Source organism: Molossus molossus, unplaced genomic scaffold (assembly GCF_014108415.1).
Source record: "Molossus molossus isolate mMolMol1 unplaced genomic scaffold, mMolMol1.p scaffold_m16_p_4, whole genome shotgun sequence".
NCBI lineage: Eukaryota > Metazoa > Chordata > Mammalia > Chiroptera > Molossidae > Molossus > Molossus molossus.
Genome location: NW_023425377.1, coordinates 46,139,473 through 46,366,289, shown reverse-complemented (window position 1 = coordinate 46,366,289; position 226,817 = coordinate 46,139,473). Strand labels below are relative to the sequence as shown.

Genomic DNA, 226,817 nt, shown 5'->3' with positions numbered 1-226,817 from the left:
GTCCCACACCCATGTGTGGCGGATAAAAATCAGGAGGACACCTCGGCTGGGAAGGTCCTCCCTGAGGACTGAGGGGTCCCTGTCCCACACCAGGTGCCCAGCTCAGGGTTCCAGTGCCAGGAAGAGAATCCCCATAACTTCTGGCTGCAAAAACCAGCCGAACTGAGGCTGAGGCTGCTGGAGCTCCAGGCAGCTCCTCTTAAAGGGCCCGCACACGGAGTTACTCATACTCGCTCCCTTCAGGCTCCAGCATGGGGGAGGCAGCTTGAAAGGCACCAGAGACATATAGGGTTCGAACTGAGTTGTTTGGCATTGGAGTGAGAGCTGGAGAGGCAGCTTTCTCCCAGACAGAAGTGATGGAAGAGGCCATTGTTACTTGGATAAGCCCTTTCCCCACAGGGCTGGAGACAGCACCATAACTAGACTTCATCAACCTGGTCATCCTGTTTGCCCCACCCTGGTGATTCCCTGAGGCCCTGCTGCACTCAACTTTCACTTGAGGATATGTTTATTGATTTTATTTAGTTTTTAATCCTCACCCAAGGATACTTTTCTGTTTATCTTCAGATAGAGTGAAAGAGAGGGAGAGAAAGGGAGAGAGAAACATGGATGTGAGAGGGACACACTGACGGGTCGCTTCCCACAAGATCCTGACCAGGCTGGATATGAATCGCAACTGCTACCGCAACCAAGATATGTGCCCTTGACCAGAATCGAACCCAAGACCCATAGGTCCTTGGGCCAACACTCTAGTCACTGAGCCAAGCTGGCCAGGGCTCTTTATTGGTTAAAAAAAAATTTTTTTTTCTTGATTGATTTTAGAGAGAGAGGAAGGGAGAGGGAGAGAGAGACAGAAACATTGATGAGAGAGAACATCAACTGGCAGCTTCCTGTATGTCCCCCACTGGGGATCAGACCCACAACCTGGGCATGTGCCCTGACCAGGAATCAAACCCGACTGCTTGGTGCGGGATCGACGCTCAACCCCTGAGCCACAATGGCTGGGCTGTTTATTGACTTTTTTAAGAGAGAAAGAGAGAAAAACATTGATCGGTTGCCTCCCATACATGTCCTGTCTGGATCAAACCCACAACTTTTTTGGTGTACAGGACCACACTCCAGCCAACTGAGCCACCTGGTCTGACCAGACCATTCAGCATTCATTCTTTTTTTTTCTTTTAAATCCTCACCCACATTTATGTTCAGATAGAGTATGGGGGTGGAGGGAGAGAGAAAACATTGACATGAGAGAGACACATCGATTGGTTGCCTTTCACACGACCCCAACCAGAGCTAGGGATCAAACCGCAACCGAGGTACGTGCTCTGGACCGGAATCAAACCCGCTACTCTTTGGTCCGTGGGCCGATGATGCTCTAACCGCTGAGCCAAACTGGCCAGGGCCAACCAGACCTTTTTTTTTTTTTTTTATCCTCACCCGAGGACATTTTTCCGTTTTTTGTTTGTTTAGATGGAGTGGGAGGGAGAGAGAGGGAGAGAGAGAGAGAGAAACATCAACATGATATGGACACATCGAGTGGCTGCCACCCGCATGACCCAGCCAGGGCCGGGGACAAACTGCAACCGAGATACTTGCCCTTAGTGGGAACCGAACCCGGGTCTCTCTGGACCGCAGGCCGACGCTCCAACCACTGAGCCAAACCGGCCAGGGCCAGACCATTCATTCTTAACAGGAGTTATTGTTCTGTTATCATTCGGAGGGTGATTAGATAAAAATGCTTAAAAAAATCTCCCTAGGAAGGTGGTATATATTCACTTTTTAGTTCTAACAGGTTTTTGATATGTGTTTTTTAGGTTTTTCTGTATATAAACTCATGTTCGGTCTGCTTTGCTCTCTCTGGTTTGTGAAAGGGGAAGGGACCAAGCTGCCAACCCCCCAAACCATGCTTCTGTGTAGTCAAGTGAAATTAAATGAGAAAATTCAACATTATTTTAGAGGAGAGACAAGAAATTGCTCTTTTTCTGGGTTAATAGAATATACTTGTTAAGTAGGAAAACAAAAGTACTGTGTTTATACTAGCCAGGAGCCAAATAAGATGGAAATAAGTGTAATAAGATCACATTTTATTTTTTTTTTTATTATTTTTTTCTTTCTTTTTTTTTTTTACCCTCACCCGAGGACATTTTTCCATTTTTTGTTCAGGTAGAGTGGGAGGGAGAGAGAGGAACAGAGAGAGAGAAACATCGATGTGAAAGGAACACATCGAGTGGCTGCCACCCGCACGACCAACCAGGGCCGGGGACAAACTGCAACCGAGGTACGTGCCCTTAGCGGGAACCGAACCCGGGTCTCTCCAGACCGCAGGCTGACGCTCTAACCGCTGAGCCAAACCGGCCAGGGCTAAGATCACATTTTATATTGTACATTTATAAATCATATCCTAAAGCATTATGAAGCTTTTATTTAAACTGTTGTGTAATCAGTTAAATAACAGCAATAAAACGAAAAGACAAAATAGTCAAAATTATTTTAGAAGAAATTATTGCTGTATTTCTGGATTACTTTAGTGGGCTTATTAATAACAATTCTGTATTCACACTACCTACAAATGGAATAAAGTGGAAGCAATTACCTTATAAGAGTCACATTTAAATATTCTTTAGTTATTAATCATTATTCTATTTTTGTATTTTATTTTATTTTTTGTTAATCCTCACCCAAGGATATTTTTCCATTGATTTTTTTTTTTTTTTTTGGTATGTGCCCCTAGCAGGAACCAAACCTGGGACTCTCTGGTCCACAGGCTGATGCTCCAACCGCTGAGCCAAACTGGTCAGGGCTTTCCACTGATTTCTTTTTAGATAGAATGAAAGGGAGGAAGGGAGGGAGAGAGAGAAACATTGATGTGAGAGAGACACATCGATTGGTTGCCTCCTGAACAGCCCTGGCCAGGGCTGGGGATCAAACCTGCAACCGAGGAATCAGTCAAACATGTGACCCTGCAGGCCAACACTAACCGCTGAGTCAAATCAGCCAGGGCTAAGCATTGTTCTAGAATAATCCTATCAAGATTCTAATTTGAACCACTTTATCATCTCTAAAAGCAATGAATCTAAAAGAGAAAACAAACCCAAGGTTACTTTAATGTAGAGATTATTGAAGACAGAGTCTAGCTGAGGTTCTGGATCTTTCAATTGGTGCCTTGGAAGGCAAATGACTGTACCTTGGGCTGTGTAGACAGAAGGTGGACTCCAGAGCCTGTTGTAGACATTTCTGGGGTTGTGGAGTATGTGTTGGGCCAAGGAAGACTGTTGGAGAGAATTCCTGGGCACTTTGTTCTTCTGAAGACAGGGATGGACGTGTCTGAGGGAGCAGTCCCAGGCAGGCAGCCTTCTGGATAACCTTCGCCTGAAGTGTGCATTTTCTCTTCCTAAATTACTGCGCTTCCCTTGTGGGAAATGAGTTGGCCTTGACAATGGCCATTGAGGATTTCCGTTTCCACAAGAATTGTGGTCTCTAAGAGAGTTCCAGCTCTTCCTCTGCATAGCTGATCTTTTAAATTGCTTCAGAAAAGTTGTCTTTTTTTCTCTAAGTTATTTTTTAAAATTTATTTTTTTATCCTCACCTGAGGACATTTTTTTTTGCATTTATTTTCAGATAGGGAGGAAGAGAGAGAGAGAGAGAAACATTGATGTGAAAGAGACACATCGAGTCGCTGCCACCCACACAACCCCAACCGGGGCTGGGGACAAACTGCAACTGAGGTACATGCCCTTAGCAGGAACCGAACCCCGGTCTCTCTGATTATGCAGGCTGATGCTCTTAATCGCTGAGCCAAACTGGCCAAGGCAAATAAGTTCTCTCTTTTCACAGGGAATTTGTTCTTAATTGAATATTCAATGGAAATTCACTTCTTTATCTCAATGTAGTTCCTGCCCAGACTTCTAAAAAATTTTTTTAAAAACACTTAAAAAAAATATTGTAGAGAGTTATAAAGGAAATGGGAGATTTAGAACATGTAGGTTCTATTCCCAGTGCAAGTCTTTCTTCCTTATGTGAACATGGCCACTTCTGAGTCAAGAGTGGATTCTCTTGTGCTGTGGGGATGACCCAGACTGCACCAGGGCCTTCAGGTGAATGTCAGGTCTGTTTAGCATACATTTACCTCATTCTGCTTCAGGAGTTTTCAAAGAAGCATCTCACTCAGCCCCATCAGTCGTTTTTTTTGAAAGTCCCTCTAGTTGCCTCCTGAGGGATTCCACTTCCTAGCAGAGCTGTCTCTGCCAGGTCGAGGTTCCCACCGTCCATGTCTTCTCCAGGGTCGCCCTCCTTCCTGTGGGGCTGGGCAGATGCCCTGCAGGGATTTGCATCTGCACCAACTCCCTGTGATGGCTGCGTGGTGAGTGGACTAGAGGTGGCAAAAGGGGAGCAGTGAGCCCAATTAGGAGAGACGTATGGGTGCTTAGATGAGCCTATGTCTCGCCCATCCTCCATCCAGAGAGCCCCTTGCTTAAAGGACACGTGGTGCCAGAGGGTACAGCCCCAGGAATGCCAGTGGCGGTGGGTGCTCAGCTGGGGAAGGGCTCCGGGTGTAGCTCACAGGGGGAGGGGCAACTGGGGAGCTTATGCAGACCCCTATGAGAAACTGAGAATCTTTTCATATGAGTGAACTGGAGGAGGGGGGAGACTAATAGACAGTATGGGGCATGCAAAGCTGCCCCTCTGCCCAGGGCATGAGACAGAGGCCCTGGACCAGTGGTTTGGAGCAGGGTTCCCAGCCCTTTTGTGGAAGCCAGGAGGGAGAGGGCGGATGTCCCTTGGGTGGTCTCTCCTCTCAGGCTGTGGCTGCAGCTTTGAGGGTGGGCCTTTCCTCTATTTCACTCAGTGAACAACTTGCTGACGTTACTCACTCATTTACTACCACCCAGACCAAGGGGCTACACGTTTCCAGGGACCCAGATGGCTCCGTCAGGCCCTGCCCAGACAGCACCCTCCCCGGAAAGGGGGCCTATTCTGGCGTGATGTCATTTCGTCTGATTCTTTCCCAATGAACCCAGAGAGTCCCGGGTTCAGTTCCCGCTAAGGACACGTACCTTGGTTGCAGTTTGTCCCCAGCCCTGGTTGGGGTCGTGTGGGTGGCAACCAGTCAATGTGTGTCTCTTACATCGATATTTGTCTCTTTCTCTTCCCCCCTCTTTCCCTTCCATTTTGTCTGAAGATAAATGCAAATATGTCCTCAGGTGAGGATAAAAAAATAAATAAAATAGCATTGAGCCCGGCTGGTGTGGCTCAGTGGTTGAGCATCGACCCATGCACCAAGAGGTCGCTGGTTCGATTTCTGGTCAGGGCACATGCCCAGGTTGTGGGCCAAATCCCCAGTGAGGGGCATGCAGGAGGTGGCCAATTGATATTTCTTTCTCTCTAAAATCAATAAAGAAAAACATTTTAAAAAAGAAAATAGTATGAACAACTACATGTCAACAAGCTGGACAACCTAGGCAAAATGGACAAATTCCTAGAATCACACAGTCTCCAAAACTGAACTGGGAAGAGTTGGAAAACTTGAATAGACCAATAACAACTAAAGAAATTGAAGCTTTAATCAACAAACTCCCAGGAAAAAAAAACACCTGGGGTCAGACAGCTTCACAGGGGAGTCTCACTGAACATTCAAAGAAGAACTAACACCTGTTTTCCTCAAACTATTCCAAAAAATTCAAGAGGAAGGAAGACTTCCAAGCTCTTTTTATGAGGCCAGCATAATCCTAATTCCAAAATCAGATAAAGACACTACCAAGAAAGAAAACTACAGGCCAATATCCCTGATGAACATAGATGCCAAATGCCTCAACAAAATATTAGCAAATTGGATCCAGCAATAAATAAAAAATTTAGCCCAGCCAGTGTGGCTCAGTGGTTGAGTGTCCACCCATGCACCAAGAGGTTGCTGGTTCAATTTCCAGTCAGGGCACATGCCCAGGTTATGGTCCTCATCCTCTCATCCCCAGTGGGGGGCATACAGGAAGCATCCAATCGATGTTCTCTCATTGATGGTTCTATTTCTCTCTCCCTCTCCCTTTCCCTTCCTCTAATATCAATAAAAAAAAAAAAAAAAAAGCCCTGGCCGCTTTTGCTCAGTGGTTAGAGTGTCGGCCTGTAGACCAGAGAGTCCCAGGTTCAGTTCCTGCTAGGGGCATGTACCTCAATTGTGGTTAGTCCCTGGCCACGGCTGGGGTTGTGTGGGTGGCAGCCAATTGATGTGTCTCTCTCGCATCAATGTTTCTCTCTCTCTCTTCCTCCCTCTCTCCCTCCCACTGTATCTGAAGATAAATGCAAAAATGTCCTCAGGTGAGGATTAAAAAAAAAATTATACACCAAGACAAAGGATGCAAGGCTGGTACAATATTCACAAATCAATAAATATGATACACCACATAAACAAAACGAAAGATAAAAATCATATGATCATATCGATAGATGCAAAAAAAAAACAAAAAACATTTGACAAAATCCAGCACCCATTTTTGATAAAAACTCTCAGCAACATTGGAATAGAGGGATCATTCCTCAACATAATAAAGGCTATATATGAAAAACCTACAGCCAACATCACATTCAATGGGCAAAAACTAAAAGCATTTTCCTTAAGAACAAGAACAAGACAGGGATGTCCACCTTTGCCACTCTTATTCAACATAATACTAGAAGTCTTAACCACAGTTATCAGAAAAGAAGAAAAAATAAAAGGCATCCAAATTGGAAAGGAGGAAGTGAAACTCATTATTTGCAGATGACATGATATTGTACATAGAAAACTCTAAAGACTCCATAGAAAACATACTAGATTTAATAAATAAATTTGCCAAAGTAGCAGGACACAAAATTAACATCCAGAAATCAATGGCATCCTTATACACCAATAAATAATGGACACTCAGAAAGGGAAACAAACAGCCCTGGCCGGTTTGGCTCAGCGGTTAGAGCGTCGACCTGCGGTCCTGAGAGACCCGGGTTCGGTTCCCGCTAAGGGCACGTACCTCCGTTGCAGTTTGTCCCCGGCCCTGGTTGGTCGTGCGGGTGGCAGCCACTCGATGTGTTCCTTTCACGTCGATGTTTCTCTCTCTCTCTCTCTCTGTTCCTCTCTCTCCCTCCCACTCTACCTGAACAAAAAAATGGGAAAATGTCCTCGGGTGAGGATAAAATAAAAAAAAATAAAATAAAAAAAAAGGGAAACAAACAAACAAACAAAAAAAACAATGCCATTTACCATTGCAACAAAAAAAAAAATTAAGATACCTGAAAATAAACTTAACCAAGGAGGTTAAAAGATCTGTTCTTGCCCTGGCCGGTTTGGCTCAGCGGTTGGAGTGTTGGCCTGTGGACCAGAGAGTCCCAGGTTTGGTTTCCACTAGGGGCACGTACCAAAAAAAAAATAATAATAATAAATAAATAAAGATCTGTTCTCAGAAAACTAAAGGACATTGAAAAAAGAAACAAAGAAAAATATTAAAAAGTGGAAACATATACTATGTTCATGGATTGGAAGAATCAACATCATTAAAAGGGCCATACTACCCAAAGCAATCTATAGATTCAATGCAATCTCTATTAAAGTACCAATGGCATATTTCACAGATCTAGAACAAATAGCCACAACAATTTTGAAAAAATAAAATTGGAGTGATCACAATACCAGGTATCAGGTTATACTACAAAGCCACTGTAATAAAAACAGCCTGGTACTGGCACAAGAACAGGCATATAGATCAATGGAACAAAACAGAGAACCCAGAAATTGACCCAAGACATTATACTCAATATTTGACAAAGGTGGCAAGAGCATACAATGGAGTAAAGACAATATTTTTAATAAATAGTGTTGGAAAAATTGGACAGCTACATTAAAAAAAATGAAATTAGACCACCAACTTACACCATACACAAGAATAAACTCAAAATGGATAAAAGACTTAAATGTAACCCGTGAAACCTAATCCTAGAAGGTAGGCAACAAAATCTCAGACAACACACGTAGCAGAATTTTCACCAATACATCACCTAGGGCAACAGAAACAAAGGAATAAAAATTAATACATTTTTATTAATTTTCAAACAAAAACTTCTGCATGGCAAAAGAAACCAGCATCAAAATGAAAATGGAACCCACTCTTTGGGAGAACATATTTGCCAAAGATACATTGGATAGGGGTTAATATCCAAAATATATAGAGTACTCATACAACTCAACAAAAGGATAACCCAATGAAAAAATGGGCAGAGGAGCTGAACAGACACTTCTCCAAACAGGACATACAAATGGCCAAGAGACATGAAAAAATGCTCAAAGTCACTAATCATCAGAGAGATGCAAATTAAAACAACTATGAGGTTATCACCTCACCTGCCAGAATGGCTGCCATCAACAAATCCTCAAACAAGTGCTGGTGAGGGTGTGCAGAATAGGGGACTCTAGTGCACTATTGGTGAGAATGCAGACTGGTGCAGCCACTATGGTGTTACCTCAAAAAATTAAAAATGGAACTGCCATTTGACCCAGTGATCCCACCTCTAGGAATATACCTTAAGAAGCCTGAAACACCAATCAGGAAGAATATATGTACCCCCATGTTCATAGCAGCACTATTTACAATAGCTAAGATCTGGAAACAGCCCAAGTGTCCATCAGTAGATGAATGGATAAAAAAGCTGTGGTACATATACACAATGGAGTACTACGCAGCTGTAAGAGAGAGAGATCTCTTATCCTTTGCGATTACATGAGGGGACCCAGACAGTATTATGCTGAGTGAAATAAGCCAGAGAAAGACGAGTACATGATCTCACCCATTTGTGGAATATAATGAATAAAATAAGCTGATAATCAAAAAATCCAGTGACGAAAGAAAAAAAAAAATCCAGTGACATGGACGTAGGGAACAGACTGACAAACTTCAGAGGGAAGGGGGAGGGGAGTGGGGTGGAAAGAGATAAACTAAAGAATTTATTTGCATATATGCACAACCAATGGACACAGACAATAATATGGAAAAGGCAGGAGGGGGGTGGGAGTGTGGAGGAGGGGGTCAATGGGGGGAAAAAGGGGGGAACATCTGTAATATTCTCAAAAATAACGATAAAAAATGTATTATGCTAAGTGAAATGAGTCAAACATAGAAGGAAAAATATTATGTGATTCCACTTATGTGAACAGGAAAATTCATAGACAGAAAGTAGAATAGAGGTTACCAAGGCCTGGAGGAGAAGAGAGAATGGGAATTATTGGTAATGGACAGTTTCAGTTTGAGAAGATAAAAAGGTTTTAGGGTGGGAGTGGAGGGATTAAACAAAAAACAAACGAAAAAACAACTCATGGACAGGGACAATGGTGTGGTGACTGCTGTGGGAGGGGCTGGGGGAGGAACAGGGGGTAAATGGTGATGGATGGAGACTTGACTTGGGGTGGGGAACACACAATAAAGTGTACAGATGATGTGTTGTAGTTGTGTACCTGAAACCTGTATAGTTTTGTTAACCAGTGTCACCCCAATAAATTCAATAAAAAGGAAGAAAAAGGTTTTGGGAATAGATTGTGGTGATGGTTACAATCCAATGTCACTGGGTTATAGATTCATTAACTTATGGTTAAATTGATAAATATTATGTTGTATATATTTTATTATAATAAAATATATTAAAAATAAAAACCCAAACCCACAAACATGACCGGTGTGTGAAAGAAAGGCCAACAAGCCCTGGCCGGTTTGGCACAGTGGTTAGAGCGTCGCAGGTTCGATTCTGGTCAAGGGCACGTACCTCGGCTGTGATTCATCCCCAGCCCTGGCTGGGGCCGTGCGGGAGGCAACCACTTGTGTCCCTCTCACGTCGATGTTTTTCTCTCTCCACACGTTTGCTTGAGGGCACTTTCCCTCACCGCCTTGCAGCAGTTGGTTTCTTGCGATTCTGTCCGTAGGTTAGTCTTTCCCCTTAGAGGGCCCTGGCCAGTATTCCTGACCACTGACTTCCTTTTTGTGGGACTGTCAATAAATTGGAATCTCATTTTACAGCAAAATAACAGACGCCAAACATGTAAAGTCGTGAGTTTATTGCATATGTAACAAAATGAACCTGACCTCCCGGGTCCAGCCTCTGTACAGTCGCTGTTTGTTTTGTGTTTCCAGCTGGTTCCATAACCACATTAAATAGAACTAGTATTTCTTTAAATACTTTTGATTCTGACATAAAACAACATTAGTGTACAACTTTCACAAAATAAATCAGCAATAAAAACAGTGGGAAGAATAACAAGGATAGCAGCAATACTTAAAAACAAGACATTACAAAATAAATTAAAAAATACATTATAAAGTGGTTGAGAAACAAAAATAAACAAATTTTAAAAATTCATACTATGTTCCGGGAAGGCTGCCGTGCAGCACTCGCCTGACTGCAGATGGGGTGGGGCGGGCGTGTTCTCTGCACGCGGCTCCTCCCACAACTCTGGTTTGAGGACCCCCTGGCTTGAACACAGACCGTTTGGCTGAGCAGGCCCAAGGGCACAACTCCACCAGCCGGGCGGATTCTCCCTTCAGAAGTCAAGAGAGCCCGAGTAACGGTCCCCACATGCAGCCCCTTTGCCTTTCCTCCCTAAAGCGCTGGCAGAGCGGTGGTTTGCTACATCCCTGAGGGTCGGCTGCTGACCGCTGGTGAGGGCAAGCCTGAAGGTCGGGGCCCTGAAGCATCTGGGCAGAGGCTTGAGGACAGGGTTGTCATCTGGGATCACTGAGAAGGGGAACAAAAGAGTGTGCGTGTGTGGCTGGGGTTCTTGCAGACCCAGAGTGTAGTCACTGGGAGCTTTGACCAATTGCTTGCTACATTAATCTTTGGGGTGGTTCACAAGGCCCGAACAACTGTCATGTTTAAGGTTCTAGAAGTGCAACGCCACTGACAGATTGGCCTGCTTGGCAAGAACAAACGCGCTCTGAGTTCTGCTCTTTCAGGCTGCTTGGTGACACTCGCAGCTGATGAGGGTGTCACGACCCAGTGTTAAATGAAAAAGCAGAGACCCAGACCTTATGAAAGGGTAACTCATGTGTCCCAAGCAGCTCCCGGAGGAGCCAGGACATGGCTCTGGATCTCGCTGAGGTGACACCTGACACGAGAGCAGCACAGGGCTGGCAGGTGCAGACTCGAAGGGTCACTCCAGGCTCCTCACAGCAGAAAAGTGGTTTATAAAGGCGTCAAATACAACATCCCTGCTTCCAAGTCTTTTCAACCACTAGGCCCTCCTTTCCTCCCTAAGCAGTGCAGATTTTGGCCACCACATGACAGACTGCGCGTGCGTGTGTCTTGTGTCACCCTACTTCAGTTCTGATGTCCTCTCCTCCTCCTGAGGTGCAGGTGCACGTGGAGAGGAGGTCTACCTGGTGGGAGATCAGTATTTTTCATTTCCTCTTTCTTCCAGAATATTATGAGAGATGACTGGATGGAATCATTGGGGAGCTTCTAGAATGCCCTCAGAAAGCATGATGAGACACAGGATAAACCGCACTGGGACAAAACAGAACTCTTGAACACGAAGCCCACAGTTTGGCCGGGACTTTGTGACTGGACTGTTACCCTTCTGCAGCAAATCACACGTGACATCCCTTCTGTCTGAGCCCCAGTACGTAGCCAAGTGGCGAGGCTCTCTCGAGGTTCCGGGAATCCACAGCTGGTGGTTGTGCCCACAAACTGGACAAACTTCTGTTAAGGGGGAGGGTCCCTCTCCTAAGAGGTCTGAGTGCCCCTGCCTCTGACTGCCTCTGGGCATGGAAAGGAGACGCAGCAGGAAGCAGAAGTGTGCAGGCCTCCACCCTAGTCTACAGGCATCAGTGACAAACAGCAGCAAAACAGCTGGCCACAAGCTCCTTCCAAACCCATCTCAGACCCACAGCTGGATCCCAGTGACTAACTCAGAAGCTTCAACAGCCAATTTTAACAGTGAAATGTCTCGCTAAAGAATGACCCTGCACTTGCCTCTAAACAAAAACAACAAAAAACGAGACTAGAAAATCTGTTGCTGCCGCCATTTTTCACTGAAGTTCAGCTACCTGGAATCAAGCCACTTGTTAAAATACTGTTCAAACTTTTGTGCAAATTGGAAAATGGTGTGAGCATCTGAAAGCCTCGGCTTGCTTTGACCTGCCTCATCCTATGAAGACAGCAGGGCAAGTAAATCAAGCAGCACTTGTCAATGTCACCATCTGACGGGGAAATGGGCCAATGGGTCAGGGTGGAATTGTCCCTCCGCTGTCAGGTTTACAGCCACACCCTGCTTTTGTAAAATAGTAACTTGGGGTGGAGTTCAGTCACTGAGGTTTTCCATTCCCCCCTCTTCCTTTTAAGCTAGTTTGCACTAAACCAGCAGCTATAATAACAGAATTCTGTTTTATTAGTTTAGCTGTTAGCAATTTCCACATAATAGTTTGTTAGTATTTGAGTGACTCAGCTGACACTGTTCTGCAAACAGGTGGTGCAGGAGCCAGAGCTGGGGGCTCCATTAAGGGGTATTTTCACTGGAAAAATATTTCAAACTGGACAGATACTGTGGCAAAAGGAACTCTTCAACGGAAAGACCACATTTCTCTATGCAAAACAAAATTTCAACCAAGACGCCCTGAAAAGAAACGCCCTGGGCCTCCAGCTGCCCTCGTCCCTTCTCCTTTCCAAAGGGCTGCGCGCTTTGTCCCTAAGCTTCCTGCTGTGGCAGAATTCCAGCAAGCACGCATCATACAGTAACTGTTAAGGGAGAAATCAATCGTGACCCAGAGCAGGCTGCGAGGATGTGAAATTTGGAATTTGAGCTGCTGACCTGGAAAAGGCGCCTACAGACTGTTTTCGACAGAATAGGTAGTGTAGCCACCAGTCACAAACCCACAGTGAGCAAGCTCAGCCCATGACTGCAGGGTGATCCACAGGGCAGTGAGCCTGGCACCATGTGTTACAACTGGAGCAGAATATCCTGTGTGACCGAAGCCAATCTAAACCTGGCTGCATTTTATTGGATGGGTGATGGAAGGGGTGGGAGTACTGTCAAAAAGGAGGAAAAGAGCCACCAACCAAAGTCCCCCGCCCTCCTTACTCCCCCAGCACAAAGGAGGGGAGACACCCTTTCCCTCAGGGTATCTAGAATCCCAGGGCCTCAGCCTGCTTCGCAGGACTCGTGCAGAAAGCGATAGGCTTTTGGTTTGGTGGTCGTGAGCTAGAATCTGTTGCCTTTGGTTGCTCTTCACTCCACAGCAAACCCACAGGTCTCCTCCACCGCTATCAGCAGCTTCTCATAGAGCTTTTCATAAGACTCATACGGTGGAATGTCAATCCGGTTAAAGCTGGAATAGAACAAAAGAGAGAGAGTCAGTGCTGGGCCCAGTGTGGTCCTAGGACCTGCCTCCAGGAAGAAGACAGGCAGGAGCAGAGCACTTGGGCCGTGCGGCCGTGCGTGGGCGCGTGTGTGCACCGTAGCAGGTACGGGTGACCAGACGGGGAGAGCCTCTCATCCCTAGTTCTGGGAGTGGGGGGGACAGGTGAGTGGACACTTCCCCTTTGTACTTTTCTGTTTCTAATGTAAAGGTTTTAAAATCAACACACAGCAAAATAAATCTTAGATCTTTAAAACTAAAATAAAACCAATTTACTCTTCATGGGGCTACTAGGACAAAGCTCTCAACTTATTGTTTGCTATTTATCTTTGGGAGAAATGACGCAGTACCAGGAATACTATCTTTGCAGAGCATAATCCAGACAGGCTGCAGTCAAGTAAGTCCCACTAGCAATTTGCTGCATGTCTGTCTGTTCCTCTGTGACTTGATCTGAGACCAAAATGGGGCAGTCCGGAAAATTCCCTGAAAAACTAATAAAATGTCAAATCTCTGATAGATAAAATGGAACTTACATTTCTGACACAATATTTCCATAAGAAAATTCATTTCCAATGTTTGTGCAAAAATAAAAAACAAAAAAGAGGCCTTCTAAGAAACTATAACAAATTAAAAATTACAAAATTGTGAACCAGAGGACACTGAGTGGCCTATTGAATTACTAAGGGATATGCAACTAAGGATGGTTTTTGTTAAGAGTCAGGTGAAGTGGTGCTGTAGCCTTTTCCCGGGAGTTTTAGCACCAGAGATTTTTTACACCATTTTACTCTGAGCACTGAACTGTTGAAACACAGAGCATCCCAGGGAGGGGCGCAGCCTCCTCGCGTGCACATGGCGCCATTGCTGCAACTCCCCGCTGGGGCTCTGCGTCCTGTCCTGGGCACAGCCACAGGCTCACAGCCGTCCGCACATGTGGGAGTCCCCGTCAGCATATCAAGTGACCTGCCCAAAGTCACACAGTAATTGTCAAGCCAGATCTGAACCCACATCCTCCAGTTCCCAGTCAGGAACCTTCCAGTACATAACGATACGTCGACAACACGTGGGACTGGTTCTCCTGACCTAGAGGTGACTGTAGTTTTTATTTTAACGGTAAAGGAAACAGCGCACCACAAATACTATTTAAGCCAAGGACGTATCTTCTAATAGGTGCATCTGTCGCAGGCAGAGCTCTGAGAGGGGGAAACAGGGCCCCAGGAATGTCAGATAAAGGGAAGACCAGTAACTCCAACTTAAAGACTGTAATTCTCTCTACTGACAGGTACACACGTGCACACATACACACACACATGCAGCAAGACCCAGGGAAGTATAGACAGGAGCCTGTCGGAATGGTCGCCAACATCAATCATATCTTATGACAAAATGGGTTCATGGAAGGACTTCTGATGACCCTTGGATGTGACAGGCTGCCAATGCTTGTCCCATCCGACACTGGTGCCACTGCCAGCTGTACCTGGGACTCTGCGTAAGTGAAACGTTGGGTGCTCCACATGAGAAACAGGGTGAAAGTCATGTGGACGAGCGCACACTGAGGACACAGGCTCCCGGGACGGTGACTGCACAGCGCTTGTCCTTACCAGGTGTGGGCCTTCGGAAGGTTGTCTGTGTTTGCGTCGATCAGGTGGATGGTGAACAGCCGGGGCCCTGCGGCGCCTGTGGAACCTTACAGGACAATATTCTAGTTACTGCGCTTCAGGGGCTGAGCCCGGACCCCACTGCCGACGGCCACGTCAGCCCCACGCCCAGACGGTGTCCTGCCCAAAGGTCACGTAGTTCCCGCGGCAACTGCCTGGCCGTCAGGTGACTGACATCAGAGGTTTAGAAAATCATAGGTGTGGAGCAAAGACCGGTGAGAACCCTCCTATGTTCCAGTGGGAAGGGTAAAATCCTAAATCACCAGGGATTTTTTAAAAACAGAAATGTTAGCAAGCAGTCTCTGTGGGCAGAGGACAGCAGCGACGTGAGGAAAGTGGAGTACGCAGTCACGAGCCCTCTCTAGCAGAGGTGTGACGGAAAAGGAAAAGACAACCACCTTAGGATCAAAGCTCAAGGGAATGGAAGTAACTTCTCTCACAGAGAAGCCCTTAAAATAAGGAAAAGTCTACAGAGAATGTTTTATATATGAAATATATCTGCTGTCACTATTAATATGCAAAGTTCAATTTACTAAATTTTAATATATTCTTTACCTTACCTCTTCTGGCTAGCAGGGTTATCAAATGACAAAAATCTAACATTTTACAAATCACAGGGCCAGGGAGAAGCCTGTGAGGACTTTCCCCATTGGTCGTGGCTGACCACGAACCCTTCCAATCTCCTCATAAGGCATGAACTCTTCAGTGTCTACAGCCTTTCAACCCCCTAGCCCATGGCCACCCTAGACCTGGGTGAATCAGACCCAGTGAAAGAGAGCACGGGCACCTCACTGGACACTGGAGCTTGTCCGGCAGCCCACTTGTAAAGATCAGGACACTGAGGACCAGGAAGGACCTTGGAGTTAATGACCCACATGGTAGCAATAGACTCGGTCTGCTGATACTTAGGTCAGGCCTCTCTCTCCTCTTTCTCCAAGTAAGTCCATAGTACACTTTAAAAACACTGATTTTGCCCTGGACAGTGTTTCTCAGTGGTTAGAGTGTTGGCCTGTGCACCAAAGGGTAGTAGGTTCAATTTCCAGTCAGGGCACATACCTGGGTTGCAGGTTAGATCCCCAGCCCTGGTCAGGATGCAACCAACTGATGTGTCTCTCTCACATTGGTGTTTCTCTTTCTCCCTCACCCTCTCCCTTCCTCCCTCCTACCCTCTCTAAAATCAATAGAAAAAATATTCTTAGGTAATGATTAACAAAAAACAAATAAACAAAAAACACCTCTGATTTCTTTCCCCAAAACTATTGTTCTCTGTACCTTCCCTTTGTCAACTGATTCTGTAGGGGCAGGGGCAGCACCAGGCTGCTCTGGGCCCGCCCTTGCTCAGGTCTTTGCCAGCTCAGCCCTGAGCAGGCACTGACCACAAAGACTTGGGCCAACCCGGCGACGCCCACGTGCTGAGTCACTGGCTTGTAGAGACACAGGGAAGTGGGTGAGAGGAAGTTGGGCTTTGTTTACTGATAGCCTCTCCTACATCTGTACAGGTATTTTCTTTCAGCTTAGGAAAGGAGAGCAGAGCCTTGGGGACTGGGAGCTGGCCGAGATAATGGCAACCAAGAGACTATCATCGCTTATGTCTGTATGGCCCAGAAGTGAGTGCCCCTCCGCTAGGTGAACTCCACCATTACTGCTGGCCATTTGTTAGAAAGCACGTAGGTCACATCACTTTCCAGTAGACGTTCCAGGAAGCCAACCCCACCACACTCCAGCTCTTCCTACATGTCCAATGTCAACACATCCAGCCCCGCCTCCATGCCAGTCACCTTGCAAAGCCTTGAAGCCTTGGAGCGGGACGCGAGTGGATCCCGTCACAAACTGCAGGAGCCTGGCTCTCCTCTCCTCGTCGAAGGTCTCCACCGCCTGCCAGAACCACCGGACGACATTGCTGTCAGCCACACAGTGCTTCAGCCGAGTGTTGGACTTCCAGTCGTTCAGGTCGATTTTGTCCAGGCCGCCTATTATTAACTGTGAAGAGGTTAGGGGCCAGTTATTTCTAAAAGGTATAATCAACGTCATGACATGCCCCCCATGTTCCCAGTATAGAAAAGGAGTTAAAAACATGGTTCCCAGAGCAAAGAAGCAGTTATATCCAAATAAACTAGACACATAGTTAGATAAGAATAAAGATAAACCAACAGTACGCCTGGAGCACCGTGCCCGTGCCTTTCCGCACGTCCGGCTACTGCCAGGACGTCTCCTTGCAGCCCAGGTGAGCATGCGGTTTGCACTGACAGGTGAGCAGTGACGTGGGAGAGCCGCCGGCAACGCTGCACAGAGCTGAGTGCAAAATGGGCCCCGTCACAGGCACCCTGCAGGACAATGATATGAGGAGTTTCAAGTCTGAAGAGAAGGGACTAAAGCAAGGGTCATGTGTGGTTTCTGCAGTTTGCTTACAAATCCCTTCCAGAGCTGCCCCGCTGATGGACACGCTCTCGGCTCACGAGCCCTTGCGTCTCACTGATGACAGACACTGAGGATAATTTTAAAGGCTTGAGCTATTTGGCACCAAACAGAGATGGATAAGAGACGAATGCTTTGCTGTATCCAAGTACATAAAGTATGATTAGAGAAGACAGTAAATTATGTTCTGAATCTAATAATAGCAAATAAAAATAGGAAGTTGACATTGTGGGAGAAGTTGGCTATAAATGAGATAATTTCCTCGGTCTGTGGTGTCTGCTCAGGAGGGAGTGAGGGACTCTCCACTGCTACAGATCCTGAAAACATAATAAACCTCAAAACACCTTGACCAAGGTCCCCAGAATGGTCCAGATTCACTGCCACCAAGTTGACACCTGGCCTTGTCATAATGGCTCAGACGTCCTCTACTCCTCTCTCACTCTGGCCCTGTTGCCCTCTGGGAGCCCCGACAGCTCCTGGGCCTGCTGGGAGTTAGTTGCCAGCCCGGCTCGGCAGCCAGGGTGTAAACCACAGACACTGATTGCATTTGAGCCCTTTAACCCTGACTGACTCAGCAAGTGAAGCGCATACCTCTAGTTCCTTCTGGTCAAAAGGCTTCAATAAGTGTTGAGGAATGAGTTCGTTAAACCCTTTCTGAAGAGCTAAGAACTGGGCTTCGATTCCTCTCATAAATCTCCAATTTACATATAACCTGGAAGAAAAATTCACAAGTTAGAAGCAATACCAATGGTTCATGAAAAAACATTTTCCCCAGTTAGTAGGTTCTCACATCTGCTGAATCTAATGCCTTGCTTGCCCAGCCTCCTGAAACCCACCAGACAGTAGCACCTAACCTAAGTTACAGGTTAAAATAAACCACACAGCCCTAATATATTCTGATTCATTGCTAGAAATAGCAGTAGGATTTAATCTGATCTATTCCAGCAACTGCCACAATGTAAAAGTACATTTGAAAATAAAGTACAGGACATGCGAGAACTACACACGAGTTGGACAGACTGAGATGTCACACTGAGATGCCGTGTTTCTACACTGCCACTGTAGGTGACCAGTTATTTATTTGCCTTGATTAAGAGGTAGGAGAACAGACTACACTAGAGGAGACTTCTTGGAGACTGATCTCAGGGACAGCTGGGCTTCCTCCTCTCTCTTGTGCTCTGGTGCCTCCCCACACAGACCTGGGCAGTCGCCTGAAGTCCTTCCCCTACTGGGCTTTGGGGTCATTATTCTCCCTTCACCAGGTCAGCCCTGGTCACATCAGGACTCCCCCACACAGAGCTCCTACTGCTGAACCCAGCGTTTTGGGAAGTCTCTTCTATAACGCGATGCTGATCACAGTGCTAGAAGGGACTGGTAAACCTCACACAGCAAGGAGCCTCCACAAGCCAGACGTGAATCTAGCCAGGCCCACGACAGTCCCTGGCATCGGGGTGTCCCCACCTATGACCACCAAGTTTCCTCAGAACATTACCGAACATATTCTTTCTTGTTATCCTCTGTAACAGGAACATTTCTGCCATTCGGTTTCAGTTCATGCTGAAGAATCCTCCCAAAAGCATTGTGCTCCACACAGAAAGTATGGTCCAGCACAGGGGTGATATCATTCTCTCTGTCAAAGTCAGGACAGAGACGGATGTCAGTTAGAACTTTGCTACCACGCAGCAGTGAATAAACATTAAATGGAACAATCTGGTAGAGAGAGAACACGTTTACTAAGTGCCAGACCCAGAGGGGAGCACCCAGGCGAGGGCTAGAAGGCGTGGGCACTAGAAGGACCCAGGAGACCACAGCTCCAGTTCCAGATATGTCCTTGACTTTCGGTTTTCTCATTTATAGGGGGTGACAGTACTTCTATCAGCCTATGATTTTATGAGATACCTGGTTGCTTTGTAAACTGAGTCTATGAGCAGGAAGAAGGGAGTCATAAAGAGGTAACTGTAACTGAGTCAAAGGGAAATCCACCTGCAGGAAGCCACACCAAGAAAACACCATTCCTCCTTTTTAAGTTCATCAGTTCGAAGCAGCACTAGAAAGTTAAAACGGGCTCCTTAATCTGCCATATTTCTTGAAACGAAGGGAAAGATTTCCTACAGGATGAAGCCCTAATCCCTGCAGACTATTCATTTCAAGTTGGGACGTGTAAATGAGGCCAACTAGACTCAGGGTACAATTGAGAGGCCTGACTCCCATCAAACCATGAGCTTGTCCTCCCCTTGCTGAGCCTGGGCCTGTCTGGTATTCCTGTGAAGCTGGCTTGGAGGACACCTATGGTTCACCATCTAACTGTGCCTGTTGCTTTTAAGAGAGTGTTTAGGGTAATTCTAAAACAAGGCGACTAAATGTTAATTTTGTTTGGATACTTTATCAAAGTATTTGATACAGGACATCTGTAATACTTTCAACAATAAAGATACATTTTTAAAACGTATTTGACACACGATACTTTGATACTAATTTTGTCTTTGATACTTTCCCTCTAGAGATTAACTGGTGACAATTTAGAGTGTCAAAAACCAACCATCCTGGGTAGCTCAGCTGGTTGGAATGTCATCCCAATAGGCCAAGGTTGCAGGTTCAATCCCCAGTCAGGGCACATACAAAAATCAACCAATGAATGCATAAATAAGTGGAACAACAATCAATGTTTCTCTCTCTCCCTCTCTCTCTCTAAAAGCATTCAATAAACAATAAAAACCCCAAACCAACCAACCACCAGGCCTAGGGATTAACATTTGTTATCATATGTTAATAATTCAGGGGAATAACAAAAGAAACTAGTCCACAAAGAGAAACTGGCTAAAGATCATGAGGAAAACAAGCCAATTAAGTGTTTTATGTTAAATCTACTTCTAAATTTCTTTTCTTTCTTTCTTTTTTAAATCCTCGCCGGAGGACATGCTTAGAAAGAAGGGGAGAGAGAGAGAGAGAGAGAAACATCAAATGTCAATGTGAGAGAGAAATCGATTGGCTGCCTTCCATAGGCTCCCTGACCGTGAATCAGACCAACAACCTTTTGTGCACAGGATGAAGCTCAAACAGTTAAGCCACTCCGACAGATAACTTTTATATATCTCATAAAACAATAGTTTCTTTATTTCTCTTCTCCAATTTCACACCCGTCTCCAACACACACTCACACACACACACACACACACACACACACACAAAACAAATGTGTTTGGTGTACATTAAGACAGGTGGGTGTATATGAATATTCAATTAACTAAGCAGTGAGTTAATACTTACAGAATCCACACTAAGCTCTTATGTAGTTCTGGGTCCACCGATTCCAAATCAGAGAGCTGGATGGGTTTCCCCAATAGCTGCTTATAGAAGGGAACTGTGAAACCCCCATTTATGTAGTGTCCATGGAACACAGCCAGACCCATGATCCGACCCACAAAATGGAAATAAGACAAATGGTCCTGTAGGGGGCACCAGAGAACATAAATTGGTTTAAAAAACAGTCAAGGTGATAATCTTTTGATTTCTCCAGCTTCTTAGGAGAACTGTTTCATAGGCAACCAGCACTACGTCAGTTAAAGGTTGTGCTCATGACCAAATAAAAGGCTGCTTAGTAAGTAAAAACCGAGAGCATCTGAACATTTTATTTGCCCTTAGTTCAAACACATTTTCCTCAGAATTGCTACATAATTTGTGGGACCCAGTGCAGGATGAAAATGCAGAACCCCTTATTAAAAAGTATTAAGACCTCCAACATGGCAACAGCACAGATGCAAGCCAAGCATGGGTCCTTCTGTGAGCAGGACCCTGTGCACTGTATAGGTCAGGAGCCACACTTCTCCTTTCCATTGAACTAAAGAAATAAAGAGCAAAGGGCAACTCCTCTTCTTCCTCTGCCACCCCTCCCCCAGTCCCACAAGAAAGAAGAAAAGAAATCCAAGGGGGAAAAACGAAAAGGAACATAGAGCAAAATAAGTATGAACAACCCAAGTAAAAGAACCATTTTCAAACAGAGCTGTCTGGTTTTTAACTAAAAAGGAAACCCCACGTTTCTGCTTTCAGATTGGAATTTCGACAAGATAATTGGGTCAAAACTTAGTTTCCATGTTAGTAAAGGTTCAGTCACATCTGACCACCTGCAGAATGGAGCAGGTCCATGACTTTGCATCAGGGGCCGTGACTGCAGAACACAGCCTCGCAGAGTCCGACCTTGGTTGGTCCCTCACTCTTCTCTAAAATAAGCATACTAGTGGCTAAAAAGGCCAATTATAGAATATTCCAATTTTGGCTGGGAGGAGGACAGACTTCGTAACCACTTCTCAGAATGATACCGTCCATCCGTGTGGTCATCGTACCAGTTTCCTCAAATGGCAATAAAGTCTGAGCATGTGAGCAGCTCGATGTCCCTCTTGCTGCCCCCTCCCCGAAAACAGCATACCCAATGATCCCAGTCACTAGAAATATAGGATTGAAACCATCCATCTTACTCCAACTCTTACTCTTTCAATGCTTTATCAGACCTTGAGTAAGTCTACAGTGAAAACCCAAAATTGAGATGAAAACTGAAAATCCATTAAAAAAAATTCCCCACTTATTTACTCATTAATACTTACAGGGTTGATGGACGAATCTGGGTTGATTTGCAACATGTAAATATTGTCCGTAGAATATTGAAAGAGTCCATAATATGGATTCAGCATTTCATGACACAATAAATAAAGCCACTCCCTGGGAACAACAGCAACAACAGTTAAAACCAGAACATTTTCTATGTGCTAAGATTTCTAGTTTTAGATCATAGCAAAAGGACTGAATCACTAGAGGCCAAAACTGGTACACATATCTGACTGTGAGAAGGTGATTTGTACAGATTGGAAAAATAAGCCCGAAGAAGTAGAAGTTGCTCCGGTAGCATCTAAATTGTGAAGATGAGAGGCTCTCCTCCCTCCTGACTCCGCAAGACAGGGCCAATGTTACATGTCCTCACAGAACATGGGCTCTCCTCTGTAGCGTCTACCTGACTTGAGGTTTTATATTTACTTGTGTACTTTGACTAGTGTGTGTGCCTCATCATACTGAGAACTCCTTTGCACAGGGAGTGCAGGAGGTGAAGGGGGCAGAGAACATGTTACTGTGCTCACAGTTGTATCCTAGTACCTAGAACATGGTAGAGGCTCCATATTTAACAATTAATGAACATATACAATTATTACAGGTTATACAAAGTATAGGGGGATTCTCCTTTAAGAAGATTTAATCACATAATAGATACATTATTTAATTCTATCACTTTATATTTTATCATAATGGAATTCAATGAATAAGTATGCTATGGTGATTTTGAAAACAAGATAAGAAAATGTTGAAGTACTGGAAGAAAAGTTGAGGAACTCTCTCAGAGGTAGGGGAGAAAAGCAAAGATGGAAAATAAAAGACAAAAGATGACAGACATAAAGGATCAATCTAGGGAATCCCAAAATTGGGTCACAGGTGTTTCAGAAAGACCAAAGCAAGGAAATGGTGGTGGTGGGGATTATCAAATAGTAAAATTTATTCATTTGGCAGATATTTATGGAGATGAGCACTTTCCCTGTGTCAGGCACTCTTCTCGGAACTGGGGATTCAGCCCTGAGCAAGGCCACGTTCCCGAGCACAGGCAGTGTGTCTGCTGGAGACGCAGACGGGAGGGAGAACGCTCACACAGCACAACATGCCTGGTGGTTCCGAGGGCCTGGTGGGGAAGGCCTCTGAGGGGTGACCTGAGTGAGCTGATGGAACAAGCTGTGTCATCTTGGGGATGAGTTCCAGGCAGAGGAAACACCGAAGGTGACGGCCCCAGGCCTTGACACACACACCTCTTGTGTACCAGGGACGGCAAGAGTGGGCGCTAAGGGAGAGGAACAGTGAGGCTGCGGGCAAAGCAGTGTGGGCTGGGCTGACAGGGCTCAGGGTGAGAACCTAAGGGTCAGTCAGGTGGGATGGGAAGCCTTTGGGGGGCTCAGAAACAGAGGAGAGTGGTTAGAAAGATCGTACTGACTGCAGCGGTATAAATGGCCAGCTGAGATAAGTGAGACAAGAGTGAAGCCACTAAGCAGCCAAGAGCCAGCCCGGGGGGTGGAGTGGGGGAGGCTGAGACAGGAGGGAGGTGGTGGTGAGGGAGATGCAGGGGGCGAGACTCTCTTCTGAGGGACCAGGACGGATTGGTGCTGGGAGGTGAGTGAAGTCCTTGGAGAGTTAAGGATGACTCCACAATCTGAGCCAGAGGAACTGAGTGGGGAACCAGAGGTGGGAAAGACCAGCGAGGAGCTGTATGAGAGAAAGTCTGAAATTTTGGACTGTTAAGTCTAAGATGCTTTAAAAATATTCAAGGAGAGACAAGAGGTAGTTGGGTAAACAAGTGTGAGGCTGAGGGGAGCAAAGTGAGCAGAAGGGATAGATCTGAGCATCATCACCTTGTAGACAGTAGGGTTCACAGGGGGGCACTCACTGCAGGACTAAGCTGGGAGACACGCCAATGTTCAGAGGTGAGGAAGAGAAGGAAGCGACAGGAAGGGGACTGGAGTGAGCCAGAGGGAAAATCAGGAGGGTGATGTCCAGGAAGTGAGGACTGTGGACAGACTAGGTGAGATAGAGACTGAGGTGGCCATCAGTGGGCTTGGTGGGAGGTAGCTCACAGTCAACTTGACACAAAGGGCTTCAAAGGGTAGAAAGATCCATGTGGAAAAGATTCAAGAGAAAGCAAGGAACGTGGAAGCAGAGATGGGAATACCATACCACTCTTTTAGGGGTTTTGTTATAAAGAGAACAGAACAACAGGGCTGTAATTGGGAGTTAAGCATTCTTGAACACACTTTTGTTTGTCCTGGAATTTCTAATTGCTTTTCTTTTTACTTTGCTTTGTCCTTACTGACTCCTTAAAGCTTAGACAGGAAGGAAGGGAACATAGTGTCCAGGGAAGGTTTTGGGGCATGTTTTTTTCTTTTAAGAAGGGAGTTGTAGCACATATGTATGTGGATGAGATCGAGCCAACAGAAAAGGACATTTTGAAGAAATGAGATGTGTAATAACAGTGGAAGCAAAGGGCCTGGGATCCATTGTGCTGGGGGTTGCTCTCATACAGGAACATGCAGGGGCCTTTCAGGGCCACAGCAGGAAAGGGTGAGCCTTTGGGGGTGGATCTTGGCAGATGGGATGTTTGTGTTGAGGAAAGACTCTTCAGATTGCCTCTGTTTCCTCAGTTAGATAAGAAGCAAAGTCAGCAGCTACGAGGGAGGCTGGGTGGAAGGGAGGAGTGAGGAGAGAACTGAAACCTCCTCGAGAGAAAAGCCAGCAGGGTGGCATTACTCAGAGGTGTACTTTTGCCAGACAAGTACCGCAAACGGAAAGAGGCGTGATTATGATGGTGGATTATAAGTAAGGAAGAATTGAGGACAGGAGAAAGTGAAAAACAGAAAAAAGGTGGTAGAATGTATGGGTGATAAGTGGTCCTGGATGGGGTCAAGCAGCTTCTGGTGGAGAAGTGACTTTGGTGATACTGGATGCTGGAAGGGTAGCACAGCAATACTTTCAAAGTTCTGAATAAAAATTATTTTCTTCCTAGAAGTCTATAAAATGTCAAACCATGAGTCAAACTGTAAATTAAAAGACATTTTTTCAGCCCTGACCGGTTTGGCTCAGCGGTTAGAGCGTTGGCCTGCAGACCAGAGTCCTGGGTTTGGTTCCCACTAAGGGCACGTACCTCGGTTACAGTTTGTCCCTGACCCCAGTTGGGGTTGTGTGAGACGCAACCAGTCGATGTGGCTCTATCGCATTGATGTTTCTCTCTGTCTTTCTCTCTCCCTCCTTCCCACTCTATCTGATAATAAGTAGGAAAAAAAAAAGTAAATTAATGCCTGGCCATAGCTCAGTGGTTAAGCATCTACCCATGCACTAAGAGGTCGCTGATCTGATTCCCAGTCAGGGCACATGCCCACATTGTGGGCCCGATCCCCAATGGAGGGCACGCAGGAGACAGCTGATCAGTGCTCTTATCAGTGTCTCCATCTCTCTCTCCCCCTCCCTTCTTCTCAGTCTAAAATCAATAAAGATAATAATATTTTTTTAAAAAAGTAAATTAATGGCAAAGATAATGTACACATTGGTAAGTTCCAGCAAGATGCTAGTGTTCATATGCTCTTAGGAATTCTTATTCTAAGAAAGCTCACTGAAGGCAACATTTGAAGTACCAACTATTCCAAGACAAGCACCAGAAAGTGGCAAACAACTTCTTTCTGTAAACATTTTATTACAGTGATGCTGAAGCCCATGTAGCGGAAAGGGTGAATAAATTAGCACCTCACCTTGCTACTCCACCATAATCCAAACCTTCTTCTCCACGAAATTTTACCATTAGTCGCTTTTTCAAGTCTTTTGGTCGCATCTTCATTATCTGGCGATAAGACTCCTATATATAAAAATTTCAGTTTTAGAAGAACTTTTCTTAAAGTAATAAAAAGATGAAAGGTTACGGATAATGGAGCCCGATTCAAAATAAACAACCATTCAAATCCGAGGTCTATCTGGTTCCTATTCAGAATTTTTATACAGGGTGGGGCAAAAGTAGGTTTCCAATTGTTCATATGAAAAATAATGCAATAATTAATAAATAATAATATAAGAATAAACTGTGTTTTGTGTACTCATAACTGTAAACCTACTTTTGCCCCACTATGTATTCATCAACTTTTCTCCCACTATGTCTAGCTTAGAAACTACAACAAAACAAACATGTACTATGTAATACTGTATCTAAAGGAAACATTTATTTTCAGCACAATCACTAATGACTTCAGAACAAACGTCCTCATTAGAATTAATTTTCTCTACACAAATTAATTTCAGGGTGTCCTATAAACACTTTATATGTGTCTATGTGTGTGTGTGTGTATATATATATTTTAATCCTCACCAGGAATCAAACTGGCCACCTTTTGGTGCCTGGGACACTCACTCAATCACTGAGCCACTGGCCAGGCTACATATTTTAACTAAAATGAAGACATCACTAGGGAGTCTGAATATTAAAAGAATTCTGAGCCTGTTTTTATATCTGAAACTTATCCAAAACAGAAAACACGTGGTCAGCCCAATATTCCCTCAGATTGTGCATTTTGAGTAGAACTAGCTAATGTTTGTAGATATTTTCAAGTGATAAGGCACTTAAAAATCTTTTCATGCTTTAAATTGAATGTAATTCAAACTCTGCCATCCCAAGAGGGAAAGAGGAGGCTGAGTGGAAATGATCTGGCAGCAAAATGTCAATAATTTGGCTACCATTTGAGACTGCTCGATGGGCAAGACTGAGCATGCTGGCTGACCCACTTGTCCAACACCAGCTGTGCACAAGGACTACTATGGCTCTGGGTACGTCCTCAGTGCCCTTTGCTTGAAGAGGCCCTGGGCTCCCTCAGGGGCTGTAGCCCAGTGAGAATCTGCTCAGTTCTTACCCACGTTCATTTGGTCATGCCTGCCAATGGTTCCACAAAGGAAGGCAGGTTATGAACCAAACACAGCTGAGATTTTACCTTATGATCATGCTCCCTGAGAAAAGGGCCCTGTCTACAAGAGGGTCCTGCCTGTGTGGGGACCCTGACCCCACAGAGGGCTGTACAAGGGGCAGAGTCCTTCCCAGGAACCATGTGATCTTCCTACTTCCAGAAGAGACAACAAGGTGGCCATTTGGCCACTAAGAGTCTCTGAGGAGGCAGTGCCATTAGATCGAATTTCGTGAGGCCACAGCAGAAGGAATAGCTGGTTATGAGCCAAGTGAAGATCACAGGGTTATAAATCTACGTAATGTAGATACAGGGATTTGCAGTATTTAGTTCTACTTTCTATGTACATCTCTAGGTTTTCACCCTAGAAATCATCTGGGTTTTTAAGCTTTTACCACAGGAGTGAATACAGTTCCCTCTGTACACGGCACTGGTCCTGATGCACCCTCCATTTCACATTCACAGAGTAACAAACTCAACATCTGAAGTACCAAACAGAAAGACTTGCTCACTGAAGTGCAGAAATGGCTGATAGAGCAGCTCCCTTAGAGCACCCCCTTAAAACAAAGGTTACTCAGGAGGTGATTCTTCAGGCTGAGTCACCTTACTTGTTCATTAACATGAACTTCAAACCTTCAGGTACCTCAAATATTTCTTCTCTCGAAACTTCAATGCGGCAATGACCAGCTTGGGGTTGCTGAAGTGAGAGCTCATGTCTGAGGACCTTCAGTTTCTGAACTAAATCTCTTTCGTATCTCTGGGCGGGAAGTTCCTCATCTTCCACGGAGCCCTCGCTGGGCAATGGCAGCGGCTGGCTGGGCTCCTTTAGTTGGCACTGGTGACTTGAGAAGAACAGAAGCATCAAATCACTCCAAAAGCAGTGGCCAAGGGAGCTGCTAGCAATGCTCCCCCTGCACCCCCCACCCTACAAGAGACCGGAAGAGAGTTTGTTATACAGAACTTCAACTAGACATTTTTTTCCTCTGGTGACATGGATATGTAAAGACTGCTGGTGGCCATCATTAGCCCAACTCTAGGTCTAGGATTCAATAAAGGAGCTACCCCACTTCCAAGCAACAGCTTAGCTTATACATTATCACTGCTATAAATAAAAACAGTAATTGCTATCATGTATCTAGTATGTATAGAGACTGACCAGCGCACTGTTAGAAATGCCTTGGCCACTAGAACTAAATGGAGTGTATGGGAACAGTTAACAACAGATTACAGTGGAGGGAGCAATATGCACAGGGGCAAACCATGCAAGTGAAATCAAATAGTAACCAATCCTCATTTTCAGAACCAACAGACTGTTAAACCCACTCATTAAAAGCAAACTTCCAGTAAAATACAAGAACTAGGCCTGGCAGAGGGGCAAGGTGGCACTTCTCTCGCTCAAGTTCACTACTAATACCAGTTGTCAGTGAGAAGAGCCACGGGGGCTCTTACGTTCCGAGGACACAACACACCTGGAACACAGTGTGAGAGCCAAGGTGATTCCCAAGTCTAAGTTATCCAGGGTGACAGACACAGGAAGGGGCTCCAGTAAGTGGCATTATTGACTGTGGCAGTCCTTCTAGACTGTGATGAGTGGGCACTAAGGGAAGAGCTAATTTTACTGCTCCTTACTTAAGAGCCATGCATTTCATCACAGTGCTACCTGTGGAAGCCTCATCAATGAACCTGCCTAATACTGCCATCTCGGTAAATTTAATTTTGGCTGTAGGCAAGAAAAGGTGGCAACAGCAACAAAATATGGTTTCAGTGCTGTTCATAGCTAACTTGAGAGTTTAAAACATGCAATTGTCCACCCAATATTTATCATATTTTGCTTACTCATATTCTCCACTAACAAACAATGCAGTATCTAAGTTAAGAAAAATATTAGAAAACATCAAATGATAAATGTAAGAAGTCAACAAAGATTGTGTAAAAGTCTTACTTCATGATGTGGTGTAACCTTGGGTCTGTAAACTGGGTTGTTCGGTTATTATGATCTACAAAGTATATTCTTCCAGAAACTGTGCTTCTGACTTCCCAACCTGGTGGCAGTGGTCCAAGTTCATCACAATTCACACTGTTAAGGTCTCTACCAAAATGGAAGATACAGAGAGGTTTGTCCACCTGAGTACGGAGGCATAAAACCAAAACTACAGCAAAAGGAACCACAGGAGTCCCTTCTCAATGCGGCCACGTACCAGTTCTGCTAAGAGGGACAGTCATGGTGCTACTTACGCCAAACTCTTGCTGAATCCAGGCTCTGTGCTGCGAGTGGCAGCAAAACCCAACTGATAACAATAAAACTTTCAGAGCCTATAACCACATGAAGGAACATGGTCTACGCAGGGAACATCATTTCTTACTCAAAGAGGGTCAAATAGTAGAAAGTATCTGAATGCTTCTGGAAAACTATCTGAACTCACAAGTTAAATGAAATGTTCAAGGTCAGAAAGGTTGCTTCATCAAAAAGCCCCCAGACAATACAAGTTTTTTTGAAGCTGATGGGATATATTACCATGCATTTGAAATCTCACAATTCTAAACAGCTGCACTGGGAAGAGGTGTTCTCATTTTTGGGTTGGTATTGTTAGTAACTGTTTATAATTCAACCTCTTGATGAATTATTTCAATGTAATCCACAGTCATATGGGAGCACAGCATTACTGACCAAGATGCTTTTCTAATTAGCACAAAAGCCTGGCATTTCTTATAGTGGGTACTGAAGAGACACCTCATCCATTTGCAGGTGATATTTCCATTCTGATTATAGATACTGAATCATAAATTTAACACAGACTTGGAAAATCAAAGACAGGAAGCTTATTCTCAGATGAGACAAATTATGAATAAAAAGGAAATGAGCATTACTAAAAAATGTTATTAGGTAGTAATGCTATTCTAAAACAAACAAACAAAATGTTTAAAAAAGCGAAGCAAAGCAAAGCAAAGAAAAAAAGAAATATAACTCTGTTATGGGGTAGGGGTGGGGATCTCTCTGACCTGGGCTCAGATGTATGGCCTTGTAGAAGGAATTCGTATAGTAAAGCTTCATCTCCCCCAGGAATGGTCCCAAAGGGACTGAGGCAATAGGGACAGTAAAGTAGAAGAGAGAAAGGGTAATAGAGTCTTTATAGTTCCTTTTAATGCTTTGTTATGGAAAATTTTAAGCATATAAAAAGTAGAGAAACCATAATGAATAGCCAACTTCAACAATTATCAAGAGATTGTCAACCTATTTCAGATATCCCCTATATTCACTTCCCCACCCTAATTATTTGAAGCAAGTCCCAGACATCATATCATTTTATCCATTAATATTTTTAGTTTACAATGAGAACACATCTTGAAGGGTTTATTGGCTTTCCAAGTCAGAGCACGTTTGATTTAATCTAGAGGTGAGGGCATGTTTTGGTTATGTGACCTGATTTCCAGATCCAGGCTTGTTTTCTACAGGACCCTTGGTTCTAGTAGCTGCTGCTTTACCAGGTGGAGCTGGGACACTCACCTGGAGAGAATGAGTCCAAGACCTCAGGGCAGGTCCCCTCTGAGCTGCCACTCCTCCAAGTTCACATCTTTTAACCTAAAGGGCTCTCTCATCCACCAGCAACTGCCGGAAAACCGACTTTGGTGGGAATTTTGGAAACCTACCTTGGGATTCGGGGGTCGTGCCATGTGCTAACGCCAGTCTGTGTGTGCAAAAAGTAAACTTGCCCCTGCACTGTTGTTCTTTGTTCTGTACAAGAAATCGGGGGATACAATTAGTTAAATTCAATTGCAAGGAGAGTTTTCAACCAGTCCTTTAAGCAGAGACTAAGCTTCTTTTCAACACAGTTTAAAATCACCCAGAAAAGGAATTATAAGAGCGGTGATTTATGTCTGCCAGACTTCCTCACATCAGAAGCCCTATGTAGACATTCGAGCCTATCTTCCTCGCTCCGGTTCACACCCGAAGAGGCTGTGCTCTCTTTACTTAGAGTCCTGGAGGAGTCGCTTTGTGTGTATCCACCACCTCAGGGCTGAGCTGACCTTAGCTCTCTTCCCTCCATTGCTCTTACTTCTGGCCTGAGGTACCAAATCTAAATCACATCCCTCCTTTATTAGGTTCTCCCCTTTCGGTAGTCAAATAATCCCTTCTTTCAATCTTATCCCCTACTGTCCTTTCCACATTCAAATCACAGAGCACTACAAATACCCTCATCTAGCCTGCACACCATCCTGATTTTCTTGGATATTTATTTGCCTTATATTTTCACACAATTGCTAAACTGGGAGATGGTACAATGCGGACAACTTTGTGATGAGCAAGATTTGTCACCATCCTTTTCCATTTACTCGTCTTTATACTGACACAACCACTGTAGAGCACAGCTCTGCAAGCATCAGCAGTTAAGGCATGTACAAGTTACTGAAACGGTTTAACAAATTCAAGTTCTCTGAAACATTGTAGATAATGCTCATGACAGTGGGGTGAATTCCCTCACCGTAGCCTTCGGGCAGTTCTGGTGACTGGTGGCCATGTGGTCGGTTCTGAGGTGTCTGGAGGGACCCTCGGATCTCGGGGTTTCGAAGTCGTTGTGTCTGAAGTCTTTGATCTTGACCTGGGGATTCCCCAAACCTGCAGTTCCCTCCACCAGCAGCCGCACCGGTACTATCTGTGTAAGGGGCAGGTTCCTCCATGAAGCAGCTGAGTGGCCTTCCAGGCCCTGAGTCTTCATATACAGTTCTGAAAGGGGGCAGGGCACAGCACGCATGAGCACACTGGCTGAGGACAAGGACCTGAAAACTCAATGCGTTGCTCTCACATCCATTTATTTTGCTTTTCTTGAACAATATATAATGTCCCAAGTGCTTAGTTTCATAAAATTAATCCTGTCCTATTTAAATAAAGACTTTTGTAGAAACAAGTGGCTAAAGGGAGCCATATGCATAGTGCCACCAAAGCCACCTGCGGGATTTTATCCTCGGGTAAAGCTGAATGTTTGGAAAAACCAACCATGGACTATAAGGAGTTCATGAAATGAGATTTGATTTTTCTTGATTTAAAGTCAAATCCAATTACTCCATTTTCCTCTATAATAAAACTTCTGGTTACATAAAATAATGCAATGACTTTAAGTATTCTTTAACATAAATCTTCATCCCCCCTGAGCAATTCTGAAGATAATTTACCAATAGGCTATTTTCCCTTAGAAGAAAGTACTTTTAAAAAACATTTTACATTGAAAAATTTTAAATATATTCACAAATTGGGAGACTCATCTCCCAGGCTCATCATTCTGCTACAGTAACGGCTGTCTCACAGCTACTCTTCCAAGTCCTCCTCTCCTCTGGATTATTCTGAAACCAATCCCAACAACTTTACATTTCATCCTTAAATATTTCAGCATATACCTCTAGAAAAAAAGACTTTTTCCATTATGTCTAAAAATGTACATTATTTTTAAAATACCATCAAATACCAGCCAGTGTTCAATTTCTCCAGTCAATCGTCTCCATCAGGATGAAAGCGAGGTCCACACGTTGCATTTAGTAGGTATGCCTCTTAGGTCTTTTATTATTAATTTATAGGTTTTCTTCCTTCCTTGTGATCGATTTATTTTTCTAGCATGTATCTGTGAAGACACTGGGCTGTGTCTTTTATAGCCTACCGAGTGTCCCCTTCTTGGTAGTGATGGTTGCATTCCTTTGGGACTGTGCAACACATTCTCCTGTCGCTGGATTTCCAAGAAGTATGTTGATGTCAGATTACCTTTCTTTTGTGATGTTGTTAATAACTATTAATAATAATTATCAACCAGCTTCATTAATTCATTGGGGATCGTAACATTGTGATAATGACCAATGAGAGTTTTCGGGGTATTTTTTGTAAAAAGTGTTTTAGGGTTCTTTTTTTCTCTTTCTGTGCCATTATAAACACATTATGTTCTTTTGTTGTTGTTAATCCTCACCTGAGGATATTTTTTCAATTGATTATTTTTATAGGGAGAGTGGAAGGGAAGGAGGGAGGGAGAGAAAGAAATACTAATGTGGGAGAGACACAGTGACTGCCTCCCACACATGTCCCAACTGGGGCCGGGGATCAAACCTGCAACCCAGGTATGTGCACTTGACTAGGCATTGAACTCGAGACCCTTTGGTCCTTGGCCAATGCTCTAAACACTGAGCCAAACCGGCCAGGACTAATGTTCGTTTTAAATATATTTGATGTGTTTCAATCTATTAGTTATAATTCTTACTGATGCTCAAACTGTTTCATCTTTGGCCAGTGGGAACATCTTTAAATTGGATCCTGAGTCTTCGGGGCACAACCCCACCAGTTTGTACAACTTTCTTTATAAACAAGGAAGCTGGATGCCAGTTTTATCCCAAAGTCCTTTCCTGTATCTCAAGCATTCAGCATAGTGAAAAGATGTGAAGGATACTTTCACATAGAGCGAGAGCCTAAGGCAGCAGAGAACTCAGCAGGTATTGCCAAGGTGATACGTACCCTTCATTTTCTAACAGTCCTCTGCAGTCTACCACAGACCCTCCAGTGCCTATTCTGTCTCGTGTCTGTAAACTGACTAAAACAGAAAAGAACGTCTTGCATTAAAATCCAATGGTATTTTATACAATTGTAATACAGTGAGCCATTGCGAATGCATAATTTATGCACAATATTATTTTTTAAAAGCGAGGCATGTGCATATACATACACACAAATATTCCTATGCTTTCAAGCATGAAGTATTTTACCCCGTAGCTGCATACCATCATATACCGCCTGGAACATTCCTGATAAATGTGGAGCAGAAAGAGGTGCTGTGTTTTTCGTGCTCTCCATAAACATAACAGAACACAATATTCACTTCCTCTAAGTTACCTTATCCTTTAAGGAGATTTTGACATGTTTAACAAGGACACAGAGAGCACTTTCAGTATTTGTAAAGTCTAGATGAATCCACATATTTATTTTCAGTGGCTACTACAAACAAGAAAGACATTTATGAAGTTGCTCCCAGTTATTCATTTTCTCCTGGCATATCCCTCCACAAAGAAAAGAAGAAATAAAAAACAGAAAAGCATTCAGTGAGAACTTTTTCATTATGACAGTTTTAGGATCTATACCCACTGTTCATTTATCTTGGGTCAAGTCTACATAAGGCAATACCTGAAAGATTTGGGGTCACTCTGGTGTGCTGCTGACATACTATGCTTTCTTTGATTCCTTGCAATGCACACAATCAGCATAGAGCATTTTAGAGTAACTCTAAAACTGAGTGGATAATATAATGAGCTACTTAGCAGATAAATCACTTCCAAGAGAATACTGCCAGTCAACATTTTGTAACATTAGCACATTTTATTTGTTCATTCTAAATAATTCAATCCTCTAACTCTATAAAATCATATTACATGGAAGTCTTCAGAAATCATCTTTGCTTTTTACATATATGATGGGTTTTCCAGAAGAAACTATTTCTTAACTATTGCATATGTGGCCACCATTCTTATCAACTACCTCTGGATAAAACAAAGACAAATTAATTATCCATTACGCGATGACTAAAATGACATTTAAAATTATAACCCTGTATCTTTTTGTACCTTAGTCATTTTAACTCAACTCTGAATAACAGGTTGAAGAGAATTAGACAAAATAATAAAAACTAGACAAGATGAAACGTTTTAGTGCTGAAGAGATGGCCCCTGTAAGTGGTTTGTCCTTTGAAGTAGGTCAACACGCCAGTGCCTGTGTGTGTTTTCTCAGTGATGAAGAGTTGAATGTTAAGTTGTGCAAAAGCATCTCTTTATACAGATGAGAAAGTTCTTACCCACTATTTGGCCACGAACTGCATCAGTATCTGAGGGATTTAGTTTGCATAGATCCAAACGCTGGTCTGCAAACAAACAATTCAAAACTTAACCCAGGGAAATGTTAACTAGGGAGGAAGGCAGGAATTCTGTATTCAGTATTAAAAAAAAAAAAAAGATGCCTCACAAGCCTTCTTCAGTTGCACTAAGAGGCAGAAAAGCGTTTGGTTCTTACATCCAGTATCTTTTAATCTGCTGATGGTATTGGAGAGCAGCCGAACACAGCCCAGGAAGCCAGCTCCCTGCTTCTTGTGAATTTTCTTGTGGTTCCACACGCTGATAGTTATAGAATCAGTTTTCCCAACATATCTAAAAACAACATGCAAACTCACTTTTAATTGTATTTCTGAATTATGATGGCCTACTGAGATTTTACCTGACTGACTTGTTAGTACAGAAGAATGCTGTTAAAATAATGCTGGTTCTATATTCCACATGTAGCAGGCACTCAATATATATGTCTACTAATTTCAAAGGGCTGGGAAAAGAACAATAACCAGTTATGTAAGAAGTAACTGTAGATAACCACATAAAGTAATAATCTTATAACAGAGATTTTATATATATATATATATATATATATATATATTTACATATATATATATTTCTCACCTGAGGATATGTTTATTGACTTTAGAGAGAGAGAAAGGTAGAGAGAGAGAAAGAAAGAGAGAGACAGAGAGAGAGAGAGAGAAAGAGACAGAGAGAGAAACATCAACTGGTTGTTTCCTGTACACGCCCTAAATAGGGATCTAACCTGCAACCTAGGTATTTGTCCTGATTGGGAATTGAACCTGCAAACTTTTTGGTGTACAGGACGATGCTCCAACCAACTGAGCCACCTGGTTGGAGTGAGATTTACCATATTTTATTAGGTCCAAAGGACAATGACATGATTCATAAATTCCTACTAATGTTAGGCTTACTATTGAACACTAGTTTGCAACAGAGGACTACCTATAAACCCATAGATCCATCCAAAGAACATTAATGGGTGCTAACTCAGACACTGACCCCCTAGTTACTCTCAGTGCAATTCAACCGAAGAGGGGAGATTTCAGGACAAGAATTGACAACACTTTTCAGGCCACTTATGGTACCTTACAACTGAAAGTGACTCTTAAAATCCAGCTATGAAAAATCCCACCAAAACCCAGTACAATTTGTGTTAACAAAAAAACCCAATAATCATTCAGTATTACTTTAATAAAAATTTCTTAGCAGGAACATGGAAACATAAGTGTATATAAAATAGTGGCTTTCAAAGTGTAATCCATTTTATGAATAAATATAAAGAATTGTTTGATGGTATATAGGTTTATATACATTCAATTATACCAAGCTAAGAGAAAATACATTTGTACTAAAAGGCAGAATTTTAAAAAATCTACAGAAACATATGTAATATGTATTTGCATAATAAATACGTATAATAATAATGTATTTTTAAAGTAAAAACTCTAAAACTAAGTTTAGGATTTCACTAAAAAAAGTTAGCATAAAGAGGACCTAAACTATGGCCTTTTTTTTCCTGTTAGAGTAGCCAGCAGATTGAAAAGTCACAGAAGATCACAGTTACAGAAGCAAACCATAAAAATCCATCAAAATGTCAAATGCAAGAACTTCCAAGTATATGAATTTTAAAATTAGGCAGTATTGATTTGGCCATCTACTTTTGTTATAAAAAATAAGTTGTAAATCCCTTTTTTTTAAAAAAAATGAAATGCTTCTCTTAAAAGCTAGATACCTACTTTCCTGCAGCTCCCACATGGCTTACAGAATATTCAACTCACAGATCATAGTGCTGGTTCCACTTTGGGTCCAATGTGTTTTTCACAGTGTCCGTTGAGTGGCACTGCCCTGATCCATCCACAACAATCTTTGCAAAAGGGTCAGGGAGTCCTGGAGAAGAGGGGACAGTCACACCTGGATGAGACTACACAGCTATCAATGTGACATTAGAACATAGTCTTGCAGGCTAATGGGAGCTTCAAAATCCTCTAATTTGGTAAAGAAGATTACCCTAGTTATTCTCCAATTTAAAGTTAGTTCAATCTACTTAACTTTCTATTAAGGGCAACCCAGTATGACATCACCCTCAGATTTTTAGAGGCTAGGAAAAAAAAAAAAACACTAAAAAAATAGACTTAAATTCAAATCCCCATTTTTTTTTTTATCCTCACCCGAGGACATTTTCCCATTTTTTTGTTCAGGTAGAGTGGGAGGGAGAGAGAGGAACAGAGAGAGAGAGAGAAACATCGATGTGAAAGGAACACATCGAGTGGCTGCCACCCACACGACCGACCAGGGCTGGGGACAAACTGCAACCGAGGTACATGCCCTTAGCGGGAACCGAACCCGGGTCTCTCCGGACCGCAGGCCGATGCTCTAACCGCTGAGCCAAACCGGCCAGGGCCAAATCCCCATTTTTGATGATCAATTAAGGAAAGCTAATTAAATGGAGGAAAGGTATCTATAATTAATTGTATTTAAACTTTCTAAAAAATAATACTTATAAATCTTGTTTACTGACTTGTCAATTTTATCTCTGGAAGCAAGTATTCAGTGAGTCTTAATAAGTTAAGCTCCTAAATGAATCAGACAGGTTTGTAAGATCAGAAAGGTGGCAAGGTACCTGTTTCAGAAACAGACCTGGAAGTGAGCCACCACTCTGGAGATTCCTAGCTACTTGAATAAAGCCTGTGAGCCGAGGTTTGTTCATTTTAAAGTGTGAATAATACCTCTTAAGAACTGAGTAGTGTTCTTGAGAGGATCAGAAAAAGGGTGAAAAATTTCAAGCTGCAGGCACCTACTTTATAGTAGGTGAGTTAAGGGGCCAGTTCTTTCTTTAGAAAAAGATCCTCTACTTTTTACAATTCCTTTAATTACAAGGCTTTTAAAATGTGATTTAATTTGTAAAATTTGACAAAAATTTTACTTAAACTCAGCTATTTTATAGAAAAATGTCTCATCTGTATTTGAGCTGAGAACACTTTATTCAGCAGAAAGTAATACATGAATGGGTGGTAAGAAAGAGAAAACAGGGTGTGGCTGAAATAGGGAATGAGATAACTTTTCTTGTATGAGTTATAAATTCGGTGCCTTACAGCTAAGGAGTCTATCTATGTTGCAGTCAACTGGGAAATGAAGTTTGTCAAACCATGGCTTTCTATTCAGTACAGGGCAGGATTTTTAGGAGACTGCACCGTGTTTTGTTGTTGTTTTCTTTTTTAAAGTTACAAACATTTTTGAAAAATTACTTTTTAAAGATATGTTTTTATTGATTTTTTTTTTTTGAGAGAGATAAAAACACCGATCAGCTGCCTCCTGACGTCCCCTCCCTATTGGGGATTCAGCCTGCAACCCCGGGCATGTGCCCAGATGGGAAACCAAACCGGGACCTCTCAGTCCATGGGACCATGCTCAATACACTTAGCCACAGCAGCTGGGACACAGTGTTTTTAACAAGTTTAAAATTTCGAAAAATATTAATATTGTAAGAGAGCAAAAATGGGTGTTTACTTACTGAAGAAGTCTTTCTTTGCAAGGTTCTTGGCACACAATACTAAAAACAAACAAAAAATGCTAGGGTTAGCATTTATGGACAAGATTTTCACCATAGCTAGTTGCTATGGACTAAACTGTCTCTCATCCCCCAAATTCATATTGAAGCCCTATCCACAATGTGATGGTATTTGTATATGGGGCCTCTGGGAGGCATTTAGGTTTCTATGAGGTCATGAGATTAGGGCTCTAATGATGGGATCAGTATCTTTATAAGAAGAGACCACAGAGCTTGCTCTCACTCTGTTCTCCATGTGAGGGAACAGCAAGAAAGTGATGAAGACAAGCCAGGGAGAGGCCCCTTACTAAGAACCAATTCTGTTGGCACCTCAATCTTAGGCTTTTGCAGTCTCCAGAACTGTGAGAAATAAATGTTTACTGTTTAAGTCATCTAGTCTATGGTATTTTGTTATAGCAGTCCAAACAAACTGAGACAATTGTCTATATTGATAATGAAAAAAAATCTAAAAGTTATCTTTGCCAATGATTGCCTTTCAAATGTAGTACTACATTTTAAACAAAAAAAACTGTCAAATAACTAAAAAGTGTTTTCTCCTCCAATCAGGAATCACTATAACAAGTACAAAATGTTTCAGTTTTAACTTCTTAAAATCTTACTTAAACACATACAGATAGATTTATCAATATGCTCTTATAACTGTTTTAAGAGCACATAAATACCTTTTTAGCTACCATTAACAACAACAAAAGAAATTGTGTATTTTTTTTAACCCTCACCCTAGGATATTTTCCCATTTATCTTCAGATAGAGTGGGAGGTAGGGAGGGAGGGAGGGAGATAGGAAGGGTTGAGTTGGGGGGAGAGAGAGAGAGATATCTACGTGAGAGAGACACATCGATTGATTGCCTCATGCACGACCCCCACCAGAGCTGAGGACCCTACCACAACTGAGCTATGTGCCCTTGACCAGAATTGAACCTGCGACTCTTTGCTCCACGGGTCGACACTAACCACTGAGCCAAACTGGCCAGGGCAGAAATTGTGCATTTTTGATATTCTGATAAATACAATTTTGTAAGTGTAAACTTCAGTATGTTGGGGAATAGGAAGCAAGGGGAGAGTAACAGAAAACATGGGGCCATCATTAGGTGTTGTGAAAAACAAATGACAAAATGTATGTTAATTTAGAAAAATGTTGGCATATAGAAAGAATGCAATAAATGCTATTATCTTATTAATGAGGTGGTATCAATTACTGTTAAGAAATTTTGACACTAGATCGGTTACATGATTAACCGATTAAGGGAGGGAGAGAGAAACATTGATTGGTTGCCTCTTGTGTATGCCCTAGCCAGGGGAATCAAACCTGTGACCTTTTGGTGTATGGGATGATGTACAACTGAACCACACTGGCCACACTGGTAATTTTGTTAATTTTAAAGAATATGTGTTTTGTTATGAACTTATAAATATTTTACAAAAATATATTCATATAATATATATTGTTCTGCAAACTTTTCACTTAGTATACTTTTTATATAACATTTATCAAAATATAATTCATATACTACACAATTCACCCATTTAATGTATATAATTCAATGTTTTTTTGTATACTCAGGGTTATACAACCATCACCACAATGAATCTGGAACATTTTCATCATCCCCTGAAGAAATCCCTTACCAATTAGCAGTCACTCTTTTTTTAAATTATTATTTTTTTATTTTATCCTCATCCCATCCCAGGACATTTTTCCATTTTTTGTTCAGACAGAGTGGGAGGGAGGGAGGGAGAAAGAGAGAGAGAGAGAGAGAGAGAGAGAGAGAGAGAAACATTGACACATTGAGGCCCAGGGACAAACTGCAACCGAGGTACATGCCCTTAGTGGGAACTGAACCCGGGATTCTTTGGACTGCAGACGCTCCAACAGCTGAGCCAAACCAGCCAGGGCAGCAGTCACTCTTTTTTGTTGTTGTTGTTGTTCAGATAGAGTGGGAGGGAGAGAGGGAGAGAGAGAGAGAGAAACATCGACATGAAAGGGACACATCGAGTGACTCCCACCCACATGACCAACCAGGGCCGGGGACAAACTGCAACTGAGGTACATGCCCTTAGCGGGAACCGAACCCTGGTCTCTCTGGACCGCAGGCCGACGTTCCATCCGCTGAGCCAAACCGTCCAGGGCAGCAGTCACTCTTAATTTAACTTCAAATCCTCCAGTCCAAGGCAGTCACTAATCTAATTCAGGTCTCTGTGGACTTGCCTATTCTGGCCATTTCATATAAATAGAATCATATGATATGTGGTATTTTGTGACTGCCTTTTCACTTAGCATGTTTTTAAAGTTCATCCCTGTTGTAGTATGAATCCATTTCTTTTCATAACTGAGTTAAGAGTCCATTGTATTAATATACCACATTTTCTTTATTGATTTATCAATGGATGTACAGTTGCGGGTGTGGGGGGGGGGGGTTCTGTCTTTTGGTTATTGTGAATAATGCTTATACAAAGTTGTGTAGACAAAGAGTGGAGTTGCTGAGTTATATGTTTAACACTTTGAGAAATAATCAGAGTGCTTTCCACAGCACCTGCACCACTTTATATTCCCACCAGCAGTGTATAAGTGTTTTGAGTTCTCCACATCCTCGACTACTATTTGTTACTATCTGCCTCTGTGGTTTTATACCTGTGGTTTTAATGTGCATTTTTCTCTAATGACTTTGAGCATCTTTTCATGTGCTTATTAGCTATTGGTATATGTTTTTGGAGAAATTTCTACTTAGATGTTTTGCCTATTTTTAAATTTATTATTCGCCTTTTTATCTAAAGATAAAATATACTTATCAGATTTGCAAATATTCTCCCATTTTGTGGGTTGTCTTTTCACTTTCTTGATGTTGTTCTTTCAAGCATCTATGTTTTTATTTTTATTAAAAAAAATTTTTTTCTGCCCTGGCCAGTTTGGCTCAGCGGTTAGAGTGTCAGCTCATGGACCAGAGAGACCCAGGTTCGGTTCCTGCTAGGGGCATGTGCCTCTCGGTTGCAGTTTGTCCCCGGCCTCAGTTGGGGTCATGTGGGTAGCAACCAGTCGATGTGCCTCTCACATCGATGTTTCTCTCTCTCTTCCTTCCGCTCTATCTGAAGATGAATAAATGCAAAAGTGTCCTCAGGTGAGGATAAAAAAAAATTTTTTTTCTTTATTGATTTCTAGAAAGAGAGGAAGGAAGAAGGAGATAGAAACATCAATGAGAGAGAACATCAACTGGCCACCTCCTGCATGCCCCACCCTGGGGATCAAGGCCCACAACCCAGGCATGTGCCCTGACCAAGAATCGAACTGGCGACCTCCTGGTGCATGGGTCGATGCTCAACCACTGAGCCTCACCATCCGGGCTTACTGTTACATTACTCTTAAACAGACATATAGGTCTATGATCTATTTTTAGTTCATTTTTGTGTGTGATGTGAAAAGGGGTCCAACTTTATTCCTCTGTAGGTGGATATACAATTGTACCAGCACCATTTGTTGAAAAGAGTATTCTTTTCCCATTGACTTGTCTTGACACCTTTGCTGGAAAACAATTCACTATAAATGAGTTTATTTGTTGATTTTCAATTCTATTCCATTAATCTACATATCTTTCCTCATGCCATGACCACACTGTCTTGAATACTGTCTTAGGTTGTTCAGGCTGCTATAATACTATAGACTGAGTAGCTTATAAATAACAAACATTTATCCCTCAGTTTTGGAGGCTGAAAGTCCAAGATCATGGTGCACGGTTGGGTGAGAGCTCTTTCAGATCGCAGACTTCTCGTACCCTCACATGGCAGAAGGGGCTAGGGATCTCTCTGGAGTCTCTTTTATAAGATATTAGGGTTCTACCTTCATGACTTAAACAACTCCCCAAGTCCCCACCTACTAATACCATCATCTTTGGGGGGTTAGTATTTCAACATACAAATTGGGAGCCTGGGGTAGGGGGGAGGACATGAACATTCAAACTGTCACAATTACCACAGCTTTGTAGTATGTTTTTAAATTAGGACGTATAAGTCCTCCAACTTTGTTTTTATACAATATAATATTGTATAGAAGGAAGGAGTAGGCATTCTTGTCTTATTCCTGATTTTAGGGGCAAAGCATTTGTTCTTTCAACCATTGTGTATGTTAGCTGTGGGGGTTTTTTTTGTTTGTTTTTGTTTTTTATCCTCACTGGAGGACATTTTTGCATTTATCTTTAGAGTGGGAGGGAGTGAGGGAGGAAGAGAGAGAGAGAAATATCAATGTGAGAGAGACACATAGAGAGGTCGCCACCCACATGACCCCAACCTGGGCCAGGGACAAACTGCAACAGAGGTATGTGCACTTAGCAGGAACTGAACCCGGGACTCTCTAGTCCGCGGGCCGACGCTCTAACTGCTGAGCAAAACTGTCCAGGGCTTAGCTGTGGGTTTTTTACAGGTGTCCTTTATTAGATTGGGGAAGAATTTTTTCTGTTCCTAGTTTGTTGAGCATTTATTTTTTTAAATCATAAAGGGGTGTTAGCTATTGTCAAAGGCTTTTTCTGCATCTATTGAGATGATAATTTGGTGTTTGTCCTTTGTTTATTGATAGGATGTGCTATATTAATTGCTTTTCAGATGTTAAACCAATACTGCATTTTGAGATAAATTCCACTTGGTTGTGGTGCATAACCCTTAATGTGCTGCTGTATTCAGTTTGCTAATATTTTGCCAAGTATTTTTTTGTGTGTGTCTATATTCATAAGGGATATTGGTCTGTAGGTTTTTGTTTTATTTTAGGTTTGTTTGTATTGGGGTGACACAGACCTCATAAAATGAGTTAGAAAGTATTCTCTCTTGTTCTTTTTTTTAAAAAAGAATTTGTAAAGAAATGGTATTCATTCTTTTTGATGTTTAGTAGAATTCACCAGTAAGACATCTGGGCTTGATTTTTTTTTTTGGTAGAAAGTGTTTTTCAATCTCTTTACATTTTTATAGGTCTATAAGATTTTCCATTTCTCTTGTGTGCCTTTAACACTTTAAATTAATTAATTAATTAGGTTACAGATGTCCCTTCTTTCTCCCCATTGACCCTCTTCCTCACTCCCATCCCACTTCCACCTTCACAGTCTTCAATTTCTTCTTGAATTAGCTTTGGTAGTTTGTGTCTTTCTAGAAATTAATTTTACCCATATTATCAATTTGTTGGGTGAAATTAGTTATTTACAGTATTCCCTGATAATCCCTTTTATTTCTGTATAGTTGATAGTCATATTTCTTATTCATTTTAATTTCTACACCCTTCCTTTCATACACACACACACACACACACACACACACACAAATACCTATATGTTCACACATACATACACATACACATATACATATTCTTCAGTAATTTTTGTGGATAGATCATTTATTACAGCTTCTGATGGTGTTTTATTTCTTGTTTCTCTAATTAGAAAACACATACTTGTAAAAAATGAAAACCAGAATATATGTAAATAGAAAATACATGCCCCTAAAACTTCATTACTCTTTGTTTAGCACTGTCCTGGCTAGTCTCACATGCTTATTTTTCCCAGTATATTTTAGAACAATTTTGAGCAAGTTAAAAAAAAATTACTTCACAAATAAATTTGAGGGGAATTCACCTCTTTAAATATTGCGTATTCCCATTCTTGAATGTAGTATATTTACCCATTTATTAAAGTTTTCTATAATGCCTTTAAGTGAAGTTTTAAAGTATTTCATGTTTTCCACATTTCTAATGGGTTTACTCTTGAATGTTTTCTTTGTTATTATTATGAATGCATTTTCTAACTGTCACTTGAATACAGGAAAGCTTTTTCTTACATTAATCCTAAAGCAGCCATCTTTCCAACTCTCCTTAAATGGACCTGTGATGTTGTTTCCTTCAGCTTCCCTTTTCTTTCCCACAACTTTGAATGTCTCAAAGGCTCTCATATCAAACTCAAACTATCCAAAACTGAACTGAAACCTCTCCTCTCTGCCTAAACACCTGGTCATTTCCTAGGACTCTTTACTTCAGAAATCAGCAGCAACATCCATCAACTGCACAAACCAGAAATCTGTGTCATACTTTTACTTCTTAGTCTCTCCAGTGATTGACTTTTTGCCATCTCCACCCTTGTTCAAGCTCCCAATATTAGCTATCACAAAGTACTTTTCAAAATTTAAATCTCATGTCTCATTTTTATTTTAAAATTCCACAGTGGTTTCCCATTGCAAAATTCTAGACATATCATGCTCTAACCCTGACATACTTCAACTCTCTAGTCTCAAATATTATCCAGCAGCTCCGGGCCCTGGTTTTTCTGAGGTGATACTGCTGGATTGCTTCTGACTGCAAGAATTCTCAGAATATCTAAAAAAGATTAATTTTTGTTTATATTTACAAGACTAGCAATCTTTTTTCTATTTTTTTAAATCCTCACCTGAAGATATTTTTTTCATTGATTTTCAAACACAGTGGGAGGGAGGAGGGAGGGAGAGAAAGAGAGAAACATCAGTGTGAGAAAGACACATTGATTGGTTGTCTCCTGCACGACCCCAACCAGGGCCAGGGATCAAACTGCAACTGAAGTATGTGCCCTTGACTGGAATCAAACCTAAGACGTTTTGGCCTGGGGGCCAGTGCTCTAACCACTGAGCAAAACTGGTCAGGGCAACAAGACTAGCAATGTTTTCATTTAAGGCTCATTCCAGTGGAATTTGTTTATATCGAGAGGTAGAGAAGGTCTCAACAGTGTCAGCACAAAGATAATTTTGCCTCAATTTTGTGCAAAGATCATTTAGGGCCATACTGATTCTAGTTCAGTTAATGGCATATGGTTTCTCCTACTAGAATAATTTTGTGATGTTGAGATAGAATTCTCTTTGTCCACTCTAAGGGATGCGACAATAAAAGACATTACACAGCATAAAATCCCACACTATCTGAATCTCCCACTCATTTTATTATTATTATTATTATTTTTTAATCCTCACCCAAGGACATTTTTTGTTCAGATAGAGTGGGAGGGAGAGAGAGGAAGAGAGAGAGAGAGAGAGAGGGAGAAACATCGACGTGAAAGGGACACATTGAGTGGCTGCCTCCCGTAGGACCCACCCAGGGCCGGGGACAAACGGCAACTGAGGTATGTGCCTCTAGCGGGAACCGAACCTGGGTCTCTCTAGACCGCAGGCCGATGCTCCTAACTGCTGAGCTAAACTGGCCAGGGCTCTCCCACTCATTTTAAAACAAATATGTTACACACCAATTATGAATTAGGTTCTGGGGATACAACAATGAACAAAAGAGACATTTACAAAAAACGAAGCTTAGTTTTTCAGTGTAGACCACTGCATGGTTGCTTCAATTCTAACTCTGAAGTACCCCACTACTTTGAAATCATGTCTCTTACATCCCATAATTGCCTAATCACATACCAGAGTTTCCTAATGTTGGGGATAAAGTAAGAGCAAATTGCATAATGGTCACTTAGCATCTCAAAATACATGGAAGGGTAGTGTTGTGCTATCTTGTACATTCAATTAGTAAGGCAAGCTTCTTTACTAGGTCCCTGATAAAAGTATAGGATCTCTCAAGGACTATTTGTGGCTGTAATCTTTATTCCTCTCTCCTTTTATATTTATATGTGCCACCAAGTCCTGTCTTTTCTTTCATCTAAAGGTCTCTTAACCTTTTTTCCTTTCCGCTACTTCTGTACCCATTCTCCTGTTCTTGGCTTCACCTATTCACGTTAATATAAGAGCGACAGTACCCTCCCTAAGTCATACTACATTCAGCCACCAGAGCAATCTTTTGACGTGACATTTTTGTGTTCTGAGTCTCAAAAACTTCAATGGCTCTGTATTGTATTTTATTGCAAATCTGTATTTCTCCTGGGTTTTAGAGCATCCCATTCTCTAGTATCACTTTTTATCTTTCACTATTCTTTTTTTTTACCCTCACCCGAGGACATTTTTTTTTTTTTTTTGCATTTATCTTCAGATAGAGCAGGAGGGAGAGAAGGGGAAAGAGAGAGAGAGAAACATCAATGTGAGAGAGACACATTGAGTGGTTGCCACCCACACGACTCCAAATGGGGCAGGGACAAACTGCAACTGAGGTACACGCCCTTAGCAGGAACCAAACCCAGGATTCTCTGGTCCGCAGGCCAATGCTCTAACCGCTTAGCAAAACTGGCCAGGGCTTACTATTCTTTTTAAAAAAATTATTGTTGAAAGTATTACAGATGTCCCCACCTTCTCCCCCCATTGATCCCATCCTCCCCGCTCCCACTATCTCTCACTATTTTTCCAAGTATAGTTCAGTTCATTACACTCCTCCTATGGGCCCCAACCATTACTACCTCTAGGCAATTATTCTTGCTACTCAATCCACTTAACAATCCCTCTCTTTTTGTGTCTATTCAGGCCAGGCTCACTTTCTCAGTGAAGCTTCATTCAGGCCAGTGTTTCCTGAATGTCACTCTGTGATAACATTTTCACTAGTGTAAAAATTTAAAAAATAAGGACAATATAGTGGGGTGAAGTAATTAATTTAAATTTTTCTTTTTTTGGTTCCGGTATTATACCTTTTCTATTTTTTCATGTTAAAATATTTCTTTAATAAAATGAGGTAACAAAATGATAGTTTCAACAATGACTTGGCAAAAATAAAAGTTGGCAAATTTATGTTGACAACCACATTTACATAAATGTTTTGACTGATCTGGGAATCTCTACTCTTAACTACAAGCAATCTATTATATCTTTTTACTCCTCTTTACTTTAAGAGCCATATAGTTGAGTACTCAATACCTTTCATACAGGTGGCTTTGTCCCCCAGCTAAGTTAAATTCCTCTGAAGGAGCAACCCCATCTTCTACCCACTTAGACGTGGGCTTCATGTGGTGCTGGCCACACAATAGGCATGAAACACAGACTATGATAAACAAGAAACAAAAAGTAAGGCAAAGAGAAAAGCAGCGATAAAAAAAATAGACAATTAAGGTATCTCAGTAACTTAAAACATCTAAACAAAATTTTCATTTATTAGAAAATGTAGTGTACCACCTAGGATAGCTGCCAACACATAATATGCACTTAATGTATATTATTAGCTGCCTGCCTCATCAAACTTTTACATCGAAAACTCAAGCTTTTATCTACTTTGGGAAAAATTCTTTAAACTACAAAAGGGGGTAATAACAGAATCCCTGTCAGGTTTCCTGGTCAGTATATTTCAGTAGCATGTCATCTTCTAGGCCCTGTACCAGAGTCACTCATCTGTCAATTCTCATACATACAAGTTTGAGAAATCCTCAAATTTGCCTTAAGAGGGAAAAATAAATCCCATTTCAGTTACATCAACAGACTCAAAATCTTTAAATCCATACAGAACTAAACTCTATTCCATTATTTATTTAATGAAATAAACGACCTTCCCCAATCCTTCTCAGTAAGGTTATACACAATACATGTACACGTTTTGACTATTCAGACACCATTAGATAATAAAATGATTTTTCTTGCAGGGAAAATTATCTAATTTAACAAAACATATTTTAGTAACCAACAGCCATCCCTATTGCCTTTGAGTTGGTGGTGGGGGAACTCTGGTAAACTGACAATCCTTAGACAGGTTTTCTAAACATCTCCTTGCTTAAAATGAGTGGTGTAGCTTCATCTTCTATAAATGTATTAAATTAAAAAATAAATGACAAGACTGTGTGAATTTGTTTGAATTAAGAAATATGACAGAGTTCAACTCCTAGTCCCAGGCCCTGAAGGGTGAGGCAGAGCTTGGCTCTAAGGACTAGAGCAGTGGTTCTCCACCTTCCTAGTGCCGCGACCCTTTAACACAGTTCCTCATGTTGTGGTGACCCCCAATCATAACATTATTTTCGTTGCTACTTCATAAATGTAATTTTGCTACTGTTATGAATCGCCATTGGAAATATGTGTTTTCTGATGGTCTTAGGCAACCCCTGTGAAAGGGTTGTTTGACCCCCAAAGAGGTTGCGACCCCACAGGTTGAGAACTGCTGGACTAGAGGATATTTCTGCTCCTCTGCCTGTCCCCCTGGGTTTCCACCAGCCACAAACACTAACACTATTCTTGTGACTTTGAAGTCTCAGAAAGTTTTTTACATACATTTTCCCCTACCTAGTCTGATAGGATGAGGCAAGTGGACATACAGGGCAGGTGTCACTTTTCCCACTTTATTGGTGAAATTATTACTATCCAGACTCAGTAGCCACCCCTACTTCTACCCATCTCACGTTACACTATCACAGCAGCATCACAGCTGTTACTGGAGTTTGAAATGAAATCCGCTATTTATATGCTACTTCATATTGACCTCTCCCCTACAAAAATGTCCACTGGAACAAGGACTGTATCTTTTGTATTCTCCACTAAATCCAGACCTTGGTATAATGTTCACAGAGGTTATTTTAAAAATGTTTGCTTTATAAATGAATTAGGTAATAACCGTTTTTTTCTTCTTAACTAACTACTCACAAGAACATAAGCACCAAGAAGGCAGAGACTATTCTTATGAACCATTACATTCCTAGCATGGAGCATAGGAATTAAATGCACGATAAACATTTGTTGAAATAGATAAGTGCTAGAATGCATGGATGAATGCGATCATTTTGCTGGAGCCTCCACCATGGTGTGTCTGACTGCTTTCCCACACTCCACCAGGAGTCCAGGGACTGGCTTTGTACACACACTGCTGCTGGACAGAGCTTGTTCTTCAGAAAGGGTTTATGCTACTCCTTATGGTATTATTAGCCATATTTGGTTGGCACTAAGAAAACAAAATGTTCCCCTGAAGTTTCAAACCAGAAGTAATAGTACAACGAGGAAGAAATAAAGTACACATAAAAAAAACAAGTCCAGAGGGCATTTGGAACTTTTTGTATGAATGAAGCTCTCGTTAATAAACAGTCATTTTTACATCTTGAGGGATGATTTTCCAGGATTGATTATGTCATTACATACCAAGAAAATTTATAACTAAGGGGCATATTTAATTTTTATATGTTGATCTTAAAATGTTGCTTTTCTTGACACCCTGAGTTTGCCCTGCAGAACCTACAGGACTGACTTCTCCCTGGGTAAAGAAAGAAGACAGGTCTCACAGAAAGTCATTTCTTGTTGTTTGATTTCTTCCCAAGTATTATAGGCTAGATAGATACCTTTGCCCTGGAAGATAAGAAAAGTATCTCATTTAAAGTCTGTCTTTTAGAATAATTTTTATCTCCAGATTATGTTTCTGTCTCAAATTAACCTAATGGAATGTTTTTCAACCATGTCAGAGTGGAACAAAGGTACCACAAGTCCAGGTGATTCTACAGGTAGAAGCAAATTTCTTTGCCTTAGAACACAGGAAAGAAAATTCAGGTTTTCATTAGAGAAAGTTTTATCTAAATATTTAGTTATAAACAAGCCAGTCAGAGAAAGACAAGTACCATATGATTTCACTCATATGTGGAATCTAATGAACAAAATGAACTAACAAGCAAGATAAAGACAGACTCAGATAGAGAGCAGGCCTATATTGTGTGTGTGTGGGAGGGGGCGGGGAGAGGTTGGGGGGCTGGGTTGGGGCAGTGGAGGGACTGAATGAAAAGGAAAAAAAGTGAAAGACAAAACTCATGGACTTGGACAACAGTGTGGTGATTGCTAGTGAGGGGTAAAGGGAGATGGAGGAGGGTATAGGGTGTATAAATGGTGATGGAAGAAAACGTGACTTGGGGTGGTGAACTCACAATATAGTGTACTGATGATGTGTTATGGAATTGAGCACCTGAAACCTGTATAATTTTGTTAGCCAGTGACACCTCAATAAATTCAATAAAAAGGAAACAAAAAAGTTATAGTCCAAAAATTAATCACTTCTTAGATCAGTTAATTATTGTTTTCTCCCTAAACATGTTTATTTTTCCATTGTTCTATTCAAATGCCATATGCAAAGACAATGGTTATTAACTCCAACACTTCAGCCCCAGATGTCTAGTATCTCTTCTCCTGAAAAGCACACAGTGATTTTATAACCAGGAACCAAGGAGCAGTTTGCAATTTGAGCTTCTAAAAGCACGGTGTGGAAAGCAGACTGTCTCCCAGGCAACCATCTGACCAATGCCTCTGCCAAAACATTTGATGAAACCTATCAATAGAATCACAGTGGACAGTTGGGAAAAAGTAGAAACTTGGTCATTATTTGTGAAACTTGAAAAATACAATCTAATTCCCCTTAGTATAAATGATAACAGCTGCTAAAATTTACTGAATATTTATACAAGGTAATAAATTAGGCACTAAGCTAAGTATCTGACATGCATGATTACATTTATTCAACACCACAATTCCATGAGATGGTCATTGGTATATTGACACAGGCCAGTTAGCCAGGACAAGTGGAATAGGGAAACTGAAACAGATAACTGAACAAACTGGCCCAGCAATTTACAGCTGATACAGGTCACCTCCCTAGAGATAACATCTAGGCCTCAGTTGAATTTCAGCTCCAGACCCAGAAAAGCAGCAAAACCAGATGGGCGGCACCAGGATCAGTGGCAATGACTTATGACCCCCTGCTCTGACACTGACCAATCAGTGAGGATCACACCTAGGAAAATGATGAATATTCTGCTGAAACCTTCCCCACATGTTAGGTAGGAAATTAGATATGCGCAGCTAGGGTGTGCCTGCCCTGGGGTCCTGACAGGGACCAGACTAACATTGCCTTCAGACTGCTTCTCAATGGGTAGCCCTGCAGTCGGCAGTTCCTGGAGCAGACCACCAGCTAGCAGGTTCGGAACAAAATGAACTAATCAGCAAGATAAAGACAGACTCAGATAGAGAGCAGGCCTATATTGTGTGTGTGTGGGAGGGGGTGGGGAGAGGTTGGGGGGCTGGGGGTAGTGGAGGAGCTGGTTCTTGGTACATACACAAAGGAAATCGACATGACCTCAATGTGACCTTACTAGGACTCTGGAGTAAGTATAATAAAATTTATATTGTGGTTTTTGACCCCACCCACGTGGGTTTTTCTGTATGCATTATGGATAAGGACATGCGCAGAAGAAATATAGCTATATAACCCTTTTCTGTCAATCATCCTTGGATGCAAATGAAAGTCTCCACCTAGAAAATCCCAAATATATGGAATTTGGGGCAATTGTTTCTCTTGACTGGCCCACTCCTCACGGGGAGTATATTTTCAATAAATCTCACTTTGCTTTACTTTTGTTTTCATAGGCCTTAAATTATTTTCTGTGCTGACCAGAAGAATTGAGGTCCCAGCCAATAACCCCAGTAGGTAACACTAAGATTTTCACCTGCAAGGAAGAGATAAAAGCCTCAAGACAAAGGACCCAGTGCATGCTTTCCCTCTGGGGAGCAGCCCCTGCTGTTGTTCCCTTTTCCCTCTTCTTCCCCTACAGGCATGCATCTAAGGGACCCCCATGAGGCTTGCAACCAGGGGACCACTGGGCAGTGACAGCTTGTCCCAGGCTAAAACCCTGAACCTGTCTCTAAAGCCCCCTTTTCTCTGACTTTCTAGAGAGCTAGGGTAGCCCAGCCTAAGCTCTCCTGTTGCTTCTTCTATCCTAGCCCTTCCGTGTTGCACTGTCCCCAGCTTTAATGAACATTGCCTCATAGTCACCTGGACTTGTGCTGTAAAATGTTTCCTGCATGAGGTCAAGAACCCATACACTACTGGCTGGTCCTAGGCAGACCTGCCAAGGGTCAGGTCCCCTTTCCGGTAACAATATATTCATTTTCTTGATGAAAAAACCGAGGCTTTAAAAGGTCACATAATGTGACCAATCAAAGTCAGTTAATAAAAGCTGCTGCTTCTAAGCTGTGAATCCTTTTAAACATTTGCTGATCACCCACCACAGGCCAAATCCTGCTCTAAACTCTGAAGATTCCAAAGAACAACAGAGTTGCTTGTCCTGAGGCTATTTCCCACGCTTGAGGGTTTAACTTTTTTTTTTTTCTTTATCAATTTTAGAGGGAGAGAGAGAGAGAAACATCGCTGAGAGATAACATTGCTTGGCTGCCTCCTGTATGACCCCCACGAGGGGTTTGGCCCACAACCTGGGCATGTGCCCTGACTGGGAATTGAACTGGCAACCTCTTGGTGCATGGGTCGACGCTCAACCACTGAGACACACTGGCTGCGCTTGAGGGTTTAACTTTTAAGGAAAATAAACCAAGATCATTTTAATTTTATTTATATATTTTTTAGAATAGTTTATTTTTATTTTTTTATTCTCATCTGAGGACTTTTTTTTGCATTTATCTTCAGATAGAGCAGGAGGGAGAGAGGGAGAAAGAGAGAGAGAGAGAAACATTTATGTGAGAGAGACACATCCAGTGGCTGCTACCCAGACGACCCCCACAGGGCTGGGGACAAACTGCAACCAAGGTATGTGCCTTTAGCGGAAACCGAACCCGGGCCTCTGTGGTCCACGGGCTGACGCTCTAACTGCTGAGCCAGACTGGCCAGGGCAGTTTACTGATCTTGAGAGAGAGAAGAAGGGAGAAGAGACAAACATCTATGTGAGAGCTTAACATTGATCAGCTGCCTCCTGCATGTCCCCCACTAAAGATTGAGCCTGCCACCTGGGCATGTGCCCTGACCAGGAATTGAACGAGCAACTTTTAGGTGCACGGGACGATGCCCAACCAACTAAGCAATGCGGGTCAGGACTAAGACCATTTTTATTTTAATTTTTTAATCCTCACCTGAGGATACTTTTCCATTAATTTTTATTTTTCATTTTAATTTTTTTTAGATAGAGTGGGATGGAGGAAAGGAAAGAGAGAGAGAAAGAGAGAGGGAGAGAGAAAAACAATGATGTGAGAGAGACAGCAATTGTTTGCCTCCCACAGGAAACTGACCGGGCTTGGGGATCTAACCCAAAACCAAGAGATAAGTGCCCTTGACCAGGAATCGAACCCGTGATTCTTTGGTATGTGGGCTGATGCTCTAACCACTGAGCAAAACTGGCCAAATCATTAAAAAAACAACAAAAAACAATGGCTTAAAATTGACTTCTCAAGCTTAGAGTATTTTCCTAAGGCTATACAGTATAAAATAAAATCCAACTTTGTCAGGTAGGAGATGAATTTTAACTAAAAAGCCTATCATTAAGTAAATTATATTTGATTGTCACCCTAGAAGAAAACTGAATGAACTCTATTAACAGGAGATAATTCAGGGTTAATGGGAAGGAGAATCCCACATAAATCCAAACATCTTCACCTACCTGACTCAAGACCTGTCCATATAAAATGAAGCTGAATTCTTTTGATGAAGCCAATTTAACAAGGTGGTAACTGCTGAGAGTAAAGGGGAAATTGGGGGATTTACTGGGAAGAAAGTAAACTAGTCTACAACCTGATAATCAGACCAGACCTAAAAGAAATAGGCAATGGAAAAAGTAATAATAAATAATAGGAGAAAAATCTGTGAGCATTTTCTCTTCTTCAGTTACTGAGCTGACAATGAGGCTTTATTAATTTGATGCATTAAAAAAATCAACAGGCCTGGCCGGTATGGCTCAGTGGATTGAACTTTGTCCCATGGACTGAGATGTCCCAGTTCGATTCCCGGTCAGGGCACATGCCCAGATTGTGGGCTTGATCCCCAGTACAGAGCGTGCAGGAGGCAGCCGATTGATGTTTCTCTTTCACATTGATGTTTCTCTCTCTCTCTCTCCAAAAAATATCAATAAAAACATGCAAAAAAAAAAAAAAATTAACAGAAAACCCAAAGGTAAGGACAAAATTTAGCAAGGTAACACACGACAAATATCCCCATGCATAGTTCTTAAAATCCCATAATATACAATCTTCTAGAACAAAGTCCCTTATAGTTCTTTCCTATTTATCATATTATAGTGCTAGGTTCTATAGTACTGAAATATTTAAAGGTATTATTTTGCATGATTTTATAATAAAATCTTTTATAATTACTTAGCTAATCATTATTCACATCATGGTATAAGTAAGGGTAAAATCATTATGCTCAATTTAGTCAAGAAAAATAGAACCTCAAGAGACTGAACAACTTGCTCAAGGTGACCCAGCAAAATTTGTGATGGAGGCAAGAACTTGATCCATCCATAATGAAAATCACTTCTTTCACTGAATTATGCACCTTCATTAAAATAACAGTCAAGAATGAAACAATCTGTGACAACATTAAAAATTTCAAACCAATGTGGCCAACACTGGATTCATAAGATTGTTTGAATTAAAAAAAAAAAAAAAAATCACCCTGGCCAGTTTTTCTCAGTGGTTAGAGCATGGGCCTGTGGACCAGAGAGTCCTGGGTTTGGTTCCAGCTAAGGGCATGTACCTCAGTTGCAGTTTGTCCCCAGCCCCGGTTGGGGTCATGTGGGTGGCAACCACTCAATGTGTCTCTCACACGTCGATGTCCCCCCCTCCCCCAGCTGTATCTGAAGATAAATGCAAAAATGTCCTCGGTTGAGGATAAAAAAATAAATAAAAATAAAAAATAACCCAACAATTCCACCCTTACATATGTATGTAACCAATAGAAATGCACATATACATATATATGTTCATCATGTAGTGGAATGGTTCTAGCAGCACAGTTAGTAATAGCCAAAGACTGAGAACCACTGAGATGTTCATCAGTAGTACAATAATAAAATAGTGATATTCACAAAATGGAATATTATACAGCAATGAGAAAGACAAACTACATACAAAATTATGAATCTCACAAATGTGGTATTCAATGAAAGACATATATATTGTACTATGTCATTTATATGAAGCACAAAAACAGAACAAATAATACTGTTGAAGTCAGATGTAACTATTCTTTTTTTTTTTATCCTCACCCGAGGACATTTTTTTTTTCCATTTTTTGCACAGATAGAGTGGGAGGGAGAGAGAGGAAGAGAGAGAGAGAGAGAGAGAAACATCGACATGAAAGGAACACATCAAGTGGCTGCCACCCGCACGACCAACCAGGGCCGGGGACAAACTGCAACCGAGGTACATGCCCTTAGCGGGAACTGAACCCGGGTCTCTCCGGACCGCAGGACGATGCTCTAACCGCTGAGCCAAACCGGCCAGGGCCAGATGTAACTATTCTTTAGCAGGACAAGGTAATGACTGGAAGAGATCACAAGGAAGGTGTCTGGAGTACTGGCTAGGCTCTATTTCTTGATCTGGGTGCTGTTACATGAATATTCAGATTTCGAGAATTCAATCTTGTAAAAACCAATGGAACAGAATAGGAAGTACAAATACAGACCCAAAGGTATGAGATCAATTCATTTTCATAAAAGGTGCCAAAATAATTCAATGAGAAAAAGACAGTTTTTTACCCGGACTAAGATATCTAGCTAGAATAAATGAAATATGCTTGGGGGAAAAACTTTAATCCGTACCTCACAACATACACAAAAACTGACTTGGAACAGAGTACAAACAAACATAGACACTAGATACCATTAAGAAATGAAAAGGTGCCCTGGCCGGTTTGGCTCTGGTTAAAGCGTCGGCCTGCGGTCCAGAGAGACCCGGGTTCGGTTCCCACTAAGGGCATGTACCTTGGTTGCAGTTTGTCTCTGGCCCTGGTTGGTTGTGCGGGTGGCAGCCATTCGATGTATCCCTTTCACATCGATGTTTCTCTCTCTCTCTCTCTCTCTCCCTCCCACTCTATCTGAACAAAAAATGAAAAAATGTCCTTGGGTGAGGATAAAAAAAAAAGAAATGAAAAGGCGTGAGAAAATTCCCCCAGTTAGAAGAAAATCTTCATAATATATATGTCTGATAAAGGACTTGTATACAGAATATATAAAGACTTAAATTATATTATAAAATTATATTTTAATTATATAAATTATTTAAAATTTAAAAAAAGGGGAAAAGACAGATATATCACCAAAGAAGACATTAAATGACCATTAAGCAAATGAAAACATGCTCAACATCACTAATCATCAGTGAAATGCAAATGAAAACTACAATAAGGTACCACTACACACCTACTAGAATAGCTAAAATGAAAAAGACTGACAATAATAAGTGTTGGTGAGGATTTGGAGGAACTACAACTCTCATACATCTCTGGTGGAAGTATAAAATGGAATAGCCACTTTGGAGAACTGGTTAAGAGACATCTAGCCTATGACCTAGTAATTCTACTGCTGGATTTTCACCCAAAGAAAACATGTGTCCACAAAAAAATGTGTGCATGAAAATTGACAGATTTCTTCATAATAGCCAAAAATGATAACCCAATATCCATCAACAAGTAAATGACACACACACACAAAAGTGGTGTATTACCACAATGAATACAACACAGTAATAAAAAAAGAATGAACTGATACTTGCAAAAACATAGGTAAATCTCAGAAACATTAAAAAACACCTAAGAGTACATACTATATGACTGGATGTTTAAACTTTAGAATAGGCAAAATTAATCAATATAAAAAGCAAATCACTGCTTGGCTCGGCCCAGGAGTTAGATGGGAAAACTGGCTGCAAAAGGTCATCAGGAACTTTCTGGAATGATGGAAATGTTCTGTATCTTGACGTGGGTGGTGGGAAGATGAATGTCATACATTTTGTTGCAACTCATTGAACTATACACTTAAAACGAGTGCATTTCATTATAGGCAAATAATACTTCAATAAAGTTTATTTTAAAAGTAAAAAAAGCCACAGTGATGTATAAGAATATATAATGACATGGAAAATTAGTATATTTAATTATAAAAGGTTACATTTCTAATATCATCATCCATTAAAAGAAAAAAGGGCTCCATAGAGCAACAAAATAAATAAAGTGTTACTGGATTATAACCCCAAGTATAAAATCAATATTCATAAGTCCGTGCTAATATTAATAAATGATGGGATAAATTAATATTAGGGGAAAAGTGACAAAACTAATGTGCTGACGAACTCCAAAGAAATTATGTAGATACTCTATGTTAAGGAAGTGGGGAGCATAACTGCCAGTCCTTCCGTGTGGGCTGTACATACTGACTTTCTTATAAAGAGTAGGGTATGTAAAGAAGAAAGAGAAATTTTACAGTGGAGAAACCTGACAAACACTACCTCAGCCAGGTAATCAAGGTTAATGCCAACAGTCATAAAAGTTGATAATATGTACTTTAAAAAAATTTATTGATCGATTTTTAGAGAGAGAGAGAGAGAGTGAGTGACATCAGTTTGTCGTTCCACATATTTATGAATTCATTGGTTGATTCTTGTATGTGCCCTGACTGGGGATTGAACCCACAACCTTGGCATATCAGGATGATGCTTTAACCAACTGAGCTACCCAGCCAGGGCTGATAGTATGTACTTTTGATATGATGTGATAGGAATGCCACTTTACCTGTGATCTTCCTCCCCAAAATGCATAATCCCAGTCTAACCATGAGAAAAATATCAGACAATTACAACTGATGGACATTCTACAAAACCCATCCATTACTTCTCAAAACTCCAAGGCATCAACAACAAGGAAAGTCCAATGCACTGTCACAGGTAAGAGCAGCCCAAGGACACATGACAACTAAATGTAATGTCATATCTTGAATGGGATCCTAGAACAGAAAAAGTCATTAGGTAAAAATGAAGGAAATCTTAAGAAAGTATTCAGTTAATAACAGCATATTAATATTGGTTTATTAACTGTAGCAAATGTACCACACTAATATTAGATTTTAATAATTGGGGAAACAGTGAGTAGGTGTTTGTGTATGTAGGGGGGGTTATGTGTGTATAATATGGAACTCTGCACTATCTTTGCAATGAGACTAAAATCTAAAATGTCTAAAAATAAAGTCTTCAAATAAAATTAAACAAAAACAGGTTACAGAACAAGCAGTAAGTACACTATGAATCCTTTTTTTGGTAAAATTGTGTGAGTAAATGATACATATTTAAAAATCTGGAATAATATAAATTAATATGGTACAATTTATTTTCTTCTTTTTATTTGGCTGTACTCTAAACTTTCTGCAAAGAATGACTACATAAAAAACATTTATAAGAAAAAATAAAATATTTTTAAGTTAAAAAATTAGTGACTTAGTGAAAAATATTGTAATGACAGCAAGGATCCTTAATACACTTCTCAGCAGAGGTACTAATATTACTTCCACATACTATTCTTCATTCAGATTATTCTTATTCTACTGGATGTTAATTAATTTTAAAAATTTCAATCAATGTGAGTCTATTATTTATTTTTTATTGTTAAAAGTATTACAGATGTCCCCCTTTTTTCCTCATTGACCCCCCTCCTTTCCACTCCCATCCCCCTCCTGCCTTCCCCAGCCTAGTGTCTTTGGCAACTGGTTGTGCATATATGCATATACGTTCTTCAGTTTATCTCTTCCCACCCCTCCTACCCCCTCATCCCTCTGAGGTTTGCCAGTCTGCTCCCTGCTTCCACGATTCTGGATCTCTTTTGATTGACAGCTTATTTTGTTCATTATGTTCCGCAAATAAGTGAGATCATGTGCTACTTGTCTTTCTCTGACTGGCTTATTTTGCTTAGCATAATACTTTCCAGGTCCCTCCATGTTGACTCAAAGGGTAAGAGATTTCTCTTTCTTACAGCTGCGTAGTACTCCATTGTGTATATATACCACAGCTTTTTTATCCACTCATCTACTGATGGGCACTTGGGCTGTTTCCAGATCCTAGCCATTGTAAATAGGGCTGCTATGAACATAGGGGTGCATATATTTTTCCTAGTTAGTGTTTCAGACTTCTTAGAATATATTCCAAGAAGTGGGATCACCGGGTCAAATGGCAGTTCCATTTTTTATTTTTTGAGGAAACACTATATTGTTTTCCACAGTGGCTGCACCAGTCTACATTCCCACCAGCAGTGTACTAGAGTCCCCTTTTCTCCACACCCTCGCCAGCACTTGTTGTTTGATGATTTGTTGATGGCCACCATTCTGGCAGGGGTGAGGTGATATCTCAGTCATTTTAATTTGCATCTCTCTTATGATTAGAGATGTTGAGCATTTTTTCATATGTCTTCTGGCCATTTGTATGTCCTAATAATATCCAAATATATAATTTTGGACATTAACCCTTATCTGATGTATCATTGGCAAATAATTGATGTATAATTGGCAAATTCTCCCAGAGAGTGGGTTCCCTTTTCATTTTGATGCTGGCTTCTTTTACCATGCAGAAGCTTTTAAGTTTGATGTAGTCCCATTTATTAATTTTTTTCCTTTGTTTCTCTTGTCCTAAGTGATGTATCAGTGAAAATTCTGTTAGGTATGATGTCTGAGATTTTTCTGTCTACATTTTTTTTCTAGGATTTTTATGGTTTCATGGGATACATTTAAGTCTTTCATCCATTTTGAGTTTATTCTTGTGTATGGTGTTAAGTTGGTGGTCTAGCTTCCTATTTTTTGCACAGTGCTGTCCAATTTTCTCAGCACCATTTATTGAAGAGACTGCCTTTTCTCCATTGTATGCTTTTGCCTCCTTTGTCGAATATTAATTGTGCATACTGTCTTGGGTTGATATCTGGGTTCTCTGTTCTGTTCCACTAGTCCATATGTCTGTTCTTGTGCCAGTACCAGGCTGTTCAGATTACGATGGCTTTGCAGTATAACTTGATATGTGGTATTGTGATCCCTCCAACTTTGTTCTTCATTTTCAAAATGACTGTGGCTATTTGGGGTATTTTATGATTCCATGTAAACTTTTGGAGTATTTATTCTAGATCTGTGAAATATGCTGTTGGTACTTTAATAGGGATTGCATTGAATCTGTAGATTGCTTTGGGTAGTACTGGCATTTTAATGATGTTGATTTTTCTGATCCATGAACATGCTATGTTTCCAGTTTTTTATATCTTCCTCTATTTCTTTTTTCAATGTTCTGTAGTTTTCTGAGAACAGGTCTTTTACCTCCTTGGTTAAGTTTATTCCTCCTAGGTATTTTTTGTTATTGTTGTTACAATGATAAATGGGATTTTTTCTCTTTATTGATTTTTCTTTTTTTTTTAGAGAGAGAGGAAGGGAGAGGGAGAGAGAAACATCAGTGAGAGAAAGTATCGATTGGCCACCTCCTACATATCCCCCAACTGGGTACTGGGACCACAACCTGGGCATGTGCCCTGACTAGGAATAGAACCAGCAACCTCTTGGTGCATGGGTTGATGCTCAACGACTAAGCTACACCAGTCAGGCAGGATTGTTTTGTTTTTGTTTTTTGTTTCTCTTTCTGACTGTTCATTATTGGAGTATAAGTCATTCAGATTATTAATCTGCCATGCTTTCTACCATCAGGCAACTAAATGGGCTGCAAATGGCATTTTCCAGGTTGGTACATAAAGATGCTAGGGGAGATAGGGGCAAATAAAAAAGGGACAGCATTAAAGTCAGTAGCATCATAAAAATATAAAGCTTTGAAGACTGTTGTTAAGATAAAATAGTAAAAAATTAATTTGCAAACCAAATAGTTTTAACAGAGCCTTGAAAGCGTTCATTCTATTATTCTACTCCTTGCTTTGCTACCTGAAATCTTGTGGTTTTTCATTTCTTTCTTTTAGGTAAAAATGGCAGCACTACATTGATCACACTTCCAACTTGAGTAAAACTGACAGGTTATTAGGTTTTCAGACTAACAGACTGAACACATGCTGTTGTCTGCCCTTTCCTCACAAAACCAATAGGAACAATAAAATGCACCTTTAAGACATATATTCAGATAGCTCTGCTCACAAATTTTAAAAATCCGTAAAAGATGGAGTGCAAACAAGGAGGAGAGGGAAACCGTAGCTACAGTATAGACAGATGACACAGCCACATGCAGGCAAATGTGCCTGCAGAAGGTGGCACCAATACTCATGGCACTCTAAGTGTGTAGTCAGGAGGATGAGAATCAGGAGAGGCCACCAGAATGGTGAGTTGGGCTATGATGAGCTACTGTAGGAGGTGCAGTTGGACTCCTAGTCAGGCATGCCCACTGTCCAATAGGGGCCAGCAACCCAGGCTCTGTCTCCAGTTGCAAAACTGAGTGTAGAAACTTGACTCTGGAACACAGGATGGTGTTGTGGGCAGGGAACGGGTGACTTGAGGACAGAATAACAGGAAATCCCAGCTGCAAAAATGAATATATAACAAAGAATCACCAGACATTTATAGAAAGTCACAATATGAAAGAGAAAAATAAACTCAATAAATAAAATGGTTTTCCTCCTAAAATTGAGAATACACATTCTTTTCAAACATTCATGGAATTTAGAAAAGTCAAAGTGGAACTACTGGAATTAGCAAATTATAGGAAAAGAAAATTATAAGCTGTGGTAGAAATTCCTAATGCTCACAATATCTAGCTCTCCTCTCCTTCAATGTAAATAGAATCAAATGAAAACAAAAACAAAATACTATGTTAAAATGTGTAGGCTTAATTTCATTAAAATCTCAGAAAGATGTTAAATATATGAACTAAGCCTCTAACTCAAGAAAGATAAATAACTAAAAGAAGTCCAAAGAAAGCAGAAAGAAGGAATTAATATTAATAAAGATAATAGCACACATTAATGAAAAGAAAACAGGTGAGTTGTCACTAAAATCAGAAGTCAGTTCTTTTAAAAAATCATTTTTTTAAAAACAAAAAATCTTGCCCTGGCCAGGTGGGTCAGTTGGTTAAAGTGTCATCCTCTTTACCAAAAGTTTGCAGGTACAATTCCCAGTCAGGGCACAAATCTAGGTTGCAGGTTCGATGCCCTGTCGAGGAGTGTACAAGAGGCAACCGATCACATCAGTATCTCTCTCTTCCTCCTTCCCTCTCTCTTTAGAAATCAGTGAAAGCATACCCTTGGATGAAGATTAAAAAAACAAAAACAAAAAAACCACACACAGAAAGAAATAAATCTCCCCCCACAAATCTTTTGTAAGTAAGCTCAAGAAAAAAAAAGGTGGTACAAATGACCCACCATGAAGGCAAAAGGAGATAAAACCACAAGAATAAATTTTACAAATCTTAAGAGAACCAATGACTAAAATATTTTCTAGGAACATGTAAGTTGCCAGAATTGGCCCCCAAAGTAGTAAAACTGTGACCAATAACCATAGAAGTTGAAATGGTAATTGAAAATCTACCCACAAAAACAAGGCATCAAGCCCAGATAGTTTTATAGGAGAATTATATCACAATGTCAAGATATAGATAATTCTCATCTTATAAAAACTGTTCCCACTTCATAAAAAGGGGGGGGGCACATCAATTGAGTTTATGAAGCTGATACCAAAACCAGAAATTATAGGATAAGAAAATTATAAGCTGTGGTAGAAATTCCTAATGCTCACAATATCTAGCTCTCCTCTCCTTCAGCGCAATGGAATAAAACACTCTCCTGCTCCCTTGAGTTAGCTGGGACCAAGAGACTGTAGTACCCTGTACTTTTAGCAGAAGTGGTGTGTGTCACTTCTGGAACAAAGTACAGACTAGCAGGTAAGAGATCTCCATGCTTCTGTGAAGCCACCACTTGAGATGGCAGAGCAGCAGAATTCCTGTCAGCCTTGATATCTTAATGACTATCTGAAAAACAGCCCCACTGACCCACATGGGCAAAAACTAAATATCAGTTACCTAGGGAGAGGGGGAAAAGGAGGAGTGGTACAGGGAGAACACCAGGCTTGGAATTTGTGGACAAGGGAAACTTCAGCCTAACATTTTTGTTCTTCCATAAGGAAAATGTATTTATTTATATATTCTTCTTTTTTTTTTTTATCCTCACCCGAGAACATTTTTTTTTTTAAATATTTTGTTCAGACAGAGTGGGAGGGGGAGAGAGAGAGAGAGAAACATCGACGTGAAAGGGACACATCGGGTAGTTGCCACCCGCACAACCCAACCAGGGCCGGGGACAAACTGCAACTGAGGTACGTGCCCTTAGCGGGAACCGAACCAGGGTCTTTGGGGACCGCAGGCTGACGCTCTAACCGCTGAGCCAAACCGGCCAGGGCTATATATTCTTAATTAAAATAAATCTAATAGGTCCAGGGAAAAATGGGGGGGGGGGGGAATGGACAGAGGAGAGGGAAGAAGGAAAACTTGAAGGATGGAAGAAAGTTAAGAAGGGAAAAAGGGAAGAAGTCATTTAAAACTTAACATCTGCAGAAGAATCTTACAGTATTTGTAGATTCTTAGATTGGAAGAGCTCTTATGATAATCCTTTTAAGAGATACGAGACTATCTAAACTATTCATAAGTGCATTTTCATTCTATTTACTTTATTTTTAAATCAGGGAAAAAATAAACATGATACAATTTATTTTTCAAACAAATCTCTAGGTCTGATTTTGTAGGAAGCAATGTCCCAACTGGACAGATGTATCTAGAGGTAGATTTAATAATTATCAACTAATTAACAATAAAACTAACAATAATAACTGCTAATATTTATAGACCTTATTCTGTGCCAAACAATACTAATAGCACTTTGCAAATTATATCTTTTTTCAAATAAAATTTATTGGGCAACAGTGGTTAATAGGATCATATCGGTTTCAAGTATAGATTTCTATGATACATGATCTGTATATTGCATTGTGTTCCCACCATCCAAAGTAAAGTCATCTTCCATCACCATATATTTGGTCCCTTTTACCCTTCACTACCTCCCATCCCCTTCCTTGTGGTGACTGCCATACTGTTGTCTGTGTCTATGAGTTTCAGTTTTATATCCCACATATGAGTGAAATCATATGGTTCTGACTTAACTTTTCTTGCTTAGCATAATATTCTCAAGGTCTATCTATCTTATCACAAATGGCAGTATTTCATCTTTTCTTAGGGTTGAGTAGTATGCCATAATATATATGCACCACATCTTCTTTATCCAATTCTCTACTGAAGGACACTTGGGTTGTCTACATGTCTTGGCTACCAAGAATAATGCTCCAACGAACATAAGGATGCATATATCTTTGCGAGTACATGTTTTCGAATTTTTGGGGTAGATACCCATAAGAGGGTTAGTTAGCTAGGTTATAAGGTAATGCTATTCTTATTTTTTTGAGGAACTGCATACTGTTTTCCATAGTGGCTATACCAGTTTACATTCTCACCAGCAGACAAAAAGGTTCCCTTTTCTCTACAACCTGTTATTACCTGTCTTGTTCTTTTTTTGTTGTTAATTCTCACCTGAGGATATTTTTTTCTATTGACCTTTAGAGAGAGTGGAAGGAAGGGGATGGGAGGGTAGTGAAGGGTAAAAGGGGCCAAATATATGGTGATGGAAGATGACTTTACTTTGGATGGTGGGAACACAATGCAATGGTTGAAACCTATATGATCCTATTAACCACTGTTACCCAATGGACTTGGGGGGGGGGCAGAAAGGGAAGACCATGGATGTGAAAGAGACATATCAAATGGTTGCCTCCCACATGGTCCCTGACTAGGGCTAAAACCTGCAACCCAGGTACATGCCCTTGACTGGGAATCAAACCCTTTGGTGTGTAGGCTGATGCTCTAACCACTTGGGCAACAACAGCCAGGTCTTACTTGTCTTGTTGATAATAGCCATTCTAATGGGTGTAAGATGGCATCTCATTGTAGTTTTGATTTGTATTTCCCTAATAGCTGGTAAAGTTGAACATCTTTTCATATACCTGTTGGCCATTTGTATGTCTTCTTGGGATAGGTGTCCAAGTTCTCTGCCCATTTCATAATTGGATTGTTTGGTGTTGAGTTTTGATTTCTTTATATATTTTGGATATTAACCCCTTGTTGAAGCTATTGTTTGCAAATATCATCTCCCATTTGGTTGGTTGCCTTTTGTTTTGTTGTCAGTTTCCTTTACTGTGCAGAAGGTTTTTGGTTTGATATAGTCCCATTCATTTATTTTTGCCTTTACTTCCTTGCCTTTGGGATCAGATTCATAAAATGTTCTCTACAACCAAGGTCCATATGTTTAGCATTTGTATTTTCTTCTATGTAACTTATTGTTTCAGATCTTATATTTAGATATTTGATCCATTTTGAATTAACTTTTGTACATGGGTACAAACTATAATCCATTTTAATTCTTTTGCATGTGGTTTTTCACTTTTCCCAGCACAACATATTGAAGAGGCTTCCTTTTCTCCATTGTGAGTATTTGGCTTCTTCATCAAAATTATTTGCCCATATACATGTGGCTTTATTTCTGGGCTCTCAATTCTGTTCCATTGGTCTATGTGTCTGTTTTCTTCTGCCAATACCATGCTGTTTTGATTATCGTAGCTCAGTAGTATAAACTGAAGTCAGGTGGTGTGATACCTTTGGCTTTGTACTTTTTTCTCAGGATTGCTTTGGCTAGTCAGGGTCCTTTGTGGTTCCAAAAAAATCTGATGATTTTTTGTTTTATTTCATTAGAAAATGACATTGATATTTTGATGGGGATTGCATTAAATCTACATTGCCTTGGGTCATATGGTCATTTTAACTATGTTGATTCTTCCAGTCCATGAACATGGAACATCTTTCAATGTCTTTTCCAATCTCTTTTAATAGTTTTCAGCATATAGGTCCTTCATATCTTTTGTTAAGTTTACTCCTAGGTATTTTATTCTTTTGGTTGTATTTGCAAAAGGAATTGTTTTTTTAATTTCTATTTCTAAACTTTCATTGTTAGTATATAGAAAAAGTGGATTTTTGTACATTAATTTTGTATCCTGCAACTTTACTGTATTCGTTTATTGTTTGTAATAGTTTTTTTTTTGTGTGTGGAATTATTAGGGTTTTCTATATACAGAACCATGTCATTTGCAAAAAGTGACATTTTTACTTCTTCCTTCCCAATTTGGATGCCTTTTATTTCTTTCTCTTGCCTGATTGCTTTGGATGGGACTTACAGAACTATGTTAAATAAGAATAGTGAGAGTGGGCATTCTTGTCTTGTTCCTGATTTTAGAGGAAAAGCTTTCAGTTTTTCACCATTGAGTATGGTATGGGCTGAGGGCTTGTCATATACAGACTTTCTTATGTTGAGGTACTTTATTTCAACCCATTTTATTGAGTGTTATTTATTTATTTGTAAATCCTTACCCGAGGACACTTTTCCATTGATTTTCAGATAGAGTGGGAGGGAGGGAGGGGGGGGGGGAGAGAGATATATAGAGATAGAGAGAGAGAGAGAGAGAGAGAGAGAGATATTGATTGATTGAGAGAGAGAGAGGAAGAAACATCAATGTGAGAGAGACACACTGATTGGTTGTCTCCTGCACGACCCCAACCAGGGCTGGGAATCAAATTGCAACTGAAGTATGTGCCCTTGACTGGAATAGAATTTGTGACTCTTTGGTCCATAGGCTGATCCTCCAATTGCTGAGCCAAACTGACCAGGGCCATTTTATTGAATGTTTCATTCATAAATGAATGTTGTATCTTATCAACTGCTTTTTCTTCATCTATTGATAAGATCATATGATTTTTAGCCCTTGTTTTGTTAATGTGGTGTATGACATTGATCGATTTGCATATGTTGAATCATCCTTGTGCTCATGGAATAAATCCCACTTGATTGTGATGTATTATTTTTTTAAATGTAGTGTTGTATTTGACTTGTTAGTATTTTGTTTAGGATTTTTTGCATCTGTATTCATCAGAGATATTGGTCTGTAGTTTTCTTTCTGTGTGTTGTCCTTGCCAGGTTTTAGTATCAGGGTTATGTTGACCTCATAAAGTGTTTTAGGAAGTATTGCCTCTTCTTCAATTTTCTGTAAGAGTTTGAGAGGGATGAGTATCAATCTTCTTTGAATGTTTGGTAGACTTCATTAGTGAAGTCATCTGTTCCTGGACTTTAATTTCTTGGGAGATTTTTGATGATTGTTAATTTCTTCACTGTTTATCAGTCTATTTAGATTTTCCAATTCTTCATGATTCAGTCTAGGAAGATTATGTATTTCTAGGAACTTATCCATTTCTTTTAGGTTATTGAATTTGATGGCATATAGTGTTTTATAGTATTATAGTATGATCCTTTGTATGTAATGTGATGTCTGTGGTAACTTCTCCTCTTTCATTTCTGATTTTGTTTATATGAGTCTTTTCTCCTTTTTTCCTTAGTGAGTCTATCCAGGGGTTTGTCAATTTTATTAATCTTTTCAAAGAACCAGCACTCTGTTGTATTAATTCTTTGTGTAGGCTTTCTGTTCTCTATTTTATTCAATTCTGCTCTAATTGTTATTATTTCTTTCCTCTACTGACTTTGGTTGCCTTTGTTCTTCTTATTTTAGTTCTTTTTTAAAAGTGTTTTTTATTAATTTTGAGAGAGAGAAAGGGAGAGGGAGAGAGACAGAAACATTGATCGGCTGCCTCCTGCACACTCCCTACTGGGGATCGAGACAGAAACCTGGGTATGCGCCCGGATTGGGAACTGAATAGATGATCTCCTGGTGTATGGGTCGACAATGCTCAATCACTGAGGCACACCAGCTGGGCCTTTTTCTAGTTTTTAAATATGTAATGTTTACTTGGGATTTGTCCTGGTCTTTTTTTTTGTTAATCCTCACCCGAGAATATATATTTTAATTGATTTTTACAGAGAGTGGAAAAGAGGGAGGGAGGGAGGAAGGAAGAGATAAAGGGGGAGAGGGAGAGGGGGAGGGAGGGAGGGAGGGAGAGGGAGAGAGGGAGAGAGAGAGAGAGAGAGAGAGAGAGAGAGAGAGAGAGAGAGAGAAACATCAATATGAGAGAGACACACTAATTGGTTGCCTTCTGCTCATGCCCTGACCAGGGCTGGGGAATCAAACCTGCAACCCAGGTATGTGACCTTGACTGGAAATTAAACCTGTGACCCTTCAGGGCACAGGCTGACACCCTAACCACTGAGCCACACCAGCCAGGGCTCTCTCTATATTTTTATTTCACTTTTTATTTCTTCTTTGACCCAGTCATTTTTCAGTAGTATGTTGTTTAATCTCCACATATCTGTGGGTCTCATTCCTTTTTTGCAGTTGATTTCTAATTTCAAAGCATTGTGTTCAGAGAATATGCTCGGTATAATTTCAATCTTCTTGAATTTGTTGAGGCTAGTTTTGTGACCCATCATTTATCCTTGATAATATTCCATACGCACTGGAGAAGACTGTATAATCTGCTGTTCTGGAATGGAAGACTCTGTAAATGTCAATTATGGCCATTTGGTCTAATATATCATTTAAGGCTGATATTTCTTTATTGACTTTTTTATTTGGATGCTCTATCTAGAGCTGCGAATAAAGTTATTAAGGTCCCCAACTACGATTAGATTTTTGTCTGATTCTCCCTTTAGTTTGGTTAGGAGTTGTTTTATATATATAATCCTCACCCGAGGACATTTTTCCATTTTTTTGTTCAGATAGGGTGTGAGGGAGTGAGGGAGAGGGAGAGGGAGAGGGAGAGAGGGAGAGGGAGAGGGAGAGGGAGAAGGAGAAGGAGAGAGAGAGAGAGAAACATCGATGTGAAAGGGACACATCGAGTAGCTGCCACCTGCACGACCGAACCAGGACTGGGAACAAACTGCAACCGAGGTATATGTCCTCAGCGGGAACTGAATCCGGGTCTCTCGGGACCGCAGGCCGACGCTCTAACTGCTGAACCAAACCGGCCAGGGCTGTTTTATATATTTTGGTGCTTTCGGACTGAGTACATAAATATTAAGAAGTGTTATGTCCTGATGTAGTGTCCTTTTTATCATTTTAAAATGTCCATCTTTGTCTCTTGTTACCTTTGTTATCTTGAAATCTGTTCTGTCAGAGATAAGCATGGCTACATCTGCTTTTCTGTGGGCATTATTTGCTAGGAAAATAATTTTCTGTCCTTTCACTTTGAGTCTAACTTTGTTTATGCAGCTTACATGTGTCTCCTGAAGGCAGCATATGGTTCAGTTTTGTTTTTCGATCCAATTTGCTACTCTGTGCCTCTTTTATTTAAATTTATTTAAAAAAAAAATATGTTCCTAGCCTTGGCTGGTTTTGCTCAGTGGTTAGAACGTCGGCCCGCGGTCCAGGGCGACCTCGGTTCAATTCCGGCCAAAGGCATGTACCTCAGTTGCAGTTTGTCCCCAGCCCCGGTTGGGGTCGTGTGGGTGGCAACCTACTGATGTGTCTCTCTCACATCAATGTTTGTTTCTTTCTCTCTCTGCCTCCCTCTCTCTCTCTCTCTCTCTCTCTCCCTCCCTCCCCTACTCCCTCCCACTCTGGCAGAAGATGAATGAAAAAGTGTCCTTGGGTGAGAATAAAAAAAAAACAACTTTCTATTGATTTTTCTTTTTAGAGAAAAAAGGAAAGAGAGATAGAAATATTGATGTGAGAGAGAAACATCAATCAGCTGCCTCTTGGATGTCCCCTACTGGGGATCAAGCCCAAAACACAGGCATGTGCCCCAACTAGGAATCAAACTGGGACGTCTCAGTCCATGAGATGACGCTCAATCCATTGAGCCACACGGGCCAGGCTACTCTGTGCCTCTTGATTCGTGAATTCAGTCCATTTATATTTAGGGTAGTTATTGATGCATGAAGATTTACTATAGCCATTTAATCTTTTTCTTCTTTTTTTTCCTTTTTAATTTTATTTTTGTTACACACATTTCTCCTTTTTTACCCCATTGACACCCTCCCCCCCATGACCCCCACCCTGTCCACGGCTTTGTTGTCCATGTCCATTGATTATGCACAAATGCATATAAATTCTGTGGTTTATCTCTTCCCTCCCCCCACCACTCCCTCTTCTGAGGGTTGTCAGTCTGTATCTTACTTCCATGTTTCTGGGTCTACCCTATACCTCAGATTGTTATGTTCATTATGTTCCACAAATAAGGAAGATCATGTGGTATTTGTCTTTTTTTTTTTTGCTTGGCTTGTTTCACTTAGGATAATACTTTCCAGGTCCCTCCATGTTGTCTCAAAGGATAACAGATGTTTCTTTCTTACAGTTGCATAGTACTCCATTGTGTATATGGACCACTGCTTTTTCATCCATTCGTCTACTGATGGACACTTGGGCTGATTCCAGATCTTAGCTATTGTAAATAGTGCTGCTATAAACATGGGGGTACATATATTCTTCCTGATTGGTGTTTCAGGCTTCTTAGGGTATATTCCTAGCAGTGGGATCACTGGGTCAAATGGAAGTTCAATATTTAATTTTTTGAGGTAACACCATATTGTTTTCCATAGTGGCTTCACCAGTCTACATTCCCACCAGCAGTGTACTAGAGTGTCCTTATCTCCAAACCCTCGCCAACACTTCTTGTTTGATGATTTGTTGATGGCGGCCATTTTGACAGGTGTGAGGTAGTACCTCATTGTTGTTTTAATTTGCATCTTTCTGATTAGAGATATTGAGCATTTCTTCATATGTCTCTTAGACACTTGTATGTCCTGTTTGGAGAGGTGTCTATTTAGTTCCTCTGCTCATTTTTTTTTTTTTTTAAATCCTCACCTGAGGACATTTTTCCATTTTTTTGTTCAGGTAGAGTGGGAGGGAGAGAGAGGAACAGAGAGAGAGAGAGAGAAACATCGACGTGAAGGGACACATCGAGTGGCTGCCACCCGCACAACCGACCAGGGCCGGGGACAAACTGCAACCGAGGTACGCGCCCTTAGCGGGAACCGAACCCGGGTCTCTCAGGACCGCAGGCCGACGCTCTAACCGCTGAGCCAAACCGGCCAGGGCCTTCTGCCCATTTTTTAAATTGGGTTCTTTGTCTTCCTTTTGTTGAGTTGTATGAGTACTTTATATATTTTGGAAATTAACCCCTTATCTGATGTATCATTAGCAATTATACTCTCCTGTGGAGTGGGTTGCCTTTCCATTTTGATGATTGTATCTTTGCTGTGCAGAAGCTTTTGAGTTCGATGTAGATCCATGTGTTCATTTTCTCCTTTGTTTCTCTTGCTTTAGGTGATGTAGCAGTGAAAACTCTGCTGCATATGATGTCTGAAATTTTGTTGCATAGAGTTTCTTATAGAATTTTAATGAATTCAGGAGTCACATTTATTTATTTATTTATTTATTTTTTTATCCTCACCCAAGGATATTTTTCCATTTTTTGTACAGATAGAGTGGGAGGGAGAGAGAGGAAGGGAGAGAGAGTGAGAAACATCGATGTGAAGGGACACATCGAGTGGCTGCCACCTGCACGACCAACCGGGGACAAACTGCAACCGAAGTACGTGCCCTTAGCGGGAACCGAACCCGGGTCTCTCCGGACCGTAGGCCGACGCTCTAACCGCTGAGCCAAACTGGCCAGGGCCAGGAGTCACATTTAAGTCTTTGATCCATTTTGAGTTTATTCTTGAGCATGGTGTAAGTAGATGGTCTAGTTTCATTTTTTTGCATGTAGCTGGCCAAATTTCCCAACACCATTTATTAAAGAGGCTCTCTTTACTCCACTGTATGCTCTTGCCACCTCTGTGAAATATTAAAGGAGCATATTGCCTTGTGTCCATTTCTGGGTTCTCTGTTCTGTTCCACTGGTCTATATGCCTGTTCTTGTGCCAGTACCAGGCTGTTTTGATTACAGTGGCTTTGTAATATAACCTGAAATCTGGTAATGTGATCCCTTCAACTTTGTTCTTCTTTTTCAAGATTGGTGTGGCTATTTGGGGTCTTTTTTGGTTCCATATAAACTTTTGAAGTATTTGTTCTAGTTCTGTGAAGTATGTCATTGGTATTTTGATGGGGATTGCATTGAATCTATAGATTGCTTTGGGTAGTATGGATATTTTACTAATGTTAATTTTTCCAATTCATGAACAAGGTATGTGCTTCCATTTTTTTATGTCTTCCTCTATTTCTTTTTTTTCAATGACCTGTAGTTTTCGGCAAATAGGTCCTTTATTTCTTTGGTTAAGTTTATTCCTAGGTATCTTAATTTTTTGCCACAATGGTAAATGGGATTGATTTTTTAGTCTCTCTTTCTGTGAATTGATCATTGGTGTATAAGAATGCTGTTGATTTCTTGACGTTAATTTTCTGTCCTGTTACTTTGCCAAATTCATTTATTAAGTCTAGTAGATTTTTGATGGAGTCTTTGGGATTTTCTACGTATAGTATCATGTCATCTGTGAATAATGACAGTTTCACTTCCTCCTTTCCAATTTGGATCCCTTTTATTTTTTCTTCCTGTCTGATTGCTGTGGCTAAGACTTACAGTACTATGTTAAGTAAGAGTGGTGAAAGTGGGTATCCTTGCTTGCTCCGGTTCTTAAGGGAAATGCCTTTAATTTTTGCCAATTAAGTAAGATGGTGGCGGTAGGTCTTTCATATATGGCCTTTATGATGTCGAGATATGATCCTTCTATTCCCAGATTGCTGAGTGTTTTTATCAGAAATGGGTGCTGGATTTTGTCGAATGCTTTTTCAGCGTCCACTGATATGATCATTTGATTTTTATTCTTCATTTTGTTTATGTGGTGTATAGCATTTATTGATTTACGAATATTGTACCAGCCTTGCATCCCTGGGATGAATCCCACTTGGTCATGGTGAATACTTTTTTTGATGTATTGCTGGATCTGACTTGCTAGTATTTTGTTCAGGATTTTGGCATCTATGTTCATCAGGGATGTTGGCCTGTAGTTTTCTTTCTTTGTAGTGTCTTTTTCTGGTTTTGTAATTAGAATTATGCTGGCCTCATAAAATGAGTTTGGAAGTCTTCCTTCTTGAATTTTTTGAAATAGTTTGAGGAGAATGGGTATTAGTTCTTTGAATGTTCGGTAAAAGTCTTCCGTGAAGCCATCTGGGCCTGGGATTTTTCTGTTTGCTGGGAGAGTCTTGATTACATCTTCAATTTCTTTTGTCATTATTGGTTTGTTCAAGTTTTCTATCTCTTCCAGGTTCAGTTTTGAGAGACTATTTGTTTCTAAAAATTTGTCCATTTCACTTAGATACTCAAATTTGTTGCCGTATAATTGTTCATAATATTTGTTAATGATCCTTTGTATTTCTGCGGTGTCAGTTATTATTTCTCCTCTTTCATTTCTGATGTTGTGTATTTGGGTTCTCTCTCTTTGTTTCTTGGTGAGTCTATCTAAGGGTCCATCAATCTTGTTTATTTTTTCAAAGAACCAGCTCTTTGTTTCATTGACCCTTTGAATTGTTTTTTTGGACTCTATGTCATTTATTTCTGCTCTGATCTTTACTAGTTCCTTCCTCCTACTTGCTCTGGGCTTTCTCTCTTTCTTTCTTTTTTTTGCTTTCTAGTTCTTTAAGTTGTGAAGTTAGATAGTCTATTAGAAATTTTTCTTGCTTCTTTTATTTATTTATTTTTTATTCAGATAGAGTGGGAGGGAGAGAGAGAGAGAGAGAGAAACATCAGTGTGAAAGGGACACATCGAGTAGTTACCACCCGCACGACCCATCCAGGCCCGGGGACTAATTGCAACCGAGGTACGAGCCCTAACCACTGAGTTAAACTGGCCAGGGCTTTTCTTGCTTCTTGAGGTAGGCCTGTAGTACTATGAACTTCCCTCTCAGAACTGCATTTGCTGCATCCCATAGATTTTGTTTGTTGTGTTTATTTTAATTGGTTTCCAGGAAGTTTTTAATTTCTTCCTTGATCTCCTTGGTAACCATTCATTGTTCAATAACATGCTATTTAGCCTCCATGTTTTCAAATGTCTTCGCATGTCTTGTTGCAATTGATGTCTAGTTTCATGCCACTGTGATCTGAGAAGGTACTTGATATGATTTCAATTGTCTTGAACTTGTAGAGACTTAGTTTTTGCCCTAACATGTGGTCTATCTTTGAGAATGTCCCATGTGCACTTGAGAAGAATGTGAATTCTGCAGTTTGGGGTGTAATTCTCTGTAGATATGTATTAAATCCATTTGATCTAGCACTTCATTTAGAGTCCGTGTTTCCTTGTTAATTTTTTGTCTAGAAAATCTATCTAGTGATGTCAGTGGGATATTGAAGTCACCTGCCATGATTATATTGCTGTTGATTTCTCCTTTGAAGTCCTCCAAAAGTTTTTTAATATATGTTGTTGCTCCTGTACTGAGTGCATATATTCTTTCAATATTATGTAGTGGCCTTCTTTGTCTCTAGTTATATCCTTCATCTTGAAATCTACTTTATCAGATATGAGTATTGCTACCCCAGCTTTTCTTTCCTTTCCATTTGCTTGAAAGATTTTTTTCCATTCCTTCACTTTCAACCTATGTGAGTCTTTTGTTGTGAGGTGGGTCTCTTGTAAACAACATATATGTGAGTCATGCTTTCTTATCCAGTCAGCTACTCTGTGTCTTTTTATTGGAACATTCAAACCATTCACATTTAAGGTGATAATTGATATATACTTATTTATTGCCATTTTTGCTTAGTGTGGTTCTATTTTTATTTGTATTTCTTCTACTAATTACAGCAGTCCTTCTAGCATATCTTGCAGTACTGGTTTGGTGTTACTATATCCCCTTAGCCTTTTTTTTTTTTTGTCTGAAAAGCTCTTTATTTGACTTTCTATTTTGAATGATAGCCTTGCTGGATAGATTAGTCTTGGATTCAGATCCTTGTTTTTCAAGACCTTGATTATTTCATGCCACTCCCTTCTGGCCTCTAGTGTTTCTGTTGAGAAGTCAGCTGAGAGCCTTATGGGGTTTCCTTTGTAGATAATCTGTTGCTTATCTCTTGCTGCCTTTAGGATTCTTTGTCTTTAATTTTTTGCCATTTTAATACTATGTGTCTTGATGTGGGCCTGTTTGGGTTCTTCTTACTTGGGGCTCTCTGTGCTTCTTGAACTTGAATGCCTTCTTCCTTCACCAATTTAGGAAAGTTTTCTGTCACTATTTCTTCAAATATATTCGCTAACCCTTGCCCATTTTCTTCCTCTTCAGGGACTCCTATGATGCGAATGTTATTACGTTTCCAGTTGTCCCACAGTTCTCTTAAGCTGTCTTCCTGTTTTTTAATTGTTTTTTTCCTTTTGGTTTTCTGATTGGTTGATTTTTTTCTACCCTTTTCCAATTCACTGATCCAGTCCTCAGCTTCCTCTACTCTGCTGCTTAGTCCTTCCAATGTGTTCTTTATTTCTGCTATGTCATTCTTCATTTCCACTTGGTTGGTTTTCCATGTTTCTATATCTTTCCTCATGGTGCTGATGTCCCAACTCATGCTGTTGAGCTTCCTCAAGATCATGGCTCTGAACTCTACCTCTGATAATTTGCTTAGCTGCATTTAATTTATCTCATCTTTGATAGAGTTCTCTTGTTCTTTCACTTGGGATTTGTTTTTTGTTTCACCATTTTTGCTATCTCAGTGGGTTTTGGAGTCTGCCAAATTTTCTCTGTGTGTGTTGGTGTTCTGCTGTTTGTGGCTCCTTCTACTGGGTTTGGATGTGCCTGGGTGTGCCCACGTTAAACACCATTGTCAAGTGTTACTTTCTTGGGTAGATTTGCAAGCCCAGGAAAGGTTCAGTTATCCTCTAGCTTTTTCCTGGTGGCTAGTAGCCTTAGTTACTCAGTGCCTTGGAATGTAGTCCTGGTGTTCTGCATAAGGAGTTCCAGAGGGTGGGATAGATGCTGGTTATTAATGAGTCTCAATTTACATTTCTTTGCTTCACCTGGGAAAGGCTGAAGTTCTGAAGTGGGGGGGGGGGGCCTGCTGCTTTCCCCACAGCTCAGGGAAGGAGCACACTGGCCACTGTCCTTTGTGGCCGCAACTCAGCAAAAACTCTGAGTGCCCTCCAAATCCCGTGTGTCCCCAAGAGCTCCAGCCCAGTCTGTCCTCCCTCTGCTGTAGCCCCCAGGTGAGTGGCTGTGGCTATTTTAGCACTCTGCCCCAGCTCTCTGTGCTGTGGAGCATGCTTGGTCTTTATCCCCCAAGGGCGCTGCTGTCCCTGTGCTCCCAGCCCACCACCATCTCACGCTTCCGCAGATCCTACCAGTGTCCCTGGTATATGGTCCTGTGCTGCTTTTCTGTTGCTTTTCTCCGAGAATCTGTCTTTATTTTAGTTGTAATTTCCATTTGGTCCTCGGAGATCATCTGCGTAGCTTCTATTCACTCCACCTCCATTTTCACATTCCTCTAAGCCTATCTTGTGCACAGCTGGGTTGCACAGGCCTTCCTGGTGCCCCCGCACCCTGCAGGTCCCATGGGTAACTGGAGGGCACAGTCCTTTTGGGGACTCGGCTCTATGCCTATGTATGGGCTGCTGGGTCTCACAGGCCTCTTTGTTGCTTTAGTACCCAGCAGGTTCCGCGGGTAACTGGATGGCACCATCCCTGCTGGGTCACGCAAGTCTCTCTGTTGCTTCAGCACCCCACAGTCTCTGTGGGTAACTAGATCTCGCAGTCCCTACTGCGTCACACAGGCCTCTCTGGTGCTTCAGCACCCCACAGGTCCTGCGGGTAACTGGATGGCAGAGTCCCTGCTGGGTTGCACAGGCCTCTCTGGTGCTTCAGCACCCCACAGACCCTGTGGGTAACTAGATCACGCAGTCCCTGCTGGGTTTCACAGGCCTCTCTGGTGCTTCAGCATCCCACAGGCCCCGTGGGTAACTAGATTGCGCAGTCCCTGCTGGGTCACAGAGGCCTCTCTGGTGCTTCAGTACCCCAGAGGGCCTGTGGGTAACTGGATCACACAGTCTCTGCTGGGTCGCACAGGCCTCTCAGGTGCCCCTGCACCCTGCAGTTCCCGAGGGTGGGCAGGTGGATCGCACCAGTGTCTCTCAGGCTCCGGCTTCTCACTGCTCTTGTGGGCTACTGGACTGCACAGGCCTTTGTGGAGCCCCAGGTCCCACCGCTGGTGGCTGGGGAGTGCTACTGCCCTGTGGGGCTCAACTCCTGCTCAGCTTTTGCTGTAGTTTTTGGGGGTGGGTCTCAGCTGCTGATCTGTGCTTCTGTTGCCTAGGGATGGATGTCTACTCCCCAGACTCTGTTGCTGGGAGTATACTTGGACTCTGATCGGGTTGCTACTGTGGTGCTGGGCTCCAGGTTGTCTGTGGTTTCTGCGACCAGCACCTTCGGGGCTCCACTACTGTGCATCGGTCTGTGTAGACCAGTGTCCACTGGTCCAATGGCGCCAGGTGTGCTGGTGGGCTCAGGTTGCTGGGCCCTAGCTGCTCCCACCGCCTCCTTCCAGGGAAGACCTGGGATCTTCCAAAATGGTGGGACCTCCCCACGGCACAGGGAGAAGTGCCCTGAAGGGCTGCTCACCACGGTGGCTGGCTGCTCCTATCCACAGCACAGGAACTTTCTGCTCTGTGGCTCTGCACTGCTTGGGTTTTGTCATCCACCTTCACGTCCACTCACACTCTCTCACACACTCACCCTCCCTGCGGTCCTGCCCGTTGCCATCTTACTTTTTGTCTTTAATTTTTGGCATTTTAATTATAATGTAATGTGTTATGGGTCTCTTTAAATTCTTCTTGCTAGGAACTCTCTGTTCTTCCCAAACTTGTGTGACACTTCCCTTTACCAAGTTAGGGAAGTTTTCTGCCATTTCTTCAAACAGGTTCTTTAACTATTGTTCACTTACTTCTGGTACTCTTATGATGTGAATGTTATTATGTTTCACATTGTCCCACAGCTCCTTTAAACTGTCCTCCTGTTTTTTAATTGTTTTTTCTTTTTGGTTCTCTGAGTTATTTTTTTCTATTCTGTCTTCTAATTCGATGATCTGATTGTTGGTTTCTCTAATCTGCTGTTTATTCCTTCCAGTGTACTTTTTTTTTTTTTTGTGGTATGTGCCCCTAGCGGGAACCGAACCTGGGACTCTCTGGTCTGCAGGCCAATGCTCAACTGCTGAGCCAAACTGGCCAGGGCTCCAGTGTACTCTTTATTTCTGATATGCTATTCTTCATTTCTGACTGGTGTTTTTCAGTTTCTATAACTTTATTTTGTTAAGTATCCTTATAATAATCACTCTGAACTCTATATCTGATAAATTGCTTATCTCCATTTCACTTAGCTTTTCTTCTGGAGAATTCTCCCATTCTTTAATTTGGGACTTGTTTCTTTGTTTCTCCACTTGGGTGCCTGTTTGGGTTTGTTTCTCTGTATTAAACAGATGTGCTACGACTCCCCATCTTAGTAGGGTGGTCTTATGTAGTAGTTGACTTGTGGGACCCAATGGCACAGACTCCCATGATCACCAGATCTAGGTGCTCTAATAATTAAGTAGATGTGCTATGACTCCCTTGTGTCTATTGTATGGGCACTCCTGTTGCAATTGAGTCTTGATTGATTTTGGCTTATTTGTGTGTGAGCTTGGCCCTCATGCTGGCTGATAGTGAGACTAAATTTTCAATACAGAGTGCAGGCTGCTATGCAGATGCTTATCACATGAAGAAGAGTTTGTCTCAGCAGAGTTTGTAGCCTGCCAAAATCTCCCTGCAAATATATTGCTTGGGAAGCTTATTGGGTCCTGCTCTGTTGTTGACTGAAGCTGGCCCTGGGTTTATTGATTTGAGGCCTCTTCAGAAGGTCTCTGATGCAGACCAATGACATGTGCTGCTTGTGATTGGCCCTGAGTATCCTGTTTGGAGCTATCAGTGATCTGTAGCTTGTAGCACCCTGTGCTGGGGCTGGGTGCATATGGAGAGGACCAAGCTGAATATCAAAGTCTTCTTTTACTAAGCCCGGGCAGAGGAGCAGGTGAGGCAAAGACTCAAAGCACCCACAGATCTGACTCCATCTACATGCTGAATATTAGTCTCAGTCACTTAATGAGCTCCAGATTGTAGTCCTCAGCCAGGTGTAAACTCCACTGGGTGGGATGAGAAAGTTTCCAATGGGTGGGGCAGCTGCTTTTCCCTTGGGCTAAAGCTGCATTGATGGGAAAACTCTGCCGGAGAAAGATGGCTTCTGCAGTGCGGGGAAATAGCTCAGCACAGAGATCCTGGTACCTGCCTTCTTAGCTCTCTCCCCAGAGCCATGAACCCCAGACTCTCCTCACACAGTTCTAGTCCACTCTACTCTCCCTCTGCCAGAGCCCAAGGTGGGTGGCCGCAAATGAAATTTAGTTGCACTGGCTCTTTAAGAGGGTGTCTGTTTGCCCTGGCCGGTTTGGCTCAGTGGTTAGAGCATCAGCCTGCGGTCCAGAGAGACCCGGGTTTGGTTCCCGCTAAGGGCACGTACCTTGGTTGCAGTTTGCCCCTGGCCTGGTTGGTCGTGCGGGTGGCAGCCACTCGATGTGTCCCTTTCACGTCGATGTTTCTGTCTCTCTCTCTCTCTCTCTCTTCCTCTCTCTCCCTCCCTCCCTCCCACTCTACCTGAACAAAAAATGAAAAAATGCCCTTGGGTGAGGATTAAAAAAAGAGGGTGCCTGTTTTTCTAGCCATCTCTCCCTGTAGCATAGAAATTGTGGTGAATTTCACAGCTTGATGCTATGTGGGCTCCTTTCCTGGTTGTTATTCTGTGCTGGGGAGCCCATCTTGGGGTTTAGATTCCAAACTTCTAGGGGAAACCCCCACAGCTGAGATATCCCTCCAGCACTTCAGCTGGTGCCTTTGGGAGTCCAGCAGCCCTCTCATGCCTCCACACTTCCTACCAGTCTTGATATGAGCTCCTCTTTACATCCTTGGTTATAAGGGCTCTCTCCAGCTAGTCTTAATTTGGTTATTCAGGATGATTTTTCTGTATTTTAGTTGTAATTCCAGTTTGGTTCCAGAGAAGGTCAGTGTAGCTTCCACTTAATCTGCCGCCATCTTGGAATCCTGGTGTTTGTTTTTCATAAGACAAACCTTTCAGTCATAGCTGTATCTTATTAGGAAGTTACAGATTATTGTTTAAAATGCCACACTGTGTGGAAAAGATTTGTTAAGCAAATTCTTTAAACAGAAATAAAAAATAATGGGCATCAACTACAAAAGAAGCAGAAAATGTAGTATCTACCCAAAGAGCTTACAGTTTAGTTTGATAAATAAAATGCATTAACAAGGAAACCTAACAATAGTGCCAAGCAGATCATTTTTGCTTACAACATTCGATTACTCATCAAGTCATATCAATTCATCTTTTGTAGCAGCTTAAATCTATTCTTTCCAGGCTCACTGCTCAATTCCAGGCAACTCTTGTGTCATGTCTGAGTTACTACAGTGGGAGCTGGCATGTCATTTCTAATTTATTTTAATTATGAAATAATTATTCGTTGGATCAATGAATAAAACACTCTTCATTTTGTAACTCTTTTACACATCAATCTCTGAGTTCAGCACCACTTACTAAGTGAAATATAAATTCTTCCTTGCTCTGAGATTGTATGTACATAATAACCTCAGTGGACAAACTTCATGGGAATTCATGAAGTAAGAAATATATATTTCCCCAATACTATCCTAGCTTTTGACTACTTACTCATTTATTTATATGGGTGTTAATATAATCACAATTTTGTGAAATCCATGCAATGCATGCTCACCAAACTTGAACCAGATGTAAGAAATACTCATTCTACAATAACATATACCATGAAGCATTCCTCTCAAACTGCTGTTGCAGTCTACTAAAAAATATTTGCAGACTACATCAGAAAAGGTTAGAAAACTTCCATTTGTCTCCCTGAGGGTTTGGGCACTCACAACACTGCTTCTCAGCCTTGACTCAGAAAAATCTCTATGCCATTGTTGGGAGGGGAGAGTGAAAAGTACCTTTAGGAGTACTTTATTACCAAATGCTCTATGAGAACTGGGATGGTTCCCAATTCATTCCACCTACAAACTTTGTGTGAGTATGAAAAGCCCTTCTCCAAAACCACCCAGAAAGGATCTATCTCTGGAATAAGACTTTGAAGCAAATAATACTCATAAGGCAGTCACCTAGAGTACTTAAGAAACAAAGAACTTTCACAAAATGCTAACTTTCCTATAGATGTAAGGACATATGAAGGTCAGGAATACATATAGGAAAGCAATTATAAATGCTTATATAGGAAAGCAACAGAAGTTGGTCTGATATCAGTCTCAAATTCACCCCCCGACACACGACAAATACAAATGTTCCTTGCCAAGGTCCCGTTCCAGCTGAACTCTAACTATGGCCTCTACTCTTTCTAGCCACACTTGACTTCTGTTCCCATCTAAATTATGATATTTCTATGACTTTGCATCCCACGACTAGTCACTTGGATCACTGGGCTCTACCTCTGCTCTGATTTCTCCAAGTCTGGGCTGCAAGTATAACCTCTGTCCTTTACAAGGCATTTCTTTTTGCCTACCTACCTTCTGTCCTCACCTGGATGTGTAGATCTCAACTGGATTACTAGGGACTGGAAGCCATATATAATCTTTCTTCACTATACCAGGCCAAAAGATTTTAAAATAATGAGTCCTGGGCTCAAATTCCAGTTCAGCTATATAGATGGGTAACAGAGCAAACTACTCAATCTCTCTGGGCTTTAATTTTCTCATCTGCATTATAGAGATAATACTTCATACTTTTCATAGTTATTAGAAGCATCAAAATAGGTACTCAATAAAGATAGTCACTATTATTAACATCTTAATAATGACTACTAACACACTACCACTTCTCAAGAATGTCTAACAATGTGACAACAATTTTACTCATTTAAATTCACAATCTTCTGACATATGCAATATTTATCCTCATTTTACAAATATGGAAACAGACATAGAAAAGTTAAGTAATTTTTTTAAGATAGCATGACTATTAAGTGATGCGTTCAGGATTCCAATCCTAGTCTTTCAAGTACAGTTGATCCTCATTATTCGTGGACTCGGTATTTGTGAATTTGCCCTGTTGTTAAAATTTACTTGTAATCCCAAATCAATAATCATGGCACTTTCCTGTCAAAGACGTGCAGAGTGTCAAGAAACTTGAATTACCCACTGTACACATTCCCAGCTGTGTTTGAACATGATGACAATCTGCCTTGTTGTTTCAAATCTTGTATTATAAACAAGTGTCCTTTCTGAGGTCTATTTAGTGCCACTGTCTTCAATTTGGATGCTTTTTGTTGGTGGTGTTGCTATTTTGAAATAGTCCCCGAGTACAGTGTTGAAGCGCAGTCTACTATTCCTAAACTTAAGGAGGTCATGATGTGCCTTACGGAAAAAGATGCGTGTGTTAGATACACTTCATTCAGACATGACTTACAGTGCTGTTGGCTGTGTGTTAAATGTTAAAGAGTTGATAATATATATTAAATAAGATGTCTTTAAACAGAAGCACGCATAAAACAAGCTTATGTATTGATCAGTTGATGAAAATGTGGTCAGAGGCTCACAGGAACCAAACACTGTATTCCTTAGGAGTAATGTTCAGTATTCACCAATTCAGTATTTGTGGTGACATTATAGAACACAGCTACCATGAATAATAAAAATCCACTGCATTGTCCTCTTTTTACTGACTGTCGGGATCTGGTATTATCCACACCTAGGGTACTACACACAGACTCACACAAGAACTCTATACTCCCACAGCTCACAGTACACGGTTCATCAGACACACAGGAGGGAACAAGAGAAGGATGAAGAAAAAATGTAGCAAATGTGGTGACCCATAATCTCATACAGCTCAAGAAAGGAGAGGAGAGAACACAAGCTCTACACTAAACTCTGCTCCTTCCTACTTCCAGAATTATAAGAAACTTTGGTAATCTCTGAATCCCCAGATTCAGAATACATTTCCAAAAATGAATGACAAATTAATGAATCAAATTTAAAGCTGCCTTCACTCTTGCATTCTTGATAACTGTCAAATCCTCTTCTCTCTCATTTCAAAGCCACTCTCCAACTTGGTTTTCAGTTGTAGCTATAGGAATTAGGTGAGAATATGGATAGTCTTAGCACCACAAAGAGTTATGGTGTTATGTCCTGGAAAACAAAAATTCACCTGGAATTTACTGCCAAAAATTCAGTAAAATGCAACAAAACAACCACTCTATAATAACATTAAGTGATTACCAAATTGCCAAAGTCCTACAGGAATGGCACCCAAAGCCAAAGGAATTTCTGCAGTTTCATTCCTAAAATTCTTATGCAAAAATCATTTTATGCCAAGCTAAAAACAGTTCATGATTTCTTCTTTCCTCATATAAAATGTTACTCTTTAAAACATTTTCTTTATTTAGAAAAATTAATCTATTCCAAAGTATATGTCCTACATGTGCACTCTTCTGTATGTATATTTCAATTTTTTATAAAGCCAAGTATAGCCCTGGCCGATTTGGCTCAGCGGTTGGAGCGTCGGCCTGCGGTACAGAGAGACCCGGGTTCGGTTCCCGTTAAGGGCACGTACCTCGGTTGCAGTTTGTCCCCGGCCCTGGTTGGTCGTGCGGGTGGCAGCCACTCGATGTGTCCCTTCACGTCGATGTTTCTCTCTCTCTCTCTTCCTCTCTCTCCCTCCCGCTCTACCTGAACAAAAAAATGGAAAAAAAATGTCCTCGGGTGAGGATTAAAAAAAAAAAAAAAAAAAGCCAAGTATAGCCTGGCTGGTTTAGCTCAGTGGTTAGAGTGTTGGCCCGCAGACCAATGAGTTGTGGTTTTGATTCTGGTCAAGGGTACGTACCTGGCACTGGCTGGGGTCGTGCGGGAGACAACCAGTCGATGCTTCTCTCTTCCTCTCTCTCCCTTCCCTCCCTCCTGCTCTAGCTGAAGAGAAATAGAAAAATATCCTTGGGTAAGGATTAAAAAAAAACAAAAACCAAGTATATATTCCAGGTTGAATTGAGATAAATCAAGTTTTCAATTATGAATTGATTATAATCTGCTAAACTAAAAGCTCTGCAGTCTAAATATTAAAGCTTTGATAAATAAACAGATTTTCTATGTTGTAATTCATTAATTTGAACTTTCAAAAATAACAAATAACAAAAGTTAAATTGTAAGTTTCATTAATAGCTCAGTTCAAATTTATGCACAAGATAAAAAATACCTGAAAGATGTAAGTTATTTAAAACCATATATATCTCAAAATTAAAATCCAATAATTGTTACCTAAAAGTAACCTAAAATATTTTAGGACAGCAAACTAAGAATACCAGCAATACAAACAGGATCAAACTAAAAATCATAAATGATCCCTTTTATAAGAAAGAACATCAAGAAAAACAATGAATAGTTTTTTATATTATAAAGAGATATCTCCTATTAATTGAAAATGCTAAAAGTGAACAAGTTTAGGACAATATTTAGCAACTTCATTTTAAATAACTCCACAAGTAATTTTTAAAATACAGCTCTGACTAAATCAATGTCTTTTAAGTCACATATTTAAAATAAGCAGCTGTGCAGGAGAGTAGAAAAAGAAATTTGATTCAATTCAAATACCATCTATCCTACTGTGAATTTCTCTAACACAGATGAGCTCATGTTAGACTGTTAAGTGGAAATGACACCATTATAGCATGGAAGTCTCACTGATTTATTTGTTAGTTTCCAAAGCAAAGAAGTGGAGGAAATTGAATTATTTGAAATCTTAGGCAAGAAAGGAAAAAGTTCTCACCTAATCTGGCCTTAGACAGAACTATATATATATATTTTTAAATTTTTTCTTTATTGATTTTAGAGAGAGGAAGGGGGGGGGGGGGGAGAGAGAGAGAGAGAGAGAGAAACATCGATGAGAGAGAACATTGACTGGCAGTCTCCTGCATGCCCCCCACTGGGGTTTGGGCCCATAACCTGGGCATGTGCCCTGACCCGGAATCAAACCAGCGACCTCATGGTGTCGACGCTCAACCACTGAGCCACAACAGCTGGGCGCCAGAACTGTATTTTAAGAAAGCTGTAAAAGACAGCCAAGTGCACCCATGGCCAGGCCAAGTGGGAGGTCTCACTCAGCTTGACTGTTGTTCTGGCTCCTGTCAATGGCCACCATAATATCAGAACTTCACTTTTATTTGTATTGTTTTAACACCCACCATCCATGTAACAATTCAAGCATTGTTAGAATTTCCACTTTGCTGGCTGTGTACGTTTTTAGTATTATTTTAGTAACATCCATCCATACTGAGATGTCTACCCAAATGATCCAGGTAACCTGAAATACAATTATTGCTTTTGCTAGTAGCTACCAGGTTGCATAGATTTTTAGAGATCTGTCACAATTTTATTTTTCTCATAAGATGCTATTTTTAGTGCATGATTTACAGGATGCAAGCTTTTTCAGTAACAAATATTTCATCATAGCAGAAAGAGTTATAAATACTTATCAAGTGGGGGGGATCCAAGATGGCTGCAGAATAGAAGGAAGCTACAGACACCTCCTTCCAGCACCAAACCAGATTTACAGCTAAATTATAGAGCAATCAATCTGAATAACCAGCTGAAGGGCGGCTGAAAGGAAGATTATATCCAAGGATTTATAGAAGAAGCTAAACAGAGATTGGTAAGAAGGGCAGAGATGGGAAGAGAGCTGGTCCCTGCACCCAGGTGCCATGGCTGAGAAGTTGGAGGGATATCTCAGCTGCAAATATCCCTCCTCAGGAGCGTGAGGTCTCAACCCCACACTGGGGTTACCAGACCAGAGCACCAAGGCCAGTAGAGGAGCCTGCATAACATCTGGTAGTGAAAATCAATAGGGACTCTGCCTGCTAGGAAGAGAAGAGAGTCTGCTAGAATCCCAGGTATTCTCCTAAAGGGCTAACACACAGGAGCTCACACTTGGGCACTCAACCAGGTCTCTGGTGGAGGGAAGGTGACTCAGGGCATATGTAAGTCATAAAGAGAAGATCTGGGTGGTGTGGCTCTGAAGAGAGATCTGGAGGGTTGGTTAGTGAGGTTCTGGTCAAGAGTCAACATACCATACCACCCCCAGGCACCATCTTCCAGGGTCATGCACTCCTATTCTTACAGCACCAGCCAGGTAAATGCATTAATCTAGTGACACCACCTTGCCAAGCTCAAGTCCAGCAGAAAGGACTGTTGGCTATACCCAACAAGGACCTGAGGTGTGCTCCTTTTCTAGAGAAACTATAGAAAGACTCTCAGATGGCCATTGATCTGTGTGGCTTTGGAGTGGGGCCAATATTGCCTTCCTCCCAAGGGTTAGGCAGGCACCACTCCCAATGGTAGACTCCACTATCAGGGTCTCTAGCAGTGTGGCTGTGGAGCTAAGGGGAGGCATGCAACTTGCTCCCCTCCTGTGGACCTATGCCACCCCAATGGAAGGCTGCCTTGATTTGCACTCCCAAATCCCTCTGGCCCCATCTTGCTGGGCTCAGTTCTGTGAGGGGGGAGGGTGCACAGCTCAGAGCAGGGAACTTCAGCAAGACCCCTTCAGAGTCTCCTGTCAAGGTCTCTGGCAGAGCAGCTGAGGAGCTAGGGGAAGGCATGCAGCTCACTCCCTGCTCAAAGGTAGGTGCCACCCCCTAGTGGAGAGCTGCTTTAATCTGCTCCTCCAAGTCCTGCTGGCCCCATCCTATTGGTCTCAGTTCTATGGTGGTAAGGTGACTCCTCTCAGAGCTGGGACAATGGGAGTGCATTTCTCTCAGAGGCTCTAGTTCAGGGCTTGAGCAGGTATGACTACAGAGCTAAGGGAAAGAGTACAGCTTGCCCTCCTCCCGTGGTCCAGCCAGTGCCACCCCAACAGAAGGCTTTCTTGATCTGTTTGCCCAAGTCCCAATGGCCCTGTTTTGCTGAGCTTGTTCCTGTAGTGGGGACAGCTGGCTGCACCCAACCTGAACCTGTGTTGTGCTCCTTGTGGGTGAGCCAGAGCTAAAGACTCCAGCAAAGACTGAGTGGTATGGCTCTGGAGTAGGAGCCACATTCTTCTTCCTTCTGACCATGCTGCCACCAAATAGGGGACCCACTAGCTCTGTCTTCCTGACCCAGTCGCCACACCCTACCAAGCTTGAGCCCACTCTACAGCCTTTTTTTATAAGAGTCTAGAGGAAGTCCTGACAACCTCAGGGAGGGTGGTAGAGAAGTGAAAGGTGGATGCTGATCTCAGGGAGCCTTAGACTTTTACTGTTCTGCCTCAAGTCAGAGCTTCAGAAAGCTGATCCTGGTACACAGCCTGGCCCCTCTCACACATACCCTGGCCCAGTAGACACATCCACAAAGGGTGAATAATGTGGTAGTTCCAGATGGGTAGCCCAAGGCTGGTTACACACAATGCCTGACATCAACCTGCACCAGAGTCCTCCAAATGGGCCCAAACCAACACAACCAGTTGTGGGCTTCAAACCACACCAGAGCTTGACCTAACTTACGACGCAAATGGCACAGCCAAAGGGAGACTGGCAGACACCATATCCTGCTAGGAACAACTCTGTTTTAGGCGGCAGCCCCTGAATACCAACTCATACATGGTGAACTGAGTCTAAACTTATGTCAGTGAGACAGGGTTACTCCTACCCATGAATGGGCCAACAACATTTAGACTTAACTACAACAGGAGAGGGCACATGACCCACAAAAGAATCATTTCTGGGCACCTACCTCTGGTGATCTAGAAGACTATGCCACTGAGACCCAAAAAGCATCTATATCAGAAAGCCCTCAGAACAAACTTGGGAGTCATAGTAGATCTACCTAATATACAGAGACAAACACAAATAGGCAGACAAAATAAGGAGATAAATATATCCCAAATAAAAGAACAATAGAAATCCCCAGAAAAGAATTAAATAAAATGGAAGCAAATAAAATACCAGATGCAGAGTTTAAAACAATGTTTATAAGGATGTTTAAGAACCTTAGGGGAAGAATGGATGACCTCAGTGAGAACAAAGAGATAATAAGCATTAAAAAGGACATAGAAACCATAAAAAAAGAACCAGACAGAAATGAAGAATACAATATCTGAAATGAAGACTACATTAGAAGAAATCAATAGCAGGTTAGATGAAGCTGAGAATCAAATCAGAAATTTAGAGGACAAGATAACAGTAAGCACCCAAGCATAACACCAAACAGAAAAGATAATTTTAAAAAATAAGGAAAGTCTAAGGACCTCTGGGACAACATCAAGGATAGCAACATCCACATCAGAGGGGCACATCAGAAGGAGAAGAGAGTGAGCAAGGGATAGAGAACCTATATGAAGAAATAATGGCTGAAAAGTTCCCTAACCTGGTGAAGGAAAAAGTCACACAAGTTCAGGAAGCACAGAGAGTCTCAATCAAGATGAACCCAAAGAGGACCACACCAAGACTTATAATAATTGAAATAGCAAAGCTTAAAGACCAAGAGAATCTTAAAAGCAGCAAGGGCGAGATGGTTAGTTACCTGCAAAGGAGCTCTATAAGGCTGTCAGCTGATTTCTCAACAGAAACACTTCCATCTCAAAGGGACTGGCCTGAAATGTTCAAAGCGATGAAAAGCAAGAACATACAACAAAGACTACTCTATCCAGCAACACTATCATTTAAAATTGAAGGCAAAATAAAGAACTACCCAGACGGAAAAAAAAAAAAAAAAAAAAAAAAGCTAAAGGAGTTCATTACCACCAGACCAATTTTGCAAGAAATGTTAAGGGGCCTGCTTTAAGAAGAAGAAGAAAGAGCCCTGGCCAATTTGGTTCAGCGGTTGGAGCATCGGCCTGTGGTCTGGAGAGACCCGGGTTCAGTTCCTGCTAAGGGCATGTACCTCGGTTGCAGTTTGTCCCCAGCCCTGGTTGGTTGTGCGGGTTGCGACCACTCGATGTGTCCCTTTCACATCAATGTTTCTCTCTCTCTCTGTTCCTCTCTCTCTCTCCCACTCTACCTGAACAAAAAATGTCCTCGGGTGACGATGATTAAAAAAAAAAAAAAAAAGAAGAAGAAGAAGAAAGAGAGAGGGGTGGTGAGGGGACACAAAGGTATAAAGAATAAAATGGCAATAAATAACTACCTATCAATAATAACTTAAAGGTAAATAAGCTAGTTAGAGAAAGACAAATACCATATGATCTCACTTATATGTGGACTCTAATGAACAAAATAGAAAACAGAGACCTGAATACATGGAACAGACTGACAGCTATTGGGGGTAGGTGGGAGAAGTTAGGGGTCTGGATGAAGGAAGGTGAAGGGATTAAGCAAAGAAATCCATATATATATATATTGACAACAGTGTGGTAATAGCCAGAGGGAAAGTGGGGTGGGGGATAGGTGGAGGTGGGCAAATGATGGGGGAGTGGGGATGAAGATAAAAAGAGACTTTGCTTGGGGCAATGGGCACACCATGCAGTGTGCAGATAATGTTTTGTTGAGCTGCACACTTGTACCTCAATAAATTCAATAAAAATAAATAAAATGTACATACTACCCAAGCAATCTACAGATTCAGTGCAATTTCTATTAAAATACCATTAGTATATTTTACAGATCTAGAACAAATATTCCACAAATTTATATGAAACCAAATTAAGACTCCAAATAGCCTCAGCAATCTTGAGAAAGAAGAAGAAAGTTGGAAGTATCATACTACTTGATATAAAACTATACTACAAGGCCACTGTAATAAAAACAGTTTGGTATTAGCATATGAACAGGCATATAGAGCATTTAAAGAGTACATAGAGCCTAGAAATAAATCCATGCCTTTAGAATCTATTAATATTTAAGAAAGGAGGCAAGAGCATACAATAAAGTAAAGATAGTCTCTTCAATAAATGATGTTAGAAAAACTGGAAAGGTACATCTAAAATAAAGAAACTAGACCACCAACTTACACTATACACAAAAATAAACTCAAAATGGATTAAAGACTTAAATGTAAGTCACAAAACCATAAAAACACTAGAAGAAAGCATAAGTAGTAAAATCTCAGACATCTCTCGTAGCAATATTTTTGCCAATATTCCTCCTTGGGCAAGGGAATCAAAGGAAAAAATAAACAAATGGGACTACATCAAACTAAAATGCTTTTCAGAGAAAAAGAAAACATCAACCAAATGAAAAGGCAACTCGCCACAGAGAAGAACATATTTGCAAATGATTCACCTGATAAGGGGTTAATTTCCAAAATATACAAAACTTAAACAACTCAACACCAAAACGACAAACAACCCAATTTAAAAATGAGCAAAGGCCCTGGCCAGGTGGTTCAGTTGGTGGGAGTGTCATTCCATACACAAAAAGGTTGCAGATTCTATTCCCAGTCAGGACACATACCTAGGTTTTGTGTTTGATCCCATCGGCACATGCAGAAGGCAACTGATTGATGTTTCTCTGTTTCTCTTTCTCCCCCACTCCTTTCTCTAAACATATCCTCAGGTGAGAATTTAAAAGAAAAAAAATGGGCAAAGGATCTGAATGCACACTTCTCCAAAGAAGACATTCAGATGGCCAATAGACATAAAAAGATGCTCAACATCACTAATCATCAGAGAGATGCAAATGAAAACCACAATGAGATATCACCTCACACCTGCCATAATGACTACCATCAATAAATCAACAAAAGAAGTGCTGGGAAGGATGTGGAGAAAAGGGAACCCTTGTGCACTGTTGGTGGGAATACAGACTGATATAGCCACTTTGCAAAAACAGTATGGAATTTCCTCAAAAAATTTAAAAAGGAAGTACCTTTTGACCTAGAAATCCCACTTCTGGGACTATATCTGAAGAAACTCAAAACATGAATTCAAAAGAATATATGCACCTCTATGTTCACTGAAGTATTATTTACAATAGCCAAAATCTGAAAGCAGCCCAAGTAGATGAGTGGAAAAAAAAACCTGAAAACAGCCCAAGTAGATGAGTGGGGAAAAAAACAGACAATGGAATACTCTGGGGCTTCTTTTTATAAAAGAAGAAAATTTTACCTTTTGTGACAGCATGGATGAACCTGGAAATTATTATGCTAAGTGAAATAAGCCAATCAGAGAAAGAGAAATATCATATGATTTCACTTATATGTGAAATCCAACCAACAAAATAATTTAACAAACAAAATAGAAACATAAGTACAGATAGAACAGACTGACAGGTGTTAGAGGGGAAGGGGATTAGATGGCTGGGTGAAAAAAAGGTGAAGGGATATTCACACACATACATATATGACACATAGACCTGGACAACAGTTTGGGGATAGTCAGAGGGAAAGGGGTTGGGAAATTGCAATTGGGCAAAGGGGAACAGATGGGGACAGAAAGAGACTTGACTTTAAGTGGTGAGTGCATGATGCAGGGTGCAGATGATGTTTTATTGAGTTGTACACTTGAAACCTGTATAGTTTTACTAACTAATGTCACTCCAATAAATTCACTTTAAAAATACTTATCAAATGCCTACCTACAAGGAATGGACTAGTTTACTCGAAGTTATATTCAGGACCTAAAAGAATGTTTTCTTAAAGATCTCAAATTAGGGAAATAAACACCTCTTCAGTAGTTTGCTAGGACTGCCATAATAAAGTGCCATGTGCAGGTTGGTTTAAATGACAGAAAATTTACTGTCTCACAGTTCTGGAAACTAGAAGTCTAAGATCAAGGTGACAAGAAAGTTGGTTCTTCCTCAAAGATGCAAAGAGATGCCTCTCTCCCTGCCTCTGGTAGTTTGCTGGCAATCTCTGGTGTTCCTTAGCTCACTGATCCATCACCTGATCTCTACCTTTACGTTCACATCATACTCCCCACTCATGTGTGTCTGTGTCCAAATTTCCCCATCTGATAAGGATACAGTCATATTGGATTAGAGCCCACCCTACTCCATTATGACTTCATCTTAACTAATTACATCTGCAATGGCCCTATTTCCAAATGGATCACATTCTGAGGTACTGGGGACTGGGACTTCAACAGATGGATTTTGGAGGGACACATGCAATCGATAACAACCTCTAATTCACAAATTAGAAAATATTAAAAATTATCATTATTTCCAGCTCCTGGTAATGGTAATGAGGGCAGTCAGTCAGCTGAAGATAACAAAACCTGAAGGAAATACAAAAATAATCTTCCTAAGACCACCAAATACTTATCAAGGTAGTGAGGATTCAGTGAGCCCAGATCCATGCCAGCACCTGAGCCTAGCAAGAACCCAGAAGTCGAGCAGCTTTTGCCCTGGAGTCATTCACTGAGAGGTGTCCTTTTAGGGTTTGTGGCATGTGGGCCGGAATCTGTTCACTATCAAAGATGGGGTCTGGTGAATTATCTCTTAGTTTGGGCTAGCCCTCTAAAGGCAGCACACCAAGGGTAGGAGTTCAGATAGCCTAGTTTTTCTATCAGCTGGGTGGGCAAGAAAAACTCAAGCCATGGTTCTGGACTACGGATAACTTTCAAATACAGATGTCCAGCACACTTGAACTACAAGTTCAATCATTGACCAAGGTCCAGGGTCACTAGTGGCACACAGGTAGGTCAGATACAAATAACACTGCATAAGTTATGAAACAGAACTGAAATTGAAATCACGACCCACAGAAAGCTGGTTAGAACACATGCCCTAAATCCAACTATCACAGGATTTAAACAAGCCGGAGACTCACGACAATATTCAAAACATTCAGGATATAATCCAAAATTACTCAGCATATAGAGAACCAGAAAAATTGCAACTCACATCGGAAAAATGATATACCATGCAAACAATAATCCTAAGAAAGCTAGAGTGGCTATATTAATATGAGACAAAGTAGACTTCAGAACAAAGAAAATTATAGGGGCTAAAGAGGGGCATTACATAATTGATAAATGTTAATTTGCCAAGAAGACATAATAATCCTAAATGTATATGCATCTAACAAAAGAGCTTCAAAACACATGGGGCAAAAAGGGAAAGAATTGAAGAGATGTAAAAAAATCCAAAATTATAGCGGGAGACTTCAACATTCCTTTCCGTAATCAGAAAGTCAGCAAGGATATAGAAGATCTGAGTGCCATCAACTAATTGTATCAAATTGACATTTGTAGAACACTCCACACAACCACTGTAGCATACAGATTTTTTTTCCAATATCTGTGGAACATTTATTAAACAAATATTAACCAATTTAATTAAATTGTACAATATATATTCTCTGACCATAATGAAATTAAACTAAAAAGCAATACAAAAAGATAACAGGACAATCTCCAAACACATGGACAGCAAATGCTACAGTTCTAAATAATACATGGGTGAAAAGGAAGGTCTTAAGGACAGTTAAAGAATATTTTAAACTGAAAGAATTAAATTGACATATGAAGATTTGTGGAATTCAGCTTAAGCAGTACTCAGAAGAACATTTATAAGATTAAAAAAATTCTCTATTTTTCTAATGTAAAGGGTACAGTAGAGACATATCTGAAAATTAAATTTGAGTCACTTTCTGGCAGTTGATAACCCGATGCTATAAAACTGGGCTCAACCCACCAGTAGGTAACAATATTAAGACTAAATATCAATAACCACTAACTGTAATTTAAGCTAAAAACACTTTTACAATTTCTCAAATCATTAATAAACCAAAGCCACTAAGAAAAACTATAGCAGAATGTTTAAAGTGTGTGTGTGTGTGTGTGTGTGTGTGTGTGTGTGTCCAAAGCCTGTCCTAACCACTAGCTTAAATGTTTCCAGTTAAACTGAACAAAATAGAATAAAAGCGATAGGAAAGATGACAAAGAAATTCCAAAAAAAGTTTCAATTATCTAGCTTATTTTGATAAAATGTACAAATCAACAAATTTACATCTTTTTTTTTAAATTTTAATTATTTTTTTTATCCTCACCCAAGGACGTTTTTGCACTCACCTTCAGATAGAACAGGAGGCAGAGAGGGGGGAAGAAAGAGGGAGAAACATTGATGTGAAAGAGACACATCGACTGGTTGCCACCCACATGACCCCAACCACGGCAGGGGACAAACTGCAATCAAGGTACGTGATCCCAGTGGGAATCGAACCCGGGACTCTCTGGTCCATGGGCTGACGTTCTAACCACTGAGCCAAACCAGCCAGGGCCAAATTCACATCTTTTAAAATATATTAAATAATCAGAAATCAAAATAGTTATCCATAAAATGTCACATAAAAATTTTTTTATTAGAAAAGTTGCAAATGAAAAATCTAACTTTACAACTTAAGAAATTAGAAAGAGAGACCTCTGGTCAAGATGGTGGCTTAGGTAAAGATGGTACTCACCTCCTCCCACAACTAAAAGTACAACTACTACGGAACAACCATCATTCAAAACCCCCTGAAATTGAATCAAATGGAAGTCCTACAACTGCGAAATTAAAGAAGCTACATCAAGACTGGTAGGAGGAAGGTCACTACCTAATATTAAAGGGATTAATCCAACAAGAGGATATAACCCTGGTAAATATATGTGCACCAAATATAGGGGCACCAAAATATATTTAAAAACTTCTGGAGGACTTCAAGGGAGAGATCAATGAAACATACAAATCATGTGATCATATCAATAGATGCTGAAAAAGCATTTGACAAAATCCAGCATCCATTTTTGATAAAAACTCTCAACAAAGTGGGAATAGAAGGATCATATCTCAACATAATAAAGCCATTTATCACAAACCTACAGCCAACATAATACTCAATGGGCAAAAACTAAAAGCATTTCCCTTAAAACAGGAACAAGACAGGGATGCCCACTTGCACCACTCTTATTTAACATAGTACTGGAAGTCTTAGCCACAGCAATCAGACAAAAAGAAAAAATAAAAGGGATCCAAATTGGAAAGGAAGAAGTGAAACTGGCATTATTTGCAGATGACATGATATTATACATACAAAATTCTAAAGACTCCATCAAAAAACTACTAGATTTGCCCTGGCCGGTTTGGCTCAGCAGTTGGAATTCAGCCTGTGGACCAGACTCCTGGGTTGGGTTCCCGCTAGGGGCATATACCAAAACAAACAAACAAACAAAAAAACAAACTACTAGATTTAATAAATGAATTTGGCAAAGTACCAGGATACAAAATCAACATCCAGAAATCACTGGCACTTTTATATACCAATAATGAACACACAGAAAGAGAAACTTTAAAAAATCCCATTTACCATTGCAACAAAAAAATTAAGACACGTAGGAATAAACTTAACCAAAGAAGTAAAGGATCTGTTCACAGAAAAATACAGAACATTGAAAAAAGAAATAGAGGAAGATATAAAAAAGTGGAAGCACATACCTTGTTCATGGATTGGAAGAATTTAACATCATTAAAATGTCCATACTACCCAAAGCAATCTACAGTTTCAATGGAATCCCCATTAAAATACCTATGAAATACTTCTCAGAACTAGAACAAACACTTCAAAAGTTTATATGGAACCAAAAAGGACCCTGAATAGCCACAGCAATCTTGAAAAAGAATATAACAAAGTAGGAGGGATCACAATACTGGCTATCAGGTTATACTACAAAGCCATTGTAATCAAAACAGCCTGGTACTGGCACAAAACAGTCATATAGATCAATGGAACAGAACAGAGAACCCAGAAATTGACCCAAGACAATATGCTCAATTAATATTTGACAAAGATGGCAAGAGCATACAATGGAGTAAAGACAGCCTCATGCAAAAAACAAAAACAAAACACACAACTAGACCATCAACTTATACCATACACAAGAATAAACTCAAAATGGATAAAAGACTTAAATGTGACTTGTGAATCCATAAAAATCCTGGAAGAAAATGTAGGCAACAAAATTTCAGACATCATATGCAGCAGAATTTTCACTGATACAACGTATAAGGCAGAGAAATAAAGGAAAAAATGAATACATGGGACTACATCAAACTAAAAAACTTATGCACAGCAAAAGAAACCATCATCAAAATGGAAAGGGAACCCACTATATGGGAGAGCATAATTGCCAACAATACATCAGATAAGGGGTTAATCTCCAAAATATATAGAGTACTCATACAACTCAACAAAAGGAAGACAAAGAACCCAATTAAAAAGTGGGCAGAGGAGCTGAATAGACACCTCTCCAAACAGGACATACAAATGGCCAAGACACATACGAAAAAATGCTCAATGTCACTAATCATCAGAGAGATGCAAATTAAAACAACTATGAGGTATCACCTCACACCTGCCAGAATGGTTGCCATCAACAAATCATCAAACAGCAAGTGCTGATGAAGGTGTGGAGAAAAGGGGACTCTAATTCACTGCTGGTGGGAATGCAGACTGGTGCAGCCACTATGGAAAATATGGTGTTTCTTAAAAAAATTAAAAATTGAACTGGCATTTGACCCAGTGATCCCACTTCTAGGAATATACCCTAAAGAAGCCTGAAACACCAGTCAGAAAGAATATATGTACCCCTATGTTCATAGCAGCACTATTTATAATAGCTAAGATCTGGAAACAGCCCAAGTGTCCATCAGTAGATGAGTAGATAAAAAAGCTGTGGTACATATACACAAGGGAACACTATGCAGCTGTAAGGAAGAGATCTTTTATCCTTTGAGATGACATGGAGGGACCTGGAGAGTATTATGTTAAGTGAAATAAGCCAATCAGAGAAAGACAAGTATCACACGATCTCACTTATTTGTGGAATATAATGAGCAAAATAGACCAGAGACACAGAAGTAGAATTCAGACTGACAAACTTCACAGGAGGGGGTGGGAAGGATGAAGGGAGTGGGAAGAGATAAACCAAAGAACTTATGCATATAAGCATAACCAGTGGACACAGACAACAATGCTGGGTGTGGGGGTGCTGGCGGCGGGAATAGGAGGAGGGTGTCAATGAGGGAAAAAGGAGAAACTTTTGTAACGAAGATAAATTAACAAACAAAAAAAAGACTGATTGGAGGGGTAGAGGCACATAAGGGCTGGTCCCACACCTACATGTGGTGGATAAAAATCTGGAGGGATATCTCGGCTTCCAAGGTCCTCCCTGAAGAGCAAGAAGTCCCTGTTTTACACCAGGCACCCCAGTTCAGGGTTCCAATGCCAGGAAGAAAAGTCCCCATAACGTCTGGCTGTAAAAACCAGCGGGAATTGAGGCTGAGGAAGGCTGAGGCTTCTGGAGTCCCAGTCATTTCCTTTTGAAGGGTCCATGCATGGACTTACTCAGACTTGCTCCCTCTGGGTTCCAGTGTGGGGGAGGCAGCTTGACAGGCACCAGAGACATATGGGGAAGAACTGAGTTGTTTGGCATCCAGCAGAGAGCTGGAGAGGCAGGTTGTCCTGGACAGATGCACTGGTAGAGGCCATTGTTCCTTTGGTGAGCCTTTCCCCTACAGTGCTGGAAGGCGGGCACCATATCTGGGACTCCAGCAACCTGCCTCACACTGTTTGCCCCACCCTGGTGATTCCCTGAGGCTCTGCCCCATCCAACGTTTGAGCCCACCCAAGCTGTTTCTCGTGGCTTTACCATAGGAATAGTCTGTCTGGGCTCAAGCTTCATATTTTCCTAAAATTTCTCAAACAAGTGGCATCTGGCCTCAGTGAGCCCCATACCTCTCACATAGTAGCCCCAGGGCCAGCACTAGAAGCAGCCAGCTTTGGTTCACAGCTTGACCTTGCCTGAGTACCTCCAAGCCCAGCATAAAAAGCAGCCATCTGCAGATAGTTTTGCAGGTTAAACCTAGAGTCCCTGGGTAGAACACAGGCAGTGGTTGACCTTAGCCTGTGCCTTCCAGGAGGCCCCAGAGTCAACACACCCAGTGGACAGCTTGAGACCATGTCGAAGCACCATGAACCAACCACCTCCACAAGTGACACACTCAAGGGCTGGACTCAGTGGGTACCAGAGCGCTGCTGAAGTAAGTATTGCTCTGTGTGGTGGGCCCCTGCACAGCTGATCCTCCAAGGTGGTAGAGGTTAGTGGTCAGAGGACACAGCCAGTCCTTGCAGCTGAGCAGCCTGAGTAAATCCCTTCCATTTATGTGCCAACAGCAATCAAGACTCAATTACAACAGAGAGGTGTACAGTCCACATGGGTGGGAGGCGGTACACCATTAGTGCCCAGCTGGGGTGATCAGGGAGGCTGTGCCATTGGACCCTACAGGACACCTACTACAAAGGCTGCCCTACCAAGCCTAGGAGACATAGTAACTCTACCTAATACATGGAAACAATTACAGGAAGGCAGGCAAAATAAAGAGACAAAGGAACATGTCTTAAATGAAAGAACAGAATAAAACTCCAGGAAAAGAACTAAACAAAATGCAGATAAGCAATCTAACAGATCAGAGTTCAAAACACTGGTTATAAGGATACTCAAGGAACTTAGTGAGGGCCCCAAGAGCATAATAAACAACCAGTCAGAAAAGAAGGATGCACTAACTGAAATAAAGAGGAATTTACAGGGAATAAATAGTAGAGTAAGTGGAGCCAAGAAACAAACCATCAATCTGGAATATAAGAAAGCAGAAAACACCCAATCAGAACAGCAAAAAGAAAAAAAAAGAACCAAAAAAATGAGGATCGTGTAAGGAGCCTCTGAGATAACTTCAAGCATACCAACATTTGCATCCTGGGGGTGCCAAATGGAGAAGAGAGAGAGCAAGAAATTGAAAACATATCTGAAAAATAATGACAGAAAACTTCCCTAACTTGGTGAAGGAGACAGATATACAAGTCCAGGAAGCAGAGAGAGAGTCCCAAACAAGATGAACCCAAAGAAGCCCATATCAAGACATATCATAATTAAAATGCAAAACATTAAAGACAAAGAGAGAATTGCTTTAAAGAAAAATAGTTACCTATAAGGGAGCTCCCATTATACTGTCAGCTGATTTCTCAAAAGAAACTTTGTAGGGTAGAAGAGAGTGGCAAGAAATATTCAAAGTGATGAAAAGCAAGGAGTTATTGCCCTGGCCAGTTTGGCTCAGCGGTTAAAGCGTCAGCCTGTGGTGCAGAGAGACCCGGGTTTGGTTCCCGCTAAGGGCATGCAGTTTGTCCCTGATCCTGGTTGGGTCGTGTGGGTGGCAACCACTCGATGTGTCCCTTTCACGTCAATGTTTCTCTCTCTCTCTCTCTTCCTCCCACTCTATCTGAACAAAATAAATAAATAAATAAATAAAAAAAAAAAAAGAAAAGCAAGGAGTTACAACCAAGATTACTCTACACTGCAATGCTATCATTGAGAATAAAAGGATATATGAAGAGCTTCCCAGACAAGAAAAGGCTACTGGAGTTCTTCACCACCAAACCAGTTTTATGTAAAATGATAAAAGGTCTTTTTTGAGAAGACAAAGAAGAAGAAAAATATAAGATAAAAAATATAAACAGTGAAATAGCAATAAAAATATATCAACAACTGAATTTAAAAACCAAAATAAACGAACAAACAGAATAGAATCAGACTCATAGATACCGAGAACATTTTGACGGTTGCCAGATGGGAGGGTAATTGGAAGGATGGGTAAAAAAGGTGAAGGGATTAAAAAGTACAAATTGGTTGTTGCAGAAAAGTCATGGGGATGTAATGTACAGCATAGGAAATATAATCAATAATATTCTAATAACTATATATGATGGCAGATGGGCATGAGCTTTATTGGGATGATCATTTAAAAAGTTACATAAATGTTTAATCACTGGGGTGTACACCTAAAATTAATAATGTATGCTAACTGTAATTGAAAAATAAAAATGATTAAAAATAAATGAAAAAAAGAAATTGAAGTGGGAGTAGGGGAAACTATGTGTTAAGCCCAAAATGAACACCTTCTTATGGACATTACAAAGGCAACTGTGTTAGAAGGACCTGCCTATAAGCATGCTAATCAGAGGGAGAGAGAAACACAGAATGCCAGGTGGCTTACAGTGTAGAGGGAATATATATACATCTATGCATATGTATGTGTGTGTGTGTGTGTACATATATATATACACACATATATATGTGTGTGTGTGTGTATAATTAAATCTGACATGACTGATGTTTTCATCACTAATTGACTCATATTTCTGCCCTGTGTCACCACACATTAGGCCCCTATTCACAGGCACGCTGCCTGGAGCTTTACTGAACAAAGGAAAAAACAGAAAATAACAACAGTGCACTGAGAAAGACACAGAACACTAAGATTATGTTTGATAAAAACTGGACAGTTTTATACTTGTAACCATAACTGGCAGAATTTAGTTGAGTAGTACACTGTTTTCCATTCAGCCACATACTAGTGATTTTCAGCCCTTTGAATGTCTTTCCTCCCCACTAGATTATAAGGTCTTTTAAGCAGGTATTCTACCTCATTCATTCAAAATAACATTTAAGAACTAGTTTAGCTAGCCCTGTGCCACTGCAGGAATAGAGACGATTGTGTCTCTGCCTCTCATCTTTAGCAGCAGCAAAGACAAGTAAGGTTCTGTGGGAAGAGGAAAAAAGGTGACTAGCCCATGCCAAGCAGGAAGGGATAGGGGAGGTCATTCTAGAGAAGTAATATGCATAAGGTTATGTACTAGAGGAATGGTATATTCAAGGAAAAGGGTGTACACTTCTATGGGATATCTGGTTCAGCAGTAACATAAAAAGCTAGAGCCAGACTAGATAGGTCTTACCAGCAAGGCTCAGAAATTTAGATTTTATCCTACAGGCAATGAGGAACCAAACAGTACCAGGTTGAGGTTTTCAGGAAGCTATGAACTCTGGCACTGGAGTAGAAAATGAGGAGTGGGGAGAGGCAGGAAGCAGGAAGACCGATCTATTTGGAGTTTGTTTCAATAGTGTAAGAAGGACTTATTCTACTTTTTCTTCCCCCTGCAGCTAGCAAGGTGTCTTACATATAGTAAGAGAATAATGATGTTGAACTAAACTGACTCTAAGAGAAAAATATCTAAATTTCTTACAAACTGACTCTAAGAGAAAAATATCTAAATTTCTTACAAAGTGCTTTCCTACTTTCTAAGGCAATTCCTTTCTTAAGATGGCAGGGGGAGGGGTAAGGAAGCCAATCCAATGCTTTCACACCACCCTAATATACAGCTAAGATCCTGAAAAACCCTGGTTCTCACAATTTTTCCTTGTCCTTATTTTATCACATTTTCACTGATCTCAAAACATTGGTGGAGAAACTTCCGGTCAAGATGGCAGCGTAGGTAAATGCAGTATTGCGTCTTTCCACAACCACATCAAAGTTACAACTAAACTACAGAACAGCCATCATTCAAAGCCACCTGAAATCAAGTTGAATGGAAGTCCTACAACTACAGAATTAAAGCAGCAGCCACACAGAGACTGATAGGATGGGCGGAGGCACGACAGGCTGGTCGCACACCCACGTGTGGTGAATAAAAATCAGGAGGCTACCTCAGCTGAGAAGGTCCTTCCTGAGGACTGAGGGGTCACCGTCCCACACCAGGCACCCCGCTCAGGGTTCCAGTGCCAGAAAGAGAAGTCCCCATAACTTCTGGCTGGAAAAACCAGCGGGAACTGAGGTTCAGGGAGGCTGAGGCAGCTGGAACCCGGGGCAGCTCCTTTTAAAGGGCCCATGCATGGACTTATTTGACTCACTCCCTCTAAGCTGGGAGGGCAGGCAGCTGGAGGGGCGCCAGAGACAGATAGGGAATAACTGAGCCGTTTGACATTGGAGTGAGGGTTGGGGAAGGGGCTTTCTCCGGAACAAATGTGCTGTCAGAGCCTCTGTTCCTTTGGTGAGCCCTTCCCTGGGGTGGCAGAGAGCTGCCATATCTGGGACTCCAGCAACCTGGCTCACACTGGTTGCCCCGCCCTGGTGATTCTCTGAGGCCCCGCCCCACCCAACTTTCAGGCCCATCCAAGCTGTTGCCAGTTGCTTAAACATAGGATTGGCCTGTCTTGGATCCTGCTTCAGGTTTTCTTAAATTTTTTCAAACAAGAAGCATCTGGTCTCAGCTAGCCCCATACCTCTCGTTAAGTAATACATAGAAACAAACACAGAGAGGCAGCCAAAATGAGGAGACAAAGAAACAAGTCCCAAATGAAAGAACAGAAAAAAATCTCCAGGAAAAGAACTAAGTGAAATGGAGATAAGCAACCTAACAGATGCTGAGTTCAAAACACTGCTTATAAGGATGCTCGATGAACTTAGTGAGAACTTCAGAGAACTTAGTGAGGGTCTCAAGAGCATAAAAAAGGATCAGTCAGAAATGCAGGACGCACTAACTGAAATAAAGAATAATTTACACAGATTCAATAGTAGAGTAGGTAAAGCCAAGAAGCAAACCATCGATTTGGAATATAAGGAAGCAAAAAACACCCAAATGAAACAGCAAAAAGAAAAATAATCCAAAAAAATGAAGATAGTGTAAGGAGCCCCTGGGACAACTTCAAGCGTGCCAACATTCGCATCTTGGGGGTGCCAGAAGGAGAAGAGAGAACAAGAAATCGAAAACCTATTTGAAACAATAATGGCAGAAAACTTCCCTAACTTGGTGAAGGGAACAGACATACAAGTCCAGGAAGCACAGACTGTTCCAAACAAGATGAACCCCAAGAGCCCCACACCAAGACACATCATCATCAAAATGCAAAAGGTTCAAGACAAAGAGAGGATGTTAAAAGCAGCAAGAGAAAAGCAGTTAGTTACCTATAAGGGAATTCCCATAAGACTGTCAACTGATTTCTCAAAAGAAACTTTGCAGGCCAGAAGGAAGTGGCAAGAAATATTCAGAGTGATAAAAAGCAAGAACCTACAACCAAAATTACTCTATCCTGCAAAGCTGTCATTTAGAATTGATGGCCATATAAAGAGTTTCCCAGACAAAAAAAAGCTAAAGGAGTTCATCACCACCAAACCATTATTATATGAAGTGTTGAAGGGTCTTCTTGAAGAAAAAGATGAAAAATATGAACAAACAAAATGGCAATGAATACATTTCTATCAACAGTTGAATCTACAAACAAAATAAACATGCAGAACAGAAGCATTCTCATAGATATAGAAAACATTTTGTTGGTTGCCAGATGGGAGGGGGGTTGGGGGAATGGGTGAAAAAGGTAAAGGGATTAAGAAGTACAAATTGGTTGCTAGACTGACAAACCTCAAAGGGAAGAGGGGTGGGGGGGAGAAGAAATAAACCAAAGAACTTATATGCATATCCAATGGACACAGACAACAGTGTGAGAAAAGGCAGGAGGGGGGCGGGAGTGGGGAGGACGGGGTCAACAGGGGAAAAATGAGGAACATCTGTAATACATTCAATAATAAAGATTTAAAAAAACCAAAACACACACACACATGAAAACCAGTGGTGGAAAAATTTTTAAAAACCAACAAAAATCTGCAAAGCAAATACCCTGACCAGAGGATGCCATATATATATATAAATAAATAAAATGAAATCGAGAAAAGGGTTCAGTATACAGACTATCAGTTTAGTGTTTCCTCAAATAATATAGTTTTCGATTTGTATTGATTTTGCCACCAAGATACAAATCTTCTATGCATAATCCCCAAAACTGAGACCTGTTCCAGAGGTTGACTACAATCAATAATAGAGATACGGTAGACTATTTAAAATAAGATGGCATCCACCCAAGGCAATCCCTATGAAAATTCCAGCTGCCCTTTGTTTTTCTTTTTTAATATATATAAATTGACAATTTGATCCTAAAATTTACATGGAAATTCCATGGACCCAGAAGCCAAAATGATCTTTTAAAAAAAAAGAACAAGAGAGAGGAAAAATGGCGGCGGAGTGAACGGAAGCTACACAGACCGTCTCCCAGAACCAAACTGGAATTACAACTATAACACAGACAAATTGACAGGAAAAACCAACAGAAAAGCAGCTTGCGAGGACCGTACAACAAGGGACACTGACTCGATCCTGGTAGGCTTGCGAAGGCGCGAGACGGAGGCCGGGAGCACACGGTCACGGCAGCGGCCTTAGCTGGGAGCAGCGCCCACAGGTTACACTCCCAGGCGGCCCCACAGCGCAGAGCCGGGACAGAGGCTGAAACCACAGCCACTCACCTTGGGCTCCGGCAGAGGGAGGGCAGACTGGACTGGAACTCTGTCGGGACACTCGGGATTTGGAAGGCGCTCAGAGCTTTTCCTGAGTGCAGCCACGCAGGACGGTGGGCATATTGCTCCTTCCCAGGGCTCTGAGGAGAGGCAGCAGCCCCTCCCTCGGAGATCCAACCCCACCCTGTGGGCCATTGAAGTGTTAATTGAAGCTCATTAACAACCAGCCCCACCCTCGGGAAATCCCCTTGTGCTGAGCACCTGAGGAAGCTTTTCAATCAACTGACTACCCAAAACCCATCAAGTAACCTCGACTGCTAGCCTCCAGGCAAAAAGCTAGAGGATAACAGTACCTTTCCTGGGCTGGCAACTTTCACCAGGAAAGTAAGACTTGACAGTGGTGTTTAACGTGAGTCTTCCCTCTCGCATCTAAACCCAGGAGAAGGAGCCACAAACAGCAGAACATCAACACCCACAGGGAAAACTTGACAGGCTCCAAAGCCCACAGTGATACCCAAAATGGTGAAACACAGAAACAGAAGCCAAATGAAAGAGCAAGTGACCTCCACTGAAGATGAGATCGATGTGGAGCAATTAGGCATGTTAACAGAGCTAGAATTCAGAGCCATGATCTTGAGGAAGCTGAACAGCATGAGTAAGGACATAGAGACACTGAAAATAAGCCTACTGGAAATTAAAAACCATCAAGAAGAGATAAAAAATGACATATCAGAAATGAAAAACACATTGGAAGGTTTAAAAAGCAGAGTAGAGGAAGCTGAGGACCAGATCAGTGAATTAGAAGACAGGGTAGAAAAAATCAACCAATCAGAAAAACAAAGGGAAAAAACGATTAAAAAACAGGAAGACAGCTTAAGAGAACTATGGGACAACTGGAAACGTAATAATATTCGCATCATAGGACTCCCCGAAGAAGAAGAAAATGAGCAAGGGATAGAGAATATATTCAAAACAATAGTGACAGAAAACTTCCCTAATTTGGTGAAGGAAGAAGGCATTCAAGTTCTAGAAGCACAGAGAATCCCAAGTAAGAAGAACCCAAACAGGCCCACACCAAGACACATAGTAATTAAAATGCCACAAATTAAAGACAAAGAGAAAATCCTAAAAGCAGCAAGAGATAAGCAACAGGTTACCTGCAAAGGAAACCCCATAAGGCTCTAAGCTGACTTCTCACAAGAAACACTACAGGCCAGAAGAGAATGGCATGAAGTAATCAAAGTCATGAAAAACAAGAATCTGAATCCAAGACTACTCTACCCAGCAAGGCTATCATTCAAAATAGAAGATCAAATAAAGAGCTTCCCAGACAAAAAAAGGCTAAGGGAATACATTAGCACCAAACCAGCACTGCAAGAAATGTTAAAAGTTCTGCTGTAATTAGCAGTAGAAATGGGAAGAAAAATAGAACCACACTAAACAAAAAGGGCAATAAATAAGTACATATCAATAATCACCTTAAACGTAAATGGATTGAATGCTCCCATAAAAAGACACAGAGTAGCTGATTGGATAAGAAAGCATGACTCATCTATATGTTATTTACAAGAGACCCACCTCACAACAAAAGACTCACACAGATTGAAAGTGAAGGGATGGAAAAAAATTTTCCAAGCAAATGGAAAGCAAAAAGAAGCTGGGGTAACAATTCTCATATCTGATAAAATAGATTTCAAAATGAAGACCATAACTAGAGACAAAGACGGCCACTACATAATATGGAAAGGATCTATCCAACAGGAATATATAACCTTGATAAACATATATGCACCCAATATAGGAGCACCAAAATATATTAAAAATCTTCTGGAGGACTTCCAAGGAGAAATTGACAACAATACAATCATAGCAGGGGACTTCAACACCCCGTTGACAGCACTGGATAGATCCTCTAGGCAAAAAATTAGCAAGGAAACAGAGACTCTAAATGAAGCACTAGACCAAATGGATTTAATAGATATCTACAGAGAATTACACCCCAAAACTACAGAATTCACATTCTTCTCAAGTGCACATGGGACATTATCAAAGATAGACCACATGATAGGACACAAACTAAATCTCTACAAGATCAAGAAGATTGAAATAATATCAAGCAACTTCTCAGATCACAATGGCATAAAACTAGAAATCAATTGCAACAAGAACATGCAAAGACATTTCAACACATGGAGGCTAAATAGCATGTTATTAAACAATAAATGGGTTACCGAGGAGATCAAGGAAGAAATTAAAAACTTCCTGAAAATCAATGAAAATGAACACACAACAACACAAAATCTATGGAATGCAGCAAAAGCAGTTTTGAGAGGGAAGTTCATAGCCCTACAGGTCTACCTCAAAAAACAAGAAAAATTTCTAATTGACTGTCTAACCTCACAACTTAAAGAATTGGAAAGCAAACAAAAAGAAAACCCCAGAGCAAGTAGAAGGAAAGAAATAGTAAAAATCAGAGCAGAAATAAATGACATAGAGAGCAAAAAAAACAATTCAAAGGATCAATGAAACAAAGAGCTGGTTCTTTGAAAAGATAAACAAGATTGATGGACCCTTAGCTAGACTCACCAAGAAACAAAGAGAGAGAACCCAAATGCACAAAATCAGAAATGAAAGAGGAGAAGTAACAACCAACACCACAGAAATACAAAAGATCATTAACAACTACTATGAACAACTATATGGCAACAAATTCGACAATCTAAGCAAAATGGACAAATTTCTAGAAACACACAGTCTCCCAAAACTAGACCCGGAAGAGACAGAAAACTTGAACAGACCAATAACAACTAAGGAAATTGAAGAGGTATTCAAGACTCTCCCAGCAAACAAAAGCCCAGGCCCAGATGGCTTCATGGGGGAGTTTTACCGAACATTCAAAAAAGAACTAACACCCATTCTCCTCAAACTATTTCAAAAAATTGAAGAAGAAGGAAGACTTCCAAATACGTTCTATGAGGCCAGCATAATTCTAATTCCAAAACCAGAAAAAGACAATACGAAGAAAGAAAAATTCCGGCCAATATCCCGGATGAACATAGACGCCAAAATCCTGAACAAAATATTAGCAAATCGGATCCAGAAATACATAAAAAAAATTATTCACTATGACCAAGTGGGATTCATTTCAGGGAGGCAAGGCTGGTACAATATTCGCAAATCAATAAGCGTGATACACCACAAAAACAAAATGAAGAATAAAAACCACATGATCATATCAATAGATGCTGAAAAAGCATTTGACAAAATCCAGCATCCATTTCTGATAAAAACGCTCAGCAATGTAGGAATAGAGGGATCATATCTCGACATAATAAAGGCCATATATGAAAGACCTACAGCCAACATCATACTCAATGGACAGAAACTAAAAACATTTCCATTAAGAACAGGAACAAGACAGGGATGTCCACTTTCGCCACTCTTATTTAACATTGTACTGGAAGTCTTAGCCACAGCAATCAGACATGAAGAAAAAATAAAAGGGATCCAAATTGGAAAGGAGGAAGTGAAACTGTCATTATTTGCAGATGACATGATATTATACATAGAAAACCCTAAAGACTCCATCAAAAATCTACTAGACTTAATAAATGAATTTGGCAAAGTAGCAGGATACAAAATTAACGTCAAGAAATCGATGGCATTCTTGTACACCAATGATGAACTCACAGAAAGAGAAACTGAAAAAACAATCCCATTTACCATCGCGCCAAAAAAATTAAGACACCTAGGAGTAAACTTAACCAAAGAAGTAAAGGACCTATTTGCAGAAAACTACAGGTCATTGAAAAAAGAAATAGAGGAAGATATAAAAAAGTGGAAGCACATACCCTGTTCATGGATTGGAAGAATTAACATCATTAAAATGTCCACACTACCCAAAACAATCTATAGATACAATGCAATCCCCATCAAAATACCAACGACATATTTTATAGAACTAGAACAAATACTTCAAAAGTTCATATGGAACCAAAAAAGACCCCGAATAGCCACAGCAATCTTGAAAAAGAAGAACAAAGTAGGTGGGATCACAATACCAGATATCAGGTTATATTACAAAGCGACTGTAACCAAAACAGCCTGGTACTGGCACAAGAACAGGCATATAGACCAGTGGAACAGAACTGAAAACCCAGAAATGGACCCAAGGCAATACGCTCAATTAATATTTGACAAAGGTGGCAAGAGCATACAATGGAGTAAACACAGCCTCTTTAATAAATGGTGTTGGGAAAATTGGACAGCTACATGCAAAAAAATGAAACTAGACCATCAACTTACACCATACACAAAAATAAACTCAAAATGGATAAAAGACTTAAATGTGACCCGTGAATCCATAAAAATTCTAGAGGAAAATGTATGCAACAAAATTTCGGACATCATACAGAGCAGAATTTTCACTGATCCATCACCTAAGGCAACAGAAACAAAGGAAAAAATGAAAACTTGGGACTACATCAAACTAAAAAGCTTCTGCACAGCAAAAGAAACAATCATCAAAACGGAAAGGCAACCCACTGTATGGGAGAACATCATTGCCAATGATGTATCAGATAAGGGGTTAATTTCCAATATATAGAGAGTGCTCATACAACTCAACAAAAGGAAGACAAAGAACCCAATTAAAAAATGGGCAGAGGAGCTGAACAGACACCTCTCCAAACAGGACATACAAATGGCCAAAAGACATATGAAGAAATGCTCAACATCACTAATCATCAGAGAGATGCAAATTAAAACAACAATGAGGTATCACCTCACAGCTGTCAGAATGGCCGCCATCAACAAATCATCAAACAACAAGTGTTGGCGAGGGTGTGGAGAAAAGGGGACTCTAATACACTACTGGTGGGAATGCAGACTGGTGCAGTCGCTGTGGAAAACAATATGGTGTTACCTCAAAAATTAAAAATTTAACTTCCATTTGACCCAGTGATCCCACTGCTAGGAATATACCCTAAGAAGCCTGAAACACCAATCAGGAAGAATATATGTACCCCCATGTTCATAGCAGCACTATTTACAATAGCTAAGATCTGGAAACAGCCCAAGTGTCCATCAGTAGACGAATGGATAAAAAAGCTGTGGTACATATACACAATGGAGTAATATGCAGTGGTAAGAACGAAAGATCTCTTATCCTTTGAGACGACATGGAGGGACCTGGAAAGTATTATCCTAAGTGAAACAAGCCAAGCAGAAAAAGACAAATACCACATGATCTCACTTATATACGGAATATAATGAACATAACAGTCTGAGGAATACAGTAGACCCAGACACATGGAAGTAGGGCACAGACTGACATCCCTCAGAAGAGTGGGTGGTGGGGGGGTGGGAAGAGATAAACCACAGAACTTATATGCATGTATGCATGACCAATGGACATGGACAACTAAGCCGAGGACGGGGCGGGGGTGGGGTGGGCAGGGGGGTGCCAATGGCGTAAAAAAGGTAAAATATCTGTAACAAAAAAATAAATAAAAAATTTATAAAATGAAAAAAAAAGAACAAGCCTGGTTAGTGTGGCTCAGTTGGCTGGGCAGTGTTTTATGCACCAGGAGGTCAATGGGCCCTGGCAAGTTTGGCTCAGTGGTTAGAGCGTCAGCCCACAGATCAGAAAGTCCTGGGTTCGGTTGCCGCTTAGGGCATATACGTTGGTTGCAGTTTGTCCCCGGCCCCGGTTGGGGTTGTGTGTTTGGCAACCAGTTGATGTGTCTCTCTTACATTGATGTTTCTCTCTCTCTCTTTCCCCCTCTCTCCCTACCGCTCTATCTGAAGATTAATGAAAAACAAACAAACAAACAAAAAAAAGAGGTCAATGGTTTGATTTCTGATCAGGGCACATGCCTGGGTTGCAGGCTCAAACCCCAGTAGGAGGCCTGAAGGAGGCAGCTGATGGATGTTTCTCTCTCATTGATGTTTCTATCTCTCTCTCCCTTTCCCTTCCTCTCTAAGAAACAAACAAAACAAACAAAAAGTCAATTAAAAAAAAAAAAGAACTAAGTTGAAGATTCATACCAATTTCAAAACTTATGACTAAGTGATGGTAATCAAGAAAGTGTAGTACTGGTATAAGGCTAGACATATATAGAATAGAATAGAATTGGGAGTCAACAAATAAGCTTTACATTAATGTCAACTGGTTTTGGACAACTGATTTTAGAGTGATGGAAATGTTCTAAAATAAGATAGTGGTGATGGTTGTACAAAGATGTGAATGTACTAAAATTCACTGAAAATGTAAAATTTTTAAAGGTGAATTTTATGGTGTGTGAATTATATCTCAATAAAGCTTATATATATATTTGAAGATGGTACCCACCTATTGTTTATCAATTAGATTGGCATCTGCAATGATGTATTATTTTTCCTTCTATAAACAATCAGCTTAAAAATTATTTGGAAAAATACTGAACCAAAAATCATCACAAAGGTGAAATAAACAGCATAGAGATATGACTCTGTGAAAGATTTTTAACCTTAAAATAATGCCAACATGTAATATTCTTTCTAAATATATAGGATAAGATCCATTTAAAAACTGTCAAGTTCATCTCTTCAGCCTGACTATCAGTTTCTGTTTCTACAAAGTCCAGAGCTACTCAGGCATGTGGGATAAATAATACCAAAGGGAAAAGAGTACATGGTAAATACATGGACTATAACAACTTAATCGATTAGGACAGAATGGAATTACAGACATTTATTTCCTGTGTTCAGAGGGTTTGAAGCAAATTATGCTTGAAACTACAAGGGACTCTGCTTTTTATCTTAAACAATTTGTCTAGGATCATTATTTTATTTTATTTTTTTATCCTCACCTGAGGACATCTTTTCCATTTTTTGTTCAGGTAGAGTGGGAGGGAGAGAGAGGAACAGAGAGAGAGAGAGAAACATCGATATGAAAGGAACACATCGAGTGGCTGCCACCCACACGACCGACCAGGGCCGGGGACAAACTGCAACCGAGGTACATGCCCTTAGCGGGAACCGAACCCGGGTCTCTCCGGACCGCAGGCCGACGCTCTAACCGCTGAGCCAAACCGGCCAGGGCATTTTTTTTTTATCCTCACCCGAGGATATTTTTCCATTTTTTTGTACAGATAGAGTGGGAGGGAGAGAGAGGAAGGGAGAGAGAGAGAGAAACATCGATGTGAAGGGACACATCGAGTGGCTGCCACCCGCATGACCAACCAGGGCCGGGGACAAACTGCAACCGAAGTACGTGCCCTTAGCGGGAACCGAACCCGGGTCTCTCCGGACCGCAGGCCGACGCTCTAACCGCTGAGCCAAACTGGCCAGGGCTAGGATCATTATTAATAAACACTCAAACATTCCTGTACATACTGAGGTTAATAATAGGCCAGAGGGCAGGAAATCTATGAGTTTAGTGTTGGAAAGATGTTGCATGTTATCTAATAGGAAAAAGACAGCAACCAGCACCTCAATTTAAGAATGTAGTTGCAGCCCTGGTTGGTTTGGCTCAGCAGTTAGAGCACTGGCCCGCGGACCAGAGAGGCCTGGGTTCGGTTCCCACCAAGGGCACGTACCTCAGTTGCAGTTTGTTCCCGGACCTGGTTGGGGTCGTGTGCATGCGTGTGTGTGGGTGGCAACCACTTGATGTGTCTCTCTCATATCAATGTTTCTCTCTCTCTTTCTCTCTCTCTCCCTCTCGCTCTATCTGAAGATAAATGCAAAAATGTCCTTGGGTGAGGATAAAAAATACATACATACATACATAAATAAATAAGAATGCAGTTGCAGTTGCAGTCCGGCCATTGTGGCTCAGTGGTTGAGCATTGACCCATGCACCAAGAGGTCGCCGGTTCGATTTCTGGTCAGGACACATACTCGGGTTGTGGGCCAGATCCCCAGTGGGGAGCATACAGGAGGTGGCCAATCGATGTTCTTTCTCATCGATGTTTCTCCCTCTCTCTCTAAAATCAATAAAGGAAAAGAAAAGAAAAACAAAAAAGAATGCAGTTGCACGTTCTGAGCCCAATGTTATAGAAATATATATCCAGCCCTCCCAGGTGACTTTTGTAAAGAATCACATTTATTTGAATAAATTCTATACCTTTGTTTGAAAGATGATCATTAACTCATAGTCACAGTTTGTAAGTTAATGCTAACAACATTCAACCAATGATCAAAATGAGACTGAAATAGGAAGATTTCATGAGGTGAAGATGAAATTTAGTCATACCCTGTGAAACAACAAGATTATTCAGAGTCAAAAAGAGATAAAAGATAATCATCAACTTTTAAATTCAAATCCAAGAAATAATGAGCAGAGATAAACCTGGCAGGAAAAAAAACTCTTTACTAAGTAATTACTCCAGTTTTTTTACTTTAATAATTAATTAGAGGAAGAGACAACCAATTTTTAACCACACAATAAATGTTTCAGCCATTGTTTTCATTTTAGAACTCAGTTCAGTTTTCTGAAAGTTACCAATGACTGTTATTTTTGATAAGGAGCAATGCTATTATGGTGTCCTGAAAAAATCTGGGGGAGGGGAGGGAGTAGAGGTAAAAATGCAACATGCAATTTCCTCTCATTTAAAAACTGAGATACAGTGTTCCTGGCTCATATTTGGCAGGGAGGTTTAGACATGTAAATAATACACTACGGGAGACATGCACAATTAAGTTTCAAACTAAAACACAACACATATACTTAATTTGTGGTAGGATGTGCAATCAATTTTTGTAAATGGAGGTGGGAATTCCACATCTAAAGGTCCAGGCATTTTAATCTTACACTGAAGGGAAATAATGATACATACAAAAATACACAATAATTTAGTTTTTCTTATGTTGCATATCCATGTCCAGACAAGCTCAAAGTCTATATTAATATGATAAAACTAGAGAAAGGGATAAAAGATATATTATGGTGTATATTTGAAATTAAAAAAATAAAGAAGACATGGCATTATAAGTTAGTTATCCTTTTAAAGGCATATACTAGGATTCAGGATACTGAATTTTGATCCCATTTAAATCTATGCTCTGCACAAAATGTAGGCAAAATATGATCTTCTATAAACAGTAACAAACATTTTACATCTTAATCTAAAATTCCTAACATTTTAATGGAGTCATCTCAATATTTTTTTTTTCAGTTCTTTGTACATATTACTAACATCCTATACATCTGTCTCTAAGGAATTCTGAAAGAGTATTTCCTCAACAGTTTTATAATTATTATAATAAAAGCATGCTATGATGGGGGAGGGGTGTGTGTATATTCCTAGATTCACTGGTTAAAGAAACCAAAGACAAGGGAGAAAAAGATCTGGTAGAAATTCAATAATGAGGCAGGAACTATAGTCTAATGTGCAGATGAGATATTTATAAATAAAAGTCAGTGGGGGACAGTCATACAAAGTCAAAACTACAGTTGCCAGCTATCTTCTAACAATCTATGCAAACCTAGAAGTTCTCAAAGCATGGTTATACTGTCTTGAAAAATTAAGTAAACATTAAGAAGTATATTTGTATTATGTATAGTTACCAAATGAACTAAGAACAAAAATTTATGGAAGTGAAGAAAGGGACAGATATTGTCAATTTTCAGCCTAATCTCCTCTTGTATGATTCTACTATTTTATTTATTGCTATATGTGGGTATTAAATTTTCAAAAATAAAATTTTCAATTAAGAATAAAATAAAATGGCCCTGGCTGGTTTGGCTCAGTCAGCGGTTGGAGTGTTGACCTGTGGACCAGAGAGGCCCAGGTTCAGTTCCTGCCAAGGGCCGTACCTCAATTGCAGTTTGTCCCCATCCCCGGTTGGGGTTGTGTGGGTGGCAGCCACTCGATGTGTCCCTCTCACGTCAGTGTTTCTCTTTCTCTTCCTCCCTTTTTCCCTCCTGCTCTGTCTGAAGATAAATGCAAAGATGTCCTCAGGTGAGGATAAAAAAAAGAATAAAATAAAATGAAGTTGCTACATTTCCTGAAATATAGATGTTTCTAATTTAAAAATAAATTAGAGAGAACTGCCTGAAATCAAGCTGAATGGAAGTCCTACAACTATGAAATTAAAGAAGCCACATTGAGACTGGTAGGAGGAGCAGAGGCACGGACGGCCTGGTCTCACACCCATGTGTAGTGGATAAAAATCAGAAGGGACACCTCGGCTGTGAAGGCCCCTGCTGAGGAGCAAGGGTTCCTGTCCTATACCAGGCGCCCAGCTCAGGGTTCTAGTGCCAGGAAGAGAAGACCCCTAACTTCTGGCTGTAAAACCAGCAGGGAACTGAGGCTGAGGAAGGCTGAGTCTGCTGGAGCCCCAGGCCTCTTAAAGGGCCTGGACTTACTTGGACTCTGGACCTTCCAGGATCCAGTGTGGGGAGGCAGCCTGAAAGGCACCAAAGACATACGGGGAAGAACTGAGTTGTTTGGCATCAGAAGGAGGACTGGAGAGGCAGCTTTCTCCTGGACAGACATGCTGGTGGAGGCTTTTGTTCCTTTGGTGAGAGAGGGCCACCATATCTGGGACTCCAGCAACCAGGATCTTAGTGAGGGCCTCAAGAGCATAATAAAGGACCAGTTAGAAATGAAGGATGCACTAACTGAAATAAAGAATTTACAGGGAATCAATAGTAGAGTAGGTAAAGCCAAGGCCCTGCCAGGATCCCCAAGGCCCTGCCCAACCCAACTTTTAAGCCCACCCAAGTTGTTTCCAGTGGCTTTACCATAGGAATGGCCTGTCTGGGTTCATGCTTCAAATTTTCCTAAAATCTCTCAAACAAGCAGCATCTGGCTACAGAGAGCCCCATACCTCTCGCTATGGTTAAGTGGCCCCAGGCCTGGCACTAGAAGCAGCCAGACTTGGTTCAGAGCTTGGCTTCGCCTGGGGACCTCCAAGGCCAGCACAAGAAGCAGCTGCCTGCAGATCACTTTGGAGCTTATGCCAGGTGGCCCCTGGTAGAACACAGGCAGTGGATGACCTTGAACCAGAGCCAGCACACCCAGTGGACAGCTTCACAACTCATCAAAGCACCACCACCCAACCACCTCCACAAGTGACACACTCAAGGAGTGGACTCAGTGGGTACCAGAGCCCTGCTGATGTAAGTCTTGCTCTGTGTGGTGCCCCTGCATAGGTGATCCTCCAAGGTAGTCAGAGGTTGGTGGTTAGTGGGCACAGCCAGTCCTTGCAGCTGATTATCCTGAGTAAAACCCTTTCATTGATGTGCCAACAGCAATCGAGATTCAATTACAACAGAAGGGTGTTAAATCCACACAAGGAGTACATCCCAAGGGCCCAGCTGGGTGATCAGGGAGGCTGTGCCACTGGACCCTACAGGACACCTACTACAACAGGCCACCCTAGGAAGCCTAGGAGACATAGCAACTCTACTTAATACATAGAAACAAACACAGGGAGGCAGGCAAAATGAGGAGACAAAGAAACATGTCCCAAATGAAACAGAACAAAACTCCAAGAAAGAACTAAATAAAATGGAGATAAGCAATCTAACAGATGCAGAGTTCAAAACACTGCTTATAAGGATGCTCAATGAACTTAGTGAGGGCCTCAAGAGCATAATAAAGGACCAGTTAGAAATGAAGGATGCACTAACTGAAATAAAGAATTTACAGGGAATCAATAGTACAGTAGGTGAAGCCAAGAAGCAAACCATTGATTTGGAAAATAAGGCAGCAAAGAACACCCCATCAGAAAAGCAAGAAGAGCCCTGGCCAGTTTGACTCAGCGATTAGAGCATCAGCCTGCGGACCAGAGAGACCCGGGTTCAGTTCCCGCTAAGGGCATGTACCTCGGTTGCAGTTTGTCTCCGGTCCCGGTTGGTCGTGCGGGTGGCAGCCAATCGATGTGTCCCTTTCATGTTGATGTTTCTCTCTCTCTCTCCTCCTCCCACTCTATCTGAGCAAAAAAAATGGAAAAATGTCCTCGAGTGAGGGAAAAAAAAGCAAAAAGAGAAAAAAATTTTTAAAAATGAGGATAGTGTAAGGCGCCTGTGGGACAACTTGAAGTGTACAAATGTTCGCATCATGGGAGTGCCAGATGGAGAAGAGAAAGGGCAAGAAATTGAAAACCTATTTGAAACAATAATGGCAGAAAACTTCCCTAACTTGGTGAAGGAAACAGATATACAAGTCCAAGTAGCAGAGAGTTCCAAATAAGATGAACCCAAAGAGGTCCACACCAAGATACATCACCATCAAAATGCAAAAGGTTAAAAACAAACAGAGAACCTTAAAAGCAGCAAGAGAAAAGCAGTTAGTTACCTACAAAGGAGCTCCCATAAGGCTGTCAGCTGATTTCTCAAAAGAAATTTTGCAGGCCAAGAGGGAGTGGCAAGAAATATTTGAAGTGATGAAAAGCAAGGACCTACAACCAAGATTACTTTATCCTGTAGAGCTATCATTTAGAATTGATGGACACAGAGTTTCCCAGACAAGAAAAAGCTAAAGGAGTTCATCACCACCAAACCAGTGTTATATGAAATGTTGAAATGTCTTCTTGAAGAAAAAGATAAAAAATATGAACAAACAAAATGGCAATAAATACATATCTATCGACAATTGAATCTACAAACAAATTGAACAAGCAAAACAGAAACATTCTAATAGATACAGAGAACATTTTGTTGGTTGCCAGATGGGAGGGGGGTTGGGTAAATGGGTGGAAAAGGTGAAGGGATTATGAAGTACAAATTGGTTGTTAGATTGACAAACCTCAAAGGGAAGAGGGATAGGGAGTGGGTAGGAAGAAATAAATCAAAGAACGTATATGCATTCAGCATAACCAATGGGCACAGATAACAGTGAGGGGAAAGGCAGGAGAGGGGTGGGATTAGGGAGGAGGGCGTCAATAGGGGAAAAAGGAGGAACATCTGTAATACGTTCAAAATAAAGCTAAGTTTTACAAGAAAAAAAAATCCACATCTTCCACAAATCTTCCTCAAGCTCACCCACATGAACTGAATCTGCCTGCTCTCTATATTTTTGTGATCCTATTAAACTCCAGTAGAGCATGTATTGCAAACTACTAATATTTTCCCCTATCACTCCCTTCCCAATGTAAGATTCTAGAAAATAGTGACTACATCTGATAAGTTCTCTTCTTCTATTTAAAATTCTCCACCGTATAGAAAAAAGTAATTGTTCAATTAATGTCTATTGAGGCTAAGGATATCAAGGAGTTGAATACTTTGCTATCAAGATAGACAATCCCAAGGAAGCAAACTGGAAAATATCAAAGATTTTTAAAAAATTAGCCTATCATTAAACTACTCTAAGCCCCTGTAATCTAAAACCCTATCATTAAAAGACACTATCATTTGTGGAATTTTAACATTTATCTCAATAGTTCCTTTTATGGTTTGAATGTGTCTACACTGTGGGAAATGAAGAAGGAAACTTTTTGGAAAACTATTTAAAATATTTGATAAATATTGGAAACAAAAGTCACTTGAACCACAAGGAAAAAGCCTAAACTCTGGCTGCCACTAGAGCCAGCAGTAAGGGTAATAACTGCTGGCAACTCTGACAGGTGGCAAGCTCTCACTTTAAGAATCCTGTTGCCTCCTGTGATCTTTTTTCTTCCCTCAGTTAGTTTTCCTCAAGTGATTTATTAACTAAATCAAAGCTAAGAAGTGCTTTGCATTTTTTTTAGTTACCATCACTATAGTGAAGATGAAACAGTCCCTCAAATTTTCCCCATATTGGATATGTAAATGTGGAAATGGTAGGAAGAAATTAAAAATTAAATTATTAACCAAATGGAAATAATATACTGTAGATTCTGTGACAAGTTTTTTGGTAAAGGTACATTTCTGTGTCACCAAAAGAAACAAGATTTGCCCTGGCCGGGAAGCTCAGATGGTTGGAGTGTCATCCCATATACCAAAAGGTTGTGGGTTTGATCCCTGGTTGGGGCACATATGGGAGACAACTAATTGATGTTTCTCTCTCACATCAATGTTCCTCTCTCTAAACATATCCTGGGGTGAGGACTGAAGAGAGGGGGGAAAACAGGTTTTAACAAAGACAACTCACTGCCCACACCACCTGCAGATCAAACACAGAAGGAGCTCTCCCATGCCATCTGTAGGAAGAGGGGTGGAAATGAAATTCACCCTTCCCATGTGACACATTAACTCCTCTGTCACCATGAGGAACCTTCAAGAACAAGAACATTTCAAAGAATACATCCTTTTCAGAAAACTAAAGTCTCACTTTAAAAATATAACACCTACATGGAGATCCTTCTGACTGGGCTTGGTTGATTCCTTACAATCTTGGCTCATTAGGTGTTCCTAGAAATTCCTTATAATTAACAACAGGAAAACAACTATTCCCAGACTCGGAGAAAGGTGGGAATAACCTCCAACAGTCCCCACTGGAAATGATCTTTAGGTCCTATTTGCAGGGCTGCCCTGTGCCAAATAGCATGCAGTTAGTTATAGGAAGCAAGAAATATTAAGCTGGATCCAACTTTCCCAAAGCCAGTCCCAAAGTGGCATCAAATGGGATTCCTAAAGAGGTTGCTACCTTTAATAAACTCTCACTTGTCCTTTTGAGTAACAACACCAGTGTAGTGAGATATTTTATTGTTCACTTCAACAGCAGGCTTATTTGCATTTATCCACACCTGACCCAAAAAATATGTGACAAACACTCCAAAAGTGTGAAAAGGATAAAAAGTGTGGTTGTTAACTTAATTTGCCTATGTGAGAACTCTTTCAAAAGTGATTATTTTTTTGAAAAAATAAAGCATTCATAACAGACATCTCCAAACTCAAATAAAAGTTTAAGAAAATCCCTTGAAAGTATGTGAAAAGCATTAACAGAGCAGACCCAACGGAATCATAAAGAAGCTTACATCCCGCTCACAACCAAAAGAACACTTGCCATTGTTGCTGTGTGGAGTCTAACTGGTCCATACCAGGCATTCCGTTACGCCCTTGCACTCAAGACTTTTGATTTTAAAAAGATTGATAAGATCTCTCATCTTGAAAAGACTCATTCATATAATAAAGAATAATAACACTGAAGATAGAAACAATTTCTTTAGAGATGTCCATGTGTTTGGATGTATGAGTATACGTATTCTGCGTAAGCACAGATGTACAAGATCCTGTATATGTTATGTCTATGTATCTACATATGCCTTCAGTCGCAGGCCCTTTGCTAACCCCAACTGCAGACTTTAGCCTCTCCCTGTATGACTTCCTCACATGACCTAAAACACTGCTAAATAACTAAGTGATGAAGCTTTAGAATTTCTAAGAACATAACTATACCAGAGAAGATGGCTTGAATAGTCAGATAGTTAAGTTTTATATCAAGTGACTATTTCTGTCACCATCACTCCAGTAGCAGCTGGATTTACAGTTGTAGAAATTTACCCACAGATATGCTTGCAGATGTGTAAAATAACACATATTTAAAGATATTCACTGCAGCATCATGTGTAAGTGCGTATAAAAAGGGCACTTTTTAGAAAAAGAAAGGGTACTATTATTAATTATGCCAGGATGACAGTTGGAAAATATGGCCACTCTAGAATATGCCCACCAGATAAAACATTTTTTCAGTTCCAAGAGATATTTCTACTGTTCTATAGATGTCCAAACATGCAATAAGTCACCTCTTCTTAGGTATGCTATTTGATAATGGCAGAATAATAGGAACTAGGGGGAAAAAGGGGAAGTACGATACAGCTAAGACTTCAAATACTTGAAATACACTATTTATCCAATAAACTAATGCAGGAACTGATGGAATTCTTACTGAACCAAGACTTGAAAGGACACCGAAGCACTGTCTATTAGATGCACAACAGTTTCCATTTTTTCAACTCAGTCACTAAAGACACAACTGCAAGTCTAAAGTAATATGCACACCTGAAATCCAGGGAGAAGGTTAGTAAGACCCTTGCATGGAATTCAGCATCTACAAGATTAACAAATTTATGATGTAACCTGTAATTTAGAAGAGACTGGCCCTTGCCGGTTTGGCTCAGCAGTTAGAGAGCATCGGTCCTTGGATCAAATAGAAGAGATTGATTTCTCCTAATATGATATCAAGAAGTTAATTTAAGTAATTTTTAAGAAACTAAAAATCAGTCTGTACATTTGAAAATAAGAGGTTAAGGGGATATGATGATTTCTTATGTTCATTTATTTACCCATGTTCTCTCTTTCCAAGCCCATGTGCTCTACTCTGTGATAATGAGGCTGGAGCTCCGGGAAACTGAATTTCCCAGAACCCATGCTGGCTGGTTCCCTGTTCACGTCTGCCAATGGGAAGTCCTAGAGAGGCTGAAAGATGAGGAGAAAAAAGGGCTTCCCTTCTGTTTTCCTATTTCTGTCAGCATCACACCAGCAGCAGTTGGGCTTCCAGTTGTAGAAATTTACCCACAGATATGCTTGCAGATGTGTAAAATAACACATATTTAAAGATATTCACTGCAGCATCATGTGTAAAAATGCAAGACTGGCAAAACTCCTACATGTCCATCAAAGAGGGCCAGTTGATTTAATATAAACAAGGCAGTATTAACAAAGAAAGAATATAAGACATATAGAAAACAAATATAAAAATGGTAGAAGTCTTTCTTTATCAGTAAGTACATAAATGTAAATATGTTAAACTCTTTAATTAAAGGCAGAGATGGACAGAATGGCAACAAAACATGATCCAACTATATGCGCCTATAAAACACTTATTTTAGATCCAAACACACAAATAAGTCGAAAGTGAAAGGATAGAAACAGATACTCTAAAATAACAGTAACCAAAGACAGCTGGATTGGCTATATTGGTATCAGACAAAATAGATTTCAAGACAAAAAATCATTACAAGGAACAAAGAAAGGCCTTATAGAATAATAAAAGAGTCAATTCATCAAGAAAATATAACAATTATAAATATACATACACCCAACAATATGAAGGAAAAATGGACAATATTAAAGGGAGAAATAGACAGTTTTACAATAATAGCTAGAGGCATCAATACCCCACTTTCAGTAATGGCTAGAACAACGAGACAGAAGATCAACATGGAAACAGAAAAATTAACACTATACCAACTTAATCTGACAGAAACATACAGAATATTCTATTCAACAATAGCAGAATACACATTTTTCTCAAGTATACATGGACTATCCAAGGACAGACCACACATTAGGCCATAAAACAAGTCTCAATTAAATTGTAAAAGATTAAAATCATTCAAAGTATCTTTTCTAATCACAGTGGAATGAAATCAGAAATCAATAGCAGAAGGAAATCTGGATTTCACAAATATGTTGAAATTAAACAACACACTTAAAGAAACCCTATGTGTCAAGAAAAAACTATAAGGTATATTAGAAAATATTTAGAGACTAATGAAAATAAAAACACAACATATCAAAATGTATTAGATATGCATACAATGCAAAGAGGAAAATTTATAGCTGTAAATGCCTACACTGAAAAAGAAAAAAGATCTCAAATTAATAACCCAAACTTCCATCTAAAGGAACTAGAAAAACAAGAGCAAATTAAATCCAAATCAGGCAGAAAGAAATAATAAAGATTAGAGCAAAGATATATAAATAGAGAATAAGACAACAGAATAAACAAAACCAAAAGTTGGTTCTTTGAAATGATCAATAAAACTGATAAATCTTTAGCTAGATTGACCAAGAAAAAGTGATGACAAAAGCACTAAAATAAGGAATGAAAGTGAAACTGTTCCTACCTATCTTACAGAAATAAAAAGATTTGTAAGACAATACCATGAACAATTGTATGCCAACAAATTAACCTAGGTGAAATGAATAAATTCTTAAAAACACATAAACCACCAAAACTGACTCAAGAAACAGAAAATCTGAATAGACCTATAATAAGTAAAGAGATTGATTCAGTGATTAAAAATTTCCAAAACAGCCCTGGCTGGTTTGGCTCAGCGGTTAGAGTGTCGGCTCGTGGACCAGAGAGATCCAGGTTCAGTTCCTGCTAAGGGCACGTACCTCAGTTGCAGTTTGACCCCAGCCCCGGTTGGGGTCATGTGGGTGGCAACCACTCAATCGTCAATATTTCTCTCTTGCTCTTCCTCTCTCTCTCCCTCCCGCTCTGTCTGAAGATAAATGCAAAAATGTCCTCGGTTGAGGATATAAATAAATAAATAAAAAAGAAAGAAAAGAAAGGAAGGAAAGCAAGCATGCAAGCAAGCAAGCAAAACATTAAAAAAAAAAAATTCCAAAACAAAAACCCAGGACCAGATGACTTCACTGTTGAGTGCTACAATCATTTAAAGAAAAATTAACACCAACCTTCATATATACTTCCAAAAATAGGAGAGGAGGGAACATTTCTTCCTATCTCATTCTGTGAGGCCAGTATCACCCTGATAACAAAGTCAAAGACATCACAGACCAATATCTTTTCTGACTACAGATGCAAACAATCCTCAAATATCACAAATTAAATATAACAGTGTAGTAAAAACATTATACACCATGACCAAATGGGTTTCATCCCAGAAATACAAGTGTGGTTCAACAATCAAATAACAATTAATGTAATATATCATATTAATAGATTAATAGAAAGAAACCTCAATAACATTTGAATTGATGCAGGAAAAAAATGAGACAAATTCCAATACCCTTTCAAGATTAACAAAACAAAACACAGACTCAAATAAAGTAGAAACAGGAGGAAACTCCAAGGGATAATGGGCATCTATGAAAAATCCCCAACTATAACATCATATTTAGTGATGAAAGACTGAATGGTTTTCCCTTAATAACTGAAATAGGACTAGAATGTCTCTGCTCTTGCCAGATAAAAGGCATCCTGACTGGAAATGAAGAAGGAAACTATCTCTGTTCACAAATGGCATAATCTTATATACAGAAAACTCTGAAGAAGCCACATAAAAATATTAGAGCTCAGCCCTGGCCAGTTTGGCTCAGTGGTTAGAGTGCCGGCCTGCGGTCCAGAGAGACCCGGGTTCGGTTTCCGCTAAGGGCACGTACCTTGGTTGCAGTATGTCCCTGGCCCTAGTTGGGGTTGTGTGGGTGGCAACCACTCGATGTGTCCCTTTCATGTTGATGCTTCTCTCTTCCTCTTTCTCCCTCCCACTCTATCTGAACAAAAACTGGAAAAAATGTCCTCGGGTGAGGATAAAAAAAGTATATATATTAGAGCTAATAAATTAGCTCTGCAAAATTACAGAATATAAGATCAACACACTAAAGTCAGTTGTATTTCTATACACTAACAATGAACAATCAAAAAATAAAAGTAAAAAATAACTCCATTTATATTAGCATCAAAAAGAACAAAATACTTGGCAACAAATTTATCCAAAGAAGAACAAGACATATACTGAAAACTACAATACATTATAATAAGAAATTTTAAAAGACCTAAATAAATAGGTATCCTATGTTCATGGATTATAATATTTAATAATGTTAATATGGCAATAATTCTAAGTCAAGCTACAGATTAAAAGCAATTGCTATTAAAATCAAACTGCCTTTTTCTTTCTTTCTTTTTTTTTTTTTTACAGAAATGGACAAGGTCATCCTAAAGTTCATAAGGAATTGCAAGGGACCTAAACAGTCAAAACAATCTTGAAAGAGAACAAAGTCAGTAGACTCATACTTTCTATTACTACAAAACAGTAGCTATCAAAATAGTGTGGTACTGCATAAGGAGAGACATTACAGATTAACAGAATACAACAACACAGTCCGGAAATAAAGCAACACATTTATGGTCAACTGGTTTTCAACAAGGTGCCAAGTCCGTTCAATGGGGGAAAGTCTTTTTCAACAAGTAGTCTTTTCAACAAATAGTGCTCGGAGAACTGGATATCCACTTGCAAAACGATACATTTGGACCTCTACCTCATAACATACAAAAATTAATTTAAAATGGAACGAAGACCTATATGTAAGAGCTAAACCAGTAAAACTCTTAGGAGGGACTTTTGGGGAGGGAGGCAAGATGGCTGAAGCCTAAGGGAGTTCAGTCTGCTTGCTCCAAGCACAGGACTGGACTTGAGGCTAAACTGCAGAACATTCAACTTGAAAAACCACTTGAAAATAGCTGATTGAAAATACTCCAAGCAAGCGGGGAGTTTGGGGAGGGGACAGGAGAAGACAGGAAGTGGGTGAGTGAACTTGCAGCCATGCAGTGCAGCTGGGAAGATGGAGGCAAGGTACAGAAGTGCAACTCCTGCCCCCTGGGAGAGGGGAGACCCAGCCCTACACAGAGATCCCCAAACAAGAGCAACAGAGAAGGGAAGGGGAACCTACCTAGCATCAGACAGTGGGAATCAGAGGTGATTCGGCCTACCAAGGGGACTCAGCACTAGGCAAGGGAAAAAGCCAGTGTGTGGTTACACTAGCCTGGAAAGCTCCTTTGATTGTGGAAGTGGGAGAGGCCATGAAAAACACAGCACACCTGAGGAGGGGTCTAAGCAGATCACACAGCAGTGAATCTGCGGGCTGTATTCACTCAAAGAATTTTGACAGGGGCTAGCCAGAGTTCCCCAAAAAAGAGGCCTGTTCCTCCCCACCTCCAGTAAAGAGGAGGCATCCCTCCTCTGACCTGTGGAACAACTCTGGGCTGGAAATTGGCACACAGTAGAAGGGCCTGGCCATAGCCGGGAATTCGAATGTCTGGCCAGGTGGGAGCCTAGGTAGAAGTCCAGCCCAGAGAAAGCCAGCCATGCTGAAAGATTAAAGAGCCAAGCAGGGTGTTGTTTCTTTTTGATCCTTTTATTTTATTTTTTCCTATTCTCCCCTGCTTGGGTGGTGATCAGGGGGTGCCAGTAACCCAGGCAGAGCTAAGGCACTGGAAAGAGAGAAAGAGACTGCCTGCCCCTCCTATAAGCTACAAGTATCACCCCCAACACAAATTGGTTTAAACCACCCTGACTGGACCGGATATCCCACAGAGTCCAGTGCCATGGGGGAAGGGAAAGCAGCCCAGAACAAATACATACAAGTGGCTAGCCCTGACGGTGACCCAGTCTCTCCACTAGGGAAGCCCTGCCCATAGGACTACCTGGGATCCCGCCCTGCAGGGTTTCAGCCAAGAGGCCCAGGGCCAGGCAGAAATAGCAGTTCACATTGGCCAGCACCATAGAACTGCCCAAGAGGAAAGGGACTGACATCCAAGGGGACAGATCCAACAATATCAGAGCAAAGTCCAGTGGGCTCCATAAATAGCAGACCCAAGGTTTGTTGTTGTTGTTGTGGTTGTTTTGGTGTGTATTTTTAAATTTTTATTTTTAATTCAATTTTTTTCATCTTTTCCTTTCCCATTTTTTACTTTCCTATTCTATAATTTATTCAGTTTAGCATTATTACTTTCTAAAATTATTATTTCAGTCATTATTTTCTATCTTTTTTTTTTTTTTATCCTCACCCGAGGACATTTTCCCATTTTTTTGTACAGATAGAGTGGGAGGGAGAGAGAGGAAGAGAGAGAGAGAGAGAGAGAGAAACATCGATGTGAAAGGGACACATCGAGTGGCTGCCACCCGCATGACCAACCAGGCCGGGGACAAACTGCAACTGAGGTACATGCCCTTAACGGGAACTGAACCCGGGTCTCTCCGGACTGCAGGCCAACAACACTCTAACCGCTGAGCCAAACTGGCCAGGGCTCTATCTTTTTTTTAATCCCCTATTTCTGGTCTCTGCCTTCTTTGCTTTTATATTGTTATTTTTTTTTCCTCCATCTCCTAACTCTTTTGGTTACATGCCTCCTAGTATTCTTGTGTGTGTGTTTTCTGTTTTTGTTTGTCTTTTAATCTTTTTGCTGAGGCTGGTGCTTTTATCATTGTTGATGCTCATATTTTTTTCAAGTGCTTTTTAGTTTGGTCTGGTTTTGCCTTGCCTTCTTTACTTTCATAAATGTATTTCCTCCCTCTTCCAATTCTTTCTGGTCTCATGCCTTCTAGTATTCTTATGGTATGCGCGTTTTCAGTTTGTTTGTCTTTTAATCTTTTTGTTGAGGTTGGTGCTTTTATCATTGTTGATGCTGATATTTTTTTTCAGGTTCTGTTTGGTTTGGTCTGGGTTTGCCTTGACTTCTTTACTTTCATTTTTTTCTCCCTCTTCTAATTCATTTGGCCTCGCACCACCTAGTATTTTTTTTTTGTCCGGGTGTGTTAGTGTGTATTTTGCTTGTTTGTGTGTCTTGATTTTGTTGAGGCAGTTGCTTTTATTACTGTTGATGCTGATTTTTGGGGGCAGAGGATTCTTTTTGGTTTGGTCTGGTTTTGCTTTGTTTTGTTCTGTCGACACCTATAAAACAGCTGAATGACAGGGTCGACACCATAGGGGTTGAGACTCACAGTTAACAACCATGAGGGCTGAGCCCATCCACAAATGGACAACAAAATCAAGACCCAAATTCAACAGGAGAGCCCACATAACCTACACAAGGGTCATTCCTAGAGCACCCAGCTCAGAAGATCAAGACTACTCCACTGGCTCCCACAAGAAGGCCACCATCCCAAGACTGGGAGGGATAGCAGTCTTATCTGAAACACACTGACCTGCCTACACATCCCACTACATCTCACCTGGCCCCTAACTACTAGACTCCTAAAATGGTGAGACAAAGAAACAACCCCTGAAGGAAAGAAAAGTAGGAATCACCAGAAAAGGAACTACATAAAATGGAGGCAAGCAGTTTTTTAGATAAAGAATTCAAAGCAATAGTTTTAAGGGTACTCAAACAAGTCAGTGAGAATTACAAGCAACTTAATGAGAAATACACCAGCATAAAAAAAAAGGTAGAAGCTATGAATAAAAATTAAGTGGAAATGAAGAATGAAATAGCTAATATAAAAAATACCTTGGAAGGATTTAATAGATTAGAAGAAGCTGAAGGTTGAATCAGTGAGTTAGAAGACAAGGTAGAAAAATATACCCAATTACAGCAGCAAATGGAAAATTAATTAAAAAGCAGGAGGAGGTTTGGGGCAACAAAAATGTAATGACATTTGCATCATAGGAAATACCACAAGGAGAAGAATTGAAGAAAGAAATTGAGAACCTGTTTGAAGAAATAATGGCAGAAAACCTCCCTAACTTGGTGAAGGAAAAAGTCACACAAGTCCAGGACACACAGAGAGTCACAAATAAGATAAACCTAAAAAAAACCTACACCTAGACAAATCATAATTAAAATGAAAAACATTAAAGACTAAGGAAGTTTCTTAAAAGCAGCAAAAGACAGAAAGTTACCTAAAAGGGAGCTCCCATTAGACTGTCAACTGATTTCTCAGTAGAAACACCACAGGTCAGAAGGGAGTGGCATGAAATATACATTAACAAAAAGCAATGGTCTGAATCGAAGACTACACTATCCAGCAAGGATATCATTCAAAATTGAAGGTGAAATAAAGAACTTCCCAAAACAAACAAACAAACAAACAAAAAAGGCTAAAGGAATTTACTAACACCAAATCAGCACTGCAATTTATACTAAAGGTACTGTGAAGAAGAAAGAAGGAGAAAGAGAAAGGAACACAGGAATTAAGAATAAAAATGGCGGAGACTTCCGGTCAAGATGGTGGTGTAGATAAACGCGGTATCACGTCCTCCCACAACCACATCAAAGTTACAACTAAACTACAGAACAACCATCATTCAAAACCACCTGAAATCAAGCTGAATGGAAGTCGTACAACTACGGAACAAAGGGAAAAATAAAGCAGCTACATCCAGACCGGTAAGACAGACGGCGGCACGAGGGGGGCAGTGGCGGTGCGCGCGGCGGATAGACGGGCTGGTCCCACACCCAAGCGTGGTGGATAAAAATCAGGAGGCTCCCGCAGCTGGGAAGGTCCTTCCTGAGGACTGAGGGGTCCCCGTCCCACACCAGGTGCCCCGTTCAGGGTTCCAGTGCCAGGAAGAGAAGTCCTCATAACTTCTGGCTAGAAAAACCAGCGGAAACTGAGGCTCAAGGAAGCTGAAGCGGCTGGAGCCGCAGGCAGCTCCCTAAAGGGCCGGTGCAGGGACTTATCGGACTCTCTCCCTCTAAGTTTGGAGGGGAGGCAGCTCGCGGGGCGCCAGAGACAAACAGGGAAGAACTGAGCTGTTTGGCACTGGAGCGAGCACTGGAGAGGGGGCTTCCTCGGGGACAAACATGCTGTCAGAGGCCTTTGTTCCTTTGGTGAGCCCTTCCCGGGGGCGGCAGACAGAAGCCATATCTGGGACCCCAGCAACCTGGCTCACACTGGTAGCCCCGCCCTGCTGACTCCCTGAGGCCCCGCCCCGCCCCACACAACTTTCAAGCCCACCCAAGCTGTTGCCACTTGCTTAACCATAGGATTGGTCGGTCTTGGACCCTGCTTCAGATTTTCCTAAATTCTTTCAAACGAGCAGCACCGGGTCTCAGCGAGCCCCATACCTCTCATTAAGTAATACACAGAAACAAACACAGGGAGGCAGCCAAAATGAGGAGACAAAGAAACAGGTCCCAAATGAAAGAACAGAACAAAACCCCAATAAAAGAACTAAGCGAAAGGGAGATAAGCAACCTAACAGATACTGAGTTCAAAATACTGCTTGTAAGGATGCTCAATGAACTTAGTGAGAACCTCAGTGAACTTAGGGAGGACCTCCAGAGCATAAAAAAGGACCAGTTAGAAATCATGGATACACAGTTAGAATTAAAGGAGGCATTAACTGAAATAAAGAATAATTTACACAGCTTCAATAATAGAGTATGTAAATCCAAGGAGCAAACCATCGATTTGGAATATAAGGAAGCAAAAATTCCCCAATCAGAACAGCAAAAAGAAAAAAGAATCCAAAAAATGAGGATAGTGTAAGGAGCCTCTGGGACAACTTCAAGCGTGCCAACATTCGCATCTTGGGGGTGCCCGAAGGAGAAGAGAGAGAACAAGAAATCGAAAACCTGTTTGAAACAATAATGGCAGAAAACTTTCCTAACTTGGTGAAGGAAATAGACATACAAGTCCAGGAAGCACAGAGAGTCCTAAACAAGATGAACCCCAAGAGGCCCACACCAAGACACATCATCATCAAAATGCAAAAGGTTCAAAACAAAGAGACAATCTTAAAAGCAGCAAGAGAAAGGCAGTTAGTTACCTACAAGGGAGTACCCATTAGGCTGTCAGCTGATTTCTCAAAAGAAACTTTGCAGGCCAGAAGGGAGTGGCAAGAAATATTCAGAGTGATGAAAACCAAGAACCTACAACCAAAATTACTCTATCCTGCAAAGCTGTCATTTAGAATTGATGGACATATAAAAACTTTCCCAGACAAGAAAAAGTTAAAGGAGTTCATCACTACCAAACCGTTATTATATGAAATGATGAAGGGTCTTTTTGAAGAAAAAGATAAAATGTATGAACAAACAAAATGGCAATGAATACATATCTATCAACAATGGAATTTACAAACAAAATGAACAGGAAGAACAGAAACATTCTCATAGATACAGAGAACATTTTGTTGGTTGCCAGTTGGGAAGAAGGTTGGGGGAATGGGTGAAAAAGGTGAAGGGATTAAGAAACACAAATTCATTGCTAGACTGACAAACCTCAAAGGGAAAGGGGTTTGGGGGGTGGGAAGAAATAAACCAAAGAACTTATATGCATAACCAATGGACACAGACAATAGTGTGGGAAAAGGTGGGAGGGGGGCGGGAGTGGGGAGGAGGGGGTTAATGGGGGAAAAATGTGGAACATCTATAATACATTTTATATCCACCAATAAAGATTTGGGAAAAATAAAAAGTAAAAAAATAAATCAATAAAAGAAAAAAAAAAAAGAATAAAAATGGCAACAAATAAGTACCTATCAATAATAACCTTAATATAAATGCCTTAAATGTTCCAATCAAAAGACACAGAGTAGCCCAGCTGATGTGGCTCAGTGGTTGAGCATTGACCCATGCACCAAGAGATCACCAGTTCGATTCCTGGCCAGGGCACACGCTCAGGTCGTGGGCCAAATCCCCAGTGGGGGGTATGCAGGAGGTGGCCAATCAATGTTCTCTCTCATTGGTGTTTCTATCTCTCTCTCCCGCTCCCTTCCTCTCTCTCTCAAATCAATAAAGAAAAAAATTAATAAAAAAAAAAGACACAAGGGAGCTGAAAGGATTGGAAAACATGACCCATATATATGCTGTCTACAAGAGACCCATCTCCAAACAAAAGACTCACACAGGATGAAAGTAAAGGGATAGAAAAACTTTTCCATGCAAATGGAAATGAAAAAACAAAAAGGCAAGTGTAGCAATATTCATATCTGATAAGATCGACTTCAAAATGAAGTCCATAGAAGAGACAAAGAAAGTATTAATAATATTAAATATTAAAGAGATCAATCCAACAAGAGGATAAGTCCCTGGTAAACACATATGCACCCAATATAGGAGCACCAAAATATATTTAAACACTTTTGGAGGACTTCAAGGGAGAGATGGACAGCAATACAACCATAGTAGGGGACATTAACACCCCACTGACATCACTGGATAGATCTTCTATACCAAAAATTAATAAGGAAACAGAAACTCTATATGATGCACTAGATCAAATGGATTTAATTGACCTTAGAGCATTTCACCCCAAAACTGCAGAATATACATTCTCAGTGCACACAGGGCATTCTCAAAGATAGACCACATGTTAGGAAACAAATTAAGTCTCTACAAGTTCAAGAAGACTAAAATCATATGAAGCATCTTCCTGGATCATAATAGCATGAAACTAGAAATCAATTACCAAAAGAACACTAAAAAATATTCAAACTAGCCCTGGCCAGTCTTTTGCTCAGTGGTTAGAGAGTCGGCCTGTGGTCCAAGGAGACCTCGGTTCAGTTCCCACTAAGGGCACGTACCTTGATTGCAGTTTGTCCCTGGCCCTGGTTGGGTTGTGCAGGAGGCAGCCACTTGATGTGTCCCTTTCACATCGATGTTTCTCTCTCTCTCTCCTTCCCACTTTATCTGAACAAAAATGGAAAAATGTCCTTGGATGAGGATGAAAAAAAAAATTCAAACTATATGTTTGGCTATATGGAAGCCAAATAGCATGTCATTAAACAATGAATGTGTTACCAAAAGATCAAGGAAGAAATAAAAACCTCCCTGGAAACTAAAAGTGAACACCTAGACAACAACAATGAACAACAACACAAAATCTATGGAACACAGTGAAAGCAATCCTGAGAGGGAAGTTCATTGCAATACAGGCCTACCTCAAGAAACAAGAAGAATTTCTAATTAACTATCTAACCATACAACTTAAAGAATTAGAAAGAGAACTAAAAGAAAAACCCAGAGTTAGTAGAAGGAAGGAAATAATAAAGATCAGAGTAGAAATAAATGACACAGAGACTAAAAATACAATACAAAAGACCAATGAAACCGAGAGCTGGTTCCTTGAAAAGATAAACAAGACTGATCAATCTTTAGCCAGATTCATGAAGAAAAAAAAGAGGACCCAAATTAATAAAATCAGAAATAGAAAAGGTGAAGTAACAATTGTCACCACAGAACTACAAAGGATTGTAAGAAAGGATTGCTGGATTCAACACACTGGACAACCTAGGCAAAATGGACAAATTCCTAGAATCATACAGTCTTCCAAAGTTCAATTGGGAATAGTCAAGAAACCTGAACAGACCACGAAGAAAATGGAAGCAGTAATCAATAAATGCCCAGCAATAAAGCCCTGGTCCAGACGGCTTTACAGGGGAGTTTTACTAAACATTCAAAGAAAAATGGCCCTGGCCGGTTTGGCTCAGCAGTTAGAGCGTGGGCCCGTGGACCGGAGAGTCCCGGGTTCGGTTCCCACTAAGGATGTGTCTTTTTCACATCGATGTTTCTCTCTCTCTCTCTCAGAAAAAAAAAAAAAAAAATCAACAAAAAAACGAACACCTATTCTCCTCAAATTATTCCAAAAAATTCAAGAAGAAGGAAGACTTCCAAACTCTTTTTATGAGGCCAGCATAATCCTAATTTTAAAACAAAATAAAGACACTAAAAAAAAAGAAAATTACAAGCCAATATCCCTGATGAACATGGATGCCAAAATCCTCAACAAAATATGAGCAAACTGATTCCAGCAATATATTAAAAAAAATTATTTACCATGACCAAGTGGGATTTATCCCAAGGGATGCAAGACTGGTGCAATATGATTTGCAAAACAATAAATGTGATATGACACACAAACAAAATGAAAGATAAAAATCATAAGATCAGCCTGGCCAGTGTGGCTCAGTGGATTGAGCATTGTTCCAGGGATTGAGAGGTCCCAGTTTGATTCCCAGTCAGGGCACACACCTGGGTTGCAGGCTTGATCCCCAGTAAGGGGAGTGCAGGAAGCAGTCGACCAATGTTTTTCTCTCACATTGATGTTTCTATCTCTCTCTCTAAAAAAAGTCAATAAAAATGTATCATTAAAAAAAAAAAAAATCATAAGATCATACCAATAGATGCTGAAAAAGCATTTGACAAAAATCCAGCACCCATTTTTGACAAAAACTCTCAGCAAAGTGGCAATAGAAGGATCATACTTCAACAAAATAAATGCAATATATGACAAACCTACAGCCAACATCATATTCAATGGGCAAAAACTAAAAGCATTTCCCTAAAGAACAGGAACAAGACAGGGATGTCTGCTTTTGCCATTCTTATTCAACATAGTACTGGAAGTCCTGGCCACAGCAATCAGAAAAGAAGAAAAAATAAAAGGCATCCAAATTGGAAAGGAAGAAGTGAAACTGTCATTATTTGCAGATGACAAGATATTGTACATAGAAAACCCTCAAGTCTCCACAAAAAAACTACTAGATTTAATAAATGAATTCAGCAAAGTAGCAAGATACAAAATAACACCGAGAAATTGTTGGCATTTTTATACATCAAATGGAACACTTAGAAGGAGAAACTAAAAAAACAACCCCATTTACCATTGTAACAAAAAAACCCAATTAAGATATCTAGGAATAAACTTAACCAAGGAGGTAAAAGACCTGCTCTGAGAAAACTTAGGACTTTGAAAAAAGAAATAGAAGATATAAAAAAGTGGAAGCATATACCATGTTCATGGAATGGAAGAATCCACATCATTAAAATGTGTATACTACCCAAAGCGATCTATAGATTCAATGCAATCTCTATTAAAATACCAACAGCATGTTTCACAGATCTAGAACAAATACTCCAAAAGCTTTATGGAACCAAAAACACCCTGAATAGCCACAGCAATCTTGAACAAGAACAAAGTTGGAGGGACCACAATTCTGGATATCAGGTTATACTACAAAGCCACTGTAATCAAAATAGCCTGGTACTGACAAAAGAACAGGCAAATAGATTAATGGAATGGAACAGAGAACCCAGAAATCAACCCAGGACATTATGGTCAATTAATATTTGACAAAGGAGGCAAGAGCATACAATGGAAACAGTCTCTTCAACAAATGATGTTGGGAAAATTGGACAGCTCCATGCAAAAAAGTGAAACTAGACCACCAATGCACCATACTACAACATGAATGAATCCTGAAAACATTTATGCCAAGTAAAAGAAGCCAGACACAAAAGGCCACATATTGTATGACTGCATTTTTATTCATAGACACAGAAAGCAGATTAGTAGTTGCCAGGGTTAGGGTTAGGGGAATAGAGAATGACTGCTTGCTGGATATTGTTTCTTTTTGGGGTGATACAAATGTTCTGGAGTTAGATAGTGGGGATGGCTATACATCACTGGAAATGTACTAAAAGCCACTGAATTATACATGGTGAATTTTGTATCAATTTAAAACAAAGAATGAGGCAGTTCCATATATACTGATATGGGAAACTCTCCAAGATATATTATTGGGTGAAAAAAGCAAGGTATAGAACTCTGTATAATATGCTCCCCTTTTAAGAAGGGGGAAATAGAATATATAAACATTTTTTTTTTTAATCCTCACCCGAGGACATTTTTCCATTTTTTGTTCAGGTAGAGTGGGAGGGAGAGAGAGGAACAGAGAGAGAGAGAGAGAGAAACATCGATGTGAAGGGACACATCGAGTGGCTGCCACCCTCACAACCGACCAGGGCCGGGGACAAACTGCAACCGAGGTACGTGCCCTTAGCGGGAACCGAACCCGGGTCTCTCGGGACCGCAGACCAACACTCTAACCGCTGAGCCAAACCGGCCAGGACGAATATATAAACATTTTTATCTAACATATCTTTACACAAATATAAGAAATTGTTACCAGTGCATTGTGTCTGGGAAAGAGAACTTGAGGTGAAGGGGAAGTTGTAAAGAGAATTCTTTTTCAAAATAAGACATCTATCTTATACAGTTTACATGCTGAAACATGTATATATTGCCTTTCCCTTCCCTCTAAAAAAAAACCAAAACAATATTTAAAAAGAGTAAATATTTAAATAAAGTAGTTATATAATGAGAATATGCTCATGGGAAGGTTGTTGATTCATGCTGGTGGGAAAACACTGGGAATGAGATTCTACTACATGTGTTTATCTAACAATGAAAGGTATTTTTAAGAATATAATTATGCATTTCCCAAATATAAGATTATATAAATATGTGATGCCCACATAACAGAAACTGAAAGGCTGAGTATGTGACAACAGGCTGGTCCAACTACAACTAACCAGCAAGCAGTCCTCAAGACCCCTAACTCCCCAGGGGCAGGAAAGCCTGGGCTCTTTTCTCATTGTACTTCACATCTCTCCCATCTGGGCCTTTTGGCACTGACAGGTAAGGTAGTTCTTCATATTGAATGAAGTCTTAAAGTAACATATGTAATGATTCAAGGAGAGAGAGGGAGATTGTATAAAACACCCATGATTATAGTCCAATGACCCATTTTCAACTCTTTCTCTTGACTCTGAAGATCTCCCAACTGTACTGCTATCCTCAAAAATTAAACGTACTGGTTTAACTCATGGCTCACTAGTTTCCCGTTACATTTATAGGTGTCAGACAACAAAGAAGTCCTATCTTTATCCATTACTACCTTTAATTTACAATACAACCCCAAGTACTTATTTTACCTACAGTTTTTCAGATTAGTGACGGTTTGCCATTTCTGTCAGATTACCACCAGATTTTCTCCCACAATCTTTAAATTCATTACAGAAGCTGCCAATGGTTCTGGCTACATGGGCAGAACCTTCTGAAGCATCTGGGAGTGAAAGCCAGTCCATCCTGTCCCATCTTCTTTATTTCTAGAGCATAAAAAAATTTATAAACCTGGAAGCCCCACATAGCTGCAGCATTTGCGTCTGAGACTTAATTTAAGGAAGTATTCTATGAAACCTCGGAAAAGAATCTTAATTTAGAGTGAAGTATTTCACCACCAATGCCAGCCTCTTTTGCTAGGGACCCACATGCAGGGCAGCAGTGTGTGTGTGAGAGAGAGAGTGAGGAGTTGGGGAACAATTTTAAAACACACATAAATGTGTGACCATTGAGGGGCATGAAGCTTGCACTATTCAGGCCAAATAAATGTTCTTCTGGTACCACCACCATCTTAATTCTCAATAAAGGAGTCGTGACTACAAAAACTTTTAGGGAAAGAAACAGTGAAATAAGGGATTCAGGTTTTCTTTATAAGATTTCTACTAAGAGAGCAAGGAACTAGTCTCTATACCAGAATGTCTGTAATGACATAATGTGGCATCAAGGAACTGAAATCAACATATTGTCTTATAAGAGTTCTCTAAACTGAGTCAGACAGGAAGGAAAAAACATATACTCACTATTACTACTTCCTCAACACCTCACTCTTCCCAAATGTGTCAATTTAGACCTTGAATTCTGAGATGGTAAGTCACAGCACAAACACTGGTGTGATGCGAAATTCATGACAATTAACAGGAAGATAATTGCTCTTTTCTCTGCATTTATTGAAGAATAAGACTGACCCATTGAAAAGTTAATCAGAACCAATGTTCCATTCCCAAAATATAATTAAAATATTATATATAATTTGAAAGAATATTTAATAACCTATCCAACTTCATACTCCAAAATGGTTCTATTTTGCAAGCCATATCTTAGACAGATTTTATCAGATAACTGTGTAAAAGATAAAAAGACAGTGAGATTTTCTCTCTTCTTCCAGACTAACTTCCTCCTTTTCTCCCCACCCCCAATCAGCTGGGAAATAGTCCCAGATTCTTCTCAAGCTCAGTTTGGAAGTCAAGCCCAGCCTTGATAAACACTCAACCCAGAAAATGCTTTGGATCGTAGACCACTTAGAATACTTAGTTTGTCCTTTCCCAAGAGGTCTTTTTTTCAAACTCAGTTTGATAGGCGGTTTGGCAGTTTTACATTTTCCCTAAAACCTCCTAGAACATTGCTGAGAGATAAAATCATAGCAGGCTGGGAACTATACAAATGGTGAAGGGAAGCACCACACCCAAGACCAAGCTCCTCAAACTTCAGGGGAAAACTATTGTTCAAGTGAGCTCCTAACAGTACTTGCTCCTGTGGGAATCAAAGTGAGAAGGGGAGCAGTCTCCATTGCCTATGCCATGGTGCATGTTTCCTCACAGTGCTGCCTTGGTAGCTACTTGATGCTGTTAGGACACATGGAAAACAACTACTGAAGAATGGCCTCTTTTTAGTATTTTTGAAATGTTAATGTCCTTGTTCCAGCACTAAGAAGACTGACTCAATCACACTGACATCACCCATACACTCTTTTACATAATTAAATTTCACATCATTTTGTCTGTGTATTTTGAATAACCACTGGTGTTGTATTTGGGTACTGTTTAAAATGTCTCCAAGCCAATAATTATCCATACTAGCAAATTCTCTCCTAAACTTGATTCATGAAAGGCTGATTAAGCAACACCACAAAATGCTCTATCTCTAAGTAATAACCAACTCCATGACACTAAATAGAATATAAAGTTCTTTGACAGAGAAAGGGTGGTGACGAGGCCTGAAGACCAAACCAAATAAAAGAACAATAGCACAGGGGTTAGCCAAAACAGAATTTTCAAACTTTTGGAAGTCACCAATATTTTATTTTACTTTTTTTTTTTTGGGGGGGGACGACCATAATTACTGAATAACATTTCAGTAATATATATGTAATAAATAATAATAAGGCACAGTTTATTCTGATTTTTAAAAAAATAATCAATAGGGGGTATAGGTCAAGTAGGGAGTAGCAATAAAAAATAAATGCTATGTTGGTAAGAAGTGGTGGAAATTTGGGGAGAAAAAATATTTTCCTTCCTTTTTATATTTTTACTCATCCATGTCACATGTGGGTGCCATTCCCCGGCCTCCATGTTATAGTCCTTGAAGTGAGTGACTTCTGGGATGGCTGATTGAACAGGAGAGCTTCTAACTGAATAATGTTTAATGAAGACTAATTTAGAGACAAAAAAGAAAAGAACTAGATTCAGGAACAATGTTTACACCAACTTATAAAATAAGAAGCAAAGTAACTTCACAAAGCAGTTAAACTTTAGTTCACTTACAAGGTACTCAGTGAAGCCTTAGGTAAGCTAGTCCCTACCAGATGCTGGCCAACAGCTGGGTGCCAAGTTACTTCATTTATTCCTTGCAACAACCTTAAGACATAGGTATTTTCCGAGGCTTCATGATGAAATGCGTGATTTGCCCAAGGCTACTGGTATGTGATGGAACTGGGTTGGCTGACTCCACTGTCCCCAAAATGGTGACATAGTCCCTACCTCATAAATTGATTGACAGGAGAAAATATGATAACTCATTGAAAGTACTTAGTATAGTGCCTGCCTTGACAAGTAGTAAATGCTTCAATAATTGACAAATATCCTTACTTTTATTGCCTAAAGTTACCCAGTTCCTGAGCAGCAAAACTGGAATTGAAACCAAGGTCAACTGTACTCTAAAACCCATAATCTAATCATAGTGTTTACCCTACAGTGTAGAGTTTGCATACCTGACCTAATTTCCATTTAAAAAGGCCAAAGGACAGAAGGGCACTCCAAAGAATTATGTCCCAACACTGACGCTTTAAAGCTAACACTTGGCAGATTCTTATTCTAAAATATTTTTGGAAAGACTCCAAACTTTGGGTGTGAAGGTTGCACAGCCTTCATAAATGATCCAGAGCAGAGCTAAGGGAAGAGAAACTGCAGAGGACCTTCCACAGGATCTCCTCCCCACCCACAGCAACTCCTGAATTGCTGTGCACTTTGCATTTGATCTACTTTGCCCACAAAAAGATTTTAAACAGTACCTGTTTGTAAATGGAAGTAGGCCTGGTGTCAAAAAACAAAAATCACTACACGAACAATGACTTACCAACAAGACCAGAGGAGTCGAAGTTGGGCTCCAATTAGAACTTCTAAGAAGGTTTTAAATAAGCATGTTGCAATCAACCAGCATGATACTACAGTGAGAAACTTCCTGTCAAGATGGTGGCGTAGGTAAACATGGTGTCATGTCCTCCCACAACCACATCAAAGTCTACAGAACAACCGTCATTCAAAACCACCTGAAATCAAATTGAATGGAAGTACTACAACTACGGAATTAAAGCAGCAGCCACACAGAGACTGGTAGGAGGGGCGGAGGCACGACAGGCTGGTCCCACACCCACGAGTGGCAGATAAAAATCAGGAGGATACCTTGGCTGGGAAGGTCCGCCCTGAGGACTGAGGGGTCACCGTCCCACACCATGTGCCCCGCTCAGGGTTCCAGGAAGAGAAGTCCCCATAACTTCTGGCTGGAAAAACCAGCGGGAACTGAGGCTCAGGGAGGCTGAGGCGGCTGGAGCCCCAGACAGCTCCTCTTAAAGGGCCCGCGCACAGACTTATCGGACTCTCTCCCTCTAAGCTTGGAGGGGAGGCAGCTTGAGGGGCACCAGAGACATACAGGGAAGAACTGAGCTGTTTGGCATTGGAGTGAAAGCTGGGGAGGGGGCTTTCTCCGGGACAGACTGCTATTAGAGGCCTTTGTTCCTTTGGTGAGCCCTTCCCTGAGGTGGCAGAGAGCCGCCATATCTGGGACTCCAGCTGCCATATATGGCTCACATTGGTTGCCCCACCCCACCCAACTTTCAGGCCCACCCAAGCTGTTGCAAGTTGCTTAACCATAGGATTGGCCTGTCTTGGACCCTGCTTCAGGTTTTCCTAAATTCTTTCAAACAAGAAGCATCTGGTCTCAGCTAGCCCCATACCTCTCGTTAAGTAATACATAGAAACAAACACAGGGAGGCAGCCAAAATGAGGAGACAAAGAAACAGGTCCCAAATGAAAGAACAGAAAAAAATCTCCAGGAAAAGAACTAAGCGAAATGGAGATAAGCATCCTAACAGATGCTGAGTTCAAAACACTGCTTATAAGGATGCTCAATGAACTTAGTGAGAACTTCAGCGAACTTAGGGAGGGCCTCAAGAGCATAAAAAAGGACCAGTCAGAAATGAATGATGCACAGTCAGAAATGCAGGAGGCACTAACTGAAATAAAGAATAATTTACACAGATTCAATAGTAGAATAAGTGAAGCCAAGAAGCAAACCATTGATTTGGAATATAAGGGAGCAAAAACACCCAATCAGAACAGCAAAAAGAAAAAAGAATCCAAAAATAATGAGGATAGTGTAAGGAGCCTCTGGGATAACTTCAGGCGTGCCAACATTTGCATCTTGGGGGTTCCAGAAGGAGAAGAGAGAGAACAAGAAATCAAAAACCTATTTGAAACAATAATGGCAGAAAACTTCCCTAACTTGGTGAAGGAAACAGAGATACAAGTCCAGGAAGCACAGACAGTCCCAACCAAGATAAACCCAAAGAGGCTCACACCAAGACACATCATCATCAAAAGGCCAAAGGTTAAAGGCAAAGAGAGAATCTTAAAAGCAGCAAGAGAAAAGCAGTTAGTTACCTACAAGGGAGCTCCCATAAGACTAGCAGCTGATTTCTCAAAAGACACTTTGCCGGCCAGAAGAGAGTGGCAAGAAATACTCAAAGTGATGAAAAGCAATGCCCTACAACCAAGAGTACTCTATCCTGCAAAGCTATCATTTAGAATTGATGGCCATATAAAGAGTTTTCCAGACAAAAAAAAAGCTAAAGAAGTTCATCACCACCAAACCAGTATTATATGAAATGTTGATAAGTCTTCTTAAAGAAAAAGAAGATAAAAAATATGAACAGTCAAATGGCAATAAATACATATCTATCGACAAATGAATCTACAAACAAAATGAACAGGCAGAACAGAAACATTCTCATAGATACAGAGAACATTTTGTTAGTTGCCAGATGGGAGAGGGGTTGGGGGAATGGGTGAAAAAGGTGAAGGGATTAAGAAGTACAAATTGGTTGCTAGACTGACAAACCTCAAAGGGAAGGGGGTTGGGGGTGGGAAGAAATAAACCAAAGAAGTTATATGCATAACCAATGGACACAGACAACAATGTGGGAAAAGGCAAGAGGGGGGCAGGAGTGGGGAAGAGGAGGTCAATGGGGGAAAAATAAGGAACATCTGTAATACATGCAACAATAAAGATAAAAAAAGAAAAGAAAAAAAAAGATACTACGGTTAGTACAGTGAAGGAAGGGGCTAACTCAGCTTACCCGAATGCCTGCATTTTGTCTGAATGCCCATCACTTAGTACTTACAACACTTAATTTGCTTTACAGACATTCATCTCTTCTGGTTGGAATGGTTTTTCAAGAGTCAAATAGGGAATCTTATTTTAACTTTGTGACAATGCATAGACAGGGTAAACAATAAGTATTTCGTTTCTCTGGTCTCTAACCACTTCATGATGTATGCTACTTGCCAGACAACTTAGTAGTTATTCAATAAATTGTTAGAAAAAACTTTGTAGACCATTAAGTCTAAACTTGGCCCCAATAAAGGACTCCTTGTAAAGCACCCTAGAAAGGCTACCATTCATCATTTGCATAAACACAGTAATACAACACTTATTACTTTGTGAAGGGGCCTAATTTATTCCCTCATTAGAGGGTTTTACTGTAACCAAGTTCCTTTCCAAGTAGTAGCAGCAGTAGACATCACAACTCACTTCTCTAAGCACTGACCCTGCCCACCCTTCCCAGCTTTTTCCATGGTGATAAAGTGGCAAAGCCAGGGTTGTAACTCAGGCCTCTAGCACCCAGGTTCTTAGACACTACGCTGCTCCATTCACTGGCTCCTGTGCTGTTGTCCTCTGAGTACAAAAGAACCCCTTCTACACAGTAGGCCTCAAAAATGAGAATTTATCATCTTACTTCCTGATGGAGTCTCTCTGAAGTCTCACCACTACTATCCAGATAGACCCCTCAGCCTCCCACTGAAGCCTATGTCCTCTATTCCCTCTCCCTGCCTGGCATCTCTTCATTCAGTCTGACCTTCAAAAAGGCCACGCTGTTGTTCCATTCTGTCTTTACATTATTACCACATGATCCCTCTCCCCACTTGGATCTTTCCAGAGCCACTTCAAATTTGGCCTCCCCAGAAGACTTCTCTGGCCCACAAGGAGCTGCCTTTTCAATCTGGCACTTTTCTTAATGAATGTCTCACTTCCCTTGTACTGTTAAGTTCCTAGCAAAGACAAATATATTTTTGCAATACTCCTCTCATCTTTAAGTATCCTGCTCAATACTGGGTGAAGGTATTCACTATATGGCTTTGGCACTTATCCTCCTTTAGAAATTCTAATCTGACTAGAAAATTAATAATCAAATTTGAATGCAAATAGTATAAGCAATAAAGAATCAAGCCCCATTAAAATAATAAAATGCTTACTTTTTCCTTATATTTTTCAATAGTTACATAGTTCTTAAAAAGAAGCCAGAGAGATAGATCTGCTACATTTGTGTAGTAACACAAGTAGGGCAAAATGTATTTCTCTAGTATTTATTTAAAATGATTATTCTCTAATTAGATACCTTATTGTTCTTTAACAAACTATCAGATCATCTGAACTGAGTTCATTTAAAGTGTTATGCATTTCACAACTGTTAAGAAAACAGTCTACATCAATCAGGAGAGGCTGATATGATGTAAAAACAAATGAATCAGAGGTTTATTCCTTGCTATCATGACATATTCAACATAGGTTAGTTTTGGTGGGCAGGCTGAGGCTGAAGGGGACCCTCTGGTCTACTTAACCATTCAAGGACTCTAGCTGTAAAGGCACCACCCTCTGGTACCCAGTTCAGGATACTCCATGGCAGAGCTGCAGGTTCTTACTACTTCAGACCCAGAGTGGGACAAATCACTTCTCACAGTTCACTAGCCAGAACCAATTATGTGGTCCCACCTAATTGCAAGGCAGCTGGGAAATGGGTCAACATAGTCACTGAGCAGTGATGTTTCTGATACAAAAAATGGTCCAATCCCTGATTATGTGAAAAAGCAAACTGTACAACAGTGCACACAGTATGCTATCGCCTGTGTGAAAGAGAGGGAAAAAAGAGAACAGAAATTCTCTAGAAGAATACAGGGGAAACTAATAATATTGTGGCAATAATAGTTACCTCTCTGGAGGCAAGCTGGTTGACATGGGACAGGGAGGAAGGGAGACTTATTTTTAATGGGTAGCCTTTCATATCATATGCCTGCATTATCTATTTTAAAACTCAATTTTTGGGCTGTGATGTACACACTTCAAATTAATGAACTGTTTTTTTTTTTTCTTTTTTTTCTGAATAAAGTCCAACCTATTCTAATATCAGAAGCAACAAATCCTTGACTCATCCTGCCTGAAATTAAGCACCTGGAGTAATAGTACCATACTCATATCCTTTTGTAAAGCCTTGCTGAGAGATCTTGGACTGGCTTCTGTCTGTCACTACTAAGCAGGTAATAAGAAAAGTACTTAAGTTGATAAACTGACTCCTTTTGGAAGTTATTTTCCTATTATTTCAATTTAGCAACCACTTTATAAAGTAAAACTCCTTTTCTAAAAGTATATTTTTTGTATTGTTGAGTTGAACCCTATACAAAATACAGCAAACAAACCCTCCTGGGTTTCCAAAAACAGCAATGCTGTTTCAGAATGCATTAAAATATGAAATGCACTGAGATACAGTCTTTTCCAAAATCATAATCAACACTCTCAAATAATTTAAATACTTCATGTGCCAGATGTGCCAGGGGACAGCCTCTGGAACTCATGACGTGATAACCCAACCACATATGTGCTCCATTCATGTGGCTGTCAAACAAAAGTAGAATTCTGCTGACATTCAGTTTATGAAGTAAGCCATAAATTATGCAATAAGTAACAGGTCAAGTCTCTAAAAAGACTTCCATAATTCATTTCAATTTTAATATAAAAAACAGGACTAAAAAAAAGAAAACTCAGGCCCATACTACCCCATTCCCAATATTCTAAATACCAGACTCAGAGAGAAATAGTACTCTATCAAGGTTATGTGATATCCTTACAGGTTTTATTTCTAAATTTATGCTTAGCATATTACATATCAACATTTTACTACACCAAGTTGGTACATAAATAGCCTGTGACTATGTCTCAAGCACTACAGCATACTGTCCACATTTATATTTTAGCGGAAAATCAACTATATGCATTGCTTTCAAATATAAGTATTATGCTTTCTAAACTGAATGTGTTTGGTGCATGAAAAGCATTTTCCTTATCAGGCTTTCTACTAATAACTTGGGCTTTTCTGAAAGGTTAAAGGTACTATCATTTAACCTGCCTTTAGTTTACAAAAAGGTTTACTCAACCAATATTAATGATTTCCAAAAACGTATCTCAATTTTCTTTCTTCTAAATCACTGAGGTAAAGCAAATAACCAAAGTTGCTAAGCCTCTCACTGGTTCTGCATAATCCATTACTAAACCTATACAATGACTCAGTAATTATAATGTTGCCAATATTGGAACACATGAGACCAAATCCAATGTGAATTTAGGACACAAACAAAAATGAAAAGAAATTTTAGATCACACAGTGTTCTGTGTAAACTAAAGACAGATGGCATTAATTTGTGCGTATACAAACAATTTCCAGGATTTTCAAGTCAGAGACAGCCATAATACCAAATATCATTGATTCTAACACACATTTTAAAATATTTTAACATCTCTGAAATCTTCAAATGAATCATATGTTATACTGTAATTACTGGTGTTTCTTTTTTAGTACATAAAATAATAGTGTGACTTTCAATCAAAGTCAACTTAGATTTACTGAAATGACAATGTTAATATTAGCTAACGTGTATTGAACACTGACTATGTACCAGATATTGCATGTGAATTATTTCATTTAATAACCATAACACTCTGAAGTGGCTCCACTTACTTTCCTCATTTTTATAGCCAAGGAAACTAAGAGATGAGGTCACTTGTCTAAAAGCACAGAATTGGCTCCTTCCCAGCTTTTACTACCCTGCCTCACTGACTTCATGGAAGAAAGAGCTTTGGGGTCTGAGAGAGCCAATAATTTTTTGAAACATGGGTTCGAAGCTCAGCCATACATCCTAAAAGCACATTTAAAACACACACACACACACACACACAGCAGTGAAAATATAGAGTTCTGAATATCAAGATATATTAATTAAAAGCCTTTATTATAGGGAGGAGTTGGTAATCATCTATCTAACAAAAATTATAGTTTTGCATAAAGCCAAATATTTTCTCTTTCTATACAAACTGAATCCAATTTATAAACAATTGACATAAATTTTTCTTTATTAAAATACCCTATTATCTCTAGAGAAATGATATAAGAATGCATTCCTACAATCTGAATTTTTGTTTAAATCTTAGTATTGAAATAATACCAAATAAAACAATCCAGAAATATTATATAAGTTGACAATGAAATTTGTTGGGGAAAGTTTACATATAAAACTACCATTCCTGCCCTGGCTGGTTTGGCTCAGCAGTTAGAGCATAGGCCCATGAACCAAAGAGTCCCAGGTTCAATTCCAACCAAGGGTATGTACCTCAGTTGCGGTTTGTCCCTGGCCCCAGTTGGGGTCGTGTGGGAGGCAACCAAATCAATGTGTCTCTCTCGCATCATCTCTCTCTCTCTCTCTCTCTCTCTCTCTCTCTCTCTTCATCTCTCCCTCACTCCCGCTCTATCTGAAGATAAAAGGAAAAATATCCTCGGGTAAGGATTAAAAACAACAACAACAACCAAAAAATTACCATTACTAACTTGGCAAAAATGTTTGGCACTTTTACAAAAATGTGTCTTTTTCTTTATATTACTACAAAGAAGGCATACTTCTTTTTCAGAAGTCCATTTAACAGTAGCTTTACTATCCTTACACTCAGCATACACAAAACTAGCATTACACTTTAAAAACAACAACAAAATGATATTATCTACTTATATGTTAGTTGCCTTCCTAGCATCCATTTTTCTTTCCTGTTCCCTCAAAGGCCCCAGTCCTATATATTGGTAGGACTAACACCATTACTAGATTCCATGATAGACCCTAATTGTCCAGCCAGTACATCCCATCATCCTAGACACAGTGATTGGTTCAGAGACATATACAGTGCATGATCCAAATTAGGTCAATCAGACAAGGGTATTCAACTCCAGGACTTTTACTTCAGGAATGAGCTGTTTGGAAAGTGGACTTACAACCTTTCTATAGGTTAAAGCAAGAAGCAAATAGCCACAGAAGCTGCTGGTAGCAACCTTTTGAACCCAAGGGAAAGAGCCAAGAATGGCTCTGAAGTCACAGCACTGTGAGATGAAGGGAGACCAAATTCTTGCCATGCCACTGGAACTACTTTTGGATTTTCAATTAATTTATTGAATAAAATTATTTTTATTGAGCCAATTTGAGCTAGGTTTTCTGCTAATGACATCTGAAAGCATCCTGTTTTTTAAAAGCTAATAAAAAAATCAGTATCAGGAAGTATGGTATTATAAATACAACATAGGTAGGGTAAAATTCAGTGAACACTCTATGGACCCAGCCTGAGAATTTAACTATCTTTATTATCTAAGAAAGAAATTATCAGATTGTGGCCTGATGTGCCTGCTAAGACTATAAGGAGCATTAGGGGACTTGATAGGAAAGATTCAAGATAAGGAAAGGTTCTGACTACTTCTTAAAGCATTTAGTAAGGGCCTGTAAGGAGACAAGAGAAAAGGGAAGAAAATATGCCTTTGCTGAAAGAAGTTTCCTGCTACAAACTGCAATCCAAGAGATTTGAAGAGAGAGAACAGGCTAAAGAGAAAGGAGGAAGTGGTCCACAGGGTAGGAGGAGATAAAGACTGTGGGGTAGGGTATATAAAAGAATCCTGACCTCCAGGCATCTGGAGATCACTCTTGTTTGGTATTCTCATCCTGAAAATGGGAAAGGTCATTCAAGATACAACTGCAAAGCATCCCCCCCCTGAAAGAGGGGTAAGTGAAGGATGTCCCTCTACCCCAACCAGTTATTTCCAATGGCCTTGAGGGAGAGGCTAAGGGGAAGGCCAGGAAACCAAAGGCTCTGCAAATGGTCCAAATTCGAGACTTAGGAACATTTCAGGCTTTGGTTCAAGCCCAGAAGCAAGGAGAAAGCAAACTAGGTTTTTGGGTATCATACAAGTCAAAGAAACCCCAAGCCTGGTGACAACAACCTGTGATTGCCCAATCTCCAGGTCCCCTAACTCACAATGTGGCCACATAGGACTGGCCTACTAAAACAATGCTGCCTCTAGAAGGGGTATTCTCCAATAGAAAAAGGGAAAGAGTGATACAGAGGAGGCCAGAGAGGCAGTAGGGGTAAAATCACAGAGGGAGTTTGATAGTTTGATTTTATGCTGAATAGGAAGCCACGAAGAAAGGGAATGACATGATCTGATTTATGCTTTGAAAAGATTTTGAGATGGCAAACGTTAGTGATTGCCAGGGGTCCCAAAAATGAGGGAAAGGAGGTGGATGTGGCTATAAAGAAATAGCATAAGGGAACTTTTTGATGGTAGTTGTTGGTTATACAAATCTACACAAGTGATAAAACCGCAGGACACTCTACACACACACACACACACACACACACACACACACGAGTGCACATGTAACTCATGAAATATGAATAAGCCCTGTGAATTGTACCAGTGTTGATTGTCAAGTCCCTGGTTTTGATATTATACCATAGTTTTTTGCAGGATGTTAACTATGGGGGAGGCTAAATGAAGGGCACAAGGATCTTCCTGTACACTTCTCTGCATCTTCCTGTGAATCTATAATTACTTCAAAATTAAAAGTTAAAAATATATTGCTCATTTGTTAGATGCTTAAGTACATTTTTAAGGGGGGAGCATTTTTTATTTTTAATTGATTTCAGAGAGAGAGGAAGAAAGAGGGAGAAAGGGATAGAAACATCGGATCAGCTGCTTCCTGCATCACCCTTACTGGAGATTTAGCCTGCAACTGGGGGATGTGCACTGGCTCAGAATGGGACCAGCGACGTCCTGGTGCATGGGATGACCCTCAGCAAACTAAGCTATAATGGCTGGCTTGAAGTACATCTCAAACATTCTCATCACAAGCTCAATAGGACCCACAAAGTTGAAATGGTCACAAATATCTTCAGATACTGCCAAATGTCCCCTGGGAGGCAAAACTGCTCCCAGTTGAGAACCACTGATCTAAGATACAGGTACATTCAGTTTATAAAATATCAACAAACTGTGTACTGCTCTTTTCTGTTTGCATAGATATTGCAATATACAGATGCAGGAAAACCATTTAGGAGACAACTATTGCAGACATCCAAGTAAGAAGTGACATTGCCTAGCAACAGGGTTGTAATAGTAGACATGGAGAGAAGTAAAAAGATTCAGGATATGGTATATGAGGTAAGAGTTGACAACTTCTAAAGAACAAGAGAGAAGAGAACCAAGGAGGACCCTAAGGTTTTTTTGTCTGAGTTGATGATGTCACTTACTAAGATGCGGCAACTAGGGTCAGAGCATCTTGGGGAATGGTTATGGGGGTGACAAAATTATGAGTTATCCAGGGGCAATCAATGTGCTGTTCCTGTATAAGAGAATGTAACATATACTCTGGACTGCAAAGACTATATATTTCCTATTCTCGACTTTTTCAAACAGCAGTCTTCAATTTGGTTTCCAATCTCTCTCCACCATTGTACACAATTAAGCTTGTCACTGGCCATCCCTAAATCATCAGACCATGAGAAGCTCCATCTACCCTGACATAGATAACTGGTCATCCTCACTGCTGCTCCTGAGCTGAAGCTGGAGGCAGTGAACACAGAAGCAGAGTGGAGGGGCTGTACTTGCCAGGAGAAAGGGCAATGTTAGCAAGTCGCTTTGCATCTCTGCTTTAGAATTAGCCAAAATGAGGACTTTTAGAGAAATAAATGATACTGTAACACAGTGGCTTGGGTTACAAGTAACATTTAGATAAAAGAGGGCAGACAAGTCTCCAAGCAAGAGATGATTACAGCTTGAACTAGGATGGGGCAATGGACAAGAGAAGACACAGTCCAGATAAACTGGTGGCAGAAATGACAGGACTTGAGGATAAATTAGATATGAATGACAATGAGTGTTGTTTTTGTTTTAAGAAAATGGGTAGATCAAATAAAGTGGGGAAGACTGGGAGAGGAAGGTTTCTGGGGAGGGGGAATTGAGAAGACTGTCTTGGACATGTTAAGTTTATAATGTCTACTAGGCATGTTTGGGGGAGAACAACGATGCCACATTACCAACCTTGAATAATTATGGAGGGGAAAAAAGGCTACCTTACTTCCAAAAAGCTTGTCTAATTATATAAGTGTGAATTATCCTCACAAAAAGTCTAAGAAGAGTTAAATCAATGTCCCATGAGTAAATGTGAGCCTTCTCCTGCACATGACTATTGACTTTTTGTAAAGCATGCAAATTTATTATAGCTGATTAAGTATGCTTGTGAGTATTTTATCTGCATATGAAACGGTTATCCATTTAGGACAAGAGAAACTATTCTTTTCTCTCCTGTAAAATGTGTTTTTAAATAAGAACACTGCATGCTAACATGCTTTTTTTTTTAAACCTAGAAATAAAAACACATGCAAAAAAAAAAAAATCTTTTTTGAGTTTGGCATGATATTTTGGTTCAAGTGAGGAAATGTATAGAATTCTTTGAAACAATGGAACAATGTAAGATATGAGGCATTAATAATACTGACATAGGCAGCAAGCAATTCTAAAATCCATAATCTGTAGGTAATATATGTAGAAATACAATCCAGTAAAATTTAGGATTTTTATTCCAACGATCTAATAGGGAAAAAGGCAATAAATTACCTGCAAATACTTTTTCTACTTTGATAGACAAAACAAGAGATAACCCCAAATGACAGTCCAAACAGATGATATAAACCAGCATTATTATTCAGAATCAAGACCCCCATCTTACAAAGTACTCACCATATAAAGTAGGTCTAAGGAGGACCTACTGAATCTATAAAGAATCATTTAGGTTGGCAGTGCCCTCGGTGTCCCCCGGATCTGTCTCTTGCTTCAACAGTGTTTGGACGGAACAGACCAAGGGACGCCTCCTCTTCCAGCCTCTAACCACCTTCCAACCTCTTTTTCCAAGCACTACCTTCGGAACCGCCTCAGCCTCGGAGACCAGCCAATACAACAGACACCGTTTTCTGACCTTAATGCCTTACTGCAGAACAACCACGAGCTCCCAAATTCGTCAGAACTATTCCACCGAGGTGGAGGCTGCGGTCAACTGCCTGGCCAACCTGCATCTGTGGGCCTCCTACACCTACCTCTCTCTGGGCTTCTATTTTGACCGTGATGATGTGGCTCTGGAGGGCGTGGGCCACTTCTTCCCCTAGTTGGTGGAGAAGGGCGAGGGCGCTGAGCATCTCTTAAAGCTGCAAAACCAGTGCGGTGGCCGCGTTCTCTTCCAGGATGTGGTGAAGCCTTCACATGATGAATGGGGCAAAACTCAGGACGCCATGGAAGCCGCTTTGGCCTTGGAGAAGAACCTGAATCAAGGCCTTTTGGATCTGCATGCCCTGCGTTCTACTAGTGCAGACCCTCATGTCTGTGACTTCCTGGAGGAGGTGGTGAAACTCATCAAGATGATGGGCCACCACCTGACTAACCTCCGCAGGCTGGCTGGCCCCCAGGCTGGGCTGGGAGAGTATCTCTTTGAAAGGCTCGTCCTCAAGCACGACTAGGAGCCTTTGGAGCCCAGAGGCCTTTGAGGGCCCCTTTGCATTCCCCTGGTGTCAGGCTTTTGTCTGAGCCTCTCCTTGAAACCATTAGCCATTTCTTTAACCACCCTGGAGCCCTCTCCCATGCATTGGACCAAATGGAAACAATAACGCTTTTGGCAGCAAAAAAAAAGAATCATTTAGGTTTACTTTAATATCATGCTGGATTTTTTTTTTTTTTAGCTATGGGGGAGGAATCTCAGTATCAGAATAAGCATCTTTTCTTGGAAAATAAGTTTGTTCACACCTACAGAATATGCAAAGTATTTTACTCTCTAGAACCCAGGAATCTTCCTGGTGAGGAAATATACATAAACATGGATATATGCCCTTAGATAGTATTTTAGATACTGAAACTATATTTGGCACAATTACTTTGAATTTTCAGAACACCTACTTTTGAAAACAATTACTATTGGCAATTAACATATTAGTTGCTCTAAGAAACTCTTAAGAGCTGTAGATTATTTTTTGTTAACATTTATTTTTTTGTCCTCACCCGAGGACATTTTTCCATTTTTTGTTCAGCTGGAGTGGGAGGGAGGGAGGGAGGGAGGGAGGGAGGGAGAGGGAGAGAGAGAGAGAGAGAGAGAGAGAGAGAGAGAGAGAGAGACATTGACGTGAAAAGGACACATGGAGTGGCTGCCACCCGCAAGACCCAACCAGAGCTGGGGACAAACTGCAACCGAGGTACGTGCCCTTAGCAGGAACCGAACCAGGGTCTCGACGCTCCAACCGCTGAGCCAAACTGGCCAGGGCTGTTAACATTTTTAATTGTTGAAAAGAAATCTATGTTCAAGAAGGGGAGGGGAAGGGGGATATAAACAGTGAAAAAGGAATACAATGAAAAGAAGTGTCATTCACCTGGATCCCCAGGTCCCGGAGGAAATCACAATCAATTATTTTCAGGAGTATCCTTGCAGTGATTAAAATATACCTATAAATTCACTTTTATTTTTGTTTTATTATTCAAACAGCATGTACAATATCCACTTGTCTGAATCATGTTTTCCGCCACTCAATAATATATCTTAGAGAATGTTCCATATCAGAATATAGAGCACTATGTTATTTTTTTTTTTTTTATCCTCACCCGAGGACACCCTTCCATTTTTTGCACAGATAGAGTGGGAGGGAGAGAGAGGAAGAGAGAGAGAGAGAGAGAGAGAGAGAGAGAGAGAGAGAGAGAGAGAAACATCGACGTGAAAGAGGCACATCGAGTGGCCGCCACCCGCACGACCAACCAGGGCCGGGGACAAACTGCAACCGAGGTACATGCCCTCAGCGGGGAAACGAACCCGGGTCTCTCCGGACCGCAGGCCGATGCTCTAACCACTGAGCCAAACCGGCCAGAGCACACTATGTTATTCTTTTAAACAACCAAATGTCCCTGGGAATCTACCATAGTTTAACTAGTTCTCAATTTATATACGTTTAGGTTGTGTTTAGTCTTTTATAATTTCAAACAATACTGCAATAATTTTGCACATGAAACTACACATAAATGTGTGAGTATATCTGTAAGAAAAATTCCTAAGGGCAGAACTGTTAGATCAAAGGGTACAGATATTTATTATCTGATAGTATCAAACTGCCCCCCCTTATTCTATTGTATCATTTACATCTCAATCAACAGTGTAAAAGAGTTTCTGCTTTTCTACACCTTTGTCGTCATGAAATTTTTTCAAACTCTTTGGTGTCTGCCAATCTGCTAGATGAAAAACTGTTTCACCTTTAATTTTAACTGGTATTTTATTTAGTATGAATAGGACTGCATTTTTTCCCACATACTTGAAATCCATTTTCATTCTGTCCATACTCTTTGCCAAATAGGTTATTGGTCTTTTTCGCACTGATTTTGAAAAGTTTATATATTAAGGAAGCTAGACTTTCATTTTCATACAGATTGCAAATTGTTTTTCCTAGATTGTTTTTGCATATTTTTATCCATTTTATTTTTCCATGGAGAAATCTTCTATTCAACTACTATATTAAAGGGTTTTATAAAAATTGCTTATAATTGTTTTTCAGCTGATTCTTTTGGATTTAAGATATAAAATCATATCACCTGCAAAGAGCAATTTTGCTTTCTGCTTTCTGATGTATTCCTCTAGTTAGTAACAACTGTGCCAGTGTACATCCCTGTATTGTTCCTGATTTTAATGGAAATGCTTCTAAAATTTCATAAGTGGTTTGCAACATTATTTCTCTAAGGAACTTTCTGAGTGCATAAAGAATTTAACAATTTGTTCTTGAACATTATTTTTCCATGTTTATCAATAGGTTCTATAGTTTTCCTTCAGTGTCAATGTACATCATTAACTTTAACATTTACATGATGGTTTAGGAATAAGAAATAACAGGAATCTAGGGCTCTGTATTTACATTGTGCCACTCTATAAATAAAACATAACTACTCATCAAACTAATTAATATCAGGTCCTTGTGCAATATAAAAAGGCAAGTTTATTGCATTTCGGATACAAAATCTGAGTCATGAAAAGATTATAATTCCACCCCCACCCCTTCTTTGTGGCACTTTTGTGAGTAGAATTCAGACCTGATTCTCAATGCAGTGTTTAAGCCAAAAGAAAGCACTATAGCCTTTAGAGAATTTAGCAGATGCCCAACATAGGAAGAAGAAAGTAGGCTGCCACATACAACCTGCAACTTCACAATGTTCTCTTCCAGGCTCCTGAAAGCAATCTCCAAGTTGAACTCAGGAGCTTCAAACATCTGAAATGCATCACCCAGCAGCCAGCATAATAGGTTCATGCTCAGTGGTGATACATGGTGTTGCCAATTAGAATTCCTTTCAGCTGCAATGGAGGTGAACACAGCTGGAATTACAGAGTAGGGTGCATCACCAGCTACACTGATTGTACATTATTTAAGCCTTGTTTAAAACAATAAAAGGATTTCCCCCTTTAATCCAGAAATATGGAAACAACATTCCACTTAGTTAAATATCTGAAGGGAGTAAATTGTATCTGTAGACACAACAGTAATTTCAACGTTTTAAAAAGATTTGCTTGATCCACATGGCTAGGAGCTTTTGTTTTTCCAACATGGCTCTGCAGCTCTTTTTTTGACCAGAATGGCCTTAGGACTGGTCAGCTAGAGTCAAGAGTTGGACAACAAGCCGATCTAGATTCAGGGCTGTCTCTCAATAAAACTCATCTACAACAAGCCAACCAGTAATTTAAGTGACTAAAAAACCCACGTATTTTTATTTCTCTATTTGTTAAAAAAAAAAAAACCTTAACCTTTAAAATGGTTTTGAAATTACAAAAATTTGATCCAAATAAGAATCCTAAATGTTAGGGTTTCTCAACTAGAAAATACCAAATTATTTCATCCATTTCAGGTTTTTTAAACTTCTCTCTCAGTCTAGCACACACTAAAATGCATAATTCAGCTTTTTTAACTTTTAACCTGGGCCCACAAATGTGTTACACAACAATCAGTCTAGTTAACTGGATCATTAAGTTGATGTTGAAATATCATGGGTCAGTCTTTCATTTTTGTATTCATGAGGAAATACTTCCTCACCAGTGACTCAACCTTCAGAACCTCTCCAGTTCACCCAGTGTTCCACACTAGACCCTGACCACATGACCAAACAGAAAATAAAAATCTGTAGAAGAGAAGGAAAAACTCAAAGTCCAGACACCATTGTCATAACTGAAAAATAGAAGTTTTGAACTCTGATAAATAGACTTGCAGTAAAAAATTCTACTCTGACAAATCACAACTACTGTAAAAATACAGGTAGAAATGAAGTACATGAAATATTTCATTTTTAAGTCTATTAGTTGGGTCAAGAAAATAAAAATAAAAAAAAAGATAAAAAAAGGTGTTTCTTAAGATAACGCAAATGTGACCAAATCACAAAATTATTAATAGTCCTGTATATGGCAGAACGTGATTCCCTTTGAAGTATAATTGCGGTTTAAGTTTTGCAATAGTATTTGATTTAACCCATCCCACATCCTTAAACAATTCAACTCAAAGAAGTGCCTTCATTGTACCTCATAAACTTGAGGTCTACCTTGTGGAAAATGTGTAAACTCAGGTGCAATGCAAGGCTAAAATACTGATGGCTAGCAATTCCATCTTATCCAAGTAACAGTTGTTAAAAGTTTTGCCTGCCTTGTATAAGGGAGGTTCTTTGCTGGTAGAAATGGACACAGACAACATGCTTAACAGTTTATCTTTCTTTCTTTTCTTTTTTTTATCCTCACCTGAGGACATTTTTTAATTTTTTTTTGTTCAGATAGAGTGGAAGGGAAAGAGAGGAAGAGAGAGAGAAACATCAATGTGAAAGGGACTCGATGTGAGTGGCTACCACCCGCACGACCCAACCAGGTCCGGGGACAAACTGCAACTGAGGTACATACCCTTAGCAGGAACCAAACCCAGGTCTCTCTGGACCACAGGCCGATGCTCTAACCGCTGAGCCAAACCGGCCAGGGCAGCTTTATCTTTCTTAAGAGAAATATAACTATTTCGAATCAACTAGGTCACCAGTTATTGATAAATTAAAGTTATTAAAAGTTATTACTACAATGATTTCTCTCCAAGTTGCATCATCTGGATGCCAAAGTACAAGCCAACCTTATAACACATGTGCTATAACTTTAAAAATAGCCTTGATTCCCACATGCTATCAAGGAATGGTTCTCTCTGTCCCTCTGCTTGGAATTAGAATTTTTCTTTTTTCACAATACACAGTCATGATCCAAAAGACAGAAAAACACAAGGAGGTCTGAAAGTATTTCAAGGCATAAAAGCACAAAAAAGTTTAGGCATTTGGTATTTCAACTAATTGTTTAACATTAGAATAAAATTTAATTTGTTTGAAGAGCACTGTGGAACCCTTAAAGCTCAACATTCCATTCTTTTACCTAAAGTGGCCTAAATAACATATCTGGGATTCATTTGTGTATCACATAAGAACAAAGTTTTTTAAAATCCTGCTTGAATTTATTTTATTTTTTAAATGTTTTTGTTGGTTTTTTAGAGAGAGAAGAAGGGAGAGAGTAACAGAAAGATGGATGTGAGAGAGATATATTGATCAGCTGCCTCCTGCACACCCCCTATTGAGGATTGAGCCTGCAACCCAGGCATATGCCCTGACCAGGAATCAAACTGGGACCTCTCAGTCCATGGAACAATACTCAAATCATTGAGCCACACCGGCTGGGCAAAAAAAATCCTGCTTGAATTTAAAATAAAAATATTTCCCAAGTGTTTGATTTGCCAATGAACTCTAATATGTCTGTAAGATAATGCTCTTTAACAAAGATTACTCTATTTTGGAAATATTTTGCCCCAAACCTACTGATACCTTAAAAAATTATTATCCTACTAAAATACCACAAAGTCATTCATTAAAATTATATTCTTTTAAATATAAAGACTCAAACATTCTTCTACTGTTTAGGTCAGCCTTCCAAAGCAATTCAAGAGACTACCCAATAGTTTTCAAAAACTAAAGGGGTTCCACAGGAAGAAAAAAAAAAATATATATATATATATAAATGTAATCAATACACAAAAGTAATGCTTGGCATAAATCAAACACGAGTCCTGTATTTTAACACAAATTTCTGAATATCAGGATTGAGACCTAACAGTAAACATAAGCACCCAACAGTAATTTGGAGTAAGCCAAATTGATAGATCTTGTAAGGAGAATCAAAGAATGTTAAAAATGGAGTTAAAATCTAATTTTATATACGAGGAGACTGAGACCCAGAAAGGTTACACTTGTTCCATAACATGCAGTTTATGGTAGAATCTGACCAAAATAAAATCTCTTAATTCTAAATCCAATGTTCTACTCACCACCAAATATAATTGTGGACCCCAAAGTTCTAAATGCTCTTTTATAACACCCATGTCTTCATATTTTGCACTGAATTGTGCTGTATGGTCGGTATTCACTAGTTAGAATAGCTCTCATTTCTAAAAGTCATTTTTTCAAGTATCACACGTGGAAATAAATTCTGAAACCTGTAACAAAAGTATACACTTTTGAAAGATGGCTAGCCTACTTGCCAGGAGTGAAGATATTTCAAACTTCCCCTGACAACCTTAAAGATGAAGCCAAAACCCAGCCTATCTTAAACAAAGTGTTTATTTCCAACGTTTCCGAGTAAATTAACATTCAACAGACAACTGGCATCATGAGTATCCACAATCATCCTTAAACTCTCAATCCTGTTGCAGGAATAACCACATTCTGTCATATAATTAATAACATCAACTGGGTAAAGGGAAAAGGTGTTTCAGGGAAAAAAACTCATCACCTGGTCCTTCAAATATCAAATGATGTTAAAACACTTTGAAACATTTTGAAGCATTTCTACATTTATGGCATTTAAATTCTTGAATCAAAAAATAATTTGGGAGAACAAAGCAAGCCCTCCTTTTCACAAGGAAAAGCCCACACCCAGACATGCCTATTAGGATTAATACATATATACCTGACACAAACATTGTAATTAAAATCTATTCTAAAATATTAATCACATTTCTACCAAAACTCACAAAATCAGTTACTTTTGCTTTTAACAAGAAAACTGAAACCAATCTGATGTCAATTATAAATTTACTTTGTAAATGAAAACCAAATTAGAGTTGTCAGTAATTAAAGTTTTACAAGTATTACAAAGTCAAAAACGTAGCTTTTATGTAACCATAAAAATAACAATGTGTATATATATACTGCATCTACAGAGTGAGAAGTGTTTCCCACCAGCCCTGAAACAAAGGATTATGTTTCTCCAGAAGCATTATGTTTCTCCCTGTTACTTTACAAAAACAGGGTCTGGGTTTGGGTCCAAACATCATCTAATCATAACTTGATCAGGTATCTTTATACCTACAAGAAATTGTTTTTGAAACAAAAAATGGATCATGCAACAACTGTGGATTTTCAAAGGAAACTTTAGTTTGAAAACAATCACCCATTGCTGTTTTCACATATTTACCAATGATTTAGGTCTATGCATCTACCATGTGTCCAAAATGCTCAGTCTGTTTTAAAGGGACTCTGACTTTGGAGTCTTCATCAGACGGGCTGCTGAACAGAAAAATCCAGGGGAAAACCCCCTTACAGGAAGTTAGCCTAAACTTTTTATTTCCTTTTCAAAGCTGGAAATATTTGAGTTTATAAAGTCTCCCCAGGAGAACGGTATTTGAAACAGTACAATCTGGCCTCAGCTATGAAGTTAAACTGGGAGACGAGCAGCAGCCCCACAGTGATGAAGAGTGAGAAGGGGCAGATGAGGATGAATACTAGTCCAGGACCTCTGGAGCCCGCTAACGAGGAACACACCGTTGACTTCTACACACATCCAAACCACCACTTCGCAGGCCCACAGCAGAGCTTCGCGCTCACCCTTGAAGTTGGCACTACAGAGCCACCTAGGAGACAGGCATTTCATTGAACACTAAATGAGGTGAGAGTGAATCAAGGAGCCTGCGGTAGGGCAGCTGCCAAAGCCTCCAGTGTATGAGTGTGAATGTGTGTGTGTGTGTGTGTGTGTGTGTGCGCGCGCGCGCGTACCAACACCTACTTGGGGCTCAAGGATGGGTGCGGGGGGAAGGGGGGAGTGGTAAAGTGCAATGCAGGAAAGTAAAGAATGGAAGAAGCAGTTAAGAGTAGATAGCGGCCTGCCGTGAGAAAGAAAGGAAGTGAACTAGACTGAAAAGGTCTGGACCGGAGGGGAAGTGAGGAGAACAGGCCCGGGAGAAGATAAAAGATAGGATAGAGGAATTCGAGGCTGAAGGAAAGGGTGGCGGCTGCGAGACAGAGGCAATGGGCAGGGCTGGAAGATAAACGAGGGCGGGACTAAGACGAAAATGAGGGGCGGAGTTTAGGAGAAAGTGAGGGGGCGAAACTAGAGGAGAAGAAAGGGGCGGGGTCAGAAGGGAAGAAGCAAGGGGGCAAAGGGAGGTAGAGAGAGGAAAGCCAGAGACAGGATACGGGAGCGAGTGAGAAGTGGGGGCGGGCTGGAGGGAGAAGCGACCGGGCAGGTCAGGGGAGAGACAGGGAAGCCAGAAGATGGGAAGGTGGTGAGACGAGAGGGGCGGGGCCAGGAGGGAAAAGCGAGGGGCAGGTGAGAGGAAAGGGAAGAGACGGCAGGAAGGGGAATGAGAAGCGGGAGGCGGGGTCAGGAGGGGAGAAGCGAGGGGACACCCGGGAGGTAAAGGAGGGGAACGAGAAGGATGGAGGGGATGAAACGAGGGGCGGGGCCAGGAGGAGAGAACCAGGGGGCAGGTGGGGGAAGAAGGAGGGAAGCGAGAAGGCGGATGGGGTGGGGGGGGATGAGAAGCGAGGGGGCGGGGCCGGGAAGAAGCGAGGGGCACTCGCCAAGGGGGGTGACGAGGTCCTGGGACAACGGCCGATGTGGGGGAGGGCCACTTCATGCAGGGCGCTCTGCGGGAAATTCCGGGACTGCTGAGGGGCGGTGCGGGGTGCGAGTGGGCGCTGTGGGGGCGGTGTGGGCCTCCCATCAGCCGTACCTGTCAGACGGATCTTGATGCTGGAGCCGTTCCTGCGTGTCCCGGGGTTCGACATCTCCCGCCAACGATCAGATAGCCGAGGATCCAGCGCCGCCGCCGCCCCCCGGCCCGGCCCGGCCCGGCCCCGCCGCCGCCGCCTCAAGGTTACGGCTCCGGGCTGGGTGCCGGGGTCCGAGCCGGGACACAAACTCTGCGGCCCAGGCGTCCGGGCGACGGGCGGATGCTAGAGCCGGGAAATCTGCGTTCGACCTGACGCTTCTGACCTTTGCTCTCTTCCAGCCCGGTCCGGAGCCGCCGCCGCCTTCACCACCTCAGAGCCGGACGCCTGCTTCCCTCGCCGCTTCCGCCGCCGCTGCCGCCGCCGCCGCCGCCGCCGCCGCCGCCGCCTCCCGGAGCCGCGCGCGCTCTCGCTACCGTGCCGGCCCGGCCCCGCGCGCGCCCGGGGCTGTGCGCCCCCGCGCCTGCGTGCGTGCGCGGACCCGTGGAACGCGTCGGGGCGGGGCGCGCCGCGCCGCGCGGCTGCGTTGCACCCTAGCCTCGGATTCGCGGGGTCTCGATACTGTCGGCCGTCTTCCTGCTTCGTCCGGTTCCGGGTGGCCTCCATGGGATCCCGAAGGAGGAGATCCCGCGCCCAGAGGCCAGCGCAACGGGCCGCGGGTGTGCGAGACGAGGCCGCTGGCCACTAGCACAAGGGATGTCCGTCCAGCACACGGACGCCCAGGATCTTCGCAACATTTCTCGGAGGAGACAGATGCGGAGGTTGAGGTTCAGAGAACCGAGTTGATTTTCCAGGTCTCTGACTCAAGGATCTGGGCTCCTGCTAGTTATTGAAGAGAGGGTTATCAGTCCATGGCCTGTTACCGCACCAAGCACCTTGCACAAATACTCTTTTTTTTTTTTTTAGTAAAGAGCTTTTAGATAATGCAGTTTCAAGAGAGTGACTTCTCCAAGAGACAAAGCCCTCTCTCTAGGTGTGTTTTCTGTAATTAGTGCTCTCTGTTGACCGTACCAAAGTTGCTAGAATCACAGGAACAAGGTGAGCAAGATTCGAGAGAAGAATTGAGTGGAGAGGTATGTGTTTGTTATTATCCTATCCGCAAAAGCAGCTTTCCAGCCTGTGTTTCCCTGTCTTCTGCTCACATTTCCCTTCCTCCCAGAGTTCCGGGATAAAACTAAAAGCTTTTGGTGCTTTCTACAACAAAGCAAGCCCTCTCTGTTAACCTATTATAGAAAGGAAGTAATATTCTAATAAAGAGGAAAAGCTGAATTTGATTATCAACCTTGTTTTTGACCAACTACCCAATTCTTTCAGTGTCTTTATTTGGTTTGTGTCCTAAGGAAGCCAGGTTCTGAGCCATTGCTGCCACCCCCTGCAGCTGTGGGCCTTTTCTAAGGTCACAGTCCAGAATAAATAGAGCCATCTCCTTAGAGCCCCTTGACATGCCTGGCTACCTGAGCCTGAGCCCTGTGAAAACAGTCTCTCCTGGGCTGGATTCAAGGTTTCTTTGAGCTTCAATCCATCAAATAAAGGGCAGGCCTACCCATTTCTCTGGCCCTTTGCAGCTCAGACTTTCAATGAGTACAAGCTGTGTTTCAGTGACAGACCAGTAGATCCACGATCCAGCTCTGTTAATCTAAGTGTGAGTCTCAGGGTCTGAAAAATCCATCGGAGTCTCTGATGTCCCTAAGAAATCCTCATTGCTCTTTCAGTCTCCTCTTTATTCCCATATTCAAGAAGTCTCCTCTCTAAATCAGAGAAAACATTTCCCTGGTCCCTGTTCTGATAACCAGCTGTTTTCCTGACCTAAAAACCTTTAGTCTGTTAACCTGTTTTCTTACCTGCCTAGACATCTGCACCTTCCTTTGCTTGATTGTTTCCTTAACACCTGAGTCTGGAGGTTACTTTTGGAAGTTACTGAAAGGCATTTCAGTTTACTCATTAACAAGTAATTGCTGTTGTCATTTAACAAGGTACATCTAACAGCGTCTTTCAACACAGCCTGCACAAGTAGGACCTTCCTAAATGGAAGCACATGTTTTGTTCATCAGCAAACATGAGCCACCTACTATGTGACTAAGGACAAGGAACACAAATAAGTCACAGCTATAGCATTTCAGAGGCTCAGTTTACTGGATGAAATAGACATGAACAACTGACAATGATACAGTGATGGAGATGTGTGCAGAGGGCAAGAACATAGGTTACAGGACAGTTCTACCTCGGAGCAGAGATATGGGAAGATTTTAGAAGAATCACAGAAGAGCCCTGACCGGTTTTGCTCAGCGGTTAGAGCGTCGGCCTGTGGTCCAGAGAGACCCGGGTTCAGTTCCTGCTAAGGGCACGTATCTCGGTTGCAGTTTGTCCCCAGCCCTGGTTGGTCGTGCGGGTGGCAGCCGCTCGATGTGTCCCTTTCACATCGATGTTTCTCTCTCTCTCTCCCTCCCCCTCCTACTCTATCTGAACAAAAATGGAAAAATGTCCTCGGGTGAGGATAAAAAACAAAACAAACCAAAAAAAAAGAATCACAGAAGACCTGATCTAAGATTTAAAGGCAGAGCAGAGAGGTGGGGAAGGGCACCATAAACAAGAGGGAACAGCTTGTGCAAAGGCATGGAAATAAATGTATTTCAATGTAAGTGCAGTCACGTAGCACTGCATCTTCCATCCTTACATCATCAATCTATTCAAAATAGATAGATGAGCCTAACTGGTGTGGCTCAGTGGTTGAGCGTCGACCCATGCACTAAGAGGTAGCCGGTTCAATTTCTGATCAGGGCACATGCCCAGGTTGTGGGCCAAATCCCCAGTGGGGGGCATGCAGGAGGCAGCCAATCAATGTTCTGTCTCATCGATGTTTCTACTTCTCTCCCTCTCTCTCTAAAATCAGTAAAAGGGGGGCAAAAGAATCAACAGGCACAATTTTGTGCTAAGGCTGTGGGCCAGCCCTAACAATGAACTTAAGGTGTACCTTAATATCCTTTCATCATGTATCAGATTTATCAAAAATTCTATCTTCTAAAGATATCTAGAAAAAATAGTTGGGAAATGTCCAACAATTCTGCTGAGACAGAGATAAAGTTCGGTGAGTCTTTTTAAAGTATCCTCTTTGCAATGAAGAGCAATTTTGACCCTGCTTGCTGTGTAGGATTTGACAGTTGATTTTATTTCCCCCAAACGTATCACATCCATGAGCCAGCGTCTGTTTGGATCTGACTAGAGAATTCTTTACATGTTTTTTTTTCCTCGCCCGAGGACATTTTTCCATTTTTGTTCAGAGAGAGTTGGAGGGGGAGAGAGAGAGAGAGAGAGAGAGAGAGAGAGAGAGAGAAACATCGACGTGAAAAGGACACATCGAGTGGCTGCTACCCGCACGACCAACCAGGGCCGGGGACAAACTGCAACCAAGGTACACCCTTAGCGGGAACCAAACCTGGGTCTCTCTGGACTGCAGGCTGATGCTCTAACCGCTGAGCCAAACTGACCAGGGCTCTTTACCTGTTTTTTGAATCCCAAATCTCTTTGGAGAATCTGATGGAAACCGTGGATCTTTTCCTCAGAAAAACTCATATGTACAAATATATAACACATTTTGTATCTGTTTTCAGTGGGTACAAAATCTCCTGAAATCAACCTGTGGCTCTTGTAAAGTCTCGTAGCTCCTGGATTAAGAATTCTTAATCCGCCCTGGCCAGTTTGGCTCAGTGGTTAGAGCGTCGGCCTGCGGTCCTGAGAGACCCGGGTTCGGTTCCCGCTAAGGGCGCGTACCTCGGTTGCAGTTTGTCCCCGGCCCTGGTCGGTCGTGTGGGTGGCAGCCACTCGATGTGTTCCTTTCACATCGATGTTTCTCTCTCTCTCTCTCTGTTCCTCTCTCTCCCTCCCACTCTACCTGAACAAAAAAATGGGAAAATGTCCTCGGGTGAGGATAAAAAAAAAAGAATTCTTAATCTAAAGGAAATGATCAAGCAAATAACATTGGGAATGTCACATATATATTTGTTTAGGAGCCAGCACAGTAGTAGCCCCCTTTGAAAACTGGGTATGCTGGAAAGAGGGCTGCTCTGACCCACACATACCCACACTCTACCCTGGCTCTGTCACATTACCAGCTGGTACTCGAGCAAGTTAATTAAATTCTCCAAGCCTCACTTTGTTCATCTGTAAAATGGCAATAGTGCCTGTCACCCAGAGTTAAAAATAAATCATAGATTTATTTAAATTCTTCATTTAACTGAAATCATGGGTTTCAATTAAACCCTGGACATAGACTTAGCTGTCTATTACATCAGGCACTCAGTAAATGGTAGTTCTTATTAGTAAGTGTAAAATGTGTGTGTTAGTCTTTGCTGTGAAACCTAGTGCTATGACTAGGGAAATCTGTTTGGGATGTTGTGCAGACCGTCCCTGGTGGGAGTGGATGGTTGTAACAAATGCCTCTTGAGAACACATTGCTGTACCTGAGCTGGTGCCTCTGCAGCCAGTGGCTAGATCAGATTAGCCTTTAAGGTCTTTTCTAGATCTAGGCTCCAGGCTTCTTTTGCTTTTCACCTGAACATCAAGTTTTTCAAACAATTGAATGTACAAAATTGTGATTAATTAGCACATTTATTTATTCTTTCATGCCCAGAAGCCTTTAGGATCTTCCTCTAAATTACATCCTAAACTTAATATTACCAATATGCAAGTCTTACTATAGTATTGTCATTGGCAGGGTTTATTACTTGGGTTTTTTTAATTGAAAATTTTGTTGAGATAATTGTATTTTTTTTCCTTTACCCAAGGACATTTTCCTATTTTTTGTTCAGATAGAGTGGGAGGGAGAGAGAGGAAGAGAGAGAGAGAGAAACATCGACGTGAAAGGGACACATCGAGTGGCTGCCATCCACACGACCATCCAGGGCCAGGGACAAACTGCAACCGAGGTACGTGCCCTTGGTGAGAACCAAACCCAGGTCTCTCTGGACCGCAGGCCGATGCTCTAACCGCTAAGCCAAACCAGCCAGAGCATATTGAGATAATTGTAGATTCACATGCAGTTGTAAAAAATAATACAGAGAGATCCCTGTATACTTTGCCCAGTTTTCCCCAATAACAATTTGCAAAACTGTAGTATCACAACCAAGATACTGACATTGATGCAATTCAATGAAATTCAGATATTTCTTATACTGGTGTGTGTGTGTTAGTGTGTTAATTAAGTTCTACACAGTTATAACACCTGTATAGGTTCAAGTATCCACCACCACACTCAAAGTACTGAATAGTCCAACACCACACGAATCCCTCAGGTTTAGAACCATAGCTTTTGTCCCACCCCCAAGACCTGGCAACCACTAATCTGTTCTCCATTTCTGAAATGTTGTGAAATCGAAACTGTTGAATATATATGCAATCATACAGAATGTAATTTTTTTGGGAAACAGCATAATTCCCTCGAGTCATGCAAGTTGTTATATGCATCAAGTTTTTCATCCAAGTTACTACATGTATCAATGGTTCCTTTTTATTATTGACTAGTATTCCATGGTATGGATGTATCAGTTTGCTTCACCATTCACCCTTTGAAGGACACCTGGGCTAACTCCAGTGTTTGGCTATTACAAATAAACTGCTATGAATACTTGTGTACAGGTTTTTGTGTGAACATAAGTTTCCCATTTCCCTGGAATAAATGCCCAAGAGTACAATTACTGAGTCATATGGAAGTTACATATTTAGTTTTATAAGAAACTTCCAAACTCTTTCCAGAGTGGCTATAGCATTTTACTTTCCTACCAGCAATGTTTCTTAGTGCCCTTGCCAGTATTTGGTGTTGTCACTATTAGCCCTGGTAGGTGTGTAGTTGTTGTCTTTTATGGCTCTGGAATTATTTGAGGTATAGATTATTTCTTCAAATATATGCAGTCAGTTAATTAGGGACAATTCTAGAAAATTAGTCCATCTTTAAAGTCTTTTTAAAAATAGGTCTTTAAAAAAATTTTTTTTTTCTTTTATTGATTTTAGAGAAAGGGAAAGGAAGAAGGAGACAGATAGAAACATCGATGAGACAGAACACCAGTTGGTTGCCTCCTGCATGCCCCACACTGGGGATTTGGCCCACAGCCTGGGCATGTGCCCTGACCAAGAATCGAACCAATCGAACCAGTGACCTCTTGGTGCATGGGTCGATGCTCAACAACTGAGCCACACCAGTTGTCTTTCTTTAAAGATCCTATTTGAACCCCACAGTCTATATTCAGAAATAGCTAAGGTCATCAGTGAAAATGAAAAAAATTACTGAACTACTATTATTTGTTAAAAAGGTCATTTTGGCCTGGCCAGTGTGGCTCAGTGGATCGAGCATCGTCCCATAGACTGAGAAGTCCCAGTTTGATTCCTGTTCAGAGCACATGCCCAGGTTGCACCTTAATCCCCAGTAGAGGGTGTGCAGGAGGCAGCCAATTAGTGTTTCTCACATCGATGTTTCTATCTCTCTCTCCCTCTCTCTCTAAAAAAATAAAAAATACAAATCAATAAAAATATAATTTTGTTTAGAGAACATTTTTCTCTTAAATGAGCAGTGTTTAAACAATTAAATTTATTATCCTAATAAAATAATTAAGACACAATTAAGAATATAATAAGCTCAATTTAAAAAAATTCAGACATGACTATTTTATTGTACATAAACAAAGATGATGTCCAGGTTTCTGGTCAACTACTCCAATATTTTACAGTTTCTATTGGTTCAGAAAACTAAGATAAAACATTCTCCAAATTTCTTATTACTCATCTATAATATATAAGCAACAATAACCAAGGAAATCAACAAACCAGAGGAAGTTCCAAGTGAAACCCTGAATCGTTGTTTATTAGCTAAATATTTTTGATAGTTTTTGGACAGCGTTAGAGGAAGCTCTACTATACCAGGCCAATGGTTCTTGAAATTGTGATCACAAGAGCAGCAGTGTTGCCTGGTTAGAAATGCAGATTCTCAGTTACCACCCAGACTCAGTGCACCAGATATTCAGGAGGTGGGTCCAACAATGTGTGTTGAACATGCCCTTCAGGTGATTCTGATGCAGGCTTGTGTTTGAGAACCACTGTAGAAGGCATATACTTACCTTTCTATTGTCCTAACTAAAGGAAAAGAACAGTGATGTACAAAATACAAAGCAAAGATATTTTGGCCAGGATGTTAAAAACAACTCTAGGTAACTCAAGCACAAATGAAATATATTAGAAGAACTTCAGTGGATCATAGAATCCTTGCTAGATTTTACGATAGAGAAAGGGCAATGATCAGCACATTTGAACAGCCAAGGAGCAGACTCTTTAACCAGCAACAATATGGCCAGAAGGCCACCTCTGCTCTCCTAGGAATTAATAACATCTGTCCTGTCACCTTGGAGTCACTATCTCAAGAATGTAAGCTCTGGGAGGAGTTCCCAATTGGCCAAGTGTAGTCTAGGTCCATGTCCTGACTGCTTGGGGACAGGAAGAAGGAAAGATGAAGCCCCTTTTACTTTTGTAGTGGGAACTAGGACCCTGCCTCCTGCCCAAACTACACATAGGCCTTTCTCCTAGTAGGAAGAGAACCAAACAGTTCTGAAATGATGAATGCCTGTCTCAGGAATGTGATGGGGAAGGAGGGAAGCAGATTAGCATTTCCAGTAATTTGATTACACTGATACTAATAGTTTAGAGTTCAATTTTTGGTTCCCTAAGTACACACTGACTTGAATGTGAAGATGGAAGCACACTAATGAGAGGAAAAACTGAAGAAAGTCTGTGATTTAAAACAAACTGGAATGCCTGGCTGGTGTGGCTCAGTGGTTGAGCATCGACCCATGCACCAAGAGGTAGCTGGTTCGATTCCTGGTCAGGCCACATGCCCAGGTTGTGGGCTAAATCCCCAGTGTGGGGCATGTAGGAGGCAGCCAATCAGTGTACTCTCTCAATGTTTCTATCTCTCTCTCCCTCTGTCTTCCTCTCTCTCTCAAATCAATAAAGAAAAAAATAAAACAAACTGGAAAATTCATGAATCACACATTCTTGCACTAATTATAAAAAAAGAGCTGTAGTAAATGCCCATCTATGGCAAATATTAACTATAATTTCTGTTGGCAAGGAAGTGACCCAATTCCCCAGTCTTACAGATGTGCTTGACCAGTAACCAAATCATGCTCTATGCATTCTTCCTAGTATTTAAATCAAACTCATCTTTCTGCTGAGATCCTACCAGGCTCTAATCTTACCTTGATTGTGCAAAAATAGAAACAAGTGCAGATGAAAGTGACAAAGATTCCCCTAGTACTGAAAGGGGTGGGGGCTGTACATCATTATTTAAAGGCATGACTATAAACAAATTAAGTTAATTTGGGGTTCTGGTTTGTGTGAGAAAGGGCTGCTATATAATTACTAGCTTCTATTTCTACTTAGTGAACATGATAAAGATTTTCAGGGATAGCTATCTCAGATCCAGGTTCATCCATTTTTTAGTGCCTATCATAGTAGTGCAGTGTGCAGAAAACTAACATTTTGTCCATCTGTCTATCTCTCCAGCCTGCATTTATCTCCTGTCAGCCCAGGATCTCCCCAGTGAGTGGGGCTTAGGCCACAAAACAACTTTAAGACCTCAATTTTTTTCTTCCCAGCAACCATATTTTAGAAAACACAGTTTTGTCATTTGTATTCACCAATTTATAATATATGTTTATTGTTGTCTTTATTGTACTGTAGAATATTAAGCAAACATTTATTAATGTGCGAGGAATTTTTATTTGCTATTAAAATATTTTTATTGTGAGGGAGAACAGAGATGGAGGCGGAGTGAATGGAAGCTACACAGACCATCTCTCAGGACCAAACTGGAATTACAACTAAAATACAGACAAATCATCAGGAAAAACCAACTGAAGAGCAGCTGGAAGAGAGACAGTACAACAAGGGACAGAGAAAGGATGCCAAATCAAGGCTGGTTGGATCTGCCAAGGCACGTGGGGGTGGACCGGGAGCCCAAAGATAGCAACAAGGGCTGTATTCACTGTATGTGCTTCCTGCTGAGAAAGTGGTTCTTGTCTCTTTTTAAAAAAATTTTTTTTTTCAATTTGTATTAATTTATTTTTGTTACAGATGTTTCTCCTTCCTTCCCTAGACCCTCTCCTCTCCATTCTCTCCCATGTACCTCCCTAGCAAAAGTGTTTTGTTTTTTTTAAAGTACCGAACCAGCTAGACTCACTCACCTTGGGCTCTGGCTGAGGGAGGGTAGACTGGACTGAAACTATGTGGAGAGAGTCTGGGGCTCCTGGCTCAAGAGAAAGCTGAGGGCTGGACAGGAGGGCACTGGGAGTCTTGTACTGAAGCACTCCCTCATAGGACAGTAGACATCTTACTCAAAAAGCCCCTTCCCAGAGCCCTGGGGAGAAGCAATGGCTCCTCTCACAGGAATTTAACACCATCAGACCAAAGAAATGCAGATTGAGGCTCATTAACATCTAAAGTCTGATAGCAAGCAAGTGCCTGACCTACTGGAAATCATCTTACAGGTGAGGGACTTTTTCATTCAGCCGAGGGCTACAAATCTAGGCTCAACAAGTAACTAAGACTAATAGCCTCCAGGCATAAAGCTAGATAATAACTGAACATCCTTAGGCTTGCAATCTACTCAGGAAAGTAAGATTTGACAGTGGTGTTTAACCACACTCATGTGTCCTCCCACACTCATCCAAACCCAGTAGAGGGAGCCACAATCAGCGCAACACCAACAACCACAGGGAAAATTTGGCAGGCTCCAAAACCCAATGCCAAATTGAAACAAAGAAACAAACCCCAAATGACAGAACAAGATAATTCTGCAGGAGAAGAAATAAATGACATAGAATTAAGCAAGATATCAGAGGGAGAGTTCAGAGTAATAATCATGAGGAAGCTCAACAGCATGAGTAAAGATATAGAAATATTGAAAACCAACCAATTGGAAATGAAGAATGACATAGCAGAAATAAAGAACACATTGGAAGGAATAACCAGCAGAGAAGAAGAAACCAAAGACTGGATCAGTGAATTAGAAGACAGGGTAGAAAATAATCATCCAATTAGAAAACCAAGAAGAAAAATAAATTAAAAACAGGAAGACAGCATAAGAGAATGGTGGGACAATATAAAACATAACAAAATCTACATCATAGGAGTGACAGAAGAAGAAGAAATTGAGCAGGGGTTAGAGAATATGTTTGAAGAAATAGTGACAGAAAACTTCCCTAACTTGGTGAAGGAAAAAGGCATACAAGTTCAAGAAGCACAGAGAGCCCCAAGTAAGAAGAACCCAAAGAGGCTCACACCAAGACACATGATAATTAAAATGCCAAAAATTAAAGACAAAGAGAGAATCCTAAAAGCAGCAAGAGATAAGCAACAGGTTACCTACAAAGGAACCCCCATAAGGCGCTCAGCTGACTTCTCAACAGAAACACTACAGGTCAGAAGGAAATGGCATAAAGTAATCAAGGTAATAAAAAACAAGGATCTGAATCCAAGACTACTCTATGCAGCAAGGCTATCATTCAAAATAGAAGGTGAAATAAAGATATTCCCAGACAAAAAAAAGGCTAAGGGAATATATTAGGACCAAACCAGCACTACAAGAAATGTTCAAAGGACTGCTGTAATTAGTAGGAAAAATAGGAAGAAAAATAGAACCACACTAAACAAAAATGGCAACAAATAAGTACAAAACAATAACTTTAAATGTAAATGGATTAAATGTTCCAATGAAAAGACACAGAGTAGCTGAATGGATAAGAAAGCATGACCCATAAATATGTTGTTTACAAGAGACCCACTTCACCACAAAAGATTCACATAGGTAAAAACTGGAGGGATGGGGAAAAAAAACTTTCAAGGACAAAAAAGCTGGGGTAGCACTACTCATATCTGATAAAATACACTTCAAAATGAAGGCCATAACTAGAGACAAAGAAGGCCACTGCATAATATTCAAAGGCTCTATCAAACAGGAGGCTATAACCTTGGTAACCATATATGTACCCAACGTAGGAGCACCAAAATACATTAAAAAAAAAACTTCTGGAGGACTTCAAAGTAGAAATCAACAGCAGTACAATGATAACAGGGGACTTCAACACCCCTACTGATATTACTGGATAAGTCTTCTAGACAAAAAATTAACAAGGAAACAGAGACTCTAAATGATGCACTGGAGCAAATGTGTTTAATAGATATCTGCAGAGAATTACACCCCAAAAACTGCAAGTTCACATTCTTCTCAAGTGCACATAGAACATTCTCAAAGATAGGCCACATGTTAGGACACAAACTACGTCCTAACAAGTTTAAGAAGACTGAAATCATATCAAGCATTTTCTTAGATCACAATGGCATGAAACTAGAAATCAATTACAACAAGAACATGCAAAGACATTTGAACACATGGAGGCTAAATAGCATGTTATTAAACAATGAATGGGTTACCAAGGAGATCAAGGAAGAAACTAAAAACTTCCTGGAAACCAATGAAAATAAACGTACAACAACACAAAATCTATGGGATGCAGCAAAAGCAGTCCTGAGAGAAAAGTTCATAGCACTATAGGCCTATCTCAAGAAACAAGAAAAATTTCTCATTGACTTTCTAACCCTACAACTTAAAGAACTATAAATTAAGCAAAACGAAAAACTCAGAGTATGTAGAATGAAAGGAATAATAAAGGTCAGAGCAGAAATAAACAACATAGAAACTAAAAAAGCAATTCAGAAGATCAATGAAATAAAGAGCTGGTTATTTGAAAAAATAAACAAGATTGATGGACCCTGAGCTAGATTCACCAAGAAACAAAAAGAGAGGACCCAAATAAACAAAATCAGAAACAAAAGAGGAGATGTAACAACTGACACCACAGAAATACAAAGGATCATTAAAAAACACCATGAACAATTATATGCCAACAAATTGGACAATTTAAGCAAAACAGACAAAGTTTTAGAAACACATAATCTCCCAACACAGAATCAGGAGGAGACAGAAAACTTGAACAGACCAATAACAACTAAGGAAATTGAAGATGTAATCAACAAACTCCCAGCAAACAAAAGCCAAGGTCTGGATGGCTTCACAGGGAAGTTTTACCAAACATTCAAAGAAGACTTAACATCCATTCTCCTCAACTTATTGCAAATAATCTAAGAAGAAGGAAGACTTCCAAACTTATTTTATGAGTCCAGCATAATTCTAATTTCAAAACCAGAAAAAGACACTACAAAGAAAGAAAACTACAGGCCAATATCCTTGATGAACACAGATTCCAAATACCTTAACAAAATGTTAGCAAATTGGATCTAGCAATGCATCACAAAATTATTCACCATGACCAAGTGGGATTCACCTCAGGGTTTCAAGGATGGTACAACATTGCAAATTAATAAATGTGATACACCACATAAACAAAATGAAAGATAAAAATCATATGATCATATCAATAGATGCTGAAAAAGCATTCGACAAAATCCAGCACTCATTTCTGATAAAAACACTCAGCAAAGTGGGAGTAGAGGGATCATATCACGACATAATAAAGACCACATATAAAAACCTAAAGCCAAAATCATACTCAATGGGCAAAAACTAAAAGTACTTCTCTTAACAGGAACAAGACAGAGATGCCCATTTCCACCACTCTTATTTAACATAGTACTGAAAGTCTTAACCACAGCAATTTGACAGGAAGAAAAAATAAAAGGGATCCAAATTGGAAAGGAGGAAGTAAAACTGTCATTATTTGCAAATGATATGATACTGTACATAGAAAACCCTAAAGATTCCTTCAAAAATTTACTACAGCTAATAAATAAACTTTGCAAAGTAGCAGGATACAAAATTAATATCAAGAAATTGATGACATTCTTATACAATAATGAACTCTCAGAAAGATAAACTAAAAAAATCCCATTTACTATTGCAGCAAAAATTTAAGATACCTAGGAATAAACTTAATCAAAGAAGTAAAGGACCAATTTGCAGAAAACTACAGGACCCTGGAAAAAGAAATAGAGGAAGATATAAAAAAGTGGAAGCATATACCTTGTTCATGGATTGGAAGAATTAACATAATTAAAATGTACATACCACCCAAAGCAATCTAAGATTCAATGCAATCCCCATTAAATTACCAATGACATATTTCATGGAACTAGAACAAATACTCCAAAAGTTTATATGGAACCAAAAAAGACCCCGAATAGCCACAGCAATCTTGAAAAAGAAGAACACAATACTGAATATCAGGTTATACAACAAAGCCACTATAATCAAAACAACCTGGTACTGGCACAAGAACAGGCATATAGATCAATGGAACAGAACAGAGAACCCAGAAATTGACCCAAGACAATATGCTCAATTAATATTTGACAAAGGTGGCAAGAGCATACAATGGAGTAAAGACAGCCTCTTTAATAAATAATGTTGGTAAAACTGGACAGCTACATGCAAAAAAATGAAGCTAGACCACCCACTTACATCATATACAAGAATAAACTCAAAATGGATAAAAGACTTAAACATGACTCATGAATCCATAAAAATCCTAAAAGAAAATGTAGGCAACAAAATTTTGGACATCACATGCAGCGGAATTTTCACCGATACAATGCCTAAATCAAGAGAAACAAAGGAAAAAATGAATAAGTGGGACTATATCAAACTAAAAAGCTTCTGCACAGCCAAAGAAACAAGTATCAAAATGGAAAGAGAACCCAGTATATGGGAGAGCATAATTGCCAATGATATATCAGATAAGGGGTTAATTTTCAAAATATGGAGTACTCATACAACTCAACAAAAAGAAGACAAAGAACCCAATTAAAAAATGAGCAAAGGACATAGACACCTCTTCAAAAAGGACATACAAATGGCCAAGAGATATATGAAAAAATGCTCGAGGTCACTAATCATCAGAGAGATGCAAATTAAAATGACTATGAGGATCTCCTTACACCTGCCAGAATGGCTGCCATCAACCAATCATCAAACAACAAGTGCTGGCGAGGGTGCGGAGAAAAGGGGATTCTAGTACACTGCCGGTGGGAATGCAGACTGGTGCAGCCACTATGGAAAACAATATGATATTTCCTCAAAAAATTAAAAATCGAAAATTGCTATTTGACCCAGTGATCCCACTTCTAAGAATTTATCCTAAGAAGCCTGAAATACCAAGCAGAAAGAATATATGTACCCCTATGTTCATAGCAGCACTATTTACAATTGCTAAGATCTGGAAACAGCCCAAGTGTCCATCAATAGATGAGTGGATAAAAAGCTGTGGTACATATACACAATGGAATACTATGCAGCTGTGAGAAAGAAAGACCTCCTGGGGAGTATAATGGTAAGTGAAATAAGACAATCAGAGAAAGAGAATGTCACATGATCTCACTTAAGGAATATAATGAACAATACAAGCTGATGAACAAAATAGACCAAGAGATGTGGAAGTTGGGTACAGACTGACAAACCTCAGAGGAGGGGGACAGGGCAGGGAGGGAAGAAATAAACCACAGAACTTATATGCATGTATGTGTAACCAATGGACATAGACAACAATGCTGGTGGGGGGAGCAGAATCAGGAGGAAGGTGTTAATGGGGGAAAAAGGAGAAATATCTGTAACAAAAATAAATTAATAAAAAATATTTTTATTGTGAAATGTGAAACTTTTGTGCAATATAAAGAAATAAGACATTGCCAGGTCCCAAAGACACCTACATTGATCATCCTGATCCCATCTCTGCTAGCCTCCTCCTTAGGTAACCACTCTCCTGACTCTTATTGTAATCATGTCTTTGCTTTTATTCATAGTTTTATCTATTAAGTATGAATCCCTAAGCATACAGTTTTCTTTTGCCTGTTTTTGAACTTTCTATAAATGGAAATATATAGCATATACTATTTTGCATCTTTTTCAAAAGTTATTCAACATTATGTTTTTGAGATTCATCTACATTTTGGGATTATGGCTATAGTTTTCATTTATTTTTATAGCATTTTATTGTGTGACTACACATCAATTTATCCACTCATGGACATTTGGATTGTTCCAATTTTGAGCTAATTATAAACATTATGTTAAATTGCATTTACTGATTACACTAGGGTATTTGGCTATTTGGAATCCCTTTAGTGAAGTGCATATTAGAGATTTGGTTGTTTTTTTTTTTTTCCATTGGATTTTCTGCCTTTCTTACTGATATATATGCAATCCTTATATAGTTTGGATGTGACCTGTTGGTTTTCTTTTTTCAAATTGTTTTATTGTGGTAAAATACATATAAATATTAAAACTGATCATCTTAACCACTATTAAGTGTAAAGTCAGTGGTATTAAATAATTCATAATGTGCTATATAACCAGAACATCATTGGTCTCCAAACTCTTTGGATCTTGTCAAACTGAAACTCTGTACCTATTAAACAATAACTCTCCATTCCTCCCTTTCCCCTCAGCTCCTGGCAACGACCATTCTTTCTGTCTCTGTGAGTCTGACTACTTGAACTATCTTTATTTTTAATCCTTATTCAAGGATATTTTTCTATTTATCTTCAGATAGAGTGGGAAGGAGGGAGAGAGAGAGAAACATTGATGTGAGAGAGACACATCAATTGGTTGCCTCCCACAGGACCCCAACCAGGACAAAACCACAAAGGAAGGATGTGCCTCCAACCCGCGACTCATTGGTCCTCCAGCCGATGCTCTAATTGCTAAGTGAAACCAGCCGGGGCTACTTGAGCTATCTTATATAAGTGGAATCATCTAATAGTTTTCTTTTTATGACTGGCCCATTTCACCTAACATAAGTCCTCAAGGTTAATCTGTGTTATAAAATGTGTCAGAATTCCCTTCCTCTCTTAAGGCTGAATTGTGCAGATAGGGCACACTTTGCTTATTTACCCACTTGGGGTGCTTCCACCTTTTAGCTAGTATAAATAATGCTATTATGACCATAGATGTACAAGTATCTCTTCAAGACTTTGCTTTCCATTCTTTTGGGTATATACCAAGAAGTGGAATTGCTGGATTTTATAGTAATTCTATTTTTGAGGAACATTCATACTCTTTCCATAGCAGCTGCACCTTTTTACCTTCCCATGCACAGTGCATGCACAAGTGTTCCAATTTCTCCACATCCTTGTCATCACTTGTTTTCTTGTTTTTATTTTTTATTTTATAGTAGCCGCTTAAGTGGGTATGAAGTACTAACTCATTGTGGTTTTTATTTGTATTTCCTTAATGACTAATGATGCTTAGAATCTTTTCATGTACTTGTTGGCCATCTGTATAGCTTCTTTGGAGAAAAGTCTATTCAAGCCCTTTGCCCATTTCTGAATCAGGTTGTCTGGCAAATAATTTTATTTTATTATTTATTTATTTGTTTATTATTTATTTATTTTTTAAATCTTTACCCGAGGATAGTTTTACATTTATCTTCAGACAGAATGGGAGGGAGAGAGAGAAACATTGATGTGAGAGAGACACATCGATTGGTTGCCACCTGCATGACCCCAACCAGGGCTGGGGATGAAGTGAAACCAAGGTATGTGCCTTTGGCCGGAATTGAACCTGGGACTCCCTGGTCCATAGGCGGACGTTCTAACTACTGAGCCAAACCAGCCAGGGCTGGCAAAGAATTTTAAAAGTCATTTAGGTATGGTCCCTGCAAACTGTGGCTCACCTCTAGTAGTGGGGACCAACACATAAGCAAATCACTAAAACAATGAATAAGTGATGCAGAAGAGCTAGACTGAGGCTTCCCTTTCTTGTGGATACCAATATGCTGTTGGTGTCAGTAAACAAAGGGAAGAGTTCAACTGCTTCACCTGGAAGCATGTGGAAGGTGACTGCTTGCTGAGAATTTTTGCCCCATATCTTAAGCAGCAGATTCTTAAAGAGGTTCAAAAGTTAGCAGTGATTAATTCAGGAGCAGTATCAATTTATACTTGGGACATAAGGTTGTTAACTTTATATTTCATAAGGCAGCCCCCCAACCTTTGCTTTTTGAAAGGATTGAGCAGCTTTCTCGACAAGTCACATCTATTTCTGTTGTGAATTTTCATCTTAGGTTGTCACTTACAGGTATAATAAATTCAGACATTGCAATTTGCTCCAGAGCAAAGTCAGTGAGTCTTAACTGAGCACAGGACAGGGCTACCATGCCTCTAGTAAGTGAGAGTCCTTGATCAAATGGGAAACATTTTATTTTCACTAAGGAAAGCACTAGCTGCAAAAAAGAAAGACTGTACTTACTACAGTTGAATATATGATTTATGGTTGGATTCTCAACTCACTGATAAAAATGAAGAGACTCGAATGTTGTTATCCTAAATAAACCACATTGCATCTGAGTGAAATATTTTGATAATAATAATGCGCTGGCTTTAAGAAAATGCTTCCTTTGGAAAAAGGGAACATCTCATTAGAAATGTTTCATGGAACCCATGGGACAACTCATCCTTCCTCTAAAGGGGTTTCCACTCCCTGAATGCAAATCTCTGTGGAATGAGTCCTATATAAGTGGGAGGGGAAAGGAGGTGTCAGAGATTGGTGCCAACAATGAATCATGCAGGAAAGTATGAGCCTGCCAATTGCCTGGAATATGGTATTTGGGTAGCACTAGGTTGTTTTGCCAAATTGCTATTTCTCTTCTTATCAGGGAGAGTTGGTCTGGAAATTGAGAAGAGAGTTGCCACCTTGACCTTAGGTCACTCAGGTTAGAAAATTCCTGGCGTTTTGATAGAAGAATGGAAACTATATGTAAAAGCCAGATTTATGGCTAAGGGCAGAGAGAAAGTTTGTGTCTCCGTATACCAGGGTTATTAGGATGGCTTTACTAATTGAAAATAATTCTAGAGAAATCCCATAAAAACTGCTTTCAAGCTTCCTTTGGATTCTGATTTTTTGATCATCCAAAAGTTCCTTTCCCCACCTTTCCTCAGAACTGGAGACATGTTATCAACTATTTAACAATCACTTGTTTCCTTCCCTCAAAATTTATAGGGAACTAAAAGTCCAAGGCACATAAGAACCAGAATAAACCCCAGAGGAACAAATTCCCTGGCAATTGCTGTATTAGGGGTACAAACTGGAACAGAATGTGGCATCAGCCCAATGGGCTGAAATACTCTGCTATTTTCTGGCTATGTGATCATGGGTGATTCCCTTAAATCTCCGAGCTTCAATTTCTTCATCTATAAGATTGATATAATATCAATATAAAACTGTTACTGTAGGTATTACTGATATGGATGATGTCCATGTGAAAACACGTTGTAAAAGTGTCATACAAATGATTGTTCTTAATCTAGAGGTATTTGTATCTAAACCTGCAAGCTTTTGAAGAGGGACTTTTGTTTTCTTCATGTATTCACTCAACTGAATGCATAGGTGGTGACCAGAACTTTATAAATATTAAACATTCTCATAATTTTTAACAATTGTTAAAAGTTATGACCCCCATCCCCCCCCCCCAAAAAAAACACTTTAAAAATTTTCTAAACAATCACATTTCTCAACAACAAGCAAATCAAGAATATGGAATATCTTCCAGTTATGATTAACCCAAACTGACTGAAAAGGTGTTGACTTTGTCAGGGAGACTCACATACTGAACATCTTGTTATTAGTGATAACTCCCAAATCATTTGTCAGACTTTCATTATATGTAGTTATGCTTCAGGAATTTATGGCTCAAATCTACATTTATGCAGTATATCATGAGAAGACACAATTCTAATGTCTTTGAGGGTTTTATATTTTTAATTATTACTAAAAAACTATCAATGACAATATTTGATTCTTCTCTATTCAATCTTCCAGCCAGAGGTTGGCAGTTCAGTGAAGAGACTTCCAGAATTTTTTTCTACACATATATAACAGATATATAGTATTCTTACATATTATTATAAATAATAGTATATATACACTGGTATTTCTTGATTCACCAATTTAACACATTATCTATTGGCTCCCCATTATGAAAGATGACAAGTTGGGTAGCTAACATTTCACTCCTCCTGCCTCCAGTTTTGTAGTTATTTTTGGTTCTTCTATTTGTACTTTTGAATGATTCTTTTGAACCTGTGTTTGCTCTTCTATCAGCCTGTAACTTGTGACCCCTCCATATTAGATGAAGATATCAGTCCCCTAATTTTTGCTCTACTTCTCCTCTAAACTCCCGCCCTCATCTTTGTCAGCTGAACTTTGGCAGTGTCAAGGATGACGACATTCGTGTTCTCTTCTGCATGCAGGGTTGATTTCCCTGTTTTGTCTGTTGGTTCCCTGAGTTGATTGTTATAGAATCAAGATCAACATCATACCAAGTACAGCAAAGGAAATATAGTCAATTATATTGTAATAACTATGTATTGTGCCCGTTGGGTACTGGAAATATCAGCAGAACACTTTGTAAAGTATGTGATTGTCTAACTGCTGTGCTGTATACCTAAAACTAATACAAAATTATATTGGATGTATGTAAACTGTAATTGAAAATAATTTTTTTTTAAATCAAAATCATACCACACTTTGGTTTGCTTCACGTTTGGCCAGGAGTTTCTTACACAATTTCTGCCCTGTTGCTTCTAATTGCCTTATTTTCTTATTGATTGAAGAAACAGAAATGTTTTCTTCATTGTATTATTAACATGATCTAGATTCTCAGCTATTCTATTACTTGGATATATTTAATTCCTTTTGTTGAGGACATTTTACCTGTGGCTCCCTGCCTTTCTATTCTAACATGGAACAAACAGCTTTCCAGCTTCACTGCACAACTCTTATCTTTGGATACTTTTCACTGGACTTATGGGTTGGTTCTACTATTTGTTGTATCTTATGTCTCTCTCTCTCTCTTTTGGCAGGAGGGATATGGGTTGTTTTTATCCTTTTTTGATGGAGTACATTCTCTAGTAGCTTACTTAAAAAGTATTTGAAAGGTAATCATTCTGAATTTATATCAGAAAATATATTATACCTTATATAGTTATTATCAGTTCTGAATAATTTTTCTTCAGAACTTTATAGAGACACTGTTCCATTATCTTCTAGCATTCAGTAGCCCCCCCCCCCAAAAAAAATCTGATGTTAATCTGAACTTATCTTTTGTAGGTAACTTATTTTTTCTGTCTGGAAAATTTTAGGGTCTTCTATTTATACTTGGTGGTCTGAAATTTCACAGTACTGGATGTAGGAATTACTCTTTTAGTCATTTATTCGGATTGGCATTCAGTGAGTGCTTCAGCCTAGAGATCCTTCAGTTCTGATAAATTTTCTTTTATGATTTCTTTGATAATGTCTTTCCCTGTGTTTTTCTCTTTTGTCTTTTTGGGAACTCTGAGCACTCACATGGTAGACCTCCTGAATTAATCCTCTCTCTCATTTTTCTCCCAACTTTATCTCTTTGTAATTTTCTGGTCTCTATTCTAAAAGATTTCCTTACTGTTATCTTCAAGCACTTCTCTTTCTTATTTTTTTTCTGACAATCATTTAATTTCTGTGATTGTTCCTATTTCATAGCATCTTCTTGTGTTATGGCTGCAGTATCTATGTCCTCAAATCTGTTGAGAATATGAATTAGAGAGTTAATTCCCATAGCTTCTCTGAATTATGTCTGTTTCTTCTGGGGATAGTTGTTGTTTTACTCATCTTGGCCTTTGTCTTTTATCAGGCTGATTTTCTTCATGTGCCTGATCATGCATATTTAATATTGGGAGGATGGGTTTTTCTGGACAATGGTTCAGATTTCCTGCATATACACATCTATGTATTCCTATTAGGATTCTCTCATGAATAGATTAGCTAACTGGGTGCCCTGTGTATGTGATAAAAGGTTTCTTGGCTGGCAACTGAGTATAAAAAAAGTCATTCTGATTCTTGATCTTTTGTATGTGACTTGTTTTTACTCTCTGTAAATTTGTAGGCTCTTTTTTTTTTTAATGAGAGTTTTGAAATTTGGCAATGATGTGCTTTGGCATAAGCTAATTTTCATCCATTTTTCTGGGCCACTCATTGGATCTTTTAAATTTGGAAATGTTTTTCTCTGTTTTGGGAAATGCTCTCAAATTATTTCTTTGATCATTTTCTTTCCTCTATTGATTTTTCATTCTCTACTTCTAAAATACCTCTATTCAGATTTTTCACCTCTTGGATTCCAAGATTTATACAGGGTGGGGCAAAAGTAGGTTTACAGTGGTTTGAAAGGAAAATACAGTAATTAATAACAACAAGAATAAACTGTTTTGGATACTCACAATTGTAAACCTACTTTTGCCTCACCCTGTATAATCTCCTTTTCTATTTTTAAAAAAATCTGTCATTTTGCTCTACTTTATGGGATCTTTCCAACTTTATCATCCAACCCTATTGTGGATTTGTTCATTTTTACTATTATATTTAAAATTTCGAAGTCCTTTTTGTTCTTGAACTTTAAAAAATAGCATTCTATTTTTGCTTCATGGAAGCAATACCTTTTCTTATCTCTCAAGTATGCTATGATTGTTTTTGTGTTTGTTTGTTTAATTCTTTTTTTGCATGGCTTTTCTTCCATCAGTACCTTTTATTTTACCCCTATTATGTCAGAGGTCTTTCTCAAATGTCTGACAATTGTGGGTTTGTATATTTAAGAGTAAAGTACCAAAGAGCTGATCATAAGCTCTGTGAGCCGGGGGTACTCTGCCTGGGTTGTTTCCTTGTGGAAGCCACCATGTCAGCATCTTTAGGTCTTTCTTGTTGGGATGCTCTTATTTCCCAGATGAAGATCTTCTAGTCCCCTGCCTGGAAGATATAAACCTGGCTGGCAGCATTCCATTTACCCAGTGGGGTGTGGGATGAGGGGAGCTTACCATTTCTTATGTAATTTACTTAATCCCCCTGCATTTAGCATGATAAATCTGTTTTCACCCTTGCCCAAGGTATTCCAGTACAGAGACATTTTTAGCCAATTGCCAAAACAAACTTCCAGTTTACTGCCAGGGTGAAGGGGCAGATGACCAACTTCACAGAGTACCAAGATATAATGGCTTCTTTTTTTACCTTAATTATGGGTAACTTCAAACATACACAGGAGAAGAAAAATAGTATAATAAACCTCCATGAACATGTCTTCAGCCATCATTACATTGCTAGTTCTGACCCATATGTATATCTATCTCTTCCACTTCCTTTATCCCATATTACTTTGAAACAAATTCCAAACATAATTTCATCTGCATTCATTCAGTACTTACGTCTTAAAGATAGACATGTTTAATTAACATAACCTTGACTATAAAACCTAACAAAAATGAACAATTCTTTCTTTTGTTTTTTTGATGTTAGAGAGGAAGAGGGAGAGTGATAAAAACACCAGTGAGAGAGAACATCGATTGGCTGTTTCCTGCATGCCCCCCATTGGGGATTTGTCCCACAATCTGGGCATGTGCCCTGACTGCGAATTGAACTCTTTGTGCATGGGTCGACACTCCACCACTGAGTCACACCAGCTGGGAGAACAATTCTTTAATATTATCAAACCTCCATTCAATGTTCAAATATCCAATTATCTCATAAATGTCATATGTGTTATATTTTTACATTTGTTTGTTGCAATCAGAATACAAATAAGGTCCACTCATTCTGGCTGGTCAATATGTCTTTTTTGTCTCAATTTATAGCTTCCCCGCCTGTATAATTTTTTAAATCAGAATGTATTAGATGAAGAGAGAGAGTTGTTTGTCCTGAAGAATTTCTCAGTTTGGATTTTGCTATTGCATTTCTGAAGTGTTGATTAACACTTTTCTGACTTATTTCCTGTAATTGGTAGTTGGATCTATGTTTAATTGCTTCTTTCCATTGTTCTATCTTCAAGTTCACTGATTCTTTCCTCTCTACTCCATTCTGTTGTTGAGCCCAGCAAGTAAAGTTTTAATTTCAGTTATTGTATTTTTCAGTTCTAAAATTTTCATTTGATTCTTTATCACTTCTATTTCTTTTCTGAGATTCACTGACCTTAGGCTATCGTCTAAATGATTTATTTTATATGTGAACACATGGTAGAGTGGCAAAATATTATGATATTCAGCCTTTAAGGTGGCTCCCAGTGATCCCTGTCTCCTAGTCTTCATGCTCTCTGTAGCCCCTCTGACATTATACAAGAGTTAGTTTGTGTAACCAATAGCATATAGCAGGAGTGATGGCAAATCACTTTTGAGATTACGTTATAAAATATTGTAGCTTCTATCCTGGGCATGCTCTTTCTCCCATGCACACATGCTCAGATCGTTTTCTCTGGGAGAAGTGAGCTGCCCTGTGGTCAGGAGATTAGGCAGTCTTTGGAGGCACCCATGTGGTGGGAAACTGGTCTCCAGCCAACAGCTATTGAGGAACTGAAAACGTACTACCTACCACGTAAGTAACTTAGAAGCATATCCTCCCCCAGTTGAACCTTCAGATGACACTGTAATTCCAGCAGAAGTTTGAATGTAGCCTCATGAGAGACTTTGAACCAGAATCACCAGTTTAGGTGTCTCAAGATTCTGGCTCACAGAAGCTATGCAGTAAGTATTTTTTTTAAAGCTGTTTAGTTTTGAGAAAATTTGTTATGTGGCAGATAACTAATACATTAGGGTCTCCACTCAACTACTTACTAAAAGATTCAGGATAGCCCTGGCCAGTTTTGCTCAGCGGTTAGAGCGTTGGCCTGCAGTCTGGAGAGACCCGGGTTCAGTTCCCGCTAAGGGCATGTACCTCGGTTGCAGTTTGTCCCCAGCCCTGGTTGGGTTGTGCGGGTGGCAACCACTCGATGTGTTCCTTTCACGTCGATGTTTCTCTCTCTCTCCCTCTCTCCCCCTCCCACTCTATCTGAACAAAATATCGAAAAATGTCCTCGGGTGAGGATAACAAAAAAAAAAAAAAAAGATTCAGGATAAGCTGAATAAGCTCATGATCGCGAGTTTCTTTACTTGGAAATTGATGACCATTTTTGCCTCATCTACTTTTCAAGGTTGTTGAGTCTCACATAAAATAAAACATTATACAATATTCATTTTCAAACCTAATCCCCCTATTTTACAAAAAATGGGAAGACAAAAGGAATGAAAAAAATTGACTGATGAGACATTAAGGTATAGAGAAATTACATAACTTTGCCAGGCTTCAAATATTTAGGGAAAAAAAAAAAAAGGACTAACATATCACATGCTATTATCATTACACAGTCACTCCATGTTTCAGGAAAACACACAGCAGTAACTTATGGATTGTCTGTGGTTAATTAAGAGAACTGCATTTCCTCTAAGGCATGTGACAAATGTGGAATACATGCAAGAGGGTCAGAGTTGTTTCAATTCAGCTTTTATATCGTAGAGCCAAAATATGGCCAGTTACTCTTTTCTACTCTTGGTTGCTCTGCAAGTTGTCCCAACATGTTCAATTCATGTACATGGGCACCCAGCCAGGTGAATAACACCATCTCTTTGCACTCAAACCACGTACAATAGGCAAATAATTCCTTTCTTTTAAACCTTACTAGGAAAATTGGTATCAGTATCTTTAAATTACAAATATTCCTTTGTTGTAAAATTTTAGTAAAAAAAAAGCAGTAGTTGACCGAGAGAATAATGAAGCTAACAGTATTTTGAGCCAACAAGGGCAGACAATTTTAGCAATAGTGATTAACCTCAATGGTGTTTCAAACATATTTAAAAAAATTATTTTTCTCAAAAAATAATTTATTTTTTTTATCCTCACCCGAGGACATTTTTCCATTTTTTGTTCAGGTAGAGTGGGAGGGAGAGAGAGGAACAGAGAGAGAGAGAGAAACATCGACGTGAAAGGAACACATTGAGTGGCTGCTACCCGCACAACCGACCAGGGCCGGGGACAAACTGCAACCGAGGTACGCGCCCTCAGCGGGAACCGAACCCGAGTCTCTCAGGACTGCAGGCCGACGCTCTAATCGCTGAACCAAACCGGCCAGGGCTCAAAAAAGAATTTTTGTAAACCACCTCACCTTCTGCTTTACCCTCAACTTCAGTCTACTGATAGGGGAGAAAGTGATGTTTTAAAATGTTGAAAGAATCAGATAAATAAAAACATGTATGTTGACTTAAACTGGAAAATACAAACATAAAATAGTTGTATTGGCATGGTAGGATCATTTTTTTCCATTGTGTTTTTAATTTTAAAAAATATATAATTAATCTATAATAAAACATATATATATACTATGTGGTAACATGTTTTATATGTAATTTATAATATATATTTACATTATGTCTTCAATTTAGAAATTTAAATTTTATACAATATCTGTCTTGACAGAATGGGATTTAATGGATCTCTTGGATTTAAATAACTAGTTATGTTTTAATTTTTCACCCTTCATGTGTACCAGTTAAGATTATTTAGCTGCAAGCAACAGAAACTAACTCTGGCTACTTAAACAAGAAAATAATGTATTGGAAGAGTATGGGAGAAAGTACAGGACTCATAGGGAGACCTTAAAGAAACAGGAAGCAGGCAGCCACTGAGAGTGTCCACTCCACTGAATATAAGGCCCTGCCACTGGAGTAAGTGAACACACGCCAACTATTTCTGTTTCTTCTGTTCAGTCCCTGGGTCTAAGATGCAAAGTCCTTACAGAATAAGATTTTGCTCGGCAAAAGACATGCCAAGCTTGAATGTCCTGAGCTGATGAACTAAAGAGGGGGTTGAAAGAAATCTCCCAGGTCCTCGTCATTTCCATGTAGGAGAGCAGAACACTTTGAGGATCCCATCTTCCCAATGCAGCCCTCAGCAGCAGGCAGATAGTCATCCCAAAAGGAGATGAAAATAGTGAGTAGAAGACCCAGTGCCCACTAAATTGTGGATTCATTCTCACCACTGAACAAGAACTTTGTGAGACATGAACTGACTTCCAGCAGTGTTTTATTTTTATTTATTTATTTATATTTTTTTATTAATTAATTTTTGAGGAAGAGAGAGAAACATGGAGTGAAAGGGACACATCGCGTGGCTGCCACCCGCACGACCAACCAGGGCCAGGGACAAACTGCAACCGAGGTACGTGCCTTTAGCGGGAACCAAACCCGGGTCTCTCTGGACCCCAGGTCGACGCTCTAACCGCTGAGCCAAACCGGCCACGGCCCAGCAGTGTTTTAGATGGACACCCACATATCTTTCCTCATCAAGGTCCAGAGAAGACATGTCATTTTGGTGTGATGCTTTATATAACTTGATCTAATAGCTACACTCAAATTACATGAAGTCCAATCTTCCTTTATTTTTTAATATGTTTTTATTGATTAGAGAGGAAGGGGTGGGGAGAGAAAGAGAGAAACATTGATGTGAAAGAGAAACATGGATTGGCTCCCTGCTGCACATCTCCTACCAGGGATTGAGTCTACAACCCAGGCATATGTGCTGACTGGAAATCAAACCAGGACCTCTTGGTCCATGGGACCACACTCAGTCCCTTGAACCATACCAGCTGGGCCCAATCCTTCTTTAAACACACCCTGCATCTATTACCAATGCCTAGTACTGTGTGTCTAATTCCTTCTCGTCCCAGCCACTTTCCTTTTTGCCTCCTTCTGATGGCCCACACAGCTTTCCCCGAAACATGTTCTGTATTAACCGAGTTACCTAAGTTGTATATATGCACACACACACTTTCTTCCATACCTCTGCCATCCCTGACTTTGACAATTGCCAGACTTTTCTTTTCAGGCAGAAGCCTGGGATGATTCACAGAACTAATGGGCTAATCTGGCTCAAACTGCCTGGGACTGGCTGAGGTAGTCTGAAGGACCCTATTGACTTCATGAACTTTTCTCATTATACCTTCATTATAATACTAAAGTCTACTCCCAGGGGTAGAGATTTTCTGCCATTTTGAACATATGATGTATTAGGCATGCTTGCTAACTACGTGGGTGCAGGAATGTCCCCACCCATCCATTGATGATGAAGCTCACCTTAGTGTTTACGCAGGGTTTCCCTGAATAAAGACATATCCACTTCTTTGTTCGAGATGCAGTGCTCAGGGAGCAATCCCCAGTGTGTTCCTCACTTGCTGGCTTGCAATAAAGTCCCTTCTCATAAAATCTTCTCAGAGTTGTCTTTTGACTGGCAACTACTGAGTAATTGAACCCAGTTTGGGTCTAATAATAGGTGTTACATGAAAATGAAAAGGGAAGGGAACCCACATGTTGAAGAAATACTGATTAAACCAAATCTACAAGTCAAAGTTTATCTAGATAGCTATTAGACAATTCTACTCTGGTTTGAAGATCTTACTTTAAGATCCTTAAAGGTATCCATTGAACCACATATTCTTAGGAAATGAATTCCACATGGCTTTCAGACACAAGTGGCTTAACTGCATTTTTGATAGAGGTGAAAGTGTCAAAAATTTTATTAACATTTAGTTTAAAAAGCTTTATACCCATGGAACACCGAGATATGGGAGTGCTGCTTCTTAAAGAAGTTGCCCTTTAGAGTTTGGTCCTTGGCTTTAGAAGTTGTGAAGCTTTGATATTTTTATATTAAATGCTTTAAGAATTCATTATCTTGGTCCAGGATAGCAATATTGTGCCATTTTCTTCTTCCTTCAGGAGAGAGGAGACACTATTACACGTCCAGGCTCTCAACACATTTTTACCACCCAGTTGGCTCCTCCACATCTATGGATTAGAATTTGCTCTAAATTAGCCTCGAGGTTCCCTCAGAGGAGGATTTGAAGGAGGAAACATTGAAATATTTCTTGAGATGGATCCTAAATGCAGCTTTTTGGTGTGTGTGATAAAACATACATAAAAAAATGATCAAAGATGTTAAATTTTATTATTTTATCCTCACTCGAGGACATTTTTCCATTTTTTTTAATTTTTTTTTATCCTCACCGGAGGATATTTTTCCATTTTTTGTACAGATAGAGTGGGAGGGAGAGAGAGGAAGGGAGAGAGAGAGAAACATCGACGTGAAGGGACACATTGAGTGGCTGCCACCCACACGACCAACCAGAGCCGGGGACAAACTGCAACCGAAGTACATGCCCTTAGCGGGAACCGAACCCGGGTCTCTCTGGACCGCAGGCCGACGCTCTAACCGCTGAGCCAAACTGGCCAGGGCCATTTTAACATTTTTTGTTCCGGTAGAATGAGAGGGAGAGAAAGAAACATCAACGTGAAAGGGATACATCGAGTGGCTGCCACCCGCATGACCAACCACATCTGGGGACAAACTGCAACCGGGGTACGTGCCCTTAGCAGGAACTGAACCTGGGTCTCTCTGGATCGCAGGTGGATGCTCTAACCGCTGAGCCAAACCGGCCAGGGCTCTTTGATCATTTTTAAGTGGGCAGTTCAGTGGCATTAAGCACATTCACATTGCTGTGGAACTGCCACCATCCATCTCCAGAACTGTTTCATCATCCAAACCAAAACTCTGTACCCACTAAGCAACCCCCATTTCCCTCTCTTCTTAGCCCCTGGAAACCAACACTCTACTTTCTGTCTCTATGAGTTTGACTACTCTAGGTCCCTCATGTGGAATCATACAGTATTTGTCCTTTTGTGTCTGGCTTATTTTTAAATGCAGTTTTGTTACATAAAGTGCTAGCCTTACTGTGAGTAAGGATACATTGGGTATAGCTGTTACTTCTAGATCAGAAGTCTTTAACCTGGAGTCCTTAGATGAGTCCTAAGGATCCAAATACTCTTTAAGGGACAAGTCTCCTAATTATAAGGATTTCATAAGAGCTTTAAATCCAAAAGATGCTAATTACTGTTCTGGGTCTTCTCTGCTTTGAGAGCATCCTCTTGGTCTCAAACCAAGATTAGCTGTCTCTGGTTAGCAACAACCACCACCCTGATCATATTTACTGTATGGCTCTGGATTTTGCTGCTGAATCAAGTTTGACACCTAACATAGTATCACTCACTCTGTAAAACCCTAGATCCCTGTTTACCCGGCCACTTAGGAACTTTGAGCTCACCTTCCTCACATCAAAAATATCTAACAAAAATGCAAATCAAAAGCACAATTAGATAGCCATTCTAATGTGTGTGAAGTGGTATGATAAAAAAAAATTTTTTCTCAACATCTTCACTAGTATTGGTGAAGATGTTGAGAAATGGGAACTCTTGAGCACTGCTGGTGGGAATGTAAACTGGTGTATCCACTATTGATAACAGTATGTGGTTCTTCAAAAATTAAAAATAGAATTACTAAATGATCCAGCAATTCCAATTCTGGGTTTATACCCCAAAGAATTGAAAGCAGGAAATTGAACAGATATTTGTACTCCCATGCTCATAGCAACAGTATTCACAACAGTCAAAAAGTAAAACAACCCAAGTGCCCATTGATAGAGAAATGGATAAACAAAATGTGGTATATCCATACACTAGAATATTCTTTGGCCTTAAAAAGGGAAGACATTCTGACATATGCTACAACGTAGATGAAACTTGGCGACATTCTTCTAGGTGAAATAAGCCAGTCAGAAAGGGACAAATACTATACGATTCCACTTAAATGAAGTACTTAGAGTAGTCAAATTTACAGAGACAGAAAGTAAAATGGTGGTTACCAGTGCCTGAGGGAGGGGGATGAGGAGTTAGAGTTTAGTGGGTACAGGTTTTGGTTTGGAAAGATAAGAAAGTTCTGAGATGGACAGTGGTGGTGGTCGCACAGCAATGTGAATGTAGTTAATGACATCAGACTGCTCAGTTAGAAATGGTTAAAATGGTACATTTTATGTTATACATATTTTACCACAATAAAAAAAAAGTTAAAAAAAAAGTCTAATGTTACTTGATCATTATTCCTGGCTCCTGCAGAAAATCTAGAAGCTTTTTGTAGAGATAATTTCTAAATACTATATTCTAGAAAGAGACAAAAAATGCAGTAAACAGCAAAATGGTTATTCAAAAGCTGGGCCTGCCTTGGTTGTCTGCATTTTTCAATGAAAAGCCACTTTAACATCATATCCCCTCCCATACTACTGTTCCCCACCTTTCACCCCTCAAAGAGTTAAGTAGGAAAAAAAGAGTAATATTAAAACCGGAGGCAACAGGACAAACTTCTATAGGTTTAGAACAGTTTCCATGAGCCAGAAAGCTGCTACTCTAAGGTGGCCCATACCCCACGGCTAGGGGAGAAACTCAAGCTAAGTCCCAAGAGAAGCCCACCTGTCTGATCACTTGCCACACAGCAGCAGCACAGGCACCTGCCAGGTGATCACCTGCTGAGGTGGCCCACCAGGAAGTATGGACACTAAATACTTGAAGTCACCTACCTCAGGAAAGTGGTTCTCAATAATGCTCAGAGCAGTCAGGGCAACCTGATGGTTCTCATGAAATTGCAAAGCCTTGATTCTATCAACCCCACCAAGTTCCTCAATCAGAAGACACAGGTTTTCCTTCTCAGAAAGCTTCTGTGCTGCCTGGGGGATGATAGAGAAAGTGAGGCTCTGGGCAAGAACCTGGGGAGGGGGAGCTTCACCCGTGCAACTGGACCAAATACTTCCCTTACCGGAATGGGCAGCCAGTTTCACTTTTCCCAAATTGATTTAAACATGCATGGTCTGCCTCCCTTTTTGGATATTTATGTTATATGTATTTAGGTTTTTTCTTCATTGCAAAAATATAATATTTCTTTTGCTGAATGTGCTGTTATCCATAAATATGTCATTACCTCTATTTAGTAGCTATCCCCTTCTAATTAATAAAACTTATTTTAATATAGAATGTTCAAATAATGCTGTGTAAATACAGATGTTCTGGTCTTGCACTCCCTAAAAGCCTTGGAAGGTAAGACAGGAGATCCTCAGTAACAAAAGCCACACCATGGCAAATAACGAGGTCCCTGGAAACAAGCCATGTGAGAAGATTTAATCCAATGCTGGTCCCCGGATTTACCATCCAGGGCTATTCATTCACTCACACATGCTCACATATATGATGGGTGAGGCACCCAAAACTGAGATACAGATGTGATTTAGAGAGGGCCTTTTGTAACTAACTCATACTATCAGGAGAGACAAGTAAATCATTGTTATGGTGTAGAAAGTATAATAAATGATCAGAAGCTTAAATTATAGATGTGCACGGAAGGCTTGGAAAGTAACACAGTTCTTAATGAACAACATTGTGCTGGATCAATTATAGGGTAACAACATTCTCAAAAGAAGGAACAGCGAGGACAGAGTTTTGAAAGAATAAGGGCTGAGTGTTATAAGAAGAGGGAATAGTTCAGCTAAACAGTATATCTGGGGGAAGTGGAGGAAGATGAAAAAACTTTCCTGTCATATCCAGAAGGGCTCTGCTTGCTATTTTGTGAGCAGTAATAAAAAACTCCTATGGGTCAAATTAAACATTCTTTGGGCCACGTTATTTACCTGACGGCACTGTATGTCTAAGCCTTTGTACCCTCTAGTCCTATGAGTTACTGAATGTGAGTGAAGAAAGTAGGGCAGGAATCAACATGCCAGGCTAGCCTCAGAAAGAAAACTGGGCTGTGGGCAGCAAGAGCCCTGGCCAAGGATTTTGGACCTTAACAGCCAATGGCCCCAAAGTTACTTCAAAGAACCTCAACTGCACTCTGCTGCCCATTTGAAGTTTTCCTGTATCATCTTGATCTTTCTAACCTACTGTCCCAAGTGCCTCCATCTGATACAGGGGCCTCACTGGTCCACCAGATATGATTTGCCTAGACTCTCCCAAGAAAGAATCCCAAGTGTTTACTTTAAATGAAGCAGATGAAGTTAAATTTCTATAACCCAAATTTACTTTTATAAATTTGTTATGTCCAACTTAGTCTATTGGCCACCAAGTCTCTACTCTGTGTGATTTGCTCAAAGTCTCAGTGTCTAGTCAGGCTATGTTTCAAATCTGTTTTTTTTTTTTTTTTTTTATCCTCACCCGAGGACATTTTTCCATTTTTTGTTCAGATAGAGCGGGAGGGAGAGAGAGGAAGAGAAAGAGAGAGAAACATTGATGTGAAGGGACACATCGAGTGGCTGCCACCCGCACGACCAACCAGGGCCAGGGACAAACTGCAACCAAGGTACGTGCCCTTAGTGGGAACCAAACCTGGGTCTCTCTGTACCGCAGGCCAACGCTCCAACCACTGAGCCAAACCAGCCAGGGCTCAAATCTGTTTTTAAAAAAATGCCTTGGTTGTATATAAAAAGACCTTAACCAAGATGGCCCCAGGTGGTCCCTGCCTCCTGGTCTTCATGCTGTTGTGTTGGTGTGAATGTTAAAATAGAGATGATTTGTGCAACCACCAGGATGTTGTTGAAATGACCTCCATTATAGGTCATAAAAGACATGGGGCTTCCACCTTACTTTCTTAGATTACTTGCTCCAGAGGAAGCTTTAGCTGCCATAATGTAAGGATACTCAAGCAGTCCTCTGGAGAGGTCCATGTGGTGAGAATAACTTGACAGGCACATGAGTGAGTCATCTTGGAAGCTGATCCTCCAGCCTCCATCAAGTGTTCAGATAAGACTGAAGCACCCAGTTGACATCTTGAACCTCATGAAAAACCCTGAGCTAGAACCATCCAGCTAAGCTGCTCTCAGATTCCTAACCCCATAAATTATGTGACATGATAAATGTTTAAGTCACTAAGGGGTAATTTGTTATGCAACAATATAGAACTGAGAAAAATACCATAAAATGTTGCCTTCACTTACATTTCTCTCAGAAATAAGATTTTTCTAGAATTCTGACTCAAGTCTTTGTTGTCTATTTCCCCAGCCATATAGTTGAATGGAAAAGGAACCCTAGTCTGGCCTTTTAACATATATCCCTGCTAACTTCTTGCTGCTTCTTCAAGTATATCCTGTGTTTTAGCCTTCTAAAAGAGCCAGCCATGTGGCTCATTGACTATTTTCCCCCTCCTTCAAACCTTCGATTGGTTTCTCCATCTCACTCAGATAAGTTAAAGTTCTCACAGAGCTTATGTGATCTGGCCCCTGGGTGCCTTGAGCCTGATCTCCCACTACCTTCCATCCCTTCACTCTGCTGTAGCCATACCCCACTCCTTGCTCTTCCTAGAATGTTACTCCCCAGAGAGCCACAAGACTCACGCACTTCTTTTGAGGCCTTTGCTTAAAAGTTATTCCTCAGAGAAGATTCTCCGAACTACTGCATATAGGAGATCACCTTCACCTTCCCCTCCCTACTCTGAGCTATCAGTGATTACCTCTTTTCAGATACATTTACCTACAACTCCCCACCTGAGGTGCCTGTCCCCCTCTCCACGACTATATAAGCCCTTTGAGAGCAAGGACTTTGCTCTGCCACATCCCAAGCATCTAAACCAGTGCTGGGAACAAAGGCACGCATTTGAGAAAATGAAGATAATGTAATGTACCTTCTTTGAAAGTCTTCTTGTTATTGTTATCCACAGGATGTGGGCACAGAGGAAGGAGATAGGGGAGTTGGGAAGAAAGAGAATCCTACTTGGATTTTAAGAACCAAATGAAATGTCTTAAGTTTGGAAAGTGTTATTTAGAAACCAACTTGTGCAGAACAGCTCACCTGGAGAAGAAAAGAGATTATGTCAAGGATGATGACAACAAATTTTGTGTCTGGGATGGTGAGCAGGTTCACCAGTGGATCCAACACTCCAGAGTGGATAAGCTGGAGCAACTGGTCCATGGTGCCCCCAGTTGTGAAGTTAGCAACAGTCCAGACAGCCTCTTTCTGGACTTTAAAATCTCCCTGCAGAAAGAGAACATTTACATTCTTTACAGATCCCGAAGAACTTAAATACAGTGATACTAACTTGGTTCAGTTTCTAGGTAGACTAGAGACAGCCAGGACTATATGTGCAATTTACATTGAAAACCATGGGGAACTGAAGCCAAGAAGGAGGCAGTCAGACTCATATGGGGTTTTAGAGAGAGGTTCTAGTTCAAATAGTCTCATTTAATTAATTTGGGTTATGGGAAAAACAGAACCAACATAAACCAATCCAGGTAATCAATATAAATTAATAATCATGCTTGGAATTTCAGATAATAGTGGCTTATGTCTATATTCCTAGTCTTTCTGCCCTAGTAAAACTTTGGACAAGCTCCATAGCGACAAAGCTAAGCACACAGATGTGATCTTGGTGACTGAGACAGCCCACAGGTTACAGAGGAATGCCACTGAAATATCACTCAGTGCATCCCTTGCATTTATAAAAAGCATTTGGCTCAGAGATATGGGAGTCATTGATCATAGATCCTATTGTCCCTGGGTAGGAGTTATTCCCATTTTGTGGCCAGGGAAAACTGTGACCTCAGTTTAAAACAAACAAAAAACAAACAGCTTATGGCTCCAAGCAAGTTATTATTCAAAAAGCATAGTTTGAAATAAGATTACTTCTTGATTCATGACTGGGTGTTTCTGATTAGAATATGTACAGACTCACAGTAGAACACAGGACAGGAAGTGTCTAATAGACTGGAAGATGCTATGATTTGGGTTGCACACCTCACCTAACTTTTCATACTTAATGAAAACCTGGGAACCCATCATCTAACCTTAGAGCAAGAACGCCTAAGCAGAAAAATACAGCTCATTCATTAAAAGGTGGCCAAAAAAAAAAAAAAATGCTGACAATAGTAGTTGCCCTGGGGAAGGGAAGTGGGAATCAGGAGGAAAGAGGAAGCTTTATTGTATTTCTGTTTTTATATTTGGATTTTCTGTGTATGTTACCACTTTAATTAATGTGATTTTATACTGAAAAGGTCACCATTCTTCAGTGTATAATAGCATAACCAGATATGGTTTTCCTTCTAAAACAAAACAAAACCTCCTTCCTCTTTTGGCAAGTAGAGAGTAGATAGCACATTCTTCTAACACTATTTACCAGCTCAAGATTTTTCTAGGTATTTGAGCTGTGGGACCACCTTTTCATTAAACAGCGCTTGTTTTAGTCTTCTAAATTTTCCATGGGTTGTCCAAAACGGGATGTCCCTTCCTTTTTTTAGTAGAGCTGGGAAACTAATGTTTCATAATTTTGTTGTGGTCTCAATTAATTTGCTCTGAGCCTGTGTCTGAATTCTTGCAGGAGTTCAGTACAGAGCCAGTTGGAAAGTAGTCTTTTGTTGTTGACAATGAGTGTGCCACTTACATTTTTTAGCAGAGCCACCAAGGGAGGCAGAGTGTTGGAAGCAATCAGCTGCTGGATGTGTTGGTGGGGCCCCGCGGCCACATTGCTCAGGGCCCAGGCTGCCTCCTTCTGGATGGAGGACTTGGGGTGTAGCAGGAGCTGGGGTAGCACAATTAGTATGCCCGCGTCAATGGCCACCTGGGTCTGCTGATCTGTTCCTGTGACAATGTTCCCCACAGTGCGGAGAGAGGGGGTCTGGAAGAACAAGGCTAGAAGTGTAACCAAGTATTGCAAATTTATCACAGTGGAAGTTGACAATCACACAAGATCTGTGCCCTCTCAAACGTTAGTCATGCTATGCTGATGGCTCTCTGGAAGCCTGCGAACAATGACATCTATGACCCTTATTAATTCAGCATATTGATGGCTGTTTATATAGCTTTAAGGTACTTGCCAGCTTCCCAGCAGTAGTAGCTCAAGTGGGATAGAGGTCAAGGGATACCTTTATCAAGAAATGATGCTCCCTTTTATGTCCCACCTTGGGAAAACTGCTAAATTGATTGTAGTGTCTATAATGAAATTGAATTTACATTTAGCTCCAGAGTCAAGTTTCTGTTCTTTATATTATTGGAGCTAATGAGATCCCAATGGTATTTGTTGATATATTCACAAACCCCCTCTTACAATTCCCAGGAAGGGTCTATGATTGGACTCCAGACAACTGTCCTTGGAGGGCTGATTTTGGATTTATTTTGGTTTCTTTGCACTTTAGTGAGAGAGCAGTTCTAGAATTCTCCTAGCTTGTCATGTTGGGTGTCTGCTGCTCAAGTGAGAGATAGAAGTAGTGCTATAGGCTAATCACAACCTTGCCAGGCCTGTTAATTTGCCACTGTGCATCCAGGATAAGCGATTTCTTATAGATATTCTCTTTGTACACTCCATGCTACCAGCACTATCCCCAAACTAACTCTGACATCTGAGGAATACTATGCTAATCTCAGAACAGATGATCACTAGGGCTGCATAATACACAATATTAGGCACAGAAATAAAAAGGGGCACGTACATTTTAAATGATATTTTCAAGAAGGGTATTATGTAAGTGACATGTTTCATAACATAGCAAAGTATTTGGTATTGGTTTTACTTACTTTTCACCTATATCTGAAATAGTTTTAGAGAACAAACTGGGGACAGGGTAAGAAGGAATTTTCTTTTATACTTAAACTCAAATATTACATGAGCTTTACATTAATACACACACACACACACACACACACACACACACACATCCTATATCAGTCAACTTGTTAATGTCTACACATATAGACTACCAGAAGGAAAGGCTACAGAAGGATAGTTCATTGGGTGAAAGGATTACATGCAATTTTAATTTGGTGCTCTCCATAATTTCTAGTTATCAGGTTAAGAAAAAGTATGTTACTTAATACCCACTAGGATTTTGGATCAAAATAGAGTCAAGTGTTTAGCTAGAGAGTGGCAGAGACCAGGGAAATGCAGATGATAAACTTTGTTCTAGGTAAAGGATGAGAGCTGTGTGGAAACTTGGCGGGGGGGGGGGAGCAGGTGGAGACAGAAGTTACTAAAATAAATAAAACTCACAACTCTAATCAGAAGACCCATACAGAGACAGACAAGACCTGGGACAATTACCAAGACATTGAGTTCTGAGCTGGTCATGAGCTGAACCAGCCTGGGCAGCACCCCCATGTTAACCACTTGGCCAATGCGCTCATTGCAGCCCTCAGTGAGGTAGGACAGGGCCCAGCAGGTGTCAGAGAGCACCTCACTGTCTTGGTGCTGCAGGAGGTGGAAGAGGACGGGCAACATTTGCTTCACTGCTCTTTTGCAGGGGTACGGGTTCTTGTTTCGGCACAGGTTGGACAGGGTCCATGTGATGTTCCGCAGAAATGTAATCTGTAACAAGAGACTGCTTCTAGCATCAAGTGAAAAGAAGGAAAAATGCAAATAGAAATGTGTCCTTGCCATCTTTGATCAATATTCTTGACCATCACAAACCAAAGAATTTGAACTACAAACTGGAATTTGTTCCAGGTAGTGATGTATATATACTAGGGACACAGAAGATGAGTTTTATATTTCCCGTTCAACTGTTAGATGGAGGTTTCCTTATATTCTTTAAGATGTTTTTCCCCACTCAACTCAACTAATGACCTAATTTCATTTTTCATTGGCAAAACAAAGAAAGCAGGAGTTTCTTGTTCTTCCCACCAGTCTATAACCAACATGTCATAACCACATTTCTTATCTTCTGTTCAAGGACTAGTCTTCCTTCCTTGCCTCTGAATTCCATCACTTTTCACCTTTAACATTTCTGTCCCTAGGATCACCTCTCTTTCCTGGATCACTTCCAGCAATATAGAAGCACACTCTGTGACCTTTAATCCTGACCCTTGGCACCTCTGTAGCCATCCCCCTCACTTCTATTTTTCAGAGTCTATCCTCAAGGAGGCATCTGTATTCACTATCTACCTGGTGCTTCCCATTGGTGCTTCTACCTCTCCTACTCTGGTTTCTGACCCCACTTCTTTGTGGTTAGTGATGAAATCAGCTTCTTCCAAGTCACTGATCCCACAGATGCTTTCTTTACTGTCCCTCTCAGTTGTGATCACCTGTTGTTCCCCTTGATATCTGTGACACCAAACCTGGTTTTTTTATTACTGAATGGGACATTTCTTCTCAGTCTTCCTGGCAGGCTCTGCCTGACTTCTGAATGTCAGAACCCCTAGAACTTTGTCCCGGACTTTCCCCACACTCTAGATCAAGGATTGACAAATTTTTCTATGAAGGGCCAGACAGTAAACATTTTAGTTCTGTGGGCCCACAGGATCTCTGTTACAACTAGTCAATGCTGCCCTTGTAACTCTACAAGAGCCACAGACAATTATGTATGTAGATGAATGGGCATGGCGGTGCTCCAATAAAACTCTACTTACGAACACAAGCAGCTAAGCCCTGCTCTAGTCGATCTTGTCCAGTTGAATGGTATATGTGTGCACAAGTATCTAGACCTGCATATTCATCTACCTGATATTGCTGCAATGGTACCTCTCACTCACTTCAACTTAATATGTACACCTACGACTCTGAATCTTTCTCCCTCCAGATGTCCCATTTCTCTAGGAAGACAGTCATCTAAAATAACCTAACCCAGAACCTGGGGCATCCTTGCTTATTTCAGTCTTACTTCTATGTCGAGCACAGCAGCATCCCATTTCCATTTGCTCCACCATCTTCCTGTGCTACAATCCTCCAACAAACATCCAAGAGGATCTTTCTGAAAGATCAGACCACTTTACTTTCTGCCTTGAGATCCTCCAAAGGCTTCCCTTTGCCACCAGGATGATGTCCAAGTCCCTTGTCCTACTTTCATATTACACTTTCTCCTTGCAAACTCCCTTGGTCATTCCAGCCTTTTTCTGGTTCAACCATGTCAGGTTTTCTCCCACTGTGAGAGCAGAGTGTATATTTCTTTGTCTTTTGGAAGCTATTTTCTCTTTATTTTGTTTGAGGCAAAGCTAGAATACAAATTTATATTACTAATCCAGGGAGTCCTCTATTTTTGCCACATCAATTGACTTTTTTTGATTCTCACCCAAGGAAATGTTTATTGACTTGAAACAGAGAGAGAGGGGAGGAGAGGGGAAGAGAGGGGAGGGGAGGGGAGGGGAGGGGAAGAGAGAGAGGGGAGGAGGTAAGGGGAGGGGGGGGAGAAGGGAGGGGAGAGGAGAATGTGCCCTGACCAATAATCGAACCCACAACCCTTTTGGTATATGGCAATGACATGCCAACTAATAGAAGCACCTGGCCAGGGTGCCATATCAATTTATTTTTACTCTAATATTCAAACCTAAACCTTATTTTCTAGGAACAGATCTGGTGAGCCACTAATTTTGTCTGTGCCCCTTGAATGGTAGAGTTTAGTCATTTGATTTTGCAGGATCGTAAACTGAGAAAAATCTTAACAGATATTTGCCAATGCTCTCAAAAAAAAAAAAAATCTATTGCCTGCTGAAGACAAATTTTGATCAATTTCCATCCAAAGTGATATTCAGTTCTAGCCCTTCTTTATAACTACTGTCTTAAGGGGCTAGGTAGTGACCACATGACCTAGCATTGATTTGGAAATACTTCCTCAATTTCTCAACTTTGGGAACTTGTTACTAGCTAGGTTTTCTAATTTGAGCACACTCACTGGTATGGTTGATGAAATCAGGGCCAGCAGATGTGGGATGGCATTGCTTGAGATAACAAAGTCTCTGAATTCTGGTCCATCACCTACAGATAAGAACAGGACATTCAAAGAGGAACAAAAGAATTCTGGGATAGGTGACTAATTTTTAGAAGTCTGTGCAAAGGGCAAGAGGCAAGTAGACAGTGTAGTCATGAAGTTGATCCCAAGTCTTTAACATGTTGGTTGGGTAGATAGGCCTGGTGTGAAAGCAGGCACCGCATAGCAGCAACTGCCATAAGCAGTCTATGGACACATAAAGGAGCCAGCCAACTGGGTTCAGGCAGTGCTCTCTAAATGCTAATAGCATTTTATAGCATGGTTCTCTGGAAGACAAAGGCCATTGCAGACTAAATTGTCTTCCCAGAAGACTTTGGCACAGGGCAGTAACTTCTACATGCAACTCCGAACAAATCTGAGAGATAGATAGGGTTAGTCATCAGCTATCTGTGACTGGCTAGAATGCCAAATTTCTAAACCCTAGAAGTTTTAGTTTGTAACTCTTTAATCATCAGACAAAGCATAAGTTACATTATACCACCCAATTTTGCCTCTTCCTTACTGAACCAATCAAAATGAGAGACAACATCTCTGCAATAGGTGCCTTACTTCTGCAGACTCGTTTTTATAGTCTGTTTGCTAATTCCAATATCTGAAGTCCTTGGAGGTCTAATCATACTGTTTGTTTTTTGCTGACTCAGTCATGGTGGTTTGTTGATTCTCTGAACTTGAAATTGCTAATATTTGGCTGATTTTACTTTGTCAAAATCCTGAGGGACCTAGTTGAGTTAGTTTTCCCCAGAGAGAATTATATTTATATTTAGCCAGGAATCAGGGAGCTTTCAACTTGCAGCATTAACTCCTCAGCTTTTGCTTTCCTAGACCTCACAGGGAATACAGCATCAAGTCCCAAATCTATAAGGCTGATGTTAGGATTGTGTTTTCAGGGGAGACTTTTACCCCAGGCTAAGAAAACACTTTTTTGTATGTTCCGTTGGCAAATTTCTCTGTAGGTAGAATTTTTTAGGGTTTGGGTTTATAAGCATCTGTCAAAAACCCCCACACTGCATAAGCCAAAGCTTGTCCTTCGTTCCTGAAGCCATTAAGACCTAAGAGTGTAGGATCTTGTATTGGCAGATGTGCCTAGGTAGCCTGTAGCTTTAGGACATACCGCCATTGTCTGGTTTTAGTTTCAATTTATAGCTTCTGAACTTGACCCTGAAGTTTGGAAAAGCCTGTTGTACTTCCCCCAGCATTTCTAGGCATGTATACTTAAATTTCAAGTCACAATACTACTGACAGGACTCCTATAGCATGCCACATGCATGACTCACTATTTTCTGAGGGGAGAGTCTCACCTGCTATATTACCAAGGGCCCACACTGCCTGTTCACACACAGTCATATTGGGGGAAGACAGGAGCTCAACCAAGGGCTGGATGGCTCCCCCTTCCACAACAGCTCGAGTCTGCTCTGAAGTCCCTGAAGCAATGTTGGTTAGAGCCCATGCTGCCTCAAACTGCAAGCGGGGAAGGAGGGAGGACTTCAGGAACTCCACCAGCCTGGGAATGAGCCCTGCTTCAACAATCAGTTTGAGAGGAGGGTTTCTTTCCCGGGATAGTATTTTCCTTTGCAATGAAAGAGAAAAAACACACAAAAAACAAGTCACGTGAGGCAGGTATTAAGAACCTCCTTTATAGATGTTCCTGGTATTCCTAACTATTACATGAGACAAACAGCTGGGTGAGAGCTACTTAATATCCTAGAGTTTAGCCTACCACATTTTGCAGTGATGAAGCAACATTTTTCCCTTCAGGTATGATCTATCACAAAGATTCCTGTAGAGGTTAATTAAAATTAAGCAATTCATCTCTGACAGCACTTGTATATCTTAAATTGTTCTCAAGGACAGTGTAGAGGAGATATTTAGCCTCATTTTTGGATAGACTAGCCTTTTTTTATATTGTATGGGCATTTGGTCCTGCCAAGAAACCAAATAGGCCATTGGAGCTTATTTCTAACTATGAACTTGTAAATGGTAGCAGTCTGTTTGGTGATACCTGGCTGCCTGGGTGGCTTGGAAACATAGGTCTGGATCTGAGGCATTCACACCATTGATTATTTCTTGCAGGGTGAGGATGACCTGCAAGGAGACACACATTCAGGTCAGAGTTTCTGCCAAAAGGAACCGTGAAGGTCATCTAGTCTAGCCATCTATTTGATTAGAACAGGCTAGCTTAAACAGTATGTCCCAATCTGCAAAATACAGAAGAATATTTGCTGGTCTTATAAATCTCTGGGATATTCCTTATGCTCTGGGGGAGAGGTAATTCCTGTCATTACTCGGATTCCCAGAAAGCTTTTTATAACATGCAATAAGAACATGCTAGTGGCCCTGGTTGGTTTGGCTCAGCTGTTAGAGCGTTGGCCTGCGGTCCAGAGAGACCCGGGTTTGGTTTCGCTAAGGGCGCGTACCTTGGTTGTGATTTGTCCCCGGCCCTGGTTGGTCGTGTGGGTGGCAGCCACTCAAAGTGTCTCTTTCACATCGATCTTTCTCTCTCTCTCTCTCTCTCTCTCTCTCTCTCTCTCTCTCTCTCTCTCTCTCTCTCCCTCCCTCCCTCTCTTCTTCTCTCTCCTTCCCACTCTATCTGAACAAAAAATGGAAAAATGTCCTCGGGTGAAGATAAAAAAAAATAAAAAAGAACATGCTAGTGAATGTTAGCAAAAATGACAGAGTAAAGACCTCCAAAAATTCTCTCATCCATAAAAGCAACAAGAAAACGGACTGACAACAGTCAGAATCAACATTTTTAGAACTCTAAAAACTGACCAAAGGTTTGCAACAACTTGTTTTACTTAAGCTTAAAAGAGTTTATTAGCCCTGGCCGGTTTTGCTCAGTGGTTAGAGCGTCGGCCTGTGGTCCAGAGAGACCAGGGTTTGATTTCCACTAAGGGCACGTGCCTCGGTTGCAGTTTGTCCCCAGCCCTGGTTGGGTCATGAGGGTGGCAACCCCTCGATGTGTCCTTTTTAGGTCGATGTTTCTCTCTCTCTCCCCCTCCCATTCTATCTGAATGAAAAATGGAAAAATGTCCTCGGATGAGGATAAAAAAAAAAGTTTATTCAAGAGAATGTGTAGATCTCAGGAAGAACAATGAGTATTGTGGTATTTTGTTTTGCCTTATTCCCACCTACCCCCTAGCTCCATGCTAGCCTGGGAAACCAACTGCTCAGTATTCACTGGAGGAGGCAGAATGAGTTAGTGCTTTTTAAAAGTCTTGTTTTCATAAATTATAATTTGACCTGTCTGGTAGTGTCTTGAGATATTCAATTTGTAAGGTTTTCTTTATTTCAGTTGACTCAGATATCACACAGTGCAAAAGTCCTTTCCCTGGGGGCATTTATTTAACACAATTAGAGGAATTTCTTTAACTTCACCGCTGCTTTTTTTTTTATCCTCACCTGAGGACATTTTTTTGTTTTTTTGTTCAGATAGAGTGGAAGGGAGAGAGAGAGAGAGGGAGAGAGAGAGGGAGAGAGACATCAACGTTAAAGGGACATATTGAGTGGCTGTTACCCGCACAACCCAGCCAGGGACAAACTGCAACCGAGGTACATGCCCTTAGTGGGAACCAAACCCAGGTCTCTCTGGACCGCAGGCCGATGCTCTAACCGCTGAGCAAAACCGACCAGGGCCACAGCTGCTTTTGGAAGGAGGGGTGCTGAATAAGATTTAGGGGTAAACAGTAGACTAACAAAAAAAACTTAAAAGGAAAAGCTGGGGGATGAGATGTTCAGCGAGACTTTGAAAACTCTGGCACAGTCCTAAAAATGTATAAGGCCAAGTGCATGTACAGGCTGTGCACATACTTACAAATACTGAGAAGGCCCCGAGCCCTCACCTCTGGTTGACTTGGAGACTCTGTGCAAGCAGCAAGTGAAGGTTTAATTAAGGCAGGCTGTCAACTCTCTGGCTGAGTATGCATGCCCCAACATGCATATACAGAACCCCTTGGCAAAGACTGGGTGAATTCTTGGTTCCAAATATTTAAGGAAATCTGTCCAATCATTAGCTGATCACTGAGTTAGCTGAGCAGAGAACTCAGTGGCCACACATAACAGAATACAAACTTTATAAAATTAATTCAGAAGTCACTGAACAAACAACACCCAGCAACAACAAAATACTCTGGGCAAATGGGCATTTGATACCCAAAGTTTCCCAATTATGTTATCGAAAATGACCAATTGCCAAAGAAATTGCAAGACATACAAAATATGGCACATACACATGAAAAAACCAACAATCATTAGAAATTGTCTCTGAGGAGCCCAAACATTGAACTTACTAGACAAAGACTTTAAATATGTTCAAAGGAGTAAAGAAAACCATATCTCAAGAACTAAAGGAAAGTATGAGAATGATGCCTCACTAAATAGAGAATATCAATGAAGAGATAGAATATAAATAGGAACCAACTAGAAATTCTGAAACTGGATAGTACAATAACTGAAATAAAAGATTTACTAAAGGGGCAAGTGGGTAGATTTGAATAACTAATCAATAAGCTTGAAGGTAGGTCAATTGAGATCCAGTCTGAGGAAGATAAATACAAAAGAACAAATACAAAAGTTAACAGATCCTTACAGCTCTGTGGAAAACCATCAAGAATACCAATATATGATGCATAACAGGATGGAGAGGAGAGAAGGGAGCAGAAAGTATATTTGGAGAAGTGATTTCCAGAAACTTCTCAAATTTGATTTAAAAATAACCTACAGCCTGTCTGGTTTGGCTCAGTGGATTGAGCATCGTTCCATCGACTGAGAGGTCCTGGTTAGATTCCAGGTCAGGGCACATGCCTGGGTTGTGGGCTTGATCCCCAATAGGGGGCATGCAAGAGGCAGCCAATCAATGTTTTTCTCACACATAGATGTTTTTATCTCTCTCAAAAAAAAAAAATCAATAAAAACATTTTTAAAAATCTATTTTGTTCACCAGCTTATTTTGTTAATCATATTTTACAAATAAGTGAGATCATGTAGTATCTGTCTTTCTCTGATTGGCTTATTTCGCTTAGCATCATGCTTTCCAGGTCCCTCCATGTTGACTTAAAGGATAAGAGATTTCTCTTTCTTACAGCTACATAGTGTTCCATTGTGTATATATGTACCATAGCTTTTTTATCCACTCATTTACTGATGGGCATTTGGGCTTTTCTAGATCTTAGCTATCGTAAATAGCACTGTTATGAACATAGGGGTGCACCTATTCTTTCTGATTGGTAAAATAAGCTGATGAACAAAATAGACCCAGAGACATAGAAAGGAGTATGGTTCAGACTGACAAACCTCAGAGAAGGGGGTGGTAGGGGGAGGGATGAGATAAACCAAAGAACTTATATGCATGTATGTATAACCAATGAACATAAACAACAATGCGTGGGGAGGGGGTGGGATTGGGAGAAGGGTGTCTGGGGAGGGGGGAGGAAAAACATTTCTAACAAAAATAAATTAATAAAAATTGCATAAAAAAAGCCAAAAACAAAACAAAACTACACATTTGAGTAACTCAATGAATCCCAAATAGAAAAAACCCGAGATCCACACATAGACACATCATAATCAAACTGTTGAAAGCCAAAAACAAAGAACCTTGAAATCATCAAAAGAGAAGCAACTCATCATGCATACAACCTCAGTAAGATTAAGAGCTGATTTATCACCAGAAGGCATGGAGACCAGAAGGCATTAGGACGACGTATTTTAAATGCTGAAAGAAACACTATTAAGCAAGAATTCTATATCTAACAAAGTGCAATGAAGAGGAAATTAAGACATATCCAGATAAACAAAAACAGAGAGAACACATTGTTAGTAAATCCTCTGTACAAAGAGTTATTCAGATAATAAAAAGCAGACAATAATTAAAATTACATTAAGAAATCAAGAACACCAGTAAAGATATATATTAGTCAATATAAAAATACAAATTTTTTTTGTTGATCATCACCTGAGGATACTTTATTCCATTGATTTTTAGAAAGTGTGGAAGGGAAAGAGGAAGGGGGGGGGGGGAGAGAGAGAGAGAGAGAGAGAGAGAGAGAGAGAAATATCGATGTAAGAGAGAGAGAGAGACACATTGATTGGTTGCCTCCCACATGTGCCCTGATCAGGGCCAGGGAATTGAACCTGCAACCCAAGTATGGGCCCTTGACCAGAAATCAAACTCATGACCTTTCAGTGCACAGGCTGACACTCTAACCACCGAGCAACAATGGCCACGACTGAATTCTTTTCATTATAACTCCTTTTTATATTATTTAAAAGACAACCATATAAAGCAGTAATTATAAATCTATATTGATGGACACACAATGTATAAAGTAGTAACTTGAATGACAATAAGAGCAAAAGGAGGAGGGGAGAAAATGAAGCTACATAGACATAAATTTTGTATATTATTAAAATTAGGTTGATATTACTCCAAACTAGATTGTTATAAGTTAAGACATTAACTATCCCCAGGACAAAACTAAAAAAAATAATTTAAAAAACATAGCGAAAGAAACAACAGAGGAATTAAAATATTAAACAATTAGCACAAAAGAACACAGTAATGAAGGTAGAGGCACAAAAAAGACATAAGACATAGATAATAGCAAAATGGCAGACATAAATACTATTTTTATTAGTTGCATATATAAATATAATAAACACTCCCAATAAAAAGAAAGGACTGGCAGAATGAATTTAAAAATTATGATCCAGCTATAAGCTGTCTATAAGAGACACACTTTAGATTCAAAGGCACAAGTGGGTTGACAATGAAAGGAGTATACTTACATTAGACAAAATAAACTTTCAGACAGAAGTTGTTACTGAAAACCTGATAAGATACAGCTAAAGTGGAATTTAGAGGGAAATATATAGCCACAAATCCATATATTAAAAAAGTAGACCCCTGGCCGGTTTGGTTCAGTGGTTAGAGCGTCGGCCTGCGGTCCAGAGAGACCTGGGTTCGTTCCCGCTAAGGGCATGTACCTCGGTTGCAATTTGTCCCCGGCCCTGGTTGGTCGTGTGGGTGGCAGCCACTCGATGTGTCCTTTTCACGTCAATGTTTCTCTCTCTCTCTCTCTCTCCCTCTCCCCCCCACCCCCCACTCTATCTGAACAAAAAATGGAAAAATGTCCTCTGGTGAGGATAAAAAAAAAAAAAAGTAGAGAGATCTCAAATCCAAAATCTAAATTTATACCTTAAAACAAAAAACAACTAAAAAAATGCCCTGGTCAGGTGGCTCAGTTGGTTGGAGTGTTGTCCTGTACACCAAAAGTTGTGGGTTTGATTCCTGGTCAGGGCACATACCCAGGTTGTGGGTTCGATCTTAACATTGTTAAGATGGCAATAATCAACAAACTGATCCATAGATTCAGTGCAATCTTCATTGAAAGCTGAGCTGAGTTTATTGAAGCAATTGACAAGCTAGTTCTAAAATTCATATGGAAATGCAAGGGATCTGGAATAGCCAAAATAATCTTGAAAAAGAAAAACAAAGTTGGAAGGCTCACACTTTCCAATTTCAAAATCTACTACAAAGCTACAGTAATCAAGTCTGTGTTATGCTGGCATTGGATAAACACATAAATCAATTGAAGAGAATTCAGAGTCTACAAATGAACCATCATATTTATGGTCAACTGATATTTGACAAGGTGTTAAGACCATTTAATAGGGGAGAGAATAGTCTTTTCAACAGATGATGTGGGGATAATTGGATATCCTTTGCAAAACAATGAAATTAGACTCCTACTCACATCATTTACAAAAATTAATTGAAAATGGAAAAATGACCTAAACACCTGAGTTAAAACCATAAAACTCTTAGAAAAAAAAAAAAGGATAATTCTTCATGACCTTGGATTAGGCAATAGATTCTTAGATATGATACCTAAAGCACATGCAACCAAAGAAGAAAGTGGATAAATCAGACTGTTTCAAAATGAAAAACTATGCTTCAAGGATTCTATCAAAATGGTGAAAAAGAAAAATGACCCACAGAATGGGAGAAAATATTTGCAAGTCATACATCTGGTAAGGTCTAGTATCCAAAAAATATATATAAAGAACTCTTACAGCTCAAGAATGAAAAGACAAATTACTTTATTTTAAAAATGGGCGAAGGGTTTGAATAGACATTTCTCCAAAGAAAGTAAACAAATAGCTAATAAGCGCATGAAAAAATGCTCATTAGTCATATGAAAAACATACCAAAATCACTATATAGCCTTTTACATATACTAGATGGCTATAATCCAAAAATGGACAATAACAAACCTTGGTTAGGATATCAGAATGTACAATGGTGCAGCTACTTGGGAAAACAGTTTGGCAGCATATTTCATATTGCTACTGTAAAAACTGCCACAAATTTAGTGGCTTAAAACAACACAAACTTATTCTCTCACAGTTCTGGAAGTCAGAAGTTCATAATCAGTTTCAGTGGATTAAAGTCACAGTGTTGGCAGGGCTGGTTCCTCCGGGAGGCTAAGAGGGGAGAATCTGTTTTCCTGCCCTTCTCAGCTTCTAGTAGGGCTGCCTGTGTTCCTTGGCTTGTGGCCTGTTTCTCCATCTTCAATGCACAGCAAATTAATCTCTGCTTCTGTCATCATTTCAACTTCTCTGACTTGTCATTCATCCTTCTTACTATAAGTATTGATGTGATTACATTGGACCCATCAGATAATCAAGGACAATCTCCTCATCTCAAGATCCTTAACTCAGTCATGTCTACAAAGTCCCTTCTATCATACAAGGTGATATCCATAGGTTCTGGGGCTTATGGGATGGATACATTTTGGGGGAGGGGACTTTATTCAGCTTACCACAGGCAGTTTCTCAGAGTTAAACATAGAATCACCATATGACCTGGCAATTCTACCCCTGGGTATGTACCCAAGAGAACTGAAAACACATTTACATAAAAACTTGTACACAAATGTTTATAGCAGCACTATTCATAATAGCCAGAATGTAGAAACAGCCCAAATGTCCACCAACTAATGGATAAACCAAATGCAGTATATACATGCAATAAAATATTATTCAGCCACAAAAGGGATGAAGGACCATCTGGCCGGCATAGCTCAGTGGACTGAGCATGGTCCCATGGACTGAGAGGTCCCGGTTTAATTCCCAGTCAGGGCAAAAGTTCGGGATGTGGGCTTGACCCCCAGTAGGGGGTGTGCAGGAGGCAGCCGATCAATGTTTCTCTCTCACATTGATGTTTCTATCTCTCTCTCTAAAAAACTCAATAAAAGCATTTAAAAAAAAAAAAAAAGGTTGAAGGACTTATAACTGCTACAACATGGCTGAACCTTGAAAACATGATGCTAAGTGAAAGAAGCTAGGCATGAAGGGTCACATATCATGTGATTCCATTTATATGAAATACACAGAAAAGGTGATTCAGAGACAGAAAGTAGATTCATGGACACCGGAAACTAGGGGGAAGGAAGATTGAAGACTGCTTTCTGGGTATGGGGTTTCTATTTGAGATAATGAATATGTTCTGAAATTAACTTGTGGGGATGGTTGTACAACCTTGTGAATGTACTAAAAACATTGATTATATACTTTTTTTTTTAATCCTCACCGAAGGACATTTTTCCACTTTTTTATTCAGATAGAGTGGGAGGGACAGAGAGGAAGCGAGAGAGAGAGAGAGAGAGAGAGAGAGAGAGAGAGAGAGAGAGAGAGAGAAACATTGACGTGAAAGGGACACATCGAGTGGCTGCCACCCGCACGACCAACCAGGGCTGGGGAGAAACTGCAACTGAGGTACGTGCTCTTAGTGGGAACCAAACTTGGGTCTCTCTGGACCGCAGGCCGACGCTCTAACTGCTGAGCCAAGCCAGCCAGGGCTGATTATATACTTTTAAAAAGGTGAATTTCGTGGTACATGAATAATATTTTAGTTTTTTAAAAGGCTCATAATATAGAATAAAAAGGAAAACAACTCATTCATTTCATAGTTTCATCTTTCTTGGATGGGGGTACTCTTAGGGACTAGTCTAGATAAAGGAAACTAAGTAGAGATATGGTTCAGAGTCCTATGGCAAGTCGGAGAATGATTACAGCCCCTCTAGTGATGGTTGGTAACACATCATCGAATCCACTTGCCCAGACTGAGCCGCTCTCTGCCTCTAAGAGCCCCAAGCCGCGCAGACTGCAGTGATGACACATACATACAGTGGCAGCTCCTAAAAGGCGCAGAGCTACAAAGGCATGTAGATACCATGCTACTGGAGTTCCAAGAAGGGAAATCTCCTGGTCAGAGCATTCTGGAAGGGATCACAAAAAATAGTATTGGCCTGGAAGTCCACCCAGGATTTGTATTGAGCAAGGTTAGGGTGGATGGAGCAGGGAAGAGAGAGGGCAGCATTCAAGTCCTAGGCAAGACTTGACATGTTAAGTGACTAGATGCCTCTGCTGAGACATAACCTTCATGAATCCGCATTTCCTGTTTCTGGCTGAGTGGCAGCAAGTGAATTTTCAATTAGAAGCAGTACCCCCCCCCCCCATTAGAACCCAGATCCTAGACTCACAGCCACAAAGGTAATGCCCCTTAGCTCTCTGACAATGCTGGTTTAACTCTATCCATGATCTCTTCACCCCTTTCCTTCAGGACCCTCCATTAGAGCTTGCAAGTTCTGAATCAAACATTTCAAACCAGATAAATGTACTAAGGATGTATTTTACATACAACTGCTCTAAATGCTACATTCTCAACATACCCCTTTGTTTCCTTCTTCAGAAACTGGGTCAGGAGAGAGGTGAGTGATATTTCTTCTTTTTAAGACCTGCTCATCTTTCTTGGCCTTTCGGAGCTGCAGGCTGACTGCTATCCGCTGTTGTCGCCTCAGCTGGTGAGGGAGGAAAGAATTGGAGCACTTGGAGCTGGGAAGTCAGGCTGTTACCATGTTAGCCTTTAGAACACAAAGCATCTGATTTCATTTCACAGATTCATCAGACTGGAAGAGTTAAAATCACACAGCTAGTAAATAGCCTAGCTCGGTTTACCTCCTTAGCTTTCCTCTGCTACACAATATGTAGAAGAACAGTCAATCTTCCTCCGAAAGTAAAGGAAGATCATGTATACCTTTGGCAGACCAGAATTCTCAGTTGGAGAGACAGCTGAACAAAGTATCCTGAGTCTGCGCACATCTTCAGTGGTGCTGATTAGTTCCTGAAGAGCAGGCCTGAGCTTTCCAGCTATGGGAATCCAGCTGGGGTTATGAGTGGACTGCCCAGGCCCAGATGTCCCTGACCATTTTCACTGTTAGAGAATCACTCTCCAGGTCATATTAATCCAGTCCCAAGAGTTTTACTTGAACACAAGACAGAGAGATTAAACTTTAAAATAAAAACAACCTTTTTCTCATACCAAGCAAAACTCAGACTTTATAGTATTGAGAATCCTAGAGAAATGATCTAACCTATATGGATGGATGAATTTTAGGTTGAAGACGTTCTCAACTTAAGAAAATTTACATGGCTTGGCCAGTGTGGCTTAGTGGTTGAGCGTCGACCCATGCACCAAGAGGTCTCCGGTTCGATTCCTGGTCAGGGCACATGCCCAGGTTGCAGGCCTGATCCCCAGTGGGGAGCATGCAGGAGGTGGCTAGTCAATATTCTTTCTCATTGATGTTTCTATCTCTCTCTCCTTTCCTCTCTCCCTAAAATCAATAAAGAAAACATATTAAAAAAAAGAAAGTTCTAAGATCATGTGGAGACCTTGATTTGGTCCATAGTTGCCTGACTCCTAAGTCCTTGAGCTTTTGCCCTCCTCCCTCTCAATATTTTATTATGAAAATTTCAAACATACAGAAAAGTAGAAAGAATTATTTGGTGAACACCCATGTACCTATCCACAATGAACATTTTGCTATATTGGCTTAGTCACCCCCCTTTCCACACCCTCCACTCTATTTTGATACATTTCAACCATGTAATTTTACCACACTAGTCCTTGTTAGAGTGAAGTAGTTGCCTCTACTTACAGATGCATCTTTGCCTCGGTACTTAAATTTCCTCAGCCTCTCTTCTGGAGCTTCTAAAGTCGGCATATTGACTGGAAGAAGTAAACCACCTGTAGGTAGGACAGTTACAAAGAGATTTTCAGTGTCCAGTGTATAGGTCACTATGTTAAAGCCACCCAGATTCTAAGCCTTTAAAGGGCTCATGGTGGAATGGAGAGCAGACTCAGGAAGTCCACTTCCACAGGCGTCACCATGCCAGCTCAGTAGGGGATGAGCACTGTGGGAGCTCAGAGGGGACCAGTCCTGGGCTACAGATAGAAGGAAAACCTTTTAGAGGCAGTTTGGCCTGAACTGGGCCCTTGGTGGCTGGGGTAGGCTGGAAATAAAACACTGAACCCTTCCATGTGGCTGTGTCCAAGGAGTTCTATACAGAGCATATGTGCAGGATGGTAAGGAACCCAACTAGGCTATGATAGAAAGATAGCCCTCTCTTCTCACCCCCAATCCACCAGCTGATTGTGTCAGGATCGTCTCAAGTGTGACCCACTCCATTTAATTCTTTAGCAGACCTGAACCAGGTCACCACCATTGTTCACTCACACTATGGCAATTGCCTCCCAACAATTCTTCCTGCTTTTACCATTGCCATATTCTAATCTGTTCTCTACATAGAGGCCACGTGATCTTTTAAAGACAAGAATCTAAACATGTAATTTCTCCCATTTGAAAACTCTCTACTGGCTGCCCGTTGATCTTAAAAGAAAACTCAAACTTTCTGTGATGCCCAGTGAACTGGCCCCAGCCCACTCCTTCTCCAACAACCCCTTCCCATCCAATAATCTAAGTGTCTTCCCACTCAGTCTGTTTTCTTTTCTCCATAGTTTTTTTTTTTTTTTTTTTTTTTTTTACCACCACCTGATATTTGCTTGTTTCTTGTGCATCTTCCTCCCTCTACTCCCAATGACTATGAAACCATGTGTGTCTTAGGTACAATTTCTCAGGCCCTTAACAATGCATGGTACATAGGAAGTAGGTACTCAAATATTTGTTGGATGATGGTTGGTGGATGATAAGGTCACACAGGGAGTTGGATCTCAATTAGAGGACATTATTAAAATCAGGCTACATTTAAACTTTTTAAAAAATATGTTTTCATTGATTATTTTAGAGAGAGAGGAAGGGAGAGAGAGAGAAAAACATTGATTGGCTGCCTCCTGCACGCCCCCTACTGGAGATTGAGCTGGCAATACAGGCATGTGCCCTGACTGGGAATTGAAGCAGGACCTCTCAGTCCTTGGGACGATGCTCAATCCACCGACCCACACCAGCAGGGCTGTTTGAACTTTCTACAAGGCTTCAGGGAATGATATTTCTTAAAAGTGTATAATGAATATTTGCTTCTAAGTATTCAGAATGGGCAAGACTACACTTTAGAAAGAAGAAAGCTGCTCTGGCTGGTTTGGCTCAGCAGTTAGAGCATTGGCCTGTGGACTGAAGTGCAATGGGTTTGTTTCCTGATCAAGGGCATGAACCTAGGTTGCAGGTTTGATCCCCAGCCCTGGTTGGGATCATGCGGGAGGCAACCAATCAATGTGTCTCTCTCACATTGATGTTTCTCTCTCTCTCTCCCTACCTCCTTATCTAAAAATCAATGACAAAGTATCCTTGGGTGAGGATTAACAAACAAACCAAAAAAAAAAAAAAAACCAAAAAAAGAAAGAAAGCTGGATAAAGAAGACCAGAGTCTATTGACTCTATTCTTGAATGTATAGCAACTGAGAATAATTTTGGTAGGAAAGACTAATTTAGATATAAATTTGGAAGGGATATGTAAACAATGTGATTAATTTTGTAAGTGAGTCTAGAGATCCTAGAGATCCAAGACTGATGTCTTAAGAAGACAGATGAATCTATGTGGGAACAGAACATGAATTGAGTCTTGGTGACACTCATATTAGGGCCCAAGAGAATGAAGAATGAGAAAAAGACCAGGAGAAAGAATAAAACTGGAGACAGAAAAAGAGAATATAGTTTCAGAGGCACTACTGGTAACAGCTGGCAACTACGAGGACAGGGACAAGTCCCAAGACCAAAGCACCATCAGCCAGCCATGGCGAGATAGGAGAACACGTCAGCGGAGGCTTTGTTGTGGTGACTTTGCCTGTTTTAAAGCATTAGTCTCTTTAGGAGTTTGGGTAAGAATACCTACAACTTGTCTGCAAATCTGCAAGTGAAAAATGCAAATTACTTCCTGGAATTGACTGATCCCTCCTACAACCCCAGCACAGCTGTCTGGAGAAGTGGAAAGTGATGCAATGATTCAAAGGAACATTAAGGAAGCTCTCAACCATTCTGTTGATAAGGTCATGTTAGCCGCCTCCCCAATCCTCACCTCCCATGTAGAGCAGAGGGGCCTCCAGGACATCCATAGTCCTTTAGTTGCTCTATATTTAGCAGGAGAATCACCTCATATAAACTGGCTTAAAACAATCTCAGGCTTTAGATTAATTCAATTAAAAGTTCAAGCTGGAGGAAGCTTTACCATCAGCAACACAGCAGAAGCCAGCACATTGGGAAGAGGAGAGAAGAATGTTGCAGGAGAGTCTCAGCCCTGGAAGATCAGGCCAGAGAGTAACCATGTCCTCTCCTCTCATCTCATCTCAAATTGTGCCCATAAAGAAGAACAGAGTTGCTTTTAATGACTGAAAGGTAAATCATCACTAATAATTCTGACCCCCTGTAAAATATCACCTCAAAAGTTTTCTAGTTGCTGTAATAACCAATTTCAGGGGCAATCTAAGATGTGGGTTTAATGAGAAGCTATATCCTACAACTCCAGGATAGACTGCACATGGCATTTTATAAGTCTGGACTACACTAGTATTATGGGCCTATTTCAGGGAGCAATGACCCTAACATATTGGTTACATGTCAGGAGTGTTGGACACTTATTATTAATGTTGCTTTGTTTAATCCTAAAGTAGAGATAGCCCCATTGTGCAGGTCAGGAAACCATCTCAGGCATCATTTCCCACAGAAACCCAGAGTTCCTATAGCTGTTACATAGCAGGGCCAGGACTTCAGCCTTGATTTGTCTGATCCCTGCATCAGTGCTCTGGTTCACTAGGCTTTGCAGCAAACAATCTGTAAAAAACGTCTTATTAGGAGAACACCCAGTCACCACCATGGCACTTAGCATGTAAGATGAGATGTTAGAAAGTAGGGAAGCACATGTTTTAGGCAATGGAAACAATGTGGCCGCCTCACAACACTGGTATGTTTGCCACCTAATTGCTGCTCACCCACTCTAAATTCATGAGACTATTTGAATGTGCGTAAGTAAGAGGCCAGTTTGGTACGAGGAGATAAAATACTTTTGCTACTGAGGAGGCCCAAGCCAGTGCCTGGCTCTAAGACCATTGCCATGGGAACCATTCTATCCTTCTGCCACATTCCAGAAGGTATGGCCATGAGGAACCTTGGAAGTGGATCCAGGGGTTCAGATGGCTGCCACATTCCTTCAAACCAAATATCAAATATGAGATGGCATAAGCAGAGAAAGCTCAACTTCAAATCAGACAGGGCCTTTCCTCCCCCTAAGGCATCTTGAGGGAACAGTTTGAAAGTCACAGATTTGGCCAAACCACTTCATTGGGGGACAGTCTGCAAAGCCAGCTGCAAAGCAAATCCTGGTTTTCACAAGCTTCTCTAGTCACAGCTCAAAGTGTGCTTCCTTCCCTCACAGTGCTATTTGTAGCATCCAGGAGAGCTGGCTATCCTGTCATTCTTCACCAGTAGCTTCTGAATTTGAGCTTCAGAGAAAGCCAAACTTGTTATTTAGGCAAACACCACCAACACCATGAACTAACAGGCTTTATCTACACACACACACACACACAGCCTCAGGCCAGCTCTGCTGCTCCTCACACAGAGACACCTGTCCTGGGTAGCAGGTGGCTCTAGGACCTACTCAAGGGACCCTGGACAATCTTATTAATGGTTCTGAGTCATGTTTTCTGGTTGGGGCATTATAGGACACTAAAAAAAGATTCTTATTGATTTTTAAAGCAAGAGGAAGAGGGAGGGGGGAGAGAAACTGACTGGCTACCTCCTGTTTCCTGCAGGCCCCACACTGGGGATGGAGCCTACAACCCAGGCTTGTGCCCTGACCAGGCATGGAATCAGCCATCCTTTGGTGCATGGGTCAGTGCTCAGCCAACTGAGCCACACCGGCCAGTACCTGGACATTTTGTGTTTTTCTATGCATTTCTCGATGTAGCCAAGCTTTGACTGTGAGCATCTTTCATGAACTGAGAACTGTGTTAAATTAAGATATATTTCATCATCCAAGAGTTGGCTACTCTAAAGCAGTATTTTTTTCACTTTAAATTAACGCAGCCTCCAGAAATGTGTTGAGCATTAACTACCAATAACCCTGCTCCTCCTCCAAGTTAACCATTGAATACTCACACCACCTTCTACGTGCTCCAGTTCTCTGCATGTGAACTTTGGGGCTCATTACAAAAGGGGAACTTCATACATAGTTCTGGGTCTCGTTCCTCTTCTTTGCCTGTACTGTGGACATTTTTTGATATCAGTGTGTTGAGATCTATATCACTAACAGACAGTTTTTCAAAGAAGGTGGGATTAGTTTTAAGCTAAAACTACACATGGGGTTGGAGTGAGTGAAGCTTGTTCCCCAGAAAGAACTGAGCCGACCTCTGCTCCAAGGTGTGCAGGTCAGCAAGCTGACGCTGCCAGGGCTGGGTGGGATTTCTGGGCAGGAGTTTCAGGCCGCAGGAACAGAGCCCCATCTTGGCATCCTTTGGCTCCCCATAGGCATTTGTCAACATTCAAAAGACACATCCAGACACTATGTTTGATGCAGGGAGGCACACAGCCAGACCTCCCTCCAGGGCTCACACTAGCCCAGAGGGGAGGTAGGTGTCACAGCAAAGAAGGAGGCAGAAGCCAGGCACTCTTCCCAGTGATCCCACCTCCCAGGCTTGGGAAGGCTTTGTGGGAGGGGCAACAGGTGAAAATATCCGAAGAGATATTTTAGGGAGAGAGAACATAAGCAAAGGCACAGGACACAGATCCGCAGGCTGCTGTGTGATCACCAACAACTCTACACACCCTGCAAACTCCCATCTGGGCTTCACAGAATAAAGGTATACCGGCATCTGCCATATCCTCCTCACCCATCCTGGAAACAAGCCAAGAGCCTCTGAGCACAGTTTCTGTAAACCAAGGCTGAGTTCAACAAGGAGAGACCTGCTGAGTCCATCTGGGAGCTGCTGGCTTTGGAACGGCAAGATTGCAGCACCTTGCCAGGGTCCTCGAACATGGCTTATTACCTGAGTCAGAGCAAGGTGTCTGGTCAATCGCTAGAAAGAGGGTTTGAGGAGGACACAGCCACACCAGGAGCCCCCGACACCCTCACGCACAGGAATGAGCCACCACCCACTTATTACTCATCTGGCAGGGAGCTGCAGCCTCCAGCTCCCTGGGTGGCCTTAAATGCCCTCAGCAGGCGGCAGGTGTTTGGGGGCGTTTTGCCCTTCCCCACTGGGCTGGTTTCTGATGTAAGCTAACGGTGCTTAACCCTGGATGCACACTGGAATCACATGAGTAGCTCTGAACACCCTGCACCTGGGTCTTAGGGCAGAGACTGAGTTGGTCTGCGGGGGCCAGGTCTCCAGGTGATTCTCATGTCCCAGTGAGGGACAGACAGGAGCCTCCAAGGCACCATGTACCTTCAGGCTTTGCAGCTGCAGCCTTTTGAGACCCTCAGAAAAAGTATTAAATGTGAGGGGCAGGGGCATCTCCCTCCAGGAAGGGTTGTATTCTGGGTGTTTAAGGTTTCTGGGATGGCTAAACAAGCCCCTTTCTAAAAGCAGAGTATTCAGCTTCAAGTTGATGTTGAGCAGTTAACACATGTTTATACCCATGATATGCAAGGAGGTAGGGTGGTGGGGTTAGTTAGTATTGAAATGGAAATAGGAACAAATTTTCATGTATTTATTTAACAAATATTTATCCAGTCTCCATTGTGTGCCAGGCCCAGACATGTGATAGTGAACAAGATGACCTGGTCTCTGCCCTCCCATCAGGAGCAGAGATGGGTTCTCCCAGCACAGTGGAAGCAGGACAGCAATTGGGGCAACACAGGACCAGTGAGGTCCAGGAGGGCTTCCTGGAAGAGGCAGTACTGAAGGCAAGTCCTCAGGAATAAACAGTTAGCAGGTGAAAAATATGCTCCAGGCAGAGGGAACCACATAGGAAAAGGCACCCTGGCAAGATAATTTGCCACAGTTTCCCTGGGAACACAGGCTGTTCAGGATTGTCAGAGAAACAATGAGGTCAGGTGCCAGGGTAGAGATGGGCTGGTGTACAGGGGCGGGGGTGGTGGGAGCTGTCCATCCTGGTCCAAGCAGGAGGGGATTGCACTGTCTGAAATGGGTTTTATTTATTATTTATTTATTTATTTATTTATTTTTTTATCCTCACCTGAGGACATTTTTCCATTTTTTGCACAGATAGAGTGGGAGGGAGAGAGAGTGGGAGAGAGAAACATCGACGTGAAAGAGACACATCGAGTGGCTGCCACCCGTACGACTAACCAGGGCCGGGGACAAACTGCAACCGAGGTACATGCCCTTAGTGGGAACCGAACCCGGGTCTCTCCGGACCGCAGGCCGATGCTCTAACCGCTAAGCCAAACCGGCCAGGGCTGAAATGGGTTTTAAACCAATGATAAACTGACTACAAGTCTGTTTGCTTTTTATCATCATGAGCCAGCGATTCTGAACAGTGTCAGTGAACAGCACCCACCTTGTTCCTCACTCTCTGAAAGGGTTTGGACTTTGTCCTGAGGGCAACAGGGAGCCCTGAAGGCCTCAGCAGGGTTGTGCTCCTCCTATTTGCATTGTTTTTACTTTTTCATTACGGAAAGTTCCAAATTCATAAAAGCAGAGAGAACAGTATGAACGAATCCTCAAGTACTTGTCACTCAGGTCCAATCAACACCATCTTCTTTCTTCTACCCCCACGTTCTTCATTTCGTATTCATTGATTTTTGCTGGGGTGTTTTAAAGAATATATCATACATCATATCATTGCACCCATAAATATTCAGAAGAAATGCCTAACAGATAAAACTTTAAAAACTAAAACCAAATGACCCCAATCTTATCTAACAGAATCAATCATCATTCTGAGTGTCATTTTGGAATATTTAGGCTAGTTTTGGGGGGTAAGAGAGGGATTCTTTCTGGGGTGGGGCTGAATGGAGGGGGAGCAGACAGAAGGTGGCTGGAGGTAAGAGTGGAGAGAGGAGGGTGTGATCCCAGGATGCTCTGGTTACAGGAAGTGAGGGATACAGAGAAGCGGGGACTCTGAGAGGGTGAAGTGTGGAGTTCGGGGCTGGACCCTCACACCCAAGTGCCTGAAGGACATTGAGGTGCGGATGCAGCAAAGGCCAGTCAGTTCAGAGCTGGGTAGGACTCAGTGACCCACTGAAGGTGGTGCTGGGTGACAATAACACAGACACACAGCTGATGCCGTGGTTTTAAACTGGTGGCTGGTGAATGACAGTGTCAGAAGAGGAGCATCCAGGATGACTTGTGGAGGCATGACCCTGCAGGATTCAAGGCTCTCAAGAAGGATGGTCCCAGGCTTTCCAGTTGTTATTGGTTTTTTTTGTTTGTTTGTTTTTTTTGAGACAACCCACCTCTTATCACCTCCATCTGGGACCCTCTCATCTCATCACAGCTATCCCTGCTTTGGCCTATGTCCCTATAGGCTTTTCCACACACAGCTGAGGGATCCTTTACCAGTGGTTCTCAACCTGTGGGTCGTGACCCCTTTGGGGGTCAAATGACCCTTTCACAGGGGTTGCCTAAGACATAACAGTAGCAAAATTACAGTTATGAAGTAGCAACAAAAATAATTTTATGGTTGAGGGTTACCACAACATGAGGAACTGTATTAAAGGATCGCGGCATTAGGAAGGTTGAGAACCACTGCAACATTTAAGTCAGGTTATACTACTTTGCTACTTGAACATCAATTGCTCCCCGATATCTGTATAATCAGCTATGAGGCCCTTCATACTCTGCCTTGCCCCCCATCCTGTTCCTCCTGACCTCACTCCCACACTGCCCGGTTCCAGCCACCCTGGCCTCATCACTGTCCCTCAAACACATCAGGCCCACACTGGCCACAGGGCCTTTGCACCTGCTGTTCCCTGTGTCTCCCTCACTCCCTAAATTCAGGTCTGTGTTTAGAGACCATTCCTGATCACCCTGTCTAAACTCAAACCTTACCCCAATCCTGCATTCCCATCTGACTTATTTTATTTAATTCTTCTCCCTAGCAGCACTTGTTAATGTGTGAAATGCAATACATTTACTGCTTGTTCCCCTGCCCCAAATAGAACATAAGCTCCATGAGGTAAGGGTGTTGTCTGGTTCACTTGCTGCTTTATATCCAATGCCAGGAAGAGTCATTGCTCATTAATTTGTTGAATGCAGACGTGGGCATGCTGGCCTCAAAGCCCAGCACTCCCCCTGTTCCTCACTGTGTTGCAGGTGTCCCTCCTCCATCACCCAGGATATTCTCAGGATATATAGTGGGTAGTGCTCATACCCTTCCCAAACCAAGTATGGAGCTGGCACCCTTTGAGTAAATCTAACCAATTCACTACAAAGTGCCCACAGTCATTACCCTAAAGACTCAGAAAAGCACTTTGGATGGAATCTGAGTCCTCAGCTGGAAGTCACGGCATCCTCCTTTACTCCTAAGCCCCAGTTATGTGTAAGGGTCACATGGTCCACCAGGCTGGGAGCCTGATGCTGGGCTCCCCCTTCCTATCTCCTGACCCTCCACTGAGACCTGCTCCTCAGCCCTCCTCTGGGCTGACCCCTGGGGGCCACATGCCCACTGGTCTGAGGTCACATTCCTCCTGTAAGACCTCTCCAACAAACTCTTACATGGCATTCTCATGACTGAATTACCTGGATGGTTTGCGACCTCGTTTGTTTAAGCCGCCTTGACTCCTCTGTCGCAGTAGGAACTACCAGTCTTACTTTACAGAGTGGGAAACTGAGGCTGCCAATATCCATTCAACTTGCCTGGGGTTACATGATGGCGGAAGACCAGGTCTGTCTGGCCCTATCTTGCCTAGGCCGGGATGGCCCCTGACTGTTTTTTTAAGTTGTAAAATACACATCAAATTGACCATTTTAACCAGTTTGAGTATATGGTTCAGTGGCACTAAATGCATTCATATCTTTTGCGACCACCACTACCAGCCATCAGAACTATTTTCATTTTGTAAATGGAAACTCTGCACGCATGAAACATGACCTCCCCATGTCCCCTCCACAGCCCCTGGCAACCACTGTTCTTTCTGTCTCTGTGAATTTGACCACTTTAGGTCCTTCATATAAGGGGAATTATACATTTGTCCTTTTCCAACTAGCTTATTTCATTAGCAGAATGTCCTCAAGTTTCATCCATGTTGTAGCATGTGTCAGAATCCCCTTCCTTTTGATTTATTTCTGTAAATCAAGAACACTTTTCTATGTTTTTGTGGTATCATAAATCCTGCTGTTTACAGTGGCACCCCAAGCACATGGTGCTGGGGGTGCAGCCTCCCCTGGCAGGGAGGATGACTTATCATTGACATCATTAATAATGGTCAGCGCAGTATGGGAATAAAAGAAGATTAATTTCTGCTCAGTTTCCATTATTATTTTTAATGCTCTATAGTCAATGCACTCCTTGTTGCCCATACCCCTGGCCAACTGCTTTCACCATCCCCTCAACTTGGTACATCACTGGTTATTTATAAATGTCTATTCATTATATTATTAATATAAAAAAGGGTTTTGAAAAAAAACCCCTGAAATTGGAGAGTTGATGACAATCCCTCATGGGATTCCAGGATGGTTTTGTGCTCAAGGTCAGTCTCTGGGGGTCCACTGGCTTCTGATGAAGGCAGCTGTCAAACATCCTTGGCCTCTGCATCAGGAGTGTGCGCACGCGCGCGTGCGGGCGCATGTGTGTCTGTGCTCACATGTGTTTGAAAGTCCCCAGGTGCTGAAGGGACTTGAAATGCCCAGATGCTGACCCTTAAGCATCTGATTTTTGACTCTTGGTAGATACTATCTGGCTCAGAACAGGAGATGAGGAGAAAAGGGGATGTTAAGCCCTGGCTGGTTTGGCTGAGCGGTTAGAGTGTCAGCCCAGGGACCGAAGAGTCTTGGGTTCAATTCCCAGTCAAGGGCACATGTCTGGTTGTGGGTCTATCCCTGGTCCAGTCGGGGTCATGTGGGAAGCAACAAATTGATGTATATTTCTCACGTTGATGTTTCTCTCTGTCCCTCCCTCCCACTCTATCTGAAAAATATCAGTGGAAAAATATCTTTGGGTGAGGATTAAACAAAACAAAAAAGAAAGGGGATATTAAGAAAAGATATAGATAAGTGGAAAGACAGCAAAGGAAACTAAAGGCTGATTCTTTATCAGAGGGCTCTCCAGGAAAATTAGAACCCGAATCCCTCCACACAGTCATTATTTCCTAGAAGTGTGTTCTAGGAAAGTGTGTTTTATGCGCTGTTTCAGCACTATCGCTCCCAGTTTTCTCATCCACCTGAGTGTCTTAGCGTTTTCTTTTCTGGAGGTATGAGGGCAGTCTACAAAATTTTCTCCTCATTGGGGCCTCTAAATAGCAGAAGCAGAAATCACACCTGGAGTCCACGGTCATGTGAGGCCTTTTCCTGACACCATGTACCTGGAGCTGGACTGTGGACAAGGCTTTATCTGGAAATATCTACTGGGCAACCCTCTGTGCTGCCCTCCTTAAAGTGCAGAAGTTAGCCAGACAGGGGCCCTGCAGCCAAGGAATTTAGAACTCACAGCTGTCACTGCTGAGTACCTAGGCTCTAATAATCACAGTGGACCTTTTTTTTTTTTTTTTTATCCTCACCCGAGGGCATTTTTCCATTTTTTGTTCAGATAGAGTGGGAGGGAGAGAGAGGAGAGAGAGAGAGAGAAACATTGATGTGAAGGGACACATCGAGTGGCTGCCACCCGCATGACCAACCAGGGCCGGGGACAAACTGCAACCGAGGTACGTGCCCTTAGCGGGAACCGAACCCGGGTCTCTCTGTACCGCAGGCCAACGCTCCAACCGCTGAGCCAAACCGGCCAGGGCCACAGTGGACCTTTTTGTCCACTATTATCACCGTACTCATATAACAACCTGGTGAGACAGATAGTATTATCATCACAGATGAGAAAGTGAGGTAGGTATTCAAAGACAGCACTGTGTATCCAGCATGACAATCCGCTCCCTGTGATGGCTCTGTGGGGCGCATGCTGTCCTCACAGAGTACAGGAGAACAGGAGGAGAATAAGGACAAGGTATGTGCCAACCCACTCCCTGGCCCCAGAGAGAGTGCCATAAATATATACTGAATTGATGGATGGATGAATGAGTGGATAGATGGATGAATAATAATAATGATGGATGGATGGATAGATGATGGATAAATGAATGATGAATGGATGGATGGTGAATGAGTGGATGAGTAAATGATGAATAGATGAATGGATGGATGGATGATGGATGATGGATGGACAAATGGGTGGATGATGGATGGATAAGTGAGTAGATGGATAGATGAGTGGATGATGGGTGGATAAAAAATGGATGGATGAATAAATAAGAGATTACCCAGCTGAATTGGGGTTTGAATCCACCTGAGCTTTTTAGTCACTGGGCTTTATTTGACCTTGAAAGATTCACAGAAAGTAAAGAGACTCTCTCCTTTAAAAAAAAAAAAAATATATATATATATATATATATATATATAAAATAAATACTTTTTGATGAAGAGAATGATGCTAGAGGGTGGGGTGGAGGGAGAGATGAAAAGTTGAAGATTTTTGAGATAAAATGAAAGGGACACTTTAGTGCCAAATAAAATCAAATTGAGATATAATTTTAAATGCAGTATTAAAAAGAGAGAAATGCAGCCAGAGAAATCTATCTCCAGGAGCCTGACCACCATATTTCTGGAATTCATGATTAATTAGAAAGTCTCCAGTTGGCTTGGAATCAGAGACTTTTCAAGCTAGTCTGAGTTTGGAGAATTCCCTGTCCAGGTTCCAGCTGGTCTCTGCCACAATTCCAGAGCATTCTGCTCAGAGGAACCTGTCTTAGGCCCATGTTCCATTTCAGAGCCTGTGAGGAAGCTTCCAGCAGTGGCCTGCCCAGGCTTTCCCTGTAGAACTCCAGGGGTCTCTGGGACAAGGGGCTGGTTCTGGGCCCAGGGTCCATATCCATGTTTGTTTTTCAAGGAGCACATTGTGAGCTTTCCTCAACTTGCCAAGGCTCCATCTCACACCCTCCTGGGAGGACACTGGTTCCCCTTTCTCCAAGGCACCAAACAACAGCTGGAAATGCAGCTTCAGGAATATGCTAGAAAGGACCTTTCAACCATCACCCTGGACAACAAAAAAAAGGAAGCCTTTTAAGATATGTCAACTAATATTTATTTCATTTTCTTTCCTAAAAAATAACTTCAGATCTTAGAACAGCCCTTCTCACTGAAAAAAAAAAAAAAAACAACTTCAGGCAACACTGATAAATTGAAAGGTTTAACAACAAGTCACATGAAATCCCACCACCCAGAACTAATGGGTGTGACCCTTTCAGATAAGCTCTTGTGCATCTGTTCATAAAATGGGTTTGAGCTGTTCTATAACTTTTTTCAAAAAGACCCAATATGCTGTGGTCCTTGCTGATGTGGTCATTTAAAACCCAACATGAATTTACATGGTCAGTAAAAAAATATCCATTGTACCTTTATTTAACTTTATATTTCACTTTATTAATTAATCCTCTATGGATGGACACTTAGGTTGTTTCCAGCTTTTCATTCTCACAATTTGTTTGACCACCCCAATAGTGGTTTCCTGCAGAATTTCCCCTTCTGCTCCCTTCTATGGAAAGCCAGCTCAGAGCTTCCTGAAGGAAGGAGGGAAAGACAAGAGAGAGAAAGAGAGAAGGGATGGAGGAAGGAAAAGTGGCTTTGGGTTTCTAAAGAGGCCTCCAAAAGAACTGAGGCAGGAGCCTGAGGTGGGCAGGACCTGGTGAGGGGCTGCTCCAGGCCCAAGGCAGGCTGTAGGGCCTGAGGCCTTGGGCTTGTCTCAGCTGCTCTTCCCCAGATCAGAGGGTTCCAGAGCCCGAATGTCCTAGAGGTTTGAGTTCAGCTTGTCCCTGTCCCAGCAGCCTAACAATAACCTACCTATCTAAATTGTGTGGAATGTGGAGTTGGGACTGTCACAGAGGTGGCAATGAGATGTTCCCTTGGGGGACCAGGATCAGGCTACTGAGAGCACAACCCTGCAGACACCTGAAGGAACCAGCTGAAGAATGTGGAGGCCTGATGAATGCATTCTGTCACTCCAGCCCTTGACCTCGCTGAGAGAATCCTGACATGAATTAGGGAAGCAGTCTAGGATAAATACACTATAGATGGAGGTAAAATCTCTTTCTTTTTGCTTCAAAACATTTTTATTTTATTTTTAAATGTTTTTATTTTTATTTTTAGTTTATTGGGGTGACATTGCTTAACAAAACCATAGAGGTTTCAACATCATCTGCACAGGAGGTGGATTTCTTGGGGTCTTCGTTCTCAGGGACCCTTATTCAGGGTGCCTATTCAGGAGTAGCTGGCCCAGCCCAAGGCCTGGCACACATCAGGGAATCTAGCTTTGGCTTTCTAGCCCTGGGTTTGGACAGGGGTTTGATGTACCTACATAAAATGTAGGTAGCATATTGTCACTTAAAAGCATTTTCAAGGGAAGCCACAGACCAGGAAAAATATATTTATAAAGCATATATTCCACAATAGCCTTGTATCTTGAATATATAGAGCTTTCAAAATTCAATAAGAAAACAAACTACATGATGATAATAAAATGGGCAAAAGATGTACAGATACTTCACCAAACAGGATATGTGGATGGCAAATAAGCATGTGAAAAGATGCTCAACATCATTATTTAATAATGATTAGTTTACATTTTTAAAAATCATTTTCAAGTTCATAATCCCACTTGATCATTTCACTAATTCTGTGAGGTTAGTTATTATTATTATTCCCATTTTATAGTGAAGAAATGGAGACTCATGGAGGTTAAGCGACTTGTCCAAAGTCAGAACTGAGACTCAAAGCAGGGAGCTCTTTCCACTTGGGAGGTTTCTGTGTTCTAAGAATGTTCTAGAAGCCAACATTTAGTATTTAACTGGACAAGGTCATACTTCTCATTTTAAACAAAGAGAGAAGACCACATCCCACCCACATAACCCCACCAGCCTGATCAGTCCCATAAGCAGTAGGATCCAGCATAGGTCCTACCCCTATGGGTGCCCATTAAAGTGAGAAGCAAGTGATTAACGAGTGGCCAATAGCAGAGATTCTCATTGTCTTGGAAAGGCCTCTCCTGTGGACCAACCACAGCTGGTGCTTTGCTTCATAGGAAGTGTGCCTATTCAGGAGTAGCTGGGCCCAACCCAAGGCCTGGCACACATCAGGGAATGTAGCTTTGGCTTTCTAGCCCTGGGTTTGGACAGAGGTTTGATGTACTTCGACGTACCTTGACTGAGAACTTGGTTCCAGCTGAGGTTCTGGGCCCTGGTCCTGGACCAGGGGCCCTTCACGGGTACAAAGCAGGGGAGTGGGTGTCTTCAGGCTGGCAGAAGGAGAAGAGGGTACAGGATTGATCATGGTGCCACTCCTCCATCTCTATCTTCTGTATCTCTTCTGCCCTCCCCAGTCCATTGCCCATTATAGCACTCAGTACAGTGTTTCCCTACCAGAGGCCAAGAGGCAGTGCTGCAAACTCCTTGAGGGCAGAGAAAGTGTCTAGTCAACTGCATATCATTGCTAGGGTCTAGCAAAGAATTTGGCAATGAGCCCAAGGAACTGGGGAAAGAAGAAAAAGGGACAATGTGGGGAGAGATTGACACAAAAGGGCAAGCAGGCTTATTTCCTAAGTTGGCTGTTTGGGGACAGGGCCCAGCCCTCTGTGTATGCCAAGTCCAGGGGTTTCAGCATGTGGATGCCAAGAACAATTCCCATCTCAACTACCACTCAAACAAAGTACTGTGCTTGCAGTCATTGTTCCCATCACATGGCTTTGGCTTTCATTCATTCAACAAATATTGATTGATCATCTAATAGATGCCAAGCTCTTTAAATATATGAACTCATTTAATTCTCATAACTAACCTATTTGGTAAGTACCACGATTTTTCCCATTTTACACGCAAAAAATAAATAAATAAATAAATGAAGTGTGGAGAGGTCATAGAGGGACAAAACCCAGAGAATCTGGTTTCACAGTACAAGTTCTTAACCACCACACTCTGCTATCTCCCAATAAAGAAACCAGGCTGAGCCCCTGCCCCCATTATGCTTACCTTCTACAGAGAAAAGAGCCCAGAAATCATCTGGTAGATTATTATTGAACAGTGATATGTGCTAGAAAGCAAAACAAAGCCATGTCTCAGACACTAATTTGCCATGTGTCTTTGATAAAATTGCTTCACCCCCTCTGAGCCTCTGTTTTCTTATCTGCTAAAAGCAGGTCATTTTTTTTTAAATTGCACATATCTGTTCAATTTTCCCCAAACCATTTATTAAATAGACTATCTTTACCCCATTGTATGTTCTTTCTTTCTTTGTTGAATATTAATTGACCATGAAGGTGTGGGTTTATTTCTGGGCTCTCTATTCTGTTCCTTTGATCTATATGTCTGTTTTTATGTCAGTACCAAGCCGTTTTGATTACTATGGACTTGTAACCTAGTTTGATATTAGGTAGCACGATTCCTCCAACTTTGTTCTTTTTCAAGATTGCTGTTGTTATTCAGGGTCTTTGTGTTTCCACATAAATTTTTGGAATATTTGTTTTAGATCTCTGAAATATGCCACTGGTATCTTGAGAGGAATCACATAGAATCTATAGATTGCTTTGGGTAGTATGGACATTTTAATTATGTTAATTCTTCCCATTCATGAACACAGTATATACTTCCATTTATTTGTATCTTCTTTAATTTCTTTCTTCAGTGTCTAAAAATTTTCTAGCTTAGATCTTTTACATCCTTGATTAAATGTATTCCTAGGTATTTTATTTTTGATGCAATTGAAAATGGGATTGATTTCTTAGTTTCCCTTTCTGCTATTTGTTATTGGAGTATAAATATGCAACTGATTTCCAGATATTTATTTTGTATCCTGCTACTTTACTGAATTCATTTATCAGTTCTCGTTGTTTTATGGTGGAATCTTTAAAGTTTTCTATATACAGCATCATGTCATCTGCAAATAATGACAGTTTTACTTCTTCCTTTCCAATTTGAATGACTTTTATTTCTTTTTCTTGTATGATTGCTATGGCTAGGATTTCCAG

The 226,817-nt window shown here is 40.8% G+C and overlaps 2 protein-coding genes and 1 pseudogene across 7 annotated transcripts; 1 reads left to right on the top strand and 2 right to left on the bottom strand.

Moving 5' to 3' along the window:
• Nucleotides 1-10,061: 10,061 nt before the first annotated feature.
• On the bottom strand, nt 10,062-159,237 carry SMURF1 (SMAD specific E3 ubiquitin protein ligase 1). 6 transcript variants are annotated; one of them, XM_036281781.1, is made up of 19 exons: nt 158,875-158,964; nt 47,164-47,287; nt 38,327-38,365; nt 36,594-36,702; nt 34,976-35,109; nt 34,761-34,826; nt 33,434-33,509; nt 31,428-31,669; nt 30,595-30,679; nt 28,889-29,035; nt 27,590-27,788; nt 25,753-25,856; nt 22,027-22,141; nt 20,696-20,874; nt 18,921-19,058; nt 18,020-18,140; nt 16,792-16,993; nt 14,957-15,041; nt 10,062-13,328 (listed from the first exon to the last, which is right to left on the bottom strand). In XM_036281781.1, the coding sequence occupies exons 2-19, from the start codon at nt 47,168-47,170 to the stop codon at nt 13,229-13,231; spliced, it is 2,148 nt and encodes a 715-aa protein (XP_036137674.1). In that variant the 5' UTR covers nt 47,171-47,287; nt 158,875-158,964; the 3' UTR covers nt 10,062-13,228. The 6 variants fall into 6 exon arrangements, with proteins under 6 accessions (XP_036137674.1, XP_036137678.1, XP_036137672.1 ...); XM_036281785.1 differs by lacking the exon at nt 47,164-47,287 and adding an exon at nt 29,947-30,024 and having other exon boundaries at nt 158,875-158,961; XM_036281779.1 differs by lacking the exon at nt 47,164-47,287 and having other exon boundaries at nt 158,875-159,237.
• Nucleotides 147,917-150,303, top strand: LOC118616385 (annotated as a pseudogene).
• A 27,214-nt stretch (nt 159,238-186,451) lies between the features above and the next one.
• KPNA7 (karyopherin subunit alpha 7) lies at nt 186,452-210,410 on the bottom strand. Its single transcript, XM_036241736.1, has 10 exons — nt 210,345-210,410; nt 209,079-209,207; nt 200,348-200,430; nt 199,647-199,915; nt 198,253-198,335; nt 195,690-195,953; nt 194,037-194,270; nt 192,452-192,634; nt 189,199-189,345; nt 186,452-186,505 (listed from the first exon to the last, which is right to left on the bottom strand). The coding sequence occupies exons 1-10, from the start codon at nt 210,408-210,410 to the stop codon at nt 186,452-186,454; spliced, it is 1,512 nt and encodes a 503-aa protein (XP_036097629.1).
• Nucleotides 210,411-226,817: the final 16,407 nt, after the last annotated feature.

What these genes read in the sequence shown, in the direction of transcription:
- KPNA7 (XM_036241736.1), bottom strand. Translation starts at nt 210,410, where the DNA reads ATGCCGACTTTAGAAGCTCCAGAAGAGAGGCTGAGGAAATTTAAGTAC. An exon ending in TGATTTCATCAACCATACCA is followed by an intron (nt 195,954 to 198,252) that starts GTGAGTGTGCTC and finishes CTCTTGTTACAG; the next exon opens with ATTACATTTCTGCGGAACAT. An exon ending in TGGTGGCTCTGCTAAAAAAT is followed by an intron (nt 192,635 to 194,036) that starts GTAAGTGGCACA and finishes CTCTTTCTGCAG; the next exon opens with GGAGATTTTAAAGTCCAGAA.
- SMURF1 (XM_036281785.1), bottom strand. Translation starts at nt 158,929, where the DNA reads ATGTCGAACCCCGGGACACGCAGGAACGGCTCCAGCATCAAGATCCGT. An exon ending in AACAAGAAAGAATATGTTCG is followed by an intron (nt 18,141 to 18,920) that starts GTAATGTTCTGA and finishes TTTTTCTTCCAG; the next exon opens with GTTATATGTAAATTGGAGAT. An exon ending in AGGCTTCAAGGCTTTGCAAG is followed by an intron (nt 15,042 to 16,791) that starts GTGACTGGCATG and finishes TTGTCCTGTAAG; the next exon opens with GTTCCACAGGCGCCGCAGGG.